General features: G+C 39.7%; 5 protein-coding genes across 6 annotated transcripts; all 5 read left to right on the top strand.

The window, feature by feature from the left end:
• The first annotated feature begins 11,236 nt into the window (after positions 1-11,236).
• LOC111225890 (leucine-rich repeat and immunoglobulin-like domain-containing nogo receptor-interacting protein 2) lies at positions 11,237-42,705 on the top strand. The gene is made up of 2 exons (XM_022750931.1): positions 11,237-11,291; positions 40,015-42,705. Exon 2 carries the CDS (start codon positions 40,058-40,060, stop codon positions 41,924-41,926), a length of 1,869 nt encoding a protein of 622 aa, XP_022606652.1. The 5' UTR covers positions 11,237-11,291; positions 40,015-40,057; the 3' UTR covers positions 41,927-42,705.
• A 17,345-nt stretch (positions 42,706-60,050) lies between these two features.
• cunh9orf72 (chromosome unknown C9orf72 homolog) lies at positions 60,051-75,439 on the top strand. Its single transcript, XM_022751299.1, has 10 exons — positions 60,051-60,219; positions 61,138-61,636; positions 62,819-62,914; positions 63,521-63,585; positions 64,547-64,619; positions 65,364-65,480; positions 66,462-66,697; positions 66,844-66,901; positions 67,916-68,025; positions 74,102-75,439. The coding sequence occupies exons 2-10, from the start codon at positions 61,190-61,192 to the stop codon at positions 74,286-74,288; spliced, it is 1,389 nt and encodes a 462-aa protein (XP_022607020.1). The 5' UTR covers positions 60,051-60,219; positions 61,138-61,189; the 3' UTR covers positions 74,289-75,439.
• A 4,201-nt stretch (positions 75,440-79,640) lies between these two features.
• Positions 79,641-150,090, top strand: kiaa1109 (KIAA1109 ortholog). The gene is made up of 89 exons (XM_022750155.1): positions 79,641-79,725; positions 82,295-82,430; positions 83,628-83,744; positions 85,033-85,111; positions 85,759-85,823; positions 86,473-86,647; positions 86,790-86,871; positions 87,058-87,251; positions 88,207-88,286; positions 88,492-88,642; positions 89,085-89,241; positions 89,652-89,730; positions 90,643-90,734; positions 90,908-91,025; positions 91,181-91,336; positions 92,001-92,098; positions 92,335-92,519; positions 93,332-93,438; positions 93,584-93,813; positions 94,012-94,230; positions 94,687-94,824; positions 95,486-95,662; positions 96,132-96,260; positions 96,852-96,971; positions 97,102-97,433; positions 98,071-98,321; positions 98,644-98,884; positions 99,108-99,599; positions 100,932-101,205; positions 101,562-101,699; positions 101,861-101,931; positions 102,106-102,279; positions 102,866-102,986; positions 103,132-103,281; positions 103,876-104,003; positions 104,338-104,540; positions 104,846-105,046; positions 105,174-105,385; positions 106,065-106,216; positions 106,787-106,937; positions 107,140-107,292; positions 107,561-107,801; positions 108,073-108,215; positions 109,158-109,389; positions 110,041-110,202; positions 112,436-112,620; positions 113,107-113,282; positions 113,432-113,889; positions 113,953-114,026; positions 115,792-115,990; positions 116,951-117,214; positions 117,552-117,645; positions 118,928-118,978; positions 119,674-119,880; positions 120,509-120,744; positions 120,993-121,237; positions 121,333-121,438; positions 122,059-122,156; positions 122,360-122,548; positions 122,684-122,852; positions 123,362-123,573; positions 125,624-125,822; positions 126,089-126,148; positions 126,322-126,548; positions 128,227-128,357; positions 128,447-128,570; positions 128,722-128,834; positions 129,322-129,412; positions 133,256-133,524; positions 133,678-133,893; positions 134,198-134,378; positions 134,471-134,660; positions 134,983-135,144; positions 135,263-135,402; positions 136,084-136,279; positions 136,858-137,058; positions 137,339-137,515; positions 138,065-138,202; positions 138,771-139,016; positions 139,363-139,516; positions 141,105-141,262; positions 142,229-142,418; positions 142,954-143,171; positions 143,567-143,818; positions 143,986-144,189; positions 144,923-145,117; positions 146,894-147,028; positions 147,774-147,945; positions 149,136-150,090. The coding sequence occupies exons 2-89, from the start codon at positions 82,325-82,327 to the stop codon at positions 149,350-149,352; spliced, it is 15,195 nt and encodes a 5,064-aa protein (XP_022605876.1). The 5' UTR covers positions 79,641-79,725; positions 82,295-82,324; the 3' UTR covers positions 149,353-150,090.
• A 12,863-nt stretch (positions 150,091-162,953) lies between these two features.
• Positions 162,954-251,006, top strand: sntg2 (syntrophin gamma 2). 2 transcript variants are annotated; one of them, XM_022750583.1, is made up of 17 exons: positions 162,954-163,292; positions 189,241-189,378; positions 189,499-189,550; positions 189,709-189,762; positions 191,707-191,750; positions 193,250-193,291; positions 194,417-194,504; positions 198,229-198,317; positions 214,148-214,272; positions 223,870-223,999; positions 225,820-225,858; positions 226,846-226,962; positions 232,907-232,978; positions 233,297-233,506; positions 248,869-248,961; positions 249,498-249,608; positions 249,890-251,006. In XM_022750583.1, exons 1-17 carry the CDS (start codon positions 163,224-163,226, stop codon positions 250,016-250,018), a joined length of 1,602 nt encoding a protein of 533 aa, XP_022606304.1. In that variant the 5' UTR covers positions 162,954-163,223; the 3' UTR covers positions 250,019-251,006. The 2 variants fall into 2 exon arrangements, with proteins under 2 accessions (XP_022606304.1, XP_022606303.1); XM_022750582.1 differs by having other exon boundaries at positions 189,494-189,550; positions 189,709-189,766.
• A 6,596-nt stretch (positions 251,007-257,602) lies between these two features.
• Positions 257,603-279,603, top strand: tpo (thyroid peroxidase). The gene is made up of 11 exons (XM_022751112.1): positions 257,603-257,735; positions 258,080-258,203; positions 259,850-259,979; positions 260,893-261,093; positions 261,738-262,229; positions 270,006-270,264; positions 273,852-274,022; positions 275,179-275,416; positions 275,526-275,734; positions 275,842-276,015; positions 278,955-279,603. Exons 1-11 carry the CDS (start codon positions 257,603-257,605, stop codon positions 278,957-278,959), a joined length of 2,136 nt encoding a protein of 711 aa, XP_022606833.1. The 3' UTR covers positions 278,960-279,603.
• Positions 279,604-288,358: the final 8,755 nt, after the last annotated feature.

Below are 288,358 nucleotides of genomic sequence, written 5' to 3'. Positions count from 1 at the left end.
AGATACATACTGAGCACAACATTTTACAGTTGAAAAATCAACTTCTCAGCACTCACTGGTCGACAAACTGCAGTGTCACTGTTTTAAAATTACCATGAACCTGGTTTACTTTGCTGACGAGAGTCTGCAGATTTTAATTGTAACCAAAGCTGCATTCATCAGTGCTTTTTGACCACTTGGCAGCGGCAAAACAAGTTGAACATGTTGGACATGTTATCACCTTATAAAGTTGCAAACACCTGCCTGTTGCAGCTGGAACGACGGTTAATGAGAGGGGTGAGACCGAATCACAACAGTAAAGTTGTGGCCCAGGAAACCTGAAGGATGGTAAAAACCTCAGTAGAGCTGTAGGGAACTGCAGAGTTGGGTGATATTTCTCCTGCACATACAAATAGACATTTGATCCATTACTAATATAAATATATTAATAAATGGAGCTACTAGTAGCCATTCACAGCTGCAAGAAATGAAATAAATTGAGGGTTGTGGTGACATAGCTGCAGAAATATCTGGGGAAAAACATAATCTCCTTTCTCTTTGTGAAGTTTAATGAATGCATACATGTTTTTTTTTCCTGCAAAAGCATCAAAGTATGACAATTAACATGTAATACATACAATATACCGTATATGAAGTATGGAAATGGGATACAGCTAATACTGTAGGCATAAACTAATGGAAGAAATCCTCTGAGATGCAAATCAAAAAATGATCCCCTTCTTCTTGCACAGCTGGGGCACACAATATTCACAGAAATAAACAGAAAGTTGTAACAGTTAGTGGAAAATGAAGAAATGATATGATATCTTAAGGCACTCAGACTGCACTATGCATGCAATAAACAGGTGGAAACTGTATTATGCTGCCTGCCACAGTATTAGGGATTATCTTACCCCTAGGCCACTACTGCTCTTATAAGGACTTCGGCAACATTATTGCTGCTCTTGTGGAGGAAACATAGCCTTTCTTTTTGTACAGTAGATACTTGTTTTCGTTCCAGTACCATTACGTCAATGAATGCTTTTACCAGTGCATGATTGCACAGACTACATGTTTCTAATGGGTGTCCCCAGAGGAAAGCCCTGACCTTAACACAATTGTAGTGTTGTATTGAGCTTTGTTTGCCTTTATTGAAATAAATGAAAGAAATAATTCACTTATAATGGCATTTTATCCATAATATTTGTAGATGTGTTTGATGTCAATCACGTTTTTTGGGGGTTTTTTTTGCTTGTTTTTAATGCCTCGAGTACTTTGCAGTCTGTTGCTGTCTTTGTGCGCTTGGCTTGCGTTCACTGACTGAAGCAGCTTCCAACTATTCAACGCCCACCTCGGAGCCACTTGTCACTTTTTCATGGTTGTTATCTCTCAGTAATTCCCAAACAAGGGCATTTGTGCAAGACTGTATAAAGAATTGTGTTGTGTGAATTTAATGTGCACAATAAATTGACTTTGTTTTTTTTTTGTTTAATTGCCCCTCTAAGGTGTTTACAGTACAGAATTTTGCTTGAGTTACATGGCTACAGCTGAAATCATAAAATGTTTTGAGCATAAGTCAGGATAATGAACCCTTAAAGTAATTATAAACACACTGTTATACAGTGTTGCAACAAGAAAGGAAGGCGTAATAAGAGTTATTTTATTTTTTATGTTCATTTCAGTGCTTTGTTGTCCTGTAAACACATCTTCACTGAGTAGAGGAAACATTTGAAAGCTTCAATTTTGCCAGTAATCATGACATTATCGCAGCATGCTGGATATCTTATTAACAACACACTTGATATAGCTGCTCCCATGACATTCCATTAATGACCTGTTTTTAGCTCTGTGATTTGAATCCTCATCCCCTGATCACGCTCTCCGTGCTCTCGTTTACCAGGTATTGGTGGTAAAATCATTTCATTACATGTGCTGAACACCCAGCCGCTTGTTATTACAGGAGGTCACTGGGTTTTGCTGCTGTCTCCTGACCAATTTGCCTCCCACAGCACAATAAAAAGGAAGGGAGGCTGCAGTGGGTGCTGAAAGTCACAGGCCTCTGAACCAGTGATAAAGCGGGTTAATTAATACCCCCCCCCCCACCCCACCACCAACCCACCCCCACCCCAGCCCCCCACCTTCCTATGCTAACCAGACAATTTATCCTCTACCTTCAAAATACTGTATCTTTTTCCCTCTAGGCAAAATCTCTTAAAATTTTGCAGTTGGTTAAAACACACACAGACACACACACACACACACACATACCACAGTGAGCTATGAAGAAATATTTTAAGCTTCAGGGTCATTGCAAATTCTGCCATTAATATAACATACAGCCGACTGGTTAATATTTTATTTTACTTGTGTTGTAGAGTACGAGGAGAAATTTTCCAAAATGTGAGCTTCTTCTTTATCTTTGCTCAGTGTCCAGGTAGAGTAGAAACCAAAACCTGAACATGTGGATCAAACAGAATGACATCCAGTAACTTCAGCTTTTGTTTTTAATTAATTATGAGTTATGTAAAAATTTCATACATCTATATATATATATTTTGCTTCAAGGCAGAGTTCAAAATTTTGGAAAATATATTTATTTACTTTCTTGACAACAGTTATATGACAAGACAAATACCACTCTCATACCTGTATGCTATGAAGCTATAGCCAGCAGGTGGTTGTCTTACTTTATCATACAGTGTGGGAACAGCTGGCCTGGCTTCGTTAAAATAAGAGTCTCCAGTCTTGAAAGCGGCTCTGTGAGATGACTGTTGAGCAGATTATGAACATGATTTGGGTGTGACGGGTGATCGGACCAAGCTGGACCAGGTCTGTTCCAGTCAGGGTCAGCTGGTGTTGACAGCCAGCAGGCAAAATCCTGTAGTGTGTGATGTGTAATAATTTCTAATCTTAAGTCTTCAGATCTAGTCGCTGCCAGCTGTTCTCATGAATTGTTACTAACCAGTTGTTCAGCGCGTTGTTTAGTGTATTTATGCTCCTCCATGACGATGCTAGCATTCATTTACCATGTTTACCTTAGGTTGAGTCCAAAATCACTCACTCCCTACTCACTATCCAGGGAGTCCTATGTAGAGGACAATATAATGTACTCGTTGGTAAAATGAAAATTTTCAACACTACTCATAATACTACTACTCATAATTTTCTCTGAGATGTTTTTCTTTCTTTCAGGGCGAGCTCAATGCATGATGGTATGTATTGCTTGGTTAGTGACCATCGGTTGTACACCACTTTTCACGATGCATCGTGGGATATAATGAGTCCACTATATAGGGTATGATAATTCTCATTAAATATTCAGACAGCACTACAAAATGGCGAACTTAGTTTAGTGTGTTAGCATACTAACAAATGCTAATAAGCACTAAACATAAAGTTCAGCTGAGGCTGAGTGGAGTGCCATTAGTTTTGCAGGTAATTACTCACAAATCAAAGTATAGGACAAATTAAATTTAGACCTGTGAGCAACTGATCGACACAGACAGACAACCTTGTCATCCCTAGAGAAATGTTGCTAGCATGGCTAAATATTCCTACCTGCACCTCTACAGCTCACCCAATCATCACATTATATATTACTTGGTTGATCTGATAAGAAGATTTTTTTCATCTTTTAACAGCCAGGCTAGTGGCTTAGCCCTGTTTCCATTCTTTGTGCTAAACTAAGTAAACCACCTGCTGGCTCTAGCTTCATGATACCTTACAGACAAGAGAGTGGTATCAATATCCTTATACAACTCTCAACAAGCAAAAACTAGATCCTGATCCTGAAGTTCAGTTACGAGTCTACAGTATTTAGTTATAACAAAATGTCAAATAGCATTTGACTTTTTACCAGGATAAGCCAGACTGAACCAAACATGCCTGTGTTGTGTATTTACTTTGGAGCATGACCTTTACACAGATTTCTGAGTGGTGATACACAACCTGACTCAACCCCTGGACAGCAGCACCAACTGTGCCAGAGTGTATCAGCTGGAGGTGCTGCTGTTTGTATAAGGGTGAGCTGTCACCGAACCTAACATCTCAGGCCTTATGTAACCCACTGTAGTTCACTAGACCACCAGGAGGCTGATCAATCATGAACTAGTGACATGCCACTACCTCAGTGGAGGGCAGATAGACCCATGGATGGTTGTGCGGTTGAAATAACTCTCTCATTTTTACCTCAGTGTTTGCAATTTGTGATGCGTATTGACAATTTTGAAATATCCACAAGAGAAGGAATCAATTCCCCCGAAAAGTTCCTATGTTTTTGTGAGCGACCCAAAGATCTGTCCACAACAAAGCCCTGGTTAATTCCAGATGAGACCCATGTACTGAGCACCACACTGTGACACCAACATTGTACACCCAGCTTCGACTCAGGGCTGGCTCAGTCACAGAACACCTTTGGCATGATGAAGTCAAGATGGTATGATTGTTTTCTTCAAGGCCTTGGAGGTGAGACCAAATGGTGTGCCTTCTGTCCCTGTTGTTTCTGCCTTCCTGCACAACCTCTGCGTGAGTACTGGGGACATTTATGATGTAAGCCAGATGCTTGTGACCCTGAGGCACCACCGCCACCAGGCTCTGGGACAGGGGAGGAGAGTTGCGTTGAGAGGGGGGGGGATCAACCTGCAGCCTGTCACTTTGCCCTTTAGATCTTCTGAATTAGTTTACTGCTGTCTTTGCTTTTAGCTTATGAAGCTTATTTTCCTAATTTCTCCAATATACTATAAAATCTGAAACCAAATCCTTCGCCTTCACCATGAATTGGAACCGTTATGTTGAACATCCAGAAATTCCCATATTGATCAAATGTTCCACTTTATATGGTTCATAATAAAAATCAAGGTTGCATAAGGCACAATAACATGGTCATTTGGTCAGTTTATAAATACCCTCACTATCAGACAGCTAAATTTTAAATATGACCATACATCTTGGGTTGGTGTTCCTCCCATTTCTTGGCTTCACACATTTTTTTCCCCAAGCGCATCTTCTCAATAATGAGTCTGCTGGGGAGTGAAGCAAACAGATTGGTATTAATTCAGGACAAATTAGATGATTGCAAAAGTGACTTTTACTTCATAAGGCATAATTACTGTCATCCTGATCTGGCAGTGTGTGCTCCTCATTTATGAAAGGGCTGTCAGTCTCAAATTAAGTTTAGTCTCCTCATCTGACCTTTTGAGTTAGATGAGAAAAAGGAAAATTGAAATGTCATGTACCCTATGTTTTAATCATTGGGGAGATTAATACAGTGAAATAATATTTCTTGTTTATCAGTCCAAAATGTCAAAATGCAACTCGCTTATATTTATAGATTTGCCTCCATCATTATTCGCCATGAGCGAAGAAAATATTCTCAAAATTTTAGCAGGAGTCTGCAATGGTACAGACATGAGTAGAATACCAAAAAGAAACGATTAACTGCTTCATCATTAGCATAGGAGGTTGTGCAGGGAAAATGAATGTAATATTTATTTATTTATTTTCATACTTACTTATAGTTGTATCCACTTCTATGCAAAAGTTTTAGACACTGTAGATGTTCAGATATAAGATGGATACCCGTCACACATTACCGTTAAGTGCGTCTGATCGGTCCTAAATTTATTCTGCAGCAGGACAACAAGCCCAAACTTACAGCCAGAGACTGGAAGAACAAGGAGTCCTGCAGCAGATGGTCTGGCCCCAACAGAGCCCTGGTCTCAACATCATGGAGTCAGTCTGGGATTACATGACAAAACAGAAGACACTGAGACAGCCCAAATCCACAGAACTGTGGCAAGTTCTCCAAGATTCTTGGAACAACCTACTTGCCACCTTGAAAAACTGTGCAGAAGTGGACCGGGGAGGATTGGTCCTGTTTTTAAGGAAAAGGAAAATATTGATTTGATTTGCGTTTTTTTTGTTTGTTTGTTTGTTTGTTTGTTTTTTTGCTGCACTCAAGGTTATGGGTAAATAAAAAACTATTCATGGCATTCTCACTTTACTTTTAATGGCTAAAACATTTGCACAGTGGGCTACAGTATATAGAAGTATGTATGTATACATATGTATGTATACATACTGTATATATAATTTTTTTTGATGTTTGATATATAACACTGTAATCCCACATGAATGGGTCAAATGCATGACACAGGAATAAAATTATTTTTTTATCTTCAACTTTATAGTTAAATGCAAATGTTAGCATGCTAACATGCTCACAATGACAATGTTAGCTTGCTGATGGTAACATGCTAGTTAGCACTAAACACACAGTAGATGAGGCTGATGGAAATGTTGTTATTGTGGGTATTCAATCATTAACCATTAGAGGGCAACTTGGCTTGAACTGGTGGTGGATGAATAAGTTTAATGATCATCAGAATTATTACTATTCATTGGAAGGGCTGTATGAATATCTGAGCCATTCGGCATGTGGTGATTTATACAGATAGGCCTTGGTAAGCAGAGCCGAAGAAGCCAAGGGTCAGCTTGACGAGCACACATGAAGCACTTATAGCTCTGTAGCTAGGTATAGCTAGTCACCCATCAAAGATTATCTGAATATCAAGCCCCATTTACAAGCCCCCTTTGTAAATGGGACACAGTCACGCCCATGGAATTGACAGAAAATGATGCAGCAGCTGGTACTCAACCCAGCTTCCAGACAGGATAGCAGTAAATTACAAGAAGCATGCTAAGAGGCAATATCAGATCCTTTATGGGGCAGAACACTGTTCTGAGATGTACAGTGATACCACTTCCATGTTGGTATTGGCAATTCATCCCATAACTGTTGAGGCATTTCGCTCAAAATCATTGTCATCCTGTTGGTAGTGCTAGAGGAAAAGTCAAGGGATCACCAAGGTCTCTGGTGACCATGGATATCTGTACAAAATATGTAACAGTTATTGAACTGTCATCGTCACAGAGCGTCAGACTGCCACCTTTCCTACATAAAAATATGTTAAAGAAAAAAAGAAACATTTTGTCTACTAGTAGGTAAGACTGTTCAAACTGAAGGCAGAACTGAAAAAGAACAAATCTGTTTACAAGTGCAGCAACAGGTGTGAACTACAGACCATTACCTCCCTTACAGTAGGCTAAGTTGCCATGACAAATCAGGCATGGCAGTTGAACACAGACTTAGTGAAACTGTTACAGGCTCTTAGATACATCATACCATACTGTGATACCAGCATCGTATAGCAAAACACAGGTATGCTGTCCACTAAATACTAAATACACACAGTACACCCAAAAATATTTACAGTATTGGTTTTGGGATTGACGATTGACTTCTTATGTATTCTATTTATCATATAGCTCATTACTGTTTTAATTTGCTTTTGTGTATCACAGAGTTGTTTCTATGGGGAATACAATATTTGCTTCCATTGTAGCATTTCAAATGCTCCTGGACCCTCCCCTCATGTAAGCACTACAAGTTAAATTAGATCTTTGTCTTGCAAAAAAAAAAAAAAAAAAAAAAGCTAATAGGGGGATTAATTTCTCTCATTTATTGTTTTGTTTCAGTTCATGTTCAATCAGTCAAATAAAATGCTTTTACAGAGGCTGGTAAATTTGATACAAATTAATGCAATTAACATTGCTTTACAACAGAAGAGCTGCGACGAGAACAATGCATCAAACTAGAAGAGGAAATATTTGATGTTAACATCGTGAATCATGAAATTGTAATAAATTATGGAGCAATAAAAAGTGTAAACAGCTACAGACATTTTAGGTTATGCTTTATTTCCTCCTCAGCATGGTTGCCATAGATGCCAGAACTGTGCCTGTTCCTCTTTGGTCTCTGGTTGTCTTTACTGCTTCTATTTTGGTCTCAGTCTCAGTCCAAAGTGTCAGGCGGCGCAGGAGGGGAGTGGCAAGCCAGTCTTTCACCACAGGGAGAGAAACGGAGTGTTAGGTTGTCTAGCCAGAACCCCACAGAGACGTTAGCCCCACAGGTACATGCTAATGAAGACAGCGAAATCAATATTCCTGCCATCCTCCCCACAGCAACCAACACACACACACACACACACACATTTATATTTCTGTAATTCTGAGGACCTTCTATTGCCTACACTTAGTCCCTATTTCCACACCTGAAAACTGAAATACAACCTCGAATATATTGTTAAATATCATTACATTACATGCAGTGGGTTTTGATGAGCCCACTTTAACCTGCCTTTCATACTTCAGTTCGTGACTATCCATATTTCCCAAAATGCCTCCACTAAACCACCATGCATTTTGTTAGGTCTATGTAAAAATGTTAAAGGACTAGTTTGACATTTTGGGATATGCATTTTTATTTTTTGGTAGCTTATCTATTTTATAATCCAAGAAGGCGAAAAGGCATATTTCTCAAAATGCTATAACTCACTATTCCTTTGACCATAGTGTGAACAGGAAGAGGTTTGAGTCTCATTTTCAAAACCTTGCATGTCTTCTGGCTGCACTACATTTTGGTCTATTGAGGACAGTGTCAGTAGATACATATCTCCGCCTCCAATAATATTGATTTCTTCCTGTATTATGGCTGAAAATTGGTACAAATTGTGAGTGGGAATAGCCCTTTCTCTTTGATCCAGACTAGACCTCTCTCTCACTCTCTCATGTTTTGGCTGGCTAAAAACAAAAAACAGCTATAATTATCAGTGCAAAATACACCTTTAATCACAAAATTGTCAAGATATATTATATATATAATTTCTACTGCTGATAAGGTGTATTTTCTTCATGTTATTCACTGCTCCATGTTTATTTGCCATAGAGTCGTTGTACTGACAGGTATTAGCCGTTAACACTGTCCGAACTGACTGTGGGAGCATTCCAGTGCTCTTCCTGTCATTTTCCTCATGTTGTGCTCCTTTCTTTCTCTGTAAGTTTATGAAGTACATTCATTAAAGCCCAGGATAAGTGCAAATATGTCAAACATAACTTTTTGCTCAAGTTCAAGACTTTTGAATATGTGCAGACATACAGTATATTTGCTTCAGTTTCCGCTATCCTGGGCAAGTTTGTGTTTTATTCACTCATGTCTTCTCACTGAGTTTGTATGAAAACACCCTAAAATTCACCTTAATTTCTGTCTCACCACACCTTTACAATATTTTGTTATGGAGCCTTCCTTTAAGATTTAATACTTCGTGCAAAAATAACCTTAACTCCTTTATTTCAACCTAATCCTAAATCTAATCTAAATCCCTCCATCAAAATAAACCTCTTTATATGTCAAATCTGTTCTCACATTTACAGATATTCTTGTACCTTGCCGTCTTTGTGAGAGCAGCTGGTCCTCATAAAGACAGAGTTGTACCACTGTCACACACATCTCATTTCTTCATTATACCACATGTGAGTTGGGGGTCCCATGTGACTTAGTTATAGGGGACAGTATGTCACCGAAGATTAAAATAAGGGAAAGATAAGGGAAAGTGTGGCGCGTATGAGTTACAAGGATAAAGGGTAAGAACGGATAAAAGCTGATCTCAGATGAAAAGTCACACAGAGTAGAGTGAAAAAGAAAGAAGAAATAAGAAAAGGGAAGTGAAGGTAGAAATAAAATAGGTCCCACAGGCTTTCTTCTCTTTCTTGCCCCTAGCTGTGAGCTCCTGTTCACTGGTAATAGCAGACTGATTAACTTGGAAGACTGGATTCCCACCATCCCTGTGGCAAGCCAGCAAGAATATGAAACAGGACTTCCAACAAATCTTTCAAAATAAAACATCAAACGCATCAAGCCATCGTTTTATTAAAAAAAAAAAAAAAGAAAAAAAGTCATGTCAGACTTGTGTGGAACAAGAAACCAAAATCACAGCAATGAAAACACCTTTTCTTCTTGTTATACACAATGTCCCTGGACCCAAGACATAAAGAAGGTGACAGGGATGCTGCTTTCTGAATGGAGGTGTGAAATCAAATCCTCTTTTTCTAGCAGGAAAGATTTGATCAGAGTTTGACTGATACATGAGCCAGATATCGACTTCTTAAAACCCAGATAAGCTTGGAGTCAGTGATGTCCAACTCTGATATAATGATTCATTTGTTTCAACAGGCATTGATTGGACAGTAGATCAATATGGTCTGTCAATGAGAAGAAGAAGAGTGTTCATCATGGTTGTATCTACTTCTTCTTCTTCTTGTTCATCTCATTATTCAAAATTTAGAGTTGACAGAAGAGGTCTATTCTCCTTGAAGATATTTATGTATTTATCTTTTGTTTATTATCTAATTTGACTGTCAGTCAAATTGTAACATTTTGCTAACGGCTAACATTACACTATTTACCAGAAGTCAATTCTTCTTGGCCGCTCTAAAACAGTAGTTGCCAGTGGCTTCACAGTGCAACTTACTGTGTAAGCTACTGATTTACAGCTGCAAAGAAGAATTCATTTCTGGTAAAAAAAAAAAAACAACAACAACAAACAAACAAACAAACAAACAAAAAAAACTGCTATTTTATCTGCGGGTGTGAAAATATAAAGTTTATTAATAAATGATGTGGTATTGGTTCTGTGCGTACTCGCCGATACCCATTACAGTATTTTAGGCAGCAGCCTATCTGAGGCATTTTCTATACTAGTATTGGTATTGGGGCAACTCTACATGTTTGTAAATTAATTAATTTCTTCAGTTAATTAATTATTTTGCTTCACTGGTTTGGTCCTCCATAGACTACTACAGCAGCAGGGCCATATGAAAATAAAATGAAAGCTAGACCTAGGCTGACTCTGCCAACATCTGGAGTGCATACGAGTGACGTCAGCCACTTTAAGAACTCATGATTTTATTCTTTTATCCGTATTAGGGAGCTTAGTTTTGAAATGTATTTCGGGCTTTTACTTTGAAGCCAAAACCACCCTAGCGTTGCTGTGGTTGCAGCTGCTCGCTTGACGCATCTCTCTCTCCTCTCTGTCTCTCTACCTCTCTCTACCCGCCGTCATCCAACGCGGTGCCGCTGCCTCCTTCAACCTGGAGCCGCCGTCAGGAAGGATTAGCTGCCTGGTTACCGGAGAGAAAACCAGATAAGATTAAAAAAATAATAATAAATAAAAAGAAAAATCGGATTTTTATGAGGGTAGTTTTTTTCCTCCATGGAAGACAGAGTGGAAGGAGACCAACTCAGAGAGAGGATTGCATTCACAGTCTGTTCAAGTGTGTGAGTGTGTATTAGTCACAGAGTGTGTGTGTGTGTGTGTGTGTGTGTGTGTGTGTGTGTGTGTGTGTGTTCCTCGGACTCCCACTCAGTGATGTAAAACGTGAAGGTGGATTTTGGCATGTGGAGGAGCAGGTAAAAGGTAAGACTCATCACACTTCACTGAGCCTGAATAGCTTTAACTGTCTTACAGTTTAAGGGGGGATGTTGGAGCTCCTGTGGCTTCAATCTGTTGCCAAGATGAATGAAAATCTTTCCCTGCACAACTCACTATTAACTGGCTGTTAAGTCGCAGGAAAAAGATATTGACACTTGGTTTCATCAGCAGACTATAGGCGTAGTCCCTTTATGGGCACTAGGTGTGAGGGTCTTGAGGAGGATGCAAGTAATTCAACAGCTAAATAAATAAATAAATACACAAGAGAAGTGACGAGGTCCCCCATGAGGTCTGTGGTGATGAATGGAGATAAAAGCTTTGCCTCAGTTTTCAGAGTGATGTAGGTGTTGAAAATGTGGTGCATTCACTGTGTGAGTTTGGGTGGATGACGACACTTCTCCCCGAGCATTGCAGGATGAAAAGGGAATCAGTTAAGTGATATTAAATGAGATTTCAAAATAAAAATAAATAAATAAATAAACGTGTGTGAAATTTTGGCCTGGGCTTGGTTGACGTCTCTTGGATGTGACTGTAATTTCCTTTCACTGAAGATTGTTGCAGTAAAAGAGATTGCATCTGTCCACCAGGTGACACGATGATACCAACTCACTCACTTCACAAGGTGGGTAAAACCCTTCCCCGAGCTGCACAGCGGGGATGACACATGCACTGTATGAAGTTGGAAGCTGGCGCTCTGCTGTGAGTCAAAGTGGCCCTGCAGCAGAGAGACACAGTCCTTCTTTTTTTTGTAAGCCCCGGGAGTGGACCAGGATCTCTAAAAGCCTGCCGGGGTTAGATATAGTGTAGATATATTCTTTCATGCAGATGAGTGCTTGCAAAAACTCCCCACTTTACTTCTATTCTGACCTTAAGTATGAGAAATAGGACTGAATTATAAATGAGTTATGCTCCAGCCAAGGGACTCAGCTACTGTCTCTTGTCTGACTTCCGCGGGCATTAATTGACTATGGCATGGCTACGGTAATTGGGTGCAAATTCAATCTGGTTCTTCTTATCTTTATAATGGAGAGCAAAGTTCAAGGGAAATAGCCAGAGATGCATTTGTTAAGCCATGTCTAAAAATAAAAATGGGCATTTGGGAACAATAGTTTTGTGAGCTGTGTCAAATAATTTATCGCGCTGACCAAATTGTTTCATCTTTGCGCCCATGAAGCTGGAATATAAAAGTGTTTTTTTAATAAGTTTTCATGTGACAAATGAATTCAGGTGCAGGTACCGCAGGGTTTCAACAACTGCCAACCCTGCTGTCTCCAAGCAAGAGGGATGCTAATGGAGGAGAGAGAGGATACAGGCGTTACCGCTTCAAGACAGAGACAGAGAGAGAGAGAGAGAGAGAGAGTGTGAGGCGTTTCCATGGTAACCTGTCAGGGGTGTGTTTGGTCCCTGGAGATGATGAGGAACGGAGGGGAGGAGAGAGATGAGAGGCATGGAGAAAACTATCCCTCGTTAAGGGTGAGAGGGGGATGGGAGAGGAGATAATGGAGGGAAGAGTGGAAGGTGGGATTGCCCCCCCCCTCCACACACACACACACACACACTTCCCCACCCCTTCTCCTATTGTTTGTTTGTCTCCTTCCCGTGCTGTTGCCTCCTCGCAGGCTTCCTCTCCTCACACCACCTCCTCTGTTCGTTTGGAAGGAACTCGTTGGTGCTCGTCATGCCTGTGTTTGCGTCATATGGAAGAGGGCTAGACGGTTATTATCAGTGTTCACGTGTTTGAACTCTCGCTTGAGGACATTGAGGCACTTAGTTGCTCTTGAATCAGTTGTAGTACTTCCTTGTACCTTTACCTGTTAGCCATTATAACCACAGCCAACATCTTGACCACCACAGCCTCACTACTCACTCCTCGTGACGAGCACACAAACCAGCTGGTCGCTTCTTGGCTTTTGTAGTTTCCCTCAGATGTCAATAATGTGAAAAAGCAATGCCAGTCTTCGGGTTATGTCTGCTGAGAGTTTAGCTCTGTGTTACATTGACAATGTTATCGCTATTCTGAGGACTTTCATGCTCCGTGGCTGTTAGCTTCGACTCCACAGCCACAACACAGCTCACCTCTGGCCATGTCCGTACGACACACCCACAACAAACTGTAAAACATCCAAAAAAAAAAAAAAAAATCCAAGGAAATCCAACTTAAACCAAAAGGAAGAATTTAGGCACCAACAGAAAAGACACAGACGCCACATGTTGCAGCAACAAGTGTGGCATCAAGATTTTTTGGTGTTTTGTTTTTGAAGTATTTTATGTCTTTTTTATATCAGTGAGTTGACAGTAAAGATATGAAGGGAACATCAAAGGCTCCCCCAGCCACATTTGAGTCAAGGATGTCGTGACAGCAGCTTAACATAGGCCATGAAGTCTGCAAGTAAAAGATATCTGAGAAAGATCCAGAGTTTTCCCTTGACTTCTTGCATAGAAGTTATGCATATTATGTCCTAATGATTTATATTATTTATGTTTTTCAAAAGTTGATGGATTTAAAGTAGAGGAATTTTTACCACCTGGACTTTGATTCCAATGGTATCAACTTGGAAGCTTGTATAACTCTCTTATATATTATCTAACATGATGGAGGTATGGGAGGCTGAAAAATGCAAAAGGTGTTGTCTCTGAAGCCAGTAGAGCAGTAGTCCACAGCTTTAAAGTGATCATCAACTCAACCAGTTAATTTGACTCACGAAGTGAGAAAAACAAGATTTAGTTCAATTTTGGAGTGAAATAATGAGTATTCACACAGATTCACATTTTATTTTATTGTTTGTTTACTTGTTGTCATGTATCTATTTTGGTCTATTCTGAGGATATTAGTGCACACATTAAAGTCATTGTCCCACAGACGCCCATCATAATGACAGTAAAACAACAGCTGGCTGCTGAACAGCCCCATTATTAATGTAAGGAGTTGGCAATTTCACACTCACAGCTTTAATTGCTTAATGATAATCTACTGAGTTGAGTTTTGTTTCAAGATAACTAATGACTAACTAATGACTAAAAAGCTGTTCAGCAGCCACCTCTCATATCCCACACTTTAAATTAGCATGTGTTGCCATGCAGTGGTTCGGTAACACGGCGACAAGCATGTTTCAAGTGTTTGTGCATGTTTCGCATCTCTGTGCATTAAATATTCTGCAGTCATGTAGAGAAGGTGGGATCTGATGGACTGAAACATACGGGAGCACCAGTTTTGTGTGGACAAAAGGGACTTTTAGTGGTTTATAGCTACATTTTTTCACAGGCTTCACCAAACATTTGTAGCCTATACAATGCAGATTTCGTGCTTTGCAATGTTTATTGTATTCAGACTCAGGAACATTCCTTTATCATCAATTCAGGCGCTTTCCTGCAGGTTCCTGTGTAGACAGTGGTAATTAGACCTTCATGTCATTAGGTCTTAAAGCAGCAAGTGATGATCCCTCTCCTCACTTAATCTGACTGGACAGGATAGACTTTTATTCAACTCACTGACTGCTGTCAAAGCAGTCTTCCAAAAATATACTGTAAGTCATCTAGAGTGCGCAGAGCAGCACAAAAGCAGTAGACAAAAAGCTTCACTTTCATTGAAAAGAATTTTCTCTATGATCACATCCCAAGACTCACATTTACAGAGCTTTCTAGTATTAAGGTTTGGCCCCAGTGGTGAAATTCAAAAAACAGACATATGACGTTTTCTAAGAATTTACCCCTAAAAAGATTAAATCATAGTACAAATAAAAGCTCTGCAAGATGCATAGAGCTCATCTCTTCAAGAGATCCTGTAGGGGCTGTATGGGGGAGGAGTTCTGTGCAGCTTAGGAGGTTCTTAAGCAAAGGGGAAAAAATGGCCGCAACAAGTGGAGGCAAGAGAGAAGTTCTCCAAATACCGAATTACAAAGATGGGCTAAAGTGCTTCAAATCGCAGGGATGAAACCACTCGTAAGTTGGAACTGCTTTTTTAGGTGAAATAAGAGCTCTCTGAGAGTTTTCTCAAAATAGTCTCAATTACAGGGTGCATCCCAGGTTTCTGATGCTGGGTGATCTTGAATGGGAAAAAAAAAAGACTCAGTGGCTAAAAGGCAGCTCTCCATCAAAACATAATTTCTCAAAAATCAGAATATTTGTTTATATACTGAACTTTATTTCAGCTGACTGTTTTATGTGAAGGCAGATAAAGGGATTCACAGATTCTAAATTAAGATAAAAGATAAAACGGCATCAAGGACGTATGTGCAGTACGCACAACCAACATCACAGGGCAGCAAAAATAGAAACATGCATCATCATGGGATAAAAATGATGAAAGCCAGTATAGCAGTCAGTAGGCTGAGTCTCTTAATCTCTGTATTCTTATTCTGAATACAGATTTGGCCAAAGTAACAGACAGTGAAGGCTGTCTCCACATGTAGCCCTGCAACACATTAGCAATGCAGCGAGCTATATGGAGCGCTCGTTGTTATTGGAGGCGAATTTTTAGTTTGACAGGGAAGACAAGGCTAGTCTGTGGGGCCCTTTGCTGGAGTGTGATTAGCATTGCAGATGCAGGTTTCTGTAGGCGTCAGTTTCAACAAACTCAAGGTTCCCCTGTCTCCAGTGCATGATTAAAATGTAACAGTGGTGCGTGGGAAATTCACAAGAGCAAAATCATGCTCCAACACTCAAAGAGCCTATTTTTTGCTCAGGTATGTTGCACCTCCTTCGGTGCGCGCTCCCTTTGCTCTTTCTCCTGCACATAAATACACACAAGGGCTCAACCCACATGGGATGGGAGCCAAAATTGGCTCAAAGCTGCCAAAAGCCATTATTTTCTGCAGATATTTGATATAAAAAATTAATGTGTGAATGTGAAGGAGGACATTGCTGGAAATGAGAGACATGTGAATTTCCTGGAGAAACAAAGCAAAAGAAAGAAAAAAAAAAATCTGTCTTTCGCAGCAAAAAAATGATCATAACCATAACCAAAATAATAATCATAACCATTGGCATAATCATAATAATAATCAACATAGTCGTAATCATATAAATCTTCATAATAATCAATAACACCATAGTCATGCTTATGTAATCAAGCTGAAATGTTACATTAAGATCAATGCAGGTTAAAATTCTCCCACAGACGACCAGCGTAGTATTGATCAGTTTAGAAATGAATGTGTGTGTGTGTGTGTGTGTGTGTGTAGTCACATTTACATGCCACACAAGGTGTAGCTACGAGCACAGTGTCCATACTGTTCTGTACATCCTTGAACCACTGCACATTGCATTAATATCTAATAAGGTTATTTGTTGCCTTGTTGTGAGTCAGTGTATACCCTGTGCACGTCATTTCCGTCTCATACCGCAGCACATGTATACCAGAGGAAACTGCTTCAGGTTGCTCTGACCGAAAAACACCTTTGAGGTGGTAAAAGTCAAAATGTTTGTAAGTGCCTGTCATTCTTGCTGCTATATATAAACATGCTCAGCCCTCAGCAATGTCAAGCGCACATAATAGCACGCACCCTTCCCATTGAGAAATGAGAAAAATGAAGCAACAGGCAGGTCTCTGGAGGACACGCTCCTGTAGGAGACGCCAGTGAAATGGGAAAAAGGCTTTCAGCACAATGGAGCTCTCAGGTTAGTGTGGGCTTCCCTTCCTCTGGCATTATCACACACACAGAGGACGGTTGACGTTAGCTGCTCCTCAGAAGTCTGATTCTAGATTATTTAAAAGCACAGTCTGTAAAAGGAGCTGGGTGCCCTTTCTTTGAGCAGTACATTCATTAACACAACAGTGTCGCTTAAGGAGGATGTTTTCTTCCCTTTGAATCAAATTTTCGGAACTTCTGACAGCCGCTTTTAGCTAACGCAGTCACGAGGTATGTTTCTCCTGGTTGGCTACAAACACAAATGTCCTTAAAAATCAGCATTATTTTTTACAACTATACATTGTCTTTGTCCAATATCTAAACTTAATAGCAGTAAATTTAGCATCAGCTAAAAAGCTAAGTCCTCTTGACTGTGTAACATTAGCTTGTTCATGAAAGCTGCCTGTTGATAGCAGCAAAATAACATCAATTTATAGCAGTAACCCAATAGAGTGCCACAGGGATGATGTAGTTTTTGTTAGCATCACCCGATGGGAAACCAAAAAGCCAATGGGCCTTTTACATAAAATAAGATCTATGATAAACAAAAGTTTATGATACTTACACATTTTGTTCAGCAGGATAATCTTCACAAATAAAAAACACTTATTTTTTGGTTTTTGAAGCCTAATACAATCACCAGGAAAAAAAAAAAAATGTTAGGCTATAAACCAACGACACCACGGTCGCATGACTTCATCATCACCACCACTATTTACAACTTGTAGTTTGATTTAAGCCTTGAAATTTAAGCCTTTCCTCTTATAAAGTTAGTAATAGTTTGTAAAAGTACAAGAACACAAGGCCGTAAAGGTGGACTAATGAGTTTCCATGTTCGGTTGATGAAGTTTTACGTCCCCAACAATGTCTGTAGTCTCATTTAGCCACTTGTTAGCATCCGGCCTTTTTAAGACAAGCAAAAGATTAAAGAAACCATAACTGGGGTATTTGCTGAAATATCTTATGTTGGAGAATAAAATGTAAAAAGTCTTAAGCTAATGTTACCTTTTCAGCCATAACCAAAAACCCATTCAAAAACCCAAAGACTTAAGGACGAGGGAACTGGAAAAGCAAAAATGTTAATTAATTTCTTGCAGCACTTTGTGACTTACTTCTACTTTTAAACAAAATTTAACAACAGACTCAGTTTAACCAAATTATATGGGAAAATCTGTTTCGACATTTGTTATGTGATTTCTGTCTCTAATATAAATAGAGAATGACATTTTGTTTGTGGCATTCACACCACCGAAAAATGACATTTGAAAAATTAAACATAAATTTGTTTTTCTATCTTATTCTGGTTATTCTGGATAAACAGTGACAGTTTTCATTGTGAATACTACTTTCAAATTAAGAAATAGTACCTAAACCATGAACATCAGTGACAACATGTTCTTAAACTTACACCAAAAGATCAGAGAAGTATTATTACTTTATTCGGATCCCCATCAAGAGGTTCCAAAGACATTCTAATAAGTATGTTTTATACCAAAGACCTAACCTTTTATGATGCCCCCCAAAATCGATCACATCTCTTATTATAGTTGGGTTCGGCAGCACACAGACTTTAATAGGAGCAGACACGAGAGGTGAGGAATTAAATATGACATAAGCTGAGAGACAGATTTGATATGAGAATGTCAGAGTACCTGCCGGCCCTCCCACCCTAACGCTCATCTCTTTCCATTTTGGTATTTATTTCAGCAGTCAGGCCCGCAACCCCTGTATCTCCGGGAGATCTGCCTGCATCTGGCCCATATTCTATCATTAGCTCCCCCTTAGCCTCTCTCCCCCGCTACCTCCCTCCATCTCTGCAAGCGCAAATTTACTTTCGTCACACATACAGTGAAAATGATAGAAACGCATAAGGGCAAAATGGATTACATATTGTGCAGGTGATGGAAATGAAAGCCCTGAGGGGTCTATGAAACTAAAACAAAAGGAGACAGAAATGAGCAAAGAAAGGTTACAAAGACCTTACTGAATTGGATAACAGAGCGGAAATGATGCCAAAAAGTCAAGGGGGAGGCATTTTGGAATGTCATTCAAAGTGCACGGCGTAAAATAAAGTGAACCTGATACAGAAAATGAAAGCGAGAGCGGTGGTAGGTGAGTCAAGAGTGAGCTCTAAATGAGATGTTTTGACTTAAAAGCATTAAGTAAAGACAAATTAGATCTTTTACCAACCTGATTTCTGAATTTTTGAAGCTTTCAGTGAAACATTAAAATCGATAGGAGTGTGCAATAACTGCATGGCTAACATTGATTGTTTTTGCTTTCATGTTTTTTCTTTGGAGTGGTGGATTCTGATGTGTTTGGAGCCGCAGTGGAGATAAATTAAACATCACTAGCGATATACTTAAGCATTTCGTTGCCCTGTAAAGTAAGGGTAAGGCAATATCTACACTGGGGTTGCTATCATGCAACGTGAAACTTTTATTTCTAGCAAAAATAAAAGCAGGGTGTAATAAAAGACACCAGGTGATGTTGAGCCAAACACAAATCAAACTGATTCCCCGACATCATATGCAGGGTACTAAGAACAACTGCTGATTGCCTGTCATGTATGATAGAGGGGACGGGGCTGCCCGCTGTTGCACATTTCAGGACAAATATTGTTCCAATCTAAAAGGGTCAGTATGGCTGTTGTCACCTCTGTGACAGGATGCAGGATGGCTTAGCTGGAGTGCTCAGTAATAGCACAAATAAAAGCAGAGAGTACAGGTACAAACAGGTTGTTTGTTCGGGTGGGAACAGAGCAGCACTCTCAGGGATCACCTGAGATACTGTAGTAACGACCCTAACAATACGATTGGCCCAACAAGCTGTAGTGTTAATGCACTCATCCCCTCATTATTACAAAGTACTTCAAAGAACACAGAGGCTATTAGATCCACAGTATAGCATCAGGCCTGTGTGTGTGTTTCCAGTTGTGGTGCCTGCGGCCTCTCAGCTGTCCTGTTGTGTGGACGCCAGCGCTCTGGCTGAGCCTCTGTTTGAGGGCACACTCCTTGCCGTGGGGCCATGCGGCTGGTTGATGGCCAAAGCCTCAGCTTCAATGGCTTTTTAGGATGACAGTATCAGCGCCACATGCCCTGCAAATAGCTGTGTCCTTCTGTGCTGCCACACTGAGCATCTGAAATGAATGTGGTGTGCAGAGCTGCCTCTCATTCCATTATCATTTACATCATATTTCATTCAGTTTTAGTTTAGGTATAGATTAGTTTTGTTGTTTGGTGTATTTACAGTATGTATGGGTCGCATCCTGAGTGTCTGACTGACTGACATTGCTTTGCTTCCCTGTGGAAATGACCTAAGAGCTCATTTAACTTGTGAAGTTTTATATAATGTCGGTAGATTGTCGATGACTTTTTCCAACGAGACAAAGTCACATGAGAGGATTGTTTTTCCAATGTATCTCAGTTAGTGCAACCTGTGGTATTTTGTCTCTGAGTGTCTCCATAGTTATATAGTTTTATTAGAGAAAAAGGTTTGTACTGCTGTTGCCTGATGTTTGCCTGAATACATCAGAGATGCTGGAGACACAGCCACGGATGACTTTTCATCAATACTTTTCACTTTATCTGACTGTGCAGAAAACGTATTAACAGTGTAAGACAGGCAGAGAGGAGGATGACAAAGGAGCAGCAGAAGTAATTTCATTCAAATTCCATTCACCTCTGTTGAGTTGGCGGCAGAAATCTCAGCAGCATACATCTCAAAACCTGAGCCATTAAACCTCTAAATATAGTCAGGACATGGCTACAAATTACAAGTGTTTTTTTGGAGTGGGGTTTGGTTGATCTCGACCCATTAAAGCAGCGTTTCACCGCCTGCTCTGTGTGTGTTACACTCGTGAGCACACCTGGACTATTTGAGTATATTGGGATTTTTTTTTTTCCTGTTTTATTTTGAAATTACTTACCCTGCGTTTGCACTGTTGTTTTACTTCCTGTTTTTTTCTTGTTTTCCCTCCGTTGTGTTTGTTTGCCCCGCCCTAATCTGTTTCACCTGTGTCCAATTAACCCTGCCTTCCAGGTGTTTTGAAGTCTCTGTGTTTGGAACTGCTTACAAATGTACTGCCTTGTAAATACTGCCTACTATAGACTCATTTTAATATTTAATTATTTTTACTATACTGTCATACTTAATATGAATAATGCTTTAGTGGGCGGTTCTGAACACAGCCTCAATCTTCCCCACTGTCTTTATCAATTTGTCTGTTTTGCTCTTGTTGAGCTCTGCCCGGATTCTCCTTGTGCAGCTGTTTGGTTCCCCCGTTGTTCCCTTCTGCTTGGAGTTTAGATTTTTCTTCATGGACTTTTTTTTTTTTGGATCACCGCCCCAGTTTGGATTTCTGTTTCACCAGTTCAGTAAGTCTTTTGTGTTTGTGCTTGTGTGTTAACTGCAAGAACTCTGCTGCTGCTGTGGTCTGTATTTGGGTCCAGTCATCCTAACTTATGACAACACCAGTCAGTGATGGTACACTTGGTAACAGCCAGGTAAGATTTTCAGACAGCTTTAAACTAAAGTGAAAAATGGACTTGGTAAAAATGTTGTATAGGGGAGAGAAATCTTCACACGGGCCACAAGAGTTCAGCTCCTCCACCACGTGACTTTTCAGACTCAAAACACAATCATTCTTCTGTGTTCAGTGTGATGTAGGTTTTACTGGGGGGGAAAAAATACAAAGAGTTCAGACGCGGGAGTGAACTGAATTGTCTCTTTTGCACATCCAACTTTAATACTCTTCCTCACTCCACCAGCTGTGGGCACTATATCTGGGCGTCCATTTTTACCACAACACAAAACGGTTGTAAATAGACACCATGTTTCTGAAGTTCGGGAGTTTCCCATCTTGGTTGCTTAACAACTGTAACTCCCTCTTCTCAGTGCTAGTTATCAAAAATACAGAGCATCACTCACATTACATGCTGAGCACTGTCCCTTCTTTAAAATGATTTGCTGATATATTTGATCAAACAAGCAGAACAATCTAGCATGATTAAAACCTGATGGATTAATATTTCCCATAGGGAATCAAAATAGAGATTGGAACTAAAACTATCTGACTTTTATAAAAAAAAAAAAATTTTTAAAAAAGCAAAAAATTTTCCCATGGGACAGAGGAGAATTAATTTTAATGGTCTGAACTGCAAAGTAACAGCTGTAAAGTTATACATATAGACTATAGCAAATATAAATAAAAGGAAACTAAATCAAAGCATTTCTTATCTCACCCAAAGTGAAACTTATCTGAAACTGACACTGACATAAAACATGAAAATCAAATTAATATCAAAATATAAAACTTAATATGTGTCAACGCGAACAAAACTTGAGAGCAAGTACGAAGAACCTGGGCTTCGCAAAACGGGATGTTGCAACCCCACCCACACACTGATTCAAACTGATGAGATGGCTGGGTTTACACATAAACATCTTGCTGAGGGCAGCGTTAATGCAGTGCCCTGTGAATTTTAAGTAATTTTATGTTTATGCTCGTTTGCCAAAATGAGAGCGTTTGCTGTAATGCAGGAAGATTCTTGCAAGCCAGCTGGCAAACGCACTGGAATAAATGAAAGTGTTTCACTGTATAATCGTGCGAGCAAGTGTTCGGTGAAAGACAGTTTCCGCAGAACAAATATTTTGGAGCTATCTGAATGTCACACATTGGAGTGGGTAAGTGAGCGGAGAGCTGCTGTTGGGACAGTGACAGTTTGACGAGAGAACATCCTGGCTGTGTTGCATTTCCCTAATCTTGCAAAATGTGCAAGCCTTCCTTCTTCCCACTGTGTTTGTCAGCTGCTTTGGGGATTAATTAGCATAGCAGGGTTGGAAATGGATCCACTGCGAGAAGAAGACTGTCCCTCATTTCACACACTGTTAGTGGGCCAGCATCGTGCTCCTGCAGAAAGAGACGGCTCATAGTTCAGGAAACTCTGAGAAAAGGAGATTATAAACAGTATGTGCTGCTCTTAGCTCGGCGTTAGCTGTGTCAGTCGGGGGGGGAAATGTCACTTTCCCTAAAATAATACAGTGACCTCCCTTGTCACTTAAAATACTTATGGGGCTGCAGTGACGTACAGTAGTAGCTATAACCCAGGTGTCCAGACTAAAAATACGAGACGATCTATGCAGCAGTCAGGAGAAGTGAAAACCCAGTCGTCTTATTCAATATCAGGCGTAAAGGTGTAAATGTCATGCTAAGAGAGAAAGCGCACTCCTCGCTCTCCGCAGAGAGTCACTGCAGTGTTTAAACATGGCCAAAACTATGTGACTGGATTCTATTTTTTGACGCGTTTTAATTACAGCGTTATAAACCTGTTAACTGTCTCCGGCTCAGCATGCAGCATGGGGGGTTAACAATGAACTTACTCACAGGTATGTGTTGAGTGAATTCACTGCTGATACAGATTCAGGTACTTCACTGTTCAAGTTATATTGTGTGGTTGCTCCTTACTATTATTGCGTTTCAAGCCTGTTTTACAATTTGGACAGATTTGAGATCAGTTAGTGACTCTGCCGCTGCTGCTGAGAGGTTCTTGTACATTTTATTGTCCTTTTGATTTCAGTTCTGGTTGGTTACTGGTTGAAATTCTGAGAGTATCTTGATAATACAGGCGCCAGACTTCTGTTCAAAATGTCTCGTTGATCAGTCAGTGGGGGAAGGAAAGGACTTTGAGAGAGCTGCTTTCTTGTCCCCAGCTGATTCCTGATGAAAATTTGATGTCGTCTTTTTAAATCCTTGTATAGAGAAGACAGGCAAACGTTTCCTCTTCAAAAAGCCCGAATGTTCTGCACTTTTAGACTATTACAAGACGTACGCATGCAATGTGTGCATGCACCAGCTCTCGTCTTCCAAAATTCGTGAGGCACATGCATGCCTCATTTCCTGTCAATCCCTTGTGCATGTGCTCTCTCTGTACGAATCCAGCATGGTGCGGCAGACTCTACCACTGATAATGCAAACTGTTATATAGAGAAGTTAATGACAAGTTTAAATACATTTCATGGCTATAGCAGAATAAATGTCATACATATGGTATTAAAAAATTGGTGTGATATGTTGGACTATAACTTTCTTCAGTGTTTTATAATAGTAAATAACGACAAAGTTCAAAGTTTCAACTACAAAATGCTGACACCAATAACTTCATAAACTCAGAAAATTACTTAAGATTTCATGTGTAGCAGCCCCTTCTCTCCTCTATTTGGAGACACAGTTTGCTCAGTAACCCACCATGGGATTCAATAGAGGCAGAATGATTTCTGGAGTATTTTACTGAAGCACAATTCTGCTACTTCACTTAAATTTGCCTCAAGTTAGAGTCCTCCCAACAGAGTTGCTCTAAATTTCACCCTCAGACATTTGCAGTGTTGTTAGGTGCATCAAGGAATTTCTTTCGTGATGCAGTGCTAATTTATCTTTGTTATATCCACTGCCTCAACGTCTTCCTACTTCACATTGTGAGACATTCATTCCCCAAAATGCCTTTCGACTTCTCCCAGAGATCATAAAGGCATTCAGCTGGGTCTGTATAATACTGTAAGCAGAGCTTAATTTCCCTGCATAGAAAAAAAATATAGTGTGATGTCCTCCTTTCAAAAAATCCTTCACTAAACTATCACCAAACACACCAAATAGGACATGACTTGTTGGGCTGCAAAATCTTGACGGGAATTAATTAGGCAATTTGTTGATGATCGCTTTTCTAAAAAGTAAGAATACTAATTCTGTGAGCAGCTAAGTGGTTGTAATGCTTCCAGCCATTTATCAGTTTTAAAGGATCATTAAGGGGCGAGAGAGCTAGCAGTGCGCACTCAGGTTGCCTGGGCATGTGCTAAGTGCACTCGGCGTCTCTGTATGGACGGGACCTGGATCACTGAGCTTAGGCGCATGTGGATGATGATTTGCGAAACCACTCGCCTCTCTGAAATCAATATCTCCTCATGTGTTATTTACACGCTTTCCACCCCAAAGTTGTTTAGATGTCTGGTTTTCCAAAAAATCCTGGGGACAATCAATGTTCATTTCTGTTGTGCGGCTTTCTAATAGAGGTGCTCTATACTGTGCTCACGAGGACGCCGCACTCAAACAAACATAGGAACACTCACTTGGTCTGTCATGCACAAGAAAGCTGTCATCAAGAACATGATTTTTTAAAAAATACATGTAAATGTATTTTTATTATATAAAATAAGATGGCCTTAATCAGTTTTTGTAAGTGCTGTATATTTAAAACATAAATACTAAAATCTAAATCAAAGCATTTCTTTTCTCGTGCAGAGTGTAACTTATCTGAAACTGACACAGACATAAAAAATGAAAATGAAAATATCAAAATGAAATATTCCATTTCCGTAAAAACCAGCAAAACTTAAGACCAAATATGAAGAACTTGAGCCTCTGCAAATGAGATGTTGCAACCCCACCCACACACAGATTCAGACTGATGAGATGGCTGGGTTTACACATAAACATGACATATCAAAAAAAAAATATCCAAGGAAAATGGCACCAAGAATTCCTCTGCACAGTACACATCTTCTTCTTGCCTAAGATCACCTATAGAGTCATCAAACATGGGCCCTAGGAAATGGGGGAAAAAAAAACCCAGGATAACAGATGAATTAATGTCCAGATTTGAAATAATAGCGGCAAAAGGGAGTATCCATTCAGCTTAGAAATTTCTGTGGTAGCTGGGGCAGCTGCCACTATTTATTCTGCTCCACTGTGTTTCATTGATAGAAAATAGATGAGGTGCTAATGGATGTGTGCCACCAGTAGTTCTCCATCCTGTGTAAGACACAGGCTTTGCTACAGAGGCCCCTTTGTCCTCAGCTTCTCTGTATTGATTTTCTGGCATATGCTTGGTTTTCTTGAATGGTACAATTTGTAAGATTCATAATGTTGGGACGGCTCAGCCACTGCATATACACAGAGTCTGCAGAGGGATAAAAAAATATATACTGGGCTTCACATGGCTAAAAAAGGAATTGAGTTAAATGACTTTCAGTGCTGCTTTCCTCAGCTGAAGGGTCTTTCAACTACACCCCCCCACCACCACCCCCACCCTCTTAGGACACCAGTTGTTTAGGTGGCTACATGGGACAAACACTGTTTAAACATATAATAGTTGAATCTAAACCACCCTTCCTGCAAGCAGAGACGGCATGAAGTCTAGCCACTGAGCAGCAGTAGAAATTCTTCTTCTCACTTAGTCACAAAGCTTTCAAGTGGATATCAGACTGTGCATAATGTGTTGGAATATTTATGCATGCATGCGAATATGAGTTAGCCTGGGATTTCGGTGCATTTAGCGAACACTTAACTGGTCCAAACCAGCTCCATTCCCAAAAGGGTTCACATTCGCCAGTCTCCGGCTGAGGTTTGCAGGGAGCCAATTACGGGGCAGGTGTAAAAAGGCAGGTAATATCGTGTGAAGGCAGCCAATAAGCTCTCAGTCGCACTAATGTGAGGCTGTTACATTAAGTCTGTGGCGCTGCATTCTGGCGTAAACAAATCACAGGAGAAGCTTCTGAGAGCTTCTGTCTCAGTCACAGAGAGCCTCGGGCTTCTGTCACAACTGTAGTTAGAAATCCACAAACAGTATACTGCAGTCAGAGCTTCTACTGCAGGAACAGTTTTACAGAAAGAAGAATTAACTAATTATTGACCGGTGCAAACTGCAACGATGCTGGTCCAAATGACGCCAGATTGAGGAATTTTAACAATCAGTTATTCATTTAACTCATTTAGGAAGCAAAAATGCAAATCATTTACTTCTTGCATGTGGGGCTTTGCTGCTTATCTGCTTTGTTTCATTTTTTAATTGAATGACTTTGTATGTGAACCGTACTCTGAACCGTAGGCTGGCTAAGCAATTTCACATTGACGTCACGTTTGGTTGTGAGGAATTCTGATTCACTGTTTCACCCGAAGATGCAAAACATAAGGTCTGTTATTTGGAATATTTGAAATGACCAAAGACTATGATGCAGTCCGTACCACGTCTGGTGTCCAAGTGTTTATTATGATCCCGAATGGCTACTGCAAGAGCGAGCGCTTTGAAGATGATACTGCTCCAATTCATGCCTCCGACTGGCATTGTCTCCATAACAATAGCAGCCGGGGCTGGTGGGTATTATAGTATTTAGACCACCTGAGCCAAAATGACAGACAGATCATGATTTCTCAGAACTAAAGTTGAAGAAATTGAAACTGGTGGCTGTGACATGAACGTATAGGATTGTGATGGGAGGAAAAATTTGAAATGGAATACAGAATGAGAAATACAGTGTATATATATATATATATATATATATATATATATATATATATATATACACTCTATAATCAGAATATGATTTAAAAAAATGGTTACTTTCTGAAAGATATCATGTCAACCTCTAAAACCAACCCTCTGATACAATCCATAGTAGTGTCTCTTGAAATGGCGCCCCTACAGCAGCATGCATATTGGATCCCAGTTGTTATGGTTACAATAATAAACACGAGGACTGTACCAACAGAAGCGTGCCTACATTCATCGCCATGGTTACTGTAATAACGGCTGTGGCTTGTTTAAGGTATAGGCACAAAAACAACTTGGTTATGTTTCGGAGAACATCGTGATTTAGGTTAAAATAAATGCGTCTGAACATTAGATGATGTTTGTTGTCATGGTTACAAATATTAACAACATGGCTAACTTTGTTGTATGGTCATGGATATGGAAACGACAAACTGCTGTAAGACCAAAGACCTTCTGTCAAAACAGTAAAGTAATGAAACTGATTTAAGGATTTTTTACTGTTGGGTAGAACCATAATGGGATTAACCTGTGATGCCCCAGGACTCTAGGGGCAAAAGATAGTTTTTTGGGCCTGTTTATCCTCCCCATCACCTTTCACTTCTAAGTTCCCATCAAGTTCAGTGCACACAGAGACCAAGAGGCTGACCAACATCTCTAAACATGCAACTAAATGCTCTTCATTTTTCTGTGTGTCAGTGAGTTTGAAGCAAATTGGTTTAATTTATGTAGAAATGTGCAGCATGTTAATAATATGTTCACCATCTAAAATGAAGACGCAGGGCCCCTCTCAAAGAAAGGGCCACAAGATTAGTTAATAATGCAGGAGCCGGCGACTTTGTCATCAATCAACTGTATTGAAACCAATAGAAACAAGTTGAAGCTGAGGTTGTTCGGGCCCCAATGGAGTGTGGGACCCGGGGGCAGCTGCTCGCTTTGCCCTGTAAGTTATTCAGTTGAGTGTGCAGAGATGCTGAGAATACAGAAGTGAAGTAGTTTAAAGGCTGGGACGACGCTGAAACCTGCTTTAAACTTAGATATTGTCAGTCATTTTGGAACACTGAACATTTAACGCTTATATTCCCATCTGTGTAACTGACAAAACGTCACCCCTTGATCCGTAGCCGATTGCCTCATATTCAAACCCACCTGAATGCTGATGTTCATATTGTCTATTAACTCCCGCTAAATGTCCGTCACGGTAACATTGTCCGCGCCGAGCGTGGTGCCAGGCCCTGTCAGGCAGGGGTTGGCGAAAAAATTTTAGTTTTTTTTTTTTTCCCTTTCTACTCCCAATGTCACCTTGGCTGTCGTGCTGGCTTGAATTCCTTTTGGAGCTGGAGTGAATTCTGGGAAGTGACAGTGGAGATTGCTAATCCGTCAGAATGATTTGGTGACAGGCGAAAGTGCTAATCCTCCCATGTTATTCAGTGCCAGTGAGGACTGGCTAATCCCTCGCTGAGGGTCTGATGTAAAGAGAGATGCCGCTAACTAAACGGCTCTCCAGGAAAATGATAGAAGGGGGGGTCTGGGATCGAGTTCACGCTTCCAGTACACACTGATATTAACATAGCCAATATTTACTGCTGCTCTCGTACATATCTTTTGATTCGAAGCCAAAAACTTTTTTTCTTATGTGCTGACTGGCAGCGGAGTGGAGAGACATTTGGGCCCTTAGGTGAATAGAAATCATGATTATGAGAAACACAGATTTAAAGATGTTTCTCAAACTTATTTTTGGGTGAAATTTTCATCTTTTTTTTTCGGTGGGGAAACTGACTTAGTTTTCAAATTTTTTTGAGTGAGCCTAACACTGAGTGATCATTAATAAGTGATTACCACAATTCTGATTAAAAAAAACTTAACTCAAGTAGACTTGTCGAAATAGATTTTTTTCGTTCCACACTCACAGAATCTTGACTTCATCTTTTCTCATCTTAAAAAAAAAAAAAAAAAAAAATGCAATTACTGAACAAACTCTTGAATGCAAGTGATGCTGTTGTAGCTTATTTCTCTCACTCCCTGCCTAAACACAAACTGATTTTGAATCCGGTGAAAACATGTTACGGCTTTGGCACAAAACGTCCACGAGTTCAAACATCTGTCTGAGAAAGTAGCTGCTGCAGAGATCAACCCAGCGTTCAGGCTTTCATCAGATTTCTTGTTATTAATAATTGCTAGCAGGCAAAATTACTTCCTAGAAATGTGGAGCTGAATACAGAGAAAATATCAGGTCCCATGCTGACACAGTTGGTAAGTGGAGGAGACTTTCCAGGGAACGAGAGGAGTGTAAATCCTGAGACAAAAAATTGGGAATGAGAGGTTATTATAATCACAAATCCCTTGGCAGCTAATGAGAAACGACAGATTTTTAAAACTTGTATCAATTATGCAGCTGGCAGATGTATCTTGCTTGCTTTTTCTAGTTTTGGATACCTAATGTAAATACAGATAATGTTTAGTATCTGTTGAAATTATTTTTTATTATTATCATTATTAGTAATCCACTGACCCAGAGGTAGTATGCTTAAAGGACAAGTTAGATGTTCTAAAACACTATTTTTGAGTTAACAACCTAATTGTTTGCACTCTCTAATGCCACAGTATAGTTGACTGTGGGTCTCTCATTCACGGCGATGACTCATTTTTTGAATGAGCCTGAGATATTTGACAAAATAAATGTCCAAGAATATCTATGATTGCAGATCAGACATGTAGAAACAGACATAGAGGAGGAATAGATAGACATGTAGGGATACAAGCTTATTAAGTGTATTCCTTCTTTTGCAGAGAGTAAGATGAGAAGGTCAACATCACTCTTGAGTCTGTCTGTTAAATATGAATCTGCAACCAGCAACAGGTTAGCTTAGCTTAGCATAAAGACTAGAACTAGCCTGAGTCTGTGCAATGGTAACAAAATCGGCCTGGCACCACATCACAGGCTCATTAACTAACTCGTTTTTTTTTTTTTAACTTGTACAAAACCCAATGTGTAAAATGAGTATAATTTGTATTTTTGGAGAGTGAGTTATGTACGCAACGATTTCTTAACCAGTAGCAGTGATTTGCTGCTTATTGCCTCCTGGTGCCGACAACACTCCAGGAATCAATGGCCAAAATAATCTGCTTTGCATAACCTCCCTTAATTAATTAAATCAAATGAAACATAAGGTGTTAATTGGTTTGTTAATTTGAGGTGCTAGTTGGGAGATTTCCTCACCTTTGCATAGAGCCAGGCCAGCCGTTTCCCTAGTTTCCAGTCTTTATGCTAAGGTAAGCTAACCGTCTCCTTCCATTAATTCTTTTGACTGTGAAAAATACTGTTTAAAATACTTTTTAATTACTATTAAATTAATAAATACTAGTAAAATTACTATTTTGGATGTTGCACCAATATGTGTTGCTCCATGATATTTGAAACTCGATTATTTTCAATATACCATCTGTAGAGTAAAACTGATTATATATTATACTTGCCTGTTTTCTCTTGCATCTAGCTGTTGTCAGTGACTCTTCTGAAAGCCTCAGTTCTTAAGGACACAACATAGCAGTGCAGCCCGTCATTCATGTTGCACTTCTTCTTTAAGTAAATAAAAATGCATTATTTATGAGTCTCCATGCTGTTTTCAAATGAGAGAACTTTCCATTGTTCTCATTTCCTCTGAGATCCTGAGAACCGTCTGTTGAATCTTTAAATCAAGGATGGACCTTAATCAATACTCGGGATCGATATTAGCACCGTATAAATGCAACAGGCTCCTACTAGGACAGTACAAATGCCTCCCCTGAGTTTTGTGGCAAACATAAAAATGTTGACAACCAGAGACCGTCGAACATCAGCAGGCTCTTTTTTCCCCCCCTTTTATTTTTAGACGTAAGGAATAGATGTAAGTTAACACTTGACCTTTTTAAAGTGGCGACGCCTCTCTGCGGTTTGGCGTCATCTGAAATTGAAAGGAACACAGTTTTGAAGGTAGCCAGAGGAGCTCCTTCAGCTTTTTTAAATTGTAAATTATATGCTGCATTGTGTGTGGAGTAAAAACTTGTATGTGGGCTATTTTGGTGTGTGTTTTTTCTTTTTTTTTTTTTTTTTTTTAATATGGTTGTTAGGATTTCACACAAGCTTAACAGAAGATAATCCTAACCCCTACCCCAGCTGCAGTAAGCTTTGGATGGCACTCCTAGAAACTGCTGAAAGTTGGAACAAAAAAAAAAATGATGCTGTTTTGAAACACATTACACGGAACTTGTTTGCAGAAGATAACATTATTAGAATGGGTGCGGGAAAAAAAATCTGGTGTAATATGCTAAAATAAATCTTGTTTTAGTGAATGGGGGTAAAAATGGGCCTATGAATCAGCGGTGGTATACATATACCATGAAAAATGGATGAGTTCTACCTCCTGAGACTAAAATTAGACAGAAACTTAATATGGCGAATGTCCTTCAAGTAACACTGTGGTTTATAAGCAACAACAAGGGAGAGAGGGTGAGGAAAAAAATATGCTATACTACAAAACACTTGCCAAGCTAGGTAGGGAAACGTAATGCCACTCGACACACCGTGGAAAATCAGATTATTCCTTTTTTTTTTTGCTGTAAACCTAAGGAGCCGTTTGAAATGAGGCAACGTTGTCTTTTTAAGCAATCATCTCACACGATATGATTACTGTGTGACTGTCCTTCAATGACAACAGTGCCGAGGAAGAATATAAAGTGGGATAAAGGATAAATGTACAATGTAGTATGAATATTGATGCTCATTTTCCAGTACCATTATCTCCAGATTTGAGTGTGTGAATGTTAATGTTTTTTGAGGAAAAAAAAAAAAAAAAAAAAGATCTAAAGTGGAAACACTTGGCAAGCAGCTAATAGATTGGCTACTTAACTACTTCATTAATTAATGAGGAAGGACCTTAATGGACTTTTTGGTCCTTTAGCTTGTGGAAGGATTTATTAATGACTCACATTTAAAGTGCAGGTTTAATGTTGTATTAATTTATCAGTTAAAGCTCTTTTATTCATGTATTACTGCAGATCACTTTTAAATCAAACTTCCAGAAAGTTTTTTGTTGCTTGATGACCTTTTCAGAAACATTACATAACATTGCTGCCTTCATCTCTAAATTTAAAATAAAGTTCTGTTTTCAGGCAGTCACATTTGTCCTTTACATACATGTTTGTTATCCTTTTACTCAGACATTTACAGAGAGCGCCACAATGCTCACATGATATTTTGCCTCTGGCGCACAAGAGAGAGCGTCGTCACTGCTGAGAACAGCGGTGAGTTGGAAATAATGTGCAGGAAGAAGAGTTTTGTCACAGGCTGAATCAGTGATGGATTATTTTGCCTTAATTAATGACCACTTTCAGTGCAGGCAACACATGCCCCTTCTTACCCTGCATGTTTTACATCATTTTTTGGTTTATTTAATGTTCAACAGAGCCCAAGCTTAAATTGATAAGACATTAACCTGCATTAATTAAGTCACAAAGTTGATATAGCGGATGCTTTGGCAAGCATTTGATGATTTACATGTAGAGAAGAGCATTCATTTGGAGTTGTGTCCACCTGATGAATCCAAGTCCAGTATTCACTGTCCTTTTTAGATCTGCTTTGGTCTCTAGTATCTGGCTCCCCAGCTGCTAACTGTGTTACTTTCGTTATCACTTGGTGCTAGGCAGGTAGCATATAGTGAGTTTTTAGACCTTTGTTGTTTTTTTTCTTTCCATGAAGCAGTTGCCATTTGTGACTGAATGTCAGAGTGTGTGAATCAAAACAGTAAAGTTGCATGAACCCGAAACAATATACAAAAAGATGGTGAGTGCTCCATACTGCTGATGGTTATCTTCTGTTCTCTACAAACAAGCCCCTCTGTATTATATGTAGTAATTTCATCCATTGTTGATGTGAAAAAATCTAATAGAGCAGCTTTAAATCCCTTAATCTATGGCATTCAGTTCAGACTTGTGCTGCGCTGAACGTGTTTGGTAAATGTTACTTGGTCTGACCTAATGCCATCACAACCTTTCTGTTAAAGTGACCTATTCGTGAGACCAGCATTGTAAAATTGCTATCACATCTATGTAACAAGGAGCATGTCTGAAAGGGCCTTACATTCAGATTGCAACAATTTAATGTGACCAGCAGGATATACTGGCACAAGCTGTTGTGACATAATTCAGCTGGTGGAGGAACGTAATGTTCACATTATTCATGTCCACAGCGTGGATGCTGTGTCACAGCCTGTGTCAGTGTTTATGCTCTTTGTTTCAGTACTGAAGGCTGCGGTGTGGAAGCACCACGCCGCCTCTCCCTCTTTCTATCAGTATGAGCAAACACTGTCTAAGTATTAACTGGACTTTTCTAAATCCAGAGACTGCAGGGTAAAGCAACATCCCTTGTGAGCCCGCAGCACAGCAGACATACAACAAGCCACATGGTGGAAGACAGGATACACTGTTGATGGCTCAACAAGGCATCGCTTCAGAGGAAACATGGCCAGTGGTGCAGAAAGGAGCTGTTTAATTGGCAGAGTTTGAATGCACAAGCACTAATTAGCCGAGAAGAACACGGTTCAACTTCCGAATCCCAAGAGCATCCTGAAAACTCCGCTGACATTTTGCACTCTGCAGGGTGGTCAGCGGGTGTGCAGCATGCCATAATTCACAGAATAGAAAATGCATTTGGCTTGTTAGTATTTGTTTTGAATACACAGTGAATTATCATTAAATTGAGCTCAGGCTACACAGAAAGTACAAAGTATTAGGAAAGCCTTTCGGGTGCTTTCGCACAATTTACATTTCTGTAGTCTTAAAGCTTAAGTCAAGTAGCTCCTCTGCTTCTGTTTCCTCTACATCTTGGTAATGGTATGGACATTTAAAAAAAAAAAAAAAAAAAAGGGGGAATCAAAAGGGATTTTTTTTTTCCATGAGATAATTTGATGAATAGATACGTATCCCTTGTGTTTTGTTAATTCACTGTATCACAACAAGCTCCCGTCAAATTCCATGTAAAACACTGCTAGCGTGTTGTAAACGTAATTTACACACACATTTGTTTCCGCATAAATACGTAGAGGCAAAAAGAACGATTGGTTTAATGATACGTCCTTTCAGGTCAATTATCATGCAGAGTATGTTATGTTATATGCTCACGCTGAGGCAATAATCGGCTACATGTGAACTCTTTCATGTGAAATAATTTCATTATTCATGCCACTATACTATATCTGGAAATGAGCGAAGCCAAACAGTCGGGCTCATGTTTAATATTTCAAGGGAAAACAAGGATGAATGAGTACTTTACAGTTTTTATGAGTTCAGTGATCCAAATGAAAACTTCTGAGAAATGTATGCTTTTTTTAAAATGAACAAACAAGTGTAAAATGTGCACTAAACTTCTTTGCAGAGGTTGTAGTGAGATTTGTGTTATAAATAATAATGGCTCCTTTCCAAGGAGCTGAGTGGGAAATAATTGCAGCCACGTAAATGAATTCAAAGCCACATATTTGCAAGGCTGTGCGAAGAGGAGAGAGGATTTATAGTAGAGATTATTATGCACCCTAACCACAAAATGACCCATGCTTTTAAACCTCTATCCACACATATTGGGGCAACCGTGCTAATAACGTTATCTTAATGTTGCAGCACTGCAGATAGGACTTCTCACAAAAGCTCTCATTTAATGGACGCTGAAGGAAAATAAAAGTGTCGAGCACGATTCTGTCAATAAAATTCACGTCCTCCTCAGTCCAACGTTTATTTGCTCTGCTCCTGTCAAAGGCCACAGGTTTAGAAAGTGGAGTGATAATGAACAGGGATTTAATGGCGCTCATCTTGACAGATATGCCTACAGATTAAAATCAACATGCGCACAGAGCATTGCTTGAGTATTATGGAGATCTCCTGGAAGAGCTGTAATCAGTTTCTCAAGCTTTACTTGGTTAAAATCACATTAGAAATCACAGTCAACCCAAGCAAACAAGGGTTTTATCAAATCTCGTAAGCGTGGCTTTCCTCATTTCTTCATGTATTTCTGCTTTATCTTATACTCTGCTCTCTTATTTTTCCCTCTTCTCGCTCTCACTCTCACAGTGACTCATGCATCACCCTACAGCTCCTTTTCGGCTGTCAGATTTTCTACAGTTTCACTTTGACTCTAATCCAATTCAGAACCAAATCCCAAAATGCCCAAAACGGCTGCCCTTCTCAATGACCCTCCTCACCATTACCATTTACCCAGAATTCTGTGGGATCCTGTATGTTTTCCATCTTGCCCATGACACGCTTGGCTCCGAGTGTTTCTAAAAATATGGTAGAGCTCAAAGGGAGAGTAGATATGGCCACTACAGTACTGTATGTGTGCCACCTAGGTCAGCCTGGGTCAGGCTGTCAGAGCCATGGCTGTATACAAATAGGCCAGTCAGGGTGTAGAGTCATATGGCGGTGATGTGCCATGGACAAACTTCAAGTCTGTACATTGCATTAATCATTTTTGACGATTTAATACCATCACCATATAATGTTGATATTGTGAACATATTAGCGAAAAGATTATGTACTTATCCAGCAGGCATAGGGCATGGAAATTAATTAACATTACGTCTTCTGGTGCTCTAGCCAATCTAAGTCCAATATCTACTACTCTTGTTCTAGCTTTGTTTTGGTCTCCATCAACTACTCAGCGAAATGCCTGTCTCTTCAGATGCTATGCTATGAATGCATTTGGTGCCGGGAAGGTAGCATACAGGGAGTTTAGCTGAATATTTTTGCAGTAAATAGCTTCCTGTTGTGGCTGGAAAACAATGTTGATGCACAGAGAATTTTACATGTTGTAATTATTGTAATTACCTTTGTTTGTTTGTCCCCACAACCAACACCTGTTACTTTCTGCATAGTTATATAAATTGTCGCACCTTTAAAATGTGACACATTTAAATATCTGCTATTCGATGTTATACTGTAGTTTCTTGAATTTGGGACCACATTTCCCATGAACTAGCAGCTTCCTGCTCTTACTGCCTAAAATGTTGGAAGTGATTTTTGTCCCCATCTGCCTCTCACTCCTTCCACCACCTGTCATTGCCAGAAAGCCTGAAAAGATTTAGCTCCGTTTTGCTTGAAAAACAGAGCTCTAGTCAAAACAAGCTAGTTAATCTCCAGCTAATTCTGACCAGGTGCCAGACAATACATAACAGAGAGTAGAAGAACTAAGCCAAAGCAATTTTTACAGCAGTGACCTGAGATTATTTCTTTTAATCCTAAATGACTAAGACTTGCTAAAATGCTAGTTACAGTTAAGGGATTTGCAATTGTCAAACTACTTTTTCTTGGATATTTGTTTCTCCACAATTGCATTTGTATAAACCACTGACCCATACACAAACACTTGATGGATCACACATTATATTATATTACATACTGTCAACTGTCATCAGCTATCAGTGGGTCATTGTGAGGACGTAGAAACGTGTCTTAAGGGCAAACAACTGAAAGCCCAAAGAAAGAAAGCAGTGGGAGGACAGTGTGCTCTGTGTGCTACATGGATTGGGACATCAAACAGACTTCTGGTCTTCAGCAGAATCAAAGCTACATCATTTTTCAAGGTTATCCACTTGTACGAGTGCTGAAATAGTATTTTAATCCAAGGACACAGTTTACAGTCTATGAGGAATCATCTTTTTTTTTTTTTTTTATTTGCATTGTGAAAATCTGGATCAGGACAGATTTTGATTTATGATATTTAATCTAAATGTGTCAGTTTTTTTTTTTATAGGAGGCTTTAAAATGCAGAAAGACAAATCTAATCTATTTCCAGCTCAGAAATGAGAATTCTTATTGGCCTGTCAGGGAAGCTAAACTTATTTTACCTTTTTAAAGTTGAACTGAGAAGCAAAAGAAATCCTCCAGCACAGCAATAGCAGTTTTATCATGTAGCCTACTTCTTTTTTTTTTTTTTCTGCTATGAGCTTAAATAACTTACGAGGCTGTGGTGTTTTCTCTGCGCAGAGCCATGTTAAGACTGCACGCTGAGTGCCACACAACTCTCCGACAGATCACCAGCCCAGTTCCCCGCTGCAGCAACAGACAACTGGACTGTAATTATTAAACAGAGAGGCAGGGAGGAACAGAGGCTGACGGGTAAAGGCAGACTGATAAATACACAAAGACAGAAGCAGGCTTGTAGACGGATAATAAGGTAGACGGACAGAGATAGTTACCAGAGCACCAGATGGATGGGCAACAAGACAGGTCGACAAATAGCAAGGCGGTGAGGATGACAGCTTGGAAACACCTTAAACTAGGCTCCGCTATACCAATGAAACTGAATTTCCAGGAATGTATTCAATTTGCGTGTTCTCTCCATGCAAGGACTAAAGGAATATGAAGAAATGTCACCCTCCTTACTCTATTTCTTCCCCTCTTTTTTTTTTTTCATTAATTTGATTGGCAGACTACATAGAGCGGATGGGAGTAAGGGTTTGTAGTTGCTGTGGCAACGGCCTGCTCTTTGTTAAAGGCTACATTCCAGGCATCTGATGTGTCTGCGCTGCGATCGATAAAAACCCAGCCTGCAGGGACTGATGAACGGACTGGGGCTTATGCAGGACTCGGGGAGAGAAAAGGAGTTAGGCGGAAGATGTGTGAACAGGAGGACGGAGAGATAAAACAGCGGTAGAAAGAAGAGGGGGGGAAAAAAGAGGAGAGATACGGAGATGCGAGTAGTGCAGCTGCTGAGCCGGGCGGAGGGGTGAGTGCTGTGGGAAAGAGAGTGTGTGTGTGTGTGTGTGTGTGCGTGTGTTTGTGCGCGCGCTCTCTCTACGACTCCTTCCACCTCATCTCGGCTATTTTCTGAACGTCACTCACTTCACTATCAAAGTAAGGTGTGTGTCTGTCTGTGTGCTCATCATCTGCTTACCTTGGCAGGATTTTGCTAAGCAGTGATTGACAGAGCTCTTCAAAGCAGTCAGAAAGCCTCTTCCTTTTTTTTTCTTCTTTTTTTTCATAAAGGCGTCTTTCATATTTCTGGCATTTTTCTGCACCTTTTATGATAGTGCATTCAAATTTCCACCACTCACAGATGTGACTTATGTTTTACACACCTAATTGGCAAAGATAGCCATGAGCAGAATACAGATACAACTGGTAATGAGGCAATTATGGTCAGCCACTCTGTCTGCATAGCCATCTGTCAATTCAACAACCTGTGGCTGCGAGGAGGTGGTTTTCTGCTCTTTTTTTTTTCCTGTCAAGGGCTGTGCCATCCCGAGCTGTGGAGAGGCATGGCTCTCGGAGAACAAAATGTTTTACAGTTGTACTCTCTCCCTCATTACCCTGTCGTTATCTCTTCTCTCTCCGTAACACCACCACCACCACCACCACCACCCCCCACCCCCTTCCCCAAGTACAGCGGCTGGGAGCTGGAGCCACATTTCTTGTGTACGAAGAAAATGTAAAAATAAATTACAACACCCATGAATAAAGTTAACTGAATGAGAGAGAGATGAGTAAATCATAAAAAAACACTCAGAAGTATTTCAAGAAAAAATTTATTGATTCAAAGAAGTCTTCAACCTACTCGGGGAAACTAATGAGCCACGAAGTTAGTTTAGTTTTATAAAGTGCAGTTATCATATTATGTGGAGCTAAAAGTGCTGCCACAACAGTACACTTTTTTTTTTTCTTTCCATCATCATACAGAGAGAGCAGTGACTGCAGTAGTGTTCCTCCAGAGCGGGATTTAGCCTGTGAGTAATGTTGAAAACAGCTACAAACCACATACAACGTGACTGATTTCTGTTGTAAACTTTCAGGGACCAAAGTAATCCAGATATATAGATTATGAAGTAGCTTTCATTTGCAATAACGAGCAGCAGAATGGAAACTAGAGGAGCAATAAAGCGATGAAGCAAATAGAAACTGTTGTGAGGATTATGTAAATGTATGCATCTGTTATTCTTCAGAGTTTCTGTGTTTATCACTTGTTTTTTTTTTTTCCTATTGACTATGAAATATTAAACATGTTAATGCATATTGATACGTACTGTAGATGCCTAATCTTTGTGATAAATAAAGAAACTCAGTGTTTTCAGTGCAACATGAGACAATGAGCCAGTGAGACGATGCTGATTACTTAGTAAAGAGTCATATATATTTGTTTCCATTCATCCTGCCGGGGTTGTGTGTTCCTGGCAAATGCTGCTGTAATCTCTGTGGACTGACTTGTAGAAGCAAACACAAGCTGACATTTCATTTCCTATTTAGTTTGTGTTTTAGTTTGAATACTTGCCTCAATTTCCATTTGCTGCCCCGCCCCCCTACACACACATATACATATACTGTGTACGCCATTATCTAGGATGTAAAATACACAGACACAACAAATCCACACGGGCATTTGGCCTCCCTGCACTCTAACGAGGGTCATTTCTCGCCGTCCAGACAAAACATCTTCCATCCTCATAAAGCATCTCCAGTTAGCCTGCAACCTTTTGTGTTAGCACAGCAATGAACGTTCACATTTTTCTGCAGCTGATATTTCTCTTGCTGTGTCTTGCCCTGCTGTGAGTTTAATTCCATTATATCCTCCGTGCCAGGAAAAGGGACAGTTCATTAAGAGAGAAAAGACTTGGCAGTTTAAGCCAACATGAAAGGCACCAAGTCGTTGGAAAATGAAAGTGGGGGGGGTGAGACAGTCTGAGTTGAGTTTAGTGTGACGTATTCTAACACATTTCCTCGTTCATGTGTTGTGTCTTGCAGGGCTTGTTCGTGATGGTGCTCTGTATGGACAAGAAGCTGTGCCATGACAGAGGGCAACGTGGGTAAAAGAGACATGCGACACCCAGCCCCGCATCACTGCCACCTCTTCCTGGGCGGGGCCTTGCTGCTTCTCCTGGCCAGCTCAGCTCTGAGCTGCCCCGCCCGATGTGAGTGCTCTGCCCAAAGCAAGTCGGTCAGTTGCCACCGCAAGCGCCTGCCCACCATCCCTGAAGGCATCCCCATTGAGACGCGCGTCCTGGACCTCAGTAAGAACAAACTACGCATCATCACGCCCGACAACTTCTCCTCATTCCAGCAGCTGGAGGACCTGGATCTCAGCGACAACCTCATCAGCGTGGTCGAGCCGGGCTCATTTCGCTCTCAGCTTGCTCTCCGCTCGCTAAATTTCCGCAGCAACTTGCTTCAGCTGGTTCCTGCTGGTGTGCTGTCAGGTCTGACCAACCTCACCCGCCTTGACCTCAGCCACAACCGACTGGTGGTCCTCTTGGATCATGCCTTCCAAGATCTGCGCAGGTTGTCATCCCTGGAGGTGGGAGATAATGAACTAGTTTTCATCTCTCAGCGGGCTTTTACAGGATTACTGGGACTCCAGAGTCTGACCCTGGAGCGGTCCAATCTGACCGTGGTCCCCACTGATGCTCTGGCACATCTGCACAGTCTGGTCGAACTGCGCATGCGCTACCTGAGTATTAGTTTTCTAAAGCCTTTCTCCTTTAAAAGGTTATCTCGGCTCCGCCAACTGGAGATTGATTACTGGCCCTGGCTGGACACACTGCCTCCCCTCTCACTGCACGGACTCAACCTCACAATGTTGTTCATAACCAACACTAACCTGTCTGCCTTCCCTGGCGCAGTGCTGCGCAACCTGCCCTACCTCACACATCTCAACTTGTCCTACTGCCGCATCCAGCACATCCATCAGGGAGAGCTAGGCCAACTCCCACACCTGGTGGAGCTCCGCCTACAAGGGGCTCAGCTGGTCTCTATCGAGCCCTTTGCTTTTGTGGGTCTCAAATCTTTGCAACTACTGGATGTGTCACGGAACCGTCTGGACTCTCTGGAGAGGGGAGTGTTTGCCTCACCAGACAGCCTCCAGAGGCTTTGTCTTGGAGGAAATCCATTAGTGTGCGACTGCAGATTGCTTTGGCTCCTCAATAGCCACAAGCCCCCCTCTTTGCAGATTCTGGATGTCCAGCCTGAGTGCAGTGCCCCCGAGCACCTCCTGGGGAAAACTCTGCGTGACCTCAGGGAGCCTCTGGTGTCTAGGTACATGACCTGCACCAGGCCACGAATTGGACCCAACACGACACAGCTGCTGATGGCTGATGAGGGTCAGCCCGCCCGCTTGAGCTGCATGGCAGAGGGAGCACCTCGGCCCTCTGTGGTCTGGATTACACCTCACAGACGCTACATCACAGCCAAGAGCAGTGGTAGGGTGGAAGTCCAACCAGATGGCACCCTGGAGATCAAGGCAGCGGAGCTGCATGACAGCGGGGTGTACTTGTGTATTGCCAGTAACCCTGCTGGCAACGCTAGCCTGTCAGCCTCTTTAGCTGTGAAGAGCCTGGGCATTGGGGACAGATCTCACTATAGCAACAGGAGCTCAAACTATCTGACAGACTCTAACAGCACATGGGGGAATGGGACAGTACTGTACAACATGACAGTCCCCATAGACATTAAGACTATCATTATATCTACAGCCATGGGCTGCCTGTCCTTCCTAGGTGTGGTCATATTCTGCTTCCTGCTTCTGTTCGCCTGGAGCCGAGGGAAAGGACGTCATAAGAGCAACTTTGATATTGAATATGTCCCTCGCAAATCAAACGGGGCAGCGGCCGAGGTGACAGAAACAAGTGGCCCAAGACGGGTCAACATGAAAATGATTTGAAAAGGATGCAGACTGACGCACATGATAACAACGTCAACAACACAGTGCACACATATCAGCTGAAAAAATTTTTTTTCTATGACACAGTGGATTTGTGACAAAAGAAAGTGATGTACTATTATAGTGGGTGTCAATATGACGGTGATCTAGTGATAAAGTGGACATGTGAATATAAAAGTGATATATGAAACTGTGGACGTGTTTATATGAAATAATGTTCTCATACAGTACATTGAATATAATACTATAACCAACATATCAATATGAGAGTGATAGTGCTGCACTAGGCATGTGTTTCAGTGGTGATGTGATGAGTAATGATGTTGTCGACTCACCATGACATCAAGGTGGAGGAGGGAGCCGCTGGGAGTGACAGGGGACGCCTTTGCGTGGCAGTAGAGCTATCATTGCTGCAACATGTCAGGACTAAATTGTCTAATACCCATCTTAGCTGCAGTATGAAAGGCGTGTGTCGTGTTCATGTGTGCGCGCATGTGTGTATGTGTGTGTGCATCAGTGTGCGCATGTTGCATTCGTGTGTTTCTTTGTGCATGTGCACGCATTGCCTTTCTTGTTGGACGGAACAATTAAAATGAATGATAGGGTCCAAAGCATTTTTTCCAGGCCTTTGTTCTTGTTCGATCATTGTAACAACAGTGTTGTTGCTGTTGAGTAAAACAGAGGATGATCTATGTTTGTATGCAAAATCACAATTATCATATTCAAGAGAAATGCTGCATAAATTTTGAAATAGGTCAACGTCCCCCTTGGAATGACTCTGACATTAGATGGGGATTTTTCAAAACTCAAGGAAATGTTAAACACACACACACATACACACACACACACACACACACACACACACACACACACACACAAACACAATAGTTACAGTGTGAATCCAGAGCTTTGTCTTTACAACAGAGCTCACTTTCCTGTGAAATAGCAGTGGTCTGTGGTGTTATTACTCCGGAAAGGCTTCCAGCTATAGAAATGGCATGTTAAACCCATTTTATAACATAATAAATCATGGGCAGATTTTCCTGCCAGACAAATCCCTTGATATGATATAAAAGAGTCGGTGACCAGACACAGTGGCAAAGATTTACTGGCCGGTGCCCTCTTTGGGACAAGACAAAGTTGAGCTTCACAGATTTATAGGTTGAATTTCTCCCCTCTTGCATTTTTCTTTGATCGCACCACTTCAAGCTAGCGTGTGCGGGTTCTTCCCTGGGGCACCGAGGGGTTCTGGGTATTTAATAGATGGCAATTTGAAAGTTGTAGTGGAATCTTGTATTGTTTAGTTTTTTTGTTGAAAAATGTTTTAAATGTTTAGGAAAAAAAAGTAAATTAAGGGCAATTCTTTGTATTGCAGGGATGTGGGTGTTCAACTTGTGTGATCCTGTTGTGATAAAAATGTTCAAGGTTGTATAATTGTTTTCATATGACAAATTTATGGGTATATTTTCAAATTGAAATAAATCTTAATCATACCCCTAAGATTGTAGTTCCAGTAGTTTAAATTTTGTTTAGTGGCTTTACAGTGACCTGAATATGTTTTAAATCATTTCTATATTATAGTATTATTATACCATTCTAATTCTAATATCACCATGAAAAATATCCCTAAAGTACCTAATTATATTTCTCTGTCACTAAGTATTGTGTTAATACAGTACAGTCCTGACTTTACTGACTTTGCCCTGGTTTTTTCCTTTTATATCATGTCATAAAGTAAACATTTTGTTGTAGCTACTCATTGGGTTAATGGCTTTTTCCCTTATGTGGTCAATATAATATGGGGAACATTTGATATGTCTATTTATGTTTCCTCCTTGCTGTTTTTACAGCTGACTCCGTGTGTCCTGTCCGAAAGGGTAAAAGGGCTTATACTAGTTAGCTCTTACAGGTATCAATGCACTCGTCGAGCCTGAACACTATAGTATGTTAATTATACAGGTTAAAATTTGAATTTGTCCAAGATTTTGTTTTATGACCAAATAAACTAATGGCATTCCCGTCAGCCTCAACTGTACTTTGTGCCTAGTGCTAATTAGCTAACGTTAGCATGCTAACACACGAAAACTAACACTATGAACACGGTAAACATTATATATATATTAGCATTGCAAGTACGTTAACATGCTGACATTAGCATTCAGCTATGACCTGCAATGTGAGGGTCATGTGGTCAGCGGATACAGCCACAGCTATCTGTATACTAGTTTTCGTTAGCCTTGCTAGCTTGTCTACTTCAGCTGTAATTCTCCACACAGCAAAGGTAAAAAAGCACATTAGGCTAAAGCTTGTTTGCCATCCTGAAGCATTTCTTTATTCTTTCATCCTATCCTTTTATTTAGTCATGATAAACAGTGAATCAAACAATGCTTTAATTTTCTAATGTAAAAACAAGAGTTATGAAAAAGCTGAGGGCTCGAAACAAGCCAACCTCTTGCCAAAATATATCACATGTAATAGATTATATATTTTCATGAATATTAATGCAAACATAACCCTCTAGTTAATCATTTTATATGAATTATTAACTGTGTTACAGGATTTTCCCACAAAGCCTTTAATGTGTGGGTCGTCCACTTGATCTATCTGTTGGGAATGTGTGAGAAATATCTAATAGTGAAGAGGACACGATGCTCTGTGCCACTTTAATATACCACACCCACAGCCAGTGTGGTTTCCCATCTTGGTGCAGCCTCAGAGAGCTACTAGCATGGCTGTAGGTTGTAGTAGCATAAGACTTCCCCTCTTACACCTCTCCAGTGTCTTTCCCACACAGTGCAAGTGTTCTAGTTTGCATTTAATGAGCCATGCACAGAAACAGACAACACTGTCAACAGTCTTGTGTGGGATAAGCATGGTATCCATTCAAGTTTTGTCATTTTTTATTGTTTGAATGTCAGTGTGGTTTATATCACAAACCAGACAAGCTGACTATGAGCAAATGTTCTTGATTTTGAGATTTTTCTTTAGGGGTTCATTTATGCCCTGTTGCCCTTGTTACCATTGTGCCTTCAGACACTGCTAAGTGTCAACCCCGGTCTTATTTCTGCAGATTTAAATTCCTCTAGACATCCTTCCTATACACTGCCAAGATATTAAGGGAGTCCCAGTTGTTTCCAACGGTGACAGTCTTTGGAAGCAGACCAAGCGGAGACAGCCATCTGGGTTTCCCGTGCATCTTTAATCCTGGATCAAACAATCAAACAGACAACATGAAAAACGCAGCACCGCCACTTCTTCTGCTTATTGCTCCTCTTTTTTTGGGGGGAAAGAGCTGAACAGGCTATAATGATTATTCAGGCTGCTTCACTCTCCAGACGTGCTTGAAGTGACATTCTGCCGTCTGCAGGCTCAGTCCAAATCATCTTGCAGCGACTGCTGAGACGGGGATGTATATATTTAGGAGCAGGTGATCCTTGTTACCCCGGTTCACCGCGGCTTCATAGCTCATCATTTAATTTGGCAGGCAGGCAAATTTTTACATAGTCATTGTAGTTGTCATATTGTCAATAAATACGCTGACAGAAGGGAGACATATTCATCCCTGCAAACACCTCTGATGCATTAACATTTACTGAAGTGTGTGCTGTGTAGTAATGAGCAATAAGCTGTTTGTGTGGCGAGCTTCCCACTATCTCCAAGCTCTACCCACGTATAGTAACAGCACTGCATATATTTGATTCTAACTTCAGGTATTTCAGGGCTTAAAGTTAAAGAATTTAAACTTTCATCAGCTGATATCTCAAGGGTTTATCTCCTCTACTTATGCCTTTCACGCTGTTGGTAATTGCATTTAGCCCCTCAGGTCCCCGTCATTCATTCTGTCTAATTAGCTCTCCTGACCCTCTAAGCATGGCCGTGACCTCTTCATCCGGTAAAGGCGCTGACTTCTGCCTCATCACTTTGACTGCTGGCTGACATGCAACCAGCGCTAAACGGAGGAAGGATCCTTCTCGGGCCAACACATGCAATTAGAAGAAGGTGTTTGTTGCAGTTTCAAAAATGAGTTTTAATTGATCTGAAGTTAATTGATTACATGCAGTGATCAGATTTGTTGTCAGCGTCTCGAGTAAAGTCCACGCAGACTGCATGTAGGTCAAATCTTCATGTTTAAACAAACTTGCAATACATGTGATTGGTGCGCAACTACTTGCCATCGGCCAGTCCTCCAGAATGCACCAAATTAATTGGTGACTCACTGACAAGAACACTACCATGAAAAGACGACTGCGCCTTGTGAGAGCGAATTTCAGTTGAACAATGGGCCTATTTAAAGCTGACTGGGAGGCTTGTTGTAAGGAGAATTAATGTTTGAATTAATCAGCACCTAGGTTTGCTTTTCCCCCTCTGTGATTTAGTGTCTGCGGGAGGAAACAGGGCAGCGAGTCATAACTCACAAATTAATCATTTATAATCATTGATCTCGCTGGCTGGCTAACATCGGTACAAAAGTAAAAAATGAGTTGACGTGCACTGATAAGATACACTGATGTGTAAATGACATGCGTCTCCCCATACTTTCTCCTTCAAAATAGACTTATTGCTCTGGGTTTTTTTTTAAGCGCAACACTGCGGTGCTGCTGAGCGTGCGCCGGCTCGAACACTTAGCTGCCTACAGGGCTAGTGTTCACAGAGCGTGCAAGTGAAGCCCAGAGGACATCTCTAATGTGACTGTAATTCTCCATGGCCTCAGCACAAATCACACTGCATGCCTCCAGGCCCCCAGCTGTAATTTTTTTTTTTTTTTTTTTTGTTATACACATGTAACGTTCTGCAAGGGAAGGGTGTCTTCATAAGCTCCCATAATACAACTCAGGGGAGAAGTCTGTAAAGTGACGTCACGTTGAAGCTTTTTCTCCTTCCAGAGCTTCGGACGACGCACCAATTCAATCCACACCCCAGGGGTCGACTACTGGTGCGATTTGATGTGCTTCTTTTCTGTTATTGCTCTCATCTTTCACACCGCACCTCTCGCCGACACTCGCCACAAGCTGTGTTTTAATGGGCCAGTTCCACAGAGATGAGATGAGTGGTGCTCGACTTTGACCGGTGCAGGGTTAAATGGAGGAGCTGGCGGCGAGCGAGGCTTGCACCATCACTGACAGTCGGCATATAAAAAGCAAGAGCACTCCAGCATGAAACGTAATTAAATTTTCCGCTGAAAAAGAAACTAGCTGCACTAATGTCCCAAAGTATGTTTTTACCTCCACCTGTTTTTATGCGCACTTTCAATTTGCACAAAAAAAAAAAAAAAAAAACCTGGGGGAAATTGGGGGAAAGGTTTTTATGCTTGATTGTGGAAACATTAACTTCCCATTTGGTCTGAACACACATTAACACTTACACAAGTAAAGAACAAACAGACTAATAAAAGTTAACCACAATTAGCTAGGCTACTATTAGCCACTAAGTTGCTGCTCAGACCAAGAAGCTGCAGTAGCAAAATCCTCGTATTTAAGTGCTATATTGCTTATAAATGTAGCTTTTTATTTGTAAGATAAATAATGTGTTACTTCTTCTGTCAAATGTCACATAAAAGCAATGTGAATGTTTTCATCTTATTCACATAATGATGAGATACTTGATACTTGGTTCCTTCTGATATTCAGTGCTGCAGAGATTTATCTGTGGATGCCGCAGATGAAGAAACCTCCAACTCTGTGAAAGATGCCAAGCTGCCACTTTGTGAGCTGTAAACACAATTATAAAACTGGAGCTCCATCTGTTTTACTTGTCTAAGTTTTACACCATTAAGCGGATGATTACTTCTGGCGTGAATATGGGGCCTATTTTTGTCAAAATGGCATTGAGAACAATCAGTGAAATAAGTTTCAAAATGTCTTTTCTTACTCTATCTTGTTTATGAGCTGATAGATCAATAACTGGACTATCTAATCTGTTGTAGCTTTTATAAAGAGTGAGGAGAAGAGTGATTAATGTACCCCCTGAATCTGCAGTAATTTACTGTAAATGCAAAGGCGGCTCCTGAGCAACTGTGTGGCCACAGAGCAGCAGCCTCTATTACAGCAGTACAGTGCCAGCACCATGAAAACCAACAGGCAATAACATTACACTTTTACAGCCTCTCTCTGAAAGCCTTCTAGGGTCCTGCGTGGCATGAACCTGCCATCGCTGCAGGCTAAGCTCGATTAGCGACTGACCTTTCATTATTGTCTGTACATCATCAGTCAGCCCCAGGGCACTGGGAAGAGCCACTGCACCAAACTCCAATATTTTTTATCGATTTGGTTTTCTGTGAGACGTGCGTCAAACCAGCACCGACGTCTGGAGGAACCACAAAGTGAAATGTAGCAGTGAAAGTGATTGGTAACACAGCTAAGGCAGGAGAAGTTTGGAAAAAGAGCACTGTCTTCAAAAGATAGGTCAAGGATGGAAGTTGAGATAAATTGAAATCTGGTTCACGGTAAATAAACTAAATCTTGAATGGATTTTATATGAAATTTAGTCCCCTGAGTGCAACCCACTCCTCGCTCAAAAATTTGATTTGACATGCACAAGCTGGAAAAAGAAGAAAAGAGAGAAAGAAAATAAAAAGAAAATGTTGCATTCTTCACATCTTGTTTATTCACTTAAGCGTTACATTTGAATTTTCTGTAAATAGTATTTTCCTTCATGGAAGTATAAAGTCAGCCTCATATTAGTTTTTCTCACTCTCATGCTGTTTTCAATAGTATAATGTAAATTCCTTCCAAGTACTCTAAACCCCTCAGAATACAGATACCCCCCTGTTTATTTGTTAGGAGGGAGCTAAAGGCGGCATATCATTTATCTCTTAGTCTCTCTATGACTCACAGTTAATACACAGTATAATCAGTCAGTTCCTGTCAGCTCAGGTTTTTGGAGGTAGGAAGTAACGAAGTAAAGTTGGCTGTGGAAGAAAGATGATCTCATAAGACGGGATGATACGGTGGCCCTGAAGTGCAAAACCACAACAACAAATAGGGAATCACATCGGCAGATCACAAAAGGCAATGGTAAAGAGGGAATCCCAACAAGAACTCACAAAACACAATGACAAAACATAAACCACAATCACAAAGCACAAAACACAAAACACAACATTAACTACTCTGGGGACTGCAGATAAGAATTAGCTTGAAGCTACAATCTGGTGTGGGGTATGAAATGGTAACATTTATCCTGAAAGCTGTACATGGTCTCTTTCATAAAAAAAAAAGAAAAAAAAAGAAAAAACAGGAACTGGTAGGTAACAGGTTATCAACAAGGATGTGATTTTTCTTGATTGGACAGACACATCAACACTAAGTCGCTTCCATTCAGAGTAAACATTATAGCAAAGTGTTATAATAATGTTCTTGCAGCTGAAGTTACAGTGTGAAAGTTTATGTTAAGTCTTCGTGAGTATTAACACTGTTGTCACTGTTGTTAATTAACAATAGTTAGCTATTAGGTGTAACCATGGACTGTAAAGACTGTAACAATGTTTTCTGTAGGTTACAATTCATTAACCATAACAGAACGATAACGTTATTACAGTTAACGTATAACGTGTTCATTTAAGAGTAGATCAGCTGATGGAAATGAGCTTATTTAATGAAGTTACACTGATAATAGCTTATAGCTGTTCACTGATTCCCCATATTATATAATAAGACTATTTAACTGTGAGTGCCAGCATTTACTTTATCTTGTTGAGTCAGCTAAGACCGTGCACATGATACAGTGTTTAGTTTAGGATTTGGAGCTGTGCGCGCCGCCAATGTTTTCATCACCGTGTTCATTTCATTGCTGATGACGGGCGTCAAAGCATCTATTGGAATTATTCTTTCTATCTCATTTAGGATAAGCAATATTACTGGGAGCTGAGAGCCATTATGACATGTGCACCCACACGTACCACCTAAGTGAGTATTAGTGTATTTTCTATAGCTATTTAATGTAAATTTAAGTTTAATGTCAAACAGTTTTTTTTTCTAACAACTAAGCTGAGTGAATAATGTATTTTCAGATAACTGTGTGGAGCTCATCTAATAAGCGTGCTATTTCTTTTGCATTTTTCTCTAAGTATAGTCTACAATACAATACATTTCTCACTATTACATTTTTTTTCCCATCCAGCCATAATGTGGATCACTGGGCATGACCGTCCAACAGGTCAAAGATCCCAATTTGTGATGGCTCGGAAACCCGTATGTGTAGTGTGGCAAAGCTCCCCTCCCCTGCACTCTACGCCGATGCTGCTGCCAGGCTCCGTGACTCTGATTTACTTTGACTCGTTGCTCTTTGATGTAGCTATGAGGTTGTGACAGATTCTTTATGAAGATCCTTTATGATGTGTGAAATTATTCATTTAGGTGTGCATGGCCCTGAGAGTGAACGTCTCTACTTGAGCTCCACCAATCCAGTGTCTTAATTTACTTGAAGTCTTGGTATGATATATTTACTGCAGTACATGATGGTTCAGGATTTAATCACAGGTGTAAAACAAAGCTAATGACATGGTGTTTCTTTGCCAGATCACTAAGCAGCAGAATCTTTTACATTCACTGCTAACCGCTTGTATAAGCTCTTGAACATTAAAGAACTGACTCAGAAATCCTCCATCTATGAGGGGAGAGATGCAGGGAAGCTAGACTGTAATACATTCACTACATTTCCTCTCCATTGTTTACCCCACTGTCTTGGTAAAAGGGGAACTGCACCGAAAATAATAAAAGCCTACCGGAGGGACTTTGATCTTGTAAAAGGCCATAGCGGCAGCCTGAATATTCCCTGTGAGCTTTCACACACAAAAGACAGAAATTCCTTTTACAATTAGCATGATAGCATCAAGTGCCGCCTGAAAAAAAGAAGCTTTCGGTTAGAGCAGGATGCCAAATTAGCATTTCCTTTTATCTGATTGTCAGGTGTGGCAGTGAGGAAGGCAGCTGTTCAGAACTGTTTTCAGTGAAGCATGTGGCCTGGGTGAGGATATATTGATATGACCTTAGGTAGATCATGTAGGTTTTCACCTTAACCGGCTGTCAGGTCATGTAATGTGGCATGTTTGCTTGCTCACGAGCTATTTAGGCTGCATACACACTGCAGCTCAAAGTGTCCCAATTCTGATGTTTTTTTTTTTTCTTCACATGTCCTAGTTTTGATGTCTTCTGATCAGTGTGAACGGCAAAAAGCTGCATGGAATTGCAGTTTTTCAATTCCCATCTAAACCACATGGCAGCGCGGTGCACAGTCAGATTTCAGGGTGTGAAACCTCTAGCAGATTGTACATTACTCACAAACCAGCAATGTTGTCAGCAACGCCATGACGCTGTGTGAGGAAATCTGCCAATTAAAGCTCAGGGGAAAGATTGTGGTTATGGGAAAAGAGGCAAATAAAAAGGTAAACCAACCAAAACTCCACAATGAATGTTGGCATTGGATATAAATTGTAAAGTGTCAAATCATCCAAGCTTGGCCATTATTCTTGGGCTGATAAAACATAAAATCTACATGTGAAATAGGACCACACCGTGTTGTTGTCTATAGCAACAGAAAGATACTATATATTAGGAACAGAAAGACACATCAATAACAGAAAGAACTAAGACAACTAGGCAAGTTGCAGGAAATATGGTCACAAAGTTACGGCTTCAAAACAAAACGATGATGTCATAGTGAAGTTGACCTTTGACCATTTCAAAGTAAAATTTCATCACTTCATCGTTTTATCCTATTAGACATTTGAATTAAGTTGTGTCATAATTAGCATATAAATCCTTGAGTTATGCCCAAAAACATGTTTTGTGAGGTAACAGTGACCTTGAACTTAAACCACCAATATCTAATCAGTTCATCTTTCAGTCCAAGTGAATGTTTGTGCTAATTCTGTAGAAATTCCCTCAAAGCATTCTTGAGATATCACATTCAAGAGGCCAATAACTTGTTTTGTGAGGTCACAATGACCTTGACCTTTCACCAAAATGGACATTTCTGCCAAATTTGAGGGAATTCCCTTGAGGAGTTGTGTTGACGAGGCCAATATTTCTAATCAGTTCATCCTTGTGTCCAAGTGAATGTGTGCGCAACATTTGAAGAAATTCCCTCAAGGTCTTCCTGAGGCGTTCGTGAGAATGGGACATACATGGCCTAAAAACTACAAATCAAAACATACAAAAGAGTTCTACAGAACTGCAGTGAATTCTGTGCCTGAGTGCACGGGCCTGAGTTCTGAGTAAAGCAGCCCCACCATTTGCCACTGGCACTTACACATAGGGAATTGAAAAACAAGTTCAAAGGGATTGGGAAGGCTTTGGTCTTGACCTAAGAAAACCTGTGAGGGACAAAGAAACACCCTCAGAAAATAGCAGGTTGCTCGTAAAGGTGGTGTATTGGAAGAAGGACTTGGCAAGGTGTGTTAAAAGAGATTCTCAAGCAGAGACAGGGGAAGGATGGGTAAAACTTTGAGAACTTTGTTGTAGAGTTCTGTGTGCCATGGGAAGACGCATTAAACCACACATGAGCAGGAGAGGCTTAGATACTGTACGCTGAGCTACTGTAGCAGCTGTTGCTGCAGGGCTGTAAAGACAGAATATGTCCCATGAAATTTTTGATCAAATGTAATTGCATCCTCATTCATTTCTAATGCTGAGTTTGGGATTCACAGCCAGAGATGGCAGCTTTGAAATCATCTGAAAAGAGCATGTGTATGTCCTTTTCATCATGCATCATCACGCTCAGTCAGAGAGAATAAGCAAACGTTAGCTGTCGATACTTAGCTTAGCATACAAATGCATATTTGCGCAGGAGGGTGAGCGGAAAACACCAGTATCAACAAATGATATAATCACAGCAAAATGGTAGAGCAGAGTCAGGTGTTTAAAGGACTCACGGCTCACGACATGACAAATAAAGCATGATGAGCACAAGTGAGGCATGAAATCCCTACACAAACACAGCCGACATGGCTGGACCGGACAGTAACTGGTGCCCACGAGCCAGGAATGCTCACTCAGTTCATGACTGCTGCAACAAATGCTCATATTAAAAGGACACAACAGCAGCCAAAACACAAAGACGCAAAAATATGTTTGACAGTATGGAAGCCCATGAAAATCCCCTTCAGTCAGAGGTGTGTACATGACGTCTGTGTGCATTTGAAGTGGGAACTGATCAAACCTGAAGCGATGCATTGAAAATCAAAGAAGGTCCGACCTACACTGTCGTCATAGCTCGTCACCCTGATGAAACCTTGTTCAAGGTGAAATGTGTCACAAAGTTTTAATTATTCAGATTGTCAGTGCAGAATAAAGGCTTTTAAAGTTTGCTCTCAAACCCTGCCTGGCATGATCTTGGGCTATTGAGCGGCTATTTATACAAAAATCCCAGGTAATTGGTATTGATATACTCCAAATGTTTATGAAACACATTAATAGGAGCAACACCAAGTTTTTAATGTTTCATGTAAAAATTAATAATCAGATATTGTTAGATGCATTTATCACGTCTCTGACAGTTTAGCAACATTTAGCAACCTGGGATTCTTTTTTAATACTGTGCCTTAATTTTCATTTTGTATTATTCTATCTCTGGACCAATATGCACCTATTGAAAGCTACTACTATTGCTACTCAGAAAGAAGGTACACAAACTATTAAAGCTCTTCTCATTGATCATCATAACATCTCATGATCAGTCTTTGAAAGGGCATTTGAGACGTTCTGTGCAGTAGGTTACAGTGTGAGTCTGTTTAGCTGTCTATTGCAAAGTACTTTTTTTTATCTCATTATAATGATTGGCCTGTGGCAGCGAGCCACAGTGCAGCTGGGCAAGAGAAAATGAGGTTCTTTGAAGTTCCCCCTTTTGAATGGCAACACAGATCGTTGTTGTTGTGCCTTGTTTCAAACCTGGAGAATGCTTTGAAACCACACAAAGGGACCAGGTTTATTATGGCCCAGTAGCCTGCCCATACTTTGCTTAGTTTTTTAAAAAATTGAAGAGTTATTGGAATTGGCAGGATCAACCTTTTACTGAGCATGATCATGAGCGTGACAGGCTTTGGATCTTCGTGATCATACTTCTATGATTCATCAGGATCATTTCTGTTCTTCTACCCACTCTGTCTGCCATGTGCATTCATGTCAGTGTTTTATGTTACCCAATCTTATATTTCATCCCAGCACAGCCTGTACTCAGCATGCCTAACTTTGCCACCGACATGTGTGATATTTTCAGATGTAACCCAGGAAAACAGGAGGTTATTTCACAAAGAGATTGGAGTCGTGTGGCAGAATGAGGGAAGCGAGGATTCATGGAGGCCCTGGAGGCTGCTCTAAGGGCAGTTTTGCCCCATTTCTTGTGGCCATGTAGGTTAGTGGGGAATGGACTGATCCTAAACCAATCCTAATGGATGTTGGCGGTAGGCATCAGGCTGCCGGTCTGGGCCGGAAACAGGAGCCCGTCCGTCTGTCTAATGTCAGATGAAAAGAGATGCTGTGCTGTCACTACTCTCAATTACGTCTCCCCAAGCAAAAACAGTGACGCTAATGAAGTGAACCACAGATACACAGACACAGTCACAGACTCCATAACCTCAGAGCTTTTAGCACAGATCACTGCTCAGTCATCCAATTTAGCTCTTTGTACTTAAAATCCCCAATTAATTGTATTAGCAATTCATAAGGTATTTACTGTGCCAAACACATTACAGATTCATTTGAAATGACTTACCGAGATGCTGTCAAGTGACTAGACTATCATCAAGACTGGAAAATTAACATTCTTACCTTAAACCTCAGTGAATAGTAAAGTAATTAAATTAAATTTAAAGTGATAAATGACAATTAACCTGAAATGTCATTGAGTGTTTTAACAAGGCTTTTGCATCTTAGTCAAAAAAAAAAAAGAGAATGCCAGTTAAAGGGATGTCACATAATGACCACTGGTGCCTTTTCTGATTTAGCTGAAAAATTTCAGTTCTAACAATTTAACAAGTCTAAAAGTCTGCAGACGGGCTAACAGCTCTGTGAGGCACATCGGAGCTAATGCTAACATCAGCATGCTGTTTAGCAGGTGTGATGTTTTACCTTGGTAAACATTTTAAGCATGTTAACATGGTAAATTTTTCAAATTAGCACTAAACATGAGGTACACTCGAAGCAAATCTATCAATCAATCAAATTTAATAGCAATCTGACCTTAATTTGTTGAGACATTTCACTCAAAAGTAAAATTGGGGACCTCATGGTGGCGCTAGAGGAAAGGTCAGTGGATCACCAAAATCATTTCAACAAGACTCACAAACCAATGGACCGATATTGCATCTCCAAAGAGCCATGCTGCTAGTGTTGCAAAGTGTTGCAGGCAATCAGCAGGACAGCCATTCGCAATATGTGTATGGTGAGTGAAGCAATAGTTTTTTCATCTTATATAAATGAATAACCCACACACTTTTCACTAATTTAGTATAACCTACATCAACTGCAGGAGTATGCGGTCAGTGCTGGGTCAAATGTACTGCAGGCTGAAACTTCTTATAGTCATTAGCATGCAGGTCAGTGCATTTGCAACTAATAATGTGTAAAGCTGTGAAATAGAAGGTTCCATGTAGTGAGTCATTATCATGACAAAAAAAAAGTGGCATAATGTGGGGCCAGAGTTACTGATGGTTAGATAAATGACCGGTAATTTGTCACACTCCTCAAAGTGGGTTGTGAATGGCAAAAAGGCAGAGCAGACACGTTTGCCTCCCACTCATTAGGACACGTGTGGATGAAATGACAACTGAGAGAAAGCAGATTTGTGCTGTCAAAAAAGAGCAGAGTCTACATTCACAAAGGCACATGTTTAACAAAATCAGAGAGGCTGAAAAGTTGACAACAGTAGTATCAAAAAGGCGAAGAGTAAATCTAGGAGTTAAGACAGGACGTGGGAGGGTGTTGAAATAGGCTAAAGGCTGATAACACCACGTAAACTATAGTTGTTGATACAGGTTTGGAAGCAGAGTAAGACTGATGTCATTTTGCCCATATATGCATCACACAACTATTTGCCTCTTATTATTTAATTGCATGTAAACAAATGACTGTTTACATGCAATATAATAAAGTTTACACATGGTTTTACAGAGTTGTATTCATAATGTAAACAGTCATTTGACTGTTAGTACATGGAAACAGAGACAGTTAATATCAGATTATTGGAAATTAGTAGCTTTAACGCAAGAAATTTATTTATTATTAATTTATTATTAGCATCAGCTTTCAAAATGCAGATTTGCTAAAGGAACAAGTTGACATTTCCGGAAATACAGTTGCTTTGTTTTCCTGCTGAGAGCTGAGACTAAAAGATCTCATATGCTTGTACAGTAAATATGTAGATATTGTAGAGTTAGCTTAGCCTAGCATAAATAAGAGGAATGGGGGAAACAGCTAGCCTGGCTTTGTTAACAGTTAAAAACAGAAAGGACAACATTTAACATATAACATCTCATTTGTTTCATCTGTACAAAAACTGAAATGTAAAAATAATGTTGTGGTTTTACGGGAGTTTTGTGTGGTCACACTATTCCTTTAACTCCTAAAGGTTTCCCGTTGAGAGAGAAACTACAAAATACCAAGTGGACCATGTATTATTCAGCACTGTTATACAGTTAGAGAGTTCTTGTGTTTACATCCATTTAATATAATGACAAGAGTCCACATTTGTGACTTTAATACTGCAGTTAGGACCTCAAGCCACTGAGAAGTAACAGACCTCTAAGAAAAGTTGTACTTAGAAACACAAGGATATTGTGGGTGACATACATAATTGTACAAGCCTCGGTCCCAGTGCAAAGAAAACCTGCAAGCAACAAAGTAATACCATTACATTGTGCTAACACTGCCAGTAAATAGGTTATTGGTTGAGCCTGTTCCAACTGTGGGTAGTTAGAGAGTCTGGTTGCATCTTTGTGGTGGTTTCCAGCCACAAAGTGCCTGAAAAGGCAAATGTAATCCATGTAATGTATTTTTGCCACCCTATCATCATGTTACCAACATACAGTAGGTGGCTGGCAAGTGCTAATAAGGTGGCATTAATCCCAAATAAACTGAAAAAATAAAATGTATTCTAATCTTGTTCTTGACCCAAATAATGGAGGTAATTGTTCTCCAAATGATCTATGAACCTTAAGGAGATTTTAAAGATGAAAAGAATTATAACAGGAATGGAAAAAATCTTGAGGCACTTTTATGTAAAGCAAGGTGATGAGGTACATTAAAATCCTTTTAATCTGGCATGATTATGGTTGAATTTGTAGACCACTTTCTAGTTCGCAGGATCTTTATCAGGGCAGAGATAATTACAGACATATTAATAAGACCTGATTTGATGTGTAGACAAGTCACCAAGAATAAATTATGAAAAAAACAAAAAAACAACTAAATGACATGTCACATTAATATTAGAAATGCATTAAAATCGCTCTATAAATATGTCATCTGTAATTGTTGAGCATTTTCTCCCTCTTTGTCTCAGAAAAATATGGGAAGACTTGACTGAGATCAGCCTCTCACCTCTTATGCAGTAGCGAGGCTGCAGTGCTGTTCTCAGAGTGCAGTCACATCAGTGGGCTGGCCAGGAGGTACACAATTTGGAGTGGATGACAGACAGTCAGTGACCTTGAAAACTTTAGCAGGAGCCAACTTTTTTTCAGCGGACTGGCTGGCTGACCGTCCACACATTGTCCGCGTTTGCTGTTGCTGAGCTCTATAGAAAAAACAAAAAGGACTTTCAGTGGCTTATGTTCATGGGGCTCATGGACAGTCAATCATTGAGAGAAGGGCTGGCAATGGAGCAACAACATTGACAGGACACAGAAAAGGTTAGGTAAAGAATTTCTCAAGCACTGAGAAAGGGCAGAAGGAAGGAAACATAGAAGGATATGATAGAAAGAATATGATGTCGAAAATAGTCAGTATAATTCTGAGAAAGTTTTCATATGTTCTATATATTACACTATAACTAGTGTAATATAAATTATATGAATTAGTCCTGTTTGAGGACGGTATGGTCTCTACATTAACACATGCCTTGATATCAGTTTAAGGTTGAAAATCTTTATAGGAAGAGATTGACATTTTGAGAGGAATGCTTATTAGCTTTCTTGCTGAGAATTAGAGGAAAGGATAGATACCACTCTCATGTCTGTCTGTTAAATATTAGGCTGCATCCTGTAACCTGTTGGTTTAGTTTAGCATAAAGACTTGGAACAGGTGGAAACAGCTAAAGGTGAAAAAACACTACCAGCACTTCTAAAGTTGACTTATTAACATGTGACAATTTGCAGTTTTCCAGGGGTGTTATGTTTGGGTTATTTTAAAGGGATGATATAATCTAAAGGAGGTTTATGAAAGGATTAAGATGAACAGAAAAGGTTGGAAAGAAAATAGCTGCTTGGTATTTCTACCCCATCACCACTAGTTTACCCAATGAGATTTGAAGTCCTGGATAACGACCAGTATGTACAGATGGACATGGGCTCTGTGAGCCTCTGAAGCTCAGAGTGGGCTGCTTTGCTGTAGCCATCTTGGCAGCGCCTGACTCCATCTAACTCCTGGCTAATCCAAAAATGGGCAAAAAGGTGGGGCATTTGTGGACATTAGCATCGTTAGCACAGCTGGGCGTCTGGGCTTGCTCCAAGGCTAACCCAAGGCTATTTTATTTGACTAATTAGCTGGTTAAAGAACTAAGCTAACAAGCCAGGTATAGTGAGCAAAGATAATTAGGCTATTTAGAGTTAGCATATAAATAAAATAAGAATTTCACCCACTCCAAAAAGCAGCAGTACAGACTTCCTCACATTCTGTTAGTCAATTAACTGCACAGTAAGTAAGTCATATTATTTGTCAAATATTGGCATGAAAAGTCCTCCAAAAGGCATCAACACCACAATACTACGTCAGATCACGTTCAGTGACTTGAATAAGCTTAGATGCTGGGCAGACAGCTAGCGACTAGCCACCTGTGACCGTACCCACCTATCACTCAAAGTGACAACGCCCTTGATTATGCATAACTTCAAGCCTTAATAAAGAATTTAAACAGGATAGTTATATAAAAAATCACCCCCATATAGTTATCACAAAGAGCAAAATTAGCTTTAGAGACTAAAACTGTTTTTTGTACCAGGCAGTAAACATGTTTATTTCTGCTGTAAAGTTATAATATTTGAGTCTGTAACAATTGACTCGCTTTTGGAGCCAGCCTCAAGTGGCCATTCGAGGAAATGCAGTTTTTAGCACTCTGTGTTGGCCTCATTTTTGTGGTTGAGAGGTAGCCGCTTGGTTACAACAGGCCACAAGAGACCTCAGAAGAAAGTGGAGCAAAAGACTGACTGAGGAGAATGGACACCGGCTGTGGGCCAAAATCTAAAAACTATCCAGGACTGAGGACACCGTGGTAGCACAGCTGAGTTAACCATTTTCGCCAGCAAGGTGTAATTGTGTTCCATAATTAAGGCTGACTGTTTGCGGGAGCAGTTCACTGTCTGAATTGCTGATGAGCCATTAGAGAAAACAGCGTCAGGCGTCTCATTAGTGTCTTGCTGAGAACATTGGGTATAATATTGTGAATTAGGTGTAAGCTCAAGTGTGTATAAAGAGTGTAGATAAATAAACAGTGTAACAAAGTTTCTGTGAGGAGGGGGATGGAGGGGTTGGGGGGCTGGGGTCACTGGATAGCTGGATAACTGTTTAAAATATACAGATACATCCTTAAGGAAATAACTCAATCACATTAACACTTGTCTTGAGGTTCCCCTGGTGGAGGTCTGCAGTCAGATGCTCTTGGCGATGTCTTGATGTGTGATATGATTTCAAAATCAAAAAGAGAGGACCAGTATTAGGTCTCCAGAATTGCAGTGGGGTACCATTAATTAGGTCTCACAGTACCCTCAGAACTATGAGATTAAAAGGCAAACACAAAGTTTTGCCTGCAGATACAACCATTTGTGTGGGAAGGCTTCATCTAGATGGATTTAAATAACTAATTTTCTGCAGGTGTCCGCCTGGAATAAAAATGACATCATTGACTCACTGTCCAATTCCATGTCTCGTTCGCTAGAGGGCCCTGTGCACGCCTGTCATTTGATGACGTAGGACTGACGTTCAAGGAAGTGTCTGGAAGACAACAAAAACTGCAGCTTGCGAACCACCGTTTAAGTGTTACATGCCAGTAACAGAAACACCATAATGATGACTAAACGGCAGCATTTGAAACGCTTCCTCTAGAAACTCTGTGGTGTGGCGACTCAGCACCAAAAAAAGACCGAACAAGTAAGTCATAGCGATGTTATTCAAATGTTTCCTGTCACTGCTAGTTTGGCTAACCGTAGTTAGCAAGTTTGCCTGTTTCCCAAACCCTGAGATACCGTTACTACAAAATATTGACTGACAGTAACATGAAAGTTACTTTGTTTCCTACTCCCTACCGATTCTGTCATTAAGCTGTAGCCGAGCCTCAATTCTTGTTTACTTTACAAAACATAAATCTAGGGTGTATCTACGTGTTGTCTGAAAATATGTAATTCCATATTCATAAGCTGTCAAAATAAAGTCTCATTGCTCACTGCTGACCCACCTAGATACCTGGTAACAAGACAACTATAAATCCTGAATAACTACGGTATCCTGGTAAATTCGGAATATATATGGTATGGAATATGGTCAATCCAGTAGCTGTATTTATCGTCATTTACATGTGTTTTTTACGCCTGTTCTTTAAAGCCTTCAGATATAACGCCTAACAATTCAATTCAGGAAGCAGCTTGAGAAGTGAACATGAAAAGAAATATTTTACAGTAATACAATTATGATATATGAATTATATATGCCGAATTTGACAGATGACGACAAGCGTTATCATGGGCTTTTGGGTAAGGGTCGAATGGATGTATATTTTGTAGAAAATTGATAAAATATTAAATATTAAAGAGCTATCAGCTGACTAAAAGTTCAAACTACTTTCATTTTCAACAGAGAAGTATCACTAGATGTACTCGATTTTTTAGTATGTTTTACTTTAGCTGATTATTATTCTATTCCAGAATATGGCTTGTGAGATTGGTAGTTTTAGAGACTGTTGAAAGTTGTTGCAAAAATTCCACTGTTTACCTATCTACACTTAACTACTTTGACAATTATGTAATTTAGTGCTTCCATGAACACAACAGTTGTTTTTTTGTGTTGATGTAGGTTGAATATCACTCAGCCTTACAGAAGACAGTGACATTTCCAAATCACTCCAATGTCTTCTGGCTGTCCACCCCAGTCACCTGCCGTGGCAAAGTCTGAAGTAGCAGTAGAGGGAGAATGCCCGTTGCTGGCTGCCACCTTTGCCTACTGGGACAACATCCTTGGTCCACGAGTGCGCCACATCTGGGCACCAAAGGGTGACCAATCTATGTTCCTCAGTGATGGAGAGGTCACCTTTTTGGCCAATCACACACTTAATGGGGAGATTCTGCGTAGCGCTGAGTGTGGTGCCGTGGATGTGAAGTTCTTTGTCCTGGCAGAAAAGGGCGTCATTATTGTGTCTCTCATCTTTGATGGCGAGCTGAAGGGAGACAAGAACACATGTGCCTTGTCCATCATCCTACCTCAGACAGAGCTGGCCTTCTACCTGCCTCTGCACACCATCTGTGTGGAGAGGCTGAAACATGTAATCCGCAAAGGGCGCATTTGGATGCAGAAGGTACCTGCCGACTTCTCACTCCTGCACATAGTCTTAGTATTCCCACAAGAATTAACAAATTATTGCTCTTTACTCTCATAGGAGGTACTTTAAAACCCTATGTAGCCTAAATACTTGATTTCAAAGGGGGTATTAAGTAATATATCACCTATGTTTCATCCATTTGGGACTGCAACAATATTGGCAGAATAATAAAGTTGCAGTCTCCCAACACAAAGGAGTAAGTTAGCTAATTAGGTCTGAGCGCTCCTACAGAGAAAGCTAGTGGCAGGTAATAATAGCGGTAGACAAAATAATGTGACACAGACCAGTTCAAAATGCATCACATTGCAGACACTGCTGTATAGGCCTATTTATGTTTTGCATATGTTTATCACATCCAAGGTGTTAGTTTTATTGTGCTCCTCTAGTCAGACTGACATAGCCTGATATAAATATTTTAGTAGGTTTTTGTTATGCCTGATACACCTGCTGTTTGCCCCTTCTGGTGCTCTGTTAGCTGTGTTGCTTTGAAAAATGATATATATCATAGTCCTGGTCGCCTGAGCTCTTATGGCTGACAAATACTACTCACTGTGCTGAGTATCCATCCTCAGTACTATTTTGGAGCTGAACAAATGTCAGCTCTTGTACAGCTTCTTTGGGAAGCTGGATTTCTGTTGTTAAATAAACATGACTATTGTAGAAAAACATGTAATATTTCTTAATGTAACAACAAAAGGATTGTTTTGGTATAGATACCAGTACTCGGTTAAAGGCATCAGTAAGAGTATAGCATATTGGTGCTAAAACGTACAGACAAAGTCAAACCCTGACCGTCCTTATCTAACAAACAGTTTTATGAGTGTGTGATAATTTTTTTAAGAGCTGATGTGTTTTTATTTATTTGTTTGCTTTGTTTGCATAACGTACATATACACATACAATACATAACATAAACAAGCGTTTTGACATTAAATTTGCTTTTTGAGCACAAATTGTGACTAACATTACCCCTTCTACCAGTTGTTTTTCCTTTTTTTGGGAATGAGGCTTCTCTCGCATACAATGCAGTACCAGGTACACAAATGAGAGATGAAATCCAGCGATGATGAAGAAGATCATCAGAGGTCCTCTCACTCCTCTGGCTTCAGTATTTGTGCAGCGCTTCACTTCACTGTTTCTTCTTCCCTTCAACTTCAGGGCTACAACATCATCTCAGTGTTGAGCTTGGAGATTGTCCCTATCATGGAGCTCTTGGCGTCTATGAAGACACACAGTGTGCCAGAAGATATAGATGTGAGTAGCACACACACTCACACACACACATATATATTCTCATCCTTAGCTACTTACCACGCTAGTGATTAATGTTTAAATTTATGATTAAAGAAAATAATGGTGACTGCTATTGTTAGCACTCACTATTTAGTCCAAAGGCCGTCATATATCTTACCACCTAACTTTTTTGAAGTGAAGGAAGTGTTAATAGCGTGTTATGTAGACATCATGGTGGCAGGAACATGAAAGGAGCTGGGTTGCATTTTGAAACACACTTCTGAACAAAACCTTTCTCTCTAACTTTGGTAAATTCCCCTTGTTTTATTCTTTCACTCTCTATTTCCAAGAGGTTTGAATTATCCAGGTTCTCTGCCTGGATTACCACCCAGAGTGATTTGACAGATTTGTTCCCGTCTGATATGCAAATGCAGCAAAAAATAGTAGCACAAAGAAGCTCCCCAGAATCATTCTTTCTGTTTCCTACACGACGGTGCACCTTTTTCTCTCTCTTTTTTTTGTGCATCTTATTTTCATGGGAATAACTGCAAATGTGTCCATCAGCACTTCTGTTTTTGTTGAGACCAATGTTAGAAATGACTCATTTGTTTTGCTCCTGCTGAGCAGATAAAAGACACCGTTCTAAATGATGATGACATCGGGGACAGCTGCCACGAGGATTTCCTCCACAAGTAAGCACTCCTGTACAGGCAAATGGAGACAGATGATGAACAATGCCCATTTAACACACATCAACCTTCCAATGATGAGTAATGGCTCTCCACTTAGCCACAGTTTCCTCCAGAGAAAGGATGAAAGCTAAATTGCTGTTTAGTGTTGAGAGTCCAGAAAGTCCATTTTAGCAACGAAGCTCCCAGTAGCTCAGAGCTGAACAGGATTAGTTCAGCATCCTGTGGAGATGACAAAGTGTCTGCAAACTGGAATTTATTTACTTGGATCTAAAGCATATTTACAGCTAATGTCTGAAGAGTCTTAATAGGAATATAATGACAGCCGTGCTGTACTCATAGTATTTGAGGTAATTAAAGTAATCAGGCAAAATAGCTCTCTTTGTGATCAGTCAAATCATTAAATTAAGTAAAAAGGTAAATTTAACGATTACTAGGCAGAATGGTGGTGCAGTGGTTGGCACTGTTACAGCAGGAAGGTTCTGTGTTTGAACCTGCTAGGCAGCTGGTGAAGTTTGCATGTTCTCTTGGAGCCTGCGTGGGTTTCCTCCACCTTCCTCCCACAATCCAAATACATGCAGGTTAACTGGTGACTCTAAATTGCCCATAGGTGTGAATGTGAGCGTGAATGATTGTTTTTGTTTCTATGTGTCAACCATGTGATAGGCTGGCAGCCTGTCCAGGATGTACCCTGCCCTCGCCCAGTGTCAGCTGGGATTAGCTCCAGCCCCCCTTCGCAACCCTGGGGGGATAAGCGGTGTAGCTAATGAATGAATGAATAGGCTGATGTAACTTGCCCATAGCGACTTAACAACTTTATTCCTTCTTTAGACTCATAAATGTTTTTCAGACTAATCAGTTCCACTGCCTCAATCATTATTCCTAAAAGCTGTCAATAATAATAAGAGTAACGCTAATGAAGCTAATTGGCTCTAATTTGCATGTCTTTGTCTCTTTGGTTCAGGGCCATCAGCTCTCATCTGCAGACTTGCGGCTGTTCAATAGTAGTTGGAAGCAACCCAGAGAAAGTCAATAAGGTAAATTTGCCATATTAGTGGCTGCACACAGACAAAATTTGGATCATCTACATAACGTAACATGTTTTGATGAGTGTTGTTGTTGTGAGTTTAATGAGGCCTTCATGCACTTTTCCAGCCTGATACTGCCTGTGTCAGTGTATTGAATGTCACTTTGGGCTTGGCTGCAGAGTTACTGTCGCAGCTTTTAGAAGTTAGATGTAAAAACATGTAAGATGCTGGTGGTTGCAGATTTCTGAATTAAAAGAAGAAGCAGTTTAGGCACAGTAAGCAAGAAAGAAAACTGATATTGCACATCATGTGCTGTTTGCAGCAGCCTACAGTAGACAGAAGCCACAAACAGTTTATCCCATGAATACCAAAATCCTACACAGTTTTAATTTGTATTTTTATTGGCTTGAGGCCTGAATTTAGCACCAATTAAATCAACACTCTTATCTGTATCTAACAACTAGCCTCAAGCCTGATGCCAGATTACGGTCTATAATGAAAATATGGCTTCTTTAGTAAATTTTGTCCTGATTGTGCTGCATTTCCCTTTTTAAAAATCTTAACCAGCAAAAGTCAATTTATTTCCTGCCCATGTCACCCTCATCATGGGAAAGAGTTTAAAGTGTAATTTGGTTTGTTCCAAAATATTCCCAAACCTGTTTTTCCTTCATTTGAAATCTATTGGTCTATGTCATCTATGTAATCTTTGTTAATGTGTAAATGTGTTTCTTTGACAAATCTGTTTTCTTGCAGATTGTGCGGACTCTCTGCCTCTTCCTCACCTCTGCTGAGAGGAAGTGCTCTCGCCTCTGCAAGGCGGACTCTTCCTTCAAATACGATACCGGCCTGTTTGTTCAGGGTCTGCTCAAGGTAGCCACCAGTTCCCTCTCACTGTACAGCACAATGTGATTAATGTGATTTCATTAAGAGCCTGGTTATTGCTCTTTGTTTTGTCTGCTTGTTTGATCTTGCCCAGTCTGTTGCTCTGACCTGATTTCTTTTTTAGACCTGAAATTGTTGCAGTGCGATTTCTTAATACTACACTGCAGATGATTCTTGTTTATTGTGTTATATGGAGCTTTTTAATGTGGTTCAAACTTGAAGACTTTTGTTTTTACTCAGGCAACTGCAGTGTGCAAACTGGTTTTGTTTTGTTGCTCTTCTCTGTTTAGCTTAAACAGGCAAAACAAGTTTTGTACTATTACTTGAGGTCAAGTGCAGAACAGAGAACTGACTGTCGGCAAAGTTTAAGATTTTAGAGAAGTTGTCACAGTATTTACCGCCCCTCTGCGAGGCAGGGAGGGTACAATGCTCATCGACATGAGCAGAATGAGAACAGCAAAAGAAGCAACAGAAAGCTTGGTAGAGCTTGTTATTTCATTCAGAGAGAGTCAGTATGATACACACTGGCTGTGTTGTGGAGCTCCTGCAGGATCTTATTTTAGATTTCCCTGTAAAATGCAGTGTGAAACAAGAAAGCCTGGCCCAGGGAGAAACAATAAAAAAGGATATTGGAAGCTCCATGTTTGCAAAATGCGAAATGATTTATTAACGCTTTGTTGCACACATAAGACATGGATGTAGGATATTTCTGTAAAGCTACTTTGATGTTCCCCCATCGTCATATTTCTATGTATGTACTTGCTTTTTTGCTTTTCTTCCTATTGTTGTTTCTTCTTATTTAAACATAGTCTATTCTGTGCTGTCTGCTCTTGGGACATGAAATGAATAATATGAACATGCTATCACACATCACATAAAAAAATAATTGTACCAGGTGGTAAGATTAGCCTAGAGTTGGCAGCTTGTCAGTATGGGCTTCCCCCCCTTGTGTTTTTTTTTTATTCCCAGGACTCCACAGGTAGCTTTGTCCTGCCCTTCCGCCAGGTGCTCTACTCACCGTACCCAACCACTCACATCGACGTCGACATTAACACGGTGAAGCAGATGCCGCCGTGCCACGAGCACACATACAACCAGCGGCGCTATATGCGGTCTGAGCTAAGCACGCTCTGGAAGACAGACAGCGAGGAGGACATACCCCCAGACACAGTCATTCACACTGATGAAACCTTCACGCCTGACCTGTAAGCCACGCACTCATCCCTTGTATTTCTGTGTAACATGAAAGTAATGGTCATACATTTTTAATACACAATTTATTTTCTACACTGTTTCTATTTTTCCCTCTCACATTAAATATAATAACTACTGTGCCTTTTTCTTTTTTTAGGAATATATTTCAGGACGTCATGCATAAAGACACGTTGGTGAAGTCATTTATAGATGAGGTAAGAATATAGCATCAATTCTTTACTTTTTTTAAAACTTTTTTTTATTGTTTATATAAAAGGAGAGAAAAAAACTAAAGTCAAAAGTCAAAAGAAGTAAGAAAAGAGAAAGTAAACAAATAAAGAAATAAATTTACTATAGTCAGGAATAAAATAAAATAATAACCTAACAACAAAAGCAAAATAATAAACCTAATAAAAACAGTCATATTTATTATTCACGTAATTTAGAAGAAAAATATGACAACACAGTGCAACAAAGAAAAGTTACTTCTATGTTCACAAAAGGAAAAACAACCACACTGTCTATATGAAACCTTCTTATCTTAAACACCTTTGAGCAAAGAATAAAGATTGATTAATTTGTAATTTAAAAAAAATAGTATTGTTTGAACCATTAACCACCACCTTTTTCTTTGTGCACAAGTATAAAACTGACCTAAAATAAAGCTGCGGTTACTGTCTTTAATCCCTCATGGTTACACTCATGAATCCAGTCTCTTCTCAAAGGAAACTCTTTGGAGTTTAAAGTGACAAATTAGTCAAAGTGATACTGAAGGAAAAATGTTGTTTATAAACTGCTATGTTTTATATGCATTTCTACAATTACAGTTCGTCAACTCTTAATTGAGGATTCAACCAGCTGCTGCTTGTTAAGGGCTGTTAATGTGAAAGTGGATTTGGGTTCTTGTTATCTGTGACTTTTCACAGCAGTGTGTAGCATTGTTTGCAGTCCTCAAATAGACCCTGATTTGTGCCACATACTTGAAATATGTGATTCCACTGATGTAATCATTAGAGCCCATAGATACAAGACATTAGGATTTATTCTCAAGGGTCACAACCCATCATCCGTTTCAATGAAAGTGCTCCCACAGATGAGTTTTTCTCATAACAACAGCAATATGTTTCTTTCTCAAGGTTAGCTCAAAGGAGGGGGGGGGTGTATTATTCCAAGATTTTCCAGTCAAGTTGTAGTGTGGACTACTAATTGACATCCTGTGTTGTACCCAGGTGTTCATGCTGAAGCCGGGCCTGTCCCTGCGGAGCACCTACCTGGCCCAGTTCCTGCTGCTGCTCCACAGGAAGGCCCTCACACTGCTCAAGTACATCGAGGACGAAACGTAAGAGCTGTCACTAATAAGACTTTAATCCAAATAACAAAAGGGATTAATGTGTGGCGTTAAACCATTACACACACACACACACACACACACACGCACTACACTACAGAAAGAAACAAAACAAGACTGGGTCAAAACATAGTGTATGTCTGAACCACATGATATTTTAGTATTCTTTCGCCCCTGTTAATACGAACTCAACACTTCCTGCAATTGTTTCAAATTAAAAGTCCTCTGGCAATTCAGTGGACAAAACCCACCTATTTCTTAACAGGAGTTTTATTGCTGTGCTGCAGTAAGTGTATTGTATCATTTCAGGTTGCTGGTGTTTCTGTTGTTAACATGCTATTCAGATCTGCGAGTGTCTTTAGCAGTTACCGGTAACTTCTCTCTCTCTCTCCCCCACTCCTTCTTTCTCTGCAGGATGTGTCTTATGTTTATGACAAGTGCGCTAAGTTGGTAACACTTATGTAAATGCCCCGCTAATAGAACCTGTTTGCGCCAATTCATTTTGAAAGAGCAACCCCACATTGGGGAAACTCCAACTCAGTTATGTGGCATTCGGCTGACCAATGATGGAATTATGATCACTCAGTCAGTCAGTTAGTCATGGACATTTGTGATTATAGGGCCGGCCTCTCTGTTACGGCCCTGCGAAAAATCAAAATACCAGACCTGATATTTCACTTGTTTTATGTCATTGTTTTGCTTCACTTTACTGCTCTGCAGCCACTGCCCTTGCTTGGACAGTGACATCACCACTGATCACCACTGGACCCCCATAGGACACACTGCCAGAAATAACCTTAAGCCCTGTGGTCTGTTGCCTGATGTAACACACTTTCTGGTGTTTGGAGTCAAAATAGTCCTGTCAGTAATTTTCTACATCTGTTCATATTACCCCCAAGGGTTTTGATGTACAGGGGGAGGATATGGCAACCCCTGAGGGACAAATTACCAAACACAGAATGATAGGGAACAGACAACATTAATTCCAGTTAAGAAACATCTGTAAGACAGGAACACATTTATGCAGAGTGAGAGTCTCAGAGGTGCAGTGCAGAGAGGTGCATCTTTTTACTTTCAATATCTGTGTACTGCATCGAATTGTGTGGGAATATGGGAAAGCTACTCTGATTCAGTTGACTGGAGGTGTAAAGCAGACTCTAGATGACCAGATGAAGATGAAGAGCAGTATGTCAGACACAGAGAAAGTGAAACATATGGTCTGGATACTTTTTGCAAGAGAAGTAGTGCAAAGAACTCAGGCACCTCTCTGCTGAGCAGTAGGAACCCTCACCTTGTTCTGAATCTATAGCCATGATGTTTTGCATGAAAAATCTGCAAGAGATGAATATTTGAATCAGTTTATTACACCAAATATATACATAAGAAATACATGCGGAAATTTACAATGCCAATTTGTTCATATAAGTCTGAAGGCATCTGAAAACACAGACATGACATACTTATTTTTAGATTCAGTGTGACTTGCACTTCACAAGTACATCATTACTTCTGATGTCCATTGCGAATAAACTTCCATAAATGCGCTTAGAAATCACAGAAAAAATGCTTCTTGTAACTACAGTAACTGCTAATAGCTAATTAAGCATACTGTTGGTGCCAATTTGCCAAAATGTGAATGAATATAGGCTAATGGAGCTTTAATTGTTGCCCCCAGCTAACTTGCTGCCTCCATTCCACTACACTACACTAAACATCCTGTTTACAGCCCCCAAAAGCTCCCAAATTATGAGAACTGTAATTCTAAAAGTTGGACATGGTTACCTCCCAAACAGAAGGAAGTTGAAGCAATTTTGTTTCTTGTTTTTTTGTTTTTTTCTTCTTTTTTTCCCATCAGTGTCAGATTGTGTCTGATGTAGAAAATACATACCAAACCGCAACCGGCAGTCTGTTGTCATAATCTGACTCTCTGCTGCTGTGTAACACCAGAATAGCTGACATGTTTTCACTTGAAAAAATAAAGACATGATTTATCAGGATAGGTCTAACATCACACACAATCAGAGATGAACTTTCCTGTCTGGTAAAAGCATTTGAATAATGTCATTATTTCCCTAGATCCAATTTTATCCTTCAAAAAAGGACAATCCTCATAATGTATGTGTATGTGGTGCAGAGCACAAAAAGTCTGTCCTTGAGTTTAACAGCAGGAAATTGGATTTACAATTTGATAATAATACAGAAAAAAAGACTTAGGTTCAAGGACATTTGCTCCGTGGAAGACCTTTAGTAGAGCAGGGCCTTAGTGTATAGAAAACAAACATATGAATACACTGCAAGTATTACATTCAGGGGTGAAGGACTGTAGAAGTGTGGTACCCTTGGCACAACTGAAGATATGAATAGTAAAGCTTTCCAAAAGAGTAGTGCAAGACAGGAAGGTGCGAGGTGCAAAAAAAAAAAAGATAAAAAGATTAACAAAACTGCAAACTTTTAAAGCCACTGATCATTGGTTGGTTGTAATCAGTAGCTTTTTTTTTTCAATCACTAATGATCTGCTGAGCAGAATTAGGCTTGTAGAATGATCGAGAGAAAATTAATCAACAATTATTTTGGTTATTTATCGATCATTAAAGTCAGTTATCAAGCAAAAATTCTGAACACTACACACTTCACACATTTCAAAATTGAGGATATGCAGTTTTTGTCAGTTTTATATCGATTTAAGTTGAATAGATTTGGGACTGGATGTTACCTTTGGCTGTGGTAACTTATGACTGGCACTTCTCAGTTTGTTTTTCTGTGATTTTATAGAAGAAACAATTAATTACAAAATTAGCAGACTCATAAATGAGGAAAATCATTCCAGCACTAGTTTGTATGAAGGAAAAAAATGAGCAAAGGATTCATGTTGGGAAGAAGCGGCTGGTGGTCTAGCTACACAGGATAATGAATTCTCAGCATCACCCAAGAGTGGCTGGCAGCTTCCCCATCAACATGGCATGAATGAAGTGAATAATGTGTTGAGTAAGAAAATGATGTAAAGCACTCTGGAGTAGGGCCAGCAATGTCGTCGTCGTCACCCCCCACCACCACCACCATCATCATCATCATCATCAAAACTCTAAGTGATGTTTTTATGATCGTCATTTGATCACTGACAGAGAAATTCTCATTTCTCCGCCCCCCCCTCAAGCACAGAAATGAGACTGTATGCCAGCCTGCAAGGTGACCTGGTGGCCAGTTCGCGTTAATACTCCTTTAATTTAGGCAGTTACCAGAACATTCACTCAACGATAAAACAAGTTAGAAACCAGTACTGTAGCTTTACACTCTAATAAATCCATTGAATTCTCCCCCTCTCTTAGGACTAGAAAAGCTAGGAATAATTGTATGTCCTGTCACGCTCTGGTCCCATCAGGATTACAGTAACCACCTTCTGGCTCAGCTCCAGAAGCACCCTCTTAAACCCCGACAATTCATCAGAGTCTCCGCAGTCTACCATGTCTTTAGCTTCCCCAAATTTTTTCGTGTCGCCCTCCCTGTGGTGACCTGGTCATCGCTCCATCTGGGCCTGACTCATCTCCTTCCATGCTCCCCATCAGTGGACTGACCTTCCCTCTCATTTTAGGATAGCAGTCACTCCCATTTAATCTTCTAGTTCTACACAATCTTGTTTGATTCTTGTTGGCAAATGACTTTTGAAAGAAACTTTATTTGTCCCCAGGGGGCAATTTAAAGGGCACATAGAGTAGATTTAAAATGTATGGAATACACAAAAAAGAACACACAACCAGTGCAAAACTGTACACATTAAGGTAAACGATGAAAAACAACGACAATGATGAGTGAAAAAACATCTGTGCAAAAAAAAAAAAAATTAACAGTGGTGCAAAAAGATAACCTGTAATATTATAATGAGAACATGGGAGAATGACATTACTAGTGCAAATAAATAACTGTACACATAAATGACTAACTGACTGTACATATATTGATAAAAAAAGAAATTAGCTGGATGAGAAAATAATCTTAGTTCATTCAGTACATTCATACAGTATATGTGCATATTCTGCATACAAGGTATATCAGCATGGATAAATAGAAACAAAGTCCAACAGCAGTAAGGTCAATGTGAAAGTCACTGTATGTGTGTATGTGCAGCACAAATATATATGACATATTACATTCTGTAAATGTTAGTATTCAGTTGTCAGTGACCCTGGCTCTAAGAAAAAAAAACCCAAGCATTCTAAAATTCTAAAACCTCTTGCAATCAATTGCACACAGTGAGTTTGAACACTGCATAGTGCTAATTAGTTACATAGTAAATGTTACACTGGGCTTGACAAAAGTGCTTGAATTGTTGCATCAGTAAAGGCCAAAAAGTGTGTGCGCACACACAAACTGCTTATACAACTAGAATTACACACAAGAAATTTGGCTGTATCAGTTTTTGTATCCTGGTCTTTCATTTTGTGTCACCATGTCAGAAATGTTAATGCTGTACTAATGAAGATTTTTTTTAGATGAAATGGCTATGTACAGTATAGTGTGAGAAATGTTACTTATAGTGACAAACCTATGGAAAAGGATCACCCAACTTTGCCATTCCCCTCAGCTCTAAAGAGCATTTTAGTCTCTTTCAGCTCATTGTTTTGGTTTTATGGCCCCGAACTTCACTGTTTTTCATTCGCTCTTACAGCTCTCATCAGCATCATTTTCAGTTGCAACAGGCAGCTGTTTTCAGCTCACTGTACACTACCTGCCCAGCACCAAGACAACAGGCTTAAAGAGTTAGCTACAAGCTAGAGAGCACAGTGGAGCATTTAGCAGCCAGACACAAACACAACTCTAAATGAATATCACTTTGTATCTGGATGTGAAAATTAGAAACTGTTTGCTAACATGTTACCTATATCAAATATTATTATGAGGTGTTAATATGTCAATGTTGTGTTCATAGCTTGTCTTGCTGCCTTCAAGTGACAAAAATCACTTAACACAGGAAGTCTACTGCAAATACTATTAAGGTGTGGTCGGACAGAAAGTCGTTTACACTAATGCAACTACAGACCATTTTATGTTTGTATGTAAGCCTGAACTCAGACCTCATCAGAGACTCTTCTTTCTGTTATTTCTCTCCCATCTCTCTCCTTTTTCTTCTCCTCTCTGCACATGTATTACACAGATTCATAAAACCCCGGGGCACACGCAAAAACCTTTTTGCTCAAGTTTAAACATTTTCAATACGCGCAGCCCCAGGCAAAATCGTCGTGCTTAATCGCATCTTTCCATTGACTTTGCATGGAATCTCGCCAACTCTTAAATTCTCTCTGCTACATTTCAAACCTTGAAATTTCTAGAAACAGTAGATGTGAAGCTCAAATTTTTCAAAAAGATTTACTCATAAATGGTGGTTGATACCCAAGAGTAGAAGCACAGTCTTAAGTTCGCAAAGAGGAGGTTTCTCTGAAGCTGAAATTCAGGAGGAAAGGAAACTAGAGAAACAGTACAATACAGATGTTTTACCTTAGAACCAATACATCAGACTAAAGTCTTTTGGGGATTTCTTAAAGTTGCATATGCTGTAATTTATTAATTCATATGATTATGTTATAATACAGACATTCAACTGATTTTTTTCTGACTAAATACAAGAAATGTTACTATGACACCACAAAACCTTACTTTGATCTCATTTTTTACTTGCATCTAAAATGCTTAAAATTTTTCCAGCAGAGATGTTTTGAGTGCCATTTTTTCCCACTATATAGTAAAACTTTGAACATATCTTACACCAGAGATAACACTAACTACACAAGCGAAACCATTATTTGTGTGCTCGTGTGAAAGCATAAAGGCGGTCTTGTTTATGGTATTGCTAACAGCCTGAGGTCTAAGGGCGTGTTATTTTACAGGTGCCTTGACAAGATTGTTTATGCTCAGTTGCCATCCTGTAGCAGCATACATAATTCATCGTGGCATGGCATTCCTGTGCACAGCTGCAACCCAACTAGATGCTAATGCAAATCCTCTGACCCCGAGTATTGTAGGTTGTTAACAGTTTACACTACAGTTACAATGTCTTCCCCGCCTTCCTTCACAGGCAAAAAGGACAGAAGCCGTTTCGATCCCTGCGCAATTTAAAGTCGGATCTGGATCTGACGGTGGAGGGAGACCTGAACATTGTGATGGCCTTCGCCGAGAAGCTGAGGGCGGGACTCCACTCGTTTGTGTTTGGGAAGCCATTCTACACCAGCATGCAGGAGCGAGATGTACTCATGAGCTTTTGACTCTTATTCTTCACCTGCACTTTATTTATGAGACGGTTAATGAAAACAGAAGGTTTTGTGGTATTGTTTTTGATTTCTTTTAATGTTACATGAAAGCATGCGATTGTGTGTTCATGACACAACCATTAGTCTGATTATTTGTTTGTGCTTTGCTGAAATGAAAAGAACATTCTGCCTTCCTTTTGTGTCTTGACCTGTAAAAGGCAGGATTTCAAAGACTGATCGTTACTGCTGTTATGAGCCATTAGAGTTAAAGTTTTGATATATTGCCTTGATAAACTGTAAGCATAATGTGAGTTTAATGTTTTTAGAAGACTTAAATTATTCTCTGCGGGATGAATTATTCATGTATTCCATGCCTTCTGTTAATCGAGGGTCTGTATTAATTTATGTTGTTAAAATTGGCTGAGGTGCCCACCAGGACATTTGCAATTTAATTTAAATTATATTTATGAAAACATGAGTTATTAGCGTCTTCACTGCCTGTGTTATACATCAACCTCAGTTGGCCCCCTCAACCTTCTGAACTCGTGGGTTGCCTTTTTAAAAATATTCAATTAATAGCCGTGATGCTGAATGTGAATAGTGCAGATCGGGTGACATTACTAAAAGGTTGTGAGTAATCACAAAGCAGGTGGATTTCATTAAAGAAAATACAAAAGCACTGTAAATTAAATCTTCACAATCACAATCCCTCCTTTATATAGCAGACCGTGAGTGTCATCATTAAATACCTTTACCCGGTCGCGTATTAAATGGATTTGCACTGATTTTTTTTTTTCCCCCACAGCAACAATGCAGCTGTTTGCTGTTAGGATTATGAGGAAATTTGCATCTTAAAGGCAGTCTATTTTGTTTATTTGCTTTAAGCACTTCTTCCAAAAATGCAAATTATTTTGACATTGTAATGTGTTGAGCTGATAATGTTGTGCCATACATTTTTACTGCATTTACAAACAGTTTTGTAAATGGAGCATTTTTTCCACTTGGGGATGTTTATCATAACATGTTAATGACACATGCAGCAAATGCCAGACACGTTGCCTACTTTCTTTTTACTTTATTGACTGATTTTCTTTGTTTTCATAGTGAACTTTGTCTAATTGTTCAGACGGAGCAATGCATAATAAACTTTGCAGTAATAAACCTCACATCTTTCACACTGGTTTGAATTCCTTTAAAATGACACACATGGGTCAAAGTAATTCTATGGATGAAGTCAGAATAGAATTGAAAAAAGTTGAAGGGGCCCTGATAACAAAGATCCAGTCACCTTCAGACATCAAGCTTATCTCTGACTCATATGAGGTTAAAAAGCTCTGAGAAGTTTCCAGGAAGCATGAGACCAGACTCAACACGTTCATTACTACCTCTGCCAAGGAGGTTATGTTTTAACCCATGTCAGTTTACATGTCAGTTTTTCTCACTTTCCTTAACATTGTGAGATAGGGCTTCTTCTTTTTTTTTTTTTTTTTACATTTTCATCAATATTTTGCCTTGGGGAAGTATGTATCTACTGAGTTCAACAAGCAAAACCCTGAAACTAAAAACCCAGCTCATTATTAAGAAACTTTATTCATCCTGCCTCTTTTCACAACAAAAGTGCTTATTGCTGGTCATTTTTTAATTAAATTCCAGCTGTTTTAGATGTCACAACGACGTTTATCCAATTGGCAGTTATTTTTTTATTCTCAAACTCTGTCTCTGTCTGCTCATTCAGATGGAAGAAGCAGCCAATCACAGAAACTCACCCTGCCCTATTTGGTCTTGATAACTGGCCTTGTGGTATTGGGAAATTGCTGTTGTGGGAAGGTACATTAATGGCTAGGTTACATATTTTCTCTTTACTTATTCATATGATTATTTATTTCATAATGTCTTCTTTCTATTAAACAAAGACAACTTATGGTCATGATGCCTGCTAGACCTCACCATGGTAACACTGCCATTAGCATTTAGATCAAAACACTGGTGTGATTTGTACAGCTGTTACCATGGCTGTAGTCTATACTGTACGTCGCCTTGAGGGACAAGATCATGGTTTGGCCTGCACTAACTGGAATTTTAACGTCCGTCCTCTCCAGCTGGATCCACAGACACCAACTCTTAAAAAACTGAAGATGAAGATGTAAATCTTGCTCAAACATCATTCTCTGATTTCTACTGGCAAGCCCAGTCTTGGCTGACCCAAGACAGTGCTCGACAAGGTTAATGCAACTGGGTGGGCCAAATGTACTATATATATATATATATTTGAATTTTACTGCAGAACGTTTTTTAGTACCTTCAGTACTTGGTGTCTTGACGTAAAGGGGTTGATAAATCATGTCATAGCATCTGGCAAAGCATGTGTGTCACAGTGGAAATAGACATCCTGTTGAGACCAAGTGAAGGTATGCAGTAAGCATCGAAAGCAGCACTGGGCCCAAATCAACCTTGAGGATACACCATGTATCAGATCAATCAATCGGATACACACACACACACACCATCAGGTCCATTTGGGAGCTGCATCTGTGACTCTACCCACCTTTTCAAGATGTAGCTGAATAACATCAATTAACATTATGTGGGGTCAGACAGTATAGAGATTTAAGTAAAATAGGGAATTTATCAGTGAGGCAGAAATAATTAGAAACCTAATTGAGGCAGTTCGTGTTCTGGGAAGTCCTTCAAAACAGGACTGCAGTTTCTCTGAAATGTCTCGATGAGGAAACTGCTTTCTCTAAACCACTGCATGAAAAAAAAAGGCAGCTTAAAGATTGTAGTCTGCTAATAATTGCCTCAAGCAATAAAATTATAATTAGGTGTCCTCTGGAGGGCCTTGAACTGCTGCATATTTAAAACAAGGGGGGAATGAACCAAAAGTGAAGGAGGTGTTAATTACTAATAGAATATCTGTAGCGACTGTACTGAGGACCTCCTGCAGGAATTTAGTTGAAATAACATTCAGAAGACAGGAAAAGGAATTAATGTGAAAGATTTCTTTTAAAGCCACAACCGAAATAGGCTGGTCTTGAGGGGAAGGCTTGATTGGCAAGGAAAAGCTCTTAGCCTGATGTTTGGCACCTTTTCAGTAAAACGACTCCTACGTGTTCTTTAGGGAGGCTTTGTTGTGACTGGCGGAAAGCATGACAACAACTTCTTACATTAACCAGTACCCTAGAGTTTGTTTCATTTCTTAGAGATAACACAAACGTAATGTTTTCCCCTGTTTTAACTGTTTCTGGCGCTTTGACATTAGATTGTTTTTGAACAGATAGAAAATCAAATGATCCCCTGTGTCTTGCTGTGTCTTTTCAGCTACTTAAGATTAAAACCACATTATTATCTAGTTTGTGTTAAGTTGAGCCCTTTAGGAGTAAGGCTAAGAATTCACAGAACCATAATAGCAGGGGTGAAGTTGTTTGTCAAAATGGCTCAAATGGATAGAGAAAGCAGTGCTCCAATTCCCGTGATGGCATTCCTAGTGGCACAGCTGCTTTGGCCCAGACTGAAACATCTCAACAACTATTTGATGCCATGACATTTTGCATAGTCATTGTCTCCAGAAGAACAATTGCCTAGTGTCGCCATGAGACTGACATTTTTATTTTTTGTAATAAAAATATGCTGACAACTATTACCCATGATACCTAGAGGATGAATCCTAATATCTCTGGTGAACCCCTGCCTTTTCCTCTAGCGTCACTACTTTTTATTTATTTTGTGAAATATCTCAATACCTACTGGATGGACTGACACAAAATTGAGAACATTCACATTTCCCAGAGGATGATTCTTAATGACTATGGAGATCCCCTGACTTTTCTTAAAGAGGAAAGGATGAGGTTGATGTTTGTTATTTTGAATACCTCAACAACTATTGGATAGACTTCCATGAAAATTCTCAAGTGTTTTGTTATAAATCACAACAATGTGTTGGACACATTTACATGATCTGATGATGGTGCTAAAAAGTGAAAGGGTCACCAAGGTGTAATATTCACCCTGAGAGGAACAAGAGTGTCTTTACCAACCCAATGACATTTATATCAGCCTGTACACTGTATTTTGTCAGTGCTAATTAGCCAAATTTAACATGCTAATACCTTAAAATAAGATGGTGAACATGAAACATTATAGTCTGTTAAATAAAGCAACCAGCTGAACATCAGCATGTTAGCACACAAATGAGTCTGGAAGATGACAGCAAAGTCTAACAATGTTTTGAACATAAATTAACAGTGAGTCTTGTCCACCACAAATATCAATACTAGAGTGTTTCCTTGTTTTGTGAATGACGCAGTTTAGTTCATGAGTTGCTCAGAAGATTCTTGGTCCCCTGGGAAAATTCCTGCAGTGAAAGCTGTACTTGTGAGCATGCCTTGCTAGCGTTAGCATTTAGTCCAAAGCACCACCGAGTACAGCCTCACACTGCCTCACACAGCTGCTATGGCAGTAGATTTGGGTCTTGTTTAACAGACTAAGATTGAAATGAAAATATCCTATGTTGGTGGCAAACTGAATGTATCCTTGCTGTATGAAAGCAGCGCATAGTCTAATTCTTGTATATATTAAACATATTTTTTGCAGGTATATGATGAAAGAACATTGTAGAGTAATGTTAGGACTATTTACAAAACTAACAAACACATCTATTAAAATGGAAGATAAAAGAAGGAGTAATTGTTTTATTTTTTATTAAACAAAACACTTTAGTAAAATAAAATCTTGTTCATGTAAAAAAAATTGTTTTACATGAACCTTAACATATGATTTAAATTAAACATTTATTACAACAGAATGTGGAACAGTCTGTATAAAATGTTGTCCACCAACTACAATTACCAAGTTAAGGACTCTGAGACATGTAAGCATGGGGTGGTCACTGCTTCATAAACTGAAACTGTAGTCTTTAACCATCAACCTACTGGTCAAAGGCTTTGTTTCATTGATGGAAATCTACAACCTTTCTGCATCATATTCACAGAATAAAGGAAATATTTCAGCATGTTACATCATTCTGAACATGTTGGAAAAATATGGTCAAATTAATCCCCTCTTGCTTTATGCAGAAAAGAGCTTGGTCTACAATCTGCATGGGAGGTGTTCTCCCTTTGCTTTATGGTACTAACACAGCACCAAAACAACGCTGAGAGGATCCCACTACTATGAAAACATTCATGTTGATAGGTAGTGAAAACTGTCTGTCATCTGTGTGCGTGGCCTCGCTCACGCTTTCCTCTGATTGGTCAGTGTCTCATTCTCCGTTTTTCCTATTGGTCAATTTTATGACTGCTCTCGACAGAACAGGAAGAGATGTTAACTGGCCGTCTGCCAGGTAAATATTCAACAGAGGATGCTAGCTATGCCAGTGTCTGACACGACAAAAGGACAGCAACTCCTGAATAACTGGAGTAAAGATGAAACCACGTGCTTTATCGGGGACATTAAGGTATTTCACGATCATTAAGATACTTGTTTTCACAGTTTGAATTTGGAGAAGTTATAGGGTGCGGCCTGCTGTCATTAGCTTGCTAGCTAACCCGGGTGCTAACGTTATGATATTTAGCGGCTAGCTTAATAACTGCATTATCCACAAGCTAAAACGTCATTAACCAAGAAGCTGTCTGGTACTCGACGGGTCAGCAGCCTCTTGTTGTACTGATACAAACGTTAAAAAAGAAAACACGTCAGGCGACAGTTCGTCGTTGTTATTGGTGCTGAGGTTAATGCTCAGGAAATAACTCAAGACCTAGGATTAGCTAGGTGTGTTGTTAGTTAGTTTCAGGTATGGCTCTGGACCCAAGATCTTATCTGAAGTCATGTGAATTATTAATTTAGCGATCTGGTCATGTTTAACTTGAGCTTTACATATAGCCTTATGTCAAAATAGAGAACTGTGTCGATGATAGCTTTACCAGTTCAATATGTAAACAAAGCCAGAGTAGCCACGACAAGTTACTGCTCTCTGTTCTCTTGTCGTCCTCGTTGATTTATGCAACATATAACACCCAAACAGCACCGAAAGCCACCAAAGTAATTTGGATGAACCGATACTCTGTGAATCCCCTCTGTGACTAGTAAGCGTCCCCAGCAGTTCCTAAAAAGTCTGAGGTCATTTTTAAAGGTGTATGGTGTATTGGTGTGTGTGTGTGTGTGTGTGTGTGTGTGTGTGTGTGTGTGTGTGTGTCTATTTTGCTGATAAATAAGGAACCCCCCGGATTTGAAATCCGTGCCCAAATCTGTGGGCAAGGTCAGGTGTAAGTAAACTGGCAGATTTTCATGGCAGTTTAGTGCTATGAGCAGAGTTAAATCTGTCAGACATTTTTGCTACAGACAGCTACATACTTATTGAATTGGTGGATATAGCAACAACAGCAACAGCACAACGGTCTTGATGGTTAGCTTGTGTAACTGTGAAATGGTTTGTGATCACATATGCATCTTGTGCAGTGGTTGCCAAACTGATTATGCAGTATTAAGTAGTGTGAGTCTAGTAGTGGCTGTTTTGACATATTGTGTGTTTACCTGTTTGTAACTATGATATATATACAGTTGCTTCCCCAAATGATAGTTATATAGGTTTGTTGATAGGAGTGATGTTTGGTCTGATGTAGACAGTATCTGTTGGGATGCTCACATGACAACAGTTTGGGCCCAGCTGTGGTAGCTAACTGAAAATAGATATGTAGTTGCTGTGCCTGAAGGTGTAAACCAAAAGTGAAAATTCTTCGATAATTGTGATGAGTCACCGACAGCAGTGATCTTTCTGTGATGGCAGCATAATCTGTGCTCGCATCTCATAACTCATGAAGGGCATGATTTAAAATCTGAACTTGCCTTACAGGAATATCAGTGCTGTGGTCCATTCAGGTGGATTGAATCAGAGTTGGGTAGTGTGTAAACAGAATTGGATTAGTTAGTTAGGCAGGTAGCTGGTGTTAAATCCCCTGTGAGATTCAGATCTGCTCTCATATGGCAGAATGTACAACAGTCAACAGATGTATTGTAAAATAGATTATCTGTCAAAAAGAGAAACTTGGAGACAGCGTTTTCTGTAAGAGAGAGAGCTGGTTTTGGTTACATCTCAGTGGTTTTACTGCTAACGTCATTTAAGGTGGATTAGATGAGGATTTATGTGTTTGTGTGTTAGTCTGTTTGTGTCTTTAATTCAAGCTTTTGACCCCTAAGAATGGGTTTACTTACAGCATACACTTGAAGCCACACACACACATGCAACACCCCTCTACTAACCCTGTGCCACACACAAACAAATTAAAATAATCCTTCCTGTAAAAGCAAAGTTCACGACAATCAATACAGCCAATGTCCTCATGACAAGCAAAGCAGGTTCACATATAGCCAGTTATGATCATGTGTTATGCATAGCTGGCATTATTGTCTATATTCCCAGTGCTCCGCTCTTATGAAGGGTGGGTACAATACAAATGAACTGAAGTCTTAAACAACAATTTGAAGACTGTACAATACTATTTTTTAAGTGGTTCAGTGCATTTGTCCATCTGCTGCTCATCCAGGTTATGTTATGATTAATTAATGTTAATAATAGGAATTAATGTTATTGACAACCTGGAAGTACTGAAAAATGTGATCTTAATATCAATAAATTAATGCACTTGGTAAATAATTCTAATACTTATTGGTTTTCAGTGATAACTTTCATACTTTGGCTGGTAAAACAGGCATGAAATTGCATTATATGTGGTATTAAAAAGGTCTTAAAAAGTAATTCATTTAATTTGGGGAACCTGCCAGAAACCCTGGATTTGCATGTCTTGCAATTCCATCTGCCACCATTCTCATTCAAGACTTTAGCTTCAGTTAGCTTTCTTTGCTTTGCAGTACCCATTGCTTCATAAAAAAAAAAAAGTTCCAACACTTTTTCTTTCCCTCTTTGTCTTTCTTTGCTTTATTCTACTTGCTCTTTTGTGTTCATGTTTTTTTTACTCTTTGTTTTGTCACTGTGCCATGGCAGCAATCTGACATCTGACCGTTTTCAGTTTTAGACGTCAGACTGAGAGCCTGTAGCCATGGATGGGCATGTTGCCAAAAACAATGAAAGCACCTTCCCCAGCTTCGTGGATCTGGATGACTTTCTTACCAAGCACAACTCGAATTTCATCTGGCTCCTCGTTGGTGAGTGCTCTGTATCTGCACTGTTGGGAAAATGCCCTGATCAATAGATATTTTTATGAGACCTCATATAATTTGTCACATGTAAAGTGCAAACCTGTCAGCACTTTCAGGTTTCCTGTTAGTGGAGCAGCAGTTTCATTGAAGATGTGCTCGTGCATCATTTGGTCTAAGCTATAGTGGAAATTCTTTTACTACTTTTATTTGTACCTCATTTATTAAACAGAGGTTTGGTAACATGTAATCCAGGAGTGGAGGAGTAATAATTTCAGTCCCTTACACCTTATGTTAGTGTACTGGCCTCTGATAAGAACAAATTTAATAATGTGGTAAGCACAAGAGATCATTTCAGTATCATTTCATAAGGTTTTTTAAAATATGTGAAATACTGTTAAATAAACTGAGGTGTGTTGCATCAAGCTGCACGGTTAAAAGTATGATAAACCTCTGCATTATTCCCTAATGTGCTTAAGATCTCATCTCACGAAAAATTTTAATTTATATTTGCTTTTAATCGTGTAGTTGTCCTGGCTGCATCTTCACTTCATTGTGATTTAATTCAGTTAAAGTATGACAAAAGATAGTTTCCAATTACTGCTCAGTTCAGGTGCAGCTCTCAGTAGGCCAATGATATTACAGGACTCACAGATGCTGTTTCTTTTGTATCACTGCAATATCTTCAACCTGGGAAGAAAAAAAAAAAAAAAAAACTCTTTCAGGAATAAGAAAAAAGAGCCTTGAGTGCAGCAGTCGAACCCAGCTATGAAAGGATAAGGAGTTTCTATATGAATTCCACCGGCATTGCTATATTCTTTAGACAATAAAGTCTAGAAATGAATTTGTGTGAATGGGTCTTTGTCTTGTCAGAAAAAGTAGCGTTTGGCACATTGCATTCACACAAGTCTGTTGACCTTATAAATAACACGGTCATTCACATGTATAATTAAAGAATCTGACTTAACAGAGGCAAAATCAGCATCAGTGATTTATATTTGAAAATGGAAGTTGGAAGATGGAAGATGGAAGCAAACATTTCCAAGCATCAGAAAACATTAAAAATGTTATTATGATTTCTTGTGTTAACAAACTTACTGTATCAATCTGAGAGTGATATCAGGAATTCTAATTAAAGCTGAGCTTTAGTTGGCTTGTGAATTCATCATCTTTTACTGACTGAGACCATTTTGTGTTTTTCCACAGCTACCATTCTGTCCTGTGGATGGATCATCTATTTAACTTATTACAACTCCCGCAACATTGGCCTCATCCTCACCCTCATCATCAACAGACTCTACAAGGATGGCTACATTCACATCGGTGTGTTCATCAGGAGCATCACACTGTGATGAATAGGCGGGAGGAACACTGCCAAAGCTTTCAGTTCAAGGCGTTAGCTCAGGCTGCTGAATATTTCATGATGAGCCAGGTTCTCTCAGTGATTATCTCCACAGAGCATGAACAGCAAACTGCAACCAACACCAGATTGCATTTCTCTACATAAATGACACAGGAATTAATTTATAAATGCATAAATTCAAGTGTAACTTAAGACTCAATTATTTGTTAGCAAGTGAATAGGTTCTTACAAAAACATCAGCCTCTTTACTAAAGAGTAGATCTTGTCAGGTGCATCTGCTCTGAAATACGACTCTAATTACAGCCATGTAATTAACCAAAAAAGAAGCCAGAGCATGTCTTAGTCATGCCTAATGAACTTGCAAATTCTTATATTTACTTAGCATCACGGCAGTGTATGTGGACAGGAATCTGCAGCTCACTGTCTGTGAGCAAATAGGAAGCACAAGAATGATTACCAAGGCAGAATTAACATTTTATGAGGAGCGCATGGCTTAGTTAACGTCTCTTTGCATCGTAATGGCACCAGCGTTTGGAAATAAACAAATCTTCATAACAAACAGCACAGTTTTGACACTTCTCACTTTACAGACAAAACTTGTTTTCTGCTTAGCAGGTTCGAACGTGCTTTAGGGTGTGTCTTTTCATGGCCAGGATTGAGTCGGGTAAAAGCTGTAGATGTAGGTAGGAAGCAGTGACCAAAACAAGCGTCCCGGTGATTTGGTCTTGGGCAAGTTGCAGATCCTGTCTCGAGTCAGAAAAGTCAAAAATACCACAAACAGGACTGGGATGATTAGAGTTGAACCACTCAGGCGCTGAAATTTCTTTAGCATGAAATAATTAGAAACAGAGGAAGACGTTATGAGCCAAAAAGGATTAATGACAGAAAATCATGTTCAGTTTTCAGCTCATCTTTCTTGCTCAGTGACAGCCTGTGACCTACTTGTACGATTAGATGCTAATTAAGATTATTTTTTCTCAATGATAAGAGAAGAGACAAGGTGATTAAATATCTCAGCAACACAGAGTTTTTATTTTTACCAGGGTTTACAGAACCATCTAATTACATCTTTTGTTTAACATATTAATTAGCTCCTTTATTAACTTGAATTCACACCACCGTGATCAAACATGTTTAGACTTTTGGAAATTGATCATATTAAATTATTTCACTCAGTATGATGAAAGCTACTATTATTGTTAATGAAAGTGTTATGCTAACAATCTGTGTCTGTCCACTCCTCCACAGGCTCCTTCTCCTTCTCTGTGCTGTCGGGGAAAGTCATGTTCAGAGACGTCTATTACATCAACCAAGACATGTCCATCAGGTGACCTCTCCCGTGTTCTTCTATCTCAAGGCCTACACACACGCCCGCTGAACAGTGCGCATCAAAACAGCTGCCTCAGTGATTTTCTGTGTGCAACCCCACAGCTATGTGCGCGCCTGTGCACATTGACACACTGCCCGGCGACACTCGACGCCACTGTTGCATTTCCAGCCTCGTTACCAATGAAAAAACGCATTGTTTTTCCAGAGAAAAGGCTGTTTTGTATTTCCCGGCTACTGTAGCAGTTCGTCTTCCCTCTCCTCACCTCTCGCTCTCCCTCTTTCTGTTGCTTCTTGTGTGTGTACAATGGATAAGGAGAGACTACTTGTTGATGTTGAGAAACATAAGGAGCTTTAGGACCCACAATCATGTTCAGACATCAGGCAATGGCAAAAAAAGATGTTGCCTGGGGAACCATAGGTCTGGTGGGTGTCCAGTGACCACACATGATTTGAAGTTGATGCACGTTGTCCTCTGTATGTGGTCTTTATGTTGATGGCACGTTGCAGCGAGATGCTTCCTATTGGTGCTAGGACCGGCACTTGACACGCATAATATGAGGCGCCGCAGCACCGGTGTGTTTTCAGCTTTATAACCTCATAGCTTACACCTAATTGATTGATTTTTTTTTCTTTTCTGTGTAAAAGGATACAGGATGGCTTCCTCATATTTCGCTGGTGGAAAATGTATAACCCAAAACAGAAACAGCATGGTGAGTCAACTGTGACTGTCCTCTGGACAATAAAGAAAAAAGAAATTCTGAAGAAAACTTTCTGTTGTTTTTAGATTCATGCTAATGAATTGTTAAATTGTTCACTGATTAACTCAACTCAGGAGTTTGTAATTAGCCTGCAGGATAAGCTTTAATGTCCTTTTCTTGGAAGTTTTTATTTTGTTGATCATTCAGCAAATTATTTCATCAGTCACCTGCAGAAAATAGTGTCAATTAGAGCTGCAACAATTTTGATAATCAGTTAAAAGATTAAGTTCTTTATAAGCAAAAATGACAAAAAATTCTCTCTCTGTTTGTCACATATATGAGCACACATTTCTTTTGCTTCTAAGATAGCAACCGGAACATTTTTGGGTTTTGAACTATTGTTTGGACAAAGTAAGAACATGACAACATGGGCTTTGAGATATTGTTATGCATTTCTCAATATTAGACATACATTAAACATACCTACAGGTCAAACGATGAAACAATTTAAGTAAGAAACTAACTGTCAAATTATGACAATAATTCTTAGTTACAGCCCCAGCGTAAATTTTAAAGAGCTCTTATTTTGTTCTGTTGATGGAAGGAAGTCAGATTCCTGGAAGGTGACCTTTGAGATGTCTCTCTTGTCTTTTGTCATCAGACCCCAAGGCAGAGACCAGGCTTTACGTGACAGTCAACGGCTTTGAGTTCCACGTCTACAACCGAACCGACCTCTACGCCCGCCTACAGGAGACCTTCGGACTGGAACCCACACTCATAACACCCAAAAAAGATGAAGAGAGGGGACGAGAGGACAGAAACAAAACCCTGGACAGGTACATCCGAGGCCTCATCAAGCGGATTTTCCCGTTATTAAATATTAGTCTTGTTTAAGGTGTCACTGACCTTGATTTGATGCTGGAAACGTAGCACCACTGAACCATTCTAAGACTGAAATGTCTTCTGCTCCTTGTGTAGTGTGAACATCAAAGCAGAGAGTCCAGACCCTTCGTCGTCTTGGCGCTCCCTCATTCCTGTCATCAAAGTTAACATCAGCACCGTGAGTACCTCCTGAAATTCAACAGAAATTTCATGGAATTTAGTTGGTGGTCTAAAACAAAAAAAAAAAAAAAAAATACCAGCTGTAGAAATAGCTTGAGAGTAATGTTTCGAAAAGGAGTTGGTGAAGGATGTAAGAGCGTTTCGGCCTCGTTCTTTAACTGCATGTGTGTTTGCTCTCCTGTAGGGTCGCTTGGCGTTTGGGAACCACTACCTCCCGCAGACTCTGTGTGTGAACTTTGAGGACGCCTTCCTGACGTACGCCACCAAGCCTCCATCCAGCCACCTGGACCAGTACATGCACATCGTCAAAGGCTCGCTGGAAAATGTGCGTGTCATGCTGGTTCCTAGTCCACGCTACTTGGGCATGCAGAATGATGAGTAAGTCCAAGTCATGTACTTCTCTCTGTAAAATCACCTGTTGTCAAAGGCTTGTAGTTGAAGAGGTTTTGCTGTTTAAATTCAAGGGTGAAATCCATATAAAAGAAATGAAACTTAAAGTTGAGTATTTATTTATTCAAAGCAACGTGTAGCCATCGTCTTTTCTACTTTTTCTACATTTCTACTTGTCGTTGTCAGTAATAAGACTTTTTTCTCCAAAATGTTTTTAGAGATAAAGTTCTTGTCTGATCCTCAAAATATCCTGTGTCAGTCATTTTTTAAAGCATGCCATAATAACTGTAGAGATGTAGATCATTATACAGTTAACAATGGATAATTCTGTGCACCACTCTCATTGCAATATGTAATGTATGGTATGAATGTCAAACACAGCCAGGCACAAGAGTCACTCCATAAAAACTGAAAATAAACTTTTTGTGCCACATTTAAGAGTTTTTTGCTTTGATTACTTATCACTGCATTTAATGTGCGACTGCTTTTACTTTGCTGAGTGTAGGAGCTGCAGCCTTCTTAAAGGTTAAAGCTGTTGGATATAGAATAAAGACCAAATACCAAAAATGTTGCCGTGTGAATGTTTCACCTGGCAGCTTTAACTGAACTGTGTAATAAGCTTGAGTGCCATAAACCATTATCCCCACTTAAACTGAATGAAACGACTTTGAAAGTAAAATTGCGTCAAAGTTAAAGAGTCACTCTTGGCATAGAAAAACCTCCAGCAGTCCTTGACGCTTTATTGGAATGACAGTGAGATCAAGTAAAAATGTGTAAGAGGAAAGCCAGTGCATTTAGAAAATTAAAATGTCTTCATGCCAGAATAAAGCTTTAACAGAGAATATTTAATTGTATAATGCTTTGGGACCTTTGAGGGACCTGCTGACCTGCTGTGACCATTGATTTTATCTGTAAACACTGACTCTGTGGATTCGTTTTCTAGACCTCCCAGACTGATGGGTGAAGGTTTTGTGGTGATGCAGTCCAATGACGTTGACATCTATTACTACCAGGATGAACCCGGTATTTACTAACGCACTCACACACACAGACAGTTTGAAACTGTGAACCAGCAAAACCAGCAGTGCAGCAACAATACCAAAAAATACATGTCTTTTCCCTGAAAGAAATGCACAGAATTGTTTCACATTGAGAGATTTGGACATGCTGTATTTATCTCTGCACTTCATTACTAGCAGAAGATACATGAGTGTGCGTATGTTTGCAGGTCTGGTCCCTGTGGAGCAGGAGAGTGGGGAGGAGGCAGAGACGTGCAGTGAGGGTGATAAGCTCCAGGATTTGCCTCCGTGTTGGGGTCTGGATATCGTCTGTGGAAAAGGAACTGACTTCAACTACGGGCCTTGGGCGGATCGGCAGAGGTGTGAAACAAGCACGCAGTAATGATACATTCATTAGTCAATCTCAGCATTATAAAAAGCATTTTTCTGACATTAAAAGCGTGGCTATAAATGTTGTTTAAAATCTTACCAAATATTGAACCGAAGATTCAGCACAAAAATGCCACAATTGCTTTTGTAATTTGAGCAGTTAGAGCCAGTTCTCTGAGGACTGACTTTGGCAGTTACAAACCAATCAGTTTCCCTGCAATGGTAAAATCTATAAATTACATAAGTTTGAAGACACTATCTTTTGGGTGTATTACACCAGCAGATACAGCTACAGTATAAATGTAAAAAGTGTAAGATGAGTGCTGTTTTAGACTGTTGTTGAAAGGTCATGGCTCAAACTTTGAAGGCTTCAGATTTGGGCTTTACAAATATGGTCTTGCGTTTACATGAGCACACTCTAAATGTGTCTCAGGGACTGTCTGTGGAAGTTCTTCATCCCGGCCGACTACCAGGACATGAAAGTCACAGAGGTCGCCCAGCCAGGAAAACCCAGACAGATCCAGGCATTCGAGCTCCGCATGAACATCATTGCTGACGCCACCATCGATCTGCTTTTCACCAAAAACAGGGTGACTCTTACTTTCTCTCTCGTGTGCTCTCTCTCTTGCCAGCCCCTTTGATCTTTCGTCCTCTCTCTGCTGTTCCCCTTGTCCTTGTCTTTATGCTTCACCATGTTTAAGATATTGATATTGGTTCATGTTTTATACTTTTCAAATTTCCATCCTAGAGCAGTGCAGGGAATTCCACAGAGCAAAGTATGTGGAGTGAATACTAAATAACAACATGAATGCACATTGAGTTAAAACATAAAATGGCTTGAGTCAGGGAAGACTGTCATTTTATCACCTCTTTTGAACCTATTTTTGTTCAGATTAGGTGCCTTTCTTTCATTTTTAAGGCAGTCAGGCTCCCTCTCTAATATTCTGACAGCATGTACGACCCAACCCCCTCCCTGCTCTGTCTTCATCTCTGTTACTAGGAAACCAATGCCATCCATGTGAATGTAGGTGCAGGCTCTTACTTGGAAGTCAACATCCCCATGACTGTAGGAGAGAATGGTAAGTGTGTGTTTCACAGAAATAAGATCAGTAGACTAAAATGGAAGAACTCGGATCAGTTGATGTCCCACTGTCTTGAGGACAAATTGTTGTTCATATAGAAGCGCATGTGAAATCAACAGTTTCCCAGTCATTTGATAATAACACACTTACACACTGATTAACGCATGGCACGTTACTCTGAAGTCAGGATGAACACATGCTAGTATACCAAATGAAATGAAATGAAATGAAATGAAATGAAAGACTTTTCAGCCTAATCCTGGCTCATGTGGATCTAATCATTTGACTTTTACCATTCAAGTGAATGGGACAGTGGTCTCAGACTTTTGGACACCACTGTATTTATTTCCATTGAAATGTATCGAAATGCATCATGAGCCGTCTTTACATAAACGTAGGGAGTTAATCAAATTTTGCAGTTTCCTATTAACTTACATAATAAATCATAATTCACATATTTTTTTTTATTATTTATTATTATTATTATTATTATTATTATTATTATTATTATTTATCTAGGATGTCTTGAGATCACACTTTCTTCACAGTTCCATTGTGTATGTGGGCAACTGAGCTTAAATTCAATACTAATACTTCTCCCCACATTATAGACCAAAGATCAAGTAAAACCATCAATAACCATCATTCAGTTTAACTTGATATCCAGAATAATACAACTGAACTCAGGGAACAGCCACAGTTGTACCAATGTGTAATAATTTATCACCCTGAGCAGATAATATTTGGTCAGTCATCAGTCAATGCTCTCCTCTGCTCCCAGAAATGTAGTTAACATAAGTAGCTTTTGAGATGTGGCTGGTAAATGTCATTATTTGCAGGAACTTAGCTGTAGCTTTGGGTTTTGAGGATTGATGTCGCTGCTTTTCTGCCTCCGTCTCCTGCCCTCAGGCTACTCTCCCACCATCAAAGGTCAGCTGCTTCACGTGGACACCACCAGCAGCATGCAGTACAGGACGCTTCTGGAGGCTGAGATGTTAGCTGTAAGTGGCAGGCGATTACACACGGAGCTCTAAGGAGAAATTTGAAAAAAAATTGCCACTTGTTAGCTGGCTAGTAATGCAAGGGAGACTTTAGCAAATGCCATGTCAAACCTGAAAAATAGCAATCGCTCTGCCGGGAGTGAAATTGTTTCCTGCCTCTGCCTTTATCTCAGTTCCATGTGATAGCCAGTTACCCTCGGGTGTGGAACATGCCTCAGTCGTGGCAGTGTGAGATTGAGGTGTACAAGGCCACCTACCACTTCATCTACGCCCAGAAAAACTTTTTCACTGGTGAGTCCTCCAGCAAACACAAATTGTTGTTGATAATCTGAATATTCTGAGGTTTTATAATCAGGTTATTAGCATTTAGCGCTTAGCACTTCAATAGAAAAATGTATGAAACTTCCCATTTTTCCATTTCATCACTGTTCCTTCTCTCTCTTTAGATTTGATCCAGGACTGGGCGAGTGATAGCGCCCCAGACATCTACTCCTTTGTGCCGTATTCCTGGAAATTCAAGATCCTTTTCCACCAGTTTGAGATGATCTGGGCGGCAAATCAGCACAACTGGATCGACTGTTCCACCAAGCAGCAAGAGAATGGTGAGAGAGATGCTCTTCTAGATGCAGATAGATTCTACGATACATTCATAAAAATATGATATATATATATGATACATTCATTGTTTAGAGATTCATATCTTTTACTCGAGAGCAAGATATCTTATGACCAAAATGCACATGCACATAGTGAAAGAAAGTATTTAACTAATATACAGTATTTGACTTTGGTGAACTATTTTTTTATACAGTTGACAAATGAAATGTTCAGCAAGTAAGATGGAGGTGTTAGGTTACAGAATGTGAAGATTTGTTCAGTCGGATGCTTAATTTTCTACATTAATATCTACAGCAGATTTCTGTAACAATGTGCAAACATGTCGAGTCAGACCACAGTGCCAGCTCTTGTAAGACACAGACTGTATGTTCAGATATTTCTGTGACCGTGAAGAATAGAAAATGGTAAAAGGGAGAACTCATTTATCCTGTCTTTATTTCCTCAATAAGCAAGCATAGCTTTAGCACTATTGCAAAAAAATGAAAAGAAAAAAAAATCCAAATCCAGCCATGAAAGCATCATAATGCCTCTTTAACCCCGGAAGCTCCTGCCCATGACAGGACACTGTGACTCTGTTACTCTATATCTGTCTTGATATATAGCGCAGTGTATACTCCACTAATCAGCTGCGTTATTGATCTTTTCTAGTGTACCTGGCAGCGTGTGGCGAGACGCTTAATATAGACTTCACTTTGCCTTTCAATGAGTTTGTTCCAACCACCTGCCATACCCGCTTCAGCTTGAAGGTGAGTCATGCCTTAAGTGAATGTGATTAATTCCAAAAATAAATGTTCATATTTTATTTGAGTTTAATTTGCAATGTTTTCTCCTGTTTTTGGGAAAATATATCTACAGCTGACTGCACATACTGTATATCTTCATATTTTTTTAAAGACTCTATGCGCCCACAGATGTGAAAACTTTGACACCAGCTATGAATATGTGTGGGTGCATGAACGTTTATGTGTTTTGCCCGCCTCAGGCGGAGGATACAGACATGCGACTGTCCCTGCCGGAGTGCCACCCGAGCCGCTACCCCCTCCTCACCCTGGCCAAAGACTACCAGAACGTCAAGCTCCCTCCGGACATGTTCATGCCGGGGGAGAATCAAGGCGCTCCCCCTCCCAAACCCAGCAAGTCTTGCTGGAGGAACATCACCCACGCAGAGTGAGTTAAACCTGCAAATGGTTTCTTTCTAGTTGTGGGCAAAAAGTGAGCATGTTAGCAAAAGAGTAGGGTGACTCACCGTTGTAACACTGACTCACATCAGTGCTCAGGTAGAAAGGAAAGGTTGCCAAGGTGGTAGCTGGTAATTTCAAGTAAATGCACCACTAACCTTTTCATGCTTTGGTTGCTTCAGTAGTTGCTGTCTTCTGGATTTAAGAGAGAGGTAATAGGCTGTTTAATGGGGCTGTTTGGACATCTTTCTATATAGCATCCTCAATTATGTATGTATGTATTACATAATAATGTTAAGGTATCCCTCATTTGAGGTAGAGATGAGATGAGATCAAATCGGTCCATTTACACCCTTAATTATGTATAAAACTAGTCTGCATCCATCTTAGTCTGCACCCCTGGTTGGAGAAATCAGCCTCTATTTCCATATTGTAAACACCACCATAAAAAAGTCGGCAAAAGTTCAAACAGGTGCTGTAGAAGCAGGCATTGTGCACTCTGAACATGATAACTCAACATCGAGATCATTTATTATGTATAGCCCATAGCCAGACTATACTGATGTAACCCTGCGAGAGACCCACTCACCCCCCGCCCCCTGGGAAGGTATGATCAAATTCTGTCTGGATCGGCGCACTCTGGGCTGCAGAGAAATCAAGCGCAGCACATTTACCGTGTCTTGCCTGTACTGTATGTCCTCGAGTTGAACGCTTCATAAAGCAAACGATGAACTGGAAAATCCACTTGAAACGACGATAAATTTCGGCATCATGACTGTATATTTTTCTTCCTTATATCAGGGCTGGCTGGGTGGATTGCTGGAGTGTACCCAACTTCTTGCTCATCATTGACTACACCTGGCATCCCATTTATCCCCAGAAGGCTGATGAGCAGCTCAAACAGTCACGTAAGCGCGCTGCAATAGGATCAATGCTGTTCTTTCTAAACTATAAGACTATGATCCGTGAAAAGAAATTTCTTTAAAATCTTCTCTCGGTCACCTTATCAGTGTTTGACATAATCTTATCTAATGTGCTTGCTTCCTTACCTAGTGTCTGAAATGGAGGAATCAATGCTGTCAGCTCTGCGTCCCCCAGAACACACATCTGTACCCCACAATGCCCCGCCACGCTTCGCCACATCTTCCTCAGCTGCTCACAGCAGGGTGCCCACTGACCCCTCAGAGCTCCCCCCTGACAGACTTCACGTGGAGATGGAAATGTCTCCAGATTCTCAAATCATCCTCTATGGGCCTTTGCTCCGAGCACTGATTTCCATCAAGGTAAAGACATCCTTATTATGTAATAATCTTAAAATCTTTTTTTTTTTTTTTTTTTCTAATTTTGTTAAGTTGGTTGTCATTGCTTTGCTTCAGTAACAAACACACTTTTAGTGAAAACAGGAAAGCGTTGGTATAGGAAAGGTTAAGTTTCCAATCCACCAGAAAGCCTGCAGACCTCCCCTGCTGCTATCCCCACAGGAAAACTATTTTGGGGAGGATGACATGTACACAGACTTTGAGGAGGCGGTGTCCAGCCCCGTGTTATCCACCTCGACCTCCTCGGGCCTCGGCTGGTCTCCTCTGGGCATGGAGGACAGCGAACAGAAAGAAACCTCAGACCTCCATCCGCTGGACCTGCGCCCCTGGGACATCACTGTGCTCATCAACCTTTACAAAGTCCACGGCCGACTGCCCATGGTAAGACTAATGACTCCCAATACCCCAGTTTGGCTTAAAAAAGAAAGGTGAAGAATAAAAGAGCGAGACGGAGAGATCAGTGTGGTAGAGCAAGTAGGGTTCTTTAAAAGATAATGAAATAATTCCACCACTTCAGTGTGAAATAGATCTGATGAAAATGTGCACGGTATGCATGCTAGACAATCTGTAGAGACAGACGTAAAAGTAATATGAATAATTTAAATTTGAAGTATGTAAGTATGAAAAATATCAGGATATTGTTTGCAATATATAAAAACGAACATATGAGAAAATAAAGTGTGCAGATCTAAATTGAAACCCACTGTATTTATTAAAGAATTATTTTTTGATCTAAACCTGCAAGTCATGCTTTTTAAAGTTGACGTGTGTTTTTGTTTATGAAAACGACTTGACGCACGATTCCATCTGTTTGCTCACTTTCCCGGGTGCCTCCAGCACTGCAGCAGCGAGGGTCCCGAAGGTCCATCCGGCTTCTTGGAGCGGCTGTGTTTTGAAATGAAAAAGGGTTACAAGGAGACGATGCTTCAGCTGCTCCTGTCTCCCATTCACATCTTCATCAGTGACAACTACCAGGTACGAAACACAACTACACAGCTGCAAGCTACTGTTTGTTTCGGCTCCATACTGTGCAGACATTGTTTTAGTTTATTTTTATGAAAGCTTTTAGTAAAAGATAAATGACAGCAGTACAGACACAAAATGACATTAGTGCCTGCATTTTACCGTTAAAAACATTCAGCTATGTGGGTTTATATGTTTAGTAGAATAAACAATTATCACACAAACAACTACCCTTTAATCTGGTAACTGAAAGGGTGACTCAGCCCCTTAGAAAACGCCCTGAATAAAGCTGCAATAAGTGTTGCATAATGTGAAACATGCTTGCACCAGCCACATGTTTGCATAAGCAGCTGCATATTGTATAATCTCTCAGAATTTCTAAGCTTTAGCCACGAGTTGGATCCTATTTCCTGCTCAGAGTGAATAACTTTCCTTAATCCCCTGTGGCCCTCATCTTTCTCCTCTGGTGGGATAACAAGCTCTTCTTATGGCACGTGTCAGGTTATTATGGGAAAAAAAAAAAAAAATCACAAATTTCACTTCAACTAAAGATTGCTTTTAGCACCAGCAAATCACTTTGAGGTTTTTTTTTTCCCACTTTCTGTCATTTGACCTGCACCTTAAGGCAATGATTTTAAGGTAAAAATAAATGAATCTGTTCTTTTGCCCACAGCGACCCACATCAGACGGGGTCTTGAGGGATGGCCACCTGAGTCTGTCTGGCCTGCAGATGAGGGCCCACGCCATGTTCTCTGCTCAGGGCCTTCCTCTGGGCAGTGACACGCTGGAGTACGCCTGGCTCATTGACATGCAGGCCGGGGGGCTTACTGGCAGGGTCACTGTACCACAGGTGTGTGTGTGTGTGTCTGTGTGTGTGTATAATGTGGGCTCTCATGTATTATATATGTGCAGCCTTATGCTATGATTATGATATGTATAGCTGTTTAGGTCAGCTGAGTGTGTGAGTGGTAGTGTGTGTGGGCAATTATATGTGTGTGTGTGTGTGTGTGTGTGTGACTGGAGTCAGGTACTTTTCTTGCTTGTATGAACCACCTGTACAATATAATGCTATCCAAGAATAGCCCTGCCACAAATACTGCTGTGGTGAATTTATAGAGTTGAGATTTTGTCGAAACGAAGAATTCCTATTTTGTATGTTACAGCTTATAATTGTGTTAGGTTTTCTTTATGCTTTGTACACCCACACAATGACTGCATTTGTTTTAGTCTTGTTTTTTACTCTGTGCATTTTCCCTTGCAGTAAGTGTATTAATTGATGTTTTGAAGTGCTAATATGTCTGTGTGTTTGTGATTATTAGCTGGCCAGCATGATAGAGTGGGGTGAAACCTTTGTTTTCCACGTGGTGTCCCGAGAGTTCCAGCTGGAACAGCCCAAGCCCTCCGTCATCTGCCAGCACGGTGTTGACCGTCGTATCTGTGATGCAAAGGTACAAACGCTACAGAAAAATGCTACACAAGATGGGAGCCTCATTTCTTATCACACTCTCACTCCCTCTCCTGTAACAGTCCAGCATTGTTTTGAACTAGTGAGCAGCTTTGTGTGTCTGAACCCTGACCCCAGCTACTAAATCAGCTCATTATGCCTGAAAGCTTTTTTTTTTTTTTTTATAGCAGATTTCAATGTTGGTCAGAACTGTACAGTGTGAGAGGAATATAATAAATGGAGAACACTGTGGCGTTTTCTGAGAGCACACTTTTACACAGTTGAAGAAATGGAACAACAGCCTGTAACATAAAACTATTGATGTAATCACAGCAGCCATACATAGCATATGTCGACAACGCTATGATGTATGGAATGAAGCTGAGAGAAAACAAGTGTCTCACACAAAATGTCTTGTTATTTTATGCAAATGCAAACAAGGATATTTTTAAAAAACTCTGCCTGAGAGCCCTCATTAGTTTCTGACAGCCGAGTATCTCTGGCTACAGGCTACGTAGCGGTGCGTAAAGCTCAGTCAGACTAAATTGGAGATTGCTTCCTTGTAACTTGGTGCTAAATGGTGGCTGTCTTTCAGCTGAGCTGCCTGCCAGGTCACTGCCGCACATCAGAGGAGCTGAAGTACACCATGACGAGACTGGCCATGGACGGAGTTGACCTCTTCATTGTGGAGCACGGCTGTGCTGCCAGTATCAAGGTAATTAGCACCAAAGTCATGATAGTTTAACTCCATGTCAGTTTAAAAATATATGGTTGATTTTTTTTTTTTTTTTTCCTCCATATGTGTTTAGATCCTTTAAAATTTCCCTTTCTCTCTTCCTCCTTAGACGGGGATTATTCGCGTAGCCAACTGCAACCTGCACAACCAGGCAGTGGGAGAGGGCATCAGTGCTGTGGTGCAGGACATAAACATCCGGCAGTACATTGAACAGCAGCAGCACAGCGAGGCGACCAGGCTGCAGCCGGCTGGACAGGGTCAAGGTCCGGGTCAACCGTTAGGTCTCGGTCAGCCCCCTTTGCTGCGACGCTCTGTCTGGCTGGAGGCGGGTTCACTCAACCTGAACCTCATCACAGCAGACATTGCCTTGGCCGCGGACCACCCAGCCAAATGTGAAGTCCAGAGGCATTTTCTGGAACTACACGATGCTCAGACCAAAAGGTAGAAAACACACAGTGTCATCTGTCGTTTGCTTTTCCAAGCGCTTCCCACATTGTGTGAGAATCTTTTCAACATTGTGTTAGTCTTTGTTTAGATCACCAGCCACTATTGTTCACCTTTTATTTCATTTTTGAATTTGCTCAGAGGTAGTAGCACTCTCAAGTTTAAAAGGGTATTCATAAAAACGCCATTTATCACAACTGAAAATTCTTTGCAAAGTAGCAATGACTAATTCTCTAATTAGAGACTAATAAGAATGAGTCACCGACTTTCATGGTGAGGTTCAGCTCATAATGTAAAGTAGATATATTTGAACAGAAACAATGTCGATTCATATCCTGTCATATACAGTGATCCAGCCCATAATATGTGATAATTAGCCAGGAGATTGGCCACCCTCTGCGATAATACATTTACCATCATTTAGAATCTCATGAAAGGTCTGCAGGGAACCATTATCGGTACAGATGTTCTTTCCTAGGTTGTAGCTGGACATGACATTTCTTATTCCTGTAGCTAAATGGACTGCATGTGATGAGAAAGGTAAACTTAACAGAACAAAGGAGGTAATAAATGAATGACAATGGCTCCCACTACCTACTAATCTTTCTTACTTTTTTTCCCCTCGTCTGCTCAGACTCTGGTTCCTGTGGCCAGAAGAGGCTGGCGTCCGGAACAAGCGCAGCAGGAACCGCTGCGGCTGCCTCGGAGGCTGCAGGTTCTTCGGCGGCACCAACATGGGCCTGGACTTCTTCAGGCTGGAAGAGCTGACGCCGTCTTCCTCATCGGCGTTCTCCACCACTGGCTCCGAGTCAGACATGTGTTACGGCCAGTCCTTGCTACAGCCTGGGGAGTGGATCATTACAAAGGAAACACCCAAAGTGGATGGTATGGATTTGCTGGGATTTAATCTACATTGCCTGATATCCTGTAGAAGGGTTGTGCTCCTTCAGGAGTTGCTTTAGGGGTTTCTTGTGGATCCCAAGGAAAATCAAGAATTAGTTACATCCATAATATTAATACTAAAACAACAAGAGTAAGATTTCTTATCCTTTTTTTATCATTGTCGGCTAAATGTATCTACACGAGACAGAAATGATTTTATGTGTAAACTTAAATGTTGATAATGCGAGACATGATAACATAAATAAAACACCAAGATGACGCCATAAAATTTATTTAAAGGGTGTTCCCTCCATGTTTTTCATAGGGAGAGTTGTCGGGCTGAAAACAGACACACACTCGCCTTGTCTGCCTCCTGAGCTGCCTGAGAGGCGGGGTCAGCAGCACCTCAGTCTCCAGGTGCCCCAACGCTCCCACAGCTCGGCCTCCTCCTCCGAGGAAAATAGTTCGTCCAGCGCGGCGTTGCCCCTGCTGGCTGGGGAGAGGGACACCCCCTCGCCAAGCACAGAGGAGCGCATGTTCCCCATGAACGGCAAAAGCCCTGCTGAGTGAGTAACAAACAGAATGACACACTGCTTTTATTATTGTCTGCACCCAACTGAATGTAAAATGTGATTTAACAGGAAAAATATGTTGAATTCTAAGCAGGCAGATCATGTAGGAACCACTATTTGGCATTAAATCTGAATTTTCAGCCTGGGTGTAGTTAATATTTAATTATTATAATTGATTTTTAATGTCAGTAATTTCATCTTTCTGGTTACTTTGCAGCACCCTAGGGGAAGTCCCAGAGGTCTCACCAGTCTCACCCAACAGCTCCCAGGACCGCTCATCTGTGCGCTCACCCCTCTGCTCCCCTCTCAAGCGCCAGTCCTCGGTTCACTCAGGTCGCCTGGGCAGCACCAAGAGCCTCTCGGCGGCCGTTTTTACCGACAAACCTCCTCCTGTGCTCTCCGGAGGCGTCCAGTTCAGCAGCGAGGTTTCCCGCAGCGACGAGAACGTCCTGGATTCACCGCGCCAGCGCAGAAGCTACGGCTCCTTTCCCTTCACTCCCTCAGCGGACTCCAACACCTTCCATCAGTACCGTTCTGCCGACTCAAGCATGTCCGTGGCCGACAGCGAGGCCTACTTCTCCGCCGCCGAGGACTTTGAGCCAATTAGCAGTGCTGATGAGGGTCCAGGGACATACCCAGGCCGCAAGAAGAAGAGGAGGCAGCAGATGCAGCAGCCACAGCAGCCCCCGTATCACATGGAAAACTACAGGTCAGCTGAGGCAATAACTCGATATATAAGATGGGACGGAGAATATTCTGCTCAGCTTCAGCGGAGCTCACAAAAGTTCTCAAAGTTCGAAGTTTCAAAAATTTGAGAGGAGACTGTTTGTAGGGCCAGATCAAGGTTAAGTATGGGATTAAGGTGACGATAGATTCAAGGCGGCTCACAGTAACATCAAAGAGTCTCTTATTTCTCATCTGAAGGGCAGATGGATTAATGACCTGTCTCACAAGTTCTGACCCTGCCAGATTGTTTTAAGTGTTACCCCTTATGAATTATGTTAAAGGACCATTCTCAGGGGATCCTACCCTTTATGATTTACATTTTACGATTATGATGAGTGCACGTATTTGATCCCCCCCCCCACTTAGTCAGTTCTTATTTAGGGATGTTGCTGTGAAATTTCAATTTTTTATAGTTTTATGAAAAAAAAATCACATTTTCAGGATTTTAATAAAACAGATGCTCTACAGCCAAACTTTACTTTAACAGAGCAATAGAATTTGAGTTTCATTACAGCTGGTGTTGGAGGCAAATACTATAGAAACCTTTTTGCAATTTGAAAACAAAAAGTAATGTATTGGAAACCACTGCAGATTAGAATGAGAAAGCAGTAAACACTTGCCTCAAATAATTTCTGATGATTCACACTGACAGCTTTGCAATGATTTTGAAATATGTCTTGATGGCACATTATACAGGAATACATTAACGGTGTCATGACATTTTTATGTTTAATACCCAACGAGTTTTGAATTTTATCGTGTAAAGCAACTCGCCCTGAGGTGGAACACGTTGCAGTTTTCATTTATTACTTTGATTCGATCATGCATGGATGGATGTGATGTGGAGGAGGTTGTAGCAAATGAGATGTTTGATCCATGGGCAGCCACTTACTGCTGGTGTGTTTTTTGCAAATTGGATTTCAGCCTTGTTATGCAACTGCCTTGTCATTTTCATATTACCCCAAATGTTCTCACATTGATTTCAGCACGCTTTTTGATTGATATAGCCTCTACACAAACACAAAGAATCCATTCAGCCTCATGATAAGTTTCTACTGGTGTAAGCCCACCCAAACGTAAGGCTGAAATCAAGAACAGTAAAGCAGATACAGAGCAGAGGTATTGTAGATTTTGGCTTGAATGCTGCTAAAAAGAAGGTGTTTTTCAAGCATGGTTGATTTCTACATTGCTTAATCATTGCTGATAGCTGTATTATGTAACAAATGCCTGTCATTCAAATGCAAAATAACGTCATTTTGATGATATTCAATTGATATTTTTGATGCCCATATTTAAATATTTCGACCTCCCCTAGCCGGAGCTCCATCTACCACAGCGTTGAGGGTCCCCTCACGTACGTTCTCAATGGGGAGTTAATCACCGAGCCACGCCCCCTGCCGCTGCCACCAACGCTGCCCCCGCTCCCGCCTCAGCCTCTGCCCAGCCATACATCCCAGGCCTCCTTCGTCTCAGCCCTGGCCATGGAGGAAGAGAGCTCAGTGGAGGCAGAGAAGACAGCTGAACCCGGACCTGTCACCCGACAGCCCCACGTCATGGCGTGCTACCAGAGCTACCTGGCCCACTACCAGGTCAAATATCTCACTTTTGGTCCATATCCATGCAAATACTGGGTTCATTCTAATATCAGCACATGCAAAATGCTTGTTAGCACACTTTGCACCATTCCTCTGCACAGGCAGGAGTACTCAGTTACAGCTTCCCATATCTCCTCAGTTTTATCTTGTTTTGTTTGATTCAGAAGATCCACAGCACCACAGAAAGACAGTTGCTAAGATTATTTGTAACTGCCCAACTGCCCCATATTATTGCCCCATAGTATAAAATACATATATTTTGTGGTGACACATATAATGATTACATAACCAGTTTATTGTCTCTGTGGTGACTTTTTTCGTTGCACATATTTCTACTTCACAACTGCCAGGTCTCAAATTGGTCTGTGAAGCAGCCCACCAATAAGAGGACCTCCAAGTCTTCCCTGCACCGCCCCTTAGATCTGGACACGCCTACCAGTGAGGAGAGCTCTGCCTCCTTTGACCAGCTTTCTGTCCCCAGCTTTAAGGTCTGTCACTAATGACTGAATGTCTTGTGTATTTTATGTAACCTTTATCAGAAACTTAAGACTTTTGTGTTGGTATTGGCTGTTTAAAAGATTTTATCTCAACACCCCCAATACACCCAGTGCTTCAGTTTTAAGACATAACATTTTCTTTTACACTTTAGGTGATAAAGCAGGGCCTGTCGGCCAGTTCTCTCCTGGATAGAGGAGTTCAGCTGATGGGAGAGAATAACAGGTATTAAAGCCACATTTTTTTCTCCATCTCATCTTTTAAAATTTACAATAAAACCACGCTCCAACTCAGTTAAATGTGTTTTTTTGAATTTGTTCACTCAGCCGAATGATGAATTGCTTCACACTGTCCAACCTGTGCTGTGATCGCTACTTAAACATTTTTGTTTTTCCACAGTACACCATATACCCCGCTGGACAAGAGAGCCATGGACAACACAGATGAGGACACAACAACAGATGACTGGACTCTGGAGCAGCCTTTAGCTCAGACCAGGACCACTGCCATCGTGGAGGTGAAGGGGGCCATCAATGTGGTGCTCACGCCCCTTGTGGCTGAATCGCTGGACAGGTAGCAACCAATTTTTTACATGTGTTCTCTCGGCTCTCATTATGTCTTGATGTCTTTGAAATACTGTTTGTCATCGTTCTGCAACCTTGTTCTGAAACCTTGTATGTCATCTCTGCTTTTTTGACCACATCCTCCTTAACACTGGATTTTTTAATCTCATTTTGAAAATCCTGATTAAAAAAACCTTGGTGCTTAATGACTCAAAGTCTTTCTCACACTGCACATTCTTAGTTAAGCGTTATTTTTAGCCTGAGGCTATGATTTGACCTTAAGTCAATTTAATCACCATGCACACTGCATCTTTGCTCTGAAATTCTAACAGTCCTTCAAAGTCTGGTCTCGTTCTTGGTTGGTCTACCAGTGTAAATCTTTAGTTTGCCAAAGGCTAACAGAGCTGGGCTAGCAGTGTTCTTACATGCATGTAGCTCCTGGCTAGAAAAGTGTGGAGATTGATGAACTGTAGCTAAAAGGTTGAAGATGTAGTGACATAGTAAATCTGATTACATTTGATTAAGTTTGTAAGATCTTTGTGTTTTTACTATATTTCTAACACGGTGAAACACGGTGTGTGCTTGCTCTGTTCCAGGTATATTGAGTCCATGGTCCACTTTGCCAGTATTCGACACCCTGCGGCAATTCTGGACGACCTTCATGGGAAAGTCCTCAATGAGGCTTATCAGATCAGCAAGTCCACCGTCACTGAGTCTGTGAGTAAAAGGAGTCAAAGAAAACAGTGTGAAATAAGTGTTTCTATTCTAATTGTTCTGAGATTTGACAAACATTTATTGAATTGAAGCTCACTTTTGTGTCCAACGACTGATGTCCCACTGTTTTGGATCTGGATCCACACAGAGCCAAACAGGCAAGCAGGAGCACAAGCTGTCCAAGACAGAGGGCACGACCCCTGGCTCCATCAACATCTCCCACGGCCAGACGGACCTGTCCGTCAAACCAGATAATGTGAAAATCAAGGGCCTCCAAGCCAACGTCTCCATCCCCAAGGTAAGACCCGTGACCCCGAATAATGAGAGGCCAGCTCTCACCAAGAGAAGTTCCAGAGCAGGCACAGAATCACGAGCGTTACTGTACATCACTTGACATTTTTTTAGGGTTAATATATGATCACTGGAATGAGCGGTTATCTCATGAAGCTTTTTAAAATGTGGATTTAAAAACATAAGTTACCCTTCTGAGAATAGTCTTTGTTCTCAACTATATCAGTAATAAAATACAAAAACCCCTCAGACTTTCTTTTTCTGCTCCACTGAGTGGGAGATAAAATGAGTTTTTACTGAATGTTTGACTCGACACATAGATTACTTTCATTTGCAGCTATTTCAGTATTGATTTTGCTTTTTCCCCCTGTGTATCTTCATATAGTGAGGACCAGAACATTATAGTGTATCATTATATTTGGGAAAAGGTAGCCTCACACACAGTATGACTAATCTGTGAGACATTAATGGTTGTTGTGGGCATTGCTCTCTTTTCTATATTAATGTGTGAGTTATTTTTTTGAAGAACAATATTTTACAGCACAGTACTTTAGTTCAGCTTGGTTTAGGTGTCTTTTTGTTTTGCTCTCTCTCTGTGCAGGTGAACCTTTGCCTCCTGCAGGCTTCTGTAGAGGAGGGGTCACCTTCTTGCTCCAGTAAGTGTGTCACACATGTGTCTCTGGTGGCGCTGTGCTTCGACAGGATTGCCACCCAGTTCAGAATGAACAGGTAATGCCTCGACTACACCTCATGTCATTGTGTGTGTGTGTGTGTCTCTTTGTCTGTGTCTGTGTCTGTGTCTGTGTCTGTGTCTGTGTCTGTGTCTGTGTCTGTGTGTGTAGACTGACTAAGCTTTTTTGGAGCATTTCCACAGGGCTAATACACCTCATACAATTATGCTTTACTTATCATAATCTGACCCAGTAGAGGTGGTGATTTTTTTTTTCCTGCATAAGTAATGAGCACAAAAAAATTACAAAAAATCTATATTTTTCTTTCTCCCTCATATCTGACAACAGTCAATCTCAGATATAGACACACATTTGCTTCCTGCTTCTTACAGGGGCATCGTAGAAGAGACTCCCAACACCACAGAACATGGCCGACCCTCCGTCATGCTGGAGAAGTACGCCTCAGCCACCAAGATGCAGCCCCAGTCATCTGGCTCTCTGCGCTCCAACGCCGGCATCGAGAAAGGCAAAGAGATCGCCGCAAGGCTCAACGTCCACCGTATCCACAGTCAGCTCCGAGGCCTCGACTCCACAGGTCGGTTCAGTAAAACGACAGCCCAGTTTGATCCCTTGCGCCCCTCTTTTGAAGTTGGATTCTGGACTTTTACATGACCTTCAGCCTCTTGGTTAATATGCTGTACGAGCTGTCCCACACTACCAGGCAGAAGTGTTTAGACCTTTTGACTTTTAGTACATTTTGTGCGTAACTGTGTGTTTTTTCTTCTTCTTCTTCTTCTTTTTCTTCTTCTCCCCAAGCACTTTCCGGTGGAAATTTCTTTAAAAATTGCAGGCAGGTGTCCAAGAACGTGGAATTTCTAACAGTCCCTTCTCCTTCTGTAGACATCGGCACATGTGCCATCACAGCCATCCCCTTTGAGAAGTCCAAAGTGCTGTTTGGCCTGGAGGAAATGGAGGAATTTTCACTAGTAGATGAGACAGATGCGCAGGCCACCTCGGGTGATCTGGGCCGTTCCACAACCTCTCTTGAGAAATGGGGCTGGATCATGTTTGAATGTGGCATCGAGAACCTCACAGTCAAAGGTAAACCATCCCACAACAGTCCTCCCTTAATTTAAGCCTAGAGATTTGAACAATTTAAAGATGATTCTTATAAAGGTGAAGGGAGTTTGTATTCATATTTTTGGATGTGTAACACTTTGTGTGACAGGGGGCCGCCAGTCTGGAGCCATTCTTTACAACGCATTTGGTGTGATGGGACGCTCGGACGCTGGGGGGAAAACGGGAATATCTAAGTCTAATGGGTCGACAGGCTCGCAGACAGGAAGTGGTTACAGCACTGACGTCTCTGATGACAACCTGGCACATGATGCTGTCAGCCCTGCTTCTGATGTCAACGAACACTCGGACTCAGACGACCAAGTAAGACACTGGAAAATACTCGGATGAGATTTTCTTCTTTTTTTTTTGCAGCCCAAACAAATACAAAACACAAAACCAAACAAAACACCCAAATCTTAAACTCTGCTGTATTTCATGAGCTCCAACCCAATAAATATTCATATTTTACCACAGTATTTGAGTGCTATAACCCAATGCAGAGTTGAGCTCCACATCTTCTTTTGCCAGTTTTTCTCAAGGTCAACCTTTGTATATCTAGTGCTTGTGATGGTAATGTCAGAGTGGTCTTATGACTCAAAATTTCCCTTGGTGAGAAAACAAAATATATAACCAATATTTCCACCCATTAGCATCCTGTTTTAAAATGAATCTAAGGCGAACTAACAAGCCCCCAAATGTCACATAAAGTGCAGGTGGACGTGCAAAGAAAATCAACTTTGAAACAAAAGGTTGATGTCGGATCGTCTCAGCCTAAAATCGTTGGGCATTCATCATTTTTCCTCCATTTTCTCCAAACATACAAATGTCACTGAATAATTTTACGCTTCATACAAGATTAGTACTCTAAGACTGGGTCAGATATGCATAAAAAAAAAAAAAATTCAAGTTATCAAAGTAGATTCACTTTATTCTCAAAAATAAGTCATGATAGCAAATAGTCTCTTCCCAACTGTTAAACCTGCTCTCTTCTGCTCTGTAGGATGAAGGGGTCGAGTCAGACGACCTGAAGAAAGACCTCCCCCTCATGCCCCCACCGCCTGACTCCAGCAGCATGAAGCTGACCATCAGAGAGATCTGGTTCAGCTTTGCTGCTCCCACTAATGTGCGTTCACCTTCACAGGCCATCTCCAGGTACGACTGCGCCGACGTTTATGGACCTTGTCACATAAATGTCTTCACATTGTCACAGGACTTCAATGATTTGTGCTTAAACTACACATATAGGTATGTAGGTGTTAACTTGAGTTCAGAATAAAAGCCACATTTCAGCCTCATCTTACCGAAGCAGAGGAAGCTCACTAGTCGTTTGCTTTTAGTGTCAGCGGCGTGGCAGCAGGATAGTATCACAAATACTATATAATCTGCTGGAGGAGGTTTTTATGAAAAACCTTCTCTCTTGTTTGCCCCTGGCAACAGTTGTCAGTGGTTGTCAGGCCTGTCAGCTTCACAGGCCATCAAACTGAAAGGGTCCACCGGCAGGTAGTGCACCATGTACATGGTGTCTGCAGCTGAGAATAAAGGAAAAAAATAAATTCTTAACCACTGCAAGAGAGAAAAAAATGTTGACATCATATACATGCATTACAGCTATTGGCATTGCCTCTCAACCATAAGAAAAAGCAGGAAAAAAGGTTTCAGAATAAATGAATGAACAGTTATGATAAGGTGATTAAAGCTTTTATGCCTCCGTTGTGTTCACAGGCAGTTGAATCTGCTCAGCACAGCCACGCCGGCCATCGGAGCCTGGTTGGTTCCCATCGACCAGCTCAAATCTTCTCTACGCAAACTGGACATGGAGGGCACACTGCGTGTGTGTGCTGTCATGGGTTGCATCATGACAGAAGCTCTTGAGGTCAGCAGTTATCTGTAGTATTTATCTGTAGACACAAATAAATACACTGGACAGTATCCTCTGGTTTGATTTATGAAGTAACATTTTTTATCAAACTAGCTTTTTGGCTTTTTGGCTTTTTAATAAAATAAAACTCTTGATTTTTTTTTTTTCTTTTTCAAGTGTGCAGTTTTAACTTTTCTTCTCTGCATTGTGACAACAGAAAAAGAGCATCCACATCCCGATCCGGAGCAAGTACAACCGCGTGACCAAGCGAGCTCGCTACCTGCATGAGAATCCCTCCTGTATGCTATGTAATATCCTGCACCGCTATCTGCAACAGGCTGACTACTCCGTCATAGAGGAGGCCACCATGGTTAGTGCGAGGCTTCTGAATCTCATACTTTTTTTATTGCTTCCATTTTACAAAGCTCTTTAACTTGACCACAAAGAGTTAAATGGCTCGTGGAATAAAGCTATATGGTCTCATTTGGACCCAACTTTAAAAAAAAAACAAAACAACTGGCAGTATTTGTAAGTGGTCTTAAGTGCTCTTGGCTCCCCTTCAGAAATTTAATTAATCCGTTATCAGTGTGAAACAGTGGCAGTAATCCACTTCTTTCCTCCTCTCCTTCCCACCGCAGAATGATGGGGTCCCAGCCCTTGTGACTCTAAAGAAAGGGCTGGTAGCTCTGGCCAGACAATGGATGAAATTCATTGTGGTAACTCAGGGCTTCAAGGCTATCGGTCTGATGAGGCCCAATCAGCTTACTAAACCCAAGGAACCTCAGCAGAGCCTGGGTGAGACCATCCTGGGCCTGGACAACGGAGCTGCCCTGCAGAGCGACACCAGTGCTGATGGAGCTGAATTTGAATTTGACGCAGGTGGGAACTTACAACTTCCTGTGTTATGTTATATTATGTTATGATATTATGTTTAACACTCCATCTGTAGCAACAGATGGAGTATTAAACATGGAGTAGACTCTTAACCTTGACTTCTTCAGTGTTTTCACAGAAATAAACAGACTGTCACCTGTTAGCAGAAAGCAGAAGTAGAGATGAATGACTGAGTGTGAATCTTCAAATGTAATTTCATAGCAGTCACATGGGTCTTTCTGGAGTTTTATTTTATATAATTATTGTGAAGCCACAGTGAGTGAACACACCATGTTGCTGGAGGGAGCGTGCAGTCGTCCCCCACCTAAAGAAGCGAACTCCGGTCCTGTCAGCGGAGTGGAGATCATGAGGAAACTGTCCAAGTCCCACACACACAGCGAGTCTGCACTCAGGATAAAGGTACCACTTTGAAAATGAGTGTCCCAGTTATATTCAGTTACCTTATAAATGTAATTTATACATGAAGATACATATTTTCATAAAATGCTGTTTTTCTTAAATACATTTAATACCTTTTGTCGTTTGGACTGTTGGTTGGACAATTTGAAGATGTTACCTCAGGCTCTGGAATCATTTTCTTAAAATTCATTAAGGAAATGACGTTGGTGTCAAGAGGATGCCACTGTTAGAAAGCCAGGAGGGATCAGAGCTGGGTGCAGATATGACATTTTCCTCTGTCTGTCAAATTAAATTGTGACATTTTTATACCATCTTAGGATCTATTGAGCAGGGTAGCCAGTGTTACTGGTGTTACACGTTGTGTTTTTTAAATGAATAATATCAGCGGTAAGGCCCACATTCATCAAATAAAAAAACGTTAACTTGTAATATAAATACTAGTTATCAAGTGTCGTATGCTACACTTATAAACTGAAAAGATCTGCTCCATGCAGCAGTAGAGCAGAGTTGTATCACAGAGTAGCAGAGTCTTATCGCATGATGAGAGGAGAGTTGTCCAACAAGACGATGGCGGAGGTCTTGATGATATTTTGGCTTTAAAGCCAATGCAAAAAAGGGAATCTAAAAATATTAATGAGGCAACCTGCAAACTTTAGTGAAGGTGGCAGCATCTGGAGGTAACACACAACTGATCTACAGATATTGAGCAGACGCACGTCTTTTCTCGTTAAATAGTATAATTGGTAACACCGGTATTGTAATGAGGCTTTCAAGCTCTTTTATCAAAACAATATTACTTCACCTTTGAAGTGTTTCCATAATGGTGCCAGACACAATGTGTCCCACTGGTCGTTCAAATAAAAAAGCCACTGGCAGCTTATGAAAAGTGATACAGTGTGAACATGACCTCCTCTCAGTCAGATGTACATTTATCATACCCAGGGCTCCCATCCATACCAGTCACTGAGCTACACCAGCGGTGACACAGCAGCTGACTCACCCGCCCACGTGAGCCGCGCAGGCCTGCCAGCCAAGGACAGCCCGAGGAAGGAGAGTCTCCTGAGCAATCTGACGGGCAGCTTTCGGAGTCTGCACAACCTGCTGGAGGGCACGCCTCAGAGGAACGAGCCTTCTGCTGCCGCCGCAGCCAAGAGCAGCTCCCTCACTCGCACAGGTACTCATGCCTGAGCCACTGTTGTCTTATATAGTGTGTGGAAGTTTCTGGCAACCAGTGATCACAGGTGTGAACTCGATTTTTATTATGTGACGGTCTACTTGTCATTTTTGCTGCAATGCTGACATCTACCGGTCAGTTATGTGAATAATAACAAACCAAAATAGACTCACAGCTTGGTCCCTCCTCAGGCTCTTGCCCACTGTGAACAAATATGCAGAGTCAGTGAGCTATGAGTTATTTACTTTGTTTCACTCTGTAACAATCAGTGACCCCTGCTGATGTCACCTTGCTTCATTAAAGTAAAAATACTACATTTAGGCTTTAAATGGAACACTGACTGTCAAACAAAACACAGCGGAGTGGGAAATAAATGGAGGAAAAGAAAAACACCTACATGTTTTGAATCAGAATTGCAGTGTAAGACAGTGACTATCTACAAGAATATGTGTGTAACGTAAGAGCTTGAAAACTCTACAAACCCTGTCCTTGTCATAACTTTTGTGATCCCCAAATTGAATACATTAACCTCATGTGCCTCTATGATGCAAGATGATCATGGAATAGCAGTCGGTAATTACGTGATGTCCATTTTTTTGTAGTCTGTACAATGATGTAATGTCTTCTCAATCTCTTCCTTCGTGGCCTCAGGGAACAGCTTAGGGACAGATATGCTGACGGAGCACCCGCTGCTGTCGGAGCCCTCCTCCGTCAGTTTTTACAACTGGATGTCCAACGCTGTGGGCAACAGGACTGGAGCTGGAAACCAGGAGTCTCCGGTCAACCGCTCCCAGCACAACAGCCTACAGACAGGTCAGACATCATGGTTATTCTAAAAATGTAATTTTTATGGATAGACTCCTCCAAAAATTTGGGGTTTGAAGTCATTAAAATGAATTCATTTCTTTGGAACCTTCATGGCAGAAATTCTGCTTTATTTTGCTATTAAATCTTGTGTTATAATGCTGCTAGAATAAATATTAATCACTAACACCTTCAAACTTCTACTCCAGTAGCTGAGGATTCTTCTGGCAACCACTACCAGTATAAACCACTGGCAACAGTTAACAGCCCAGAAGGAGGTCAGGGATTGTATCTCAGTGTTGTGCTGATGGTGTTGGTGAACTAACTAGCTAGCTAACTGATGAAATTAGTCCGTCTCCTGTGTAAGTAAAAGGCTACATCCACACTACTACTACTACTACTACTACGAAAACAATCTCTGTCCAGACAAGCGTTTTAGCTCCGCATAAGAAATAATCTCCGTCCACAGTGACACACCTGAAAATGTTTAGAGAAAACAGTTTAGAAAGGACAGTAACACTTGTATTTCATTATCCATGCTGCATTTAACACTGCTAGTCGAGGCTGATAAGACCCAATCAGGGAGCGACCGTGGGTGTCTACGTCATTGTTTCCAAAGGTCTCTGTTTCCGTCCGTCCAGACTACAATGCTACCCCTTCGCTTTCAAACTAAAACAGGTCCAGCAGCGTTTCCAAAAGTCTCCGTTTTAGGGGCTCGAAAAACCTCTGTAGTAGTGTGGACGTCCGACATAAACACCACAAAAGTGATGAGTTTTAAAACTAAAACATAGTAGTGTGGATGTAGCCTAATAGACACCTACATGTAGAACTCTGTCAATATATCCTGCTGAAAAATCTGCAAACAGGAATGTTGTTGGTGTGTGAAAAAGACTAGATGACCTTCATCCATTTTGGAGGAATGTTTGTTTGTTACAGCAGCAAAGACATAGACAGAACTGTAACAATAAATACTGCATAACGTTTAAACCGTTACATGTAGACGTAGCACTTTTTTTTTTTACCGTTTTGATGCTCAATGATTGTTTGACACAGGGTCTGTTTTTTATACTACCATTGTCAGAATTTTCAAATCCTACACACGGTGCCTTTTAAAGAATAAGAACCTGAGCAGTTTTTATTTGCAAGTTGATCTCAACATTGCCTTCATGGAGCGCTCTATAGGTGGGCTTTACCTTTCTGAAGAGGTCACAGCAGTTTAAGCTGTGCAGACCTCAGCTTATGTTAGGCACTGAAGCTGGAATGCAAGGATAACATTTTTTTTCTTTCCCACTGCCACTTATTAACTAAGATATCCTTAGTGTTGGATTACTGGCCAGCACTGAGCACTGATCCAATATCAGGGCTCTTTTTTCCTTTGATTAAATCTGTTTACCTCATAGTCTATTAGTAGTACAGCAGCCTAATCACAGGCCTGTAAAATCCAGCTGAATGAATGCCATTGATATCATTAGAGTTAAATGGTAGTTTCACTCTGTTAGACTGTCTTGAATCCCATGTAACTGCAGCAGTGCTGTTTTGATGAATAGGCAAAGTCATGTTGTTTCCCTGCTGGTACCTTCCTGCCAAACACACTGTGAGAGCCAGAGCATTGTTAGAAGAGTTGAGAGTCCTGATATTTTGTTCATCCCTCACAGAGCTGCTCTTTCCCACCCTCTGTTCCTCTGAACTCCCACTCGTCCTCTGAGTTACAAACAGCCTCACTCAAAAGAAGCTCATCGTTTAGAATCAGCCGCATGGAAAGATATCTCTTACTTTGACAATTTAGCAGAGCGCTTTTGATTGTGTGGGAACAATTATGTGTGTGCAATGGCTGGATTTCTGCCCGAGACGATAAGCTTTGTCGTTATCTACGCACCCAGGTGTCAGTCAATGACAGCACAGCGAATTAGCCAGGCAGTTCCTCACAAACAAATTAAGTGAATGTGATGAGGCTGTTTAGATTTCCAAATTGTGCATAAAAGGACTATAAAGTTCCCCTCAACACTCCCTGTAATGTGGTTGTTGCCTTCTATTTAGTTCTGTCTAACATCTTTGTTATGAGGAGCTGGAGTGGTAAAGTGTTTCCCCCTCCAGCACTCGCAGCTGTTTATATGTTCACGGCCCGGCTCACACTGCCACTGGTCACACCCTCTGGTGAGAAAAAGCACCAGTAGCCTCCAAGGCCTGCCTGATGTTAAAGCGCATCTCGTATCTCAAACCTCTCTTCCACCGCCTCCCTCAGGTGGGACGTGTAACCTGCCCACAATTCCCTCAGCGTCAGACTTCAACACAGTGCTCTCCAGCGACCAGAACACCCTGGATGGGACCCACTCCCAGCATTCCCAGCATAGCACCAGCCAGGACGACATGGCCGACATCGAGGAGGGCAACCAGTGTCCAGCTGCAGTTCAACTGGCAGACGCTCAGGTATTGCGATTATGTCTATCTGCATTTCGTTATTTGTTGACATATTGTACTTTACTATCTAAACCAGCATTGGACAGAGAATTAACACAATGTCTGCAGCTCACTGGTAAATCCTTAAAGATGTGATTTCAGAATAGATTTAGAGACTGAGCTTTTTTATTTGTGTTTACTGTGTGGAAGCAGGCAAATGTGTTAATTGAGAGAGAGAAAGAGGCTTATCCAAATAGTCTGCTTTATTGTTATGAGTCATCATCCTGTGGTAATAAAACTCAGAGATAGTGTCGTGGTGTCAACTACGCCCAGCTGAATAGTAGATTAAACAGTGGAAAAGTATTTAGCCTGCGTGTTTTACATTCCTGTGTCTCAGATTAGACTTTGTCTTTTCTTACCATTTTTTATCTTCACATGTCGATGTTGGAAGCCCAGTTTAGTACAAAAACCCTGTTTTCATTTTTGTGCCTTGATGTTGTTTTTTTCCCCCCTCAGGTTGTTTTCAAGCCTTTGCTGAGCTACACAGGCATCCAGGCTCAAGACACCACACCTCTTAGTTATAAGATGTATTTTGGAGAGCACCTGTCTTTTTCTGGCAACCTCGAGTGTCTCAGAGCAGACATCGTCGACTCTGACACCTCCAAAGAGCGCAAGAACAAAAAATCCAAGAGGTGAAATAATTCTGAACCATAACACACCGATATTACAACAGCTAAGAAATTAATTTCTGTTGATTTTCATACTTGTTAACATGTTTTTTTGTGGTATATACTGCAAACTACACACATAACCATTTGTCTGTGCCTCCCTCTGTCTATAGACAAGGCATGGTGAACCTCCCTCCTCTGGAGTTTAAGCCAGCACTGCTGATTGAGACATTCAGTCTGAATGCAGTGGTGATGGAGAAGTCGAGCAGCGCGCCGCAGGGCCCCACTGCGGCCCCACTTTCCTTCCACGACCTCAACCGCCGCCACTTCAACACGTTCCACTGCGACTTCACCACAGCCTGCCAGGCCATCAGCCAGCGCGTCGACATGGCCCTGGTGCGCCTCATCCACCAGTTCAGCACCATGATCGACGACATCAAGGCCACGCAGACCGACATCAAGCTGAGCCGCTACACCGCTGGCTCCGCGTCGCCGACGCCCACCTTCAAGGCGCGGCCCTACCGCCACTTCAGGTCGTCAGACTTCAGCCGCAGCTCCCGGGGCAGCCTAAATGGGGCAGGCCGCAGTGGAACCCAGACACTGAAGAGCAAGAGAGGGGCTGGTGGAGGGGGCGGAGGAAGTGGAGGAGGAGCAGGGGTTACTGGTACTTTGCCACCTAATGGACCTCCATCAGGCATGGACACGCTGGGGAGAAGGGAGCCTCGAGGACGCAGCTCCCTCGGACGTTCAGAGCGACGCACCTCCAAGGTAACAATAATAACTCAAAGTTACTTGCGTATGCATAACCCAGGTTCTTTGAGAAGTGATATCTCACCAGGGATATGCAGGGGCCTGAAACCCCTAGAGAGACATGGGAAGGAATTGTTGTTGTGAAACAACTATTACTGAGGTAGCACTTCACTTAAAAATGCTGACACAGAGCGCTGGTTGAGGGCAGAGTGTCGACACTCTCACATAACAGCACAAGCTAGAAACACAAGATAAGAAAAAAGAATCATTATATGGACAGACACTTTAATAAAAGTACATTATGTCTGGTCATTTGTTCTGTATATAAGTTTAAAAAATCATTTAAAAGACTATAAAACTCTTGAGTGGAGTTGGATTGCGCGGCATGGGCTTATGCTCAGACTTCAAAATATATAGACCTTTTCTAGCTTAACAACATAAACACTCTGAATGGGCCGAAGTTTGTTTTACCAACAGATATTGACATCGGCAAACGCTGCAACAGGAAATAAACTTAGAACCCATTCAGAATGTTTATGTTTTCACATTTGAAAAGGTCAGTAAATTTCTCAGATGCAACAGCTGAGATTTTTCAGACGACCATTTCAAAGTCCAAATGTTGCCTTTAGAACAACTTTTTTTTTTTTTTTTTTTTCAATCTACAACATTGAACAGCCGGTACCTGCCTGAGGACTTCAGGTTATGTCTATCAATCTGGATAAAATCACAAATATAACAGAATTTCACAGAGAACAAGTAAAATACAAACAGAAGACAGAGTGTGTTGAGTCGTGTCTTCATGAAGACTATTAAAGGCTAAAGGAAAGAGATGGGTCTTTAGACAGGTTTTAAAGATATCAGTGGAGGGGGGAGATTTATCAGTGAGGTGCAAACTGTTCTGCAATTTAGGGCCAACAAAGGAAAAAGCTCAATCAGCTTCGGATTTTAATTAGGTGGAATGGAGGGGTATTGATTGTGGTAGTCTGCAGGGCTGAAGATTAGGACCTCAATTTTATTCTAGTTTAGCTGAAGGAAGCTTTTTGCCTTCCAGGGTTTTATATACTCGGTGCAAACAATGCATGGATCACCAGGTGCACTTAGAGCTGGGTGTCGCCTGGGACTTCAGTTTATGATGTAGCTTAAATGGTGTTTAAAGGTCTCTAATATTTTTTATTGGCACAACCATCTGGACCTTTAAATATGAATAGTAAAATCACAAAATTCATTCATTTTCTCGACATAAACCCTAGAGGGAGCCAGTGGATTACAGAAGCCTCTCACAACAGGTAACATGCACTGAGACTAGCCTCTGCTCAGGCCACATGTTTAAGGCAAAACATCAGAAGTGGTAGAACCTTCTCTGGAAACTTTTCTGGCCTGTTAGTTATTACAAGAAAAGCGACTTCGCCTTGGCAGGGGGAACGCCACCTCTTCTCTGTGAGAAGCTGAACGCTCTGTGAAGAGAAGAGGTTTTTATTAAGGTAAAAATGCATCAGAGGGACTCACGACACACTTCAAGCACCTTCCACAGGTATTATATAAACCAGGTCTCTTGGGAACCTGTGTGCGCTGACATGGCTGAGTTAGCTTCCTGCATACTGAAGCTCATTTCACATTTCAAGTATCTGTTGCCAGCTGACAGATTTCATCCTCATACCTGTTACAGTAAACAGCACAGCGATAAAAGAAATAAAAAAACAAGTCAGCCAGGCTTCAGCCCCGCGATGCATTCCGTGACGCTTCTATTTATTTCATAATGTGGAATATTTTATCACGTCTTCAGGTGTCGAGGAAGGGCTCCCGTGACGTGGCGGACCACATGGCAATCCAGATGGACGACTCAGACTCCATCACGGTGTCAGAGCAGAGCGAGCCATCAGCAGAATGTTGGCAGAACATGTACAAGCTGCTCAACTTCTACTCCCTCATCTCTGATCCCACCGGCATCCTGGAGAAAAGCTCCCCAGAGAACTGCCTCTCAGGTGGGAATCCGCTTCCAGCAGTCACTCACTTCTTTATTTTTGTCCTCTTTTCAAACCTCTTCACTTGCTTCCTGCTTCTCTTTCCACTTTTACCTTCCATACAGTACAGTGCTTGCTGTACTTTCTTTTTTCTTTCTGTCTTGGCGATTTCCATTTTTTCCTTCCTCTGCACAGTCCTTATTTACATCTGCAGCCTCTGCTTCTTACAAGCCCTTCTTACATCCTGCACTGTTTCTTGACATTTAACAGGCTTTTTTTTTTTGCTTCCTACCTTTCTTCCATCCTGACCTGAAGCGCACATCTTTTTGTCTTAACTGTTTTATTTCAGGTTAATCCATCGTATGTGCGTATGTTTTAGTGATCTTTATTCACATATGTATTGCATACATTGCGCGTTTTCTCAATACATTGTCTGCATCCCACCCACACAAACTTACTTTTGCACACAGTTACAACTTGCTGTAGTTCATATATTTTATTCATCTTTAATTATGTAATCCTAGTCATTACATCATAATGCAGTACTTCTCTGATGTGTCATATTTAATTGCTGTATTATTTATTTGTTTCACGTCAGTTTATCCCTGTGTTACCTCTTTCTGCTGTTTTTACCCCACGTTCCCTTGAGGAGTTCATTAAGTGTAAGACAGAAGCTTTTAGTGTTTCAACAGTGCACACCTTGTTTCAGTGGAGGATTGGGATCCGCAGGGAGTAAAACTTTGCTCAGTCCTTTTTAAATTTTTGGTGTAGTTGTCATCACAAGCCAAATTTAGGTCATTCAGATATGCCATTATTTTAAAACCTGCAGTACAACAAAGACTGAAACATAGTGCACTACAATTATTCTCCACAAATAACGTGTAGTCTTTACATAAGCTCTTCTAAGAAATAGGTAACGACGGTATTTTTGCGTAATGTGTAAATCTGACATCAGCTCTTCTACATGTGTACTTTCGGCAGAGGGTGGGCGTCGGCCCTCGGAGCCGCTCTGCAAAGTGATCTTTGAGAACGAACAGCAGGACCCCACCACGCCCAACAAGCCCCCGGGTGCGGGCGGGAGGCGGCGTAGCCTGGTGAGCTCCGAGCCCCAGCACGTCACACTTATAGTGTTCGGCATCGGCATGGTGAACCGCACCCACCTGGAGGCCGACATCGGCGGGCTGACCATGGAGGCCGAGCTCAAGAAGATCCACGGAAGTTTCACTCTGAAGGAGAAGATGAAAGGTGAGGCAGAGATATGTGTTGATATTAATGGGTTGGTGTGTTGACCTTTCTTTCCGTACTTCATTATGGAAATAAACATCACTACAGTTGTAGTCGTTAAGGTCTAAAATTATTCAAGCATTAAAGCTAGTCTTCGGTTGATAAATTTATTTTTAATTATAACATCTGCAGTCCTGAAACCTCCTCTGTTCTTCAGTTTAAGACTTTTAAATTTTAACAATACAAGATAAAACTCTTGTGTCTTCATTTAATGATTGGTTCAAGAGAGCAACCCTATGGTGGTTAAAAATTAGTTCTGTTTGATCTAATCTTTCTTTTTATGGTCATTTATCCACAGATATCCTGCACCAGAAAATGACTGAGACGTGTGCGTCGGCTCATATAGGAGGGGTAAACATTGTCCTCCTGGAGGGCATAACCCCCGACATCCAGTAAGTACAGATTCTCCTTCACTGCAGCCAGTTAACAAAGTGGAGCTAACATTTATAACAGAGTCTGTTTATCCCATCTGTCTCTGGATGATGATTTGTTGAATGAGGTTTTGTTGTGTGCATGCAGCAATGCTTCTGAAATTAGTTTGAAATTTGTAATGAATTTGCTTTTTAATGATAGCTAATTAATGATTGTTGGTGCTTTAATTCAGTCTAATTCATTCTTTGTGTTTTTACGGTTGATTATTAGATTTAACTGTGGTTGCTCATATGTAACAAGCAATTCATAAGAATTACAGCTTGGCCAGAAGGGTTATGTATTTGTGTATTGCTCCAACATGTGAAGCAGAATTTGCACATGAATACCTAAATGCTAAATGAACAAATACCTTTTTACAATCCCTGAGTTCCAACTAAAATTGAGTGCAGTATTTCTAAGCGCTGGTGTTCAGTGACTCCTTTCCAGCTAGGTAATTTTTAACAGCCGTTTTTTTTTTTTTTTTTTTACTGAAAGCAATTTCCTCAAAACATAACCACTCTAATCAGGTTACAAGCCTTGTAGTCGTGCATTCAGACAGGCTGATATATCTGCACGCTGCTTTGATTCAGTTTAGAACTTGTGCTGCCACTTCAGCAAAGTGTTTTTCTCATCTCATTCTATTTAACAGATGCTCCCGCAGTGAAAAATAAAAACTGAAACTTAATCCCGTTTTCATACAGTACGCCCCAAACTGTGCCTATGCGTTTAAATTTGCGTACGCGAGACAACTTGGCACTTTGTATTCATCGTTGATGCGTGGAATTTCCCAGCGTTCACATATAAGTAGGAATGATTACAATGCCACTCACATATTTCCCAACTTGTCTGTTTGATCCAAATGAACCCAGCATGCAGTGGGCCATAAATTGAGCCACAACATACAGCAGGCCCCAGTGCAGAAGTAGTGGGTCAAAACTAAAGTGTGGTGTTTACCATATTAGCAGATTGTCAGCAGATCGTCTTCCATTAATTATAACATTAATATGGTCCTTTGTGATGGCTAAGCTTTCCCCCAGCATCTTAAATACTTGATGAATCCAGAGACTTGTTATCGTAAATGGAGCTCGAGCATCTAAAACAAAAACAGACCCACAGAGATGACCACATGATCACTTTAAGTGTCTCCTCAGTGTTGTTGCTTGTGGAAAACTGCTCTCACCTTATGGTGCCTCAGAACTGTTTCACACTTTTTTTTCTGCTCTCTAACTTTTCCTTGGCTTTCTCTTCCAACTACTTGCATAGACTGGAGGATTTCCCAACATCTCCCACCAGCACAGCTAAACAAGAGTTTCTGTATGTTATTACTACCATTTAGAGCCCACTTGCATCAGTACATCAAAAAAACACAATTGCCCTAACTGTACATCCCTCATCTGTCTGAGTCGCCTGTCTGCCACATGTATTTTCAGTGAGGACGTTCCTTGTTAAGAGTGTGTGAGTGAAGCCACTTTCACTGGTTACGTATTCCCTAAGGGAATCCATTCCTGATGGTGATTTTTATGAAAGCAGAAAGCCAGTTTTACTTTTTTTGAAGTCAATTGTGAATTTCATGTCAGTAGTTCTCCTTTCCTGATCTTTTCAGTTTAAAACGATGCTGAAATATCTCGCAGTCTGTCTGATATTTCGGCTTTCTATTCCAGTTTCAGTTGATTAATACATTCATAAGCCATCTGCACTGGTAAGAACTGTTGTATTTGCTACTGAAGCTAGGATAATAGACCAGACATCAGCTGGTAAAGTGGACAATTCATTCCCTTATTCATTCATAGTGCAACATGTGTCAGTGTCATGATTTCTCATTCTACCTGTGCCCAGAAAACTGAATGCTCTCCTGAATCTGCATGGTGTTTCACTGATTGATGTCCTCTCAGTATTTCCATCTATGTTGCACATTCATTCATCCGTCCACGTCAACTGGGGTAAAAAAAAAAAAAAAACAACAAATTTTTTCGGCCCTGTTGCTCATCCCAGTTCACTCTGTCTTTCAGAACCGTGGTCAAATGCAACATCGCCAAATCCCAGGCCTTATACAGCGCCCAGCGGGGACTGAAGACAAACAACGCAGCTGTCTTCAAAGTGGGAGCCATCATGATCAACATACCCCAGCACCCGGCTACTTTGCACAGCATGATGGTCCGCAGCTCCCACCAGCTCTCCAAGCAGATCTCTGACCTCATTCGCCAACCCTCCAACATGTATGTCTGCTCATCTGTGTCTCTATTTAACAAAGACTCATTTATGGCCTTGAAAATAAACGAGCTTTACTTAAAAATGTTAAATATAGCAGCTACTTCATTTCTGTCATTCAACAGCTAATGCCAGTAGATTGTAATCTATACTTAATAAAATCCTCATAAGACGGCTTTCATCTACATAAGTGACAGGTTACTACAGCGTGCCCACACGGTTGCCTCCTTTCAAAGCCTGCCTGTGGTCTGTTTCCATGGTAATTCTGAATTATGTTAATATATTTATAGAGTTGTAGGTGTGCTTAGGATATTAAACAACTTTCCATAATTTGATATTCACTGGAATAGAAACCAGTATCTGCAAAGCTCTGCATAATAACACACTCTTAACTAAATCAAAGCAGTAGGACACAGTTTTGATAGTTTATAGTTTGACAACAGATTGCCCCACAAGTTTGGGATTGATGTGATGGAAATTTTGAGATACTAGAGGCTAAATTCAGTCAAACCATTAACATAGAAAAAATGTGTTGATAGTGCAGTTGCTTCACATATCCCAAGTCACTGCTTAAGTAGTAAATGAGCCAGTCCTGACCGAGCGAATGTTTTTTGTTTTTTTTTTCTCTCCTCACAGTCAGCCTCCGAACAGAGAGGACACCCCCACCCCACAACTCTCCGACAAAGCCTCCAGCATCAATCAGACGCCTGTGGAGGCCAACGAATTCCCCCAGCTTCCCGAAGGCCTGGAGAAGAAGCCCATTGTCCTCAAGTTCAGCGCCATGATGGATGGCATCACCATCGGGGCTGCCCTCCTGCCCTCACTTAAAGCGGAGTACAAAATGGGTCGAATGAAGAGCCATGGCATGACAGGTGTGTGTGAGAAGATGTCTGGTATTCATTTCCATTTAAAAAAAAAAAAAATCATAAGAGAGCTTGTTTTCCTCCTTATATGTTGTTTTTTTTATTCTTAAAATGTCCTATTAATGGAAAAACTGAATGCAAAAATGCAAATTTTTCTTTATCTGTCGGTGATATCACTGTTGAGATATACTGTGTCCCTCCAAAAGAACAAGTTGTAACATTATACCTTCTCCTTCCTGCACTTCTCTTCCATTTAGGGGCACAAACCAGTTTCACTTTTGAGTTGCCCAACCACAAGCTTTGCTTCCAGTCAAAAGTGTCCCCTGTGGACATGTCCACCATGCCGCCATCAGCCAGCCTCACGCTGCCTCCAGTCACCATGTCAGGAGAGTACATCATGGAGGACCACGAGAGCCACTCGGACCAGGGCTGGGCACCGGACGACTTCCCGGCGAAGCAAGGAAACTACCTGCAAGGAAACTACCTGCGCTGTGTGGCTGAGGTAAGATCATCCTGACGGATTGTTTCACATTTGTATTAGCAGGACAAAAAGTAAAAGCTAAGATGGATCACATGCTCATCTTCTCTCATGTGCAGATTGGTTCATTTGAGCACAACCTGACCACAGACCTGCTCAACCACCTGGTGTTCCTGCAGAAGGTTTTCATGAAGGAGGTCAATGAGGTCATTCAGAAGGTTTCAGGTACTGCAACTTAGCCCAACACAACTTTCACATAGATTTGTTACACTTCCTGCAAACTTTAGCTCATTTACAAAATCTAAGACAAAATCTGCACATACCTGCGGAGCCTGTACAGAACCATATCCTTCTCTTTGCTGTTGTAATGGCCCTGTTTTCCTCTCGGATCGATAAAGTTAATCTCATCTTAAACATCTGACTGTTCCCCACAGTATTCTGTAGCCTACAGCTGCTGCTTAAGTCACTGAAAAAAATCGTTTTCCACTCAGAACAATGCCCAAGGCACTGGCACAAATCCAGTCATGTTCATTTCCACAACAGTATTGATAGTAATTAGTTTAACTCACTAAGCTTGATCGATGTAATTGCACAACAGAGAGAGAACTGGGAGTTTTATGGCATTTTAGGGTAAAGAATAATGGTGTAGCCTTTCCGCTGAGCATTTGGCAAATATTCACATCAGGGAGGAAAATCTTTAAATGTAGTTGCAATGGGACACTTCGGCAGATATTAGACCTCACACAGATTCAGAAAGAATAATCCCACTCCATCACATTATCTAGCATTTCACAACTGTCTATTAGAGCCTGTGAGGTTGACTTTTATACTGTCTGTGTACGCAGGAGGAGAACAACCCATCCCATTGTGGAACGAGCACGACACCTCAACTGACGCAGACAAGCCCAAAATCCTGCTTTATTCACTCAGCCTCATGTTCAAGGTAGTTCATGTTCCTTTCAGTATGAAACTGCAAAATAGCAGTCACAGTGGGAGAAGCAACCAGGTGAAGATTTTGGTCCAGACCTCATGTTGCTTTAAGTCATAAAACCAGTAACATTTTTTTTCTCTCAAGAGATTTTTGTTGTATTTTGAGTGTCAGTTACGCTTTGAGGATTTTCCTGAATGCCGTTTTCTTGTTCACAGGGAATCCAGATGACAGCAACCACTCCTTCCATGCGAGCTGTGCGCTTTGAGACAGGCCTGATCGAGCTGGAGCTATCCAACAGGATCCAGTGCAAGGCTCAGCCCGGCGGCAGCAGCAGCTACCTCAAACTGTTTGGCAAATGTCAAGTAGATCTCAACCTGGCCCTTGGACAGATAGTGAAGCACCAGGTATAAATCGGCCTTACAACTGGTCAAATAAGTGCCTTCAGGCAGGGCTGTCTTACCCCACATGCGGACACAGAATCCACAGTTTTATATATAGCAGATGGCTCTCTGACCCCACTCTCTTCTTTCACTTTACAGGTGTACGAAGAAGCCGGCTCAGACTTCCACCAGGTGGCGTATTTCCGTACTCGGATCGGTCTCCGGAACGCTCTGCAGGAGGAGATCAGTGGCTCCTCTGACAAGGAGGCCGTCCTCATCACACTCAACAGACCAATTGTTTTTGCCCAGCCAGTGGCATTTGACAGAGGTTCAGTTTCACTTTTTGTCGACATCACGACTAATATCAAATGCTAAAACCGGTCCTATGTACCTTTGAAGTCCTGTATCAAAGAATCAGTTGTGTTGTTATAGATTTGTATTGAAGTCTGTTTTACCATGGATGCTCCCTTTTTACGTTCTTAAATAATTATCCATCCCCCAAACTAAAATAGAAAGATCTACTCCGTCCAATGTGACATAAAATGTTATTCTGATCAGCTGTTTTTTGTTGTTTGCGATGAAAGTTGTGACCATTTCCCACTGGACTTGTTTGTTCAGCGACACAGCAGTAACGTGGAAGTTTTGTATTTTGACAATGAATATAGTTTCTATCAAGTATTCTTCCCATCCAACACTGGCTGGGAAAAAAAAAAAAAAAAAAAAGAAAAAAATGTTGATGGAATTGCATCTGATTTTCACACACTACAAAAACCAACCACTGACATCTCTGAAGCTGAACTCTGTGTTTTGTCTACCCTCCTGTGTGCCCTCCTGCAGCTGTGCTCTTCTGGCTGAATTACAAGGCAGCGTATGACAACTGGAATGAGCAGCGCATGGCTCTCAACAAGGACATCCACATGGCCACAAAAGAGGTGGTGGACAAGTTGCCAGGCATCCAGCAGACCTCGGCACAGGCCTTCAGCACTCTCTTCCTGCAGCTAACTGTGAACGACCTGGGCATCTGCCTGCCCATCACCAACACATCCCAGGTACACATCTATGTTTGGCTTTGATTTTCCAAAGTCAATACTGTAGAAATGTAACATGTTTACATTTTAACTTCTGGGTGTAGATGTGAACATTCATATAATTGTACTCGCTGATATGTAAACAACAGCAGGTTTACAATTGGTTTGCTTCAAGTAAAAAATTGAATACTTCCATATGCATTTTGATGTTGAACGCAAATTGTAAAATCTTTTGAACAGTCATATTTGATTGGCATCTTACCTCATCCAATCTTTAGCAGTATTTTTACAATTCAACATATAAGCCATGGTTAAAAAAAAAAGCAAGTTATTTTTAAGTGTTTTTTAAATAGTTTTTTTTCCCCACTTGCTCTTATTCGGAATCTCATTCTAGTTAAAGTCAAAAGTCAAAGTATTAATTCATGTTCTTTTCATGTCCACTGGCACTTGGCAGCATTTGCTATTACCAGTGTTCATGATGTTCATTTTGTCTTTCATCAGTAGCCTTCAGAAGCACAGTTTCCTGTGTTCTTCATTTTCCTAAGAAGAGCAATTCTTTTGTTATCAGCTCTGATATCAGTGTTTCCCCTGCTGTAGCTGTTGGTAGGCAGGCCGGCCACTAGACATGCAAACCTTCCTTCTAATCTGCTCCACCACACATCATTGCTCTCATTGACCTCAACAATGACATATTTTGATGCCAGGCAAACAATAGATATGTCCAACATAGATTAGATTTAGATCTAGATCTGTGATTCATGTTCAGTTCATCCCTGTACTCTCTGCTGCTTTAGTATCTGACAGACTTTGGTATACGGCTTCCAATGTAGACGGTGCTGTCACCTTTTTTTCTTTTTTTTTCTTTTTTTATTTGAATAATCATAACACACCCTCCACACACTAATAGAACATTTTTAGGGGAAACACTGGATATTAATGAACGATCCATATCGGTTGTGTTGTTATACTAACAGCATGTCCATCGAGACGAGAAATACCAGCTGTTATGTCACACTTATTTCCATAGAGAGGACAAGTACCAGTTACGGAGGGCACCAACTCTGAAGCTGGGGCCAGCCCATCAGTTGGCCGCCATAAAAGTGCACGAAAAGTAACCGACAATTTCTTACATCTCTTGTGATGGCTTGTTGTGGGACAATGACTTACTGTGATCAATACTCTTCTCATGCCACAAACACACTGCATCACAAGCGCTCTTCTGTTTAAAAGAAATAAAAACAGGTCACACCACTTTGTAAAAGAATCAAATTTCCTTCACAAAGCTGGCATAACAACTAATGAAGCTTGAGCTGGTGTCTGAGGTGTTTTGGGGTGTGTAATGACTAAAAAAAGAGGTTATGCCAGTTGGTGTCCAGATTGACGCTTATCTGTTGTTAACATGGGCGATTTTTCAGGCTGATCTTCCAGAGACTGTCACGACATTGTATAAAACTTTATACCTAACACTAGATCGAGAACGACAGTGCAGTGGTGCACATGGCAGGCTCTGTAGTGTCTCCTCAGCATGTGGACATTTGAAAATTACCTGGATTCCTGCAGTAACTGGCCCAAAACTGTGGTCTGATTTTGATCCAAGTCATAATAGTGAATAATTAGAAAGTCAGGGGGTAGACAATTACCTGCCTCCAGTTATGACTGAGATCATGATCAGGCTGCTATTTTAGGACCGGTGCAGAGTTAATCCGGAAATTCAGGTAATATGGACAAATTGCTTCAAATCCTGCAATTAAACACAATCTAACAAACTGAAAAGCTTGGTAACATTTTACTTGTAGGTATATTTCCAGGGCTAGGCCTTGTTAACAGTCTGTCGTTTTCAGATTTAGCAAAACTATAATGTTTTGATTAGAAATAATCAACCAAAGTATTACTTTAACTGCACACAAAAATTATTGCAATTTTATTTATTTGATGGTGGTTCTACAGCACAGCAGAATGAAATGTTACCAACTAAATCTGCCTTTTCTGAACACATGGAAGTGGGTTCTTTTTCCATGTACTTCACCCTCACTTGACGCACATGTAACCCCTCTCCCTGCCCCTCCACCAGGCCAACCACAGCATAGATTTTGACGCCGGCTCAGCTCTGGTCCTGACCATTGAGAGCACACTGATCACCGCCTGCTCCTCTGAGTCCCTGGTGAGCAAAGGCCACTTTAAGAATTTCTGCATCCGCTTCGCAGAGGGCTTCGAGACGTCCTGGGACGACTGGAAGCCTGAAGTGCGAGGGGATCTGGTCATGAACGCTTGTGAGTGACATGTTGTATTTAAGTTTGAAATTAAGCGCATAGATGGTTAATTTAATTGGAGTGTTGCAGGTAGCATTTTTAAACTTCCAGACAAAGATGAGATTTTTTCAGAGATAAGAATGATTTATAACTGTTCTATATGGGCTTGTTATAATGTGATTGATTACCTGGCTTCAGTATGTAGAAACGAAATTCCTGTGTCTTTCCATTCATGCAGCATCTCAGACATATTGACTGGATGGTTTCTGCATGTATTCTTTATACAGGTGTAGTCCCTGATGGTACATATGAAGTATGCTCCAGGACTACGGGGCAACCTTCTGCAGGCAAGTTCTTTTAACTAAGCTATTGTCCATAAAATATGGATCATACCCCAGAGCTGCACAATAAGCATAAAATGACTGTAAAATGACTAAAATTTCCTTTTGCATTAATTTCATCCGCATCCTCTGCTATGCTCCCTTTCCTCTCCCTCCTGGCATCTTCCTCCACAAAACAGAGAGCAGTAGCGCTGGTACATGGACTCTCAATGTGCTCTGGAAAATGTGCGGTATTGACGTTCACATGGATCCCAACATCGGCAAGCGCCTCAATGCTCTAGGCAACACACTGACTTCACTGACGGGCGAGGAGGACGTCGACGACATCGCTGACCTGAACTCCGTCAACATGGCGGACCTTTCAGACGAGGACGAGGCTGACACCATGTCACCCACAATCCACATGGTTAGTTATTAAAGGGTGTATGTACATCCTTGCATTTACCCTGTGGTAGGAAGAGTGAGCTGGAGCTAGATTTAGTTAGTCCTGTTGTTATATCACTATATCACTTTAATGTAATGTTAAGAGAAATATGCAAGTGTCAGCAGTTAGATTGGAGTTTCTGTTTCATGATTATATTAAGGAATTTCTGAGAAGAGAAGATTTAGACTTGCAAGTATAAAAGAAAGACACAGAACATAAGTTGTGAACTTCAACTGTTGTTGAAACGGTGGTTGTCACAAGTTCTAGGAATAGTTTGATATTTAGAGGAATACATCTATTTGCTTTTTTGCCAATGGCTCGATGTTGTTAAATGTCTGTTAAATATCAGGCTATAGCCAGCAACCAGTTAGCTTAGCTTAGCACAGACACTGGAAATGGGGGGAAACAGCCTGGCTCTGTCTGAAGGTCACAATATCCACCTACCTGCACCTTTAAAGTGACAATTTGTGGTCCTAGAGGGTGTTATGTGTTGGACTGTTTCATTTCTGGCAACCTCACAGTTACAGCGACACTCTAGAAAGTCACTGCCTGCCTGAGAAATATTCCTGCACATAATCCTCCTCGTGGTTTTTACTCTTCTGTGTTTGTGTGGATTAAACAAAAGAGCTGTAGAGGTGCAGATTTTTATAACCTTTGGAAATAGCCAGGCTAGGTGTTTCCCACTGTTTCTAGTGTTTTTGCTAAGCTAAGCTAACCAACCATTTGTGGTATCTTCATATTTACTGTACAGCTATTAGAATCATATTGATCTCTCATCAAACTCTCAGGAAGAAAGCGAGTAAGCGTATTTCCAAAGATTTTGAAAATGATACCTTGTTAATATTTCATCAATACATTTGAAGAAGTCCTACCAGTCTTACCCCAAAGCTACAGATGGTAAAGTCATCCACTCTTCCACCTGTCCATCAGTCTGTCCCTGCCGTTGTTTACAGAGTCCAGAGAGCCAGTTCAGCCCTCGGCTGACCTTAAAGAAGCGTCTGGTAAACCACATCCTGGGCCTCAGTCCCAGGCCTCAGAGTGTATCTGTCCCAGCTGACTTCTTAAACTGTGCATCGCCTCGCCTCCAAGCAGGCAGTGCCAGGGCCCAAAGACCTCTCTCCTGGGCCTGTGTATGTAGCAACACACAGTGTTAAACTCTTCTCTGGGATGAAAAAAATCACTTGCAAGGTGGCATTAAATCTCAGTCACCTACCTTTTAATAGGTGAAGGTTGTGGATTCCAAAATGCTGGGCAATGCTGTTTTATGCTTTAGCTAGAAAGCACGATAGTAGAGAAGAGTGTTGCTTAGCATTTGCTTTCACTGCCCTCCTCATTAAGCTTCAATGACGGGTGACAAGAAATACATTTCTGTTATGCAACTCCTGTGTAGAGCTGTAGTTTTTCCTCTTTTCACTTTAAATGGAATGGTGATGGTGGTGGTGGTGTCTGCTGTTTATCACCCATGGTGTCTATGCTCTCTTTTGATTGAATCATAACAATAGAAACAATTCACCTCTAATCACAGGTTTGGGAAGGAAGCGTTGTTATTTCCAACAGCTGCCTGGTAATCTTTCAGACAAAAGTGTTTTGGGGTTTGATCAGCAGGTTTGTTTTGTCAGATTAATGTGTTTGGGCGTGTAACATTGCTCTGACCTTACAGGAGACCATTGACCCCAGAAGGCAGATGGTGATGGGAAACCAGGTTATTGATGCTAGAGGGAGGAAGTTCACCAAGAGGGTGGTGGACATCAGAGAGCTGAATGAACAGGCCAAGGTCATCGATGACCTCAAGTAAGATTTGTTTTTATTCACTTGTTCATCTGATTGCTTTTCATTGCTATTCTGTTGAAAGTATCTCTGTCCTCTTTTCATAACTACAGGAAGTTGGGAGCCAGCGAAGGCACCATCAACCAGGAGATCCAGCGCTATCAGCAGCTGGAGTCTGTGGCCGTCAACGACATCAGGAGAGACGTGCGAAAGAAACTGCGTCGCTCCAGCATGAGGGTAAATACTCATCTGTTTACCATCCGCAATTAGCAATGTATGTGCCTCAGCAGTTTGAGCACAGTCAGCGTAAAATGATACAAAATAATGACAGAATGTGGGCCTCGTATATTTTTATGGGACCTGTTTTTGACTTTTTGTTCCTCTCCAGGCGGCCTCTCTAAAGGATAAGTGGGGTCTTGGCTACAAACCAAGCTACAACCGCTCCAAAAGCATCTCGGCAGCAGCGGGCAGACCACCTCTAAAAAGGATGGACAGACAAAGGTAACAAACGATGGCAGGAGTGGCCCCTTCCCCTGGTATCATATTATCATAGAAACCATTAAGGCTGCTTCGTCTGGTGTTTACTGGTAACAAACAAGACAGAGTAACCTCTGTCTCAGATCCCACCTCTGTTGGTGTTATGTGTTTTTGAAACACATTACCCAGTAACCTTCTCACAAATTAGAAGAAGAAGTGTAGAGGAGAGCAAGTGTTGATTTCGTTTGTTTATAGTAATTATACAAATATCTACTAAATTAATGTAGTAATGATATTAGATCACTTTAAACATTGCCAGACCTTTAGTAATGGAAACCAATTAACTCTGGCGTAAAAAGAAGAAGTCAAAACAACTGGAAATGAATCTGATTAATAACAAAGAAAAAGTTTATGCTCAAGCTAACTGTGGGCAAAGTTATATTGTTCCAGTGTAGCTTAAAACATGACTTCTTTGTGCATCTCGTGCATGTCCTTTTCCCTGTGTCCGTAGTTCCAGAATAGGGGATGTGGATGATTTACCAGATATCCGTGTGGATGCTTCCTCTCCTGGACCTCGGGTCACCTTCAACATCCAGGACACGGTAAACTTCTCTTTACAGACTTTTACAGACTGCAGACATATCTCCCCTATCTCATACGCTCACAGAACAGAGAAATCTATTATATATTATCTCTGAAAATTGTGTTGTTGACACATTTGTTCTAATCAAATCAATATTTAAGACAATGATAAAATATAGATACATTTATTTTAGTGTTGTGCCATTTTATCTTGACAGTTTGAATATCATCATCTCATCCTCCATTTCTAAGTGTGTTTGTGACTGTACTGGATCTCCATACTACATGATATTTACATGATACCATAGCTCATATGATGTCATACGATCACGGGTTACACATTTTGAAGGCGGCTCAAAGCGAGCGACCATTGTGCTCTGAGGAATTTTGTTATTCGTTGGCTGAGCTCCTTTTTTAATAACTCTTTTGTTCAATTGAAGATTAATAATCAGGCCTTGGACTCTGCAAATTCACCAGTCAGTCCAGGAGAGGTATTCAAGGTATATGGTTCAAAGAATTTCAATTTAACAAATTAAAATACTTAACCAACACCAATAAATACTACTTCTGTTTCCTCTTCTCCTCTGTGATTACCTTGACGGCGCTGATAGGATTTTGAATATGCAAATTCAACACAGGATGATTAAATACTAGCTTCTGCTATGTAGATATACAACATTGTTATATTGACCAGCATTGTGCTAATTTGCAGAATCGCTTACTGTTATCATGCACTTTGTGTCCCTAGTTGCATTATGATTTATTCACGGAGTACAGAGATCATCAAATGTGGCAATGGAAATTACAGTTCCACAATCTTTATTATTTCTCTGTTGATGAAATATCAGTGATGTTCAATCAGAAATAACAGTTTGTCCCCGATTTTATTTGAATAACCTCAGTGGAAGCATATTTTAAGAAATCAGTGGGCTCAAGGACTCATCTGTAGATGTGAGATTATGGTTGAAATGTTCCTATGGCAAATTCTCATCCTGTGTTGAAACATTGAAAAATCCAAATCAGCTTTTCTTCAACCTTATTAAATTGACTGATTTCTAACAACTATGCATGGTAAGCCTCTGAACCACAGTCTGTCAGCTGCTGTTTGTCACAACAATAGGCCCTCTCATATATTGAGGGACCAGGTCTAATATCAGTAATATAAACAAGTTATGAATATTTGATTTAATTAACACAAGCAGAATGGAAAAATGTTTCCTCCCTGACAGTTTGACTTAAACAGTGTCACCTGTATTTGTGCCATAAAAGATGATCACAGTCCTCTTAGCAATTGTCAAATTTGTTCAAGGTAATTACAATTGTATATGACGATTCAGCTTTAGCTTTATTGATGCCAAATTGCTCCATATGACATCATTAGATGAGTCTAAACTTTCTTCTAAGGCTTAATCAAATGATTTGACATTTTTGGGGTATAAGCTTATTTGCCTTGTCAGGAGTTAGCGTTCTCATATATGACTGTTAAATGTGAAGCTAAAGCCAGCAGCCAGTTAGCTTAGCGTAAAATAAGGACTGGAAACAGGGGGAAACAGCTAGCCTGGCACTGTCTGAAGGTAACAAATGGTCTGTCCCAATATCCACACTTGTTGTCTTGAGCACTTGAGTGTGTGTTTCCGTTTCCCTAATGCTGCTTTGAAGCAGTATTCAGAGCTAAACATTTCCCACAGTTCACCACAGTCTACTGCGCAACACCAGTCCGGTTGTTGGTGGTAGTGTGCCTATAAGCTGGTTTTAGGACTGACATTAATCAACAGAGATGAACAAGTGGAAGTTGAAGACATGTTGGATTCAGAATAAAAATTATTATTCCAAACGTATGATCCAAGCACCAAAAACATGGCAGAAATTCTAACCATACCAAGCTATTCCTCTGAGACAGACAACAATAATAATTCATACACTGTCAACAACAATAGAAGATGTTCTTTTATCAAAGACTTTGAGAAATGGGATAAATTGTATGTTATGTCTCTTTCATGTACAGTAGTTCAGTGTGCTTCTAGATAACTAGAATATTTTTTAGTTAATATTTTTATATTATATTTTTATATTTATATTATTATATTTTTATTTTTATTTTATATAACATAAATTATTCCAAGGTACTTTAGAGAGTAAGGTCAAGACCTTTCAGTATTATAGAGAGAAATCCAACAGCTCCCACCATGAGCAGCACTAGGAATAGCTTTATATACTATTGTATTCAAGCACTGTCAGACTGGTTGTTATAATGATAACAATAACAGTGATACATGTAGGTGTAGTAATGTTTTTTTTTAACAATAACAGCAGCAGCAGTTAATAAGAATAAGAATAAGAATGAAATTAATACTGATGGTGATGAGTGTTGAGTAGTAGCAGCAGATCCAGATCCTGCAGCTCCAGAGTCATAGATACTTGCAGAATGAGGACAGAGAGAGAGAGAGAGAGAGAGACAGAGAGGAGAAGTGCAAACTACAAGAGAGAGAAGAAACAAAGTTAATGACAAGCAGCACTGTGATATAAATACATGTAGAGAGAGAGAGAGAGAGAGAGAGAGAAGAAGATAGTGATGGGATTTCCTCATTAATCAAGTGTGTCCCAGTGTGTTCTGATAAACCTCCACACGCTTACGGTCTTAACAGGCACTTGGCCTCTGTGCCAATTACTGGAAATACGTCACACAAGTAGCCACTTGACTGCTCACTAATACTGCAAGTGTTGGCACGGAGACAGACCCAAAATCAAAGCAGAGGCTCCAGGAAACACAAACCATTCCTTTTAAAATATTGCAAACTAATCGGTGACCAGAATCCACTTCAGACCTTTGGACTGACTTGACACAAAACAGATTTTTAACCCAGAAAAGTTTTAGAGGAAATGCATATTTTCTATTGAATAATTCAAAATTTATTGTTAATTCATCTTTGAAGGTTTTATTTGCCCTGTGCCCAGATTGAATGTTGAATCTATTCTGCAGTGGTATTTTCCTGCTTGGTGTAAATAATCAAATCTTTCTCATTTCCTTCAATCGTCCTTTAATGATGACGGACCCAGGCAGACTCTGTTGAAGGCTGTATCACTTGTCAATCCCTCTGTGGTCATTTGGCCTTAACCACCCACTTACTTCCCTCGGCCACTGACTTATTAACAGACTTGTGATTAGATTGATGAAGTGCAAGTGATTTTCGCGACTAAAAGGCACAGAAAATAACCGAACAAATCAAGACAAATAATGTTGTTGAGCTGACTCTCAGACTGGTCACCAGTCTGTACTAGTCTCAGATGCTGTTTGCTTTTGTCAAACATCTTCAACCGGTAGACTTTTATCAATGCTCAGCAGCAGACGGCCTCTGTCGATGCCTGTCTTGGGGATCTGTTTTTACTATTGACAGCTGGGCTTTTAGGGCAGCAAACTTGTCTACTAGTAGATTCTCTTGGGCATTTTTCCATGGTCACCCACTTGAGAATGTGCTTCACCTTTTCTCCTGTCGGGATGTCACGTCTTCTCCTCATCTTCCTCTTTGTCACACTCTGTCTCTCTTTCATTCCTTTTCTCAGAAAGTGCATGACCTCTCAGGTCCTCTGAGAACAGTTGTAAGCTGGTAGTGTTCTGTCCCTGGACATGTGGTCATAAAACTGAAGTAAACACTAAACGGTAATAAATTAAAGGAAAAGAAAAACACGGTCCAGTCTACAGAACACTATCTCCTTTAAAGTTATGATTCCTTGGCTGCCTTCCTACTTAAGACATCAGCTGCATTAGGAAGATTGTTGGATCGATGTCTCTAAGCAGGAAGAGCTTTATGCAGAAATAAAACCTGTCTCCCTGTGTGAGTTTGACTTTCTGCCCTTCTCTGAAGTTTCCTGAGGAGACAGAGGTGGACCTGTTGTCAGTCACCATTGACGAGCCATCCCATCTTCATCATCACCTTCATCTTCATTCTCCATCCGTTGCTGAGGGCCAGCACTCAGCTTTCAGTGCCCCCGGCACCCCTGCTGTCTTCTCACCCACAATTCCCTTCCAGCACGACGACATGAGGCGCGACGACCTGTCCTCTTCCTCCTCCGAAGACTCCGAGAAGGAGGACGAGTTTGAACGCGAGAGACCGCAGAGCTATCGAAGGCCGTTGTGAGTTGTTTTTTGTCCACTCAGACATTATTGTGATAATGTTACATGACGGGAAGCACCATTAATCTCACATCATATCTACATGAAAGCTTTGTGTTTATGATTTATGTCCTCAGAAATCAATAAACAGTCCTGTTTACCGTTTGTTCTCAGCCAAGCGTCTCACAGGAAGTCCTCGGGTTTTTCTGCTGTGAGTCAGCTGTTCAGCGAGCGCTGGCCGAGCACGCCGGCCAACCGCAGCTTCAGTGGCCCGGCAACCGAAAGAAACATTGACTTTGAGCTGGACGTCCGTGTGGAGATTGACAGCGGGAAGTGTGTCCTTCACCCGACTACTCAGCAACCCGAGCACGAGGACATTTCCTTCAGGAGGTGCGATCAAATGCATGTTGCTCATTCTGAAAATTACACAATATAATTTAAAGTCTGTTTGAGGTTTCCTGCTGTGAGTCATTTTTGAAATAACGACTCATAAAAAGTCAAATCAAAATCTACATTATGGAATCCACTTGAATGATTTGCAAGATAAAGTTTTATGTGGGGGCCTGGAACAGCGGTGACAGCTTGTTCTCGGTGGATAGTACAGCTTTCTATATTCAGCTAACCAAACGGAATAAGGCATAAGCCCACCTTCTTTCTTCATATGACAAGACTCTTCTCCCTGTGGGTTTTGTAGGAGCTGTGAGCGCAGCCTCAGGAGTCTGGACCAGGAGTCTCCCCCCAAGAAGAAGAAGCTGCAGCCCACCTACACCTCCACCACCCATCTCTTAGCTGGAAAGAAATGTCCCTCCTCTCTGCAGACCAAGTCTAATGACATGGAGACAACAGTATTTTACATTCCAGGAGTAGACGTTAAGGTCAGCTTCTCCCTCAGCATCCAAATTGTCCCAAAGTTTCTGCTCTGGATTGTTTATTTTTTGTGCTTTAAATGATTAATTCTTTCCCCCAGCTGCACTACAACTCCAAGACCCTGAAGACGGAGTCGCCCAATGCCTCACGTGGATCCTCTCTCCCCCGCACTCTCTCCAAAGAGTCGAAGCTGTATGGTATGAAAGATATCGGCCCTCCCAACCCTCCCAATGCAGTCCAAAGCAAGACTAACTCGCTCCTACCTCCCCCGCCCCCACCTATTCCATCAGGTACTGAGCATTCCCTCATTTTTAATTGCATGCCCTAGCACCCTCCATAATCACCGAAACTAGAGTGCCACGTCTTCTCCGATCTGATGATTTACATGCACACGTGGATCCAGCGAATCAAATGCATGTGATTTCATCCTTTATTTTAAGGCATGAATCCAGAGGGCACCTTTGATCAAATGGGCTCATGCATATTGATGTGCGACCACAGAGGGGAAGACACCAAAGACAGTTTTAAGAAATGACTGTTAATGTGATTCCAGTTAATTTAAAGTTTACGAAATGAACTACAAATGACTTTAACTCCCATGTGTATCTGCAGCCAAAGGTAAGGGCAGTGGAGGGGTAAAGACAGCCAAGCTGTATGCCTGGGTGGCCCTCCAGACTCTGCCAGAGGAGATGGTCATCAGCCCCTGTCTGCTGGACTTCCTGGAAAAAGCACTAGAGACCATTCCCATCACTCCTGTGGAGAGGAACTGTGCAGGTTGGTTTGTGGCATCCACTGACCTTTAAGGATACTTCTCGTATAGCACATACTTACTGACATTTATTGAAAACTCTCTGTGGATGTCTTCACTGGTGTATTTGTGTTCTTCAAACAGCTGTAGCTTCCCAGGAGGAGGACATGGGTCAGTTCGATACGGTGGAACAGCTGGAGGAATCCACCACCTCCCTGGTCTCCTCCTCCACGTCGGCCTACTCCTCCTTCCCTGTGGACGTGGTCGTCTATGTCAGAGTCCAGGTACTGAACACCTGACTGTAATTCTTAAAGCTCACTTTCTCCAGAGCAACTTTTTCCCATTAAAACCTTAATTGTTCTCATTTGCATCATTAGATAATAACAGTAACCAAAAAAACTGTTTGGGAAATTGATACACATATTTTCCATCATTTATGCAGTCCTAGCCCCAGTCATTTTTTCAATGTCGCTGTTTTACATCTTGTATAATGTACATTTTTCTTCTGGTTACACTTTTGGTGCCTCAAAATACATGTCACCTTTTCCATAAAAAAGACAGTTACTAGTCATGTGTAGCGGGCCACTACCTCCAACCCAAATCCTATCTGTTGCTTCCAGTTACAGCTTCATCAGAGAAAATACAGAGAGTCCTTACAACTAATAGAGACCGTATATCTAAGTGTTTGTTGTAGCTTGACATTCCTTTTCCCAAAACACAGTTATTTTCTGACATTTCCATTAAAATCCGTGAGTGATCTACATCGAATGAGTCTGATGTGCTGTGTAACTGCTTCCTCTTGACCTTGACTGTAACTATTGCAGGTCATTAACATCTGAATCTTTCCACAAAAAATGGATATGGATGATATTTGTTTGTAGTTGTTATCTTTCAGCATATTTATTCAGTATCTTCAGTCCCTGTTTGTTTCCAGCTAAAACATCAGTTATCATTTGTGTCTCCAGCCTTCTCAGATCCGCTTCAGCTGCCTGCCCATGTCCAGGGTGGAGTGTATGCTCAAGCTACCCTCTTTAGACCTGGTCTTCTCCTCTAACCGCGGAGAATTGGAGACCCCAACAGGAGCCCACCCCACCGACGGATCACACCCACCTTCCTCCACACCGCCAGGGCAACACATCCCCAAACCGCCTCCCAGCAAAGGTCTGAAAACGACTTGGCATTTTGTTTTAGTAGCATAATGCTGCTCTAATGTTTGCAGAACAAAAGATTTGAAGTCAGACAAAAGATTTGAATCATTAGCAGTCTTTTACAGTCTGTCACAGACTGTTACCGTATCTGTTAACAGTCACTCTGTGCCTTGTCTGAGACCTGTGTGATTTTAAACAGCTTGTTCCCTTGCATTCATTATTTTGCTCTCCAGTCTGTCTTTACACCAAAATGCTCAACGCAAGTTCTGCCATGTTTTTTTTTTTTTTTTTTTTTCCTCAGTGTGTCTCAAGTCTTAATTTTTTATTTAGACCTGTCACATGTATAGTAAATACAGTACAGTTTGCTCTAAAGCCAAAAGGGAAATGGCTGTGTATTAATATTACAGTATACCATTAATATGTAAGTGATGCATTAACTTTGCTGCAGACTTTATCATTTGTGTCAAAAACAGAATACTGATAGGAGTCAGACTCACTCCCATTGTTGACAGTCATATTTTTAGTTAATTTATTCCTACTGTATGCGACTGCTCCGTCTTACCTCATCCTCTCTCATCTGCCTCCTTCCAGCATCTCCGTTGCTGGGGAGCCCTCTGGGCAGGAGCCGCCACAGCAGCAGCCAGTCCGACCTCACAGGCCCCCCAAGTAACTCCTCAGGCCTCAGCTTCACTGCCTGCATGTCTGACTTCTCCCTCTACGTCTTCCACCCCTACGGCGCCGGGAAGCAGAAATCTGCTGTCACAGGGTTGCCTCCGGGCCCAGGGCCATTAGGTATGGGAAGAGGGAAAACTTGCTGTAATTCTCTCATGTGCTAATGATACAGGATGTCTAATGTTACCGCTGAAGAAGACTTATTATGCTATTACTCTGTGGATACACGGTGTGTTAAATAAACACGTACAAACATATGCTAGGTCTAGTGTAGAAGGGAATAACCATGACAGCCTACTATAAAATATCCAGTACCCTCATTCCACTAGTTGTTAATGTGTGAAAGGACACTTAGACTAAAGTTTAATGATCATCATCATTATCGCTCTTTTTCCTGAAGGTACAGTAGACGAGGAGCCATCTTCCGTAACAGGAAGAAAAGACTCTCTGAGCATCAACCTGGAGTTTGTGAAGGTCAGCTTGTCCAGGATGAGGCGAACTGGATGCCCCACATTCATTGAAAGCTTCATTCCTGCCAAAGGTGGCAAAATGGACACCACCCTCATCAACATCTCAGGTACATCGTCAGCCCTGGGTGAAGATGGCCTCATACATTAGATTATATTACTGTTCCTGTTTAGTCTATGCAGGGTTCATTTTCTTGCTGCATTAGGACATTCTGGAAAATATGAATTGAATTTATAAAGGTTTATTTCCAGCAGGGGAAGTCAGGGAATTTGATGAAACCACAGCAAAAGATGGGAATACAAGGCAAATTCACAAATGAGTTTATTGAAATGTGTATTACAATATAGATTTGTTAAAGTTATTTTATTAGGTTTGTGTAAGAGTAGAGTTTCACTGTAAAACCATGATCAGGAGCAGGTGGAGTTGTTAGGAAACAACAGCAAATAAAAAGCAGGTATGTCAGCTGATGCTCATTTGCATCAATTAGGTTGATGATGATGATGATGTCACAGGCCTAAAAGGCTTATAAGACAGAAAATCAACATGTCAGAGCTCAGCGCTTTCAGCATCTCGTCAGGAACTTCAGTTTCAACTTCAGAGCTTCAGGAATTTTTCGACCACTGTCTCATACATGAACAAATGCAATCCCCCCCCCCAGCTGTGTGCGACATTGGCTCAGCTTCCTTCAAGTACGACATGAGACGACTGAGCGAGATCCTGGCCTTCCCCAGAGCCTGGTACCGGCGAAGTATCGCCAGGCGCCTCTTCCTTGGAGACCAGACAATCAACCTGCCAGGTGACTGCTCAGTGGATTTTGTTCTCTGTTGGTTGGTTGGTTGGTTGCTTGGTTGGTTGGTTGGTTGGTTGAGTGTTGCATAAGTATGGTATGTTTATACCACTCTGCTGTTTTTTTTTTTTTTTTTTTTTAGAAAGTTTTCATGTGACATCCGGAACAATGAACAGGGATCTTTTCTATGCTTCTGACCTTGCTCCCTATTTCTTCAATTAGTCTTAGCTGCTTTTTCTTTCCAAAGTGACGGCTCTCTGTCTGTCCATTGTTGACTTTTGTATGAAAGTAGTGCTAAAACTTTGTAAATACCTGAATAATGCTAACATGACGTCAAGTAAAATAGCAAATATTGACAAAATAATGGAAGGAAAAGTTTTCACTGCAAGTAAATTCATGATTTTTTTAAAAACGGCAGCCTTTCTCTGTCTACAAACCTCCGCCGGTTGCGCTAGTGTTCATATTTAATATCCCATCATGCTGACCTTCCTTCGGCCAACAATTCCTCCCCCTGCTCCGTGTTGACATTTCCCAGGCTGTCCTTTACTTACATCTCTCAACCTTTACCTTGTTTCAGCCTCCGGCCCCGCCACCCCCGACTCGGCCGAAAACGTCACCCAACATCTGTCCCCTGAGTCCAGTCGGAAAGCTTACTGGAGGACATGGGATGGCAGCACCGGGACTCAGCACATGCCCCAGTCCCCCAACGTCTTTTCTGAGCACTCCACTGGAAGCAACATGTCCCCCGGTGGCCTGGGCCACCTCAAGTCTCCCGCACCTGGTCGCACCAGGAGTGTGTCTGATTCTTCGGCTCCTAGGAGAGGTGATTACCAGCACTCCTCAAAATACAGACTGTGATGTAAAAATGCCTTTTGCTGTAAAGTCAGTGTGAGTCTTGATAGAGAAGCACAATTTAGATGTTAAAGGTCCCATATTTTACACTGTCTTATCTTGATATCCATAAAATATCAAGACCTTATAAACACAACTGTTTCTTTGCAACATCACAAAATTATGGAAGTCTTATCGGCTCATTTTAAGGCACAGTTTCTGAATCCACCTGTGTGCAAACCTCTGATACCTTTAAACAGCAATGTCCAAAATCAACAAATGAAAGTGAAAAATAAGAAATGTTCCAAACTGACTTTTCTTAATTCTTTCTTGTCCAGATTCGGTGACCAAAACATCCACTCCTTCATTCGGTAAAAATGGGAAGGCAGCAGGTCAGCAGGGGGCGCCGTGGGAGACGCTGGTGGTGTTTGCCATCAACTTGAAACAGCTCACCGTCCAAATGAACATGAGCAATGTGATGGGAAACAATACGTAAGTAACTGTTCCAGCACCTTTTCCTGTAGATACTTTCCCCTCCATGTCAGAGATGTAACTGAAATGATTTTAACACTGACATTTTGTGGAAAAGCACTGATTTGCTTTATTGTTGAGCGTTGGATAAGAAGATTGGATACTTTAGTAATGTCTGTGCAATAAATGTGAAGGTATGGCTATGAGACGGTTAGCTTAGCTTAGCATAAAGACTGAAAACAGCTGTAATCAGACATAAGAGTGGCATCAGTCTTCTCATCTAACTCTTGGCAAGTGGGTGAATAAGCGTGTTATGGCTGAGCATTCAGAATTTTTTCAGAGGTTTTGCTCATTTGTCCAGAGATATTTTATATTTTATTTTGATAAGTATTTACAAAATATATTAGTTGTTATTTTTATGGCAGATAAACTGATACGAAGTAACCCTGTTTTACCCAGTTTATCCCTGATGAAAACAAATATTCAGTTCCTTCTCTGCTAACACAGAACAGATGATGCCATAGTTGATAAATATTTACACATATATCATTTCCTCTCTCAGGGCTTGTATGACTAAATCCTCTGGGTGTTGCTGAAAATTGGCCTCAAACTTAAACGTGGAAGTAAAAATTCTGGCAAATGAGTCCAGGAGAGAGTTGTGTCAGTCAGGAAGGCTGTGAAAGAAGAAAGACCTAGAATCTGTTCTTTTTGTGAAGATTGATCACTATATATATATATATATATATATATATAGAACACTAGCTAGAAAAACACTGCTTTGGTGTGTGTGGTGTGTGTCTGTGGAGGAAGTACAGGTGAAATTCAAAGCGTATAATCAGAGCAACCAATGCTCAACACTGTGAGCATCATTTATTTACATTTACATTTCTACAGTGTCGTACAAACATGTCTCTGGAGTGTCTCCTGCAATTTAGACTTTTTATTTCTTGCAGGACATCCATTCAACATCTGATTTTCCAGCTTTTATGGCAATTTATCGCCCCACTCTTATGGGCTCAATTCATGTCGTGTTCACTTGTATTTTACTGGTCACCACAATATGCCGTCATTAAAACTTTTGTCTCTACAGTTGAGGTAGAAAGTGCAGAAAAATCCTGCTGAATCAGTGACACACTCAACACCCTCATAACTAAGGCAGTACTGTTTTATGAGCTCTGTCATCATAAAGTTTAAAAAAAACATCCACTCTGGAAATGTGTGGCTCCCTGAGCAACACACACATCTCCTGCCTCTTCAGCTCTAATTACATTATTTATGACTTCAGAATATTCTTCCGACAAAACATCATTTACGCTCAGGTGGAGTTTTTGTCTAAAACAAGGAAGGAAGAAAAAAGGTCAACCACAAAGCCATAGCTAGACTTTAGCAAATTGTGTAACAATAACACATACATAATGACATACTGGCTAAAATACATAACCACATATTAACACTCAGAGCTTGAGGTTGTCTGGTCTTTTCCTTTTCAGTTACCTGTGTTTATATCCGGGCAAGTCCTTGCAATGAGTCATGTATGTTTGATAGAGAGCAATTCTACATTATTCAGCAGCGTTTCGGGAGCGCTCACAGTTTGTGTTTGCCCCTGCAGCTGGACAACCAGTGGGCTGAAGAGTCAGGGCCGACTGTCTGTCGGCAGCAACCGGGACCGAGAGATCAGCATGTCTGTTGGCCTCGGCCGCTCCAAACTCGACTCCAAGGGCGGGGTGGTGGGTGGCAATATAGACGTGAACACCCTGGAGATGGTCTGTAAGTAAACAAAGCACCGACTTCTCAGACATCTGGTGTTTTTCTGCAACTCGTTAGCAGCTCTTGTTCTAGCAGACTAAAAACTGTGGATACGGAGCCGAGCCAGAGTTAGGTGCAGAGTGCTTACACAGCACTGGGATAATGTAGAGACATAATAAACACTTTCACATTTTACTCTCACTTTTTGCACTAATATTTTGGATTTGGTGTTTAAATAAGCTAATACAGGGCACATTTACATGTTGCACACATTTGTAAATAGAATATATTTAAAAGTCAGTATTTCTGTTGAAATATACATGTGGGTTTGGGTTCATGTTACTGTAATTAAAATGCATTTTTTTGATACAGTTTTACTTTATGTAGCAGAGTGTTTGCACTCTGTTAACAGCAGTTTAACAGTTTTTTGTCAAGCTTATTGAAAATGATATATTAGATATTTTGCCCAGGACAGTCCTTGACACTGAAGTGAGCTAAAGATTCATAATGAGGTTAATAGAACTTAAACAACTGAAGCAAAACTGCTAAAATAACCATGTCATTTCAGAATGAGTCATATCTGTATGAAAAACGACATGAGTGTGAATATGATTGTCTTTTTTCATACTGACTTTTACTTTTACCTCCACAGAGTCTATAATACACAGTATTAGACAAAAAGGGGTGCAATTGGAGACCCTTTACTATTTTAATCTTTTGTTTATTTCAATTTAAAATCTTAGAATTTTTGTTTTATTTAAATGTGATATTATTTTTTTTTTTTTAAACTGACAAGGGGGGAAATAGTTTTGCAATCCACTATATGTTCTGATCCTAAATATACTGCTAGTTCATTTAAATAAACCCTATTCCCCTTTTCAACATTCTCCCCAAAAGTTTTACTGTCATCCCGTCTGAGATTTTACTGTATAAGCAGGAATTGTCACTCAATGCTGCAGTGTTAACCACTTACCGTCTGTTTTCTAGCCCACATCTCTGAACACCCTAACCAACAACCCAGCCATAAGATCCAGATCACCATGGGCTCTACGGAGGCGCGGGTGGACTACATGGGCTCCAGTATCCTGATGGGAGTGTTCAGTAACGCTGACCTGCAGCTGCAGGACGAGTGGAAGGTCAACCTGTGCACTGTTGACACCAGCCTATCAGAGAAGAGGTATGAAATGATGTCATCTGAAGTTTATCAAGCACTTGTGCTTAAGCATATTAGCAAGTGTATTAGTGGGTCACTTGGTGGATTGTCATAGATGGAAATCTCACATTAGTCATATTTTGTCTATCAATCTATTTAAACTCTATATCTGCATTGGGAGTACTAGAAAGTGCAGGGGTCCTCTCCATTAGAGTTACACAAGTTATTTAAGGGTGGAAATAGAAACCACACAAAACACAGAAAAACATCAGAGTTTATGAAGAGAAATGGACAAATGATACTGACAATGCATGGCAGGCAGCATAACAAAATGATGTCTGGACCAGAGTGCATGTGTTTATGTGTGAATACCAGAATAGTGGAATTACACCAGATTAGATGTGGTGTTTATGGCCATTTGTGATGCGGTTTTTTTTTAAGCCACATAATGTCTCCCTGCTTCATTTGCCCTCCTTTCTTTCCTGCAATTTTAACCATCTACTCAATCACTTGGTTCCCCGTTCTCCACCCCCACCCCTCCACCCCCCTCTCCTTCCAGTGAGATCTTTGTCCACGGGGACTTGCAGTGGGACATTTTCCAGGTGATCATTTCACGCTCTACCACACCAGACCTCATCAAGATCGGCATGAAGCTGCAGGAGTTTTTCACTCAGCAGTTCGACACCAGCAAGCGCGCCCTTTCCACCTGGGGCCCTGGCCCCTACCTGCCCCCAAAAACGCCTGTCATCAACACTGAGAAAGGAGCTGCTGAGCTTTGTAAGCACACCTCTTTCCATACTGCTGGGTGAAATATTTAATGCGTAATGAGGTATGCACAGTGAGTGTCTTCAGCAGCCCCGCTGGTTGTAGGAAGTGAAAATGATTTGTAATTCTAATAAGTTTAATTTGTATACCACTTTTTCAAACAGTTGACAAGGTTGTTCGGCAACTGAATGTAATCAAACATGCTCATTAGATGATTAAAAAAACAACAAGAAGCTCAAGCAGATTTAAAAAGATGGAAGGCTATATAAGGATAACAACGATATAATACACAAAGTCTGATTCGGTTAGCACCAGCAACACGCCTCACTCTCCAGTCAGAATTGATTTATCTGCCTACATCCTCCCCGCTTCTCATTTTGTGTCTCCGCGCCGTCTCTGTCACGCAGACATGGATGCGGCCCATCACCGCCACTGGCCCGGGGTGCTGAAGGTAATCGCCGGCTGCCACATCTCCCTCTTCCAGATGCCTCTGCCCGAGGACGCTGTGCAGCTGGGCGGTTCAATGAGCCTCCATGGCAATCACATGACCCTGGCCTGCTTCCACGGGCCCAACTTCCGCTCCAAATCGTGGGCTCTGTTCCACCTGGAAGAGCCCAACATCGCCTTCTGGACAGAGGCTCAGAAGATCTGGGAGGACGGTGAGAACAAAACGTTCATTTCAGAGACGTGCATTATTTTAGGGGAATTATTCAGACTAAATTATCAACTGGAAAAATAGCCACCAAATAAACCGCAAATCATCATTATGAATAGTTTACACTGTAATCTCTTTTTAATAACAGACATTTGTTTTTGTTATATGCAGGTTCCAAAGATGATTCTACCTACATCGTTCAGACACTGGATTTCCATCTCGGTCATAACACTATGGTAACAAAACCATGTGGTGCACTCGAAAGCCCAATGGCCACCATAACCAAAATAACCCGGCGGCGGCACGAAAACCCTCCACATGGTGTTGCCACTGTCAAAGAATGGTTCAACTACGTTACTGCCATGAGGAACGAAGGTAACCAATTATTAATTATTATTAAGTCATTTATATTATGTCCTAATGTCATCACACTCAGGGCTACACCATACTTATTCCAACACCTCAACTCATAGTATCTGTCAAATGTGAGCATTGAGCCGGGACCAGAGTCCTCTTTACCCAAATGTAAAATCTGTGAATCTCACTGTGTGGAGCTCATTTGGATCATGTTTAGGTCGGGGTTTGACACGGCGGCCGACAAATAAACTGTATTAAAGGATAAGTTCACATTTTTTCAAGTCTTTAGTAAATCGAAGAAGATGGGGGATAAAAAAAAGATGCAGTAAATATACACCACCTTAAATCATGTAAATGCGGTGGAAGACATATTGGAAAGAACTCTGTAAGTACAAGTTCAGTCTTCTAAGAGTATCAACAAATGCTGAACATTATAACTTTAATGAAGAGAGGATTTGTTATGGGGGTTGCTGTGTTAGACTGCATTAGTTTTACCTAGATGTTCCTAATAAACTGCCAACTGAGTGTAAATGTCTGGCTTCAAACTTCAGACTTTTCTCATCTTTAAACAGCTCTGACTAAAAAACGACAGACAGCATTTTTTCCGAAAGAGCTACTTTGTGTCTGCCCTGCTGCCGCTGCCTGTTATCTTAAATGTAAAATAGGTGCAGATAGTATTTAACGAAGCAGAGAAGTGTGAACATGACCTTAAATTCAAAAGAGGTTTGACACGACTTATCTCCCGCTTCAGAGCTGAACTTGCTCAGGAACGTGGAAGCCAACAACCAAGAGAGCGGAGTGGCTGCCAAGAGCTCCAGTCTGCTGAGCAGCTTCCGCAGCTCCTCCAGCTACAACCACGAAACAGAGACTATCTTTGCTCTTCCCAGAATGCAGCTGGACTTCAAGTCTATCCACGTACAAGATCCAGATGAACCTTCTCTAACAGGTACTTCACACAATATTGTAACGGTGCATCAAGCCAATAAGTCATCTGCTCAGGTCTTTTCATGCACTGTTTTAAAGCTTAAACTAAATTGTTTTATCATGTTAGTCAGTAAATATGGTGCCCTTCACTAACATGACCCCAGCATCATCATATCGAATTCACTGCACAGTAATATTTTATTTGTTCAAAGAAAGTTTCTTCTGATGGTGAAATTTCCAAAGTCAGTCATTTTTAAAACATGCATCTCTTCAAAAACATTGTCTGGTTTTAAACGCACTATAAGTAGTTTTCGGCGAGGATCAAAACAATAGCAAAAGATGGAGTTTTATGACATTGGAAAGTGGTGTGGCATTGTGGGAGCTGGTGTCACCATCATTGTCATTGTTGCAGTCAGGTCCGAATTATCCGCAGAGGTCTCCTCCTCTCCAGAACAAACAGACCTGGTGATTATAACCATTAAAAGCACTGAATATAGCAGTTTCAGCCGAGTGCGGCCGCGAACGAGCTAACGTTTGTTCAGCTTGTTTCTCTGATGAACTCATGATCCAGACGTCCGATAACAAAAGCCTTCACCCGGTTAAAATATATAATTAAACAGGACCGAGATCTAAAAAATGTATTGTAAAAATGTGGCACCATTGACAGACGAACAAATAAAACAAATTGTTACAATGAAAAATCACAGATTTCCCTAGCTGATGGAAACAGAAGTACACAATTCAACAAAATTATAGGTCTAGTTGTTTTTTGGACATTTTAATGCAGAAATTTGTTAAATAAAGAAATGTTACAAAAATACTGTAAATTATCATATAAAAGCTGATATTGAAATAATTTCTCAAATAACAGCCTAGGGCATGAACAGATAAAGCCTGGATGACTTTTGGTTGGCTGAAATTTAGGAAGCAACATTTGACAAATAAATAATCTCAGTAAAATAAGAAAAAAAGGAAAAACCAGAAAAAGTTTTTGGAATACAATCTTTCAAATGTAATTGCTGATGGTATGAACTAGTAATTGAATTATGTGCATTAATATAGGATATAATTATTATATAGATTATGTTTTCATATATATGAGGAAGCAATTATTCTAGCAAGCATTGATTTATGAAGTAGGAGTGGGATTCAATAAGTGTTGACTTCTTCCCACTCCCTTGTGGATATGGTTGACATTGCATTGCATCATATTTTCTGTTAGGTGTAAGTTCACTGTTTTCAGTGAGACCATTGTGCTTTTCTTTTTTTATGTTTGTTTTTGTTTTTTGTTTTTTTTCTTCTTTCACACATTCGAAATAAAATGATCAAATCAAATCAATTAAAAGAAGCAATGACTCCACACCAGCGACAGCCAGAGCCAGAAACATTATGTTTTTAAGTTGTCTGTCCGTCCGTCTCATTTGGATGAAGGGAACTTCTTCAAATTTGGTGAAATATTCACTTGAACTACTACATGGAATTTGGTGGTTAAAGGTTGAAGTTCAAGGTCACTGTGACCTCACAAAACACAGTTTTGGCCATAACTCAACAATATATATATTCATCATGACACAATTTCACATAAACGTCTAAGAGGTTAAAATGAAGTGATGACATCAGGTCAAAGGTCAACTTCCCTGTGACATCATATTGTTCTGTAAAAACACTTCTGGCCATTTTTTCAACTGTGTAACTCGTGAAGGGGAGCTCGTCACTACATTTGCCGCACCTTGACAGGTAGGTGGAGATAAACAACCGTGAGATGCTTATTCGAGTCTTTTGTTTTTATTTGATCCAGACTCCAACAGCAAACCCAAGGTGGAGTGCAGCGTTGTGACAGAATTCACCGACCACATCTGTGTCACCATGGACGCTGAGCTCATCATGTTCCTTCATGACCTGGTGTCAGCTTACCTGAAGGAGAAGGAGAAAGGTTTGTGTCTTTACAGCAATCACACAAGGCAGTCAGCAAACAATGTTGATCCATTTCAACTGTCAACAAACTCATGAGTCATCTACAACAGGTGTAGCAACGACAACTCTATTATTCAAGAGTGAAAATAGCCTTCAAAGTGCCAAACAAGGTATTGTGTTGCACGTCAAGAAAATGACTCATCCTACTATTCAAAGAAAAATAACAAGATGGACCACATCTGTCTGCCACTGTACCTGCAAAGCTGTTTGTATGCTGTTGGACACATTTTAGAGAGCAGCATGAAACGCAGGCAGCTGAGTGTTATTTTCACACACAGTGGGGAGGTCAGGGAGCCCAATGCAGGCAGCATTTTAATGGGTTTTCTATTGTCACAAGGGAACAAATTACCACTCTTCATGCCAGCAACCACGCATTTTTCATGACAATTAAAATAGTGCCACGACTTTGTTCTGTTGATTTTGCAGCTGAGTAGAAGGAGCAGAGAGGCGAGCGGTGAAGATTTTCATCAGTGTTTGATTAATCCTGATTAAGTGAAGTAGGACAGATGGGTATTTGAATGTGAATGGAGTCTAGATCTATACTGTGAAGGTGCCGACAGCGTTTTCAGGGATATTAATGAATGTTTATTGTGCTCTACTTCAGGATGTTGTTGTTGAAGAATGTGTTTGTCTTGTTAAAAAGAAAACATGAGGGTAGCAGAGCGGCAGCCTTATTGCTTCTCTCCCTCCCCGTGTGTCCTCAGCCCTTTTCGCCCCGCGGATGTTCGCGGCTCGGCCAGGCCAGAAGAGCCCCACGGCCCTGCACGACGAAAGCTCCACAGACAAGGACAAGGACATGGACGACGGGATCAACTACACCACGGTGGACTGGAGGGAGTTCATGTGCAACACCTGGCACTTGGAGCCCACTCTCAGGTCAGCTACGCTCCACCGCACCACAGACGTGGATGTTGAGTGTTTGTTTTTTTTTTTTTTTTTTGGTTGTTTTTTTCATGTTAGCTGACGCACACCCTTTCATATGACGAAGTCAAATTGAGTCACAATGCTCATTCGTGAATAATTCTCATTCAAAACCAACAGAGGAGAAAATAGAAAAGAGCATTTACGACACTGGAAAAGCGTCATTCTTCATGACCTGATGGTCACACCAGCTTCTACAATGATGCACAGACAGGACATGCAAATCTGTAAATGTCTGTCGTGCATCAATTTATAAGACTATTAAGTTTTTAAAAAAAAATAAATGAATAAAAATGGAAGAAAGAAAGCAATCCTACACTAAAACTTTTCCACTTACAGAGTGACTATTATACTATTCATTATAGAAATGGAATGAAATTCTATTGAATACGAGTATTTTTATTTGTAGTAGATAGAGTGGAATGGACACACTAAAATCTCATTTAAGTTGTTTGTGTTTGTGATTTTTTTTTTTCATGTTGCATTTCCTCACTAGAGGTCTACTAAGGTTTTGACAAACTGCAGTGGGACAGCTATTCAGTGAAAAGTTGAGGAAGAAGTATTGATACAAGAAGTATTTGCTTTTTTTAAGAAAAAGTAGAATTACCACATCTTAAATCCATCACCAGTAAAAGTTCTGAATTCAAAATGTTGCTTAAGTAGCAGTAAAACTAATATTAAAAATATCAACGTAAAAGTACATGCAGAAAAATGGATCCTGCCGCTATCATATTATTATCAACTTAATATATGATGGAATTATTATTATTAGCATGCATGGATGTGTAACCTGCATTTAATTTGAATTTTAATACTCCTTAGTTAGAATCAACTGAAAGCAATAAACTGTATTTTATAAGCACATCACTGGTTTTGTGCATAATAACTACAGATGTCAAATAAAAATGCCAATAGTTTCCTCTAAGATGTATTGGGGTAAAAGTATAGAGTAACAGAAAATGGAAAAACAAGTACCTATGTGCTAAGGACATTTGGACTGAAATAATTTGAAAATAACAAGTTTTTGTTGTTTTAAAACACTTCTCCATCTTAGTTCCACCTAGTTGAAATAATCCTCAAATAATTATCTTCTACTCTCTGAAATACATTAATTACTGACTCAACTAAAAATCTCCTATCATCAGGCTCATCTCCTGGACAGGACGTAAGATCGACCCAGTGGGTGTGGACTACATCCTGCAGAAACTCGGCTTCCACCACGCCAGGACTACAATTCCCAAGTGGCTGCAGAGGGGAGTGATGGACCCGCTGGACAAGGTGCTGTCGGTGCTGATCAAGAAGCTGGGCACCGCCCTGCAGGACGAGAAGGAGAAGAAAGGCCGCGACAAGGAGGAGCACTGAAGAAGACTCTCATGCCACTGTAATCAAAGCTGTGCATCCATTCTCTACAGGTCACAAACACTGGACTACTGTGTTACAGTGGCGACTACTGTAACAGCGCACTTGTCAAACATACCCATGTTACCCTGTGAATCTCAGTATAGTTGTTTACTGTGGTGCATGCCACTAGCGGCTCCAACTGAAGCGTTTTGCACCGGTTATTTTCTGTATATTTTGAACAAAGTAGCAAATGTTAGTATTATTTGACTGCTTTAATGGTAAAACCCTGCCTCTTTTACCTGTTGTAAATGACCTTACTGAAATCGCTTGAAAGTTTATTTTAAGGCTTACCAATATTTCATGAGAAATGATTTCTTATACCATTGCCTTTTCTTTGTTTCCCATGGAACACATGGTAGATATGCTTTATGTATTTTATAGCGTAGTTTTATGATATTTAAGACCAGAACAACAGTTCAGTGACAGTGTTTTTGATTTTTTTTTTTCTTTCTCTGAGGTGAACAAATACATACTGGGAGGTTACGGCACATCATCCACTCAGTCATGAGGATGACATAAACTTGTAATTATAATTTGAACCAAGATCATTATTTATGGGTATGTGAAATGCAAAGTCTATAACATGTATTAGCTTGGTGTGTCAAGCTTATTTTTGTCTTTTTTTTAATCCATACAGTAGAACCAGTGTATATAATTAAATTTCTTAAATGTGTTGATTTCCTAACTTAATAAAAATATTGCCATTCAATTTTAGATGAAGCTCAGGTCCATTATTTTGAGAGGTTCACTTAAGTATAATAGGTCTAGTTTTGTCATCATGATGATTTTTACTTTTGTGAAGATATAAACCTGATGATGTCATAGTGATGTCATCTTGGCTTTGGCTTGGACAAGAAGTTACTAACCCATGTCTTACAAACTCACTCATGGAGTTCATGAGACATGGGCATTTACAAGGCAGGAAGGGTCAAACAAAATGATGCTATTGGTTGCATCCTGGGAAATGTAGGATCCAGCGTTTTTGGAGCTTGACTCATACCAGTGACTAAAAATCCTGATATCTCGGCCCCGGCTGCTTCAATTTTGACCTTTTTTTATATCTATATCTTATGATGCATTCAACTGTATGGAAGTCCAATTGTAAATAGCTAGCGTCCTCTTTTAATGATGTTTTGTTTCTTTAGCTGGCACACTTTATGTTATCCAAGAGCCACCGTGGCTTGTGCTGCTCATTTTCCAGTCTGTGAAATGCATTACTTTGTATGCTAGGTGTTTAGAACTTCAAATGAAACTTTAATTAACTGGGAATTGGGTTTTTTTTTTTTTTTTTTGTAAATGCTTCATATTGTTTCAATCAAGGCTTTAATGGCATCAGCAGTAATACATTTTCCTTCTTCATGCAGTAATTTGTTTTTGTTCTGGGTTTTTAGGTCAATTAATGAGAGCATGTGTAAGTCTTACCAGATTCACTCAGTAATTTATAACTTCTACTAGTTTCCTCCAGTGTTTGTCAGAAAACCTCGCCTCCCAATCCATGAAAATCCTGCTGTGCTCACCGCAGGGTTTTGTTAATACAGTACTCTGACTGTAAGTCTCCCCCCACCAGTGCTAATCTCTTCCGCTGTGATATTCCCCCCTCACCACGAGCCATGTTTCATTTTTTGGTTCCATGCCATGGTTTTGCATTTTTGATGGTGCGTTGGCGGGCGCGGTGGCGATGTGGAGAGGAAGAGAACTGCGGGTTTCCTCTGTGATGTCTAGCTGTGAGATTACAGCAGTGTCACCTGAGGAAACCTAGACAGCTCAGTGTGAGAGCACACTCAAGTCTTTGCTCTCGCTTGCCTGGGCCGGACATTATTTTTGATTTTTTATTCTGCCTGCTGCACTCCTCGTTCCTTTGAAGAAATTTCTACTTTACATATCTCTACACTGTATTTCTTATTCTTTCTTTCACCTCATAAAGCTACAGTAAACACATTAACATGAAAGCCAAGTGAGTGACCAGTAGATGGAGTCACAAGCCAGTCGTCCCACATGCTGAACCCCCACTTTAATGATACATCTACTCCCTACAGTACACTGTCCTGCTACTGAATTATAAAATAGAAACAGAATAGAAAACATTAAAAAGTCATGAAGTGGCCAGAGATGTTGAACATCCTAAGTCACTTCCCTCTGTCCTTCCTGGCCTTGGATCAAACTGTGCTCGGACAGTCTCCACTGAGCTCTGGACTGTCCAGTCAAGGAAAATTGACACATATCATTAAGTGACCAGCACCTGATAGAGACAGTCTCCATTAGTCGAGGATACAGATTATAAAACATCATCATGAAAATGTAATCTTCATGTGGGAGAGGTAGAGTTTAAACAGTCTTGAAGGACATGCTGTAATACATTTGAATATTTCATCTGCGCAATTCAGACATTTTCAACATTAAGAGGTTTTAAGCTTTGTAGTGAACCAGATAGTTGAGCTTTTGATGGTTTCCTTAATGCAGTTTTAGGAAAAATGTCTTCATTAGCAGAAGGCTGATAGTGAACAGAAACTGAACTGACAGGATGTCATTAACAATGTATTAAACCTGGTCAAAAGGGTCTTTTAAAGCTCGACCATATTGTATCAAGGTAGATGTCCATGTCTTGTTTGATTATAAAGCAGGTCTAGGTTCTATATTAATACTGTGAAAGTATCAAAGCGCTCAGTCCACAGAGAAATGTACACAGTCTGTATTCACAAACAGCCTTAAAACAACTTGTCAGGACTTCTGTCTAACTTTGTGATGTCATAACAAAGCAGTCAGCACCCTCAGCCATGCCCCAAGCCCCGCCCACCAGGACCCACCATCCAACCTTGCAGGATTTGGTTTCTCTCAGTTTTTATCTTATCTTGTTTTATCTTAATATGGCAATGGCTTGTAACTGATTTATAAAGCATTAATAAGTGGTTTATTAACCATTACTGAAGCCATTAGTTGCAACTCAAAAACATGGCTTATAAAAAGTGGTACCTATTAAAAGTGGTATGTAGTTTTTTTCCAGTTTTTTTGCAATTTTCCCCATAGCATATTTTGAATATTTTCATTCTATTTTGGCACCCGGTATTTTGAAAGTCTAACCACTTCGAAGTTGAAGCTGGAAAGAGAACACAAGCTTAATGAGAAGGTGATGGGTTTAAATAAAAAAAAAAATCCATTTAGAAAACGGACAGAAGAACAAAGGTTTTTTGTCTATTTAATTCATAAATAAGAACAAATATGCTCATCCCTTGCGCCATTCTGCCCAGTGCAAAATACACCTACGCAAGGAACATTGATTATTTTTCTCGAAAAAATATTATCTTAGCAAACCTAATGATTTCAGGTTTTTACTGTCATTCCAGAAAACTGCTTTTTAGGGAACAATATTATTCACATCTTTTTCAAATAATCACCCTGTTACAAAGGGCCTAATTAGCTTAATGATGGATAGAAAAGAGCAAAAACATCTTTATGATTGTTGAAAACCTCTCCGGAGCTCTCTCTCTATACTTTGCCCTACGGAACAAATGTGCCCACGTGGGACAATAAAGACTGAACTTCATTCAGTTGAATACCGCGGAGCGCTGTTATGATGTGCAGCAGCTAACCTGTCTTAATACAAAATGAGCAGACAGAGATTTGAGCTTTTTGATTGCGTTTCCAACGGCTTGTTCAACTTTATCAGCTTTACCTGTATGTGTATCAGTATGTTTGAAGTGGTGAGAGGAGAAGCTGGTGGTTAGTGTTTCTCGAGCGCTCACTTAGTAATTCTCTGGTTGGGCTTGTGAAACGCTGCCACACGGAATAGATAAGCATCTTCGCTCACTATGGTGGTGACCTCCCAGACTACCGTGTTGTCTGAACCTCGTTGCCGTGAACATCTGCCACGGCTGCCGCAGACCTATTATGTATGCTTGCTTGGATATGGTGCTTCTGTACTGATGCCAAGGTAGCAAGTTCGATCTTCGAGCGGGCCAACTAGCCAGCAGTTTAAAGGCTGTGACACCTCGTGGAGACACAGCTCGTCAGTCTTTTCTCAATGAGAGCTGTAGAAGCAGTAGTTTGATCCAACTATGGGACAGTTTAGCACTTACTGGCATTCTTATATTAACAACGGATGAAAAGACTGAGTGAGAAAAGCTGGTGCTGCTTGTAGTGACAAACCGACAGAGAATTATCACCCAACTGCTTTTTCTCATTTAGCTCTATGAAGCTTTTTAGCATCTTTCAGCTCATTGTTTTGCGTTTACGCCCTGCGAACTAAAGCTGCATTAACTTAATGAGGAGGATGTGCACATGGAAACAAGCAGCAAACACTGACATATTATGACCTTCTCAGTTACTGTTGTGAACATGTTTGCAAAGAGTGAATTTCATCTCGCGTAGCAGATAGCAATCATTTGGAGTCATGTTTTTTTGGTGACCCACCAAACGTAAGTCCAATATTCACTCTCCTTTTAACAACTGCCTGCTGCGGCAAACACAGACAATAACAAACATGACTGCAAATGAATGCTAATGTTGCTGTGTGACATCTAGACTGTGTATTCAGGTAAGTTGTTTTTGCCACCTTCACCATATCAACAGAATGAGGTGATAGTAAAATGTTGTGTTGTTGTTTTTGTTGAAAGAAAGTCAGTTAAAGCCAGTTTAAAGCAGCACCAATTAATATTTTCATACGAACAATGGGTCATCTTGGAATAACTGTTTTGGTTCAGTCTGACCTCTCATCAGCAGCAGCAGGGAGCTTTTTAGAGAAAAAACAATGATGAACTCACTGTACTCCTCCAGCACTAACAGACAAACACACAGCTACCAAGTATCTGGTGAACACGCTGGACTGTTTAGCAGTTAAAGATGCAGATAATTCCCCCAGGAGTTATTGAAGATCCAATCATAACCAAAAGAAGAGCGAATATTGGACTTCCATTCATCAGGCTGCCACAAACATGACTCAAAATGAATGCTAATACTGCTTTGTGTCTGCTGCATCTTCAAATAGGCATATGTTGTCTATCTTTACCACAGATCTATACAGTCGTAAATATGTCGATGTGTTTACAGGTTGCTGCGCTGCTCCAAAGTGGCCAAAACATCAGTTAATGTGTTAGTACATGTATTGGTGCCACTTAACCCACGGAAAATCATCACCCAACCCTGCATCAGCTCTACGGAGCATTCTAGCATCTTTTAGCTCATTGTTTTGGTTTTACTGGCTGCAACTGTGTTTGTTTAGTCTCACTAGTCTTATCAGTGTTGTTTCCAGCTGCAACAGGCAGCTGTTTTCAGCTGATAGCTGTGTGCTACCTTTAAACACATTATTGCTAATTCTAATGTTGCTCTCGGTCTGCTGGATGTCACAATATGCCCAGAACCAAAGAACTGTCTGTGAGGCTATGGTTTTTAACAGTTTGATTGTGGCTTATTGCTATATTAATATCAGAAATGCAGAAACAGCTGACGACAGCCAAGAATGATATCCAGCCCTCTCTTGATCACATTCTACTAAGCCATCATTCTGCATCTGCCCACACTCAGACGGGCACAGACTCTTTCAAACCAGTCTGTTCTGTGAGAAAATTACACGCCTTCAGGACTAGAAGGCATGCCCCACCACTGACCGCTCTCACCTGTGGCACTTGTCTGACTTATCTCTGGCAGCGAGAGATAAAGTCGGTGGGTTCGCCCAAACAAACCACAGCGGGCACTCACGCAGCTTCATCACTGGAGAAAATGCACGAGCGCACACACACACACACACACACACACACACACACACACACACACACACACACACACACACACACACACACACACACACACACAGGTTTGCATTGTGGTCTGTAAGAGTCAATTTCAGCCAAGGTGTTATGTGGGCTTGGTGAATGACTCTTCATAAGCAAATGTCAATATAGAGAGTCAGTTCTGTTCTTTCATGTGCATCATTAATAAAAAGAACCTACATTAACTTCACATTCACACATTAGCTGTGGTTTTAACCTCCCCGAGCCTTCTGGCTTTTTTTTTTTTTTTTTTTTGATTAATTCATTCAGGCTGGTGTTTTAGTTAAACATTTCTCTAGGCACAGCCTGAACTTTAGATATGTCTGCTATCTCACAGCTTGCTCAGTGACCCACAATTATTCAGATTTATGTAAACAAGAATGTGAGGTGTTTCATCCAAGGACTATATGAGCTAATCACTTTTAAAAGGTGATAAAAAAAAATACAGTAGACATTGATATAGCTGATTAAGACTGAATATACTGATGTTAATCTTTCTTATTCTATATGAGCTCCTTTATTGTGTCTTTTCAATCAAGCAGTTCAGACTAATGCCTTCAGAGTCAGCCAGGATTAATATTAAATGTACAGGAACACGGTGTTTCTTTGAAACAGGATCTTTCTGAGAACACATATAATGGCAATAAGTACAGACTGCAGGTCAACAAGAACTCACATTAAGCTTTTAAAGAGTTTCAAGAAAATTCTCCTTAGATTTTCTGACGACCCCGGAGCACATACGCTGTTTCTGCTTAACGGAAAAAAAAGAAAAAAAAAAAGGAATGAATGCAGCCAGGAAATTACTCAGTCTTAATTCTTTTAGACCTCAGTGCAGCATTTGAGATTTGATCATGAAATTTTAATTGACTCACTTAAGAACTAAGGTGGGTATCTGGCTCAGTACTGAGCTTTCTTAGATCCCATCTTTCTAATAGACCTTTGTCTGTTAGACAATTCATCTCTCAGAGGCACACAGCTCTCTGAAAAGTCCCACAGAGCTCAATTCCAGGTCCCGCCTGTTTGTTCCCGTACAGTACAAGCTCCCACTTGGAAATGTATTTAAATAAAACTGCAGGTCTCTCCATTGTGCACAGAAAATACCAATTTATGCAAGCTGTTACAACTTAGTAACAGCAGCTGCTAGATGTCAGATAAATAAAGGACTTACTAAAAAAAGAGAAGCTGATAAAGAAAATTCATTTTGACCTTTAAATTTGACCTTTTTAGTTTACTTTATAATTGGGGATTTAAAGGTCATCTGTAGTATATGTGGTTGTAGGGCCTATTTTTGTGTAGCACTGACTGGCACGAAATATGTTGAGTAGTAGGCAGCAATGTATTGACAACTTATTGCCAGAGTACTGACCAGACTGATCTCTGTTATTTTTGGAGGCAGACATTTTTATCACACTTTTTTTTTTTAATTTCCTTCCACTACGGCTGATTTCCATTCTACTTCTATTGAACAACAGTAGCCTTTATTAAGGCTTTGGATCCCTGAGGTTATACATTATTAGTAGGTCATAACTTTTTTTGGACAGCACAAATCAGGGTAGAAAACAAACATCTTGACAAAAGATGTAGAAAATATTGATTACCCAGGGAAAAAGGGGCACAACAAAGAAGTCATTCATTACATAAAATCCATATAGAAAGCTTCTTTTGTAATTTATTCATGACATTATGAGTGCTGGTGGTGAAAATGTTGTACACTGTAGTCTAAAGTTTAGTTTATTACTTGTCAGAAGTTCCTGCTCAGGGATTTCATCAGCTTATTAGAGCTGGTGAGGCAAGTGTGTGTAATTGAACAGTTTAAATTGAAAGCAGAAAAGAAAAGACAAGAGAGAGAGGGAGTATGACACATGACAAAGATCCCAAGGCAGATGTGAACTGAGAGCAACATGAGTTCATGGTTGCATTTTAGCTCAGCAGGAAGCCACTCAATCCATCTGTGCTGCCAAACACCTATCAATAATGGAACTAATGGGAAATGGAGAGATGATTTCTTCTGTTAGCGTCAGTTAAAACCCTGTCAGCTGCCAGATGTTGGAGAGGCATTTGACTTAAGCAGGCTAGAGAGTTACAGTTGTCTCTGAACAATGAAAATTTTTCAGTTGATTTGTAACTCAAGTTTGAGTTGATTTTTAATTCAAACATACTGCCCTACAAAGAGAGAGCATTAACTACAGAAGCAGTGAAGCTGAGACAAAAGAGTTTCAAGTTTTAAGGCAGGACAGCAAACTAAAACTGATAGATTTGTTGTAATGGTTTTATTTATGTCTTTTTAAGCTGAATTTTTTTACCCAAAAACTACATAATTTGATAATAATACATGTAGTTGAATGCAGTCTATCAACAAACTGCGTTATTGTGTATTATTTACAGTCAGTGTTTCTGTGATTGTCTAAGTTTCTGTCTGTCAAAGTACTATTAATATTTATATTGATATCGATATGAATGAATTGACAGTAAATGTGTGATTTAAACTTAGCTTTACCACACCAAATCCCTTATAGATTCAAAAAATTAGATGGCAACTACTGAGCTCTGCTAAGCTAGCTACCTTCAGCAGGACTTAGGCAGTTTTTTTTCCTTTTCCAGAATTAAACTGCTGCCTTATTTAATTATATGGATTAACAAAGTGAATAACCGAAATGTCACTCAAAATGTATGCTTTTCATTTACAAATAACAACTGGAGGAATATCAATAACATTGGGGAATTTACTTTAGTTTTGACTATAGCTAGCTGCTGCTATCTCACAAGCTAGCTTCCACTTGATGCCCTCTTACTGAAGTTGTCTAGTTAGCGATCTGACTATGTTTTCAACTGTGTTTCGACTTGGTTTTAGGTCTGTTTTGTAGTAGAAAATTTTAAAAAGCTGTTCTCAATGTAGCAATGAAGAGATATCTAACTGTCCTAAGTATAAAGCTTAGCAAATGACAGTTTGGAAGTATTTTGTTTTGATAACAGATGGTGTTATTGGCTACAAATTGTACTTTTGTTTTGCTAACGGCACTGCTTTAGGGGCAATGAGAGGCAGCAGCAAAATTTCAAAGTTTAATATTTCTGTTTATGATTAAACACTTAAAACTAACAGTGTTCCTGTTAGCCTCAGCGGTTCTTTTAGTAATTAGCAACTGTTAGCATGCTGACACACTACTAGACTAATATGATAATAATATGATGAACATGGTGAACATTATCCCTGCTAAACATCAGCCTGCAAGCATTGTCAGTGTGAGTATGTTGCAAATGTTGGTATTTAGCTCTTTCAGCACCACTGTAGCTACTCCAGCCCACTCTTGTGAAATCTGGACTGAAATGATAATTTACTCATGCACCTAAGCACCTTATGCCTGTAAACAACAAGACTTGGTGGAGCAAGACGATGCGCTTCAAGGATTGAATGTTATGTTTCAACACATACATTTGGAGAAAAAAATAGTTTTGTCTGTGAACATTAGGAAAGTTCTTCAGAGGTTTGTATTGAAGAACAAAACTTTGAAATGAGGATATGCATGTTTAAGTATTGTAAACAGTGTGCCCACTTGAGATTTGAAAATATGGCAACTTGTAAGAAAATGCAAGAAAGTATAAGACCTTAGGCTGAACTTCCATTAACCCTGCCCCTGTTATTGTCTGCAGTCTGTGTGTTGTCTGATAAGTTTCCAATTTGAACAGAAAGGGGTTTCACAGTACAAGAACTGAACCAATTAACAGCAACGCCCCTTAATGCCAAGCAAGGAATTCAGCCACATGAAGGCTGTGCTAAGAAATGGAGGGATTAAAACAGGAGTTTCGCCTAAATTCACTTACAGTACTAGAATCTTTAATCAGGGCAGACCCAATTCTCGGTATTGTTCAAAAACTTGACTGAAAAGTCTCACAAATGCATTACTTGTCAGAATTGCAAGTTCTGCCTACCTGCTTCCTTTGGAGGAAAAGTTTGAAAGTTGAAAGTTAAAATTGGCTTCTGCAAGATATTTTCAGTTCAGCCTCCCAACCACCTGTTCCAGACTTTAGTGGGAACAAAAAACACCAAAGGAACATGTGCTTCATTAGTCTCAGTTACAGAGACGAATAAAGGTCAAAATGACAAAATTCTACAGAAACTGGTCCACCAGAAATTATTTTTGAATGAGGTAAGATCCCTAGAAAACTGCATGTCAACATTTTTAGTACTATTTTCAATTCCAGAAATATGCTTAGAAACAGAGTATTGAATGTAAAACACAACCCCAGAAACCTGAACATTTTTAGATATAATATGAGAGAAAGACAGTCACTTTGAAGCTTTGACAAAAGGTTTTCAAAGCCCCACAGAAGTTAAAGATGCAAGAGAAAGATCTAGAGCAATACGCTCGCAGCTGAGAGAGGGGCTGACAGAGCTTTAAAAAAAACTGATTGATGGTCGGACATACGGAAGTCTATTTTTTTCACAGTGAGACCAGATGCTAGATCATACTGGAATATCATTTCCCTTCATGATAAGGGAATTTTGCAAGTTTGATTTCATATCAAAAAATTCTGCTGAAATGCTGAGGTGAAATACAGACATCTTACCACCTTATGAAGGTTTGAGCTACAGATTTAACAAAACTGAACTCAGATGCTGGTGCAGATGTTTGGGCAATAACTATATAAATCTCAGAATATTAGAAATCAGTCATGACTGGCCAAAACTGTTGAGGGTTGTTCAGGTTGGAGGAGTTGTTGGGGAGAGCAGGTAGGGCATCAGCAATAGCCGAGCTTGAGGAAAGAGTGGAGGACTGTTGCCAGGAGAGGATGGTTGACACACAGGTTTATAGCTGACTTGCATTTACTAATTAATAAACTGGTTAGCTGGTTAGCATGCTAACTTCAGTAGATCTCTGCAACACAACAAAGTGTAGTCTAAGTTGTTATTAAGTTGTGAGGTTGATCCAAAGAGGTTATTTTGTCCTTTGATTGTCAAAATTCATGATTAGAATGCAACAAGGTATACCGACGTATCTCTAAACAGGAAACACATCACATGGGCATTTGTGTTTCATATACTCCCTGGAAATAATACAACTACTAGAAAACTTAATTTTATTCAAGAAAACCTGCATTTGACAAAATGTATTTTCTAGCCCAGAGTTAGCTGAAAAGATTGATACCACTCTCATAGTTGTTTGCTAAATATGAAGCTACCAGCAGTCAGTTAGCTTAGCTTACAATAGCATAATGACTGAAAACAAGGGGAAGCAGCTAACACAGCTCTGTCCAAAGTTGACATAATCCATATTTCAGCACCTCTGAAGATCACTCATGAACATTTTAACCTGGTTTGTTTAATTTGACCAAAGCCCTGTAGTGTAAAAAACTTTTTTTGTGTGTTTCAATGTGAAATGTGGGCAAATGTTGTTATCTTTTGACAAGTTAGGCTAGTTATTTCAACTTGATTCCAGTGTTTGTGCTAAGCTAACGTAAATGACCCACTAAAGACCGCCAATTGTCATTTCAGTTCATGAGATATGTGTTTGTGAGCTGAAAAGGTGCTGCTGAGTGCATTTTGTTACCATTGAATAGAGCTATCTGTTTCCAGTCTTTAGCTGCTGGTTGGTAATCTTAATGTGTTGTGTTGAAGGTTTCTCCCAAAGTAAACATTCATGACCTTATTTCTTCTTGTTCTGGACAGTTTTCAGAGTAAAGCTGTCATTATTTTTGTCCTAAAGTCCTTAATTCAAGCAGAAAATGGCCAGGTCGGAAAGAGCAAACAAAATCACTGGGTCAAAGAAGCAACCAAACTCAATGCATTCAAATGACTACTGGCACTACTGGATGATCCATTTTTAAGGATCTTGTTGTGAACAAAATCCTGGGGCATTTTGAGCTGTCTTTAGGGTCTCTGTGCTACACTTTCTCTTAGTGATTTGTGGAGCTTAGTGGTTCTTTTTTCTATTCTTGTTGAGAGAGAAAGTAAGTGTGTTAACACAGCTGCCTTGATTTATTTTTGAGGCTGTACAGCAATCAAGTTTGACACAGTCCATCAGTACTGTTATCAGCGTATTTACTAAAGGAACCTTAGTACAGTGGATTGAAAATGCATTTCTGTATTGTGAGCATTACATTACATTTTCTTTAGATGTATTTTAATATATTAACTGCTTTATTTAAGGGGTACATAAAGTGTGGTATGTACATTGCCTTAAGAGAGTATCCATGCCCCTTTATTTTTTTCACATTTTGTTATGTTGCAGCATCATACCAAAATAAAAAAGTAATTTTTGCTAACCCTTTTGCTATGACACTTGAAATTGAGCTCAATTGCCTCCCATATCTCTCTTGATCATCTTTGAGATGTTTCTAGACCACCTGTGGTAAATTCAATTGATAGGACATGATTTGGAAAAGCTCACACCTGTCTATATTAAGTCTCACAGCTGACAATGCATATCAGAGCAAAAACCAAGCCATGAGGTGGAAGGAACTTTCCTGCAGAGCTCAGAGACAGGATTGTGTTGAGGCACAGATCTGGGGAAGGCTACAAAAACATATCTGCTGCATTGAGGGTTCCCATCAACACAGTGGCCTCCATAATTCTTAAATAGAAGGTGTGGAACAACCAGGACTCTTCCTAGAGCTGGCCAAAAATCTCTTACTCCTGAGCTTTCTTTCAAACATTAAAGCTTTTTTTTTTTTTTTTTTTTTTTTTTTTTTACCTTTGCGGCTCTGCTCTGCCTGTAGAAATGTTTAAATAAAACCCAAGGATGCATACTGAATTCGAACTAGCCAACAAAAGGTTGAGGGAGATTTCGCTGAAATCCATAACAAGTGCTAGAACATCATCTCATCAGATTTTGCAGGTAAAAATATAATTCCAGGAGTGGATGTCTGTCATTGAAGTATGAAGCTAAAGTAGTATTTTGTAAGAATCACACCTTTTCCAATCCTCTGATAATACCTTTTCATACTCTCTGATGATAGTGCTTTCCTGTAATATAGTGCACTGCAGCGGTCCATTATTGTAACCCTCCCAGATATATCTAAACCTCTAAACCTGAGCATAAAAAACACAAAGGAAAAGTCTATCACTAATTATAGACTTGTAGCCATACAAAGTGAAACCATCTGTCAGGTGCAGTGTGCACTTAGGTGTTTGAGAGTCTATTTACAACCTCTATTACTCCTGATAGTGTGATGGTAATGGGAAGAAGTGCCATATTCTTTGTATAGACCTTTTCATACCTCTAAAATCCAAAGTTAAACCTGAAGGTTGTAGGAGTCAGACAGCAACACCGGTTCCTTCAGGCCAGTGATAAGGAGTCAATGTTAAGGCTGGCTCAAATAATCATCTCTGACCCATCTCCCCTCCACCAGAAAAATGAGCAAGGCCCGCTCCCCTCAAGCCATGCCTGTAAGTGTTCCCAAATGTCCACAGAAACTAATGTGTGCCAGCACCCATTAAGACCTAACATGCTCAGGGAAGCTGGCAAGCTTCACCTGAACACAGAGTTGAAGGACTGACTTCTAGTCAGCTCTACGCTGATCTCTCATTTTGTTGTTTTGTATCTTGGTGATGCAAGACTAATTTAACTGACTGTAATTTACCCCACCAATATAGTGCTACTACCGCCACTCCTGGCACTAATTAAAGACAGAAAAATGATATATAGCCGTGATTTATGCTGATTAAACGCCATCATGCACCCAGAATTTAAATATCAGTGAATGGGTTAACGTCCTGTGGTTTGACGCAGGAATGGTTAATGGGAGGACAGGCAGCAGGTGGAGAGACATGCAGACTGATGAGCAGCAGCAGACGAGCCACAGTGCGCTGACAGTTAGGGCTGAGCCGGAGAAATAAGCAACGATCGCTGTGACTAATTTGTCTCTGCAGCAGGCAAAATTGTTGTAATTGCAGGATACACGCAGCTTTACATGTTTGAAAAAAAGCCTACTAGAGCGCATAGGCATGGTTTCTCCGTCTGACTCTGTCGTTGAACGGGACGCCGGTGAATAACACTTGCATTGAATTGCTGGATAAATGACTTGAAAAACTCTCGTCGAAGTCAGCGGACAGAGAAAGCGGTTTTATGGGAAATGAATGTGACCGGGAAACAGCAACCTGAGCTGATCGAGCGACCCGCCTGCCTTTTGGTTCCAACTTCGGCAAGTAAACCTGTTCATTAAGATTTATTTGAATAAACTTAAAGCACAGATCAATTTGTCCTATTCCCTTGAGATGCACTGTGTGAAGGGGCAGCTGCACGCCGTGCTATTCTTTGATGTGCAGCGTGAACTCCAGACTACCTTTAAAAAAACGATTCTTTAGCTTTCCTTACTTACAAACACTTGTGAATTGTTATCTGGCTTTCAGATGTAAATCCTTTCCGAATCAGTAGCAACATCTGCATAATTCGGCCTATATCTAAAAAAACGTGGCGCTCTTACATGACAAAACTGACAACTTTTATAAATAGCATTCAAAAATAAGTCGCTGTCCATCTCCAATGCAAATAACGTTACATCTGCCAGGGCGGGTGCAATCGATGTGTACGAGGCTACAAGTTTGGAACAAATTTCGTTGAAACAGGGCAGTGCATCGTGTCCCATTCATCGTAACATGTAAGCCGAAACCACTAGAAGACTATGCCAATTTCCTAAAGTTCCTCTGTCTCGTTGTTAAAGTCATGTTATTTGAATGATAATCAAGTACACGTTGGATTAGTGGATGCGTGAATGGAGGCTGGTGGGACGTTCCTTCCTTGTGGTGAAACGGCGCGTTTTGGTTGATTGTAGTTTGATGGGTTATATGTCATACAGACACAAACACTACAGTGGCTTAACTCTTATAACTTTATATTTTTTGGACGTTTCTAACAGGATGGTGTCAGGATTGGCTTTACTTCCCAAGAGATCTGAATGACCAGTAGCCTCTCTGTGTGTCTGTGATTAAAATATAAAACAGTTTCAGTGAGTGCCAGATTAATGTATTGCCAGATCCCTGTACAATTCTTGTTCCTCAGTTATGTGATGACTGTGCCATTATTTACCTTTGTCAGACACAGACATTTATGTACTCTCTTCAGAACTTAATTGGGTACTGTGGTTAGGCTACTTGAACAAGGAAACAAATGATTTTGACCTTTTTTATTAACCTTTCATATTCACTGTGTAGGCTGTTTAAAGCAAAATCTAACACTCGACATCATATGTGGCCTAAAACACAATCTAACCAGAAACGAGGGGAAATTATAATATACATAGTTCTACATCTTTGCATGGACACCTTCCATTGCTTTCCTGTCCCCTTAAGTCATATGTAAAGTTTTTTAATATTTACTTCAGTAAACAGATCCTCTTGGTCTAAATATAACCCATCACTTGCAGCATGCAGTTCAAGGGCCGGCCTCTCATTGCCTCCACTGGACACATAGCACCTTTAACTTCAGTAGTCCCTGGAGTCCTGCATTGTGGGCACTTTCTGTTCACAAAGCATTTGCTTTTAAAACTGGATACCTGAGCCTCAAGGGACACTAGTCTGCAGCTTAATTCTGCTTAGAGTGTGTTCAGTTTTCACACACATCCCACTCTCCATTTACCACTGACGGCTGATGGCTAAAATTATACAGTAAGCAGAGTTTTTTTCTTATTGCAGTGGACTCTCCCACAAACACTGTTATGTCTGTCATGCCTGTCATCATGCACATTTATGATCACCTGGTGTGCAATCTCAGGGTGTTAAGCACGGGCTTGATTGTGCTTCCACAGTAATTAAACTCAGGATTTTGCAGGTCCTTAAACCATTTTAAACAGAAAGGCTGCGATGGGCTCAGTTTTATGGCTGAATTAATGTGGACAGTTGTGAAATATAATAGTTTTTTTCACATGTAGTGTCCTATATTATCTTATCACTGCATTCCTGACATTCCAGAATATTCAAGACCCTGATTTTGCAACACAAAATGCATTTCTAATGCTGTGGCAAATACTATTGGGCTTCATGTCCCAATGCAATTTATTTCCTGGGATCCAGTTCTTACTCTGCCAATTTACATCAACCCTTATAAACAGGTCATGTCAGCCTCGTCTCTTAATTATTTGTTTTTGGAAATGACCTTCAATCAAATTCAGCCTCTGGAACAAGCTCTTTAAAAATCTTACATTTTGCTTTCTGAAACATGCAGATAAACTGACTCCACTTCAGTGATTGGCAGTCACTGATAAATTAGATAAAAGGCCTGGAGAGGCACTCCTCTCCTCTTTTTATTGTCAGGATTGCACACTCGGTGCATATTAGTTGTCCTCTAATGATGAAGTTTTCGAATCCTGATTAGTATGAAGATTCTCAGTAATCCAAGGCACAGGAGAAGTAAGAGGTAAATCAAAGGCAGCTTGCTATTTAGAGTAAAAGCTGGTTCAACAGTTGTTAAGATACAGTAGACTGGTTCCTCCCTTCTAAACAGGTCTGTGCCTACAGTGTATGCGTGCATCGCTCTGGTTGTGTGTATGAATTGTATGTCATGGTATATTAGTGTTGTGATGGACAGGCAGGGCTGCAGTGTTTTCCTGCCTCCCTATGCTGGGAGAAACTAAAGCCCGTTCTTATTTCAAGCGGTGTCTTTGTTATGTGAAAACGTGAAAATGCACAATGTACGTTTCTGTAGACATCATTCTCTGTCATTGCAAACACTACAGAGGTTCATGAGTTGCATCGGCTAATTTTAAATCTATTACATAAGTCTGTATGCAAATTACTTCCTAAGATCTTGGTACAACTAGCTAGTTTCAAACCAATGATTTACTAAATGAGGTTGCACCAAGACACATTCAGGTGTCCACTACATGGCAGAAAGTCCCAAAAGGCCTGGTAGGAAAGCTCAGGAGAGCAGCTGTGTGCTGCTATGAATGGAGGTGGGGATGGTTAACCAGGTGTACGTTTGCAAAATCAACCAGTTAATCTTTTTTTTAAGTATATTTTTTTGGGCTTTTTATGCCTTTATGATAGCACAGTAGAGAGAGACAGGAAATGGGGAGGCAGAGAGAGGGGGAATGTCATGCAGTAAAGGGCCGTCCAATGCGGGATTCGAACCGGGGCCGACTGCAGCGAGGACTGTAGCCTCTACATATGGGGCGCCTGCTCAACCCCACTGCACCACTCGACGGCCCAACCAGTTAAACTTTTTAAGTCTTTTATTTTGTAAAACTGTAAGAAACACAGTTTGAAAACGCTTCAGACAAAACATGAATCTCACCACTTGTGTTGCTTATCAAAGTTTGGTTTTCTGAGTGTGGAATGGGCTCATTGTTGCCTCTTGTAGCTGCTGGGGGGGGGGCAAACCACTACAACCGTGGTTCTCACCACCCATCAGGTACCAGTGGGTGTTTTCTGCCCTCTGGCCTCAGGGGGCAGTTATGAGCCCATTACGGCTTAGTGCACCACAACGAGGCAAAGAAGACAAATTGACTTGGACAAGCAGTAGAAAGGTGAGATTTATGCTTTATTTGAAGCCTTTTCAAACTGTATTTTCAGATTTGCTATAAAGAAGGATGATTTTCAGGATTATGGTTTGGTTTTGTGCACGATATACAAAAGAAATTGTATTGTGATTATTTTTGGCAGATATTGCGATTGCAATACGAGTCATGATTTCAGTTGAAATGATGATTTTTGCATTTCATTTTCATTGGAAAAAAAAAAATCAAAAATGATGATGTGAATTTTGTTGGGCCTTTTACCAAACAAGCATGTTCGCTTATGTGTGGAGAATATGATTTGTAGGCCGGGGCATCTCTGTAACTCGTGGTGCTAACAATACGCAACAGTGTTGTGATATATTTTACCTTCATCCAAATTATTATTAGTCATCAAGTAAAACAGTAAATTTGAGGTATTTTGTGTCATTTTTATTAAATGTAATTTATGTTTAATACATTATTAAGCATGAGTATTTCATCAAGTGTCACTCTTGAGTCAGATGTGTTGACAATATTTAATACATTTTTCCTCTTAAGTCTAAACGGGTCATACATTAGCAAGTTAACGTTAGCATTTCCACTTTGTAGCTACGCAACCGTTACACTTGAAAGTTAATGGGTGAAAATATTTATTAGTACATCTCAAAGTAAGAACTTATTCACTTAGTCATGCTGTCTGTTTTTGATTTATTAATGCTAAATGTCCACTTAGTAAACACTTAGGCTAAACTTACAAAGAGCTGGTGCAATAGGCTTGTTGCCAATTTACTTCCAGGATTTAACTCGCACTTAAATGAACCACGTGTTGACTATGTTCACAATTTCACAATCCTCCTGAGAAGTAAGCATGACAGCTTCCTCTCTGAGCAAATATGCTAAACAATACTGCCACTAAAATATTTAGAAAGGTTCAATAATTATTCACACTCAGCCTTACAGGACTGCGCTGACTGTTGGTGATATCGACTTGTTGGTCAACATAACCTTTACAGAAGGAACAAGCAGCAAAGACACCCCAAAACTCAGATCACAACAAATGGGATTAAATAGAAGGGGATTCAATATGATGTCAGACAATAAAACTTTGGCTCGTCGCAGTTTAAAGGCATAAAAAAATAAGTGACATGCATGTCATATAAAATTTCCAGCCCCCTGTGGTCACAGGCCTGAGGGTTTGTCTTGGCAGGAGCTGCAAAAGCATAATTAAACCCCAGTGGAGTGTGAAAGTCGATGCTTTTGTATTCAGAAAGTCAATCATATTTTAACCAAATCACTCCTGTTGGAGCATGAACATGTATTCTCTTTAGCTTTTCATTTTTCCTGGAGCTACTCAGGTAATTGGAAAAGGACACAAAACAGTCAGCCTTTATATTGTAAAAGTGAATTTCAGTTTCTTTTTAAAAAAAGGTTACATTTAGTCTCTTTCATTGCCTGAACAATATTCAATTTTCCTCCTATCACTGGAGTCAGGCTCTTCAAAGTGAAAAGTATAATTTAATGACCCTCGAGTGAGAATGCAAACACGTGGCACGTTAGTTGACCCTTTCAAGAATTTCCTCTTTATGCTGTTAAATGTGTAATAATACTGTACAAAATCATTATATATATAGATATCATTTCCTGTCAGATGACTCCACATTTTTACTTTAATCTCCTTATGGCGTATGAACTAATGGCAGGTGGTACCCATGAGATTGGTGAAATGGGCCAAAGGGCAGAATCCAGTGTTACATCATAAATTAGCCTTTTTTTTAAAGCTTATAATTAGTCTCTGTAGGAAGTGCAAAGATACATATATAATACAGTATTATGCACAGTCATATTCCATTATTCAGCTAACTACAAAACCAGGCAGTAATTAAAGTCTTAATTAGATGGTGTTTTAATTTTTAAAATATCAAGAGGATATGTAGTGTCATAAATCCTGATACATCAAAACAAGTAGTGCTGTCACTGTTAAGAACCTTTCTTGAAATGTTTCCTTAGCAAATAAAAGGAAACTCGTCCCCTGCATTATTAATACCCACAGCGTTTCATTAGCATTTTTATTTAGATTCAAGGCAGGAAACTTATGCATTTTAATGTCCCCATTCATTTCCAAGTGAGATATAAAGAAATCTGCCTTGTCCCTTCTACCCAGCTGATAGTGGATTGTTGTGGACAGTTTTCTCACCACTTCAGACAGACAACTGCACTTAAAGAAAAAAAAAAATGCACTAAAAGCAGTTGTTTGGTGTCAGAGGATTCGTATTTGAAATGGGAATAAAAATAATTTTTAGAAATATAAACAGTCCCACATTAGTTCCTCAAAATCTACATTCACCCCAAAGTACTCCTCCCATAGTGCCAACGTAAAGACACCCATCCCCCATTCAAACCACACTCCTGATTTCACTGCGTTTTTCAAAGTGTATTCTTTATTTCATCGAGTCCATGACAGATGGAGGGAGACAAAACAACACGCACATTATACTCCAATATCAAAATAAAAGGTACATTTTTAGAAAATCTTAGGACAAGTTGGACTAATTTCTTTCATCTAGTTATCTTTACTGCTTAACAAACCACATGTAATAATCTCACACATGTTGGATGGATTTGGGATGGGGAGATTATCACACAGTCGACCATGCTGGTATTTGAGCAGTAAAACTCTGTGAGACAAGCCTATTCAAACAATGAATATACAATAGAGAGGAAATACATCAAGTGCTTTTGATTCCCCATGGAGCCACTCTGAGTGGAAGATTGAACAAGGATGACTGCGAAAGATGTATAATACCACATTTCAGTGAGTTTGGTGCACATGGGGAGAGCTCCATCCTGGCTACAGTTTATTGACCTTGCAGGATATTGACATACAAGCGTGGTGCTGCATACAGAGGATTTACTGATGCATAGGGAAATTATCTACCTAATGCATATAAGGTAATTTACCTACGGAGTTATTTAAAGGAGGATTTGTGACATAGAAACATCAAATAAGCACGTTTGCCATGAAGAACACAACTCCCACATCATTACACGCCTAGTTGCTTTCCTTCAAATCCCGTCTTTACATTTCTAGTGCCTCTGTTCAGACAAATATGTATTTCTCAATTGTTGGTGAACATATAAAACAGCTTCATCTAATTCTCAGCAGCCACATTTTTACATGAGAAACTTGATGTTCATCTTTTATTAATGATTTACTTTGAAGCAACGGTTTGACATATTAGGAAAGACACTAATTTGCTCTTCTGCCAAGAGTTGGATGACAAGATGATACTCTCATGTCTGTATGCCAAATATGAAGCTACTGCCAGCAGCCGGCTAACTTATCTCAGCACAAAGACTGGAAACAGGGCAAAACAGTTAGACTGGCTCTGTCCAAAGACGATAAGATACACCTCCCAGCAGCGGCTACAGCTCACAAATTAACATATTATACTGTATCATTTGTCCAATCTGTTCAAAGACCAAAGTGTAAAAATGACGATGTGTGGTTTTACAGGCAGTCACTGCGCCTGGACAAGAAATGGTCTGGCACACAACCTCCGTGACCACTTCATCACATCATTTTTAAACTTTGGTTCATTGTATGAATGTATCATTATACATGTTAATTATGGAGTTTTAGCCTTTTGTTCCCTTAGAAGCGAGCCAGGCTGTCAGTCTTCTCATTTAACTCTCTGCAAAATAGCAGATGCGAATATTCCCCAAAAACTTCAAATAGTCAATTATGTGTCAACACAACAAATTTTTGACTTGTACTTTCAGTCAGAACAAACAAGCCTTGAAAGAAAATTTGCAGCTAAAAGAGTTAATGTATGATAAAGAACTAGAATTACTGCCTTGTGGTTGTTTGCCTCAGCCAACCAGTCAAGTTGCAGGAAACACAGTCACAATCTTCCCTTCCTGAGTTAGAGCCTTGAATAATGGCCAGAAGTCTTTTTGCAGAACATTATGATGTCACAGTGAAGCTGACCTTTGACCATCTGGATATAAAATATCATCACTTCATTTTATCTTTACAGACATTTGTGTTAAATTGTGTCACTAGTTTATGAATTTGAGTTATGGCCAAAAAACTTGTTTAAAGTCACAGTGACCTTGACCTTTGAACTTGGACCACCAAAATTGAATCAGTTCATCTTTTAGTCCAAGTGAATGTTTGTACCAAATCTAAACAAAAATACCCTCAAGGCAATCTTGAGATATCACATTCAAGAACCCAAAACCGTGTTTTCGGAGTTCACCGCACTCTTGACCTTTTTGACCACCAAAATCGAATTAGTTCATCCTTGAGTCCAAATGACTGTTTATGCCAAATTTTAAGAAGTTCCCTCAAACAGTTCCCTGACATATCTCTTTCACAACAATTGGACAGATGGACTGTCAACCCGAACGCATAATGCCTCTGGCCCTGGCTGTCGCCGTCGCAGAGGCATAACGACAGACTATAAATTAGAAAGTGGCAATTTAGGTTTATGAAAATATCTTTACATAAGAAATTATTTGATCCATAAGAACATTAAAAACGTATATATAAATAAAACAGATATTGCTAGTTAAAGCTATTTGTACTGCTCTATAATAACTCGAGTGTAACCAGTCTGTACAGAGTCACGCACTGTGTATTTACTGTACCACAGTCAGAGGCTGCTGCAGGTTTCCCCAGCACCTCTGAGTCATAAGCTCTTGCTGTGTTCAAAAATACATTAAAAACAGATTGTGGAGACATGCTGCTGCATTGATGAACATAATCTGTCACTATAAATGAGATGACTGGCGACTTTATGCTTAACCTTTATAAAAAGGCGCAATCATTGTATTGGCATTTAAAGTAGGCTAAGTCAGTTCTGCGGTATCTGAATGTGAAGACAGTTTTTCATATGTAGTTTTACCGCTTTGTTGCTAGCAATCTTGGGTGAGAGTGTGTCCCGACTGAAAGGGGTTCAGTTCCAGTAAATGTGGTAATTAGGAGCGTGGTAAAGCCGTGTTAGGAGAACTGACCAAAGTTGTCTCATTTAAAATGATAGATTATGTTTATGAGCTGTATCTCTGGGCTGTTTTTCAATGGATTTTTGGAAAATCCTTTAATAAGTTGGACCGTTTTTAAATTTAAAATTACCAGGCAGCATTGTGTGTGGGTACTGGCAAACCAGAGGTAATGTGCCACACAGTTGGGCACGATTTCTCAAACGTGCATGTTTGCAACTTATGACATGTTTGCAAAAAAAATGCAAGCTCACAATTTGCAAAATGTATGCTTGCAGTTTTGCTGTGGAAGCCAGACCTGTCTGCATATCAACTATTGCAAATAAATGAGAATATGCCCCTTATGCATCTATTTCTGATAGTTGTTATAAATACAGCAACTGTCAAAGTCGTAGCTCTCGGCTTGAATTCTTTTTTTTTTAGGTAGTTAACAGTGGAAAAAATCCTTTTCTAAAAGAAATGGCAGGTAAATTTAGATAATAAACTGTACATCAGTAGCTATTTGAGTGCTGACACAACCTTGGATAACCACAGGGTAGTTTTAATTTTCCTCAAAGAAGAGGACATGCTGAATAGAGTGCTGGGTTTTTTTACAGCTCCACGCAGGCAACAGCCGGAGCCTCGGGGCATTATGTTGTCAGGTTGTCCGTCCGTCTCATTCTCGTGATCGTGGATGCTCAGGAACGCCTTGAGGCAATTTCTTCAAATTTGGTACAAACGCTCACTGGATGAACTGATTTATATATTTTGGTGGCAAAAGGTCAAAAGTCATAACTCAGGAACTGAAGGGGGAGATTGTGACTATATTTCAAATTCGGTTGGATGCTCAACAAGTGGCACTTATCTTGGGTGTGCGCCTTGCAACTGTGGTCATTGTATAGATCGTTGAAGATGTGTGTGAGACTCATGCGAACACACATGCATGTAAACTGCACTGGACTGGCCGAGGCATAAAGCTGCCAGGCGGTGACTCTATTTGCTTACAATCCTCTCTCCTCAGTCTCAGTCTGATTTTAAAATGTGCAGATCTTTAAAGGATCCAGATAAAGGTGTTCTGCTTGTAGTAATTGTGACACCAGGCTGCAAACATTACCCAGCACTTGTTATACACACTGCTCAACCATTTCCTATCAGAAAAAAACATGTTGTTGCTGTTGTAGTGCTGCTGAGGCTGTATGTATCCAAATGTCTGACTCTAAGCTGACCACGATGAGACCATGATAAAACTATGAGTTATTAACTGGCACAGTTTTTCTTGTTGGTGTATAGTTAAATGATCTAGACTGTTGAGAGTGTGGGCGTTGGTTTGATTTTTCTTTTTCTTTTCCTTTTTTTTTTTTTTTTCAGCCTAGTCAATATTTCATACTCATTAACAACCTCTAGCTTCAGAGGGATGTGGTTTTGTTGTGTCTGGCCTGTAGCCAGAGAGAGAAAATTGTTAGTGATGTGTGGTTATGACTCAGAGACAGTCCCACTGATCAAAACTCATGAATCATGGCTTAAACTGTATGAAATCCATGATGAGGGGTTTGTAAATGTTAAACTGACCTGATGGAACTAAAGTATGATCCACTGGGGCTGCACAGTGCATTTGGAAAATGTTCGGACCCATTCAAATTTTTTCACTTTTTTTTTTTTTATGTTGCAGCCGAATGCTATAATAATAATAATAATAATAATAATAATAATAATAATAATAAAAATAATAAAAAAGTTCCCTTATCAAGCTACACTCTATACCCCATAATGACTGAATGAAATTTAGAGAATTTTGCTAATTTATTGAAAAGGAAAAACTGAAATATCACATTGACATAATTTATAGACACTTATTTATTACACTTGATATTTATCTCAGGTGCCTCCATTTCTCTTTATCATCTTTGAGATGTTTCTACACTTTGATTGGAGTCCACCTGTGGTCAGTTCAGCTGATTGGACACACACCTGTCTATATATGGTCTCACAGCTGACAGTGCATATCAGAGCAAAAACCAAGCCATGAAGGGGAAGGAACTTCCCTGCAGAGCTCAGAGACAGGATTGTGTCGAGGCACAGATCTGGGGAAGGATACAAAAAAAAAAAATTTCTGCCGCATTGAACAACCATCACTGCAGCACTCCACTGATCTGGGCTTTATGGCAGAGTGGCCAGACTGAAGCCTCTCCTCAGTGAAAGTTTGCAAAAAAGCACCTAAAGGACTCTCAGACTGTGAGAAACAAAATTCTGTTGGTGTGATGAAACCAAGATTGAACTGTTTGGCCTCACGTTTGGAGGAAACCAGACATGATATTTAGAATTGGTCGTCCTCTTGGAGGTTACTCCTCATCTCCACACAGGATCTCTGGAGCTTTCTTACCAAGGAACCCCCCCCCCCCCCCCCAATTACTCAGTTTGGCCGGGCAGCCAGCTCTAGGTAGACTCCTGCTTGTTCCACACTTCTTCTGTTGAAGAATTGTGGAGACCACCGTGCTCTTGGAATATCTGGTGCTACAGAAATGTTTTTGTGTCCTTCCCCAGATCTGTGCATATCGACACATTCCTGTCTCTGAGCTCCGCAGGCAGTTCTTTTGACCGCTTGGTTCGGTTGTTGCTCTGACATGCATCGTCAGAGGTGAGACTTAATTTAGACAGGTGTGAGCTTTTCCAAATCATCTCCAATTAAGGGAACTGACCACAGGTGGTGTAGAAACATCTTAAAGATGATTAAGAGAAATGGGAGGAACCTGAGCTAAATTTAAAAAGTCGCAGCAAAGGGTCGGAATACTTATGTCAATGTGATATTTCAGTTTTTCCTTTTTTAATAAAAAGAATGTCTAAAATTTAGTTTTTACTTTTATTTTAGCATCAGGCTGCAACATAAAAAAAATGTGAAAAAATTGTAAAGGGTCTGAATGTTTTCTGAATGAGTAGATTAAGGGTAGAAAAGCTCTTTGTTGCATTCCAGTTATTGTGGAGGTTGGATGACTCTCCCAGACGCTATGTGATTGATCTGGACAAAAATATGAGCACCTGTAGAGCTCTGCACTGAGCTCAGGCTGCTGCCTATGTGTCTGCATATCACTGGTGTGCCTGTGTGTGTGTGTGTGTGTGTGTTTAACTTGACAGTTATGTTGCTTTTTAAGGTTATCAGTGTCTGAAAAGTTTTATTTCACCGCAGCCGAAGTGAACTCAAACGTCATCTCTCTCCGTATCAGAAAGGAGAGATTGGGGTGGTGGAAGAGTCAGGAGAGTCAGGAGAAGCATGGTTTATGAAATCGGTGTACTGCACAAAGAACCAAAGTCATGATGTCACGAGCCAGCTAGTGTTACACTAGCTTCTGTAACTCAGTACAATTCAACATTTCATTTATCTTTCTGGAAAAAAAACAACCCAGAAGTGTGCTCCTGAGGTTTACTTTCCACATTCCAAGACAACCCAGCTCCACTGCAGCAGTCTTTATAAGAATCTGAGACCTCTGTGATTGAAACAGAATTAATAGCAGCTCCCATGGAACAAAAAAAAAAAAAAAAAAACTACAAATGTAGCAGTGCGAGTCTTTTTAAGTCATTTTCTCCACCTTTCTAGTTGTAATCTCTCATGTCTAAGAATTTGTACAGCGTTCAGTCCTCTCTGTGGTACTTTTATTTACAGACATGTCGGAGCTAGTTGCGGTTACTCGGTTACTCGACTCCTCAACTCGCTCATGGACCTGCCTCCTCTGTTGAACTGTAACTTTTAGCCCATGAACATCTAGGGCTTTTGGGAAATGGTTTTCATTCAAGGCACCTAAAAAAGAACTTTAATATTGAATGAGGAACAATATTAGACTCTTTTTCAACAACAACAACAAAAAAAAATACCATCCTTATCTAAACATAAGACGCAATGAACATAATGACATGCTATTGAGAGACAGACTCTGTTCCTCAGCTGGATTTACCAATGTTAAAAATGTCAGTGGGATTTTGAATGAGGTGTTCTCACTTCTGGAACAGAATCCAAAGTTTTGGTTTCACTTGGCTCTTGTAGTTTTAACCATGTGCAGACCAAAGCTGCAGTCACACCATGAAGTGACATTTTTCTCCTCCAATGTGAAATTGGTGAGTGCAGAAGCTGGGTGATGTGGCGGCTGGTCGGTGAACTCCTGTGACCGCTGTGCTCTAGTCAGTCTCAATAGCTCTGGACCCTCTGTTTTACATCCTTCTCTTGTTTACTTCTATTGACCCTTTCGCACTGTTTTGTTCAAGGTTAGGTTATTAAAGAGGAAAAATAAAGCTCTCCAAGCTAATGACCTTGTTAACCGACAGTTAGCTTGTTAACTTAGCTGGGTTGCCAGCGGGTCAGTAAGTTCACAGTTTATTCGAACGACATTTATACCATGGACTCCTGCCTCACAATGCTGACTGCAAACCATCTTTTGTGAAGCAGCATCAACAGCGAAGGTTAAATAAAAGTCTATTGTGCGACACAGAAAATAAGCGGCAGTAGCGTCCTTTATTGTGAAGTCCCTGGCTCTGCATCCCCTCAAAGGTACGAGAATAATTCCTTTGGAGGTTTTTTGCGATTTTAAATCCTTATGTATCCAGGCCCTCTGAGGTCAATAAATAACTAATGTAGGTTTCATTTGAACATTAAGCAGGGGGTCGTTGGGTCCTCCCCAAGAACATTTTGAGCATCAAATACTTCATGTCCTGCATTGTGTTAAATTTTCATGCACTAATTTTTGTCTTTTCTGCATCAATTTATGGTGGATTCAAGATTAATTTTATGTTTGTAAAAAAAAAAAAAAAAAAGGGGGAAAAAAGCGATTGCAACTGTAAATTACAGAGAAGCAGAGTTTCCATGTTTTATTTGAGGGATTGCACATCCTAAATATTATGGGGGATGTATCCCATGCCCCCACCCCATCTAAAATCTATGCCTTTACCCACATCCGAATCAGTCATTTTATATGAACACATAAGTGCAATGCCACAGTGATTTTGAATAATATCCAGAAGCAGTTGCACAAGTGAAAAATATTTATCAGGGTGGCCTGGATGTGTGACTTCATCGGTTAGACACATGGCCACATAAACTCACTTGGAGGGCCCTAGGGCAAAAATGGGTGAGGGTTGAGTTCCAGTAACTAATTTTGGATCTACTTTCTCGTCAGACTTGTTAAGTTCCGATACAAAGGAACCGTTCAACAAAATTTCTGTCCGTCCTTACTCTTTTTCTGTCAGTAGAGAACAATGTAGAAAACATTCAAATAATGTTATTCTCACTTTTAACTGGTGCTGACTCTTCAAACGTTGGTAGATATGATCAGTTGAACCAAATAACTTTGTTTCTTTAATGACTAAAGTAAAAACTTTGCTGTCTGGTTATCATACTCCTTCCAAACACGGTTCTGCCCTCGGCCACAGATAAGTGAAAAGAAACACTTCAACATTATGACAGTAGCGCGCAGTGGCCTTTTTGCTTTTTTAATGTTTACTACACCAATGACAAAAATATGGACCAGGAGAAAACAGACCTTTTCCATGACAGTATCACAAGCAAATATCTCTTAAATTCAGGGCCTGTTCTGTCTCATGATTTTGTTCTGCCTGTTTTTCCTGCACTGAAAGTCCCTCTGCATCTGTCTGAACATCTTCACCTTTCACCTTCTTGGCTGAGGGAGTATGGGATTATCCCTTTGATCTGACACTAAACGTATCAAATGTGCAGTATGGAGGAAAATATCTCTATCTTTTTATTATGACTTCACTATAGGCATGAATGCCTGTTTGATTTCTATCACCACCAAGCCTGGCAAATACTTAAAAGCTCCAGCTGTTTCCATGACCATGGGAACCCTGACAATAGTTGACCTATATGAACTCTTGCCTGTTTGTCTGCCTCTCTGTGTCGATGACTGCTACTTCCTGCATGAAGAAGTTCACATTTTAGCAACTTAAACTGCCATTATGCATATGGTCATTTTGTTCCTGACTAGTTTCATGTGAACCAAACACAAATCAAACAAGAGAGGATTCTGTTAATTGCTGAACTCACTTCAACTGCACACTCTCTGCCTCCTGTGGTTTCCTGACCTACTCAACAAATAACTACAATTAGTTGACTATTGTTTCATTACTGCTTGTGGTCAGACTGAATCAAATGTATGAAATCCATAGTTGTCGACCTAACTCTTAAACTTTCCTTAGTGGACATTAAGACCTAAGGCGCCCCATAAAAATGGTTCTTAAAGCTGAGCATTGTTTGAAAACGATCTCCTTAAACCTGAGGGTTTTCTGAAAAAGTTGGCGTTCACTAAAACCTTTATCACACAGCCTCTGAAGCAGAGAGAAACATTAAATGAAAACCATTTGAGATTTTAGAGCTTTGACTTTTCTTGTAAATCTTTGGCTTTGCCTTGGCAATTGGGTATTGCTGGAAAAAACAAGCACATTTGTCAAGATTTAAGGTCTTAAATGATTTTTATTTAATGTTTCCATTTGCTACAGAGGCTGAGAAATAAAGCTTTTAGTGACAGCAACCTCTGAGATGTCCCTCACCCTGAGCCTTGGCCAGCTGGTTAGCACCTCAGCAGGTCGAAATCTTTTTCTGAGTCTTCTGAGTTTTCGTCGTTTTCACCTCAGTAACTGTTTACTCCGCTTCAGTATCGCCCACCTCCGTCCTCGGTAGGTAGCGAGCTTTTACGAGCAGGCAACATCACCTTAAGATTAGTTAGCAAACCAGCAAACAATACTTCTAATGGTAAACTTGAAAAACATTTCCTAATGGCTCCCAACCTGCTTGGTTTTGATAGTTGAGTAAAAATGTCCTAATATCAGACCTCCTCCTCCTCCTCCTCCTCCTCCTCCTCCTCCTCTTCTTCTTTCCCCTCCTGGCTCCTCCGTGGTTATCAACCAGCCTGTGGGCGCACGTCGCCAGAGGAGAGAAGGAGACGCTGCTGACTGAGATGACAACACTGTGTGTGTGTGTGTGTGTGGGGGGGGGTCTCGGGATAATTACGTTTGCCACAAAAGAGCCAGTGGTTGTATGAACTCATAATTCATATTCATATTTTGGGAGTAAAAAAGACCAGTCTTGAATAAAAACCACCTCCCCTCCCCCTGTCAGAGACATTGTTGCATCTATGAGTAACTTAGAGGTTTTTCAAAATAGTCCTCTGCTTCTATTTTATTTCTTTTTTTTTGGGGGGGGGGCAGATAAACTCACCTGGAGGGCCCTAGGGCAAAAATCATCTGTGGGCCCGCTGTCACACCCCCCGCCCCCCCCCTCCCAACCAACCACCACCACTATGAACAGAGTCAGAGCATAGGAGTATAAACGTAATTAAGTAAAATATTAGAACTACCACAAGGCTCTTCTACTTTGAGTTGCAGTTGCTGTTTCCATTTTGGATCTAGTTTCTGGTCGGATTTGTTAAGTTCTGATGCCAAGGAACTCTTTTTCTATCAGAGAGCAATGTAGAAAACATTCAAATAACTTTTTATCTGGTGCTGACTCTTCAAACGTTGGCAGATAAGATCAGTGGTACCAAATAACTTTGATTTTTTTAATGATTAAAATAAAAAATTTTGTTGTCTGGTTTATATACTTGTTTCTCTCCTTGGCAGCAGATAAGGGAAAATAAACGTTTTAACATTACGACCGTGAGTGGAAACAAGTCTGTATTTTTGTAGTTCAGCAACACCACGGTGATGACTGAATAACTGAATAGTTTTTATGCAGGTGTCATACAAAGATGCCCAGCCCGCATCGCTTACAAGACACTGCTTCCATTACATGTAAGAGAAAAACAAATTAAAACACAAATTAAAATAACAGATATTTTCAGATTGTGAACTTAATAATTATCCACCAGCGTTTCCAGTGTTAGGAGCAAGTACTTAGTGAAACATACCGTTTGTAAAGTAATAAGGCTGCACCTGTCATTTAAATGTGTCTGACAAAGTCAATCAGCGTTTCATATTTCGTGCTGCTTCAGATAGTAGCTACAGATTTAACATTAATTAGGCTGCCACTAAAAACAATGTCAGCCTTTTCAGGGAGAAACAGGTGATTACAGATCAAAAATGAGTCTTTTAGGTTTAGTTATTCATAACTCTATTTACTTGTGAAAAGAGGAAAATAAAAAATCTTAATTGGATTTAATAAAGCATTTGAAAGGATTTGAATATAATAAAATGCTGTGAACCCCAGCCCCAACTTCTTTAAAAACAGGCCTCTAGATTGCGTAATGGTGCGGGACGTGGTAAAAGTGTCTGTATGTTTCAACTGTGGAAATGTTTTGGCTCTACAGGAAAGATGTACTGTGGGTTGAACCTCAGTGCACTCATACAGTGCTGTGGTCAGAACAGCGGTGCTTCATTTCCAGTGAACTTGGAATGTGGCACTTACTGAAACAGTCGATAAGAATCACTCTAAACAGCAATTTCAAGCTAGGAAAAAGAAAAAAAAAACGCATCCTGGTGCTCATGATCCACTGAGCATTTACAATTTTTTTTTCCCACCTCTGTTGTGCCAAGTAAGATCTCTCTCTCTGATTCATTTCTTTCAAGTCTGCAAAGTGTACTTTACCCCCTCCCATTGGAACTGCGATACCGTGGTACAAACACTATAAACAGTCGAGATGGTGGTTGAGACATTTTGCAGCCGCTGCCTCAAACAATTTAGAGGTGCTGCTGTTTCTAAAAAAAAAAATTGTGCCAATTTCTCTTCAACCTTATTTCTTTTTTGCTTCCTGTTGTAAAAAGACTGTTGGTGCTTGTGCTGTTTGCTCTGGCAGATGCACTATAGTTCCATGAAATCTGGTCAGCTACACACGATGTAAATTACATTTTGGGGGACAATAGTCTGTGTTAATTATTATTCCAGACAGGCTTCCAGTTTAATAAGTCATTATCAACTATGGTCCCAGGAAACTCTCAAACTCTTCATTGCTCTACGTCTTTTTCTGCTCAAGAACACTGTCGGTGGTTTTCATTAAAAGTTGCGATATTGAAACTGAGTGAGAATCCAGCGTGTATTTGCTCCGGGGGGCAGAGCAGTTTTGTTTACTTTTATCTCCCTTCTTGTGCTGGGATTGCTGAGCCTTCGCTGACCACATGCAGCTGGAATCGGAGCCCATGATGAGGCCTTGGTGCCTGGTGTCCTGTGGTGTCAGTTGCCTGGTGAAACTACACAAAGTACTCGGCATTTGCAGCTCTTCGTTTAATCAGCTTATTGTTACTCACTCATTTCTTTTTTTTTTTTTTTTTTTTTTTTTTTAACCATTCTTTCACCATTTGCCGTGGTGCATTCAATGGCTCTGCGTAGACGTCCGTGACATTGCGAGCGGGCCAGGGCTGTGTCGAAATCTCACAATTTGTTTTACTTTGATCCGAGCCGTGCTGACCTTTTTCGCGTGTGCAGCCAATTAATTTATCTTTCCTGTGCGTGCTCTCTCTGTAATGGGAATAAAATCATCAAATCAACAAAAAGACACACACTCTCCTCCTCGAGCACAGCACCAATGCGATCTCCACTGGTGACATGTTCGTAAGCACTCCTCAACCAAGTGTGACCAATCTGTCTAATCACCGACTGTCGGGTCAAATTGCACTCCAATTCACGGAGGACTGAGAGTGTGAACCATGTACACAAGGAGAAGCTTCAAACATCAACAAAAACAAGGCCTCAACCTCCTCCTGTCTTTGTGATTTGAGAAGTCTCCACAGGGGGTGAGCCGTGAGGTCTGTCTGTTGTTTAACCCCTTCCCTGCTGAGATTTATGAGACTTATTATACTTCAGAAAAGACAGAACAAACAAAACATTTGAATGTGCTTAGATTAGATGAATGTCTCTAAATTGACCATGCAAACATCAGGATTGTTAATTGTAATAGTCGTGCATGGTATACCGGTACTAAATCAAATCAAATCACATTTATTTATAGAGCATGTTTAAAAGCAGCAAGCAGCTGACTGAAGTGCTGTACACCATCAAAAACAGACACAGAGAACACAGCGAATCAAAACATCAACTCACCACTTATGAATGATCAATTTATACTCAATCAATCAATACTGGTTATAGTAATCATGGCATGTACATTATCGTCAATACTCAGTTGTATTGTTAGAAAATGCCCTCAGAGTTCAGAACTGTGTAGGTGCATTGAGGCTTATTAAATGCTGTTTAGTGAGAGAGGTTGCAAATACAAAGTTAACGATCAAAGATCACAACCTGAGGCACAGGGGGCATCAGATTACTGCATACCGTGTAGAAGCTTTAATAACATTGTGACATTGATCTGATTGTTTACAATAATCCAGTTATTATGTTATGAATGTACTAATTCATTTGCCACATGTATAAAAAATAAAATCCCAAAAACTAAAATTTATTGAGCATGAAAATAATGAACATAAATGCCATTAACTGTAAATCTGGTACGTCATGGTGACGGGGCTCAGGATTATCAGCCTGCACACTGCAGTGGTGCACTAAAGTACACTGAACACAACACACCTCCTTGGCAGAGGTCTGTGCTCTACAGAGCAAATGTTCCAGGTTTCTGTTTGGTCAAATTAGATTTAAAAATGACAACTAATGAGAACAGGCTCGTGCTATTGTTTCAGCATCAGTATTTAGTCGGGTATCGTCTCAAAGACATCATTTTGGAGTCATGACAATATACTTTTTTTTTTTTCTCTAATAAAATTGATCTTTGAAAATATTACTTGCCGTTGTTCATAATTTATGTCACTCTCTGGAGTGAAGTGCAGATGAGACCTTTTGGCCTGTGTCTGACTGATGTGATCTCTGAGTTCACTCACCTACTGTGTGTGACACTCCCAGACCAAACTAAGTAACTATACATGTTCCCCCTCTGGCACAATTTGTACTTTGAACATCTATAATGTATACGCATATCTTTATCAGATTATCCTTCAACATTGTACATATATTCCTCTCTGTACTACTGAGGTTTCTGTGACTCATCATAACTCTCAGTGAATCTTTATTTATCTCAGCAACATTTTTCCTCAACACCTTCAATTTCATTTGGTCGTGTGAAGTTCTGAAGAAAGCTGTTTGAACTTTTGAAAACTTACGCTTAGTTGAAATGTGACATAGACGTCATCACAGGTTCCAAATTTTGGACCAAAACCAAAACAAAAGAGCACTTTCATGTTCACGAGGCACCATCTGATCAAAGCTGGTCACGAGTCCGCTCAGGTATTAGACATATTGACATGACCTGAGACTAGCTGCAGTCTAGCAGGACCTCACCAGAGTCCATTAGTCTAGAGATTGGTTCCATTTTTAGATCAGGTTCCAAGTTGTTAAACTACCCAACTTTGTTGAGGTCCATGGCCAATGAATCCCTTATTGAATCTTTCAGTCATGATCTCTACAGTCTTTTTTTTTTTTGCCATTTTATATCACTACAGGCATCTGCAAAGGGCAAAAAGAACTAAAAACTGATACCAAGATGTGCTAACTCAGTGACACAGTTGTTAAAAAGTCTGACTGACTAAACATGGTCCACATTAACCTCACAGAAGTCGATGTGAAATGCAGTTTTGACAGGGAGGTACTCAGTGGGGAATGGCATGTCTGCTTAAATATTTATTTACCGCCCATCATGTTAAAGTATGAATTTGTGGCGTTTTTGCTAACTTGAAAATGACGACTGCTCCGCCTCAGCTGCTGGTGTCCCACCTTAATCTGTGACAGCAGTGCAACAACGACGACCTCCAGGTGCCGTTAAGTGCCTCGTGCACACTGTCAAATCAGCCATTTTTATTGAGTTGATATTTACTGTATGATACAGTACAATAAATTTAATTTCCGCTGTTTGTTTTTATTTTTGCAACTTTAGCACAGCCCTCCCCTCGTGTGAAGAGGAAATGTTGTTTTCCCCACAACAAAAGAAAAACTGAGTGAGGACAGAGTTAATGAATATAACTATATATAGCTATATAACTATACTCCATCCCTAGTCTAGACTGATCTGGTCTGAATTGTATTCTTCATTGGATTTCAATATTAGGAACAGAGTGGACCTGCAGAGTCCTAATGTGACTCTCTCCTGATTCCCAAAGTTTCAGCTGAGGAGCTGATGAAATGACGTGAGATGATGTTTTTTTTTGTTTTTTTTAAACAAAGTTTTGGCTTGTTCCAATATCTGAAGCTGGGCTTCCATTGAGAAGCCCTTTGCATGTAAATTCTCTCCAAAGCTTGGGTCTCACAAACATTTTCCCTCTTCTTTCTCTCAGAAGCTGATCATTTTTTTTAGACGATATGATTCATCCACATATTAAAAACAAATACAGCTTCAAATATAACCATAGGCTTCAGTCCAAACCTCCCAAACAGGGACACCAGAGTCACAAAATCTGGACATTTTCGGCTTCACAAAGGCAGGATTTATTGCATGGCTACTGTCCTGGGCTGCATTAGGTTTTGTGCTTCACCCCCCACAGTTTGGCCATAAGGTATTAAAGGAAAAGAGGACACATTTTGACCACAGTCAGCACGATGCATATGATATGCTGTCACAATATTTTAAATCAGTTCAGCTTTGAATATATTGCAAATGCATGCGCTTCTGCAGTAGCTGTGTGATGTGAATGCTGAAGGTGTTCCCCCCCCCCCCCCCCCCTCACTGGACTGAAGACTTTCTGACAGACTGCCTAAAGAGAATACGAGACCAGCGTGTGGTGTCTAACGAGATTGTTTTGTGTACGGGTGTCCCACAAGGCTGCTTTTATCCTCTCTATTGTTTTCAGTCTATACAAATGAGATGAGGTTGCAAGATGGCACCATAGTTACACAGTCACACATGAACAAGCTGGCAGAAGCACAGGGCTGGAAAATGCTGGTTCTTTATTTGGGGACATCAGTTCCCACTTCCCACACATTTTCTCACACTATGGATTTCTTTCTTGAGGGCCCCATCACTAATTGAAAATGTGAAACTAATCCATATTAACCATAGGAATCCAAAAGCCCCACCACTGCATTAAAAACAAACTAAAAGTCAACCAAAGGTCTTTTTAAATATCCCCCTTAAGGCCAACCAGCTTTGCTTGGATATGTTCTAGCAACTTTTGTAGTTTGCTACTGACTACAGCATGTGCTGTATAGTCTGTAGCTGTGTCACGATTCAGAGGTCGCATCCTTTGGAGGTTGCATTTGAAGACTGATTGCGTCACAGCGGCGCAACTAGGCCGTCCCATTTGGAAGTTTTCTTGCTTTGTGGCGCAACAGTAAGGGCGTACACAGCTGGTGATGCAAATCAGAAATCCTCCTTAGGCTAGAACGTCTCATTCCGGTTCAGCCTTCGTGGTCTATGACGGCTGCAAAGACTGCGGCTTCGTGGACTGCTTCCTCTTAAGCCCCTGACTTGGGACACAGCTTATGAATGTCGATGAAAGGCGGAGCCATTGTGTTGTTAAGTTTGTATTCCCCTCAGAAACAAGAAGCTAATTATTCGAGCTTGCTAAATTTAGCACTGATTCCCACTGGACATTACTATATGTTCAAGATGACACATGCTGAATGCTGTTTCTCCTGCATTAGCTCTCAAAGCAGGCTTAGGTCTAACTAGCGTTAGCAGCCTGTCTTTTTGAGGGTCATGACACATGACAGGACTGTCATAACTCCCAACTGCAGGTAGTCCTGTCACCTCAGTGTTGTGTGACTTGATTCCTGACCCTCAGTTGTTACCAAAAATGAATGCCCACTCAAGAGCACACAGGTTTTGGAGAATTTCTACCTGGTAATTGCAGTTTTGAAAAAATGAGTCAAAGCAGGAACCAGGGATATTTACTGATTTCTGAGCAAACATGAAGTTTGATTTTAAGAAGGCTGGTTTTCTTTAGGAAATTAAAGTTGTATTGAGTTGAGTTAGTCAAGAGTTTGTCAGTTTGTTAGAAAGTGTTCTTGCTTTTGATATGAAGTGCACAAATAAACTCGTTTCTCATTCTCTTTGTAGTTATTCCCTCAAAATGTCAGTAGCCAAATAAAATGTGTCTTTTATCTGTGGTGCAGTCAACCTCTTCAGCAGAATTATGTTAAGTTTCTATCTGTGGGATTGTTTACGTGTATGTGGATGCCACATGTGATCTGTTGTTGACAAGTCCAAAGAATTTTGTCTTGCCATGGCCTGACAGTGAAGTTGCTGTGACAGTGAAGTCGCTGACGTAGGCTGTCATCAAACTTTTACACTTGTTTTTGAGTCTCTTGAATGCATCCACCGTACATTTTCACAAGGCCTTGAGATGAAACTTGTCATCTGTGGTGGGAACAGAGCACGACCTTCATTTCAAAGTCTCTTAAAAGAGAATTGGTTGACCTCACTCACATAGCCTACTGATTGTAACCTTTTTTGCCCACTCAAAAGTGCATTGTCTATGAAATGGTCAGTCTTCTTCTATTATACTGAAAACAACAACAGCAGCGCAACGAACCACTTCCATTTGTATTTTTGTCCTCCTGTTTGTCCTTTTTGCTGAATGCCAAATGTATGATGATAAAGAAATAACCTTCACTATTCATATTCACTTCTACATATGAAAAATAATTTGTCCTTTTGAGATGAGGGCGAGCAATGGAAATATTCAAGGATCAGTAGTAATAAGTCTGCGTTGACTTTTTTTTTTTTTTTTTTTAAATGTATTAAAACACTATGGACATGTTTGGTGTAAAGCACTGATAAAAGGGTTAAAACTGTAAGGTACTCCACATAGTGCACTATTATCAACAGTGTTGTAGGAGGCATTTGATAATACTTCAGCCCAAAGGGAATCCTAGTGGGTTAAACCTGCTACAGTATCAAATGAAAGAGGGGGTGGACACAATAACTGAAATACAAACGAGACGTGCTGCAATAAACCGCATCTTTGTGAAGCCTGTAATGCTTAATTCCTGGTGAGACGGTGTTGAAAACCTCCTGATTCTACTCTATAGTAACCTTATGAAGCCATTGCAGGTGGTGGTATGGACTGTATAGTCTTTGTGTTCCAGTTATTTTATCCCCTCCTTGCACATTTAGCAGTTTTTTTTTTCTTTACACTTCGGTCGAGTCACTTCAGTTCAACTGGCAATTGTTTTTCCATCAAATATCGGCTGTTGTCCTTTCATATGTTTATATGTCAGCTCATCCATCAAAGCCTATTTACTCCTCTGGCGGGATTTTGATGAAGCTTGTGCAAACAATGTAACTCATCACTTCAATACAGCATCGTCAAACATAGACCAATATAACAGTGGAGGGGGTCGGGCGAGGGGGGGGACTTAATTGTTTGTCGATATGATGTATTAGACATCACAGATGGGATCATGACAAAACTTGAGGAAATTATGCATCTCACTGCGGCGTGTTTCAAAATTATATAGACTAGAGCAGCTATTTTTAAAGAATGGAGTTAAATGACACATCAGGCTTCATTGAATCTGGAGCTTTGCATGTTTACTGTGGAATTTATTTTCCATGCACCTCCATTAGGTTAAACCAGCAAGGGTCGGTTTGCCAAGTAATAATAACATATAGTATCCCAAAAATGCTAAACTGGGTTGCTTTGGTGGCCATAGGGTAATGATGAACAACAGTCTTAGCGCTCTACTCTCTCTCTCTCTCTCTCTCTGCTCTATGTTTCACCTAGTTAACATGTTTCCTTTCATTTCCACATATTTTACTAATCACTCCACTTTTTTTATGTCCACTAGTCATTAATACACAATGAACAAGGAACATAACATGGTATTTTAACCTCTTGAATATCATCTGCTCAGCAACATACTTTGAATACAAACACACATCTTTGAATGACACACTAATGTGTAGTTTCATCTAAATAATTAAAAGTGACACTGCCTGAGTAGAGTTTTTTTCCTGTTGGATGATGGAGTAATTGACTCTTTGAATAACATTGATATAATGATAGTAATAGTAACTGATGAGCAGCTTCCCATGCTGCTGTAATGACCTGTTGTTAGCTTGACATTTCTACTTACTGAAGGAATAATAGAATACATCTCCAAAGTTGCACAGATGTATATGTATGATACAGGCGTTTCAGGGGAAATTTATTATGGTTTGAAGACTTGTCAGTTGGATTCTACAAAGGCAAAGTAATTAAAGTCATACCACTTTGTTCTATGCTTGGCCCATGTTCCACATCAATATCACAGTGAGTGCAGAAGCTATAGACCAGTGGTTCTCAAACTGTGCTGTTGCATAGCTATAATAACGGTGTGCCTTGTGACAAATCCATTTGATAACCACTGAGTTAGCTAGCCAGCTAAAGAGCCCTCTTCTTCACTAACCCGAGCTTGCAGGTGATTCAGTCCTGACTGAATCTGCTGCTATAGCAACAGGTGACTCTTCCACCTCCTCTAGCCTCACGTGCATGTCCTAAACTCTCATTGTTTTTGAAAACGCTTCTTATATCCATAGCCGTAGCTTGTTTGCTACCACCAGATGCCAACAATAGCCCTGTAATATCTCTCTCTCTCTCTCTCTGTCTCTCTCTCTCTCTCTCACTCTCTCGCGCTCTCACACAAAATGTGAGTGTGCTAAGTGGTCTTTTTTTTGACTTGGCTGATTGGGTTTTGCAAAAGTTTACAATACTGCCATTAGAACATTTACAAGTCTTAAAAGTATAAAAAAAATCTAGTTGTGTGATAAGTGGTCTGAAGTAGAACGATGAAAGGATCCAAATGTCCTTGCTTTTTTGATAAACAATATCATATTATTTTTAAGGGCTTTAATGCATGATTGAATTGACTCAGGGCTACAGCCAACAAACACAGGACAGGCCTCCCACTAACCCGTAAGATGTAAGCAGCAGAGTGTGTGAAAAGTAGTGAAAACAGATGATGATGCTACAAGGTCAAGCTAAATGCTTGAAATGTCTAGGTTCTGCGTGGTAATAGTAGTAATACAAAAGAAACAAATCCCAAATGTCGACAGTTCTAGCATCATTATGTCTTGTATGAAAAAAATATTCATGTATTAGATTCAATTGAAAAGACCATGTTTGAAATAAAGGAGTGTGGGGTATGTCAGATCGGGAAGCACGGAGCTGTGCTATCTGAAATATGACTCGCAGCATTGTAAAACTCTATCTGGCAGTCATTCACTTTAATCTCTAGACAAAAAAGTTCAGGCTGTTTCTAATTCATTAGAGCAGCTCGAGGGTTTGGCCATTTTTCATTTGGAATTTGCAGATAGTACTGAGCAGTGAAAGATCAGAGAAAATGCATTAAATTCGAGGGTGGGATTGAGCTGCAAAGTGTTATGTTTACTGGTAACTGTGAAATCTTCACCTACACAGAGATAGTCATAATGTGAAGTGGGACGTCTGAAGCTGTGTTCTTTTATCTGAGTTGGCTATTGTCGTCATTTCAGTCCTCAAAGTTGAATTGTCTAACAACTGCCTGAACTTTTTTTTTTTTTTTTTTTTTGCAAGGTAAAGATGTGAAATTCAAAGCATGCAATTCTTTTTTTTTTTTTCTCTTACACAAAGGTTCACTCTATCACAATGTCAAGCAAAACCAATTAACCCAAAACTAGACCGGCAGAATGGGGTACACAAATGACACATTGAGAAAAGAGGATTAAAATGTTCATTGTGTACATAATTGCTCTGCTTGGCAAAATGTCAATGCTCTTCTCAATTCCAACAGACAAAATCTGGAATTGCTTTGCTGTACAATGAGGAGACCAACAATACCTATGATGTCTGCCTGAAATTGACCAAAGAGGTATTAACCATACAGAAGCTGGATGTGGTTTGCACAAGTGGAAGTGAATCCCAAGTAAATGTAAGTGCGCCCGAGGGCTCGAGACTTGCATTGTAATTCATGCTGCATAACTCCTGAATACTGTTTCTATGTTCAAAATATCCCTTTGCCAATAAGAAACTCCCACTTTCTAAAGCACAGAACTGTTGTACTGCGAAGACAAGCGACTGGCGGTCTCGGCTTAAGCATCAAAGTAAGCAGATAAGTTTTGATTATGGGGAGACTAAAGTAGAAATGAAAAGGCTTTGGGATGCAGAGATGGCTGTTTGTCTGAGAGAGGAGTTTTGGCAGCAGAATTTCACAACCGAAACTCAATAACCTTCATTCTCATCTTTCTCTCCTGCTTTTCAGGGAGGTGCAGAGCACAACGTGCCTGTGGTTATATCAAAGATTTTCAAAGATCAAGTAGGTAAGAAAGTATTTTATCTCGCTACTTTAATGTGGCCTCTGGAATGGTTTTCAGCACGGTGCTAAATGTCATATTGAACAAAGAAATGTTAATGAAATTAGAAAGAGACAGTAGAGATAATTTACTGGTGACATTTGAATTCACAATGAAATGTTGAGCATTTTGAGAGCATCATTGATTTTCAGTTTAGTTTCAGTTTCAGTTTAGGACATAATCAAAGAGCAAATTGTCAAAGGAAGCGGGTCCTCAGCTGTGGTGGTAGAGATGTCTGTTTAAAGGAATAGTTCAACGTTTTGCAAGATATCCATATTTGCTTTATCTCCCAGAGTGAAATGAGAGCATATACATACAATGTGCGTTATGTAGCTGGAGTCAGGATGTGTTTAGCCTAGCTTAGCATAAAGACTGTAAACAAACCCATGAAACCTAGCTGGCACAAATTTGAAACATTGTATTGCATTGCAGTCAGATCGATAAAATTTGAAACATAAATGTATAAAAGTAGATTTCAGCCAGGAAACGGAATCACCAGCTAGCAAGAGCCTTGGAGGCCAACAGCATCATGTAACAGGCAGCCGTCACAGTGACACCAACTGTAGAGGTCATCGTCGGGTCTGGCCCTTGCGATCCTTCGGTCTGGCCCTTGGTCTAGCTTTTGGCTTTCCTGTTTTTAAGTTAAAGTTTATCTTTTGTGTTTATCCATTAGAGGATTTGCGAACGAGATAGAACAGTAAGTGTGGTTTTGGTGATTTGCTTTTAAAAAGGTGTTTATGCTTCTTGAGTGGACTAAATGTCAATTAAGTCTTTTGGATAATAACCTTCATTTCAAAGGCACTACAATGACAGTGTAATGGGTTCTGCGGGAAGTCCTGGATAATTTTCTTGGCGAAAGCAGTTCAAAAGTAAAAGTAATTGCGGCTTGTTTACATCCACCTGCCGTCCTGGTTGCCAGATAGCAGATGGCAACCTCGCTGTGAGGACACGGTTTCTGAAAGTATTATTTGCCTCAGTACGTAACTTCCTTTACAGCCCAGATTATACATTTCTGTTCATGTACAGGTTATACAAAAAAGAGACACTGTCAAACAAGTCAACTTCAGAGTTGAAAGCGAAAGATGCTCTCCGATATGAGATCAGTATCAATTTTCCAATCTAACTCCAAAGCATATTTGCCAAAATGTTGAACTATTTCTTTTATAGTTTGGGCTCTTCATGTTCACCTACTGGTAATGTAAGAAGAAATAAGAACAAGCTCTTTTCAGTGGGGGTGACTACTGAATAATGAGATCTTTCAAAGAGAAGGGGGGTTAAAAAAAAGTTGTGTCTGTGTTTTTACATTTATTATTCATTTTGTGTAGTGTTTCCACTGGGGCAGTTATTCATGATCAGCAAGCCTGCCTACAAATTACTATGCAAAGAGAAACAGTATCACGACTAAACAGTAGCCAGTGTGGAAGAGTAAATGTGACCATGCTGTTTGTTAGATGGACGAGAAAATACTTTAATCATGTTTGTGGGTTAAATTGGAAGAACCGATGACCTCTCGGTATCCTGCTGGGATGCAATATCAAAGCATCATGTGAATCATTTCGCTGTAATTTGTCTTTTTGCCCACATCCCTCTTAATGCCTTTTTGGATATGAGTGAATCATGTCTTCATATCCCCGAGGACGCCAAGAGCCCTTTTCTCAGAGCTTTACAAATCTTTTCACAACAGAGCTTTCATTGTTTCCTCCCGTGCCGCCGAAAATGAGTTTATATCCTGATTAGTTTCAAATTTCATGCTTTCCTGTGTTCTTTCTCTGAGCTGTAGGATGTTGCCTGAGATTAGTTAGACAGAGACATTGATTGCTATTTCCACCACATTACCATGTATGAAATGAGCAATTATTTTCTAATGTTTTCATTAACCTCTGACACTTGACAATTGACGCCCGCAGCCGATCAGTCGGGGAAGCTTTTCGTCGGGGATGCTGTGTTGCAGGTTGGTACATCGGTTCGTGACTTATTTTTGCCCCAAGGTTGATTTGGGTCACAGCCAAGAGTGGCAACTTGTTGCACCTTAATTTCAACCCTCTTTTATTTTGACGGAGTGTAATTTCATTGAAGGAAAAGGAATAGAATTATTCTTTTTTTTTTTTTTTCTTTTTTTTTTTAATGCATGATTTTAATCAAATGAGTCTTTTAATATCTCTGCTCCTTTGAAAAGATAATGCTGTGATCAGATATAGTCTTACTGAATTGTGACACACTATTTCAATTTAACCAAATAGACATCTCACTGTCATGGATGCTGTGGTATTTTAATCATAAGGTCATCAATAAATTATAGCTTTTGTTCATTACAATCATTGAAACCCAAAAGTGTCTGGTATTTACTAATGATATTCATTTAATCTTTTTAAAAAGTTAATTTGAATCTGTCTGGCAGGTTTATTGGGTGTGCTGTTTATCTAGAATATCAAGTAGATATATTGGACAGCTGAACAATATTAAGATTCATACTGGAAGTTATTATGAATTATATTATGAATTGATTTGCAATTGCTTCCACCTTTTGTTTAGTTGCAAAATGACTTATTTGAATTGTCAAACTGCAGGATATTGCATGTATCTGCATATGTTAAGCCGTGGGAGGACAGTGCAGCAAATGCAGGGGGGGGGGGTCACAATTTTCTGTCGAATAAACTTTAGAAGTTTTTAGTCAATAATGAATAAAAAATATGTTAAGACTCAAATTTAAATCTGCAATTATATTCTTGTCACTGTTAATAGTTACATTTTATTCAGTGTAATCAATGTATGTCAAATAAACAGCAAATCGTGACTATGAGACATCGGTCCTCTGCCCCCCCCCCCCGACTCCTCCTACTTATAGGAGCAAGACACCCAGACGGAGAGCATTGTTTGTAGTTGATTTGTGTTTCTTCTAGTTGTTGTTCATTTTGTGTCTCTGGTTGTTTTGCTTGTCTTTGTGATCATTTTATGTCTTTTCATGGATATGCATCTGTTCATGGTCGTTCTGCGTCTCCATGGTAATTCTGTCATTTTGATTGTTGTGTGTTTCTTCGTGGCCATTTTTGCTTCTGTTTTTCTGTGTCTTTTTGCGACTATTTGGTGTTGTTTTGCGTCTGTATGTGGCTGTTTTTGGTTATATTTTGTCAGTTATTTTGTTATTTTGGTTTGATAGGATTTCTTGATGGAAAGCCTAACAGTCAGGTTAACACAGGTTTACTCTAAGGGCCCAGGGCCAGCACCCAGTAGACTTGCTCAGTAATCTGTCATAATCATACTAACAAGCCCAACTACCTGTCACTTTCTGACTTTGGTAGGGGGCCAACAGGGGTGCCCATCATATCCTGTGCCACCTGTGGCCGAGCCCCTGGCCCCAACCCAGTAGCAAATGAGCAAAGAGTTGCTAAATTACACACTTTCTCCATTATTATTTACATTTTCTTTCCCACTCTCTGTTCGTTTCTTTAGGTCAACGGCATAAACGTAGAGCACTGTACTCATGAGGAAGTTGTGAGTATATTTGTAATAAAAGCTAATACCCTGCTCCATCCATCCTTTGCTGTTCCATCCGTCTCCCAGGTTTAACACCTAATCCCAGCGGTTATCAACACGGAGGTGCGCCTCAACAATCTGAGTTGTCATCTTGGCAGGAAGCTGTTTTTCTTTTGGTTTACACTGTGACAAATTGAAAAGATTGAAAAGCAGCAGATCCGTATCAAAAGCTGCACAGGAATTGAGGGTGGTAATATTTGGCAGACTTTTTACACATTCTCAATTTCCATCTCCAATTTAGCTTCTCGCTTTGTTAAATGTTTCCCTTATTCTCTGCCCCTATCTCCCACACACACACACACACACACACACACACACACACACACACTCTCCCCTTGTCTGTCATCTCTGTCTCTCCCCCAAAACAGCTGTTCACTATATTCACCTGCACAGCGTCAAAGCACATAATGAGGAGTTTCTCTTAAGAAGCAAATCCAGGGCTTTTAATGGCTTTCACACTCCCCAGCACTGACAGATGCTCAGGCTGAAGGAACAAGGGCTAACACATATTGTCGGAGAGAGTAGCAAGGAACCTGATAGCAGATAGCATTTAGGATAGTAGGGATGTAATAATGCCCTAACACGATAGATGTTACATACAAGCGTCTCATTTCCTCGTCTAACATACAAGGAAGACAGATTAGATATTTCTTCCTTTTTAATTACCTTACTTGAATGCCTCTTTGAAACTATGACTCAACATCTTTTGAGGACATATTTTGTATCACGTAGGCATCAGATAATCAGAGCGTAATTACTTTGTGTTGTCAGCTGTCACTTTCCCGCCGCCTGTCAGAAGAGAGAGTGAGACGCCGGCCTTCAGGTTCCACCTTTGATGATTTAAGTGAAGCCACTTCAGTCAGGCTTTAACGTATGATTGCATATTCTTCACTCGTCTCCAGTTACATTTTGTTTGCTCGGCGCTGCGTGCGGCTTGACATGAATGTGGCGGGTTTCATTTACGTGAGATTACATTTTATCTCGCTGCATCGCTCACAATCTATCTCTCTCTCTCTCTCGCTGTCTATCTCTATCACAATCTCTCTCTTCTTCTTCTTCTTCTTCTTCTCTCGCTCCTGACAGGTTCACCTCTTGCGTACGGCGGGAGATGAGGTCACCATCACTGTTCGCTACCTACGAGAAGTTCCATCATTTCTAAAACTGCCTCTAGGTAAGAGTCGAGTCATTTTGTTGCCATGTGAGCTCACAATAACTCTATTTCATTGAGCATTTTTAACAATAATCTATCTCTAAAACTACATAAATAAAAAAATATTTTTAGGAGATTGCCTTTTTACTCACCTTAACGCTTTAAAGCTGTTCAATAGATGAGAATTTGTTTCAAAGTAAAAAATTGTCATGCTCGGTGGCCTGAGCAGTAATGGCAGCAACAGCCAGAGCTGCAGCCTCCTGCTCCTGTACTTACCTTCAGCAGCTTGAAAACAGTGATACTAAAATCATTCATGTGGAGCAGATAAAAGGTGAGAAATGAGGTACGCTGGTGAGGCAGGTAAGAAATTGAAGCAGTTCTCAAGACAAATATGGCAAATTTTTGGAAAGTTTGGCAATTTTATGGGTTTTAAAGAAAGTGGAAATACAGTGGCAAGGAAAAGTAAGTGGACCCTTTGTAATTGTATTCATTGATGTATGAATTTGTCCCAAAATGTGGTCAGAGCTTAATCCAAGTTACAAGTATGAACAAAATCAAAATCAGTCTATCTGAAAGACCCCCTCCAACGATGATCATGTTTTTAACCTTGTTAACATGTCCATATGATATTTTTTTATATACTTTATATATTTTTTAGATACATATGATTACATAAGACATATCATGAGTGATTTTTTTTTTTTTTTTTTTCTTTTGTGGGAAAACCATGTTCAATAAAATGTTAATCATAGCATAGTATTTTTACTTAAACAAATCCACTCAAATCAATGTGTTGTTCTTGCCCATATTAAAACCATCATTCAAACATTCAGATTGTAGGCTGGAAAAAGTATGTGAACCCCTCGGCTACTGGCATTAACTAATGCTAATTGGAGTCAGGAGTTGCCAAACCTGGAGTCCAATCAATGAAGATTGGACGTTTGGGTTAGAGCTACTTTTGAGTTTGCTATTCACAAGAAGCATCTGCTGATGTGAACTGCAAAAAAAGGATCTCAGAGGACTTAGGCTGAAGAACCGATGATTGGCATAAAGCTGGAAAGTCATCTCAAAGACATCAGGTATTCATCAGTCCACAGTCAGACAAACTGTCTATAAATGGTGATAGTTCAGTGCTGTGGCTACTCCCCCTAGAAGGACAATGACCCCAAACATCAAAGTAAATCTACAACAGAATGACTTCAAACAAAGAAAATCCACCTTTTGGAGTGGCCCAGTCAGAGCCCAGACCTTAATCCAGTAGAGACGCTGTGAAATGACCTGTAGAGAGCTGCTCACACCAGACATCCTAAGAATATGTCTGAGCTGAGGCAGCTCTATAAGGAAGAATGGGCCGGAATTCATCCCAAACATTGTGCATGTCTGATCAGCAGCTGTACTGGCACTGCTTGTTTGAGGTTATTGGTGATAAAGGAGGTTCAACTAGGGTTCACTTACTTTCTCCACCAGCACTGTGAATGTTTACTGGCTTTGTTTGTTCATGTGATATTAGCTTAGTGACACTGTGTTTCATCTACATTTGTGACTTGGATGAAGATCATATGACGCTTTATGAGCTGTTATTGCCAAAAAACCTGGTGATGATAAAGTGTTCACATACTTTCACTGCACTTACTTTCCTCCTTTCTTTTACCACTTCCTGCAGTGGAGGAACCCATGGTTGCTTGCCTAAAATATCTGCAGTAATCACATTCACAATATTAAGTTAATCATTTCTAAATTTGTAGCTGAGCGATTTAAAGGACAGATTTTCAAACCAATAATATGGTTCATTTATTGTGCATGATTTGGTCAATTGGCATATCTCTAGTTATTATTTTATATCTAGGAATATTTTATTACTCAATATTTTAGGGTTTAAGGAAATTGTGATGAGAATTTTTGACAGCTTTTTGACATTTTATAGGCCAAACAATTCATTAATTAAAATAAATAATTGGCCAATTATTAGATTATGAAAACAATCATAAGTTACAGCCATGTTTGATTGTTTGTTTACTTCCTTGAACATAAGTGAACAACCCACCACTCAGCTGTCGTCATCAAATTTAAATTCAAAAGTTGGTAAATTCTGATTGGTGCTCATGTGTCATCACCTTTCTCTAACTGAGCCCAACTGGGGGAGAAAATGTGAGAGCTGACAGAGAAACAGGTTTTCGGGGCCTATATACATTATGGTCTGGTCAATTAACATGTATGTTGACCAACATTAAATCCTCATTCAAGGTCCACTTACTAGCTTATTCCTGACCTTTAAACCATGTCTCACTCTCCTCAGCAGATAGTTTGCTCTCAGCGGTCTCCACGACAACTGGACAAGCTCAATGTGGGAAGGAGGGCCATGAGATGTGGTTGAAGGCTCAGGAAAAAGCCATTAAGAGAAAGTTACGTGGAAGTAACTTTTAACTTAGCTTAGTCTAAACACTCAAAGCGGGGGCCAGGTGGGGACCTGGCTAAAACAACTTGTAATTTCTACATTTCAGTTTTTGTACAGATTAAACAAACAAGATATAACACGCCAACTAGAGAGATTTAAAGATGCTGCTTGATGAATTTTGTTACCTTGGGATGGAGCCAGGCTATATGTTTACCCCTGGTTCAAGTCTTTATGCTGAGCTATGAACCGTATCCTGGCTTCAGCTTAATATTTAACTGACATTTCCCAAAATGTTCTCCTCCTTCTTTGGGTTTTTTACAGCAATTGTGATCCAATATGTTTCATTACTGGCTCCTTATGGTTTTATGCTGCTATTACAATCCTGTAATCAGTCCGGTTGCTTTTAAAAACCTAAATATATTTGTCCTTCCTTCCACTGTGTGTGTCCCAAAATGTTGAACTGTTCCTTTGAAATCTCAGCCAACTCAAATGTAATGGGAGCATCATCAAAGTCTGTAGCACATGGGAACTTAACTTTACATCTGGGTCTTCAGATGTTCACAGTTGTGTGTGAGACACAAACATCCGGACTGCTGAGCCACCAGTAATTGTTGTCTTATGAATTAGCTGTAAGCAACAAAAAAAAAAAAAAAATGAATGAAGGCCCTGTAATACAAATGACTTCAGTCTCTACCGGCAAACATAACGATCATTTTGTACAGTTTCCTTAATTATGGACACATAATGATGACACAGATGTAGAAAAATAATTAATACTAATAGACTTTCATGAATATTTATGGCTTGGTTGATAAACCACCACATTCTCGCAAATTCAAAGTGCGAGCTGTGAGAAATGTAGCCCTCATGTCTTGTGGGATAGTTAACATTCATAGGAAGGTGTCAGTGCAGAGATGATCAGGTTTTGCTGTAGGGTGTTTGGCCGGTGAATTGTGCTTTGTTGCCTGAGAAAGAAAAAGGTTCAAGTCGATTTCTCTCGAAGGCGTTTGTCGTTTCACCGTGGCACAAAATGACAAGCAGGAGAGGCCAGGAGCTGTTTGCCTCACTTTACTGAGTGTGACCGAATCAGTAATCAGGTCCTCCAACGCCAAGCTAATATCAAATCAAAGAGCAGCATTTGTCTCTTTTGGATGCTGTCCGTGAGCTACACTGTACGACCTGAAGGCAGGACAGCAGTCAGTAATAAACATTAAAATCAACTGAGCCATGATATTTGAGGTTTAGGTAAAACTCTCGACTTATTTTCTTTGTTTCTGAAAGAATAAAATAACTAGCACGATGTGAAGTTGGACTAACTGTTGGAAGAGTGATTCTTCACTGTTTTCTCAGGTTCTCCTGGGCCGTCGACGGATCACAGCAGAGTGTCCTCTCCCCTCTTTGACAGTGGCTTACATTTAAATGGAAATGGAAACAACACAGTAAGAAAGATTGATTTGATATTTCATGTGTAATGTGGAATGGATTGTGTTTTGGTACCTTGATCTCTTCAGATGGTATATGGTTAGAGCGATATTTAAATTGTGCAGTGTTTACAGTATAAGGATCTTTATCCGAGGGGCTCATTCACTACAATCATTACCACCTTCTGAATAATCTGTTTCTAAAATATCTTTACATACTGGCTCACTTCAATGTCACATTTTAAAAATCATATAACTGATACTTTAGACATGACCTACAGGATACCGTGGACAAGAATGTAATTGGCTTGTAATTTTATAAGCGTCCATGAAGACTATTAGTTCCATTCATCTCGAGAAACGATCCTCCTCCTCAAAGAGCCTTTGCCTACACGTACCAGAATGCATTATGTGTGAGACTTTCACTAGTGAACCCTCAGATGAGTCTACCTTTGGGTGTATGTATGTTTACTGCAGCGCTAATTAAGCTTCTTATCATATCTGTACCGTGGCCACTACAATACACTACAAAACAACAGGAAAAGTGATCTATGATTATGTGGGTTCGAAGGCTCAGGTGGAGCAGCCAGCAACGTCATCTGGCTCCTCTAACCATGAATGGTTAGCAGCTGTACACGTCCCTCAGCCAAGGCTGAAATTTCATCTAAATTCGAATGGAAAATGGAAATGTTTGATCTGCATCACAATGCACTAAGTTTTTGACAATCACAGGGTAAATGTGCCAAGTCCCTCTTCTAATTCCAGTTAGTGCAATTGTTAAAGTGGAAATAATGACAGTATCAGATGATGAGAACCCTGCACGCGCGCGCGCGCGCACACACACACAGGTGTTTTTCTGTCAGGTGTTGAGGTTTCTCGCTCTCAGGGGTGAGATGTGAATCAAACAGAGTTTGTAGAGAGGTCTAATGAGGCAAAATATGTAAAAGCACAAGTGGGGGTGGACAACAGCGTTGGGCATTGATGCAATACTTAGTAAGATGGTGCTTCTTCAGTAACGAGTAGTGTAAAAGATCATAATTTGAAATTCAGTAATTTCATTATAATTATTTATCCTGGAGCACTTTGACATCTTGGAGGGTTGGCTTGTTTGATGTCTTATCAACCAACCCTGTCTCCTCAAAATGATTTTGCTCTACAACTAAACTGCAAAAGCAAATACACCTTGTTGGAATTGCAGCCCGATTACATGTTCTATTAACATGTTGTTCATTTACCTATTTTACACGTTGCAAATACACTGATACTGAACATATCAGTAAAATGATCAAATATCCGATCTTTCAGTATACTATCCACTTGTAGTGACCACATGTTTATGTTTAGGCACAAGTGCTGTTGTTTTCTGAACTTAAACACGGATGGGACACTGAATGTGAACCTCATGCGCTTTGCACGCCTGTCATCCACCCCAACACACCCCCAAGCAACTTCGCTGCTGTTGATAAACGTAGCGCTTCATTCATTCAGAAAATATGTTGCCTCTAAACATAATCCAGCCAGTGATTACATTTCCTCCAAAACACATTAGCTGTTGCTGTTTAGCTATATAGAAACATAATTTCGAGGAGACAGAGTTATAGCAGGAGTTAGATGGAGTTGAATTTTTATCTGTGTGTTAATAGACTCATTTGGGAGGTATTAACTCCACACAAGGTTGCAGGTGGAGGGAGGTGGCTAGTTTCTGCCAAAACAGGAGAACTGCACCTTCCGATAGCGACGTAGTTGTCATATTTACGTGCTGTGGTTCGCTAACCACTGCTACCTCTTTTAAACAGAAGACATGTTGATACATCACGGAAGGAATGGCACAGGTGTAAAATAAATGATGGCTGGATTCCCTTTAGCTGCTTGAGTTTCATGGTCCTGATATTTAGGTGGCTCACTGTCGCACTGTCATGACTTACTGGGACATATGTTATTATGACAAGTCAAAATGTCTGCTGTGAAAAGACATATTCTTCTTAATGAGTAACAGTATAACATTTTTTTTTTTTTCTTTGGGGGGGGGGGGGGGGGGGGGGGGCTAGCTTGTTTGCTGTTTTACCAGGACTTTGATGGAGTTGAATCAGTCTGTTAGTCCAGTGGACAGTCTGGTGTGACTGAACTTGGCTGAACTTGGCGGAGGGGCTGGAGGTGGAGGGACATGACTAGCGTTGAACTGCACCTTCTAGTTACTCCATAGTTTAATATTTTACATGTTGCCTCACTAGCTAACCACTTTTTGTTGAGTGTTTGAGGTTGTGTGAAGCCTGTGTTTGCTAGCTGTTGATGGTCAGTAAGTACCTCTAAACTGTAGGCTGGCTGTTTATTAAACCACATTGTTTCATTTTCTATTTCTAAATGTTTAAATACTAAACTTGTGATATAGGGCTGGGCAATTAACCGAAAAATATCAAAACCAACATTTAGAAACCTCCCACTAACTATAATCTTGCTCATGGAGGTAAATTTGTTGAACACTTTCCCCATTGCATGCATTCCTGTACTGTCCCTTTTTTTTTTTTTTTTTTTTTAGGGTTAGGGTTAGAAAAAAAGAACTACCTTGTTGTACATCATGGGACTCCACCCCATCCAACTAACCTTAGTCTGCGTTCATTCAAAGCAAAACTGGTGATATGGATGACATGAGTGCAAACACTGAACCTCAACCTTAGCACGTTTTAACAAAGAAGCATCCTGTGTCAGTCATTTAGGCACATTTTGGCTTCCGTGAAGATGACACCAAACAAAAAGAAGTCAAAAGAAAACACTGCAGAAAAATTATTTCAGCGTCCAAAGGTAAAACAACCAATTTGTTGAATCTCTTGGAACACAATCACATCCAAGAGAAAGAAAGGGAGAGGGAAGCGCCAAAGTAATCGTTCATTAATTGTAATCGAGGTAAAAGTCTGAAATAATCATGTTGTGCTTGCCCATGGTGGGGCCTTTCAAAGACAAAAAACAAGACCCTTTCTCAATGTACATTGCTGTCAATGTGTAAACACAGCTTTAGGTTATTGAAATGTTGATCTAAGTGGCCGTCAATTTCCTAGTTCATCAAACTTCAGTTGCTTTTGCTTTATCAGTGAAGAAAGTTTCGAGTATTAACCCTGCCCTCACGTTGATGTCGTCAGCAGATTCAGAAAAACTGCAGTAGGGACCAAATTTCCCTTTGCACTGGAGGGCAGCAAGAGCACATACTACCGATCAACTCTAATCATCGGCTATAGAGCCTGTCTGTCTTTATCATTCTAGCTAGCTCAGCAGGGCTAACCAGTAGCCGGGTGCCAGCAGCAGCAGCACTATCAGCAGCAGCCTGAGCCACTGCCTCTCTTTGTGGACTGTGGCTCATATAAATCTGCTTTGACTTTGACATGTCATTAAATGTGAAGTAATCCATAACGTCCTCTACGCATATATGCTAGGTCGGTGTTTGGCTGTCCAAAATGTGGGTCCCGACCCTGATAGCTGACTGCTGTGGAGCTGTTCCCCTGGCAGAGGGAGGAAAATTAAACTTATCTCAGCCAAACTCTCCCTGTTGTTCCTCCACCCTTCACTGATTTTAAAATAGGTCAGAGGGTGATGGGAGTAAGCTAGGGTGTTAGCTACACTGATACAGAGAATATTATCTCGTTTTGTGGATGTCACCAGCGACTAGTCCTATTATTGACGTTTTAAACAAGTTTTAAAATCCGCAAAATGATCCTTAATTTGTTAATGTTGTACTTTCAAATAAGATCTAATGCAGTCTAAATAATTTAGATCTAAATTACTTTCTATATGAATTTGCATACACCTGCAACAGAATAACATATCAATATAGGAGAAATGTTCTTACTAACATTTTACCCTCTTTTACAAAATCATTCACTGACATGCACTCAGTTATACATTTTTTATACATCAGTTAATCATATGTTAACCTCAAACTGCTCCTGTTTTCATTGCTCTCCACGAAAATTGGAAAAAAAAATTCCATGTCAATTTGTTTTATTGATTAATAAATGTTGAATGTGGAGAATTATACCATGTCTATTCATTTTTATTTCATGTCTACAGCCACATGATCAATGTGTGATCTCTGCACACTGCAGCAGTAAAGCAGCACCAGTACCTGTTTGATCTTGTGCGTGGTTCTACACTGGAGATCAATCTTTGGCTGTGGTTTCATAGGGAGGCAAGGGTCAAAAGGAAGAGCAAGCAGGCAAAATAATTCATCAGGTTCTGTGTTATCCCGCAAAGCTGCTATTAGCTCCTTGAGCTCGCTCGATCTTAGAGCGATGATGGCTGTGATTACAGTGTACACTGCTCGCATGATAGGTGGGAGTAGTTTCACTATAGTAGCAGATTGATTTCACAGAGGGATATTTCAAACTCACCAAAGCACAATGTGATAGAGTCACTTCATCGCCTGTATTAACAGGACACACTCAGCACTGGCTTCCAAAAACATCCAGTAAATGCCCTTCATTGGAGTGCGCATCCTAGAAGAACGGCTCAGGTCAGGTTTAACTCATAACGACCAAACGGATACAGTATGTCAGCGCGGAGGTAACAACAGTGTTGGCCATGCTGCAGACATATCAAGCAAATTGGGTTTGATGTTGCTATAGATCTAAACATTATATACTGAGCATGATGAATGTTATAATTCCTCCCCAAAGCCACTGTTTCACTGTTTTATTGGTAAGGCATCAGAAAATTGCACATTAATATGGTAATCTATATTGAAAAGCGAAGCTGTAAAGACTGCATCTTTGGCTCGTCATTTTACATGAATTATTCAGAGAAAGCATGAAGGACAGCAGGTGGCCACTTTAACCTTTCATAGATAATCTAGATTTAAAGTGTTTCCATTTAAATCCCTAGCAGGAGCTGGAGAGGGCGAAACATCTTTGTACACTGGGCCTGTGCATGGTCTGCATTTCTTTCAATTCCCAGTATGTGCACATGGTTTATCTGAGGAAAGAACAGACCCTAACACATGCCTAGCTATGCAAAAACAAATGATATAGGTCAGTTTGATCTAGCAGGGATATTTACATTTAATTATCTTGAAAATCTGAAAACTAAGTGGCTGCCAAACGCAATCAGCCAGGTGGTTTTTTAACCCCAGAAATAGCATTTAAGGAGTGAAAAACACAAATAGCAAGAACTGGCCTCCATTTACTTTTTGCTCACGTCAAGTGAGATTCTTCTTGCCTTGCAAAAAAGGCAAAATTATGTGAGTTGTTGTTTTTGTTCTTAGAGTAATTGGTTGTTGTGTTGTTTTTTTGTTTTTTTAAGTTGTGAATTCACTTTAATGTTCCGAGTATAACGATAGGAAGCCTCCAGATAGAGATTTTCAGAAAAGTAGGGCAACCCATAACTTTATTTTTTCCCAAAAGAAAAAAAATGACATTGCATGCCATTAAGTAGCTCTGCACCATATGAAATAGTCTGTAATGGAAAGGGTCATTAAGCCTGAGGTTGGATAAGGGTTGAAATGGTAATTGAGCTCATGTACTATACAACTTCTGCACATTCTGTATAGTAAAAGAAATTAACTGGATGTTCCTTGATTCTTTTTTCTGCTTAAAATTCTCACTTTTGAATAAAGGTTATGATTTTCTCATCTATGAATTTTGCCCAGAAAAGGGCAGCACTATTTTTTTTTATGAGTTTCTATCAAATAAATAATCACTGGGTGTATCTGAAGCTGTACTAATCAATAAACTCAATGAGAATTATCGCCTAACTCCCTGCCGCCGAATGTGTTTTTTTGCCGGGAGCAGGTGACTGTGATTGTCGCTTGACAAGAGCTTCGGCCACTTGCATTTATAATACAAAATATTATAATACGTCGTACTCTGAGCAGCGGTATGTCTTCAGGGCAGACTGGAGGCTACTATCGGAAAGTGACAAGATGGGCCGGTGCTAGCTGGTTAGCATGCTAACTTCAGTAGAGGAAAAGGGTTAGGGTTAGGGTTAGGGTTAACGAGAAAGTGACAAGAGTTAACATTGCTTTCCACCACAGGAGCCAGCTCTTTGCAAAAAAGGAATGAAGTTTGATGCTGTGCACGCAATGTCTCTACTAGACTGGTAAACAGCTGTCAATGCTAGCACTGACTATGTAGCAATAGCAAAACTTACAAACAGCTCCTTTAATGGTTTTGGTTCACTCTCATCAGCTCGGCAGCTGTTTTTGGCGAAAAAGGGCTGATAGACAGTTGACAAAATAGTTATGGACTAGCTAGACATTATAGTGGAGCAATTAGCTAATGAAGAGCCAGATTTTTTGCTCAGTAGTTGGTGGAGACCAAAATAGAGCGAGAGTTAACATTGTACTTTACTTTCATCAGGTGCCCAGAAGCAGAATGTTGCTCAGTGTCTGCTGAATGTGTAAATAGACAACTGTTTGCTATATGAGTGCCTTGTTACTTAGCTTTTTTTGCTCTCCTCAAGTGGGAAAAAAATCTGTTAATACCGCTTTAATCACTTCAATCGCATTGTTTATAAACTGCCACTCAGTTGATTTTATTGTTTCAGAAACACCAAATCTTACGACAAGTTAAATAGGACAATTTTTTTGTGCAGCTAAAGAATTGGCAGTAAATGTTCATTATGTGAGTTCCTCAGATCCGAAGAAGGACTTCTTTCTAGACTCACCATTTTTCATTAACACTCAACCATCACACAGGGAGAAACGGTAGCGTGTAATACACAGTAATTTCTCCACTGACACTAGACCTAATAAACCCGAATGGAGTGAAACCACAAGGGGCACGGTGGGATGAGGTGCATGATGATCCCATTTTCTTGACAGAGAAGACATTGCTTTTTTTCATTTTGCTCTCAATATCTGTACATTAAACGACTGTATACAGAGAGGCCAGCTGAGTTTCAAAACTTCTCTACTGGTCAGTGTCAGATTTTTTTAGTTTAGACCCAGCATTGTTAATCCATGGGTCATTGATATTAAATATAAGTCCCCCTGCTACATTTTTTTAGGATGGCAATGATGCACTCCAGTCTGTTGGTTTACCACTTTGGTACAGACAGAAACGTCTCAACAGCTATTGGATGGATTGCCTTGAAAAACAAAATGGATATTCACGATCACCAGAGGATGAAAACCTACCTGCTTTGCTTACAGTTGTGTGAAAAAGTGTTTGCCCCCTTCCTGATTTCTTATTTTTTTGCATGTTTGTCACACTTAAATGTTTCAGATCATCAAACAAATTTAAATATTAGACAAAGATAACACAAGTAAACACAAAATGCAGTTTTAAAATGAAGGTTTTTATTATTAAGGGGAAAAAAAAATCCAAACCTACATGGCCCTGTGTGAAAAAGTGATTGCCCCCCCCCCGTTAAAACATAAATTAACTGTGGTTTATCACATCTCTGGAAAGCTGAGTTCAATTTCTCTAGCCACACCCAGGCCTGATTATTGCCACACCTGTTCTCAATCAAGAAATCACTTAAATAGGACCTGCCTGACAAAGTCAAGTAGACCAAAAGATCCTCAAAAGCTAGACATCATGCTGCGATCCAAAGAAATTCAGGAACAAATGAGAAACAAAGTAATTGAGATCTATCAGTCTGGAAAAGGTTACAAAGCCATTTCTAAAGCTTTGGGACTCCAGCGAACCACAGTGAGAGCCATTATCCACAAATGGCGAAAACATGGAACAGTGGTGAACCTTCCCAGGAGTGGCCGGCCGACCAGAATTACCCCAAGAGCACAGCAACGACTCATCCAAGAGGTCACAAAAGACCCCAGAACAACATTCAAAGAACTGCAGGCCTCACTTGCCTCAGTTAAGGTCAATGTTCATGACTTCACCATAAGAAAGAGACTGGGCAAAAATGGCCTGCATGGCAGAGTTCTAAGACGAAAACCACTGCTGAGCAAAAAGGACATAAAGGCTCGTCTCAGTTTTGCCAGAAAACATCTTGATGATCCCCAAGAACTTTTTGGAAGGTGTATGTCCCATTACATCTGGTGTAAAAGTAACACGGCATTTCAGAAAAGGAACATCATACCAACAGTAAAATATGGTGGTGGTAGTGTGGTGGTCTGGGGCTGTTTTGCTGCTTCAGGACCTGGAAGACTTGCTGTGGTAAATGGAACCATGAATTCTGCTGTCTACCAAAAAATCCTGAAGGAGAATGTCCGGCCATCTGTTCGTGACCTCAAGCTGAAGCGCACTTGGGTTCTGCAGCAGGACAATGATCCAAAACACACCAGCATGTCCACCTCTGAATGGCTTAAGAAAAACAAAATGAAGACTTTGGAGTGGCCTAGTCAAAGTCCCGACCTGAATCCGATTGAGATACTGTGGCATGACCTTAAAAAGGCGGTTCATGCTCGGAAACCCTCCAATGTGGCTGAATTACAACAATTCTGCAAAGATGAGTGGGCCAAAATTCCTCCACAGGGCTGTAAAAGACTCTTTGCCAGTTATCGCAAACGCTTGATTGCAGTTGTTGCTGCTAAGGGTGGCCCAACCAGTTATTAGGTTTAGGGGGCAATCACTTTTTCACACAGGGCCATGTAGGTTTGGGTTTTTTTTCCCCTTAATAATAAAAACCTTCATTTAAAAACTGCATTTTGTGTTTACTTGTGTTATCTTTGTCTAATATTTAAATTTGTTTGATGATCTGAAACATTTAAGTGTGACAAACATGCAAAAAAATAAGAAATCAGGAAGGGGGCAAACACTTACAACTGTATATACTGACTTTTCCCGTTGCACCACAGGTTAATATTTGTCAATTTTGGTTAAATGTCTCAACAACTATTGGATGGATTGCCCTAAAATATGGTAGGGACATTGATGTTCCTCTCAGGATGGACCGTGTTTAGTGCTAATTGCGAGATGTTAGCATGCTAACATGCTAAATTACAATGATGACAAGGGTAAACATCACCATGTTAGCATACAGATGTTAGCATTTAGCTCAAGTTACCACAGCCTCACAGTCTTAGTCTTGTTAAGACTTCACTTTTCCATTGTGACTTTCTCTGGCTGACCACATTGTTTCTTGGTTACAAGATGAGACAATATTAAAGTTGACAAAAGAGCAATCATGTTTTTTCTTGCGATTTTCCCTCCCCACGCACTCAAATCTTTTCTGTAAGTGATTACTATTCATTAAGCTTGTCTTCAGTTAGCTTTCTTGACAGTGAAATGACACATTTTTCCTTTTTCACTGCACCTTTGGCCATTTACCTCATTGACTTATTTAGATGTTTTCAAATAATTATGCTTTGCCAGTCATCTCTGAAGTACCAGTATCCATGAAGGAGTCACTGACTGATGTGAAGAACAACACTGTGACTTCAGTTGCTTTTTTTTCCAGCTCTTCAGTAGAGGCAGGTGCTTTGTCAGTGTAATCCACTCTGACAGCCTGATAGTTTTCTATTTCCTGCCACCTCACCTCCTCTCTGCAGAGCACCACTTGAGAGTTAACTAAAACATTTTGTCCTGGGTTGACATGAAATGGAGCAAACAAACATAATTTCTTCAGAAATTGAGTAATTACTGGCGAGGAGCTGACAGGGGTCTGCATGCGACATGCTGTAGTTCAGCAGTGATGTGTAACTCACTTTGCAAAGGTAGGCAGTTTTGTTCACTCTTGACTACATTCCACCCGGAGGCTATTTTAATGCTTTGGTAATACGTTCAGCCATTTTGAACTTGGGGGAGGGCAGCTGATTTAGTTTGTGTACAATGAGCAGCGGCAGGTGTCTTGTCAGTGTACTCCACTACCGTACCTGTACCATGTTTATAACTACACAGGGGCTACACCAGATTGTTTTTTTATTGTTTATTTTGTGCTGACAGATCATCTCTAGTTGCAGGAATGATTCACAGTTTGATGTTGCTAAAGCTTCACTTATTTGATCCCCAAGCTTGTAACTCATTAGATAATGTGTAATGCATCTGTTCTTCATTAAGTGTGGTGTGATTTGCATTTAAATGTGGCGCTCTTCCAGCTGTCAAAGCTTTTGTCAACATATTGTGCTTTAGGACCTTTCGAATTTTTGATGCACCAGCATCAGTCTTGGAGGGGCTTCATTAAACCCTAGAATTTTGAAAGATTTTAGAGGTAGTCACAATCTTTTGTCCTGTGTTATGTCACAATTATGCCATACTATGATACCAATAGTAACAGCATAGAGTGTCTTTGGTGTCTGAGTGTGTGTATTTTGCCACGCCTGAAATTAATTATTGTAAATGTAAATATGCTGTCCTGTACTCTTTCTAAAATTGTTAAAATTTATAAACCAACTACATGTGCTCTACAATAGATTCAACCCCAGACAAACTCACAGAAGAACTATTCAATATGCAAGGATACCCTCTTCTCAGGATCATCAAATCTCTCTGTTCTGTACTCAACACTTTTGAAAATGAATTTTGCTGCAAAGACCTAACCTTGATCCTAAAACTCTAGTCAATTATAGACAGATTTCAAATTTTTCCTTCACATCCAAACTGTTAGAAAAGGTGGTTGCTCGCCGACTCACAGCCCGTCTGTTCATTAACAATCTTTTTGATGATTATCAGCCTGGGTTCAGATCCGAACACTCTGTGGACCATGACACCCTCTCAGAATGTCTTGGTTAGAACTACTTGGTTAAACATGATGTTCTGCAAGGATCTGTACTTTGACCTCTTTGGTTTTGCCTGTACTTTCTGAAGATGCTCTGTCATATCTTCACAAAAATACAACAAATTATCACGTCTGTCTCTTTGTACCAGCCAATGAACCCTTCCAGCTTGTAAAGCCTGAGATAGTAACAACTTTTACATCTGAATACGATGAAAACTGAAAAGTTGCTTGTCCGTCCAACCAGATATTGATCAGTTTTCATGGATTTTTACCATAAACCAAAGTCAGAGCTGTAAAGTCAAGAAATTGGGAATAGTTCTTGGTATCTTTTTTACTTTTGAGCCACATAAGAAGTGTGCCACCAGAACTGCCCTCTGTCATTTAGGTGACATAGCTGAGATACATCCCATTTCATCCAATTCAGACACTGTTCATGCCTTCGTAATATCCAAAATCTCACCTGCAATGAGCTTTTCTCTGGCCTAACAGTAACAGTTCAATAACGGGTCCAAAATGTAGCTGCCTGGGTCTTTATAAGACATTGCAAGTTTGATCATATAACGCCTGTCATGAAGTTTACAAGGCTTTAAATTGGCCGGCTCCTTTCTACAGTACATCTCCAGTCTTATTACTCCATGTACTCCATCATGCCATTTATGTTCTCTTGATGCTGGTAATTTAAGTGTTCCTAGACTTAACAAAAAATCTTACAGGAGTAGAGCCATTGCTTTTGAGCTTCCCTTCTTTGGAATAAAGTGAATTAAAGTCTCTAGGCAACATTGAGAGGCAGGTGGAGATTTTTAATTGTAAGCATAAAACCTACTTTTTCCCCGATGCTCTGGCCTTTCCAGTTTCAAATTGTTTAAACAATTCTACTTTGATATCTATGTACCTCAATTCTGTTCTGTTGCTTTAGAAACTTCTTTCTTTTTTTTTTTCTTGACCTCAGTGCTGTTGTTACATCGACATTCTGATCTGTATGGTTGAGATACTGTGCAAGAGTGTACTTTTTTATTGCATTGTTGTTGTATTTTAACCTGTAAAGTGTGCAGAGAAAAGTGGGTGAAGCTTGCCTCTAGTGAACTGGTGGCCAGTTTAATGCACCAGTTCAACCAACTGAAATCCAGATCATCACATTTTGAAACACAGTTTGACCAGGATGTTAGATGCTGTAGTTGTTTGCAGCTTTTTGCTGCAGTCCTCTATCTACAACCAGACTGCAGACTACTTCTAGCTATTCTCTCAAACCCTCAAAGGAAGAGTTGTAATAGAATTTCACTTTGCAGAAAACATTAGGTGAACGAATTAAACCTCTATGAAAAAAGACTTCAGTTTTGCAACAATATCAAAGCAGTATTGACATTTTTAGCTATCGGGACAACACATTACTCTTTTCAAGTGCAGTGGCAGTATGTGAACCCCTTGGGATCACCAGGTTTTCTGCAATGATTGCTCATAAAATGTGATCTGAGTATTGTACAATATAGACAAACACTATCACTCAAACAATTATAATCTTTTGTGTCTTTATTGAACACAGCCATTACATATTCACGTAGCTGGTGAAAAAAGTAAGTGAATCCTTTGATTTAATAACTGGTCGGCACCAATAACCTCAAACAAGCACTTCCGGTAGCTGCTGATCAGATCTGCCCATTGCTCAGGAGGAATTCTGGACAGTTCTTCTTTAAAGAACTGTTTCAGCTCAGCTGTATTCTTAGGATATCTGGTGTGAGCGGCTCCCTTCAGGTCAGTCCACAGCATCTCTAGTAGATTAAGGTCTGGGCTCTCACTGGGCCACTCCAACGGCTGGATTTTCTTTGTTTGAAGTCATGCTTTAGTAGATTCACTTTGATGTTTAGGGTCATTGTCCTGCTGCATCACCCAGCTGCTACTGAGCTTTAACTTGCAGACAGCTACCCTGACATTATCCTATAAGATACCTGAAAAACTTAAAAAAAACAACAACCCAGGTTTGATAACTCCTGAGTCTAGTTAGGTTTTGTTGATGTAAGTGGCTGAGGGGTTCACTTGCTTTTACCAGCCTACACTGTGAATGTATGAATAATGTTTTCAAAATGAATAAGAAATATACAATGGCTTTTGTGGTACTAGTTAAAATAGATTGTGTTTGTTCATATTGTAACTTGGATGAAGATCTGACATATTAATACATAAATGGAGATAATTCCAAAGGGTTCACTTGCCACTGTATGTCCTCATTATTATACAGCAATCACCCATAAGTTTATTTCAGTTATACAACGCCTGCAGGCCTTTGTCAAAAAGAAAACCTCAGCACAGAGGCGTCTGAATGTGTTTACAAGCATATAGACATCTAGCTATTGCAAACTTTCCCCACCCATCCCTATTCTGAACAGATTCCAATAGAAAGAAAGAAGAGCTGACCATTATACCGATGGCAAATTGCTGTGAAGTGCACTCTAAAGAAAAATGAAGTCTCACTTCCTGCCAAATGTATTGCCACCAGCAGAAAGTACCCATAACCCAGTGTCCATGCCACATTAACACCTTTATTATTGCTATAAGCCAGGCATCTTTAAGCTGCAATTTGAGCTTTTCCTAATGCTCATTACTGCCAAAGAAAAGCCTAAATGCACCTGTGTATTTGCCTCAGTCAGACGCTTGTACTGCAGTTTCACTATTTGCAAAAATCCATTAAAAAGAGACTCGCTGCTGCCAACATGAATATAATCCATCAATTTAAACAGTGTATTTTTCCCCAAATTTGACTTTATAACTCAAAAACACTCACAGCTGAGATTGTATCAGCGCCAGTTTCATTCTGTCATTAATGAATGTCAAGAGGCATCTTCTTGTCGGCCTGTTTTTATCCACTTTGGCTCCATTTTCTCTGGATCCACTTGTGTGTGTGTGAAGAGTCGAAATGTAGCCTACTGTTGTTTACTTGTGGACCTATCTGTATGCAATGAAGATACAGTGCATTCAGAAAGTGTTCAGACCCATTCATTTTTTTTTCTTCACATTTTGTTATGTTGCAGCCTTATGCTAAAAAAAAAAAAAAATCCCATCACTGACTCAATACGCCATCACAGAGTGACAAAGTGGAAAAAAAGAATTTTAGAAACTTTTTGCAAATGTATTCAAAATGGAAAACTGAATTTTCACACATTCATCACATTGACATAAGTGATCAGACCCTTTGCTATGACACTTGAAATTGAGGTGCCTCCCATTTCCCCTCATGTTTCTACACTGTGACTAGTCCACCCGTGGTAAATTCAACTGATTGTACATGATTTGGAAAAGCTCCCATCTGTCCATGTAAGGTCTCGTAGCTGACGATGCATATCAGACCAAAAAAGCCATGAGGAGGAAGGAAGTGCCCGCAGAGCTCAGAGACAGGATCATGTCGAGACACAGATCTTGGGAAGGTTACTAAAAATTTCTGCTGCATTGAAGGTTCCTATGAGCACAGTGGCCTCCATTATTATTAAATGGAAGAAGTTTGGAACAACCAGAACTCTTCCTAAAGCTGGCTGCCCGGCCAAGCTGAATAATCAGGGGGCAAGGGTCTTGATAAGAGAGGTGACCAAGGAACTGATGGTCACTCTGGCTGAGCTTCAATGGTCCTGTGTGGAGATGGGAAAAACTTTCAAGAGCCCCAAAGGAAAAGGAACACCCTAAATACAGTAAAACATGAAATGTGTTAACCGGTATCACAAAAGTAGGTTTGAGGTGAGTCTTTCAGCAGGACAGCGATCCAAAGCTCACATCCAGCAGCACAAAAGAATGGTTGAAAAGGAAAAGAAGGACTTTTTTAAACTGGCCAGCAATGAGTCCTCACATAAATGCCATTGATAACCTTTTGGAGAGAGCTGAAAGAGCTTGAACACAGTGTTGGAAGAGTGGCAGAAACTACCTGCAGACAGCTGTAAGAGGCTTCTACATGGCTACATGAAACAGTTAACAGACTGTCATTGTTGCCAAAGGTTCTGCAACCAAATATTCTGGGGTGCTTTTTGTGTTTTGTGTTATTTCATTATTATGCAAGTTTTGTTTTTTTTTTCTCTCTTGTTCAGTAACCTTGGATATCTCATCAAAATATTCTGGTCACAGAATTGGTTCATTTGCATTTATCTCCAAAGATATTCTGAACAGAGGCGCACCGTCAGGAGATGTTGGGGGTCCCCAAGGGGAGTAGGGCCCAGTGATGGGCCCTCATATTGGCACATATTGCAATGGCATCTATAAATTCCCTTAAACCTCCCATAAAAAACACTATACAGTGCACAGCTGGTTCCCCCGAAACTCAAATGTGGCCCCTGATGATGTGTGCTGTAGCTACTGTCTACTCATTGCCTGCATGTCAGGCGCTCAGTGAACATCTGTAAATTGTAGCGTCTGCATTCATGTGTGTGTGTGTTTGTGTGGAAGATTGGAATAATAAGACAGCGTCATTGTCAACAAATACAGTTGCTGTAATTGTGTCAGAAAAACCAAAGTCGTAAAAATGTGTGTGTCATGTAAAAATTTTTGGTGTTTTTGCTCAATGACCTAAACGATTCATTGTTTATCAGTTGGTGATTTATTTTCTATCATCTACAGTAGAATATAATATATGAAGTAACCTATTCACTGTATTCAAATTCATCCTTGAAGCCAATGACTGAAGTGAGTGGAAAAAATGGTAAATTGAAGAAAAAAAAAAAATCCAGAGCTAACTCACATCTGGAGTAAGTAACTAAAAACACTGGAATTGAAAACATAGTTTATCTGTCACTGCCTTGCTGTGTCTCCTCTAGTGATCCCTGCTGAGATTGTGAATGTGAACTTTGGCCTTTATGTTTCAATGCAGAGTAAAATAAGATTTTAAATTACTTGATTACATTTAATATTTGATAATTGGTCACATGGGAAAAAAAGTTCTGCATTTTGTGATGTATTTGGAAACCAGTTGGAGACAGGCCTGCAGTGACCAGACCAGAGTGCATAGAGTAGCAGGTCAGGACTTGAATTAGGCAGTGATGGTTAAAGGTGTAGGTGTTTTCCTTGAAGGAATTCTCAGTGTCAGATGTCGGTGTCAGAAGACATTCATTTTTATGTTTACCTACTGTACAGATGATTAACCCAGGTCAAGAGAGGAATTCTTTGTGCATGTAAATGGTGTAACAGTTGCATCGAGACCACATCCTCAAGGATCCAGAGAACTTGGCGAGGGAAGCAGGAAGCTCATTGCATTGTTCATGTATTCCACGCAGGCTCCATCACCCCCTTCGCCCTCAGCTAATGAACCAAAGTATGAGAAGCGCTGGCTGGATGCCGTCTCCCTGCCCTTGTTGATGGCCAGAGTCTCCAGATACAAAGCTGGCACAGATAAATTAAGGTAAGGGTAATCCAGCATGATATAATTCACCTCTAAGGTGCACAGTTCACTGAGCACAGTTGTTGGCTTAGCAAGCACTTTTCATTAAGGCGGTAGGATGTTAATGCCAATATCTATGCACAGGCATAAACGGCTTAAAAGGTCACCGCAGCTGTGAGGCTGTGGCTCAGAAGGTGTGACTGTGAGAACACTGGTCGAAGTTTAAATGCATTTGATTATTATGCCTTGTCCCTTTTGTATTGATTTTCATGTATACAGTGGCTTCGCAATTATTTTTCTTTTTTCAGTCAGTATTTTCTACAGGTGTATTGTTTAACTGTCTAACATTTGGCAGTCATAACTGACTCACAGCATGCTAATACTCAGGTCTGAATCACATCCAGTTATTCATCACCATGACATCAACCATTTCTATCAGCCATTATGTTGGATTATGAGTGTTTTTGTAAGTTTCCTGTCAGCCTTATTTGAGTGTAGCACAATAATGATGCACCCTGATTGCAGAATTGTTATCAAGTCTATCATAAAAAAAAACCTTAACTTAAAATTCGTAATATATTATATATATTTATGATATATTTATAATCTTGTCTTTATCCAACTTTATAATGATATTTTGGATTTATACTTAAAGTTTGGTACGATGTGTTTAAGGGCTTGTGCCTATGCTCTAAATACCTTTTAGTCGCTGTTTTTGCAAACAGGAACCTCAATGAAGCTTAATCTTTTCTAATTGCCTTTAATTCAAATTGGAAACTCTTCACATTAGCTCTGTTCTCCTTATCATTTCTTGCACTCATGCTCTGGTCGAAGCAGAAGTTTCTTACTCATTAGGGCGTGCCTGGTTGCATAATTAAGAAAACGCAGGTACATAATGATCAATAAATAATGGTAATTGATCTATAAAGTTAATTAAAAATGTTTATAAAACTTGTTTATTGGACACTTCATTGGGTAGTATTGAATTTTAAGCCCTGGATAGCTGCCAAAGATAAGAAAGTTGTTTAAAGATGCTCTAATTATTGGGATGATGAATCCACAGAGGTTGAAGGTGGTGGTCAGTTACAGCACAGCAGCTCTAGTTTGGCAACACTTGAGTCTCAAATATGAAGCCTAAAACTTTTCTTTTTTCCAATCACCAAGTTAGTCAGTAGAATACAAGAGAGAATGGTAGTAATTTATAATAACATTTGCCATTATCACCATTTTGTTCAGCACTTAAAGCTGCAAATGTTTTTCCTCAGAAGAAGACATAATTATATCTATGACTTTAAATCTGGTTTGTGAGTAATATGTGTATTTAACTTTTCAAACAGCAGCCGAGGTTTATATCAGTTAACTTTTGATTTTGACGTACTTGTACTTTACTTTATGCTACTTTATTCTTCTACTCCACTGATTTGACAGTGACTAGTTACTTTACAGTCTAATGTTTTACATCCAACAAAATGTTATCAGATTCTAAAATATGATGCATCATTAAAGACTGACAACCAATGACAGCATTAAAAAACTGCTTAATCAATAATAATGATCCAATAATATGATAATATAACACTGTCAAATGCCATTCTGAGTAATGGTGTATTTGTATTGAATGAATTGCTACTTTTACTTAAGTAAATTATTTGAATACTTCCTCCACCAATGAATATGATGCAATACTGTGGGAATTTCCACTGTATGTAATATAATAATGCAATTAAATATAGTTTTTTTGAAAAAAAATACATTGACTCAATAGGTCAGCATGACTATTGCATGGTATATATACAGTATATATATATATGTATGAAAAGATTTATTTAAATGTTTGACATATTCATGAGTCACAGCAGAAGGTGCAATTAAATGTGTCTATCTTCTCCTTAGTCCTAAATTAAACACTGGCTCTTTGCTCTGAGTCATTCACTCATTAAAACACCAACATGTGAAAGAATCACTAACTGGTTTAAATGAATGAGGAAAAGCCCAATATCACAGTGTCAAAAATCATGTAAATGTATTTTTTTTTAAGTGTAATAAATTTAGAGTAAATTAGAATTACTATTGCATATAGCTTCATAACAATCCTACATATTGTTGAATAATCATAAAATTAAATATTGCAATATGAAGTAGAATTGAAATATGTATCTTTAACAGAACATAAGTAAATATACTTATTTGTCTACTAATGTATCACTGCACCTCACCTCTCCACAGTCTGCTGAATGTTCACATACTGTAAAGAAATGCTTTTCATGGCTTTATTTAGCCGAAGCAACAATCCTGCAATATAAATTCTGTCAGATGTTTAGTCCAATCACCAGTTTAATGACTGCTAAGTGTGGGTGAAATATTGAAGAAATATATTGAGGAGATTTGGAGCTTAGTCACACTAAACATAATAACCCAGTGCTGAATCAGGAATAGCAGGTTTCAGTCAATAAGGAGCCCTGCAGGCAGAGAGCACATCAATATCAGAGTTTACTCTGCAAAACATGGCTGACATGGGTTTATCAGAATGCACAAATACAGATCGGATCAATGCGGATGGTAACAGGGGTAAACAGATGAGAATCTCTGACTTGATCTCAAAGCAATATGGTCATATTAACGTTTGTTAGGTCAGATAATTTACAATAACACTTTTCTGTATTAAATCTATTTTGGTTATGATCGGTGACTAAAAATATATAATTTCTAATTTACAATGCACAATGGCTTCATTAGTTACAAATGGCAACTCAGGGTTGATGTGCCTTTGAATAAAACTGAAAATTCAAGTTTTTCTTTTATAACTGCCTTTCCCAGAACGCAGGTTAATAACAATTGATGAAATGTACTTTTATGAAATCATGAAATATGCATTAAAGCTCCTAAAATGATCATAATAGCCATAGCATGTCAGTAAGGTCTGATCTGTAAACACAAATGGCCAAAATATTATTCATACCTTTTAATAATTACAAATTGGATGTGGATTTTATTTCTTAAGTAAATGGAGCAAGTCGAGTGATAATACCCAGTTAATCTGGTTTTTATTTGATCTAGAAATCAGGGTACTACTTTCTAATGAGGCACAATTTAGTAAGGGTTTATAAGAAGTAATTAATGGTTAATGAATCCTTTACTAATCCTTTATAAGCCATTAATAAGAACAACTTTCAGGTTGCTTTCAGGTTGAAAATCCTCCTCCAGACTGACACTTTTCTTGTCTGATTTCTTGTGTAAATAAAAACCAGATTAACTGAGTATTAGCTGACACAAAGCTGATACACAAGTCTGGATCACCTCCAGGTATTCCACCACGCCAGCATTTACCATCTGTGTCAACCATTCAGTTGGATTAGGAATGCTTTTGTAATTTTTGTCAGTTGTTTCCTGTCAGTTGTATTTGTGTGTAGCAAATTAATGACACACCCTGATTGCACAATTGTCATCAAATCTGACAAGAAGAGAATCTCTTTACAAAATTAGCACATTTAATCTGGTCTTAATCCAACTGTACCATAATAGTTTGGATTTAAAGCATACCGGTATTCATACTGAAAGTTGCAGTTTGGCAAGTGCTTGTGTCTATGCTCTTAATGCCTTTGAGGTGCTGTTTTTGCAAAAAATGACTTTAATGAAACCTTTTTTCTAATTGCTTTTAATTCAAATTGGAAATTATTCACCTGAAGTCTGCCATCATTTCTTGCACTCATGCTGTAGTCAAAACAGAAGTCTGCATTTAGGGTGTCTCTGGTTGCATAAATCAAAAAATCAGGTACATATAATCAATGAATCTCCTCTCTACACTTAATTAAAAATGTTTATTAAATTTGTTTATTGGACACCTCATTGGGCAGCTGCCAGAGATAAGAAACTTGTATAAAGAATGATTTGGATGATGAATACACAGAGCTTGAAGGTGGTGGTCAGTTACTGCACAGCAGCTCTAGTTCAGCACCACCCGAGTTGGGTTAATTTTTATCAAATATGAAACCTAAATTTTTCCCAAGGCTGCTGAAATGTAACCCGTAGTTACACTTAAACATCAATCATCAAGTTAGCCAGTAGCATACATGCTGGATCTTTAATAATGGCAGTAATTAGGATTATTATCTATTATTATTTAGATAATTTATTAGGCAGTGAAATCAGAATGGTATTCCCAATATTACATAATATTATAAAATATTTTTTCTCAAATTGGTTTATAAGAAACCTTGAAGAAAATTCATGTTCACAAACATTTTATGCTCCTGCTTGAATCTATCACCTGGATCTCAACTTCAAGTCTCCCTGAAAAACTGAGAGATGTGTTTTCCTTACTGTTACTGTGATGTCTGAGCTTCACCGTGCAGAATACGTGTGGAGTTTGGAACTGGAAGGCTGTGTTTTTTTTTGTTTTTTTTTACACTCATCTGCTGAAGGACGGAAAGATTCTCTGTGCTCACGTTTAAGTGGCGTACCTTCACGCAGGGTTTTGTGACGCAGCTAGTTTGGAGGAAATTGTGTTCCATTCTAACTAACACAAGTGTGATGTGGAATCCTTCTTTTTGTAAAAATTAAAAAATAAATAAATAAATAAAAAGCCAGACCAGACCCAAATGATTACTCCAACTATAGTATTTGGTTTAAAACATGTCTGGAGTGAATCTTTAAATTGAGGTCCCAACCATTTCCAATCAGCATTATAAAGGACAACAAACTGGTGTTGACATTAAACATCATCATCTGAAGTTTTGTTACAGTTGCAATATAAGTAAGTACAGCTCAAATTTGGGTCTGGGTTTGGATAGGTTAGAGCAGCTTTGTGTGTATTTGTTATGTATTTTATGTGTTTTTGTGGATTGCTGGAATGTCAAAAGGTTAAATCATCAGTTACCAGAGTACTGACATACTGCATACAGGAAGCACACCTATTAATCCACATATAAGCACCTATTAATGTGTTCCTTGTTGAAGGTGTTGAGGTCGGCCAGTACTCCTCGTTCCAGCAGGAGGAGCTCCCGTTAGTGTTGAAGGGTTGGTGTTGTTGACTCGCATGTTCTCATCTAATGTTGATGTGGACTCTTGTTGTTGTTGTTGTTGTTGTTGTATCTGGAAGGTTATACAATGTTCTGGCGATCCTTGCTAGTACATATACTCCCAGTTGGGGTGACAGAAATATTTTCTCATAGTTTTCCTCTCGATTGCCCAATTTAAATCCACTCCATGACGGGAATTGGGGAATTGTCCTTGTGTTTGTCTGAGTCTGAAAACAAGGCCACATGGATAGCTGACAGTGAAGAAGCAGAGAGCAGGCCTTATTTCTTTCCTTTGTACACATTTTATTGGCTACACTAAGGTGTCAGAGTAGCTACTCAGTGAGGTTTTCTCAGCCTTTTGTTTAACCTGTCAAAACAGATATATTTAAAATGGAAGGTACCTTGCAAATTAACGGGGCTTTGCCTGCCACACTCAGAGTTACTGGCTGGTTTCTTATTGAAAAACAAGCAGTCATTTGCATACAGAATACAGTGTTAGCCATCAGTTATATATAAAGTACTTAAAGTTGTAAACCATAAAGTGATAGTTATTTGACGTGGGGTTGTGTGAGGTACTTATCTGTAGGCTAGTAAGTGTATTACCTGCAGTAGATTCGGATCAGCGCGCTGCCAGTTGGTTTGCCTAGGTACACACAACCACACCTACACTTAGCTCTGTCTGACTCAAACAGCTGATCTGTGGAGTAATACAGTGCAGTTCCAAAGGAAAGGGCTGTTTGGCGGCTAGATAAAGCAGTGAAAGTATTCCAAATAAAGTGTAAACATGAAATGATTTTTGGTTTTTTTTCTGTGCGTATTTTTTTAAGTTGCTAAAACACGTTTTTTCTGCTGACCCCGCCCACAGCAGCACATCACCCAGCCTGTGCTTCTCTAAACCAGCAGCATGCTGATTCCAATCTACTGGAGGTAATGCACTGACTATAGATAAGTACCTCACACAACCCCATGTCAAATAACTTGAACTATCACTTCAAGACTTCAGTGTTGGGGTGACCTGATGGCTGAATGGATAGGATGCATGCTGCATGGGCTGAAATGCCCTGAGCAGCGAGTCCCTGGTCCGACTCTTGTTCAGCAGGACCAAGTGATGCATGTCATTCACCTGCTCTCTCCCTTACTTCCTGTCGTTCTCCACTGTCACTATCTAATAAAAAAACAAACTAACTTAAAAAAAAAGTTTTCAGTCTTGGACAAACTCTCCTTGAGCAGCTACTTAGTCAAGAGAAGCAAGAGGTGTATCGGTTTACAGTGCAGTCCTGTTTCCTGGTTTTCCTGTAGCTGCTTCACAATAAAAGCCACATGGAAATGTGAAGCAGCAAGATGTTTGGTTTCCTTTCTCAGAGACTTAATACAGCTCAAGGAGAGTGAACAGTAAACAGTTAGGCTGTTATCATCAGATAAAATTTCACTGAATTATGTGCATGCTTTATTTTCCTGTAAATGTCTCGTGTGCAGAGAGGTAGGCTGAATACATTAGAGGAATAGCGGGCTCTGCTACTACCAATGATAACCACTATATAGAGAAATAATGTAAATATATTGAAAGGCTAACACAGAAAAACTACCAAATATAAGCAGTATCAGAAATTCGGTTTGATTTTGTGACATCTTAAGGATTATAATTTTAATTACAGGGATCATATTATACTTGATGATCTAATTCTGTGTTTCATCTGTGTGTTACTGGTTTGATCAGCCTGATGGATTCAAAGTGAAACTTACATCTTTGCATGTCTTGGTAGAAAATCAAAAGCAAACATATTTCTCTCATTAATTATGCTGAAGACGAAATGCCTCAAATCCAGCCTATTTCACTCACTAATTGGGGGACATTTTCCTCCTTGTTGCCACTCGTACCATCACTAACAGCTGGAGTCCTCTCAAAAACACTTTCCCCTCTCCACCATACATTCTTCATGTGTCTGTGTGTTGACTGGGTGCTATGTCTCTGCTTTGTCTCAGTGGATTTATTACTGCCTAGTCAGCAGGCAGGGCACAATAATTTGTGCCGTTGGGAATGGAGCAGATGTATGAAAGAATCACGCTCCCTAGATCCGATCTCTCTGTGAGGATTTCTGTCCTGCTCAGTGGAGGTGGACGGGCTTTAGCAGCTCCTCCTGACAGGGTTGTGTTCTCCTGACATTGATCCGCCAGCTGTCCGTTCCTTTGATTAATCTCTTGGTTTGGAGCTCTTCATTCATTGCACTTTCATCCCCTCTCGCATTCCCCCCCCATTACTGCACAGTCTCAAAGGTTCTGCATAAATTGAAAGGAATCTAACTGATATACTGTAGACTCTGCGTCATCAGATGCTCACTTTTTCCCTGCAGTAACAGAAGAGATATTTTGACATTACTGGGCTTGCAAGACAAAGCATTTGTACAAATCATAGAATGAAGCTAATTTGAGTCAAGCACACTGACACAGAAAGAATTTGTACTCTTGTTAAATTAAAAAAAAAAAGAAACATTTAAGTTCAGTGAAAATCACCACTGGAGAGTCACTGGGTCAGTACACAGGCAGCGGAACATAAGATTTTAACAAGCTTATTGCAGAAGTCATGCTCACCAGAGGATTTGTTAGGAATGCTGACTTCGTAACATCTAACCTCGAGGAACTGCTGTGTGTATGAGTTGGGGAGAACTGTTTGGCTTAAGGAGCTGTCTTAGAAGATTTCTCTCTTCATACCGTGCATTTGACACCTTCCTATTGTTTCTCTTGTGTTTATCAGGCTTCACCTCACGTACCGCCATAACCTCTCCCTCGCTCCTCATGCAGCGTTTGTGTTCAAGCCTTTAGAAATTTGGGAACTACTTAACCATCACACAAAAACTGCTTCCATGTTTCGTGACAACTGTCTCCGAGGATAGACGTGTCAGCAGCGTGAGAATGCAGTGGAATTAAATGTCAGAAAGTATCACATTTTGCTGATGAGTGCAATCTCTCTTTGGTGACCACATCAACACCCCATCAACAGAGAAATGTAATTGTGTTAGCAAAGCAGTGTTTAACCTCAGGGCGCTCTGAGGGGATGATGTACCCAAAAGATGCCAAAATACAAAATAACTTTGTGCTGTTAAAAAAATAAAATCCTCATTTCTCCCTGTAAATGTTTTGTGAAGGGTAATTTTCTCAGTGTGATCTGTAAGGTGTATTATTTTGACATGTCTTATCCACTTCGGGGATGTCATGCAGAGGGCTCTCTACAGTTGTGTTTGGCTTTTTTAATACATTTTTTTTAAGAAATAGTCAGTTTAAATTATATATATACCTCATATATATCAAAATATTTCAAAAATGGTATTTCATCACTGCTTTATTTTTTAGAGGCCTTCCTTGAAATGCAGTGTAACGAGTTTTGCTGCTAAAGGAAGACTTATAAATATACACTTGTTTACTTTCTTCCAACTACTTTCCTTAATTCCTCCAAATTGAACAACACTACAGGTGGTACGACCCATAGGAGTGTCTCCTGAAAAAGTACCCCTACGACGTCAGGTGTACCGGACCTCGGTTGTCATGGTTACAATATAAACTGCTGAATTCACATGGGAATCGAACCCCTCACTCCTGTATCATATTCCTGTGTTTTTCTGACCCATCCATCCACCACAACCTCATCTTTTCCATTTGCTCCTGTCATAATTACTACGACCACTAGATGTCGCCTAACAACAAAACGTAACAATGGGTCATAAGAACCTGCTGCACAAACCACCTTTTGTCGTTACAATACCTAGCTTGTTTCTTACAGGAGGACAGTCTTGAATATTGATGCCATAAATATAAAGGTACAGCATACTGTTAGCTTAGATTAGCATAAAGACTGGAAACAAGTGGAAAGCAGCTAGCCTGGCTCCCTCCAAAGAAAGTTACAGCTCCCAGCCAAGAAATAGATCAGCACATAACTCCCTGTAAAAGGTTAAATTGTCATTTTTACATTTTGATTCTGGCATGAATTAAACAAATGAGATATAAGATGTTAATTTGTGAGCAACCTTTAGATGTTTTCTCCAGCTGTTTGCCTGTTTCCAGTGCTTATGCTAAGCTAAGCTAACCTGGTGTTAGAATGGGAACTATCAGTCTAACTCTCTTCCAAAGTGTATTTCCCAAAATATCAAACTATTCTTTTCAACTTTTTACTTCAACTACAACTTATAGTCATGTGCACTCTCACATTATGAAACACTCAGGACTTCTATTCATTTCTCCTCTTTAATGAGAGCTATTAGCTTGGCTCTGCCTTTTATCTTGTAGTCATTTAATTTCATTCTAAAAAGAGTTGTAACCTCACCACAAAAAAAAAAATGTGATTAGAGAAATATTGTCACAAATATGACCAGCATTGCTCAGAATATGTAAGGACTCATGATTTGCCTCTGCAGAGCATCTGCTATGGAGATATTTTTATAATTAGGTGTCACGTGACCATCAGGCTCATGAAAGAAGCTCTACTATATATAATGAAGTAATGCAATGTAAGTCCTATAGCTGAAGTATGGCAGAAGGAACGGGGCGCTCCGACTTTTCCTTCAGTCGTCTGTAGTACTTCTAATATCTGACCTCTGCGTTCCTCCAGGTCCAACTGTTTTGAAGTCTTCGCCTTGGATGGAGTCAGCACCAATATTCTTCAATTTTGCACTGCAGCAGAAAGCACAGACTGGCTCCAAGCAATATCTACAAATATCAATGACTTGACACAGGAGAACGTAAGTCCATCTCTAGACATTCAAGGCTTTAGTTGGATCTTCCTGCGAGTCTTTATTGAAACTGAAGGGGAAAAGAAAACCAGCGATTGTCGGCTGTTTGTGATCATGTTAAATATGTGAAGCCTTGAGTGAACTCGAATGACATGTAAGCATGTTTCTTGGCATAACATCATCTAATGCAGTAGATTTTTGTCAGATATTCAAGGTTTTAATTTTTACTTAGAGAATTTGGCCTGTCATATCATCTAATGAAATTAATGCAGCTAATTTAACAAATATAAATGAGCAGAATATTACTTTAAGGAGTCTCAACATTTCAGCTTTTATTATCCACTGAGTAGAGAAAACATTGCAACATGTAATGAATGTATTTTGCCCACTTTTGTTATGTTTCTCCACTCGCACACAGACTACAGTGCAGCATGGTTTTAATAGACCGTTCCTGACGAGCACTCATTGAGTCATAGTGGCACCTCTCCCTCTCTGCTGACAAAAAAAGAGGCTCTCCCATACCTAATTAATGACTGCTAAGTAGTCATTCGGCATGTGCACTTGTCTCTCTCTCATTTCCTCCTATTTCACTTTGATTATCACACTGATGATGCGCTGCATTTTTGGTTAAGGATGAAGATGTACTGTATGCCCGTGCTTGTCGATTGCGCAGCTGCACTTTAAAAAAAAATGTGATTAATTCATGCCTGCATCACCTAATTACGGACGTGGGGTGTGTGATTGCTAAATGGCCAATCAGGATGTAATTGTGTGCCTGCTTTGGAGAGAGCGGAACTTTTGTTTTAATGACCTACAACCTTTAAATAGACTCCGACACCCTTGGGGTCCCTCATGTGTTTTTCATGTGGATGTGTCATCTGGCTCGGGCGGAGGATTATTTGATGTTGTTTGTTTGATGTTCTTTTAGAGGCGCTAAAACAGAAAGAATTGGGCAGCTTGTTAGAGTCTAATAATAATATAGGGATTTCAGGTGACAGTGTACCTTCTGTTTGTAACTGGGGTGAGACAAACAAGAGCAACTACCATGCTGAGTGTGATATGCTGACACACCAGGGGTGCATTCAACATGAAAATGTTTGGCACTGGTTAGCAGCATTTTTCTGGCTGAGTGATAATGTTTCCTTCAAAAGAAAAGTGCATTTTGAAACAGCATTTGAGATATGTTCCTCAGTGGGTGTGTCATACCCTATTTTAGGCCTTTATATATACTTTTGATGGAACAAAATTGGTTAAATTACCAACAAGGCTCCCATTAGAGAAGATAAAATGTATTATTGAGAATTTTAACTGTATATTTCTTTTTAGATTACGTTTAATGGTCCTGTATCGTAAAGCACTTTACAACATCCTCAACACTGTTGATTTCTGCTTCATCGCTAGCTAGCACATCCTGATGGCTGAACTGTCTAAAGCGCATTACATTTTTATGAGTGACATCTTGGCTTGAATCTGACAGGACATTGCAAGCCATCTCCCAAGCTTTTTTTTTGGCTTGCTCTGAATTTAAAGCCTTTAAATTTATATACATACAGTGTCATCTATTATATATTACATGTATACAATATTAAGCTCTACATTATAAGTGAGTAAACGTAATGGCGGTTACTGTGTGGATAAATTCAACGATGCAATTTGTTGCACTTTATCATTAACATCAGTGGTCTCAGTTGTGAAATCTTATCTGAGAAATCTGAGAAAACAAGTAAATGATGAGCAAAACTACCATTATGTGATAATAAATTTCACAGCTTTTTGTAGTCATATACAGTATGTCACTGATTGTTGTTTTGCTTTTATTTTTCTCTTAGATAAAGATCATCAACAAATACTGCGCGTCAGATGATCAGGTATGCCGACACAGGCCTGATGCATCATACCAGCCCAGCACATCTTTTTGGAACCAGACTGATTATTGTCACAAACAGTCACATCACATCACCGCTGACAGTTATAACTGATGCAGTGATAGTAGAGCTACAAAAATGAAACAGTGTGTGCTTCTTTACTCTAAGAGTAAGGAGAGGATATGGTTGGTATATAGATGAAGCACTCATCTAGGTCAGTATTATATCCCTAAGAAAGTGATTCAGCTCTTGATGACCTGTCCTGACCTGGATAGATGTTTGTCAAGTGAAGATGTTGAGGTCTTCAGCAGACGCTAGCTTGTACAATATCATGGTCTTACACATTGATGCCTTCGATTTGTCTCCCCAGATGTCTAGTTAGTGGAGATCCCTGCTCAGGCAAACCCTTCTCTGCAGGAAATGTTTGCCCTCTGCATACAAGTGCAGCTCTTGTAGCAGCTCTGAATCTATGGGGCAAAGTGCCAAATAAATACAATTATTCAAGCCAGTAAACACGTCTTCATCAGTGAAGCATCCACAGGCTTAATTGTGTCATACAGTTCATCACTTTAAGCAAAAGAGCAAAATCACAAGTGAGATGGTATTTTCGGGAAGGAGTGAAGACGGGAAGATTCAGGGGGGAGTGAAGCACATGAAGCAGTAGTACATACAGTGCAGATATGCTGTTTAAAGAAGAGCGGAGAAACATCCCAAGTCAATTTGGTGTGGAGCAAAGGTAAATTGTTGCAGTGCAGCTGCAGACTGCAGTACTACTCTACAGAGGGGAGTCTTTTTAAATTTAAAAGCTGCATCACTGTAGTTCTTGTTTAATTCATTTGTTTTGACAGTGCAGATTGTGCTTTTCAGGTCTGTGTCCTATTGAGCAGAGAACAGATTTTTATTGTGTGTATTTTCCCCCTTTTTTTTTTTTTTTTTTTATCTAATCAAATGGTGAAATTGTCTACATGTCAATCCTCTACATCTGTGCAGATTGTTCACATGGGCTGGGCATGTGAAAGCTCCGAGGGCAGCACTGCTGGTCGAACCGCAGCGTTCAAGTTCCTGGCACTGAGAGGACCATATTTTTATATCTTCAGAAGTCCCCCGGTAATCAGTCTTTTCCTGTCTTTCCTGTGTTGTTCACCTTTCACCTCAAAAGACACAGTGTGATTTCATTTTAAGCTCATTTGAAATGGTTTTGTCCAAAATCTGAAGCATATCACACTGGCCCACATGACTTACACTCAGGTACAAATAATTCATTAGTTCTCTTGATCTGGCTCAACGTAGAAATATGTTCTGGGCTTTTTTTATTATTATTATTTCATTTGTTTTTGAGTTTAAGAAACGTGATGATTTTCTGCTGCTGCTGACCTGCGATTGCCCCCCGCTGTGCTTTCCATTGTTTTCTGTTTTTGAAACAAGTTGGCAGCATCTGCAAAATACTGTATGCTTCAGTTATAATTGAATAAGAGAAGACAGGCGTGCAGTAACTGCTGATGAATTTATATTTGTTGTTGCCATGGCTGTGTGTTAGGCGGCACTGAAACAAGCAATGTATTACTTACTGCAAAATGGTTATTTTCATTTTATTTGCATGTACGGCTGCTAATGCATTTGCAACCAAGTGGCATTTAGGACTTTGGGACTCTTAATATGCTTGAAATTCATTAGGTAATCAGTAAAATTAACTGATCCAGTGTTTGATTAATTGAAAATCTTCCTGTTACCTGCTAATTCTTACCAAGTGTTATGCACACCTTCTTTGAGTCACAGATTGAAAGTGAAAAACCGTCTTGATGTAACATTATCTTCCATTTTAACTACAGTAAAAAGCGCATTATGGAGTTAGAAATTTACAGCCACACTGTGGCCCAGGGAGAGCATGTCGTTCTCCAATCACAGTTGGCAGTTTGATCCCCAGCCCATGTGTTCAAGTGTCTTTGGGCAAGACACTGAACAACAAATTGCTCCAGAAGGTCAGGCCAGCACCTTGTATGGCTGCCGATGGTGTGTGCCTGTGTCAAACAGCTCATCAGCATCAGCAGCTCATCAAGGTGGCCATAGTGACAGTTATTAATGCCCTTGATGATATTCTAGTCCTTAATAAATGGTTTCAACACATGTAAGATACATTTAGGTTTTGTTAAATGTATATATTTACTGCCCTCAAAATTTGGATTGTCTACTGGTAGCTTAAAAAGTCCCCGCCCTGACTGCCAGGAGAGGCGAACAGGATTTTTCCTTTTGTGCTCCGCTTGTTTGCGATATGACATAAGCTCTGTTCTCCCATTAGTATGAAAACCGCCGTTGCCAAAAATGTGACTCTTTTAATCTTCTTCCTTCATTTGGCAAGAGTTTCAGCAGGTTAATCGCAGTTACTCTCTGGCCAAGGTGGGGTGGTATGCACATTTATGAGTTGCTCACTCTGTCTCGGCGTGTCGTCTGTACTGTTGGAGAGCTTTCATCACACGTTAACTCTGTTTGACAACCTATTGTGGCTCACCTTCTCTTTTTAGGAGATTCCCAAGAAGACGCTGGCGTTTGTGTTTTTTCTCTTATAAATTTAACCGGCTGTGACAGGTTTTCAATCATGTTCTGAAGCTGCACAGTGAGGACAAACTTCAACCTGTTTGTGGACTTTGTGGCCTTTTTTTTTTAACACCCAAGTGTTTCTTGTCACACCTTGTGAGGTTGTGTAAACTGTAACATTTTGAGGACCTTTCACGAAGTGTCATTCAAGTAAATAATAGTTCAACAATTTGTGAAATACACTTCAGAGAAGATTGATACCACTGATGTTTATATCGTAAATATGAAGCCACTGCGGTTAGCGTAGCTTTGCTTAGAATATCTATAGCATTAAGACTGGGAACAGGGGAAACTGCTAGCTTAGCATGATAAAAGGAAGTCACCCAGGAGGACGCTGCACCCAGCCAAGATATGGACCAGCATATGACCTCTAATGAAAGCCACAACCTGCCATCGTTATACTTCAATTTTTGTCTGTATTTTACGCTAAGCTAACCAGCTGCTGTCTATAGCTTCATATTTACCATACAGACATGAGAGTCATATCAATCATTTTCTTTCACTCTCGGCATGAAAAGCAAATAAGCAAACTGTTGCCTTTAAGATGAGCCTCAGCCTTTCTTCATGAACAAAGTGACATAGAGCTAAGAGGGTCGGCTGGCTGTTTCTCAACCAGTTGCCTCTGGAGGATTCTGCCAGCCCTGCCCTTTGCCATGCCACTGACACTCTCATTTCATTTGGTGGAAATGAAGTGCTTCATCTGGCCAGGATAATTCGGATGTTTCATTCAACTCGCGTATCTATGCGTAATGTAGGTCACCGCGGATTACGTGCCTGCTGGAGACCAGTGCATTTAATCTGTGGTTCCATCTCCTCCAGTCTGCTACAGTCTCGGTCCAGCACGGCCCCCCGTAGAGGACCCCCTTTCTGTAGCATATTACACGGCTGTCTGTATGGCACATATTGGCAATTCCCTCTCTGCATCGATGTTGTGTGTAAGATTAGAGATGGTCACTCCAGCTGTTTGTTTCCATGGCAGGGACAAGAGTCTGGCCTTGTTTAATCTGAGACTCTCAAACTGGGCTTGTTGATACCATCAAACAGGCCTGTGTGGGGTTGGACTGTCTTTCGTTCTGCTCCGCGTATCACCACAGCAAAGAGAGAACTATCGCTGTGGGAGATCTTTTAACAGCATGGTGGGTGATGTCTGTATTTTCTCTAGGGATCTCAGTTGCCAATGGTTCTGTTGCAAAAGTTTCCAAACTCTTGTTGCATTTATTTGTTCACAAAGATTGGTAATGTAACCACAGTTGCAAGTAATTTGCTTACACTCATTAACACGAGGGAATGCTGTTTAATGAACCATATATGGTCCAAAAGTTGTCTAAATGCTGCAGGAAATGTCATGGATGTTTCCTTTACACAGAACATGCCACAGGCAAAGAATGCAAGAGTTTTTCTAATGCACAGTCGAAGGTCTGTCTGAAGTTGAAGTGAACGAAAAAAAAAGAAGAATTTAAGCCTTTTGTGGTGCTTTAACAAAAAAGAAAATAACTGTAGCCTGAGAGCAGGTGAGACCGGCAGTAAACCTTCCCTGAATGCAGAACAGTTTCAGAAATGAAAATCATTATTTTCCTTGATCAATTTGGTCCGACCAATCATGTCGATGAGGTGTTAGTGAGAGACATCCTCATCCATGATTTTAACAGATCGCTTGAAACGTAATGGATGTATAGGAGAGTCATTAGAATTACTGGATGGAGCTGGTGGGTTGTGAAATGCCAAACCTGCCCTCTGGCTTTTGTTGAAATATTGCTGTAGCCAATAATCCTGAGGTAGAGGGTTTTAATACGGTATGTCCTGGATTGCATTAGGTTAGCATTAATACATGTGCTTTAGTGAAACACCCTACAAAAACAAAATCTACTGAGAAGCCCCATGTCGGTCTCTGTCTTTGTGCGGGGCATGTAAAAATGTGCTCACTGCTCAGTGTAACATGTTGCTCACTTGTTTTCATAGCAATTCATTTGACCTAGGGATATTTGAAGCACCAATCTAATAGTTCCTTTACACCAGAGTAATGACAGTCTGCCAGCGGTGTGAAAGAGTCAAGATGAGTAATGTGACCCAGATCTACAACCCTGCCCTTGTTTTTACTGAGGGTTACTATAGTAAGCTGTGGTCACCCCTTAAAGACCCATATTACTTTATTCCACAAATACATAAAGCATACTGCTGATGATATTCTATATTTTTTTATTGTCAACAAATCTTATTAAAAGATCCAAAGCAATAATGCGTTAGTCTCTCAACACTTCCCCAGCTTTTCACGCCCATTTGTGAATCTGCATAAACAGGTCATGAATATGTGTTTTCATTTTTAAAAAAGGCAGTGTTTTCCCAGAACTTCTGGGCACTGTAGTTTTTAGCCAACATTACTTAAACAGAAGGATATAGCAGTGTTTGTTGGGGGGACTACTTTGAGCTGCGGATTAATACACATTTAGCACATTAGTGTGTATTGTGCAGCACCAAGACAATGTACAGCCTGTGTGTTCATGCTAATGAATGAATGATTGTGTGATTCAGTGATGTGTTTTTTTTGTTGTTTTTTTTTTGTTTTTGGAAAGTTATATTTTATATTGCATAAGTTATATCATTGTCTTGGCATCACATGCTGATGGGAGTAACTCATCGTAGGTTTTGGTCTTTTCATGGGATTTGTGTAATGTAAGAGAAAATAAAGAGCATCATTGAATCTGTGCTTGTTTTGATGACCCTACAAGATGTGGAGATAACATCAGGGCGGGAGTCTAGATATGAAAACCCTATCATGGTTTTGCTGATAAATAATATCAGAGAATCTCTGTGTTGGCTAGCTCAGAGACAAAGAACTGAAACACTGTTGTTTTCTTATTACTGTCAAAACATGTTTGTTTTTAGATAGTGTTTGATGTTAATGTCAATGTGAACCCAACTGTAATCAGCCACTTCTGCATGTATGTGGTGTCATCACTTAATGGATGATAAGAACTGGCTAAATCCAGCCAAATCACTCAAATCTAAGTTTATGGTGTTCAGATTTTTACTATACAAATATTACTACAGAGTTAATATAAACTCTGGTCTTGTTGATTCATATGAAAGACTTTGAGTTGTTGCAGTTTGATTAAGCCACTACATGTGCAGCAGCATCTTTTCATATACACAAGCTACAGCTCGTTTCATTGGCCTTTGTGAAAATGTGAAACATGTTCCCAGTTGTATTCTACAAGTATCGACTACAGCACTTGTATTAGAAGTTGAACCTTTTTGATCGTAGCAAAGTAAAGCAGAAATAATTTTGTCAGCAAAATTTTAGTTAGCATTAAAAAGAACTTCAGCTCTCATGAAAATGTATCAGCATGGCAGCACATGGCAACATCTAATCTGTTATCCAAAAACATCTTCAGGGTTGGAACGAGCTTCAGCTGCTCCACTTGTTTTTTAATAATAAAAACATTAACGACGGCTCTGTTTTAATCAAGTAAGCCATGACAGTGTAAAGTGAGCCATCATGCACGATCCCAGGACCTTGATACTGTAAATGTAATACAGCCCTCAGTAATTTGTTTATTTCTGCCTGTGTTTTTGCTGCTGTGACATCTTCTTCTGTTCTGCTGGCTAAATCTGCAGGGGCCTGGGGCTAATAGCAGTGTTCGTTAAAGGCTGCTGACAGCAGAAGCTTTAAATAAACAATGATATTACATAGTTTTTAATAAAATTACCATCTCTGCCTAGACAGACTGAATGAACTGCATGACATACTGCATCTCAATCCAGCTGTTTTAATGGACATTTTCAGTTTGCACATTAAAAAACCTGAGTGGAAAAATAGTGAAAAACATTTTTTAAACCTTGCTTAGGTGGAAGAGTTGGTGTATTGACAAAATAAAAAAAAAGAAAAGTATGATAGAAACTGACTTATGCAAAAAAAAAAAAAAAATGACATACATGATGCATGTAACATAAATGTCAATAATTGTCTGGAATTTTGATTAAAATTTGCACAAAATGTGAATGGAAACTTGACTGTTAAGATCATGTTACAGGGATGAATTCTTTGTAAACTTATTACAAAGGTCAATGCGAGTTTGAATCATATTTTATTACTTCTGAAACAGAAACCTGGAAGTTGGCTCTCTGAAGTTGAAAAATATATATGTTCTAAATATGTGATAGGGGATCCTCAGATTTTTTTCCTCGAGCTTCTCTCCTGTGCACGTCCTTAATGTTGTTATTACAGTTGCATCTGCACTGTGGATCGGTGTATTTCTGTACTTGTTACACCACTGGGATACCTTAGTCTTAGTGTTTATTTTGTACCTGTGCAGAGTGCAACAGGATAAATCCATTTTGTTCCCTGACAGTGGCAGTCATCCGTGCATTCGCACAACTAAGCTACCTGCCTTACTTTAACTTGCTTTTCGTCTTGAAATGCTGCCTCTTCATCTCACTCTCTTTGATGTTTATTTCTCAGATCAGTGCCGCTGACTGGGGACAAGCTGAAACAACGTATAACCTCTATGAGGTTCTTTTCAAGGTTCACAAGGTATGTTAAGAGCAGGGTGCTGTGATGTGCATCAGGGCTGTTCAAAGTTTGATCACTGCAGTCCTCATCTCAGTATAGATGGCTGTTTTTATTCTTTCTTAGCAGACAGTATAGTGTGTCAGGGAGCCAACTAAGCAAGGCTCTCTTGACCTGGAGTGATATTTCAGATCCACAAGCCAAGATATGTTGAAAGGATTTCATTTAAACTGAGAATCAAGTAATTTACTTTTCCTCCCACAGACTGAATTAAGCATTAAAAGGTGAAGAGACAGCAAAACCTTTTCCTTAACATGTAAAAATGAAGGTTTTGTGTTACAGCTGTGGATGGCGGAGGACTGCTGGCTCCAGGCGAGGCTCTACTTAGGGCTGGAGCATTCACCTGAGCAGCAGGACAATGAGTCTTTGTGCTTCAGCATTCTGGTCGGCCACGGCCAGAGCCACACCTTCGGGGTAGAGCTGGCCACAGACCTCGCTATCTGGGAGAAGTCCTTCCAAAGAGCTGTCTTCTTGGAGGTGCAGCGAATACGAGTGAGTATTTCCACATATGACAATTTTTTTTTTTTTTTTTTTTTTCTCTGTTACTAAAGAGCCTGACATTTTCTGAATGCTGCTTGGATTAAAGGAGTTCTCAAAGCCTCTCACACAACACCTTTTCCCCAACCTCAAAGGGCAGCATGAAGCATTTGATGTTGAAATTAAGACCACGGCGCTTTGTGTGCTTTTAGTTTGGTTTCTCGAAGCCAGAAGGAAGATAAGTGGCATCAACAGCCGTAGATGTCAGCAACAATGTGGGTTCTGCAGAATACAAAGTGTTGCAAAGTCTCAACACTTAACATTATAAGCTATTTATGCCAGAGCTATTGTATAGAATTGCATTAAGTTGAGACTGTAAGTGTTTCTGTTATTGTGTCAAGTCCATTCAATTAACATGACAATACAGTACATGGTAGCTACGCTCATATAAACATTAACTTAGATGAGTGACATGATATTCATAATATACATACAGTATAACAGTACATACATTACACACAACACAAGATACAGACAATGTCAGAGAAAATATGTCGTACTTTAATAATCAGAACTCAAATTCTACGGAAGCTGAGGCATATTCATATTTTTAATCGAACAGAGCTTCGTTTTCTCAAGATAATGGGATAATTGTTCAGTTATCTCGACATAGCGGAATAATAATTTTTTTTATCCGAACAGAGCTTTATTTTACAATATTACAATTATTGTGTGATCTCGCCGTAACAAAGCTCTGTTATCTCAAGATAACGGGATAATTATATGGCCTTTCCCAGCTTCCGTACTTCTCTAAAGATTTGTTTTAAAGAGAGAGAGAGTTTTAAAAGAGAGTTTTAAAATTATAAAAATAAATGAATTAATTAATAAATTAATGAATTAATGAATTAATAAAAACACTTTTTTTTCCTTGAGGGAATGAATTACATTCAAACATTAGCTGCCTATATAGGAGTTTGGTCTAGTTTTGGTCAATATAACCTGCCCTCTTGAAATAGTTAATGTGTCAGTACAAAAAGTTCTATTTTTATACAAATGTATGGGGTATTGTAATTATGATATTTCTGAAAAAACAAGCAAGGGATACAGTAATCTGCTTTCAACATCAAGTGAGGGGAGACTTTAATGAAATCCACTACGTTTGATCTTAAAGCACTGAGGCTCCATGCAGGTTGCTTTGTTCGGTCTGGAGAGCTCCACTGTACTTATGGACAGTAATTAAGATGGGAGGAAATTGAACAAGAACTGAGTCAGTTATTAAAGTGTAGCCTGTTGATTACAGCAAGACACCTTCCCATGTCGCTGAAATGCTGATGATTGAGTCTCACTTCAGTCAGTGGCACTGCAAGTAAAAGACTTCGATATTAAATTTGATGAATTGGTCACATTTGTTTTTTAATCACTGCTGTCCATTCATTTAATGCTTCAACAGTGATGGCGTGATGAAAAGTGTTTTCTGTTGACACAGTATGGGTCCTGGGCTGTTTTTTTTATTTTTTTTTATTTCTCTTATTAAGAAATTAATTGAATTCAAAATTGGAATTTGGGCACCACTCTGTTTTCCATAAATGTTATTGTTACTTTAAATGCATTTAGTGTGAGTAACCTAAAGAATTAGTCCTCACCTCAATGAGCCATTAAATTGGCTCTTAAGCAAATTTGTGTCAAGTATAAAGGCGATCAGCTCTTATGGAGAGTGCATTGTTAAGCAGTTCTCTTGTAGCTGCTGTCTCACGTCTGTCAAGAGGCTCGAACCTGAACATTCATTGGAAAATTTACAGAGGATGAGTCCAGGCCTTATTTTTTTTTTTAGTTTTTTGCCATCTTTGTATTCCACTTGTGTTTAAATTTTTATGACTTACCTCTCTATGCTTCAATTTACTGTCCAGTGCACACACATACACACACACACACACACACACACACACACACACACACACACACACACACACGCAGGGCCAGCTGGGTCCAAAAAACACAATACTTTTCCCTGCTGTTCAATACGGCTGCATACAGTTTATGATTGCTTGCTACCCGTGTGCAAAATGTTGTTATTTACTATTTTTACTGCCATGAGTTAGATTGTTCAAACATTTTGATGCTTCTTTACTGGATGAATTCAGCTGGGTAATACTTCCTAGTGGTAGTAACAAGTAGAATATGTGGTTTTTTTTGTTTTGTTTTGTTTAAATCTCCATTGTGACTCACTAGACATTATTAATGGAAGAGGTATGTTAACACAAGTGTAAACACAACAGGAAATCCAGCGAAGATGACAGGACGATGTATTAAATATTAAGTCACAATAACATTATCAATAGTGGCCAAGATGAGCGCGAAATATCTGCTACTGTTTGTTGGCAGCAATTTTGCTGGTCTGTTTGCTCGTCTAATTTTTCCAACTGGACACAGCAGAAAACTGACAGTGACGTAACTAAGGATGAGGGATGTGAAAAGACTGTGCTCTCATAACTGACATTGTGAGAACGGTCTTGTTTTACATTTACTCATTTGGCAAACACTTTTATCCAAAGCGACTTAGGAGTGGGAGAAAACACTAAAGCCCCAGTGCAATACTTTACTGTACTTGTGGCGTCTGACAGCTTTGTGAGGACCAAAATGCTGGACCCCACTTGGTTTTTGGGGTTAGGGTTAGAATTGGGTTCCGGAAAGGGTCAGACATTCTTTTGTGATGGTTAATTTTAGGTTTAGCCTTTTGCACCCCATTGTATGTATGTATATATAATATACTGTGCTTACACACTGTGTGAGCTCCATCGTGTGACGGATTAATTGATTTGTACACTGTGAGCATAAAGTTTGCAGCGTCTGGCCGAACAGAAAGGCTGATTAATACGTTTAGAACACGATCAATGAAAAATCCAGAAAAAAAACTCTTTTCTTTTTCTCCTTTCAGCCTGTTACACATTTGATATTTTCTGCACTATTGAATTAAATTAATTATTAAAATGATAAAGTATTAAATTATATAAATCCAATATTGAGCAGTGTGTGTCTCCAGCAGGTCTTCCGCAGAACCTGAAAACTCTATGGCAAATGTTATAGAAAAAGATTTTCATGGGAACTGCTGAACAGTTCTTAAAACATTCCTTGCACCACAGAAATATAAGATGTAGCATGGTCAGTTATTCATTTTCACTAGAGAAAGCTGAATGAAATGGCGTAAAGGAAAAACACTATAACATAAAGTGTTCATTCATAGTTACATACCTGTGTCGCATTAAATGCAGAACTGAATAGTTTGAAGCAGAATTGTCAGATGAGGGCAAAGTATCTTCAAAGTCTGAACGACGCACAACTCAACACACACCTCTGTTTGGCCTTCACCAGCACTGCTTGAGTGTATCCTTATTTCTTCTTCCATCTAACCAGTTTTAATAAAGTGAGACAAAGATGAAAAGAGCGGGACTCTAACTTTTTGAAACAAGAGTCTCCTACGATAAGTAAAGTTAATTATAAGCACAGATATGGGGTTCCTTGCTTAAAGCACTAGCACTGTAATCATTCATGGGTCTTATATCTGTGTCCGTAGTATCATCACTTTCTCATTGAGCTTTTAAAGCCTCCACTGAGCCGTAATCACACAGCGTATTCAGGAATTAAGAAAGTATGCCACATGTCAGGTCAGACTCTTCATGAAATGGCCAGCAGTGTCTTTTATAATTTTACCCCATTCCCACCCTTTCACCCCTCAAGTGCAGCCAACCAAAGATAAAGGCTAAAAATGTTACCAAGCCGGAGGGCTTTGGTGCTCAGGACCCTTAAGTAGGGACATTTATAAATATTACAAAGCAGAGCACCTGTCAGATGATATTTGAATCACTAGCAGACTGAAATCCTTTCCGGGTCAACATGGGAACCAGATATAATTAAATGGCTTCCTATTTCACCAGTTGTCCTTAAGGATAGTATATGTGGGTATTACACCAGCAAGCAGAATGGCTGACTCTGGCATGGGACACTGGCTCTTTAGCTAAAACCATCAATGTGAAAGTCTTAGGGACCATGCATAATCCCTTTATGTTCGCACGGCTCATGTGGTCACTCAGAGTTTAGAGTCGTAATTTCACCACACTCAATTATGTTCTCCAGTTAATTCTGCTCATTCTAAGTCCCAAAGATTAAAAGCAGCGGGGATATGTATGTTTTATATACCACAACATGACATTTTCATTAGTGCGCAAGTGAAACTAAACACATGTAGATGAAGTTACTGATTTCTGTGCTGTTTGAGATTTCCGCTGTTTCTTTTAAAAACATTTGATTGGACCATCTGTATCCCATGATGCATTTGTTATTGATGGGAGTGGTCCCCTTTTAGAATGAGAAAGCCACTAGCATGTACAATATTAACTACAAAATAAATAAGAAATAATGATCAAAATGAATAAATAAGTACAATGTTAAAATTGAAGGAAGACTAGCCCTCTGTGTCCCGGGCAGTGTGGCGGACATTACTGGATGCTTCCCACTGGAAAGACTAGAGAAGCAGCTTATGGCACTCTTAATCAGTGGTGGGGAAGTTAACCACCTACGAAGTTTACATTCAGTGTTACTTGCCAAAACACAATGTGTGTGTCTATGAGGTCTAACAATGCATTTCTTTCCTCATAAAAGAAAGATTAAAAAAAAAAAAAAAAAGTATTCTGTGTAGGCCTATTGTTTAGATCTGTTAGATCTGATTGCTGGCAATCTTCTTCTTCACTGCCTTTGTTTGTGCGTTGCTACGCTTCTTTACTTGTTACTGCCACCATCTATCGATCAGAGGTATACTGTGAAACCCGTGGGTGTGAACATGTCCCATTGACAAAGGCTGGGGCTTGTCAAGGGGAGAGGAGAAAAGCACATGTAGCTGTGAATGTATCAGTGCAATGTATATGCACTTTAGGCTATTTAATAAATGCTACAGCTCCTCACGACCAAAATTCCTGCATCTTCCCTCTGCTTTCCAACTACAGTCCGCAGGATATGAGCCAGGAAAGGGTAACAGTGAGACAGGTAAATGCAGGATTCTGCCTTGTCACTGGAGTGTGTCATTGTCAGTTAATGGTAAATATTTTAAAGATTACCATAGAAATGATTTTTGTCAGTTCAAAGGAATAATCCAATACTTTTTCAGCCAGGAACGAGTGCAGGGAGGTGAAGATGTGGCTTTCCTATGCAGCAGGAGAGACTTTCAGCATAGGAAAGCACAGAGGACAGGCCTTGAATTTAAGAGAGAATTGCTTGTTCGGCTCTGCTTGGCTATCTGTAAAAGCCACCGCACACCACTGGTGCATGATACAAACAAAACAGGTAGCCTCTTGTAAAAACATTGCTCCATGTTGCTATCAGTGGTGAAAAAACCTCCACAGTTTGCTTCTGAGTTTGAAATGATCTCATTACATCCTCTTGTGACTACACTCACGACATCTCTGATCAACCATAGTGGGTGTTTTCCCCCAATTCACCATACGACTATTCTGGCTTGGCGTACCATAATGAGGCGAAGACAGATGCCACACGCGAAAACTTAAAGGGCTCTCACAACGTAGATGCATGTTCGACATTGCACAGAGCAAGACCATTATTTCCAACGGAAAGAACGACTGCATTCTCTAGGGCAGCTGCATGAGCCATAGCAGCATGTGCACTAATTTTGTGCTTCTCTAAGTTCCCGTAGGGATGAACCTCTACTCTAGACTACTAGATTTCAAGTATGGCAGAAAATAACTGACAGAAAAATGAATATTGTCATTATTTACATGTACATTGTAATGTAGTCCATATCATCCTGGTTATGTACTGCTCCTCCTTCTATGCATGGTCTTGAGCGAGCAATTTGTTCTTGCATGATGGTCTGAAACTGGCGTTGGACAAGCCGTATAAAGGTGGGATTTATACTGATGTATTTCAAAATAAGATATTTTAGTTTTAGAGGAGATGGGCTTCATCCCCATCTCTGAACAGCACATAAAGCTGCATCCTTAAGCGTTTCAAAGCGAAGCATCAGGACCTGTCTTCAGCACATTGGATGAGACAATCCCTAACAAGGTTAAGGATGATCCAGTGTAATCCCAATAAATGTAAACACCCTAAACCTACTGTAAAGAATCACAGAGAAATGATAATAATGGGACTAAATGTATTGGCTTCATGCCTTCAGTATTTGAGGACCATGAGGATCTGTTCAAAATCAACATTATCAATATTATCATTAAAGTGCGGGTACATGTGCATGACTGGGGTGACTGAGGACAATGGTGACTTCAAACACTCCACTGTGACCACCAACACTCTGTGGTAGCACACTGTCATTGTAACAATCCCTGAACAAAATATTTAATCCATGTGTTCACTTAACAGTTACAGAAAGAAAAATCAGAGCACATTGTAATTCCCTCATGCAAGGCTCTGTGAGCACTGCACTATCCAAGCAGCATACACTGTAATTTCCCTTAACACTGTGCATGGAAAAAAACGAAGCAAAGAGGGAGCACAGACTGGCTTTAAATGGCTTTAAATTCAGATTTTATGAGTAAGACATTTCACAAAGCCTTGTTAATAACTCCATATGCACTAAATGTTTGAATAAATTACGTCACATGATTTCACTCAGCAGACAGCAGAACCATTAGAGGCCTTCAACCTATTTTTTATGTTCAGAATCTATATTTTTCCACACACTTTGATAGCATTCAAAGAAAGAGATTGAGCAGCCCACTGTGTTGATTGTCTGTTTGTTATATTACGTTTTTACTTGCCTCAGAGTCAGTGCAGAACTCTGTCACAATGAAAGTAATTAACCAGTTAAAATATACAGAAATGATGTGAGATGGTGACAGCTATTATAAACATTGTTGTAAACAAAGAGCCTCCAAGCGATTAGGTATTCAAGAGATGACCATGCTTTCAGAAGGGTTCTGTTACACTTTTTCATTTATTTTTATTTTTTAAATGAGCTATGAAAGGCCTGGGACATACAGTCTCAATCTTTTATCAACATTCTGTATGTTCTTGTTCTAATACAAGTCAGCTAGAAACATAATAGTAAGGGGGAGATGTAGTTTTAAACCAACTAATGGGGCTAATGTTATAGCTAGCTAGCTACAGCTGATAAACAGGAGTCATTTCAGCCAGCAAAATTGACAGTTGCTGGCTAGAAATGAGGACTCTGCTTTGTCCTTCTCTCTCTGAAATCAAAAGCCCATTATTTTAAAAACATTTCAAAGAATTTCTACAAAGAAGAAGCATGTGCTAAATTGGGGTTATTGGTGAACACACAGTAGCTTGACTTTCAGACACTATTCGAGTTTCTATAAAGTAATGGAAATAATAGGCTTGAGAATAATGAAGATGTTAAAGACAAATGATTTGTTGGTTAAATGTATCATATTCATTAGTACAATATTAAGATTAAGTATTTAATTTAGCAGCATTACTAAGAAGTTCAACTTCTTAAATTGTTCAGGTTTTGTCTCCTATATGCACCTTGTGCTATATGATAGATATAACCAGTACAATATGACAATAAAGAGGTACAGGAGCTCTCACTAAGATAAAAATCCTGTGAAGGATCACCTCCTGAACTAAAGGCAGCAACTCAGTAATAGAGTCCAGGCTGTTAATGTGTGTTTAGGTAGGCCAATGTTAATGTTTGCACAAAAGCAAAAATCAGCTGCGGGGTAAATGAACAATGAACATGTTACACTCTTTCTTTTCACTGTATCAATATCAAGTCCTAGTGCAGAACTCCTCTGCCGCACTAGGCAACATTAGCTTCAAAGGGGAATGATAATCTGCAGGGGTGTTTGATGCTGCAGCCACACAGTTAGCTCTTAACCGGCTAACTGGGCTGGATCCACTCTGGAAGGGACGTCAGTGTCAACTGTCGAGTTGCAAGTGACGTTAAGGACAGTTGGAAATCTAGTCTGACACATATCTCATACTGTGTAATCTTCTGGATAGACTGAATGATCTACACATATAAATACAGATAACATTCAAGATAGACCAACACCTACAATAAAAACTGTGAAGTGGATATTTAATGAGAGCATTCTCTAAGTGATTCTGGAGTTTGAAGTCAGGGCTGCATGGGCAGTTTTCCCCAATATCAAAATAAAAGCAAACAGGATGAATGATAATGTAGCATTTTTTCAGTCTTTAATGATGCAAATGTGGGACACTATCCTTTGGGAAACCAATGAAAGTGATGAAGGATCTCAATTTGCCTGTGTTCTCCAGCCAATTAGGCCACCCTCCTGTGGTTTCTGAGTAGCGCCCAGCAGAGTCCGACGTAGCCTGCAAACTGCCTGGATGCGTGCATTACATAAACATTGCTGATGGGGTAGACGTAGGGGGTATAACGGACAAAATCGTCCAGGTTGCATTTCCCTCTGCATTTTTTTTTCTTCTTTTGAGATGATGAAACCCAACATGGCATTGATGAGGTCTTTTAGCTCCCAGCAAGACATCAAGTTGTATCATATTTCACTTTTGGGGTGTCGTACTGGCTTTAACAGCAAATAAACATGCTATGTGAGTTTGTGATATTCTCTTTGAATAACACCTAACGTCAAAGTCCTAATATTCAGTAATAAAGACACAACTTATTCAGCTCATAGTGCTACTTCTTTTAGTCTTTTTCTTTATCCTCAATGTAACCAGACCTGCTGAACAGAGGGCATTCTGAGCTATATATGATCTGTTGCTGCAGCTGGTACAGGTCAGAACTGCAGAAGCTGTTACTTTTTTGGCCTATAGATGGCGCACCTTGGGGCAGTCATACTATGTGTCTAAATTGCTTCTGCTGCTGTTACGATTGCAATTAAATGATGATGTTTGGTCCTGGTTTCAGGCACTTTGCATCAATTACACTTTTTAAACACTTTTTCTTCAATAACTTGAGGGATTTCAGCTGCATTTTTTAAAATGTAACGGTACAATATAATGGATTATATTTCATTGCAACAGGTTCTTGAAGATTTTTAAACAAGACCGAAGGCATATTGACATTATCAGGCGAAAACAGCTTTTGCTCACACCTCACCATTGTATATGAGGTGCACTGCGATGGCTCGGCATGAAATTCAAATTTGACCTCAGCTGCACTGATGTTTATGGGCACAGCCAATCACTGTTGATTACTGTTTGTACTGAAAGATGGGTGAAACACTGTGTGTCTCTGAGTTTCCAGACTTGTACAGTAACAAACTGGCCTCACATGCAGACGAGACAAAAAGAATATTCACCAAGCAAAATATCAACAAGCAGATGCAGCACACTTTCAGTGATCTCCTGCTAGCAACGAGTGTTACAGAGTAATAAATACTGCACCAACCAATGCAGAAAGTGTGTCAGAACTTTGTTTTTCCACTGTAATGTGAATACGCCATGAGGCATAGTGGTGCTTTGAGCTAAATACGATTGTTAGCATGCTAACATGCGCACTGTGACAATGTCAACATGCTGATGATTAGCAGTTATATTTACAATTTTCACTATCTAAGTGTAGCATGTGTGCATGGTGATATTTTATAATTAGCACTAAACACAAATTACAGCAATTAAAAAATGGAAATGATAAGGACTTTAATTGTTGTGTTGTAACTTTCAACCCGCAAGCATTTGATAGACAGCATAACACTGGATGAAGCTAAATTCACGCCAGCCTAACCTGTTTAGTACAGGTTGTGCCTTTAGACAACAATAGACCTTCTGAACCTTTGAGAGCAATGTGAAGTTGAATATCCAGTGCACTTTTAAATCATGGTTGGGTGCGGTTACATGTGACAGAGCACACTTTTGACTTGACATGCAGAACCGCACCCAAAAGGTGTTATCAGAGGTGCAAGGGACTGGGAAGTTTTAACCAGAAGAGGTCAGGGAAATATTGCCTATGAGCTTGTTAAATTACTTTGTTGGTATTATATTAGATTTGTTCCTAATTTCAAAGGATATAACTGTAGCTTTCACATCCCAGATTCTAACCTTCTCGTCATCTTCTCTAATTTTTTAAGCGCAGCTAGACACTTTGGTAAGTGTTTTTCTCACACCTGTCCTCTGTTTTATTAAATCCCTCACATATGCCGTTAAATCTGTCTGACTTGGCTAAGGAGATTTTCTTAAAAAAATGTTTCATGTTGCATTACATGTTGCTTTTACCACAGAAAAAAATCCCTTCCAATTAGTAAAGTGTAGCCACTGCTCACTATGTCACAACACAGTCTTAAATGTGGTGACAGCGAGAACTTAGAAGCTGGCCTGCCACTGTTTTTTTTTTATCTGCGTCACAGCCGAATTCACAACATCACTTAAGACAGGCAGTTTGAGCATAAGTAAAAGGACTGTACAGTCACATGCCATATTCACTGCACACTGCACTCCATAATTAAAATCACCATGTCCCCACAGTGTTCTCAAGTGAAAAAAACAAGTGGATATAAAAGGAAAATAAAACAAACAGAAAATCAGAAAATACTCCTTATATTGGCATTACCAGTGAATGGACAACACAACAGAAAAATGAAGTCATATGGCAAGAAAGGCCTTCAGAGGATGTAGTTCATCAAAGAGCAGAACGCTTGCTCATCAGTTCTTTTAAAAGACCGGTGAAAAGACTTGAGACACATGCTTGTTTGTTTTGCAGCAGCAACATGGACGTTAAAGATTTATGGCTTCCAAAATGGATTTCCTCTGTCATGTGTCTTGACATTATCAGGAAGCTGCACAGGATGCTTCTTTTTCCCAGTAGCTCATGCAGGACAAAAATAATAAACAAAAAAAATCAGATTCGCTCTTCTTATCAGATCCTCCAGACCTAACGTGTCAGACTGGCACTTTAACAAGAGCTCTCCGCATGTAAAATGTAGGGTATGAGCAAAGTGATAAAAGTAAAGATTAAATTAAATGCACCGCATTAAAATAGACATAGAATGAACATAAAAAACAGGAATGCCAATTTTGATGTAAAAGAATATGGAAAATAAAACACATTGAATAATTATAGTAATAAAATTTAAAAAACAAAGTTAAAAATAGAATACTTACAATGCATAAAATCAAGTAAAATACAACATTTTCAAAGAAATGCAGCGGTGTGTAAGTGCAGAGCAAAGTGCTAAAAAGAATTTAAGGCCTGTATCAGGAAGTCATAGATAGTTAAAGGCTAAAGTGAAGAGATAAGTTTTTCGCTTTCCTTTAAAAAATATTTAGCAAGCCAACTTCCCTGATATCTATAGGAAGTGTGTTCCATAGCTTTAGTGTGTAATAGACAAAAGCTACATCCCCATTTTCTTACCACTGTTGCTGAGAACCTCCAATAAACCAACAGCAGGTGATCGCAGTGTTCTTGAAGGCAAATAGTTAAAAGGGGGGTAAGCAATGAACTTTGGTCCTAGCCCATTGAGGGCTTTGTATATAAGGAGAAAGAATCTAAAATCTATTCAAAATGTAACAGGAAGTCAGTGCAGAGCAGCTAAAACTGGATTAGTTGTTAATAGCTGAGCTGCAGAGTTTTGAAGGAGTTAAAATCTCTCAGTCGCTCTAAGTTTTTTTTTGGCCAGTAAAAAGTGCATCACGGTAATTGAGTTGACTTGAAATACAGGGATGAATTTCAGTTTTTCAGCATCTTTTTTTATTTGTCTATAAATGGTCATTCTTTGGCTATGTTTCTAAGGTGAAAAAATGATGTTTTCATCACCTAGTTGATGTGGGACTTGAAGCTTAGATCTGAATCTAAGATAACAACAGATCCAGGGAGTAAATTTCTCCAGATTATTAATCAGCATTTCTCTTTTGGTTTGGAGGCTAACTGGTAGGATTTCAGTTTTCTCCCCATTTAACTTATTATATAGAAGTGTTATATAGAAATTATTGCTAGTCCATATATTTATTGCCAAAAGACAGGTAGTAATGGAGGTTATAGCCGCAGCATTATTCAGTTCAGCAGAAATGTAGTTGTGTGTCAACTGCTAACTATGGAAACATGCATTGTGCTCTCTGATGATGTCACAAAGTGTCAGCATACAGTATATTATGAGAATGATACTGGACCAAGGCAGCTCCCTTGTGCAAACCCCAGTGCAGATGTCATGTTTCTCAGAAACATGATTCCCAAGAATGACATAAAACTTTCTCCCTTTGATGTAAAAACCAACTAACTTTTTAAGATGATAGATAAGGATATCATGGTTAATTGTATCAAAAACTGTGCTTAGGTCTAAGAGGACAAGAACTGAGGCCTTATTTTTTCATCAGACGTAGTCTGAGGTCGCTGATTATTTTAGTAAGAAATTCTTCCAGGATATTGTTTTGTTTAAGAAAGGAGTTTATTTGCACTGAAGATGTATCTTTTCAAGTATCTTACTGATGAATGAAAGGTTGCAAATCAGCTGGTCAGTGCATTACCATCAAGGTTGGGTTGAGTTTTATAACAGCTGTTTTGATGTCAGTTTGAAGAATCTTCAGGAGATTACTTGACACACTGCCAAACACCCACTTTAAAAAAGCAGCAGTATTTAAAGCAGATGACAAGGTATTGTTGAAATTGTCAACCATGTCATGAGCAGTCACAACTCTGTGGCTCGATTCATCTCATAATATTAGAGAACTTTGCTTCTGCCTCATCATTTAGGAATCACTTTTGAACGAAAAATTCTTTTACTTTTAGTCTTTGTTAAGGTTATGTTGGAATCAAAAACCACACAGTGATGGTCAGAAACAGGTAATTCAAATACTGAAACATTATCTGTGTTTAACCCTGTAATTATTACTAAGTCTAGAGCCTGACTATGCTGATGCGTGTCTTCATTTACATGTTGGGTGAATTCAAAGCTGTCCAGTGAATTCTCATGCTCCACAGCTTTCTGTTTCTCTGTTCTGTTTATTAATATGAATACTCCATTCAGGATTAATCTATCATATCAGTGAATACCAAGTGAGATCAGCTCTGAGAATTCCTGTAGAAATAGTGATGAATATCATGGTGGCCATATAATGTAATGATAATCACTGATAATGCTGCTTTGAGCTCAAGAGCAAGATATTCAAATGGCATGAATTCACCCAGCTCAATGTCATTACACACAAACTGTGATTAGAAAATGGCTTCAACCCCTCCTCCTTTCTTATTTTGTCTGACTGATAAAAATGATAGTTTTGAGGACAAGACTTTATCTATCATTATGGCTACACTAGTAGTGCTGCTCAGTCAGGTCTCAGCTAAAAACATACAATACAAATTATTTTTATTGTTATCAGATCATTAACCATAAAGGTTTTGTTAGCCGAGGATCTGACATTAAAAAGCTAATTTCAGCTCTCAGAATTCTGTGACAGGAAAGGAGACTGGTTGTGGCTGAACACTCACAGATTTAAGATTACCGAGACGGATAGCAGATGGTCTGTGATTACTACGACGTGTTTGATCATGCCAACGGCTGTTAAATATCACTGCGATGTTTAAGGAAGCAGCATGAGGTCTGTGTCGTCTCTGGTAGACACCTGAGGGACGATGTCTGTGGTTATTGCTGTTTAATAGTTCATCAGTTTGATTGAGCTTCAGTTTGGCAGCTTTAACTAACTCTTTGATTGGTGAGGGTGGTGGAGGCAGGGGAAGGGGGGTCGGTTGGGACAGACACATCCCCAGAATGCCTTTTGGGATGTGGAGCAGAGGTTCAGGTGAAAGGGGAGAGATACTGGCTGTCTGTGCGTGTACGCTGTCCTTCGCGCTTATCCACACAGCAAGGCAACCCAAGAGCGTGACCCAGGTTGGCACCGAGAAGTCTGGATCTAGTGATGTTTGGATGAATCCCATCTGGTTGAAAGTGGTCCTAACAGTTCCAAAAGATACTGAAATTGTCAATAACCTTTATCCCATGGGTGAGGCACGCCAATGTCAGCCATGCATTCACTCTGCCAGGAGTCTGCTAAAAGATTCGATTCCTTTCCTGAAAGTTGGAATGGGGCCTGAGATGAATACATGTTGTGATTCACAGTTTCTCCAGTAGCAGGGGAAAGTCTTTTTTCAGGATCTCAGAGTCAGTTTGTTGCTCTCTTATTTGATTTCTTGCTGGATTTGCCTCTGTTGCAGACCCTGTCAGGCCAAGTCCTGGTTGGAGTTGATGTGCTCGGTCTAGTGCTGGTGCTATGGCAGTAAGAAGCGTCGTTAGGGAAGGGTGATTTGGGAACTTCTGCAGCTAATCCGGTGGTGTTGGGACACATCCAGGGGAGGGTGTCAACCAAGTCCGTGACGGGATGCTCTACATTATATAAAACATGTGTCTGTCCGTTAGCATCTAGTAGCTTGGCACCTTGTGAAGTAGCTGCTACAGAGTCAATGTATTGCCCGCTCTCACGTATTCGATGCGGCCAAGACCAGATACACAGGAAGTAAAAAATGCATTGTTCTTTTTGGACAGTTTGAGTTTTCATTTTCTTAGCTCCTCATTTTCTTTGGGAAAATAAAATTCCACACGGCCATAAGAATTTGGCTCAACTAACAAGCTAGCTGTCAATAAGCCCTCTGACCCAGCTTGGTAGGTCAACTTGCTAACTGCATGTCACTGTAGCTTGGTAATTTCAAGTAAATAAGTTCACACAATTTACTTAGTTTCTTTGCTGGAGAACTTGTGGCTTCGTCCATTTTGGACTCACCAGCTTCCTTCTGAGGTCAACACTGTTTAAATCACCTGCTAGCAATTGTGCAAATTTGCCTGCAAGTTCAAAAAAGTTGATTTCTTTAAAAATGAGTTGATCTCACAGTTTGTAATGCTGGTGTTCCTGGGAATTTAGACTTCAATTACATCAAGTATCATTTTATGAGTTAGCCCTGACTGGTCACATCAGGCTGAAATATATATCGTTTCTTACAATGAACATTTTGACCGGTCAAACACAGGTGTAGCTAATAACAGTAATAATGGCTGCATTCCCCCCAAGTGTGCCAGCTCTCGGTTCTTCTATTGTGAACTCACTGACATTGCTAATTAACACTTCATCGTTAATTACAGTAGTAACACCTGTGCTTTTTCTGCTATGACATGTCAAGTATTGCTGGGAGAAAATGGGAGTTTATGTGATCTTAAAGAAGATGGTATCAGTGAGATGTCTGAAGAATACTAAGGGAATTATTCATTCATCTCCTGGTAATGGTTGGCTGCATTTACTGTCAAGAAATGTGGGGGAAAAAATATTGTGCAGCCATGCTTACAAGCTATAATGTAATGTGTTGCTGTGGTCTTTATGTATTGCTGTGGTCATGGATGCCCATACAGAGAAATGTACTATTTGCACAGTATGTCATTACAAAGATATGCAAAGCTACAAAATCACGGGTGTCATTTCTCTCTCAACAGTCCAAAAGCTACATGTGCAGCAGCCAGGGGAATGTACTGTGCTTCACCATAGATTTTGGATTGGGCTTCACCTGCTCAGAAGGCACTTCAAAGGTAAAGTATTACCGAGTTCACAATCGTCATTGACATCCTGACTCCTGTGCTGCTCTCGCCTTGCTCTCGAGACCAAAGTTTGCCATCTTTATTTCCTGTGTTTATACACCATGTACTTATTCTCATTTACCTAGGCTTCCATTGTATTTGGAAATATATTTCAAATAACTCATAAATGTCTTTTTTCCCAACAAAATATAAAGATAGCCTTTCAAATGTCATTAGTTTTGCACAATGGACTCTCCAGATGGTTTGCTATTGTTACAAAAGGTACATTGTGAGATTATTTTGGCAGCATTGCTAAGTGTTGAGTCAGCCCTGCAGTGGGTAAATTTATGTTCATAGAATGGTACAGCGCTCAGTTCCAAAGTATTAATGTTCTTTTGTTAAGAATTATACGTTTCCTCAAAGCACTGTTGCACATTAAAATGTCAGTTCTTGATCGTGCAGGTCTCTCTGTAGGAAGACATGGTATTTAAATGTGCTCATTACTGAAATCCCCATGCTGCTGTGCTTTATAATCCCTTCCCCTGTAGACCATACTGTGGCGATATAAATTCTCTCAACTTAAAGGCTCCTCTGATGATGGGAAAACCAGGGTAAAACTCCTTTTCAAGAACGCTGAAAGCAAGCAAATAGAAATGAAGGTAATACAATTATTTTAGTTTCCAAAATTAAAGTTATTCATTTTTAATTTTAGTTGGGTTATTTTGCATTTCATTATTACTCATTATTTTATTGATTTATTTTATTTTATTTATTACTCACATCGATTGAAGAGCTAGTGGGGAAACTTTCCTAACAAGCACCTTGTCACCAAGACCAAAATAATTTTTTCAAAAAGATCATACGTTTAAAAATGTTGTATATTTAATATGAACATCTTACGACTGACTTGTCTCTCTCTCTTTGACTTCCCCCACCACAGGAACTAGAGTTTGCTAATCTGACAGCCGTTCTCCACTGCATACATTCTTTTATTGCTGCTAAAGTGGCCTCCATGGACCCTCTCTATATGTGCAGTCAAAGCTTCCCCGGAAATTACATGAACAGTTAAGAAGACACGTCCTCATCGTCATGTGCACCTGAGGCAAATCAGCGGTATTTTATGCACAGAGCCAATTGATATGTATATCTTGTTCTTGCTATTTTTGTATTAACTACTGAAAAAAAAAATATTTGTAAAAGATAGTAGATGTAGATAATGTTGGAAATAATGGTGGGAGGATGATGTTATTTAAATTTTGACAAAGTGGAGAAAAAAAAACAGTCTAAACAGATTCACAGTTCTTCCATTTATTTCGGTTTTTCCTTTCATTACGTTATAAGCATTCATACTGAGAGCAGGTTACTTGTCTAATCCGGCACTTTGAAAGGTAGCACACGTGCAACCATAGGGTGAGTAACTGCCATGAGTTTGACGATATGACACAGATTGCCAAATATAGAAACTGCCACTGTGTTAAGCAGAAAATCGACGAGGGATTTTGAGCTAATGAGGAAGTATTTTAACTGCCTATATGAATCTGATGCTGGTGTACTATCATGGGAAGAATTCACATTTGCCACAGACTCTGTTTCATTTAAGTTCACAGTTGAGCACTGCAGTAATTAAAAGGTAACCTTTCCCTGTTCCCAGCTTCTCTGGTTTACTTAGTTTTCTTTTGTCATGTCTATGAGGAGGGAGAGAGAAATAACACTAACATCTTACAATATGATACAGTCCAGTAAGTCTCCAAATACTGAACTGAATCAACACCCCTCAGATATGCTTCCAACTGAAAATGAAACATAAGAAGCTTCACACAGGCAGGATTTACTGTAGGGATACTTCATTGGCCTGGGTTAAATTGTATAATGTTTCTGCTATTGTGCCCATCTTTTGTATCTAATAAAGCCAAAATGCCTGAGTCTCTCTGGCTAATGGGGATATTTCACTGTAATGTTGCATTTCAGCCTCAACATATTCTTAAAGACCCACTTTTATCAGCTCCCATTCTAAAACAATGAAAAAACTATGTCTTGAGTTTCTTTATGTAATGGTTTCATTGTTAATATTCATATTTGCTGTGTTTTCAATAAACTGCTCATAAAGCACAACTGCCTATTACACGAGGCATGTCACAGCTCCCTGTGGGTTTGTATGTCAACTTTGAAAGTGGAGGGGTGGCAGTGGATATAACTTTAGTATCTGCTAGCGCAGGCACTAAACTGCTTATCTTCTGCTCAGCTTTATCTTAGTAGCCTGTTTGGCTATCCATCCATTTGCTATACTGCTTATCCTCTCTGAGGGTCACAGGGGGGGCTGGGGCCAATCCCAACTGACATTAGGCGAGGGGGGCAAAATATAAGATGACTTTATTTTCTGAAAGGGTTATGTGTGCAAGAGATTGTCCGTCTGATTTTGCTGGATGAGCCTGTCCCAGTCATCATCTGTAATTTGGTATAAATGAGCAAGGCTGCAGCATAGCACTAATTCAGCTAATTGGTTCTGTCATCCACATGATATCATGAGATTTAGCAAATGATATTTAAGTAAATAGAAGTTTATTCTAAGGGAATATTTATGTACACGACTATTTCTTAGATGAGTAAAATAACTTTCTGGAGTCTTGACGTCACCATGAGGTTGCCAGGCAACCAGCAGAAACAATACATAACCCAGAGTAAACCGAAGCCCCAAGGAATGGGCTGGGCGGTGAAAGGATTTCATTATGTTATTCCAATTTATTTGTGTGGGGAGCCAACAGGAAGTCGGCTGGCTCGGCCAGTGGAAGTCTTGGATGCACATGCTCTCAACCGGTTCAACTAGAGAAGGACTCTACTCCACACAAGCAGGCTAATACAACATATGTGTTGCTAGTGCACCATGAAGGGCATGATCCCTCACTGGCTTCCCACTGGTGAGTGATGACAGGTTGTGTCTGATTGGCGGCCGGCCAAGCCAGAGGCATTGCTGCAGGAGGTTGAGCTCTGATTTTCTGGTGGTGATTTTTACCCTGCATGCATAAATGTTCCTGTATATTTGCATATTGGGCAGAAATGGCCACCAGCAATAAACACTGGAAAAAAACACTGGCTCAAATGACAACAAGAGACCGAATCAAATACTCATTTAAAATCCAGTGCCTTGTAACACATTGTTATATTAGTAATACTTCAGAGAGAGATGAGTTACATTCAACATTGTCAGCGCTGTTTCTTTGTCTGTGGCACACATAAAGGGTAGAGACAAGATCAAGGATGTTTTATTGTCATTCAGAATATGTTCTACATGGTTCAGGTAAAATTAAGAAGAAAGCACACAATAAGACACCATGAAAAATAGTAAATAAATATATGAATAAAGACAAACTATAAAGTGAGCAGAGTGTGAGGATGGGAATAAGACTAAAAATGTTCAGTGAGCGTTCAGTGAGAAGCAGTTCAGAGATTGCAGAATTATCACTCTCAAATTGCAGCAATGCCCAGATATGGAGTAATAGTAATAATAATAGCAGCAATAAAAACTTGAGCCTGGAGGTCATACATTATTATGAAGGATCAAAGGATTGATTGTACTAGTGGATCACTTTTGGCCAAACCTCTTACATTACTCACCTCAGATTTTTCTATCAACACAACTGGTTCTACATTGTTTTGTTGGTGTTGATAGCAGTTGGCGTGGCAACCACATTGTAATAAGAATCTACACTACACCTGGACCTGGTATGTTGTTTAATTAAATAACAAGAGGACAATAGTATTCCGTTTTCATTAAGGTACCTGCCCTTTCCATTACACTGGGCTTGGCCGGCCTTGGGTACTCTCAGTCTCCTCAGCTGTTAGTGGCCAAAGTAATCACTGTACCTCCACCAAAGAGGTTATGTTTCCAGAAACGATTTGCACCAAGCTTGGTGTTGGGGTGAGGCATGAGCCAGGAACCCATTACATTTTGGTGCCTATCTGGTTGAAGGGGTGGATCTAGGAATTTTTAAAATCACTTTCCTATACATTGCGAGATGTACTGAAAGGGCATTTTTCAACATTTTCATCAATTTCTCAGGAAATAATGTATGGCTCTCTGACTTTGCACAATTTGGTGCAGATCCAGATAATATTCTGGGTCTCACAGACTTGTGTGGGATTGTTTGGCCTTGGTAGAGGTATGTACTCTGAGTGCCACTCTAGTTTTCTCTTGGACTTTTACACCTATGAGTCACAGAGGATACGGGGTTATTTAAAGCTCTGAATCTGTGATCACTGTGTATCACTGAGCTGAAGTTGACATGATACTACCTTTGACTTGACTTCATTGTTTTCTAATTTTAAGATGGAGTGTTTGGATGCCTCATGTTCCACGAAGCAGGAGAAAAATTGAACCAGATATACCTGCAGAGTTAACAACGTCACACATGGTTTTGTGGCATCAAAGTTTGTCAGGTGCTCTAAACCAATGAAGTCTGAAGTCTGTAATATTTTTTTCCGTATTTTATATTTTCATTTAATTGTTAAAACCTATTTCCTGTGACTTTTTCCTTGTGATTGTCTATGCTTTTTCAAAGCCATCTTCACAGTGTAAATCTTTGTATTGTAACTAAAATTTTCTGCCTAAAAAAAGTCAAATCTAAAAATAGAAATGAACCCAATATATGAAATTACTTTAAAGTGTAGAATGTAAACTCTCCTTCAAACTGTTTTAAACCGTTAAATTCCCATAACAATACTGAGTATATGACCTTGGTGTCCTCAGTGATAGCTATGGCTTTGTCTGGCAAATGCTACAGCTGTCATACCCTCATGTGTTACATAGTGTGCCTTCATTTTCCTCAAGGGTTGGATTGCCATTCAAAAATACTACCTTTCTGAGGTGTATGTTATTTTAGATTAGTGAAACTTTTCACAGCTGAGCTGGCAGACTATAATATGATATAATCTTACACATAAGGACATTCCAGATATAATTGTAAGTTTTTTTGTATTTAATATGTAAAGTGGGTTATTTAACAAATTACATTTCTTTGTTTACAAGAAATAAACTGACATTTCTTATAGATTAAATGCATTAGTTTTATTCTGTGTTATGATGATGGTTTTCTCTAAACAGACCTGCATGAAAAACATAATTACACTAACCATCAGTAACCCTTGGCCTTGTCAGCTGAATACCAATGTTTTAGCCTTGACAGTCACCCTCTATAAGTGATTTTTTCAAAGGCATTATTAGGCAACTTAGAGGTAAAAAAAAAAGAGGGCGGAGACTTGCTGCTTATTGCTGGGCCATTATTTTTAACTGATGCAACTGGGAAATTGGAAAAGTGTTGGCAAAAAGCAGCAGCGGTCAGAAACAACTGTCACCTGAACTGACTAATGTATATTTAATGAGATATTTGAGTAACAACACAACAGCCTGCAGTGGTAGCAATTACCATAGAGTAGCTTCAACACCTCCTGACAGTGAAAAAGTGAGCATTACTAAACTAGAGAAAGGTAGAATTTATTGCACTACCATAGTATTGGATTGCACTGTATTGTACAGCTGTCAGATATTATATCTATTATAACAATAATTCAGCATATTCAAAGTAGCTCATAATGGCTGGCCAGAGTGAGGACAAAAGATTCAGATATATACCACAAGTTTTTCTTTGGATGTCACTCGCTTCATTCTCAAGAAACTCTGGGATTCATTTGTTGAGAGGTTTGGCTTAAACAGTTTTGTGTTGAAGCTAAAGCAGCCACCGTGACAACAAGAGAGCACAGAGAGCCACAACTGAGATGATCTTTAGCCCACTGCTGAGGTTGCTGCCTGCTGCTGCCACACACACGCACACGCACACACACACACACACACGCACACGCACACGCACACGCACACGCACACGCACACGCACACGCACACACACACACACACACACACACAGACACACAGCATCATGAAGTTGCATCAGCACCATGTCAAGCATGAATTTCAAGTACACTGCTCAACTATCAATGGGCCATGACTCTCACAGTTGACTCCACTGGTGGCATTGGACCCTGAACACTAACTGAAGTATTTGTGATGAGGAGAAGTTTCAGGACGGCTGCCGTGGCCTTTCTCACTGTCAGTAATCCCTACACAGTCTGCATTGAAAACTTTGAAAATAGGCTCGGGAGGACGGAGGCACAGTGAAGCAAGCCGGACTATGAACCCATTAAAGACTGCGTTGACTGCCGCTGATACTGTGTCCTTTTATTTCACCAATTATGTCTTTGAAGTAGAGTTTGATAGAAATAAAAAGGCAGCGACAAGTTCTATACAGTAAGTAATTATGCTGTGTTATAAGTGTCAATTTTACAGTAAGGTCTATATAAGACAGTATAAGCAAGGACTACAGTATTCATCAAGGGCTACAATAATTTGACTGCATGTTAGTTTTTTAATGAATTTAATTGATGGTGATTATTAAACGGGTATGGTAGAGGGACTTGATGACAGCAGATGTGACTTCTCATTGAGCCATAGTCTATACTTTACATATACAGAGTTATATATTGACTGTGCTAAATGTGACAGCAAGGGAGGCCAACATATAGCTCAGTTTCGCTGAAACTTAAATCCCTACGTTGCACATATGTGGATGAATTAAACCCGCATGAGCTATCAGTCTATATGCAAGACAAACAATGTACTGCCTCAGTATTATTTCATGTTTTCTCTGCGATTGTTACAGAGATTCAGGACTGACCAAACATCCAAGTGGATGACAATGGGAGCAAAAAAAGTACCCTTTCAAATCAGTCAACCAAGGACAAGAAAAACACTGAATCTCTGAGTTACCCCAGTGAGGGCTGGTTTATTTAACCTTGGTAATGGACTCCCTGCTTTATCTGAATATATAAGGACAGGTTCAACAGGGCACACGGCAGTAGGATAACTCTTCATTGTCATTGTGAAAATCTTTGACTCTTCTACAAACTGCCCACCAAAATGGCTTATTTTCTCAATTTGATTTTCCAGGCAATGTTGGTTTGCATTTTTCTCCAATTTTTTTTAACTGATGAAGTCAAACATTTCAACTGTGAGTATTTTTCTTTTTATTCTTAATTTGTTTTTAAATGCTTCTGCTGAAATCTACTTTCATCTAAATTGTGTAATCTATGATAATAGCTGGAGGATTGGAAAGATTGATTGCAATGCAGTTTACTGTGTGCTGTCACATCATAGAGTGGCAAGACAGAGCATGTAATAGATAACTACTTTTATAGCATAATTAAGTGTTTACACATTCCTGAGGTAAATATGTAGTGGACCTGGAGAAAGGAGATAAACACATGGAAATGTCAGGGTCATCAGCATTTTTGTGTCTCCTTGAACTTTTTTTTTTTCTCTATATATCTTGTGAAAAAAAGAATGTTGTTCCTGGTTTGTATTGAAATGCAAATTTCTGTTTAAAACCAAGTCAGCAGATTTAGTACCAAAGCTGACACACTGACATGAAGGTGAAAATGCTGCATATAAGGCCAGGGTAACCTTGACTCTAGGTTATGTGTATTGATGTAGTGATGCCTCAAATACATCAAAATATGTATAGGACGTAATACATATAAATAAGTGCTTACTGACAGTTAAAATCCTACATGTAGCACTTGTATTCAATATGGTTTGATAGGCAGTCAATGGTTGAAGAGAAACTCAGATCCTATTGAATAAAAGTAAGTAAAAGTACATAAATATAAATGTAAAATGTACCAAAATGTATTTCAAGTATGAAAGTTAAAGTACTCGTTATCCAGAAAAATGTTCCCTGTGTGTGACACATTATATATGATATCATTTTCATTACTAATGCAATAATGCATGAGTAGGATTTTACTGTTGTAGCACGGATGGTGGGATTTTACTTTACTTTATGTACAGCAAAAATCAAAGTAGTTTAATACAGTGGTTCCCAAACTTGGGATCAAGCCCCTCTCCTAAGGGACCCCAGATAGAAATGAGGGGCCATGAGATGATTAATTTGGTGGGAGAAAAAATACACAACCATGATGTTATATGATATGATATGATATGATATTGGATAATTTTACTTCTCCACATCAGCCTTAAACAGTTTTTTAAATGAAACCATCTGAGAGGTTTAAGTAGAAATCAAAACACAAAGTAAGATGTAAGGGTGAAAAAAGGTTGGGAACAACTAGTTTAATGTATTCTGGTTTAATTATTTAATATACAATATTTCTCTCTAAAATGTAGAATAGAAGTAGAAATCAAAATACTAGAAGTACAGGTACTTCAAAATTACTTCAAAAGTACAGTAGTTTAGTAAATACTTAAAACTTAGTTACTTTCTGCCACTTGCAGTATACAGTTTATATTTTGGTACAGACCGAGAGCATGTAATACCATTTTAAGTGATCTTTGTGCTGTTTTGTGATGTACTGTGTATCTTCCAGCCGCCACTGTTAGAGAACTGCTTATCTCGTCATATCAAGAGAGCCTTCAAATTGTAAATGAAGCCTTACTCCACTCTAGACAACGGTAATAAACTATCAAATGAATTAACATTTAACATCTCATCTCTTTTTTAACTAAAACTACCTTCCAAAAAGAAAAAAAGAAAGAAAAAACCTGTCAATTTCTGTGCACAGACGGAGCGCACCATCATCTTCCACGCATATGTTTGCATTCCATCGGCAAACTGAGCCTGAGACCCTGGAGATTGCCCAAGCTGCAGAGGTTTTTCAAACAACTCTGAAAGTCCTAAAGAGCAGAGCAAGACAGAGATACAAAAGGGATGTCACGACTCCAGGTAGAATTGCTTTCATTAAATCCGGAGGATCTCACTGTGCAACAAAGCTTAAGAGACAGTTGGACACCATGGAGTCAGAGCAACTTTAACACAACCAAAATTGGTCCACTGCCAGTGTTTTTCCAATTTTAATAGTCTGCAAAAACACTGGATAATTTAAATGGATATGAGCAATAACTAAAGTCCTCATAAAGGAAATTTAAAAAGACAAAAGAGGCATATTCACAGTTATTGTTTCTCATTTGATAGTGGGTGTACTTTCACATTTTATATGCTTGTAAAGTGCGGAAAAATTGAATTCCATTTAATTTCTCTTGTTTAACTCTCCTATGTCTCTGCGTTAGAGTTGTTGTCATGGGAGGATGTGGAGCTGATCGCAGAGCTGTGTCAGTGTCCTCCTCCAACACATCCAGCCGGCTGCCAACTCAACTCAAAGTACCGCTCCATATCTGGCATCTGCAATAACAGGTAGCCCACTGACTTCAAACCGATTGATATTCAAAGAACCAGAACCATATTGCTTTGCATGAAAAAGTATTATGGTATAAGAACCAATAATGCAGACAGGAACTATGTTGAGTGAATAAATGAACATGATTATGTTCTGATAAGTGAGTTGAGATAAAGCCGCAGCCACCACAGCCCGACGCTGCTCTCAAATTAAAAATGCAAACACCCAGTTTCCCTTTTGAAATTTCAAAACTTAGGTTGCACAATTTCTGCCAATTTGAAAAGCAGAAATCCATTTCACATTCAGTTTCATTTTCATCGTAGCATGGGGGTACTTTGGTGTATACTTAAGAGTTTTCTCTTTAATTCAGTTTGAGCAGCAATGGTGCAGTTTCAAATTTGAAAATGAAAAAATTTTATTGTGCCCTACTTTTATGTGCCCTTTGATTACAAAGATCAAGTAAAATAAACATTCTATTTTAATGAATGATTTCATTTTAAAATTGGCAGTTGAAATTCCATGATTATTTTACTGGTGCCTATGCTACTTTTACCCTGCCCTGTGTCCTAGAGGTTATATTTATATACAACAAATTTACAACAGCAAATGTCTGTGTGTTTTGGTGGAAACATGGAGGCGCCAGAATCTTGTTCTCAACCGACATAATGAGGAAACACTGTTAATCAATGTATCTGACAACCTGGACAATGTGTATGCTGATATTCACTGACAGCATTTGTTTTCCTATAATATCCACTCTTAACAACTACAGGTTAAAGACAGGAAAAGATCATGGTTTTGGTTTAATAGTGAAAAAGTCCACATTGACTTGAAGCACAGGATAAGTCATGTTTGCTTTCCTGAGCTTTAACCCAAATCACAGTCTATTTGTAAATTAACTTTAATTAGTATATTTACAGGTGTTAGGAAGTATTACTGCATAAATGAAAATGCTTGTATGAAGCCTTTTGTGGCTCCAGAAGAAGCTCTGTGATGTCAGCGTCGGTTTGGGCTGAAGACGGCAGTTCTGAAAGAACTGAGCCTACCAGACCTCTGCAGCCCCCTCCTCATCTCTGCTTGAGGTTAGCAGCTCAGGCTTACATTAGCCGCTACTATCATAACACACCCCAAACTCTGACTGAAGTGTTGGCAGTAGATAGCGCATTGTGGGTAATGTACTTACAAGTTTTACAAGGAAAAAGTGTGGAATAAAAAAGACAATATGTTTCTGATCAGTTCCTCCTTTAACTGTCCATTGTCACAGTGTTAAATGGGTGCTAAACATGTTGTGTTCTTCTTTGTTATATTTATTTCAGTCAACCACTCAAATAAGCAAGCAATGGTTTACTGAAAAAACAACATATCAGTCACTATGCAGTATATAGTTTTTCCCAAGGAAGAAAGAAAACCCTCATATGTTCACAACAGCAAAAACACTGACTTCATTTGAATCACTATTGTGTAAGCCAGTGATAGAGAGTATGAAAATATTTAGCAAATCCCTGTCAGCGAGCCTAGCATAAGAAGTTGATATTGATTTGATTTTTATCTCAAACTGTTGCAGTTCATTTGGAGGGAAACAAATGCTGTTGCATTCAGTGATGGCATATACTGTTTTGCATTACAGCATTTTTGGACACGCTTCATGATTCTTTTTTGTCAGGCAAAATCCTCTCTGGGGAGCAGCCAACACTCACTTGGTCAGATGGCTTCCAGCTGAATACGAAGACGGCGAGAGCGAACCCAAGGGTTGGAACCAAGGACGGCTCCATAATGGATTCCAACTTCCCCTGGTAATCTACAAAATGCTGGTCCGACGGACACAAAGGTCTTGGTGGAGAAATTAGAAATGAAGCGAGCTAGCCCTGCAAACCGGAGTTAATGTTGCATTCCATTTATTTTTCTAACCTGTTTTACAGCAGATAAAGTCCACAGCAATTTAGGAAGAGCAGAAGTGTGTGCGAGATGACATAGATTACAGCTGCTGTTTGAATGTTATGGCCTGTGCTTTAAAAAGACACTATTCCAGTAGCAAGCGGTAGAAAGAAGTTGGTTTCCAGTCATGTGGATAAACATTATTTCTCTCAAACAGCAAATGAAACTGTTACACTGATATTTGCATTGAATTTCAGTTTTAATTTATGCACTCATTACACAGTGAGAGTGAGGTCTTTTAGTGGAAGAACTCATAAAATATGCATCAGTTGTATCCAGCCTGCAGTTTACCTCCACATATAAGAGCTGTGATTTACTAGTCTTTTAGATATTTAATAATCTTTGATCTTAACTTTTCCGTTTCTTATAAAAAGAGTTCAAGTAAATCATATCTTGGATGCTTAATATATTGAATTACTCATTTTATAATCAGTTGCCAAAGTCCTTTTTGTTGGATAAATTAGGATATGAAAAAAAAGAAACTTGCCATATCACAGCCCCTTTGTTGAGTTTAAGTCATTTATCTATTTATAACATAAGTTAATGAATTAAAGAATGAACTAGCTCACACAAACAAGAAAGCTATCATCCATCATAACCCCTGACTGGAACACAAAAGGCCTCCCCCCAGAATACATGTTCATTTCCATTAATGATGAAAACTCTAACTGATAAATGGCAAGTCACTGCAGAGATGGTTGTGTGGAAAATGCAGTTGTAAACGTAATACTCACTGTCTCCCAAAAATAACAAATCCCACTGTGTCAACAGCCAAGGGACATCAGCAAGAAAATAATAAGGAGCTCTTCAAAAAGTAAAGATGACCTCTATTCTCAACTGCTGGTGGAGTGGGGGCAGTACATCGACCATGACATAACCTTGACTCCTCTGAGCACCAGCCCTTCTCCTTTTTTGACTTTCACGGACTGTTCGAGCACATGTGAAAATGTGCATCCATGCTTTCCCATTAAGGTAAACTGAAAGCACAACAGTCTTTCTACATTTTGCTTACCTTTGTCTTGATTGCTCTCTTGTCACAGTCCTGTGTTTAAAAGAGACTGTTTCACATTTTGAGGATTATGCTTACTTGCTTTCTTGTTGAGAGTTAGATGTGAACATTGATACCACTCTCACACCTGTCCATTCAATATAAAGTTGGAGCCAGCAACTGTTTACCTTAGATTAGCATAAAGACTCATTTCCTGCACTTACTGACTTCCCGCACGACCAAAGCAAACTCCAGAAATTTTCTGCTCTTAACCAAGAAATACTCACACACCTACAGGAACTCTCCTTAAAACCACAAATTGCTTTTACACTTTAGTTTTTGTATGGATCAAACAAATTAAATATAACGCATTTATTGGTGAGGAGTTAGAGCTGTTGGTAAGTGGGTTCTGTTACCATTGGACAGAGCCAGACATGCTTCACAATATTTATGCTAAGCTAAGGCGACACAAGGGACAGACATAAGAGTGGTCAATCTTCTCACCTAACATCTAACCATTCTTTTAAATTCCATAATCACAACAACAGATAAATTTGATATATCCCTCAAAAGTAGTTGAAGATGCTATTGAAGCAGCTTGTTATAAATTATTTTATCTTCTCTACAGACCCGTGATATGTCCTCTGCTGCACAAAGCTGCATGCCTTTCCAACGCTCCACCTCAGTCTGCTATCTCAATTTCACTTCAGATATCATACAAGCTCTGCAGCGACAACAGATGAACGCCATCACATCGTTCATAGATGCATCAGTTGTGTATGGCCACACTCCAAAAATGGAGAGGTTACTCCGTGACCTCTCTGGCTTCAACGGGAAACTTTCTGTCAACAAACAGTTCAAGGATCCAAAAGGAAGACCCTACCTTCCTTTCGTAGCCACTCTGCCGTCAAAGTGCTTCCAGGACCCACAGGGGGAGAGAGTGGAGTGTTTCAGTGCTGGAGACACTCGGGCCAATGAGGGTTTGCCCCTGGCCTCTTTGCATACATTGTGGCTTAGGGAACACAATCGAATTGCAGAGGCATTGAGACGCATGAACGATCACTGGAGCCCGGAGATTATATACCAAGAAACCCGTAAGATTATTGGAGCTCTGCATCAGGTATGTGACTAGTAACTAAAATTGTTTCAGTGTGCCAAAATTAAAATCAGTTTATAATAACTGAAAACTGTGCTGACATGCCACAAAAAAGTCAATTTCTCAGAGCCTAAGTTGACATTTCGGGTGTCATATTAATTTGCATTCTTGCTAAGATTTAGGTGAGAAGACTAAAACAACTCCAGGCCAGGAGACGGTTAGCTTAGCTTAGTTTAAAGGCCTGAAGCAGAGCGAAAGAATTAGCATGGCTCTGTCCAAAATTAAAAAAAAAAAAAAACATCCTCCTACCAGCAACTTTAAATGTTCTTAATTAAAAAGATCTATCATGTAACTCAAACCAGACATTGATGTTCTTACATTTCTGGTGAGAGTTATATTTATCTGCTCATCTAACCTTAAATATTCACATTAAGAATGCTGGAACCAATTTTGTCTTTAAAATGACTTTAATTAATAGTTGAGTATTAAAATTGATTGCTGATTAATTTTCTGTCAATCAGCAACTTGTTTCAGCTCTATTTAACAGTTCATTGAGCAGTGCTAGAAATGTTTGTACTGTTGGGCAATTTGAAATAACCAGTCTTGTTTTCTGCCATGCAGAGTAGCAACCACTTCTCTGTCTCGTGCTCTGTGCCAAAAACTGTTATATCTTATACAGCTGGAGCAAAGTGCTAACATCTGTAACATCAAAAATTCATCCATCTTTGTCAGAACCCCACTGAGGGCTCAAATTAAGTGCAGAAATTTTTAAAAAGTGGCATTTGGTCAGCCAATTCTTTATGCAAAACAGCTTGTGTATCGTAATTCAGTTCTTCAGGCTTCAGGTGAGTGCCCTAAATGTTTTTTATTCATGATCTTGCAGACTTTCCAGAAACAATCACCTCAGATTATCACAGACAAAACACCTCTGTTTGTTTTATATCCTGCTTGTGTAGTCATATTCATAGGGATGACATATCAGATCAGATGGCTTTATTTCTGTAGCCAGCTGTAGCAATAGTTCCATGGTTTCCTGCTGCAACCACTGTCATCACTGACCACTGACATTGCAGGTTTTTTCTACAGACTGTAGTCACTGTGCTGCAATGAATTTAACCATGAACAGATTTTGTTGGATTATATAGATTATAAGAATTTCATACCTACTAATTCCTACCACATAGAGCGCCAACAAAAACATTATCCCCCATTAAAACCTCATTAAATAGGCAAGACGATCAACTTTCATTGTGTAAGTGCCAATTGTGATACAGAGATGATAATGATAAGAAATCAAATGGACGTCATGCTCTGATTAGTACAGAGTCAAGACAAGCAGAAATCGGAGTGATTCACATGAAGAAGTTGTGGATTCATTTATATCCTACAATCTGGATGTACTGCACTAGAGACACAGCTCTGTGATGAAAATAAAGTGATTCTGTCTAATTGCTATAAAGTTTCTATTGAGGAACACAAATGATGTCCTGGGGGGGAACAAACTATTTCAGCCTTTATGAGTATGGAGATTTTATAATCTGCAGATGTCAGTTGCAATAACATATTATTAACGAAAGGCAAACTTATATAAAGTATGTAAGGAGGAGGGTTGTTGATGAGTTGTTAATTCTCTCTGTTGTGAAGCAAATCATGACTCAGGGTCATTACAGTTTTCACAATGCAGAGAAAAAAAGCCTTGACTGGAGACTTTGCAGAGATGAAAATAGAATTATTGTAGTTATTATTGAATGTGCATAGCAATGATTGAAATACAGTAGAGCTTTACAAAATCAATAACAAGACGAAGTTAGAATTTTAAAACCTGATTTATAAACTACACTCTGCTGAAATCTGTTGAATTCTTAAAGGTGAGTCACCTGCTGAACAAGGGTCAGTAATTTGTGTCAGTTACTTTCAAGCATCTTGTAAGTGCTTCTGTTTGACAGTTTAGCTTTAGCTAACAATTAATTTAGGAAATTGAATCATTAAACAGGGCATCCGTTAACAAATAACAGCTGCGACATTCCATTAAATGAGCACAAGATGAATATTTCACTTTAAAAAAGTGCCAAAGCTAAATGTATTAGAAAACAGCTGAGAAACAATCTCACCACAAAGTCCATTGTCATGATAGGCCCCTCCTTGTTCCTGCCTGGACTGTTTAGTGTTTCCTGTTTTATTTTGAAATTACTGTCCATTTATGCCTGTTGTGGTTTTACTTCCTGTCGTTGTGCTTTCCCGCCATTTTTCTGTTCCACCTGTGTCTCATCAGTTAATTATTTCCCTGTGTATTTATAGCCTTGTGTTGCACCTCATCAGATGCCAGAGTATTATGTTCAGTTTCTGCATGGTTCATGGCTTGAGTCCTTGTGTTACCCATACTACCCGTATAATTACCTTTACCAATCTCCTTTATTTTGGGTTTGGATTGTTTGCCTGTTTTGGACTGCCTTGTTGCCTTTTGACCCTGGAGTACCTTACCTACTTGTAAGCATTCATTTGCTTTGTCAAATCAGTGAACCACATTTTTTCGTACTAAAATGTCTGCATTTGGGACCTTTTTCAAGTGTCTTTGCAATAGTTCTGAAAACTTTTGATGACATCACATGAGCTTCCATGCCATGAAATAGCAGATATGAATCTCAGCTTTTAAGCCAACCTAGTCCTGAATGAAAATCTGAACAGCAACAATTCTATGCTAACTGTGCAACCTCCATCTGCTGTTGAAGATTATATGATCAACAGCAGCAGAACAGCTGCAAAATGGACCTTGTGGTGACATTGTTTCTCAACTACTTTCCAGGGTCAAGAATGAGCTTTGACTCAGTTATTTTAAAACATGTGATGTCTTTGCTAACAAATTTAAAATGCATTGTCTGGATATTAAAGGAGAGTTCACTCATAGTGAACACTGATAAAGATGCTGGTTAGAGTTAGTCTGACATGGCTGCTTCTTTTAGTAGCATTTATGATTTGAAATGTAAGTAAAACAAGATGAGATAAAGCTAAATAGTGAAAACCTTTTTCTGTATGAAGCTTTCTTCTCATAATTGATTCAGAACTTGTGTGACCCTGACAGCTGCTGTTCTCAGTCTGATGACTGTAAGAATCAACAAGCCGTGGAATCCGCTTCTTTGCTGTCATTGCAAAAGTCTCAGCAGAAGAATCTTTTACAAATCACCTCAGTGGTGATGGTGCAGTTCCTGAAACTGGCTTCCAACAACTCCCCTAAGCCTGTGTTCAAATCACCTACAATCGTTGTTTTCCTACAAACAATTGGTCACATGACGAATTATATGTGAAAGATATTGCTCATAGTGACAAATGCAAAGGGAACAATCACCTATCTCTGTAGTTCCCCTCAGCTCTAAGAAGCATTTCAATTGTTTCTCATTGTTTTGGTTCTCTGTCCCGCAACTGTAATGTTTTGTTAATGTTCTCACAGCTCTGAGAGAGTTGTTGTTTTCAGCCTAGCAGGCTGCTGTTTTCAGTGAAAAAGCTTTAAAAACCTACAAAACTACACCATATAGCAGACAGAAACAGTTGGCCTCAGCTGATGTAGCATTTAGCATCTGAAGAGATATTTCCCTCAGGAGTTGGTCGAGACCAAAAGCAGAGCTAAGAGAGATTTATTATTGGACGTTTGGACAAGCACAACTCTGAATGGAGGGTAATATTAGCTACTCAATACAATATCTGTTGGATATATAAACAGGCAACTGTATGTTAACGCTTTCACCATATTAACTTTTAAGGTAATAGTATGTCAGTGTTGTTTACAGCTTGTTTCTGCTGCACCCAAGTGGCCAAAAAAATCGCAGGTTTACAATCTGTTTTGAATTGTGGAGTTTTCCCACAAGCTAGGCAACATTTTATTCTTGTCCTGCAGATTCTTGCTAAGTCGAATTGAAAAATGGTTTATATCACTTAGATATTAACCTTGGTTTTAGTTATTTTCTTTTGTCTTTTATAAATCAAACAACTTCCTCTGTTTCAAATTGGCCTCTTTGAATGGCCTCTTATTCTTAATATCTGTTTGAACCCAATGCTTCTAATGTAGCTTTACTCAGCACGAGTCCTAGACGCATCTCTGTATGCTCGTATGACAAGGCTCTTCATAACAAGGCGGGTGTCAGAGCCAAGTAAAAACTGTCAAAGACTGACAGGTGATAATCCTTCATCATATAAACAGTCTCTGTGCAAAGACAACACTCAAACTTCATACCAGTTAGCAGACACATGGATTCCTCTGTCTTAACTATTAGCTGCATGTTTTTATGTACACAGCAGGGCTTTGTTGCTGTTTTTACTTTTTTAGTTCTCCTGGTAGTGATGATGGATGACAGGCAGGTTGTGCAGCAATGACTGATTGTTGATAGCAGCTATTTCCATTACCTGTAGGCTGAAAACATGATTAATGGTGATGCATTCTTCGTAAAATATAATGAACAGAACATGTTTTAATGCAAATGATTCATTGCTTCTACTGTGGGGGACCAGTGACTCTGGTACTAGGCTGTGAAGGTTTGTACATGTTTTTTTAAGCAGAGAGAAAATATTCTGTAATCTTTCAGATTTTTTGTGGGGGCTGACATTGTACTATAGCAATGGATTAACAGCTGCTGTTTTCAGGTGACTCGGGGACAATACCAAAGGAAGGAGATTTACAATATTAAAAAGAGATGGGTCTAAGGTGGAGGGGCTTTTTAAATAAGCATAAAAGGCAGGTACTGTAGGGGATTTACATACTGTAGCTATAACCATGACCGACTTGGAAAATCCTTGTATTGGAAGTGGAGTGAAAAGTGAGGGGCTATCTGGTCTGACCAGGCTGCAAACCGGCAGACTGTAACCTTATCTATTTTCTCATAGAAAAAAAAATCTCAAAGTTGAGATGAAGAATAAAGAAAGCTCTGTTTGTGTTTCTCAAGAGAAGAGTGTTGACTTTGACAAAAAGTTTGTACTTTATTGCCCAACGACCAGTAGATGATTCCTACAGACAAGCCCCACTTTACATATACTGTATAATGGCAAATAGTCAATAAGCACACTAGTTATACACATCAGCACAGGCTCAACATGACTTCCTGTGACAAAAGATAACAGATCGGCAGGCTTGGATATAGGCTTTTAAGTGCTGTACAGAGATTAATGAAAGCAAAACACTTCACTAGAATCACTGAGCCACAAGCATAATTTCATTTGTTAGAGCTCCTTTGATCCTTTGCCAGTGAGTTTGCCATCAAGCTGTGATCAAGTATCCCAGTGAGCCATGACAGAGAGCCAGCCTGCACCTTACCAGGACTCTGAAACTAGCTCACCAAAATGTCTGCTGTGAAATGGCTCTATTGCAAGCAAGGATTCAATTATTGTACATGGTTGTCACCCACTAAGCTTCATTGGATTTTTGAAAACTGCCACTAAAAGACTAGTGTAATCTAATTGCCAAGTTATGGTTTAGGCATAACAAATTCTCTAACCTGTTCAGCTTTACTTGATCAACAATCTTCAATTACAAAGTACACTTTGTAAGGCAGTGCTGCTAGCTGTGGCAGCTGAGTTTTAAAGCTGAAGCACTTGTGGTTGCAAGTTTAAGTTTAAATTTAAGCCTGAGAGACAGTTCAGGCATTCCATGTAAAGTAAAGCATTACAATAACAAACTCTCCGCTATATACTGTTATTTCATAAACATAACAAGCTATTAGATGATTAAGACATGCCTAATATAATGTAGTAGGCATATTGCAAATGTATATTATTCTTAATATTGGAATTGAAATCTGCCTATGATGTGAAAACTTTACTAATTATCCAATCCCACAGAGGGGGAAAAAAAAACCACCCAACTCTGCAGCCCTTTGCAGCTTTCAGCTCATTGTTGGAGTTTGTCGGTCCATATGGTTGAATCCCAACACCTCACCAAGCCCCCCCATTTAAATCCTCAGGCAGCTGTGTTCCCAGCAAACAAGCTCACACAGGGCGAATATAATGTAGGATTCTGCTTTCATACTGCATTATTCTTGACAAGTCACTGAAAAAGCATTACTTTTAATGCATTAAAATATGTGCTGTGGCAGTAATTGCTAACCAATAAAAAGACCCACTTCCAGGCCAAGGGTAGTGTACAATTAGCCAGGAAATGAAGCATTAAAGTTAAAAGTGTTCAAGTCTGGTGCTATGAGGTGGATGCCAGGGGATGTGTACCTGTTTTTGCACATGCTACTGTATGTCAGCTTTAACTGTCTAGCACCGGGGGAATACATCAATTTGCAGTAATATAACCAGGATCTAATAAAGACATGGATAATGAAGAGAGGAGAAAACATTGGTCAACAGATTTCACATGATGGTTACAATTAAGCTTGTCAAAGATAACAAGTGAGATTTCTACAATATGATTCAATGCAGGAGGACAGAGAACCTAAGTGGAGGGAAATGTGATCAGTGGAATAGATTCTGATTTATTTGAGCTTAACTGAGCAAAGTTGTATACATTTTAAGGCAGGATTATGATATTGCCCCTTTACTATGTAGTGTGGACAGGCAAGATCATTACATTGTATTTAGTTTTTAAGTGGTCCATTAAGTAAAAGACTTGACTGCTGAACAGCTCTGCATTTATGAGCTTACCTGTCATAGAGTTAAATCCAACATAAAGCAAAAGTGGACATTGTAAAATATAATTAGCTAATTTCTTGTAGTAGAAGGGAAAGTATTTTGGTATTGGACTTCTATTAAGTCAGGGGACTTAACAGAAGTATCTAAATTGAAGCGGCAGAGGCTGAGATAGTTCAACTTTAAGCGCATAGTATACACCATGCCCCCAAAGCTCTGGATCCTTCACTTCCAAAATAATGCAACTGGATAGTATTTTGCATTAGACCCTCTGTGCCCAATAGTTTTTTTTTTTGAGTAAATGTACTCAGTTACTTTCCACCACTGCATGGATGAATGCTGCTCTTGACATCGCAGTCTGGTGTGACTGCTCCTCATATGAGACCAGAACTATGTGAAGCACTGCTGCCTAAACATAAGTCAGTCTAAGCCGTGGTCTCCTGTCACAGCTGACATGTTCTGCATCAGTTTCAGTTTGTGCAGACTTCTGCTTGTAGATCACTAATACATAACAAGCACATATTAGAGCACTACATTTGAATTGTTTTTGCAGTTTCCTATTGGTACTGTTTTCAACTGTTGGTTGTTGTTGTTGTGGATGATTGGTGCAAGTCTGAGACTCTCGCTGTTTAGTGAGTCATCTCAGCTAATCATTCTTGCCTTAACAAGTTCATCTTAAACAGACTGTCTTTACTCCAGATTAGAGGCAGCTCAATTTCATATCTTTAAAGTTATCTTCAGAGCAACAGAAGGTGAATTTATCAGGTTTTAGATCTTAGTTTTGGAACTTAAGCTGACTCTAAATGTGTCCTATTAAGGTGTAGGTATTTGAATCTGTGTGTGCATATGCCTTTGTGTGATACTGCATGTGTTAAGATTCAGGTGGTGAACTGAGGCCTTTATAAATAGTGATGAGGACAGAAATTCTCTGCAGTGACCCATAAGGGAACAAATGTGCATTCATATGTCCAAGCTGCATGCATACACATTCACAAGATACTATATTTTGGAGCTGGATATGTTGTTATCTGTCAAGTGATATCATCCAAACTCCATGAGGTACAATGTGTGGCTTTAAATTGCAAGTGATGCACACTGTCCTTAGATTTGAGATATTCTTTTATGACTTTGTGGAAGATTCTTTTGATTCTTTGTGATCCCCCTCTCTCTTTTTTTCTTCCCCAGATCATAACCATGAGAGATTATGTTCCAAAAATCATTGGCCCAGAGTCTTTTGAACATTACATTGGACCCTATGGGGGCTATGATCCAACTACGAACCCCTCTGCCTCCAACGTGTTTGCCACTGCTGCGTTCAGGTTCGGCCACGCTACCATCTCTCCAATCCTCAGGAGACTGAACGAGAGCTTCCAGGAGCATGAGCAGTTAACCCACTTGAGACTACACAACACTTTCTTCAGTCCGTGGAGAATAGTCAAAGAAGGTCAGTACACGCTTATGAAGCTGCCTATTGGAGCTAATAACATATCCTGCAAGCGCACTAAATGCACCGTAAAAAGACGGAATGTGGAAGGAATAAAAAATTACCTTTTATTTAGGTCAGCTTCGGTGCTGAATGTCTGTCTCTGTGTAACAATTAGTTGCATACAATTCTATTGATTCACATATTTCAGACCATGAAATACATATATCTTTGTCTAATAGACTATGAAAACCTGCAGCAATATATCAGACCAAGTACATGACCTAATGTCCTCCCAGTGGCTGGAGACTCATTACAGAAGGTGTAATAATCCATTTTACACTGTAGGAACCTTTTCAACTAATTATCAGTACATGATTTATTTATTTATTACTTGTGCATACGATACTACGTTATCTATCATATACAGGAGATGCATTCTTAAATGTGTACTTACAGCTAACTACTCCTTATATTTTTCAACCAGACTCTTATTCTCCTTATTGTGACCACTCCGGTTATGGGTCATGCTAACTTTGCACTCACCACCTCTGTGGTGGAGATTCAGTTAACATAGACTGCAGCAAAGCAGCATATATTGTGGTGAGCAGGTCAAACCCCCTAAAGCTTTTGGACTAAACTTAAACCCCCCCCCCTTCAGCATGTGTGTTTTGGTTATTGTTGCTTCACTTGGATGTTTGACCTTCACTGTGCACAGTGATGTATGGGCAGTTCGATACTTGGAGGCCGTTTTCACATTCATCTCATGAAATGGAAAGTTTCTTTGTGCTCACTTTAAATCAGACTTTAAGTGGTGTACAAGCAGGGTTTTGTGACATGGCAACTAGTTGGGAGGCCAGTCATGGTCCACTATGCGACTAACATATGCGATGTGGAGACCTGAAACCTCCAGTGTCCAGCAGTCAACTGTATAAAATGAAAAATATGAGGAGCAGATGACATTTTGAGAATTTTTAAGAAGGTAATACAACCCCTCCTCCTCTGATTTTTCAAATTATTCAAAGTATGGTATTTTTATGTCTTAAAACATGTCTGGAGGGTCTTTAAATTTTATATAAATTATTTCAAATGTTTGTCACTGAGTCAGAAAAAAAAAAATGCAGATATTATCCCGCTGGAGTAGCTACTGTAGAAAAGAGACATCTACTTCTGGGGAACTTATAGGTAACCAAACTATTAAAGCTCAGTAGTATGTCAAACAACATGCCTTCTACTGTAGAGTAGCAGGAAACAAAGGCAGAGAGGGAGGGGTGTTATATATGACAAAGGCCCATCTCGCCCATTGGTATGGACCTTAACCTTTAGGACATCGGACGACCATCACCTTTTAAGTTGACGTTGTCAACTTGTTAGGAAAGGGTTGCTTAAACACATCCAGAAAGTACAGAGCAACAAGATCATTTATTTGGAGTCAGTTTTTGTCCATCTGGCTAATAGAAGCCCAATATTTACTCTTTGGTGTTTAGCTGCTAAATGCTCCACTATGTTCACCAGCTAGTCTCTAACTGTTTCTGTCGACTATTTGTTGCTGAGCAGGTTGTACACAGTGGTTCTTTTTTGTTTCGAGCTTTTTTGCTGAAAACAGCTGCCTGCTGTTGCCTCAAACGGCACCATGAGACTCAGTGAACCAAAACAATAAAGTTGGAGGCCAGACTGTTAGACAATGTAAAGCTGAGGGTAGCTGAAGATCCATCATTATCATTCTCTATATGACATTATTACATTGCTCTCATGTTGTCATTTATAAACTGTTCATAATAGCTGCTTTAAAACTTCAATATGCATCATTACCTTTGCCAAAGCTGTTTATTTGCGAGCAGGACCACAGAAAAAGTACGGAACTAAATTGCACCAAACTTGGTAGAGGGATGGAGCATGGGCTGGGGCACATCCAGATTATATACAATGAATTTTGTTTTATTTTTATTTTTTCTGAAGTCTGGTGTATGTTGTTTGACACTGGCCATGGCAGAGGTCTGTGTTCAGAGTGCCCCTCTAGTTTTTTATAAACCCATTAGACAACTGTATACCACAATTTTTTATCAGTCCAAATTACTGTAGCTGAAAAATAAGGATATCATTACCTCTCTAATCCACAGTGTAGAGACCGCTCTTTTCACTGCCATAAGCTTGTGACCATAGGTGAAGGATAGAGAAGTCTAGTCTTCTCATCTTCAAAGCTCAGCTCTCACCTCACCATTTCACAGTCCCTCTGCATTACTACAGTCACTTCTGCTAATCCACAGTCAATCACACATGAAGGAGCTGCCAAATATCTAAACGCACACGGATCAATCCACATTTATCTTTGAGAGAGCCATTGGCCTTTGAGGAGCATCTCCTCATCCTGTCTGTGTCAGCTGCATTTCACTTCTGTGCACATTAGAGGTCACAGCGCCATTAAGTTCTTGGAAGCACTATTTACAAAAGACTACAATATGCTGCAAACACTCCATGACGTAGCACAATGCTATAAGGGTGAGCCTCTTTGTGTATGCAGCGCAATCAGTTTCAAAACTCAGGTCACCTATCCTTGAGATTATGAGCAGGACAGATTAAAGGTGCTAGCACATGCACACAATGATTCTGCTTTTCTATTCTCTATATCTTTTGTTATATTAGTTTTTATTGGCTTTTCTTTTTAAGAGAATTGAAAACAAATAACCAGATACAAAATGCAATAAATAAAGATGAAAATAGACTAAACAAAAATCCAAACAAAAATATTCATCAGTTCAGTCCATCAGCACAGTATACACATTATGTCAAGAGTGTAATGTTAAAACGCTGAGACACTTACTATCAACTCAAATGGTGCATTCTGTCATTATGTCAACCCAGTCTCCTATGACTTGGCTTTTCCGGTTATGAAGATTAGACGCTGAAATGAACTCCATTCATAGGGCCAGGGTAAATGCTGATTTGGAAATTCTAGGTAAACACGATCTGTCCTTGAACAGACAAAGCTGAATGATAATAATTCTGAATACTAAGAAACGTTTACCTTATATGGCAACTGAACACTTTTTGCTGACCTTCAGTGGCTTAAGTTCTTACCTTGAACTGCAGTGATACAGTGGTCAGTGATTTTTAACACAACACAAGTTATGAAACTATGTGTTATGATAAACAGAACATTCATCCCCAATGGTCCATTCATCCTATTTGCTCCAATGAAACTGTTTGGACGCCAGAAAGCCCAGTGGAAGCAGCCGATCCAAGCTTATACACAAATCTGTTTTCTAACCAGCATAAAGAGCTCTATCCAGAGAAAAGTGTACCCATCAACTACTATGTATGTATGTATATATATATATATATATATATATATATATATATATATGAAACTGTTATATATATCTACAGATATATGTGTGTGTATATATATTTATGCATTGTATCCTGTTGTCTTTTTGGTTAAATTTTTTGATATTTTACATTTTGAGACCAACTGGACTGATATCCAAATTCTTTGAAATTAAATATTAACAGAAAATCTTTTACTCTTGATATGTGCACTTAGAATATTATTGCATTCCACTGTTTTATGTTGACTGATTAACTTAAAAAATGCTGTTTTTGTTTAGGTGGAATTGAACCAATCCTGAGAGGCATAATTGGAACTGCAGCAATAGCTGTTAGCCCAAACATGCTGATGCCAGAGGAGACAACGGAGAGGCTTGTCGTCCTTAATATACAACAGCACATGGACCTGGCTTCACTGAACCTGCAGAGAGGGCGAGATCACGCTCTCCCAGGTAAGTCCTTGGCTGTGAGTCAGTGTTCAGTGGTGTTCACTTAAGCCTGCCAAATCACAGTGACAACCAACAATCAACCCTGTTTAATCCTCAAAGCTTAAAAGCCAGTTCCTTTCACTCCCTTTGTCAACACTCTTTAAGCTCTTTGTGTTGATACATTTGATAAGTCTGATGTTAACAGCCATTGAGTACAGCATCCAGTCCTATTGGCAGCTTGTCTCTGAAGTTTGCTGCTGCTTACTGGTTCTTCATGGTGATGACAATGAGAAGTGAAAAATGCAGTACCAACCCTATAAGTCATAAGCCACTAAACTAAACTTGGTTACAAAATATAGGAGCTTCATATCATTTTCACAAAAACAGCCCTGATACTGAATAGACAGTGAGCTGATAGACATATCATTCATACATGTGTGCCTATGCGGAACTACTGGAAACCATTTTACTGATTCCGTAAAGCTATTAATATTGCTCTAACGTACGTGCGTGCGTGCGTGCGTGCATGTGTGCATGCTGCTTTGAGTGGCAAGACGGTGACAGCGGCTGTCAGGGCAACAGACCAATCTGAGCTTCAAAACCACTCTTCAGAAACCTGTGGATGATGTCACAGAGGCTACGTCCATCTTTATTTACAGCCTATGCTCTTTACATAATAATAGGAAACAGGTGAGGAACAGCTGGTGTGGTTCCGTCCGAAGGTAACAAAATCCACCTACCAGCCCCTCTTATAGTCAGAAATTAACATTTATATCTTTCTTTATTTTTTGTTTTCCTGATGGAGAAAAATAAATAAGCTGGAAGCCTATAACCATATCTAATGAAGTCGCTGTGCTAGCCAAAAATAGTCTGCAACATAACCCCCGTGAAACACTTTTTTTTTTTTTTTTTGCATGAGATAAATATAGCATGTTCATTTGTGAGTTTCTTAGCTGCTGGTAGGTGGATTTTTTATTTTATTTTTTTTACTTTTGGACATCTAACTCCTTGTTTCCCTCTATTTCCAACTGAGCTAAGCTAACCACAGCTTAGCTCTAGCTTTGTGTTTATCTTACAGACATGAGAGTGGTCAGGCTTCTCATCTTAGTCTTGACAAGAAAGCAAAATGTGAATAAATATGTTCATTATTAATTTATATTGTGCTGAAATTACTTTCCAGGATACAATGATTGGAGAGCGTTCTGTGGACTGAAGCGTGTTAAGACACTGGATGATCTCAAAGAGGTTGTGGGAAACAACAAGGTTGCTGAGAAGATACATAAACTATACAAACACCCTGACAATATCGATGTATGGCTTGGAGGACTTGTTGAAAATTTGTTGCCAGGCTCAAGAACGGGTCCCCTCTTCTCGTGCCTGATTGGAAAGCAGATGAAAGTGCTTCGTAATGGAGATAGGTATATTAATGTTTGTTTATTTAAAAAATGGAAAAAAAAAGGCTTCAGTTCAACATATTTATTGAAAAGTTTAATTTTAGATGGTAGATCAACCATTTTTATGTTTCAGGTTTTGGTGGGAGGCTGAGGGTATGTTCACCCAGCAACAGAGGGCTGAGCTTTTAAAAGGTTCTCTGTCCCGGATCATCTGTGACAACACCGACTTAAGGGAAGTCCCCTATGATTCTTTTAGATTTGGGAAATACCCATCTGATTATGTCTCTTGCAATAATATACCACTGATGAATCTGGAAGCTTGGAGAGAAGAAAGGAGCGAAGGTGGGCTTGGGACACTTGGGCTAATCCTTGTCATAAATCATACATTCCTTTGAATTTTATCATTCCCCTGCACATTAACATGAAAAACTTTTATCACTCAATTCCAGACTTGAAGCACTGTGGCTCTCCAGCAAAGATAAAGAACGGAGATTTCATATTGTTCTCTAGATGTGACAAACTGGTTGCCCAGTACTCCTGTTACCATGGTTTCAAATTAAAGGGTGCCGCTGCAATAGTTTGTGAGGGAAATCGGTGGAGTGATCAACCCCCACAATGTACAGGTATGTGAACTGTAGTTAACATGTATTTGTTTGATAGCATTTGCTTATGATGTCGTAATGTCTATGTTGAATAGTTTCACATGAAAGGGAGGTTCCACTGTGAGCTGGTTAATAGCCTGTCCTCCTTGTATGACCTGCTTCATATATATATATACTGTAGATTATCCTCCAAGCGATGGTTCAGCACCACAGACATGCCTGAACACCATACAGTATTCAGTATATGCTGTGCTCTTTTCTGGCTGGTGCTTTACTGCTATCTGCTGGTACTAACGGTGTAAAGGAAATGTTCCAATAGGAAATATATTGTGAATAGGGCCATTTGTGCGGATATCAAATTGCATAGTTTTAATCTGACCTGCATCAAAAAGCACAAGGTTAGATGCACTTTCAATGCCACCCATTTTTCATGTGGACAGCAGGTTTTGAAGCAGCTGTTTATAACGAGTATAAAAGTCCCCTTGAGAGACCTGAATCTTAGTTGACAGGTGCAGTGCAAGGAATGATTTTTTTCAAATTTGATCAGAGTGGTTACATTTCTGTGAATAGGCTGTTTTCTTTTTATTATCCTGCATCTATCTCCATTTTTTGACAAAGCAACTTCTAATTATTTTTATTTGATAGGCCTGTACACCTTTCTTGTGGCATTGTCATTGACAATTGATTGGCATGATGTCACTGAGAAATGTAGGATGCTCTGTTCCAGCACTGCTGATCTTAAGCCAGGCACGCACACATAGCTCCTTTTGATGTAACTGATTTGTTCTAGCAGTCTGTTCCTGGATACTCCAGATCATTTTTACAGTAAACACTGTTTATGGCTTCAGGTTTATTTCCTGTTGTTGTTTTCCTGATCAGTATTGTTTTCTCAAAACAATGACAAAGAAATTATGTCTCGCATAATTCTGGTTTCTCATGATTACGACATACCAAGTCATTCTAAGTCAGTCAAGGAAGATGTAATCATATAACAAATGCAACCTGATTTGGAGAGTCAAAAAATGAATATCAGTTAGTCTAATCTGAATGAATGCTTTTAAAAGCTGATTAGCTACAAAGACTGGAAACGGGGAAATGGCTAGCCTGGCTGTGGGTTCTGTCCTAGTAAATAGCAGAGACTTGTGGAACTAACCTTTTATTTCAACACTTCAATCTTTGTACAGATTTATTAAACTAAATATAATGTGTTAATTAGTGAGCCTTGTACGTGGTGATAGGTGGATTTTGTTACTTTTGGACAGAGCCAGCCTAGTTGTACTGCACTGTTTGCTTTCTTTGTGCTAAACTAACAAGCTGCTGGCTATAGCGTTATATTCACCAGACAGATTACAGTGGTATCAAGTTTCTCATCTAACTCTTGGCAACAAAACAAATAAGGATACTTTTCAAAATGTCAAACTACTGCTTTATTCAAAGTGTTTTCAGATTGGGTCAATTAAAATGAAGAATATCTTAATTTTATTACAGTAGATTTGATTAGAAAGTATACCCTTTCAGACTCACACTCCACTCTGCAATTTTATTTGTCATTGTCATGTTTGAATGACTCCACTCAGTTTTCTGTAATGACAATGGCAATTTCACTTCGTACAACATAGTAGATTTAATTTGGTAAGTGGCTCTGCTGTTACTAAATCCTCAGTTGCAGGGTTACACAACTCGTTACTAAATCAGCAACAGTAAACATCTTAATGCGTGGAACCCAGCGACAAAATGTCACCAGATAGGGGACTGTTGCCTTTATGTTTCTTTGAAGGGGCAGTGGGACAGTAGAAAAGTCTCTATTGCTCCATATAATCCATGTGTATGTTAAGAAACTCACTATGCTTTAGAGATGGAGGACAACACCAGGTATTCATCAGTGTACTCATGAAAGCTGGGTGTCTTCACTGCAACAGCACCTGTCAGTCCTTGTTAGTTACATCAAAGTATGCATGCTAAGGTGAGAGATATTCATGGTATGGCATGCTTGATTGCTACTGGCTTCATAACTATAACATGAGATTTAAATAACACTTTTTTTTCTCCCCCAGGGAACGATCATTAAGTTGTTGAAATGGACCTATAAATGCTTCATAGTTTTATGACCAGACTTGGAAACATTGTCTTCCTTGCTCTTTTTATTTATATTTCATGATTTTGTTGTTTTTGGAAACATGGATTAAGACATGTTTTAAACTTGAAGAAATGCAATATCTGGCAATATCCTGTAACTTGTAAGATTTGGTATATTTGGTATTATTCAGAAATATACACATTAACCTGTGAATCAGAGCACTTTGTGTCACGCGATCTTTATATTACGCAATTCCCTACAAGAATTCATTTGAGATTGTTTTTTCAGTCCATCTTTCACCGCTCTGAACATGTCAATATTCTTAAGTCGAAAAACAAAGTGCAAGGAGTGCTGCTTGGGTGTGGGGAAAAAATTGTCCCTCTGTTGCTCTTCAGTGTGGGGTGTGTGCTATAAGGACTGGTTAACCCCCAATACTGGCTCTACATTACAAAGAGGCTAGCCATGGTAGTTGCAACCCACTAAAGGTGTCTTGCATTCAACATATAGAAAGTTCAATAAGGGGTGGAGACAGATCAAAATGGCTCTTACAAAGAGAATTGTTCTGGATGTATACTTTGAAAGCTATTTGATTCCCAGGTTTAAATGGGGAATTTGATTTTGCTCCTTTTTTGTAAAAGTTGCTTCTTCATAAATATTGTTGACTGAGGAGTCTGATTCTTTGGGCCTCTGAGAAAGTGAGTCTAAAAACTATTTGATGCCTTCTTTGAGTGTACTGAAATATTGAGATGTTCTAAGATGTTATGTGTATATATATCAATTTGTTTTTTGTTCTCTCTGTTTCACATGGTTGATTTTGTGATTTTGATTGAATTATGGATTACACCTGTTCATGCTGACCATGTGATTGTTTGTCCACCTGCAGAGTGAAGATAGTGTGCCATATGACTGCCTGGACCTGTCATGTTACAACTTTTCTATCCATTCTGATCCTGTGACTAATGCTACCTTTATAAATGGAAGAGACCAAAGGTGGCCATTTTATACTTGCCCTGAAGAAGGCCTAATGGCTGAAACACAGAGGCATGTTTTTATTGTTGTAATGAAGCCATGAGAAAATAAAGGCTTTTTAAATCACCACCCTCTTGAGCGCCACAGATTTTGCCAAGAATCCAGAATGTCAATATTCTTGTTGATGGAACACTGACATTAGCTTCTGAAAACAAAACAACAATAATGAAAAACAACCTGCAGCAGGACCTCAGACCCATACCACATACCTACAGTATACACAGATGGACTCCAGAGGCCTGTATTACAAAGCAAGTTTTACATACCCAGGATAAATTTTTTGTTTTTAATTATAAACATTGTCAGAACAATGAATAAAGTACTTTATATCATATGAGAATAAACCGTGATACCTGCCTGTAATTTCGGTTATGGCAAAATCCAAAAGTGATGTTCAACAAGGTGAAATAAACAATATGATCACATTAAAGTCAGGCTAAGGATATACTGTAAATAAGTACATCAGTTATTGTCTTTCTTACTGATTCATTTTGCTCTCATGTGTGAGGATGAACAAACTATTATGAATATGTGATGTAGATAAATAAATAAAAATAAAAGTTAAAGTAATGTCAGACTGTTGCTTCTGCCAAAGCAGAGATGAAAGGAAAAGTTGTTGATGACTGATAAGGTTAATCTGACTGAAATGCTCATTTATATTCATGGGAAAATATTTAACAGTGTGTAGATAATTTTCCTCAAAAAAGACATTGTTTAGTTTTTATTTCCTGTCATCATCATAAAGTCTCTGTTATTCTGAGCTGCAGTGATTGAAGAAGAGCAAAAGTATCAACACTGTCAGGAATCCTGTCGGGATTAAAGAATCTTTGTTCGATTAAAATTAAGCTATAATAGTTATGATATATTTATTTAGTGAGATAAACTCTCCTGTTTGTTTGAAGCTCTGTTTGAAAACCAGAGTGGGCACATGCAAGGTCTGGAATAGCCAAAATATTTGACTCATTTATAAAACTATCTACTGCTCTTTAGTATTCACCACTTAATTGTAAACTCTATTGTTCCCATCAGAATTCTATGGGAATGATGACTCAGCTTTTCCAGGAATCTGGTTTTGATCTGATGCTCTGAAGTTAATCTGCCCAGCAAATTAGGAGTTCAGGATAAGTTACAATGGTGATTTACCCTAGTAAGAAGTGAACCATCATAGGACTGAAAACCTGAGGGTTTAACCTGAAATTGCCTCAATAACCTCAAATCCTGCTTCAGGCCTTTGGACAAGGACCTTTATTGCCTGTCATACTCCTCTTTCTTTCCATGTTTCCTACCTATCTCTAGACTGACAAGGCAAAATGCCAAAAACTCCAGCAACATTTCCAAATTACATCATTACACAACCATGTACTGTATCTTAGAAATTATGGTCATACACCACTAAACTATTTTGTCAATTGAATGAATGAAGTGATTTATTCATTAACAGCAGTGGAGTTGCCAAGAGGTGGTTAGGGTGGTTAGGGTGCACATCTGTCAAGTCAGAGACCAGGGTTCACATCCACAGTCCCATCTGTGTTTAGGTTTGAGCAATGAAAGCACTTTGATAAAGATTAAGGAAAGACTTTGGTTAAGTGTAAATAAACATATTGTGTCTGCAGTAACTGAATTTTTTTCTGTGTTCAACTACAATCTCTCCCTAACCTTAACCAAGTGCTTATAGTGCATAAACATAATAATAAAAATAAAAAAAATGAATAAGCACTTTACATGAAAAAACATATTTTCCGATGCAAATTACTCGGATGTAATATCTAGTAGACAGAGTTGGATAGTTCTCATGTGAACAAGTATTGTGCAATATGTTTGTATTGTGCAGAAAAGGTAGTCCTAACAAAGTAGCAGCAACATGAGATCATGGTTGAACTCTAACAACAATAAACTGGCTTTCTTTTTAGAATGAGTCATACATACCATCTGCTGCTGAGTACACCCAGACAAGAAATCTCTAAGTTGTTGAAAAAATGACTGACTGACCAGTCAGCCTTGCAGTGTTTCCTGAGAGCCAGTTAACCAATAGGCAACAGTAGGACCCTTATTAGGGTATACTTGATGGATGCTTATTCAAGTTACAAGAGACACTGAAGATCTCTAAACTCAACTCAATATTTTTTTTCAAACCTTTAAAAATTTGGCAAATTGGATTGATAAAAGTGTAAAAATGACAGCTTTATTTGAGGTGCAGTTAAGTTTCATTTTTCTTGCTTGCTCACTCTATAGTTGCCCCCTCTGACTCTTTATCTTGCTTTTCAGAAAGCTGTATCGTTTAAACATGAATGACAATACAAGGATCATGTCTCGTAGAGCGAATTCAGACAGATAACAGCCCTGCATTAAAGTAGTGCAGAGGGCTGCATTGGTGGCAGCTTGTTGCTTAAGGTACCATGAGAAAATGAAATGATCCAGGAAGTCTAGTTTGGTGCTTATCAGATGTCAAAACACAGTATAATGCCGTAGTAATTGACCAGGAAAATGCCCCTACATGTATTTGTATTACAAATGCATTGCCTTGGCGAATAACTTCACTTTGCATTGTGGCAAAAGTTCAACCTTGTCCAACTTTTTTTCTGGTTGCCCTACATTGTTTTGCTGGAGCCTCCTGCGTTAGCACTGCTAATGAGCCAACGGAGTGGTTCCATTTTACTCAGTGAGATGGCTGTGTTTTTTCACACAGGGATACTGTCGTTTGTCCGTGGCCTAACACTGGTACTAATAATATCTAGGTTGTGTAAAGCAAGATTACCAGTATCTGCAAAGTCCATTAAGTATATTGTATGTGTTTCTTCATTCACCAGAAAAAATGTTTCACTCTCTGTACAAAGTAGCAAAAGTGCCATCTTAGATAACTACCTTTCTGACAACCAGATTGATTTGATGTGACACTGAACTATACCTCAATGAGTTACACAACATTTCCCCTGCAATGTTGTGTAACTCACAAGATGACAAACATGTCAATTTTCAAAATCCTAGTATAAAAATGTAGTGGAGTTTTAAGGAGGGGATTTCTATATGGATCAAATACAGAAAAGGGTACCAGTTGGCCTCATACTGTTAAAATTATGAAGACCATCAACAATTTTACTATAAAAACTCAGAAAAAGATTCCAACAAAACTTTAATTGCTTTTCACAACAGAAATTACAATGTGCTCCAGAAGGAGAAGAAAGGGAAACGGGGAAAAGATGAAGCAATACATAATCCCATGTGAAAACACTATGAAGCACTGAAGTCAAGATTAGAAATGAATTGGGAAAGATAATAAAATATGGTCAGATAAGAAAAGAAGTTAAAAGTAACAATATATAACAATGTATTACAGAACCCAAAGGAAATAGTGGGAAATAGCTTTGAGGACACCCTTTTTAAAATAAATCAGGTGACACATATAATGTAAACCCAATTCAATTAGACTTTTTCTGGTTTTGTAGAAGGTTGCAGGGAAGTGGGTGGCAGAGCAGCTCATTTGTAGTTTGGCCCCATTCATTTTCTATGGGACTTGCTGCGATCGAAAGTTGTAAAATTAAATTTTAGAGTCCCTCCTTTCTCACGTAAATGATATATTGCTCATACAATTAAGGTGAATGGAATTTCCTTTTACATTTTTTATAGGATTATATTTTACAAAGTAGAAAGTAGAAAGTTCCATAAAAAAAAAAAACAACTTAAAATAATAATTTGGTGGTCCATCTTTAATTGATATGTGTGCCAAATGTCAAAGGCTTGTGTTTTAAACTCAATGACACCACGTCATTAAACCCAGTTTGAGTTAGTCTGATCATATTAGCTCTACCTTGGTGTTGGTTGCAAACTCAACCCTGATAGTTTCTCAGCCACTGAAAGAAACCTACCTTTTAATGAGGTCAAGGAAAGAAACAAAGAACCACATTATGTTCTTGACGTGTCAATAAGATTCCTGGGTTTGGGAAACTCTTGGCTTGGAAAATGGCCAGCATTGTGGACATCCCTGCACAGGAATGCTGATAAGGGTGGGAACATTTGTGGGCTCCTCCCGCGTCATGTATTTATGTTTGAGTGCATGTGTTTGTACATGTGAATGTGAAAGGTGTCTGTGTTTGGAAAATTTGTATGACTCATCTTGAGTCTAGAATTTTGGGCTGTATCAATTCTCTACTCATCTTTATTCACATTTTGCAGGGGTAGTCTCTCTCATCAAACATCTGGCAAAAGCAGGGAAACACTCAGAACAGTCCACTGCAGGGATAACACATTGACAAGCAATTTGATTTTAGCCACAGGATTACAGGAGATATTGTCTTTGAATTGTAATTTAGACGCGATGGTGAACAACATATTAAAAATCACAAGAAAAAAGCCGATGGCTGAGCACAAATCCCACCTGCAACTGATAGAATATAATTCATTTAGAAAACTTTGCCCAAGATTTAGTCACAGTCACGAAGGTAGACAAATACAGTTCCCTTAATAATATCACACAAACAATTATAAAATTTTGTGTCTTTATTGGACACACCCATTAAACAATCACAGTGCTGGCGAAAGAACTAAGTGAACCCTTGGATACAAAAACTGGTTGAACCTCCTTTGGCACCAATAACCTCAAACATGCTATTCCAGTAGTTGCTATTTCAGTAGTTGCTGATCAAACCTGCACAAGGTTCAGAGGTTCAGCCATATTCTTAGGATGTCATTCCACACCATCTCTATGCAGCAGGCGGTGGATCTTCTGTTTGAAGTCATTCTGTTGTAGATTTACTTGATGTTTAGGTTCATTGTCCTGCTTCATCACCCAACTTCTACTGACCTTCAGCAGGTGAACAGCCACCCTGACATTATCTTGTAAGAGACCTTGATAAAGAGCTTGGGAATTTATTTTTCCCTCAATGATGGTGAGCTGTCCAGGCCATGAGGCAGCAAAGCCCCAAATCATGATACTCCCTCCATCCTTCACCTTCGGGATGCTTTCATCTTGGTATGTGGTGCCCTTTTTTACACCATACATAGTGCTGCATCTTCTTCCCAAACAATTCAACCAGCTGCTTCTTCCGTAATGTCCTACCGTGAGTGCCATGCTCCATGCAACCGCACATCATAATTTGCATAAAGTAGACTTATGAAGAGAGACGTTACCTAGCTCCAGTGATCACTCCCTAATACTCTTGATTTCTTTAAACACTTACAGCCTTGTTTTTTTGAAACCATGTTTACACCCCTCCTCATAACATACAGTTTTATATCCATCTTTGGCTATGGAAAATATAGCATCTGGTTTACAGTTTTACTTCGTTAAAATATGCTTGTTTATTTTACTGTATGTTGTATTATTCATTGCTAGCATTTATTGGTATTCATTACCTTAATATCTTCTTATCAGACAGCATCATGGGAGAACAGCATCTTTTCCTAAGTAGATACAGCTGTTTTATCCTATTTAGAATATGTGTACATCTACATTTTTTGTGGCTAAGAAGCTGTTGGTACATAATTTATTTATTCATTAATTATTATGTAATTGAAGGTAAAATTAACCGACTGTGTTCACAATTATTGGCTTATTATCGTTGACGCACTGACATGTACGTAACATTTTAATGTTGCAGATGGTTTAACCTTTTATACATAATAATGCTTTATGTTATGTTTTGTATGAAAATTCTTATTCCATAAAATAACTATTACATCCTTACACTTACATTACATCCATATTGAACAAATCTGTACCTCACAATTTACATCCAATGTCAGTGTTTGAAAAGTAAGTAATGTGATGAGGTGGGCTTGGTGGCTGAGCACATCTGACGTTGATGCAGGTCATATCACAGACTTGCAACTTGTCTAGTAAGCTAGTTTATTTTCCATAATGACAATTATTCCCTAACATTAATGTTGACCTTCACAAAGTTAGCCACTGCACACTAGCAATTTGCTCTAGTTTCACCGGTTGCCGTCTGACTGCAGGTTAGGTATTGGGGTGTGTCCAATACATGACACATACATCAAAAGGGTGGTGCCATGTTGGAATGCTGACATGTGAATTCACTGTTGATTGCATCTTTTATTTTTCATGTACCAGTTTCATGGTATTGCCTTCGCATGCTGTTTTAAAGCTGTGTTAAAATAAAATATGCTCTAACATGTACACATAACATAAACAGTAGCATGGGGCTGAATAAGTGTGACATTTGCTACTGTCTTGTCTTTTGTCTTGAAAAAGATACATCTCAGATACAGTGGAAATCTGTTTCTTCTGACACATTTCTCAATCACATAACTCAGTAATTCGATGATAAATAAGCCTACTGTTTTCAACACTTATATTTTTATTTAGATTTTCCAAGAAATTTTAAAAATTTTCTAGTGTCTTAGATTTTCCAAGAAATTTTAAATATTTTCTAGTGTCTTAGTGGTTAGCATATTTTACAGTCATAAACATGATCATGAGAGCTGCTGCTCACAACTTAGTCCGGAGCCCAGTGGTATTCCCTGCAGTCACACAGGAGAAGACACTGAAACTCATCACCCTGGTTTTGCCACTGTGCCAAATGAGAGCAGATTTGTTTTCATGGTATGTAGGATTCCTCAGAGCTGTTCGGCAGGCAGAATACATGATTCGGTGAGTTGCATTTCAATGTATGAATCACTAAAGAAATAGCTGAGGCACAATGAAAAGAGGGCAAGGTAAGGGACACTGAATTCAGTTCTTACCTTTCACTTGACAGGTTATTATGAACTTGTGAATTATTTCCTTCAGAGACAATGTGTGTGCATAGTTTTTGAATGAAAGTTTAATCATATGTAAAAAAAAAACATTAGCACCCTCGTGTGCTGGTTGAATTATGTGCTGGGATTGAATGGGGGACTTTGCAGACTTTAAAGCATTAAGGTACATACCTTCTAATCTGTGCTCATCATCTTAATGATCTTATTCACATCTTATGATCAGTGTTGCAGTACCATACATGTGCACATGTACACAGCTTGTTTATCTGTCCTGTTGTTTGAATCCAGTTTTTTTTTTTTTAATTTAAACTTTTGATGCTGTTCTAACCTAGATTTAAAAGCCTAATCAGGGGCAAGGGCTGTAAATGAGTTTTAGCTAGATGCTCTGCCTACATTACATCTGCAGCACTACTTATTCGTATGATCCCTATGAAATAAATAATACAAATAAATACGCATTTTGAGATTTGAAAGAGTTTCTACACTTGTTACGTTATAAACACATTAGGACCAAATGAGCCATTATAGAGTTTGTGAATGGTTCTCCATAGTCTTTTATGCAATATATTAATTACAAAAACTATTGTCATCATAATAAAAATGATGTACACCAACTAGTGTTATAATTTTTACAAGAGGCTACTTTTTGCTGACCCTGTTACCTTCATTAGCTAGTCAGTCTAATTTGGAATTTGGCCTCGACTGTACACATTCATGAATGGCATGATCATTAATGAATAAACAAATGTTTTGCCTTCAATATTCATGTACTGCACATCACTTCAAAGCTGGCTCATGGACAAAGTTTAATTCCCTTATGCAGAAAAGTTCAAATGTAAGATTTGCCTAAACAGTGTGCAGAAAATAAATAAAGGTAAATGAAAAAAAAAGGTTCACCCTTGTGCTATGCTTTGTACATTTCAAATCATTCACGTTTGTTTGGTTTTATTTTACTTTATACTTTGAGCAGGCTCCGTTTTTTTTTTTTTTTGCACTAATGGAAATGCTAATGGAAATGCTATGGAGGCTAGCTTGGAAAGGGGACAGACTTCAGCTGTCCTTTAGATATTCCAACATCCATGCTTGGTTGCTAAAAGTTTTGTAAATACCACTATGTGTAGAATTACAAAATTGCATATACATCTGCACCCAAGTGGTAGTATCATAAAAGACAAGGTGTGAGTAAGGTATGACTGCACCTTAACCGCACGCAGCACAACAGACTCCTCCTTCAGGGACTAAATGTGATTTATGTTTGTATGTTTTTGTTTTTTTTTGTTTTTTTATGTGCTCCAACCAGTGTACCTGCTTCACATCTGATCACAAGCCTCACTTTTGTCTGACAGAGCTAAGGAGAGGACAGGTGAGCTTAACCTGTTGTACATCTTCTTATGGTTTATCTTTATTGTCTGACATACTCAATGCAATGTCATTGTTCAGGAGAAAATAATTATTTCTAAGCAATTCATAAGTGAAATAATTTTAATAGTGTAGATTTGGCTATAGTTAGATTTTTGTTTTAAACTAAAAGTAAATATTAAAACTTATAAATGTAAAATAGCAAATTAACATAACACAAAAGCTGAAATTGCATGAGGAGATGCATGCTTTCTTTGCCTTAGAGTTGTGTTTGTATTGAAACCTACAGTTAAATTAAAGATATGGGACTGCTTTTATTTTCTTTCTCATCAAACATGCAGAAATGCCAAGGGATGCTGATTCTGACAATGATTATTTTTCCTTTCTCCTTGTATTCCTCTTATTCCCCTAGACTACCATTTAAATAATCTGAAGATAAAATACGGTAAACAAATGAAAAGGTGAGCCAATCACTGTTCTCACAATGGGTGGCCCCAGAACTTCAGCACAAGTTCTGCTTCCCTCAGTTGTCTGGTTTGGTAAGTCGGCCGCTTTTTCATTGCACTCCACCAAAATTCAGACGAGGATGTCACACTATTGTGCTGGTACACATGATGAATATTAAAATTAAAATTGTGTATTTTTCTTTCATTCTCTCAGTATGTCTGCTGACATTCATCTCTGCAATTGTAAGTCTGTTTGGTTTTATTCCAGCCTTAAATGTAATACTGAGTTTTTTATGTCTCACTAATACGAAATACTAAATAAATATTCTTAATACTTTATTAATATTTTGTATTTCAGCCAAATACGACCTCGGGTAAGGAGAAACATTTCTTTACTCATTTTAATCAATTGTTAATTGCCAGATTGATTATGTAATCTGGGTGTACTGAGACTGTTAATTCTATGTAATCATTTTGATATTTGTAGGGCCAGATTCACTGACATCTGAAAACGGGTTAGTTTGTTGTTTAACATTTAATCTAACACATTCACACATCAATGTCCACCAGGAATTTAATTTCAATTATAATTTAGTTTAATGTTCAAGAATTAATTTTTCTTTAATTTTTCTTTTGTTCTAAAAGCAAAACGAATCCTAGTAATGGTTACCAGGAAACTTGCCAACCAGTAAATCTACAAGATGCCAGTCAAAGAGTAAGTCTTTCCATGTTCACATTA

The sequence above is a fragment of the Seriola dumerili genome, unplaced genomic scaffold, assembly GCF_002260705.1.
Source record: "Seriola dumerili isolate Sdu_G_001 unplaced genomic scaffold, Sdu_1.0 BDQW01000149.1, whole genome shotgun sequence".
Classification (NCBI taxonomy): Eukaryota; Metazoa; Chordata; class Actinopteri; order Carangiformes; family Carangidae; genus Seriola; species Seriola dumerili.
The sequence above is the reverse complement of the archived record's forward strand: the minus strand, read 5'-3'. Positions and strand labels throughout refer to the sequence as shown.

What these genes read in the sequence shown, in the direction of transcription:
- LOC111225890 (XM_022750931.1), top strand. Translation starts at nt 40,058, where the DNA reads ATGACAGAGGGCAACGTGGGTAAAAGAGACATGCGACACCCAGCCCCG.
- cunh9orf72 (XM_022751299.1), top strand. Translation starts at nt 61,190, where the DNA reads ATGTCTTCTGGCTGTCCACCCCAGTCACCTGCCGTGGCAAAGTCTGAA. An exon ending in GTGTGCCAGAAGATATAGAT is followed by an intron (nt 62,915 to 63,520) that starts GTGAGTAGCACA and finishes CCTGCTGAGCAG; the next exon opens with ATAAAAGACACCGTTCTAAA. An exon ending in TGAAGTCATTTATAGATGAG is followed by an intron (nt 66,902 to 67,915) that starts GTAAGAATATAG and finishes TGTTGTACCCAG; the next exon opens with GTGTTCATGCTGAAGCCGGG.
- kiaa1109 (XM_022750155.1), top strand. Translation starts at nt 82,325, where the DNA reads ATGGATGGGCATGTTGCCAAAAACAATGAAAGCACCTTCCCCAGCTTC. An exon ending in TGAGCAGCTCAAACAGTCAC is followed by an intron (nt 93,439 to 93,583) that starts GTAAGCGCGCTG and finishes TTCCTTACCTAG; the next exon opens with TGTCTGAAATGGAGGAATCA. An exon ending in TGAATTTGAATTTGACGCAG is followed by an intron (nt 107,802 to 108,072) that starts GTGGGAACTTAC and finishes GTGAAGCCACAG; the next exon opens with TGAGTGAACACACCATGTTG.
- sntg2 (XM_022750582.1), top strand. Translation starts at nt 163,224, where the DNA reads ATGAATGTGACCGGGAAACAGCAACCTGAGCTGATCGAGCGACCCGCC. An exon ending in GTCTCGGCTTAAGCATCAAA is followed by an intron (nt 189,551 to 189,708) that starts GTAAGCAGATAA and finishes CCTGCTTTTCAG; the next exon opens with GGAGGTGCAGAGCACAACGT. An exon ending in ATGACTTGACACAGGAGAAC is followed by an intron (nt 224,000 to 225,819) that starts GTAAGTCCATCT and finishes TTTTTCTCTTAG; the next exon opens with ATAAAGATCATCAACAAATA.
- tpo (XM_022751112.1), top strand. Translation starts at nt 257,603, where the DNA reads ATGTTTGCATTCCATCGGCAAACTGAGCCTGAGACCCTGGAGATTGCC. An exon ending in TTATTGGAGCTCTGCATCAG is followed by an intron (nt 262,230 to 270,005) that starts GTATGTGACTAG and finishes TTTCTTCCCCAG; the next exon opens with ATCATAACCATGAGAGATTA. An exon ending in GTGGAGAATAGTCAAAGAAG is followed by an intron (nt 270,265 to 273,851) that starts GTCAGTACACGC and finishes GTTTTTGTTTAG; the next exon opens with GTGGAATTGAACCAATCCTG.